This window comes from Filicampus tigris, chromosome 1 (assembly GCF_054856515.1).
Source record: "Filicampus tigris isolate MCC_2025a chromosome 1, RoL_Ftig_1.0, whole genome shotgun sequence".
NCBI lineage: Eukaryota > Metazoa > Chordata > Actinopteri > Syngnathiformes > Syngnathidae > Filicampus > Filicampus tigris.
The window spans coordinates 38389642-38677999 of NC_141217.1; the positions used below are offsets into that span (position 1 = coordinate 38389642).

The following is a 288358-nucleotide window of genomic DNA, read 5'->3' on the forward strand; positions in this document are numbered from 1 at the left end:
GGTTTCATTTGTTTGTTTGTTCTCAGGAACACCTGGAAATGTTGAAGTTTGAGAACCCCAAATAATTATTTGAAGGAGTACTTTTACTTTTACCAGAGTCATTTTTTTTAATTCAAGAAAAAGTACTTTTACACAAGTGCAGAATGTCAGTACTTTTCCCATCTCTGATTAAACGGCAATAATATTTGCACGTAATGTTAACTAAAATTGCCAAAACCCTACCTCAATGGCGCATGCTTTTACCAATTGTGCCTTCCGCACAAGAGGTGTACTGTACTGTACGTAAATTTCTTGCTTCTTTTAGATGCAGCTCAATTTTAATTGACCCTGTCAGGAAGGTATTCAGTTCGTTTATTATTGGGGTTGTACTTTCCAATCGTGTGAAATTGAACTTGTGTTATGTGATCAGAAAACCCTTCCGATTTTAATGGATGACAAGAGCAAGTTCTGAGTGGTCACTGTCTCCAAACCTGAAGTGATTATCGCTCAGATGGTACAGAAGACTTTGCCACACAAGCTCTGAGGGGAATCACACTCAAGATGAATAGGAAATATGCATTAGTGGTTGTTCATAGAAGTCCACTTTATTTTAAGTATGCGACAACAACAAAATGACATGCAAGTATCCCTATCTCTACATGATATACAAATAATGATTCTTGAGTTACAAAATATAGAGATATTTAAGACTATATGTACATGACATTTACATGACTATATCCATTGCGTTAATATATGTATTAACAGAGCTGGGCACTTGACCCTTTTTTGCCGGTCCGTCCTCCGTCCGCCACCTGGGTATGCTTCCGTCCTCGTGCCTCTGTCCTTATTCATAAAAATGATCGTCCTCCGGCCCCGTCCGTCCTTGTCCTTTTAAAACGCTTCCGTTTTTACATACACTGTGTCGGTCCGCCCCCCCAAAGCCGCCCCCGCCCCCCAAAAAAATGCGTCCATGCATGACATTATTTCAAGCTCATTAGTTGGCTAATTTCCTATGCACATCCACTTACCGGCTGGGAGCATCGTGAGTGGATCAAATTGTTTACAACTGTTTAACTAAGATAGCTTTTTAGCTGCCAGAAACCACCGTTGTGATGTGCTGATGAAGATGATGATGATGAGGAGGAGGCGGACCAGAGCAAGCCAGGGGACATCACGAGAATATTTAAGATTGCGCAACAACACAATACTATTGAATTTTGTTGCACGTTTTCACTTTTTATTGCGTTATTTCGCAAATAAAATGATGATTGCAAATTAAGGCAATGCTATTTTAGGAGGAGAACGAACGTCATCCACTTCCGGGTCATAGCTTTCAGTGTTTTTTTTCCCCTCATCGGTGACATGGGCGTCCACTAGAGGGCAGACTATGCCTGTGAGAACAATACTGCAGAGAGGGAACGCACATGAAAAAAGAGCACTCCAGTGTTGTGCAGTCTTAGCAGGCAGTCTTCCCTTTTAAAAGAACCCAACACAACACGTCAGCCGGTACTTGAATCGGTTCGGGATGATTAGAGGGGCGGACGATAACCTCCCTCCGTCCTTGCTTAGTCCGTCCTTTTAAAAAGAGTTGTCGTCCGCCGTCCGACCGTCCACAAAATGGGCGAATGCCCACCTCTGTGTATTACTATATAAACATTTAATAGGTATTCTTTTGCTAGATTATTATTTGCATTATTTGTTATTCTTTTCTTTATTCTTAGCGTTATTATCTTGTTCGTACTTGTCTATAAGTTACTCTGGAAAAACAAAGCATGTTGCAGAAGAGAAAACGGGACCATACCTGACATTACTGTGCCTGAATGGTCAAGGAGCAGAGGCCACCCAGCGAGCGCTCTGTCCTCGGTAAAGCATGGAGAGTTGGCTATGCAGAGCACAAGGTTCAACAGACTATTTGTACATGGTGCTAACTGGGCTAGCGCGCTAATACTCCATTCCAGCAGCGTTCGGATTTCACAGAGGTAAAAGGGTGACACAGCTTGGAATCCAGCAAGTAGCCGTCGCTAGCCCGACACAACTTGTGCATTGTCCACATTGATACATCAACGTCAAAGCCTTAGTTTGACCTCTGAACTGTGACGTCACTCCAGTGTCTTATTCACCTGTATAGCAAATCTTCCCAGAACATGGACACACGCACAGACACTCACACGAGTCGTATTTACCTTGACCACATTCATATTTAGCAGTCAAATGAAGCGGTGCTTCTTCTTGGTACTGTCGGCAGGTTGGCATCCAACGTTGTAAACATTCCTTTTGTTTTGTGTTGTGTAAGACAACTGAGCTTCCTCTTGTAGTTAGATCATTCTGTGTAGGTGTACACAAACACTAGCCGAGTTGTGTAAGCTCACAGCATGAAAAATAGGCCTAATGTCTCTTTACGTCCACCCCTACACACACACTTTTATCTGTCACTATCTCACACTCAGCTACCCACTCTCTGTTGCTTTTATTGTCTCCTCACCTCTCTCTCTTATCTCCTTCACCTCCCTACTTGTGCCCTCACCATCATCTGTGTCTCAATTTATGAAATGGTGCAGTTTTTGCTCTTCCTCCTCTGGCGGGCATGCAGCTGGCCATGAATGGGTCCGTGCAGAGGTGCGTGGTGGCCGCCCATTCCAGAGGGGCTGTAGCGGTGGCGTAGCTCCTCGTTGTTGATGTAGCACAGCTGCACGGGGCGAGGGATCGGTTCGCCCATGAAGTAGCCCTCGTTTTCCTCCGATTCGGAGGAAGAGGAGCAGCTGGAGCACCACGGGTCAGCGGCTTCCACGTAGCCGTCGCCCCAGCACGGCCCGCCCAAGCCGACAGGTTGCCAGCCAGCGTTTTGCAGGGTGAGTTCGGAAGTGGTGCGGGGACACGGCCGGTGGGGCTGCGGTCGGCACGCGCCCGGCTCCGGCCCAAACAGCTCCCGAGCGGCGTGGCCAGAAGGGAAGCGATCGTAATCCTCCTGGATGCGGCGGTACGGCAGCTCCACCGTCGGAGTGGGCCGGTCAGCCGCCAGGTGCAAAGCGTTGTCGGAGCGAGAACGGCGGGAACGTTTGTGGTGGCGGGCGCTGCGGTGCTGCCCCCGATGGTGTTTGCGATGCCTCGGTCGAGGCTGCTGTTTCTGGGATGCGAGGTCCTGCCCGTTTATGAGTCGACGGGGCATTCGGTCGCTCATGGGAGCCATCCGCAAGTTGCCACTGCTGCCCATCACCCCGACACGGCCTTTGCTATCAAAACCCAGGGGCTGTGGGCCGTCCCAGTACTGCTGTGGGTAGCCCACTCTGTGTGGGGTGTACACGTTGTTGTTAAAAGGACGAGAGGAGGACAGAGACTCCGTGCTATGGAACTGGACCGACGAGCTAAGCGTTCCCATGTTGCTCTTTTCGGACACATTTACACCAGAGTCCTTGCTCAGATCAGGCATGGAGAACCTGGACAAATTCTCCTGACGCTTGCTGACCCCGTCCAGAGAATTGCCTGCTGACAAATGACAAAGCACATTTCACATTTGCATCCCACTTGGAATTAGGGCGGAATGTGCACGCTGCGCACGAGAATTCTTTACCTGTAGCATTGGACACGGTGAGGGAGTCCACGGAGCCACGAGGTGTCTGTTCCAATGGAGTCAGCGGCTCATTGAAGCTCATGGCATTGACGGGGTTCCTTCTGGTTAGTGGCGGCCTTCCGTCTTTCTGGAATCCATGAAGACTGATGCTCCTCTTGTCAGAGAATCCATGGTTCTTGCTTGACATCTCGTTGAAGCTCATTTGGGTGCGTAGCTTGTTGGGCCTGAACTCATCCTGGCTATGGTGGATCCAGTTATCGTTAAAGGAGTGACCCCTTAGGGCAGCCATTGGTGTCCTCTTTGCATTGCCTTGTTCTTTGCCCCAGGAATCAGGCCTCTTTCCGGGGTTGACGGGACTCTGGGCTGGAGGGTGAATACTTGAGTTGGGATTGTAGCCCTGCCTGGCGTTACACTGACCCAAATGATGAACAGATGTGGTGGTGGGGGAGGATTCTCGCTGGGGGCACTCAAAGGCAGCAGGGACATAAGGCTCATCTCGGCTCATCCACACCTGGTTGAGGCTCGGAGCGCGGCTTGGAGTGCGGCTTGGAGTGCGGCTGGGCGTGCGGGTAGGCGTCCTGCTCGGGGTCTGGCTGGCTGATACGCTTAAGCGGTCCATCTGAACAGTCAGCGGATCGATCTCAGCCGACAGGCGGTCAGGCATCGGCGGAGCGACCGAATGGCGGGCCTCGGCGTTCCTCCGCTCTTGCTCAGCATTCCTGCGCTCCTTTTTACCAATCTTGGTGCTGTGGCGAGATTCACGGGATCGGGCGCTCTGGAAAGCGGAGTCTGACGAATCGGACTCATCTGGATCCTGATTCGAACAACAAAACAGTCGGCAACTGCTAATAAATGGGACTCACTAGAGCGGTGTTCCCAACCTCCATGTGCCGTGCGAGATAATCAGGCGCTCTGCCAGAAATGCTCCAATTTCCATTTTATTCCTCCCCCCAAATGATTATTCATTTACCATAAATAATAAGCCTTTTTCTCATCTTTCTATGCCCTTGGAATATAGAGACAGGCAGAACAATTAAAATGCTCTTCCACTAAATGGCAGAAGGTACAATGAACCTGTGTTGTGACTGATTTTAGCAATTTAACCGGTCCTGATTTTAACATACATTTGAGAGTAAATCAAGACAAGATTGTCAGTATTTCAGGAGACTCGGTGTGCTTCTTGTGACATTTTTCTTCGTATGTGTGTTGGGAGACTTTCCCAGTGTAAAAGATATGTCTTCTCCATAAAGGTTGGGAAACAACGCCCACGAGTTATAACTGCTGACACTTAGTCAATGACTACGTATTACCTGTCCAGTGCTGCAGGAGCGTGAGCAGAAGATCTGTCCCTGCTTTGGCAGGAAGGGACGACCCAGCAGAGAACGTTTGCAATGAGCGCAACAAAAACATTCTTCAGTCGCGTGCCAGTGCTGTCCATCGTATGTCATCTGGCCTTGGTCAATGCCTTGACGCGACAACACGCGGTGGATAACAACACAAGTTTAGTTTCGCAGTCGTTTGAATGAATGGTCATGGATTGGCATCGATGAGAATGACGGCGCTATTCCGATGAATCTGATTCAGATTTTGTTTTCTTTTCTTACACGGAAAACACTTAGCTCGGTTTATAAGAAGCAACAAATATACGTCTCCAGCCTTGCTGCTAATCTCAAGCGAGTAATAATCATTCACAGATCCCATCTGGATACAAGATTGGGTCGCACTTAATAACCATGTGCGTTTCGTTGCCCTGTCTCCGCCTCACCACAGCTGTGGGCTTACAGAACCCACTCAGGAGGTTTTCTCGGCTGCGAAATAAACGATCATGTCTCGGGACAAGGTCGGGTCATTTTGATCAAATGAATCACACTTTGCTTACCTATATGCTCTCCACACGCGTCGCAGTACTCTGCGTAAAGGGACTCGAAGCAGTTGCAGCAGTGCGGCCGTCCATCCTTCATGATGTAGCGCTGGCCGCCCAGGGTGGTCTCGCACTCGTAGCAGCGGAAGTGCTTCATGTGCCAGTGTCGGCCCTCCGCCTCAGTGCACTCGTCAGCAAAGATGATCTGCGTGAAAAACACGTTCATTTCAATTCAAAGGTCATTTGGAACCCAAGGGACACGTCATTGTCGGCCCTCTTTCTTCACATTTCTTTCCACTTCAAGTGAGGGCGGGGGATCCATTTTTTTTCAGCCATGACACCTGACTACTCAATTTCATTATGTTTTCATGAAATCCATCCATTTTCTTTACCACTGGAGTCAGTCTATGCGTATATGCATTTGACCACATATAGCCTCATCTCCACCGAAGCCAATCACAAGCCGATACAAACAATATTTAGCTCCGCTTGTGCTAGAAAAGTAAGCAGAAAATATGATAATTATGCGAGACAGTCCAAGAGAAATGATGTCACCAAACTGATTGCTGAGATTGGTGCCAAGGCCTTTTCACACTGCATTTGGTTTTGCACTTTGAAATTACTCTGCCAGCACGTCGCCAATTGGATGGGCCCTCCTGATGTCACCATGATGCCCCGTCTCGAATAGAACAGTTTTCTATTTGAGGACATGTTGCGGGGCGAGCAGGCATTCCGTCCTCAAGTGCTCGTATTAAATACCTGATAATTAGATTTGTCAATGGCGTGTTGCTACGTGTGAAAATGCCTGAAATGGTCAAGTCCGCGGAATGTTGGTTGCAATCAAGTCAGTCGACAAGATCTTGAGGATAGCAGTAACAATGAAGCGAACTGTGCAGTCAATGCGACGGAGTACCCTGAGAAAACCCACATAAGCTTGCACTGTAAAAAAAAATTCAAAATTTCAAGGCAACTGACTTTGAGACATTTTAAGTTTGGTAATTCAATTAAATGTTTTTGTTTTGGGGGGAAAACTGTCTCTCTTGCATTTCATAACAAAGGAATAAGAATTTCCATAACTGCACTAACATTGTTGTTATAAATGTTAGTAATTTACATTTTAATGTTTTTCCAAGTTAAATTACTATTTTAGGTCCCAAAAAACATAATAATATGTAATAAGTAGGTTATTTCATTCCCAGATTCAGAAGCCCAAACCCAGAACTATGAGGTAAATGTGCTAACCAATTCGTCCACCGTGCTGCCCCCATTCTAAAAGGAGTCGTAATATCGTTACAAGACTTTAATTAGTGAAAAGTGCCACGGACAAGTTGTTGTCGTGACTTGCCTGCTTGCCTCACATACGGTGCATCAAAACACAAGCAGATTTTCTGAGACATGGCAAGAACACTGAGCCATCTTTTCACACCAGACTAGTTCCAACCAGTTCCAAATATCGGAGCATTCAGCCTTTCCCAACAGTGAAGGGCGCCAGGCCCGGAGAGGCGCACCTCATCACAGGCACAGCAGCGGGGCTTCAGTCTCTCGGCGTGGTGCCGGCCACAGTAGAGCTTGCCATCCTGGTAGAAGTAGATGAGATCCACCAACATTTCCTCGCACATGCAGCAGACAAAGCAATTTGGGTGCCACCATTTTCCGTGACCCGCCCTGGCGGCAAACACCACAATGTCGCCTCCCTGTATCTGACCACCGCACTGTTAGGGAGGAAAAAGGGAAGCAAAGGGTTACACAATTTCATTTAAAAAATCAAGGAGAAAATATGAACAGTCAGCGGATCGATCTCAGCAAAAATGCTTGATAAGAGTGTAGGTGCTTAACAGTTTGATTAGGGATGGGTGTATCTAAATCGGTACGCACACTCCACAAATTTGGCTAACAAGTAAGAATTGGTGAAAACGTCACTAAGAACACTTAAGACACAAGTCGTAGCGCTTGCTCGCTACCTGGTTTGTACTAGCGTCCAAACGTTTACATACACAAAGTAAAAAGCACAACTTTCAAAATGTGCCACATACTTTACATTTTACTTTGACTTCATGGTCAGAAACTGTGGGCGGGCCAGACGTGACCCCGGGCCATACTTAAACCCTGGTTTGTCATACATGGTGGTAGTTTGCTGGTGTCACACGGCAAGGAAATTAGAGACCAGGGAAATGGTGTGGCGTTATTTCACGTTACTTGCTAAAGTTATGGAACGGTGCCAAATGTGTGAGAAAAACAGTTTTGCACAGCTGGCAACAAGGCAAGCAATTTGTTGTTTAAACACCTGAAGACGGCACATTCCTGTGTAACCCCAGTTAGAAATCCTCGTTATACATGTCCAATTGCGATTAATAAATAAACGACTACATTCTAAATGAGTAAATAGTAAAAGAAATATTAAGAATTATTGAAAACATACTGTGATAAATATGTGAGCACCCAAAGTAAATAATTCTCGAGGTGAATAATTTTAGTTTGAGAAGTAGTATTGTAAACTCTGCGTTGATAATAAAGTTTTTCAAAGTGCCCCTCCCCCACCGAGGAGTCTCCTATACCGGAGCCAACCGGATTGAGCTGGTTCTTCAGACGCAATTGCTAACAGCCGTTAATACACATTGTCGAACTTCTAGTGGTGTTTCTTCGACTGAAAACTTTGATTTTTACCTTTACCCGAGGAATGGTGTGATTATAGAAGGACTAGAACCATAACTAGGTGAGTTTTAGTAAGTTTCCTTTTCTTAACTGCTTATTGTATAGTGTGTGTTACAATGCACTGAGCTCCATCTAATTAAGCACTTTCGTCGTTGACGTGGAGCCTCTAGAGAACAATACCTTGAAGTGAGTTGTGTTTTATTTTCAACATTTAATGCCTCTGTGTCACATATTTTTACAATATTGGTTCATTTCATGTGTAAATCTGCCAGTGCGGTGGTAAGCGGTTTAGCGCTTAAGAGCAGCTCCTTAAACACATAGCCTTGTGACTGGCTAGATGTAGATTACATAACATATTTTGTTAACTGAACTAAATTTTATTGTCCCCGTGGCCTGACCCACAGGCCAGGTTTTTTCCCCTCTTGGAGAAACCTTTGGATTTGAATAGTTTGTGTGAACCCGAGTGGCGAGCTACCAACAATCTACAATTCCTAGGACCCTTACAGGACGACACCTGATCTCATCTTCACTTCACTAACTTGTTCCTACACCAAGGTCGCGGTAGGAATTGGATTTTCCTTTGCTTCCTTTGGATTGACTAAACTTTGAAAACGCAGTGTGTGCAACCTAACGCAAAGAACATTTGAACATTGTTCTGTTATTGCTTGTTATATGCCATTGTTATTGTTTAGGATTTTGATATTGTGTATTTTAAAGGAGTACTGTACTCAGTTTGATGTATCTCTATAAATTTCAGAAAGTGACTTGGGTTAACCTAAAAGTGAGCGCAAACCTAAAATTAAGCAAATCCCATTAGGGTTATCATCCAAAATTAGATAAATTGACCGGTCAATAAACTAAAATAGGGTTATAAAATAGATTGAACTCAAAACCTCTTGGTAGCTCCTTAAATCAACATAAGGTGAATTATAAAAAAGGGCAAGCTTTAAGGTACATAATGCAAATTGATGTGCTCATAATATTTGTTCTGTTATTCGTCATCCTATTTTGCTTAACTATGTAAGTAATTCTGTATGTATGTGTGAATATCAGAAGTCTGCACACTTGATTGAAACAGTTAGAAAATCCTTATTTTATGAGATCAGCAGAATGTGGATACGTGGCAAAAGCTTTCCACGGGGCGAAGGGTGGCCGTCACGCAACTAAACATAATGGTCAACTTGGCTGCTTATTGTGAAATGATTTGAATTGAGTTCACTGTCACCATATCTTAAGTCCGTGTTTGCAAGTTAGAGCAAAAAATGGTCCAAACGATGGCTCAACCTTGAAAAACCTGTCAGTCAGGTCACTTGTACCTCAAGGCGCCGCTGTACAATTTTTCTTAAGCATATGGTTTCTACCACCATCATCTTTATAGGAAGCCTTTTGGATTCTTCATACCTTATCACAGATGGCCCCATTAATGGTCAAGGGGAAAGGACGGACGTTGCCTCTGCCCAGGTTGTCCTTCTTGCGTTGGTTGCTGAACAGCTTCAGTTCTCTTTTCTCTTCCTCATCCAAGGAGTTACAGTAGCGCACCTGGACAACACACCAGTCCAAAATATGTGGCTCCCACGTGCGTATTCAAGCCAGACAGACTACACGGCATCATGTCGACCACAACAAAGAGCACGAAGGATTCTATCGTTAGCCTTTACCTCATTGTCGTGCGGTGGCAACTGATGCAGCAGTTGCTTGATGCGGTATTTCTCCCCAGGGCTGTTAATATACGGGACCTTCTCTTCGGGTAAGGAGTTGTAATACTGATGCACCTGATACAGACAACAGGATGTGTTGTGTAATTATTCACTTGGCACAAAGCAGGGGAAGGGTGCTTGTCAAAGTATGTTGTCACAAACCCCCTGATGCACTATTGAGATACAATTAAGAAGGTTACAAAAATGAATAGGAGTTAAGAAGAGTGTTGGGCTGGAGTTCACGACACTCTGGACTGGTTGCCAGTCAATCACAGGGTACATACAAACTGAAACAGACAATCATTTACACCGTCACTGAGTGGAAACTGAACCCATGCTGCCTACATGTCAGCTGAGTGTACCACTACCAGTGAATCAGTAGTCAGATTTGGAGGATTTTTTCCCCATTCATCTTTATTCACATGTCATTTAAAGTGGAAGTCAATGCAAACATTTTTTTTCAAGAATATGTTCTATGCAAGCCCACTGGTTGAAACATCGCATTCTGATAAATACTGCGTTTGTGGACTAAGTGTTAATCCACTCGTTTTTAGCCATCTACGGGGACGGCCATGTTGTCTTCTGTCGACTGAAAATGACATCACTGCTCACTACGACCAGACACGGCTCAGATTCAGAAAACAGGTCAGCTGTGATTGGTTGTTCTGAGCAGTTGTGTCATTTTCAGTCGACAGATGACAAAATGGCCGCCCCCAGAGATGGCTAAAAACGAGTGCATTTTGCTGCTTAATCTATATTCCACAAACTTAATCAGAATGCCGTGTTTCAACTAGTGGGCCTGCTGGGAACATATTCTTGAAAAAAATATGTTTGGGTTGACTTCCGCTTTAAGGCAAAACGAGGGCTTGATTTTTGTGATAGGCCTAAATCCTGCGCGGCACGTGGAAGTGGCTCAAACCCAATGTTGGTAATTTCACAGAAGAGCGCGGCCTGGCAGATCTGGAGTGGTCACAGTCAACTTCAATCATGGCCAATCAAATTGGCTCCTTTCATTCCCTTTAAATCCACGTGCTAGTCGCACACTAGTCTTGACATGGCAGAGGCACATCTGCCATTAGCCCCCTATTAACTGCCGCCCAGTGGGATGATTAAAAAATATACAACAGCGATTCACAGGGTTTGATGCACACTGTTTGCAGATTTATGAAAGAAATATATCGCCTCCCTAAATGTTTATTAACTGTGGTTGTCGATATTGCAGTTAGAAAACCCCCAAATCTCACATTAAAATTTTTGTATTCATTCCCATAGAAGGTATCCAACCAAGCATGTCAAACTCTTTAGGAAAAGCTCACTCAGTAGAAGGGATAGAAACTCCACTTTGACGCTGGAAACCTCTTGAAAATGCAAAATGTTATCATAGTTTTATTATGCCCCCTCCCCCAGAGTTAAACAAAACGTGTTTGTCAAATGTGACAACGGATCTGATGAAAGTAACACGTACGCTATCGTCTTCCCCTGCAATCGATGAAATGAGCTTGGTCATGCATACGATTAAAAGGAACTTAAACTGCAAATGAGCCCATTGTGGCACCCGAACGCATAAACTCATTAACACACGTTTTCAATTAAATGTATCCACTCATTCATTGACGTGAATGACTTTTATTCCTTTGGGTTTCATTTTGAAAGGCAAGTTTCAAAGACCGAATCCCACTGAAGGTAGGGATCGTCAATTCATATCCGAGGTGATGTGTTTCTGTCACATTTCGATACAAATTGCACAGTTGCTTCTGGGCGAAATTGCTTCTTCGGTAGAGCGATCCAGGCGGCATTTGTTCACTGCATCACAGACTCAGTTCAAACACTGTAATCAGTCAATCAGTATGGGGTTGCTTTTAAACATTTGGCCACGCTTGTCACAGTGCCTGTATATGAACTGGGTTACAACACAGCGTCAGCTTTAACATTGCCTCCCCAAAAATGTCTTTACCATTATTCTTCCACGAAAAACCTGACAGCTTAGTTGCAGTGATTTGTTGGACCCCGCCCCACCTCAATCACCCCCACCAATGGCAACCCAGATTCTTAAAGCACCATGAAGGGAAACAGTGAATTTAACCATCTTAGTGTTATTGGGGAAATGCCACTGATCGCCCAAATAATTAAATTCCTCTTCCTGATTTAGTTCAATTCGTTGCAGTCTGGCTCCGGCACAGAAACACATTAGCTAATGGAGTATGCACGACTGGTGGCAGTGTCAAATGTCAGATGAAAACGCCATGTGAGTTGAAAATGAATAAGGAGGAAATTGGACGTGTACCTGCTCCGGACTGAGGCCGGGCGGAACCCAGGCGTATTCCTCCAGAGCGCATCCGGAGTCATCATCAGAGGTCGAGTTCCTCTGGAAGTCGTACATCAGCTTGGTGATGGTCTTCTCCATCTCCAGAGACATGGCTGTCACAACATGCTCTGTTGCACGCGTTGCTTCGGGGGAGGCTGGTACACCTGGTAGTGACCCAGAGAAAAAAAAAAGAGGAGTCAAAAATATGAAAAGAAGAGAGGAGAGGAGATGGCAGCGCTTTAGTGTTTATCTTCTCCGTTTACAAGGTAACATGTGGACCACAAAGATTTAGCGGCAAACATTAAATGCACCAAAATGTTTGTGGAGCCCGCCAAATTCCACTGCCAATTCTGCAGTTGCCCACTAACACTGAGGAACCTTTTGCGTTTTTATATTCAACGGCTGGCACGGATGAACTGGCTGGCAAACAAGGAAAAGAGAGAAGATGGCACTGGCACTGCATTTTGTGTTATGAGACCTTTAAATATGAAAAGATGGAACATTATGTAACACACACACACAGATAGATAGATAGATAGATAGATAGATAGGGGAGGTATAAGTATTTTATTTTATTTAGAACATCACATTAAAACATTATACCATTGGCCTCTTCTTCAGAAAGCCATTTCAAATTTCCAAATCCAAATCTTCTTTTGGGGCTCGTTTTTTTGGGGGTCAACCTGTATATGATAAGCGGCTTGGAGAATGGATGTTTGGAAACGTGTGTGTGCATGTGTATGTATCTGAAATATCTCTTAATTTTGGAATTTTATTTTGAAATATATAAATAATATTATTTGTGGAACAGGAAGATGTACTGAATGAGCAAAATATTTTCAAGAAATGCGGAAGGGGCAGTAGTCACGTGAACTATCTCTTAAATATGTGAAATTTATTGTGAAAGTCCCAGGAATTTTAAACTTAAAAGTGTGAAATTTTTAGAAAACATTCTGAAGTTGCAATGGTTTGAATTGGTCACGAAATGGAGATATACATATTTTTTTGGAGGGGGCGATATCCAATTGTAGGATAACTGTGAATTTCTGAAAATTAATACCCCAGGCTGTATTAATTTTTGGAAACTTGTTTTTTTTTTTTTTTATGTTTTGAATCAAGTTGAGAATTATGGGAGTAGAGTAGCAAAAAAGTGTTGAGAATAATAATAAAGAATGTTGTTGTAGCATATACAATAAAGCATATATTTTTAACCAAAAAACACATGTTGACCTCTGCCAACAAGGTAATGTGCTTCGGTTGTGTGTGTTTGTACATTAGCAGAATTCCGCAAAAGAAAAAACACTATACCAATTTCCATGGGGGCCATGACAAAAAAGTGAAGATTCAAGATTTGTTTTTACTGCTGTAACAGTTGTGCCACAATGAGTCCACTGAAATATGAATATGAAAAAAAAGTCATTTTCCTGGCATGCAGAGTATAGAAGGGGTCTTCCACCACAGACTAAAATAAACCTCCCCTACTGACATTTGCGGTTAACAAAATCCTGAACTTGAAGTTGCTCTTTTGTGGTTGCTTTTGAAAGCAGCTAAATGCAAGTTACACAGTACAAAGGTGCCTCGAAATATGAGTTAAGTCCATTCTGTGAACACGCTTGAACTGAAAACAATTGGATCTCAAATCATCATTTCCTACCGGAAAGAATGGCATTGGCATTAATCCAGCACCCACAACAACAAATGTATACAAAAATTGTAATAAAGCGTATTTTAATAAGGACAAATAGCGCTTCATGATGGTGTGTTTTAAAACCACATACTGTTATGACATAATTAAATAGAATTAAATATGACCAAACGTTTTTTTGTTGCAATGCCTCAGTTGAGTGGCCATTATGCTTCTCCCTCTGGTGTACCTCACCTTGGCCACCTAGGAGGGCGGCATAAGACGGATATACAGTACAACTCTTCCTTGAGGTGTTAATATGAATCACACATGAGTCAGTCATGCCTGGATGTCGCGGTCAATCATATTGCAGCTTACCACTCATTCAGATTCATGAAAATGCTTCTCCTCCTCATCAGTTAGGAACTAATATTAGTCATTCTACACAGAGGATAACAAATACATGACTGTGACTACTGTTGCTGCACTGTTTGCGTTGAATCCGTTGCTTATTAACATAGATGCTAAATAGTGTTAGCATTAAGCTAGCGGACAGAAAGGCTAAACTTTGTGCTTGTTTCAAAATACACAAAGTGTATTTACTACTTTTATGATTTATTTACAAGTAGTTTGACAGTAACTCTCACCTGGGAGTGACATTAAACAGCTTTTTTGATGAATTGCCCCCAATTTGCTAAAATGCTGCTCAGTATAGTGAATGTTTAGTTCGCTGCCCGTCTGTCACCATATAGCGCTTCCATCACTGGCAAGCCAAAGCAAAAGAAAACAAAAAAAAAACAGCCAGCTCATATCTTGAAAATCTCAGTGGAATCACTCGTATCTCAAGTCACCACTGTATGTTACAGACCATGAGAGATTAAAGTATGTCATTAAAGTATTCCCACACAAAGTGATTCCACACGTGACAGCAGATATTTTCATGCAATGAGCCAGTCTGTCGGCCGCTGTACAAGCAGAGCTGAAAACTGTTTATCCCTCTAACATGGATGCTGTTTATTTCTTTGTCAGCGAAGATTGCAGGTTTGCAACCTTGAGCCTGAGGCTGTTCTTCTTTAGTAGAGCAATGAGAGTGGGCCCACTGGCAAGCAAACAGCCCGTTTGGCAGCTCGACATCAGTTCAAATGGAACTTGCCAAAATGAAACTCAGATCACTGAGCGGCTGAGGAGCAGAACCACATACCTGTATACCGGTAAAAAAATGTTTTTAAAACATTTACTTTCCAATCCTCTAACAGACCTCTCTTTGTCTGAGCTAGTTTCAGTAGACCGAAACAAACTTATTAGCTTTCACTTTCAAGTGTTGTCTAACGTAATTGTTATCAGAAAGCAGATAGTGTCGTCAGCAGATATTGTCAATCAACAAAGAAGCTGCACATTCCACAGCTGCTGTTGGTTTAAAACATCTGAAAGTTAACGCAGATTGTAAGACACCACATCATGTTGACAAGATTTACATTTGGTGTTGTAAAGCTGCTTTTGTTGGATTGCTAGCTGTCTGCCAGGGCTGCACTACTCAAGTCCGGACTCGACACGTTTTTTTGTTGTCTCGGACTTGGCCACTGGACTCGCAAAATATTTTTATAGACTCAACAGTGTCCAACTTTGTCTTTATTCCTGAAAATGAACGTCCCCTATAGCTATATCTATCTATCCATATATTTGTGTTCCTTTTGCATATACAATACAGCATGTGTGTATACAGTGGTACATCTACTTACGAACAAAGTCTTCATACGAAATTTTCAAGTTACGAAACGCCTCAACAGGAAAATATTGCCTCTTGTTACGAAAGAAATTTCAGGATAGGAAAGGTAAAAATACAGTATGGGCTGCTACTTGCAGCTCCAGGGTTTCCTGAACGCAACATACTCATAGCTGCTCTGCCATTGGCTATTACCTAGCATATTCCTGGCATCCCATTGGCTAAGCGGGACCGCTACCGTATGTGTCTTATGTGTTTAGATAGATAGATGGATATGTCTATGCAGCGTCCTCGTCATTTCCCCCTTGGGCCATGAGGTGTTTCGATTAGAAACGAGGAAAAGAAAAAAAAGGGGAAAATTTGTTTTTTTGTCCGTACAAACAAAGCAAGAGATAATAGAAAAGTACGAAAAAGGGATGCGTTTGGTTGATCACGCCAAAGAATATGACCGTAATAAATCGACAGTCGCCACGTTATTAAATTAGTTCTTTACAAAACGCCGGGCAAAAACCACTTCAGAGAGAGAACATGAACCAAAGAGGGCAAAAAGCGATGAGGACAGCAATTAACCCATTAAGCCTGGGAGCGCATAACCACGTTTCTACCACTAGACGCTGTTGCGCCTTTCTACCTTTCAAACCGGGGGAGCGAATACGTCACCGTCCTTTTTTAATCCAATTCTCCGTCTCTGAGCTAATTTGATGCATCAGAATATACACGTGACGGTGTTGCGAGACCGCAGAGGATGTCGTGGAATTTTTTCGAGCCGTAGATAGGCTAATGGCGGACGCCGGGAGCTCTGATTAAAATAAGTAACGGCAGTGATATATAGACGTCGTGCACGACCAGTGGAACCAGTCGAACGTGATATGGTTTGCAGACAATTACGATATTGACATCTTTGTAACAGAATAGAGGATGGTAATTACCACTCAATTTCTTTTTAATTAAAATAGTGCTTCTCTTGCACTGAGATGTTATTTTTACATCTTCGGTTGAAACAGTAAATAATAATACATTCTGCCTGTGTGAAAGCCACATGTCTAAGCTCTTTAATTCTTTTGGAATTATGTTTCTGTCTGCTGCAGGGGCTGAGATATGAATCATTTTGTAAGTGTTGAATTTCTGGGAGAACTTAAGGTTTTCAAAGGTAATTCCAAAGGCGACCGACGGTTTTGGGGAGCTGTTGAGAAAGGCGCTTCCGGCCTTAATGGCCTTAATTATTTTTTTTTAAGCAAAGCTACCACACCACTCTATTTGGCTCATAGGTTTGCGCCTCAGCAGTTTTTAACTTCATCGCATGTCAATGCTTTTTCCGCTTGACATGACGTGATGACTTATTCCACTTTTCTTAACAATGACAAAAGGGTTTTGAAACAAAAAAAATAACATTGTATAATGTGCTTTACAGCAGCGGTCCCCAACCACCGGGCCGCAGGCCACTTTGGACCGGGCCGAGGTGGGCCGCATAGATGAAAGAAAAGAAAAAAAAAGTACAGTACTTCCTGTTTATTTATTATCCGAGGCTGAAAAACATTTTATTTTGAAAAGTGACCGGATTCTCTCCGTTCCATCCATCTACGACCGACTCTTAACGCATTTCAAGTTTTGTCCGTCACATAACGGTAATATTAAATGCACGAGCTAGCAAATGAGTATAATAAACAGATGTATTTGGAAAGTTTCTTGAATAGTTACAGTCATAACATTATTGTCTAATGTGCCAGAAAGTGCAACATGTTATGATTAAAATAGATAAGAAGGAGTTTGGGGGGATATGAGCTGAGCGTTAAACAGTGGTTCATTAAAAATATCATTTCATTTTAAGGCTCTGCTTCGACCATGGCTGGAGATCATCTAAACTGGACTCCAGCGAGAAAGCTGAGATGGTGGATCAGTTGGTGAAAAGACAGAAAAAGCTGAGTTGCCGTAGCAACCAGTTGGTGTGCATCATCTCGGTATGTGAAGACATGCACGCGTTACTGATAGAACATGGAAGTGTGCGCACAGACTGACTTGTAAAAATGCGACTTCTATGTTCTTCGTCATGCGTTATTGGCGGCATATAATGAAGGAGGCGCCTGCTTGAGGCGTATCATGTTTTACAGATCATAAATCCCTCTTTCGATTCCTCACGATTTGTCTCGCCTCCCGTTAGATCCAATCAGCACTGCCTTCATTTACACATAAATTAACGCCGATTAATCATCATCCCTAAGCCCGAGGGGAGATGAGAATCATGGGAAATCAGGTATCTTTTTGTCTTAGAAGGAAGATAGGGGGACGCTTTGCGCGTGAAGATCGACTACAGCTGGAATCTGTGCGAGAGAAAAGGCGTCGGAGGACATTATGGATGTGCAAAGGGAGCAAAGTGAAGAGAAACAATGAAGTGAGGGCTGCAGAAGCAGTTTTAAGAGCAACGCTTTTTCCTTTTCACGTGTCATGCTTCACCCACCTCCCCTCCGCCCTTCCTCCTCCCATCCTCATGTGCCTCTGACAGCCTCTGTGTGGGTGTGCATGAGAGAAAGAGATGGAGAGAAAAAGCTCTTATTTATGTAAAAGCTGAGATCAGAGGAGGTGCTGGGCTGAAGCGCACAACCTGACCGAGGCTCTGTTTTACCTCCTCATGCTGAGAGCAGCGCTTGTCCAAATGAGCATTGATTTGGAATCTTCTCATCTGTTACTACCACACAACAATTTGACTTCCTTATCTGGCTTATATGTCCTTCCCTGTTGAAGAAAGACCTTTCTGATATCAGGCTTATATTAGGTTGAGATCATTGTAGTTAGTTTTTGTTTTCTTTTGACTTCTCTTGTTTAATTTCAGTTAGTTTTTCGAGTGGGTTTGTTAGTTTTTATTGCTTTTTATTTGTTTCCCCTAAAATGCTTCGTTTTAGTTCCGTTTTTATTAGTTTAGTTTTGTTAGTATAAATCAGGGATGGCAGTTTAAATCCTGGAGGGGGGGGGCTACAATTTTTCATCAGTGTTACTGGGGGCCCACATAGGACTTACACCCTTCCTTACCATATTTATGACAAATCGCTATTTTAAATATGGACCACAAACGTGCATATACATGCAAAGTATATGCTCTTTATATATTTCATTTTTGATAGTAAAATTTTCAATGCATGTATACAACCCAACAACAACAAAAAAGCATTTTCCTTTTATTTCATTAACAAAAATGTTTTTTCCAATTTTAGTTTAACACACACGTTTTTGGTCATACATGTGAAAACCATCACTATTACCTGACTGTAGTCTTCTTTTCCTTTCAGGTCATAGCGATAGTTTACACATTTATGACAAAAAGAAAAGAAAAAAAAAAGAAAAGAAAAAAAGGCTCAAAAGAAAAAAATTCAAACCCGCACAATTTTGATTCGTTCTCACAAGAAAAAGATTCAAACCCTCACAATTTTGATTTGTACTCACAGGGAAATAATTAAAACACAAATTATTACTATTACGGATATGAATCGTTAATCACACACATGTCTTCTTGACAGCTATCTTACGAAGGAAAAACAACCAATCAGCGATTCAAGGCGTCAATGTACTCTCTGCATTGTAAAAAATACAAAAATCCTTATGCCTCCTTTGTCATCAACTCAGCATGAGAGCAAACAGAAGCCGACCGAAGAGAACTCAGGCAGAGTTCTGTTATAGAAACACTTCCTTACGAATAAGCCATGCTGGTAATGGTAGCACCCGTGGCTAACGATGGCTCGTTTACAATGCTAATGCTAGCTTAGTATCGCTAGCACTGATCTATTGTTGCCATTTTCAATGGCCATGTTTGGTTTGAGAATCACACTTGTGCACGGTAGTGAGGGCGTGGCTTTGGTCAGAGACCGAGGGGGAGTAGTGAAGTGAGGCTACTTTCAAATCTTGCTAGCAATAAAAAAACACCCCAAACTCCCCATTTAACTCAGTAAAAAGTAAAATAATGAATGCCTTTATTAACTGCATATCGAGCATATCCCACATTATGCTTGAGCACGGAGTGAGTGTTCAAGTGAATGTTTGTGATCCACAAAGGAGAATGCAAATCATCTTGATGTTTTTTTTTGGTTGTCGGCTAATCTCAAAGCTGCGTGTCGGCAATTGTTTCATTGTAAACAACTGCTGTGTGTAATTATCATTCCAACACATGGAAATTAATCGGCTCTCTCCTGGTGAGGATTGAGCAACATTCAGGATTGATGAACACTCTCAAATTACTAGATATGTTCTTAAAACAACTTGTCCCGATGCGATCTAGTCACGACGTCACACTGCTCGTAATTGCAGCGCTCTGACGCAACACAGTGTCCTCACGCATCACGTCCGCTAAAAAAAAAAAAAAAAGTGCAAGCACGGTAAAGAAAGAGGTTTACATATTTTCTGCTTGCTCGTCATTTCTTTAAATGCTTATGCGGTAAGAGTGGCTCAGCTGCCCTGAGGCCCTTGTTGCAAAACTCTTTAACATCAAACACTTCACCAATATGCTCCCCGGAGATGCCCATGCCGCACAAATGCATGACGTGACAAAGTAGACAAAGGTCGATTTGTGAAAAATGACCGCTTTATCCTGAAATTGGATGAAGGTTGGTGATGCTAGACTGAATTGAATGTTTTCATCGCCTTATTTCATCTGTTTACTCATGTTTCTTACTATGACACCAAGCTATGAATCCAAATCCCAATGCAATATGAAATACTATTGCTCAGCTGTGCAATAATACACAAACAATATAACTCAAAGTTATGATGTTTTTAGTTGTGTTATGTGTTAAAGAACTGGGAAGAAAACATTTAAAGCAGAAGTCAACCCAAACATATTTTTTTCAAGACTATGTTCCCAGCGGGCCCACTAGTTGAAACACGGCATTCTGATTAATTTTGTGTTTGTGGAATATAAGGTGGCCATTTTGTCTTCTGTCGACTGAAAATGACACCACAACTGCTCACAACGACCAATCGTGGATGACCTGTTTTCTGAATCTGAGCCGTGATTGGTCAACGAGTGGATTAACACTTATTCCACAAACGCAATATTCATCAGAATGCCCTGTTTCAACTAGTGGGCTTGCATGGAACATATTCTTGAAAAAAATGTTTGCGTTGACTTCCGCTTTAAACTGTATTCCAATTGTTGTTGTTAACTTTTGTTCCGTACAACACAGCGTATTTTGAAGTATAAAGCAGTGGTTCTCACACTTTTTACTCCACCTATAAAATACTTGGAGTATACACTCCAAATCCCAACATCATGACCAAAATACAGTAGACTTGAGCCTTCGTCAAAACAGAGGTAGAGGTTTTTTTTCCTAAAAAATTTGGTCAAATGATTGTAAGCCACTGTAACATTACGCACAGTTTGGACATCAACAGATCTTAGATATTGGGGTCCCATCCCCCAAAATCAGAAGTGTGTGTGTGTGTGTGTGTGTGTGTGTGTGTGTGTGTGTGTGTGTGTGTGTGTGAGACAGTTTCAGCAGTGAGTGAGAGTGAAAAAAAAAAATGAGCGTGTGTCAATTGTGTGTGTGAGCACTTTTTAGTACAGAGTGAGAGCGTTGCCTTAGTGTGTTTGAGAGTGTTTCAGTAGTGTCTATGAGAGTTTTATTAGAAAGTGAGAGCTATTTAGTAGGGTGTAAAAGTTTCAGTAGTGTATACACAGGGAAGGAAACAGTAGTGTGTGACAGTTTAAGAGTGTGTGTGAGAGCATTTCAATAGTGTTTGCAAGAGTGAGGTGAAAGCTTTCCAGTAGTGTGTTGCAGTAGCGGGTGTGAGATTGTCTTGGTACTGTGTGAGATCTTTTCATTAGTGTGAGAGAGTATTTCAGCAGTGTGGGTGTGAGACTTTCATTAGTGTGTGGTAGAGTGTATCAGTTGTTTTTGTGAGTGTTTCAGTAGCGCAAATGAGGGCGGGAAAGAAATAAGTAGTATGGTTGACACAATTATAAAAGTGGGTGAGAGAGTTCAGTTTGTGGGTGTGAAATGTGTGTGTGTGTGTGTGTTCATATGAGAGGTAATCCTGTATTATGTCCCGCATAGTCTCTCATTTTCCTACCAAGAATGTTGGTTGAATTCCAAATTGTACAAGATTTCGGGTGTTCGACTTTGCAGTGCTTTGTTATTTGGAGGTTCCACTGTAAATGAAACGATGAATTATGTCTAAATTTCGATTGATTTTTTTTTTTTTTTCTTAAATGCCGGGCCAGTAATGCTGCAGCGACCGCATCTGTGTGTAATCCATCCTCCCTTCTGACCTAGCAGCAGATTCAAATGCCAACCCGTGGCCCGTCTGCCTGCCTTCCTGAACTCACTTATGTTTGATTAATGATATTAATGTCTTAGAGATGCACGTGCAATCCTCTCAAACACTCCTTTGACCTTTGCATGTTTGTGCACGTTAATGGCCGCATCGGAGACGGTCACCGAGGTGTCAGCCTGCCTGAGGGAATGCATTAACACCCGCAGACGCACTTTGATGTAGTGTTGGGTCGTTTGCGAATGATTCGTTCAAAAAGAACAAATCATTTCGGTGAACGTTAGCGAATGGATCACTTTCTTAAGTCATTTGTTCTTTTTCTCAGTTCATTTGAGCTCAGCCACGTGCATGTCATCAATCTTTGCGAACAACCAATCAGCAGCCAGCATCAAATAGCGGAGGGATTATACCAGGCGTGTCAAACATACGGCCCGCCGGCCGGAACCGGCCCCCAAGGGAGTTCGATCAGGCCCGCAGGATAATTCCATCCATCCATTATCGATACCGCTTCTCCTCACAAGGGTCGCGGGGTGTCTTGGAACCTATCCCAGCTGTCTTCGGGCAGTAGGAGGGGGATACCCTGAATTGGTTGCCAGCCAATCGCAGGGCGCAGGATAATTTAAATGTGAAAAAAAATGCATAAAAGGCACGGAATTCATATTTTGAATTCTAGGGGGCACACTGTTTTGATTAGAGTAGAAGACAACATTGTTTTGATCAGAAAAGAAGACAACAGCAGCCACTGAGAGAGATCCAACACCGCAGACGGTATCAATGCGCCATCTGCTGCTTGTTACGACGTTGTTTCTCTACCCCTCCCCTACATTAGCCAAAATGTCATTATCCAAATGGGGAAAAGTAGATATACGCAGTGTAGAATTTTCAATGAAAAATGAACCACGTCCTATTTATTTATAGAAATGCTCGGAAAACCTTTGTGCTTGGTGTGTTTCGCTATTGAAGAAATATAATATTCGACGCCACTACAAGACTCTTCACGGTGAAAAATATGACGGCTTGCAAGGACAACTGAGAAGAGATCATATCAACGGATTGCAGGCGGCTCTGAGGAAACGGCAGTCAACTTTCATCTAGAGCCGACAAGTCAGTGAAGCAGCGGTAAAAGCCAGCTACCGAATTGCTAGCGAATTAGGCTAGCATTAGCATCAAAGCCATATTCCGACAGTGACTTTGTTAAACCACGCATGATGAAGGCGGCTGAACTTGTATGTCCCTAGAAGCGGCAAGCTTTTGCCAATATTATTTTCTGCTAAAATTTTGTGCATGTTTGTGACAACCTACCTTTTGTGAACAAATTTTCTCAGTAATGAATATCAATAAAACAAAAATGCATTCAAGGCTCACAAACAAGCACTTAAATGACATTCTGAAAGTGACAGCAAGTCGGGAGATGCCACCTGGTATTGATGCACTCGTACAGGACAAAAGATGCCAAGTATCAGGAACAAAAACAAGTCCAGACTAGACTAACGCCTTTAAAATGCTGCCTTAGATACTGTTTGCATTGAAATAAATCCCTGTGAAGATGAATCCTTACTGTGGTGATTAAAAAAAATGTGTAATTCAATATTAGTCAGCAACTTCACTTCAAAAAAGGATGGTGGAATTCTACCTTTCTACATGCAACTCCATGAATTTTCAATAGGTATTGTATGTGTAGGTGGTGGCCGGAAACTGACCAGGGCCACCATGTAGCTCTGCCCATGAGATGAGCTGTTAAAATTTCAGATTTTCTTGTTCATAATGTAAGCGTTGAAGCATTCTTCATTCCTCCATTTTGTTTCTTAATCCTCATGCGCACTGAAGAGGAGTTGTGCAAGCATGTGTGTGTGCACCGTGCAGCCAATGTCTGTGTGAAAAATCATTATCAAGGTCACTGTGAGCAGCCATGCGGGTCTCTCATCTTGTCTCTTCTTGGGAGTGACCCACCTTTCTCTCAACTCACATCTTCTGAATTTATCTCACTTGATCGGCATGGACGGACTGTCAACAAAAGCCCCCAAAATGTCGCCCTTTTCATTTCAACAACAAACGGCTGTCGCGTAACACCAATCAAGCCATAATCCTGTTATGAGGATTAAATTCTTACTGTGGTTTATTTGGATTTAGACTAACAAGAAATTAATTGATGGGGGGGCTGACCCGGTAGGAATTATGGTCAGCGTTTCAGCTGGCAGAACAGACTGAGAAAAGCTCTGAGTGGATGACAATACTGGTGATATAATTGGGAACATAACATACTCAAATTGGCTGCCTGCATTACTCGCAGGCTGTCATCAGGACCTAGAAGGACTTTTTTTTTTTTTTTTTCCTTGATCCTTTATCTAGGAGCCTGTTACAGGTAAATCACATGCATGCACGCGCGCACGCACGCACACACACTGTGATGCGCTAATTGCTGGAAGTGTGTTCCTGAAATCCAAAATAGGGTTCTCTTACCTCCAGCTGCACAGTATTTCACAAGGATCTGAAATGCTGTAATTAAAGGGTGACACAGTCAGCCCCTCTCCCGCCGTGTGTGGGATGGCCCGAAATAGAATTGCAGCCTTTCAACAGGCGTCGCTGCAAGCTTCGGAGGGGGAAATGGATGGCTCCTGCATGGGCTCATAAGCCTCCCCCGCTGGTGGGGATTTCATCAGATCACTGACGGGAGTGATCAGGTGTAATGGCGGGCGAAGTGTTGTCGTGGTGACAGCGCAAAGTCACATATAGCAACCTGCGCGGGGACACAGCTCCATGACCTGTGCGGGCCGGGTTAGCGGTGTGTGCGCTCCCTTGACTGTTGTTCACACGCGGAAACAAATTGTCTTGTGTGAAGCTGTTTACATGTTTTGCTTGAGGGTTTATGAGGCTGTTATCATTGTGTGCGTGTGCGTGTGTGTTCGTGGGAGTGTGCATTTGTGAAAAAGAGGACAGAAGAGAGAGTCTGTTGCTATGCATTTTTACACGTCCTCCCACTGGTCACAGAAAACACATCATGGCTTAGAACAGGACTGGAGCACATACGACTGTGCACAACGTTTTCACACTGAAAGGCACTTACTGTAGAGGCCTTCGAAGTCTGAACTCTTTCATTTGGTTTGTTCCTTTACTTTGCCAAATTCTCAACTGGCGTCGAACTGGTTGACTTTCTCCTGAGTGCATTGATAACGAGAACTGACTTTCTTTAAAGGGCAACGATAGATCATTTTCTTGGCATAATTTCGCAAATGGACAGCAGGAATAGGGAGCACGTCGGAGAAGTGCTAAAATATAGGAGAACATAATTCTGGTTCATTTCAAGAAGGAGTTTTGTAAGTCGACCTGTAGCGGGTGTGTGCTTATGCAACGCGCTTTAAGGGCCAATTTATGGGCTGCCATGCATGTGCGCATTAGGCGAGTTTGTCTTCTGGTGACAAACTAGACACGATATGCTTTGGAACAGTGGGATAGAAATAACTTCACAATTATTTGAATGGTACATGGAATTGCAATAAGGAGGAGGGGGTGTCTGTCATCGCCATGGCGACCAAGGTTCACCTGCTTCAGTGGTCAAGAATATTGCCGGACCAGCCAGGACACACCACATTGTGGTGCAGTAGCGTTAGACCAACTTCACTGTTCAACTTTACCAATTTGCAGTGTTTTCACCTAAAATGATTGTGTGTGTGTGTATGTGTTATGAAACAGTAGTATGGTGTCGACTTGAATCCATTTTTGTCCTTTCATGAAACAACAATGCCCAAAATAACAAACACCCGCTGGCCAAATACTCTTTGAAAGGTTAAACTTTAAGCCCAGAGTAGAAAAAAACTCTCACATGATCAAGTCTGTTGCTTTGCCCACTACACTCTCTTCACTTACATAGCGTGCGAGAAAGCATCAAGAAAAGGAGAAACGCGAGTCCTACGTATTAAAAGATGTCATGAAATTTCCAGACAAACAAAGAAGACAATCGAGGTCAGTGATTTTCAACTTGCGCTACGGTTCCCACTAGCCGTGCGCGGGCTCCCGATGTGACAATCATCGCCTGAGTACAGTACAGTTCAGTTGTCAAGTCAAAAATGTTCTTTACAATAATAAAATCAATGAATGAGATCAACACAGATGTTTATTTGTCTCTGTGTGCCCTGCGATTGGCTGGCAACCAATTCAGGGTGTCCCCCCGCCTACTGCCCGAAGAGAGCTGGGATAGGCTCCAGCACGCCCCGCGACCCTTGTGAGGAGAAGCGGTATAGATAATGGATGGATGGATGGAGATCAACACAATAGACAGTCCTTAATGCTTTTTATTTGTGACCTCATGTGCAAAGTTCAAATTTTCATCTGGCCGAAAGCTCTGACAAAGGCCAGCGGAACACCAGCGGAACACCAAGCTGCAGATGTGTCGACCATCTCGGGGTGGATGACATTTTCGGATGCTTCATTGCACTGTAAACCAAAGCTACTTCTATTCAAATGAGCTACTAAAACAACAAGTCATCTTTTCAGGTTCCCAGAAAGGTTAAAATACTCATCAGAATGAATTTGGTTTAGACCCAAAATTAAAATGAGCGAAGAGCCACTCTGGGTATGATTCATTCTACTCCCCTTTTTTTTTTCTTTTTTTTTTTTGCGACAAGCTCTTTTGTGTTCCAGTGTAATCAAGTAATGACTCACACTACTTGTTCCAACATGGACAAACAAGCCCAAAAAGTTGACTGTGACATGATGAGAACAGACAATGGCAGGACGAAGGGCGCAGATGAAAAAAGCTAAAGGCGAACAAAGATTCTGACGCGATCACACCTTTATGCAAAGAATTGATATGCTTGCTTGGCTATCTCACTGAAATTCTAAAACATTTCCACCACAATAACTGAGAGGACAATGGTAACGGAATATTGAACAAGTGAGGTTATTATCTCTCTTAAGGAGCCTTTTCACTGACCCGTGAGCAGTGTCACATTATTAAAATGTGATGCCGCAAAGTTTAAATGGGAAGTCAACCCAAACATATTTTTTTTCAAGAATATGTTCTATGCAGGCCCATTAGTTAAAACAAGACATTGTGATTAATATTGCGTTGATGGAGTATAGCAAAATTCAGCCGTCTCTGGGGGCGGCCTTTTTGTCACTTGTGTCGACTGAAAATGACATCACAGTTGCTCACGGCTCAGGTAACAACCAGTCACAGCTCACCTGTTTTCTGAAGCTGAGCCGTGGCTGGTCGTTATCTGAGCCCTGAGCATCTTTTTCAGTTGACAATGTTTGGGTTGACTTCCTCTTTAAGTGAAAAGCTGGCGACATGATCGCATAACATTATTTACGAACGAGATGAAACGCGCCTGTATAACTGAAGGGCCACAACAAGATGTTGAACTGAAATGTTCTGCAGCACAGTATGGAAATGGTGTGTGAACGGATGTGTATTAAACAGAACAATTGTGATACCCGCTCATCTTGCAGATAAGCGCTGCTTTCAGTTGGGGAAGAAAAGAAGTATATCACGCAAATTAATAGATGAGGGATTTTTCCGAAAGGAAGGACGGCAAGTGAGATGCACGTTTTGTGCGGCGACTTGAAGCCGATAAAAGGATAACGACAGAAGTGATAAGACAAAAGGCTTCACAAGAAGAAAATTTCCGTTCATGACTGAACTGCAGATTTGAAGGCAGTCATCCTTGAAGCTTTTGAATATGAGAGAAGCTTCGCAAAACCGCCGTCTGTCTGGAGCTAAGAAAGAGAAATGCTTCGACAGTTTATAATTACTAGGGGTGCAACGGTACGCTAAATCACATTTCGGTTTGGTTCGTTTTTTTGGAAACTTTGGTTCGGCATATTTTCGGTACGAAAAAACAGATTTTTAAAAAATATGTTTATACTATACTATTATTAAAGATGACAAGTAAATGGTACATTTTTTTGAAAAAAATAAATAAAAGCGAACCATTCGGGTGATATTCTAAGGAATTACACCAGAATAAAAAATACACTAACAATAAAGATCTCTTAATTTAGTAAATTATTAAGACACTGAAATCTTTAAACACTCAGCAGCAACAGCCTATGACACACCTAAGTATTCAAGTTAAAGACAAGTTGTCATTACAGTACATGTATACACTTTTGGTGATAAAAAAAAAAACATACAATAACAGTTACAATTATTGCTAACTATATTAAAACTCTTTGAAATGAAAAAAAAATACAGTAAGTTTAAAAAGTCTTTATGAAATTGTAGACACTTTTTAGGCATTGAAATCTTTGAATGTTGAACAGCATATTGTAACGAATTGGGTTAGCTGTGTTGTGGTCGGATTTGTGTGTTGCCGAGTTGTTATGTTTCCGAGGTTCATGAATGCATCGTATGGCAAGCGAGTGGAGCAGCGGAGAAAGAAGAGCGCGAACAGTTGTACTTGGATTAATCAAAACGTGATAATCAAAGCTGGGCACTTGACCCTTTTTCGCCGGTCCAGCCCCCACCACCCGCCCCAAAAATGGGCATCCGGCCAGGCCGGAGGTTTCGACCGGTCCGGCCCAGGGACGGACTGCCGAGCTCTGCGTATTAATACACCCACGTGTACCGTAACAACCCTAATACCCTCTCATTAGTCTAGTATCAAAAATCAATTAAAGTGGGTCTCTAAATTCTGAGAACATCTGAAAAATCGTCCAAAATGAATAGGAATAAAGCGACTCTGATACTTTAATGCACTTTCCGTGCTGGTTCATCTTTGATTTAATGCGGAATTAACAGTGACGACCTCATCTGAAGGAAACATAGGTTCTATCTTCTCAGTGAAGTCTCGGCAAATGTGCAATTGAAACTCTACTGCGCAGAGCGAGTGCAGTACTTGACTGCTCCAAAGCCATTAGTGACTGATGGCGGCCTCATCTTGGTCATTCTCGAGCCGCCGCCACCAGGAACAGGATGCACTCAGCAAGATGGTGGAACACAATCAAGAGTGAGTCCGGGCGACATGCGGGAGGTCATGAAAGAGTACAAATACAAATCAAGGACAGGTTTTAAAAAAGAGCCTTGATATTTGAACGGGTCTCAAAGTTGACCATTTTGATCTCTTAAAAGTCTTTTTACAAATTCTAAACAGTGATAAATAAGTTCATTAGTCAACTGTGATTTATTTCCCTGAAAGACTCAAGTGGAACATCAAATGTTTTAAATGTCTTTTTCTGGCAAAATAGAAGGCAGCTGACTGTTTTGTGGAACATTATGTTGTCACAGTGAACTGACCTTTTGGCTATAAAATGACATCCATTCCACACGTTATCCTATTAGATGCTAAGTGATGTCCAGAGGCAGCCTTTGTGAGGTCACAGTGACTTTGTAAATTCAACTTTTATTGGGGAGGGCGAGACGGACGGATAGGAAAACTCAAAATGCATGTACCATAGCACTAGAGAAGCTGCAGGCAAAGTTGTAGACCCAGTAGGGGCAACTTGAATGATGTGGGGTGCCGCCATTTTTCATGAGTGCTATCAGAGGGCCAACAAGACTGCACATTTCTTATCCAGACATGTCAAGACTGCACATTTCTTATCCAGACATGTGACAAAAATGCCACTTTTAATAAGGACAAAATATGTGTGCATGTTTCTTTAATTGGACCAGTGTACGTCAAGTGTAGTATCTTCATGCTCAAATGCATGTATGAAAAAGCTATTACTCAACAACAAAGCGTTTGAAGCAAACAACAAAATACACACACTGCGATTATTTTTTTCCCAGTGCAAAGGGCTCTACAGTAGTGCATAAAAATTACCATTCAAGGACAGCACAAAATTACCAAACAAAGTGCAAGAACTCAGTTTGTGCTTTTTTTTTTTTTTTTTTTTCAACAAAATTTGCTCAAAGACTCAAATATTATACTATTTATCCTGCATGACATTCAATATCCCCAAATGAATTGGCAGATTTACTTGTCTGTGTGATACATTGCAGCATTGGACAATTCACTCTGTAAGGGCGGCAAACAGAACCGGTGCATCTCTCCTACATGTGCGTCAACAAGCATTGCTTGTCCAAGTTACCATACACATTTGCAACGCGCTGAACGGCACTGAAAGTTTTTGGAGGAAGCACAAGGCACAACTCCTCACGCACTTTCAACAGACTGTCAAGGCTTCTTACGAAAAAAAAGAAACTTTTTTTGTACCTTTGTTGAGATCGACCGCTGTTCACATCCCAGCATGCGTTGTGGCATTCAATACTTTTATTGGACATTTCACCACGACGTTCTCAAATTGGTAATAGCTACTTCCACAAATAGTGAGGAGGAGTCTGGGGCTGAACAATGTGCTGTCTACCACCATAATAGTTGAATTGAAATCACAAAGTCACTTCAGGGGCCCGTCTGAATGCGGGTGCGTGCTGTATGTGGCCCGCAGGCCCCCAGTTGCACGCCTTTGTTCTAGACTGCAGAAGCGCAAGAAGGAACCTTGCACGCGAGGGTGAAAAGTGGCTGAACAGTGCTCATTTTTTTGCTGCTGAAAACTCAATTTTCATTCTCGACATGACTAATCAAAGTCATCTAGAGAAATTACAATTTCAAGTAGGGAAAACAAACAAACATTGTTAAGTACTTGCATTTGTACAAAAGCCTCTCAAATACACAATTTAAGGCTTCATGCGTTCTTGTTGTTGATTATCTACATTTGTTGTACCGTGGCTCATATTTATCTTTATAGTGGCTCATAGATATTTGCTAAAGTAGTCGACTGCTATGAGTATTTTTTTTTTTTTTTTACAAATTCAGTCCAGACCAGGCATTAAGAAAAAAACAACAACCCAAATCTGTCCATGTGAAAACATTTTCAGCAGCAGGTGCAACAGCTCCAAACCATAAAGCCATAAAACCAGACAGCCATCTATCATTTCCCGAAAAGGCATAAAAACAGCAAATGGAGTTGAAAGCAAGGCACTCATCTTGCAGGTTTAAAGGAACTTTGAATTTGAGCAAAACCATGTTAGTACAAATGCACTGTATAGGTCAGGGGTGTCAAACTCTAGTTCTAGTTATGGTGTCGCTCGGAGGGCCGTTACGACTGTGAACCCATACAAAATGTATGATCGCTTTATATTATCACATGTACCCAACAGATTGATGGATAACTAGATTTGAAGTCAGAAGCCAGTAAATAGTTTCTTCAACTATTTTTCAATGTATTTTAAAGGAGGGATTTGTAACAAATGCTTGCAATATCTCATATGTTGTGTAAACAGTGAAAACAATTTCAAAGACGCACATCGTCAACACACATAATTTGTCTTCGCGGGCCACATAAAAAGATGTCGCGGGCCGCATAAAAAGATGTCGCGGGCCGCAGCTGGCCCCCGGGCCTTGAGTTTGACATCGGCGGTACAGGTCACGCCTGACGGCGCCACTGATGGTTTTTGGAGCTTCTGAATGATCTACGCGCCAGGGCTCGATGACTGTGATGCCATTAGTACTAAAATATTACGGAAATAAATCTAACAAAGAGGCATCCGTATGAAGGGAGCAAGGTACGAAAAGGTAGTGACAAGATAGTTTGTAGTGGCACTATGATGCAGCTATCAGTATGAATCATCGAGGGGATAGAATTCATAAAGGCTGCCACCAGGGGGGAGGGTTAACATCATCCGTCTTTGCTCACATCTTTGGCCACCGTTTTCATAGACGGTGGAAAAAAATATCTGATCTCAGATTAAATAGAGTGATATATTAAAAAGACATTTCAGAAAGTGCGAAAAAGCTGCTCCTTTTTGACATTTGTCGTATGCAATTGTAACATGCATGTGGGTGGCGCATCCGGTTTATTGTGTGATTGATTACGTGTTCCTTGGCCGTGGGCTATTTCGAATGGCCTTTGAATGAGTGCGCCTACACGTCTAAAAGAATCCCAGCGATGATGTCACTAGTTTGAAGATAAAGTGAGTCGGCAACCTCGGGGCAGCGAAGCACCGCAGAAGATTACCTCAACTCCATTAACAATTGTGACCAGCGGCGGCCGCAATATTTACATCCCGCTGTCAGGCTGGCTGAGCGCGGATCAATCCGCATGCAGCACAACTGTGTCGGCCTCCTTGACTTTCCCTCAACTCCCCCCAGGATGCAAATTGTAATTTATTTTTTTTGGCGGGGGGCAGTCTCCCTCACACCACGCATAAACTGCACATTGATACAGTCAGCATTTTTGGGGGCTCCAGAGATAGTACGGAAAATGCTGAGACACACATTGCCACAAAACAGAACTAACGCTGCGGTCAATCAAATTTGAAGGCCGAGTTTAAGCACTTCCCTGCCATCCTTTCCTGTTCTTCGGCTTCACCTCCTTTTCTTCTGTTTGCCCCAAAATGCAGTAAAAGGACCATACTTTCAACTGTCCATGAGGTCGCACAATAAGAGAGGAAAAGGAGCAGATGGCCGATCCAGATGGGCAGAGTGGTAAGGACCAGCGAGGTTGGTACACAAATGTCATACGAGCAAAGGACTTTTCAAAGTAACTGGGGGGGAACACAGAAAGAAACGGTTCGCGTTTTCAGTCAGAGATTGTAACAGTTTGTTTGGGGGTCTAATTTCATTCCTTTACATGAAATTCATACAGTAAAACATGTTTGTTGGAGGAGGGAGACAGAAAACAAGGCTAGATAGAGGCTCGAGGACCGCACTTGGGCACCGCTGTACTCAAGACTGAAATTGTAATTTGCTGTGTACAGACATGTGACATTATTCACGGTGTATGATACTGTAATCTAATACGTAGATATTCCGCCTAAAATATTTTTCTCCAATCTAAAGGATTCTGTCAGTGGTGGCTAGACAAGATTTTGTGGTGGGGGGGGTGGCCTAAAAATCGAAGACCCAAGTGCCAGAAAGCAGGGAGGCAGGATGGGAGTGCAGAATAAAAATGAAAAACCAGTTCTCGTTTCAGAAAAACGCAAACATACGTGTAATACAATCCAAATACTAAATTTAGCACCCGTTATTTAAGATCCTAGTCAATCAGGCCTTTTTCTCAGGCCCACATTAAGACTGCAAGCACAGTATATTGATCACAGAAGTATGAAGGAGTGTAAGCAACTATTCCATTTTCGCTTGCGCGATCTACTTCTTTTAGTTTGTCAACAATGACGTGCGACTGGCGGCCAGTGGTGGCAGACTATCCATCGCATTGCCTCACATTCAATCTGTTGATTTTACAGACTATGAAAAAGGGCCGTCACGGGCCGTCATCTGTCTGCCCAAAAATGGCTACATTTCAACCCACAGCAACTCCACGTTATATTTGCGAACACAATTCTATAACGTCGCTGTCATGTGAAAAGCATTTATGTCTATTTTTTTTTTTCATTTTTTAAAATTTTTGTGACGAAATCGGACATACTTGTTTTTATTCAGCACAGCGGCGATATGTAATCTCTCCCTTTTTTTACACATACAAACAAAGAAAGTTCATTTAAAGCTGTGTATTATTCTCTAAATATTTTATTTATCAGTGTGTTAAAGTCAAATTGTTGGGCACTATATGAATTTGCGCATGCCTATTTGATATTTTTGACTACTTGATATTCATTCTCTGATTTAAAAAAAAAAAAAAAAAAGAGAAGTTACTCAGTACTTGAGTAGTTTTATACTAATCGCTCGGAGGACTACATTTTACTTCCACCTGAGTCATATTATTCTGAAGTAACGGCAGTCTTACTTGAGTACGAATGTTGGCCTCTGCATCTTTATGTGTGACAGTAGATGGCCAAACAACAAAGTGGGCCCCGGGTACACACGCACAGAGGCCCCTACCGTGCGCACGCTGAAAGCTGCAGGTGCCCCCGCGTATCATGTCCCACTCTCCCAATCTGCAGCTCTTTGATCCGCTGTGAAAAAAAGCCACATCTTTGTCATCATCTGTGGTGAGTCGGTCTCCGAGATGACAGTGTGGGCTCTTTGTTCCGCCACTCTCATGGCGGCTCTGCAGTCTCGGGCTGCGTCACGGCTCAACACTGCGCAGTGGAGAAATCTCTGCAGCCGGATCACATTTCTACCTACATGGAGTATTAAAGCAAAGATCCGAGCAATTGGGCTGCAACTGGTTTTGTTTTTCTGAAATGAGCGACCGAGAGCCACTAGACATTGTGCTCCGTTGAATTAAATGCGACTGTAGATTGTATGATTTCGACGCAAAGTTATATTAACAGTATGACTTTAATCAACGGGAGGTTTGGGATTTGAACTTCAAGGAAAAGCGCCTCTGCGGGGAACGAGTTGTTCTCCATCATAACTTTCTCGGCGAGAACAAATTCCCGTTTTAATATGATTTCGCACAGCAGGGCGAGCTCTCGGGGTCCTGCTTGGATAAGCTGCGGTGGAAACAACTTCAGTTTGTCGCTTTGACTATTTGAAGAATCGGCTGTTTCAAGTGACTGTACCAGCCATCGCCATGGCAACAAAAGCAATCCTTAACATGGCACAACGCGGATTAAATGACGATGGCGGAAAAAAAAATAAAACGCAGTTACAGCCGCTCTTTATCATTTGCGGTGAAGCGGCGACATTTCATGACGGAATCTCTGAATTGCTGTCATTTGTCAGCCTCGCACATGTTCTGATTTCGCTTGCTTATATAAGAGAAAGGTCATGGGATATCTATTATTTAATATCCGCGTCATAGGAGTGTGCATTATTGATAAGTGTAGTGTCATCTCTAAACACACACAGCAGGTGACTGAAAAAAAAAAAAAAAAAAATCTACCTGAGAGCACTAAAACAAGTCAAGAGAGATGATGTCAGAATCCGCAATAACCATTTCAGCAAGGTGAAAAAACCAAAAAAAACCAAACTGAGATGTGTCAACATATGCCGAATATTATATTAACAAGGTAACCCAGCCAAACACCATGCAGGCCCTTTGAGAAACGAACAAACAGTCTTTGTTGCGTTGACATCATTGTGCAACATTCGAGTGAGCCACCTGAGCTGTCAGCATATCAGGCACATAAAAGCAACACACAAGCTCAAGCGCACTGTGAAAGCGCCGTATGGAGCGCGGCAGCGAGAACTCTGAGACACCCGCCCACCCTTCCTGAATCAGCCGTTTCTGTGGTGACCAGAGCGGTGATGCGCTGCAGGTGGGAGGGGGTGTAGTGCTCACTCAAAGTGAAGAGACAAACATTCCAAATCTGGTGGGAGCAGCGTGAAGGCGGCGATGGATGGATGGATGGATGGATGGATGGATGGATGCTTGATCAAAAGACGCGGCGGGGTCACTTGGGAGCTGCCACTGATCCCGCGAAATGACAAAACTGCTTGACGGGTTGACACTCGGCGGGCGCGGAATCCCAATCCAGAATCTCAAAAACCGAAGGGCAACGTTTCAATCACGGGGGCAGCCGAGATCAAGTGTGCCTGCGAAATCTCATCTAGTCATGTGGACCCATTTACTAACGCCTCCCACCTTTCCGCTTGAACACAAAACAAGGCCTCATTCAAGTTGAAAAAGAGCCCACTCCTACAAGTTGCATTCATTCTTTCTGGACGCCGACACGCTGCCATCACGCACAGATTACAGTCCATCATGCAACAGCGGCACAGGAGACCAGAAGTCTAACATGGCCGAGAAGTGGCTGAATCGAAAAGCGATTTGGATGCCGGATAAGAAATGAATTCTAGCCCACTCGCCTTATTCGCAAATGTCACCCATCAAGCATTCAACACGCCAAAATAACAAAATATTCCGACGGAATAAAGCCAATACAGTATTTTTAGGCACCTTCTGATGCAGATTAGGGAATCTTGTACTACACAGATTGCCTCTCGCGGATGCAACAACAAACAAGGGTGGATGCAGTTTTATTCTCTTGCGTCTGTGACAAAAGGCTCACACTAATCTGCCGCAAAACAGGCAATATGTGAAATGTAAACACCTCCAGATTTGCCAGACTCTTGTCGCATTACAACTGTGTCCACACGCAGTGAGCTGTCCGCCTAAAGCGCAGCATTAAAAACCGCACGGCGCCGTCTTTATCTTTCCCCCCTTTGCTTTCCAAACAAGGCTGCGATAGCGGCGGCAAGCGCTGAAACGCTTCCCACTCCACCCACTCGCTCTTCCAGGGACACATGCATGATTTCCACCGGGGGGAACGCCGTATCAGACACATTGACTCCTCGCAGAGAGGCCATGCTTTTCCCCAAGTCCCAGTCGTCTTTTTCCACGTCACTCAAGAGATAAACAAGCCTTCGCACTCACGTGAAAAACAACCCTCCTCCTTTCTCACCTTATGATGGATGCACCTGTTTCATTGGGGAAACTTTCAGCAAAAGCGTCGCCTGAGCGAGGGTGAGCTTGTAAATCAAATGGGTGAGTTTGTAAAGAATGATCAATTTTGCGAGAATGTCAGAATGTAGTCCTTGCTAGCGGAAAGGCAAGCGAGGCTGAGGTCGCTGAGCGTGTTCAGATGCTGCTGAGACCCACCTGTTTGTGCGGCGGCTCCTTCGACCGACCGGCGCAGCGGGTTGGAGCCAGTCGCTCACACTGGACTCATCGTCGGCCACCGGCTCGCCTCGCCTCGCCTCGCCTCGCACCGCCTCGCACCGCCTCGCACCGCAACGCAACGCAACGCAACGCGCACCTTACGGCTCTCTCCCTCCTTGCAGTCTGGGAGACGACGACGACGAGTTCTGCCCGCGCTGGGGGCTGCAGGCTGTCATCAGTCTCTCTCCATCCCTCCCTCCTTCGCCACCCCCCCCCCCCTTTCCTCTCTCTCCTCTCGCTCTCTTTGTCTTTCGCTCCCTTTCACGTCTGCGGAAATGTGTTTGCATGAAGTTGCCACCATTTGCATATATCTGCGTGCATGTGGTGCTTCAAACTACAGTCATGTACAACTGTTTTAGGCTACGGTTGAAGACTTCTCACCCACCTCCTGTTCCCACTTCGCACCTCCAACCACCAACCCATCCGCCCTCATCTTGCCAGCCCCTCAAAGCCTGTTCAAATGAGTCATCAGCTTTAAGCCAATCATGGCAGTGACACACACACACACACTCGGATCAGCAAAACACAAGTATTTATGTTCTTGTGTGCTGAGCACTGGCAGAGCTACGGTTTTTTTTTTTTTTGGGGGGGGGGTGGTGTTGTTGCTAGCAAGGATATCTCAGGGGGTCCACACAACAATTTTTTATTACTTCTTTACAAAACACACAAATTATTCAGAAAACGCAATTAAAAATTCATTATATGATTCCTGCAGGGAACACGGGGGGGGTGGGGGGAACCAATCAGAAAAACTAAAAACTTGGAAAAATACCCAAAAGTCAATTATCTGGTTTGGCACCTGTCGTGTCCAAGCATATTTCGGGGGGCATTTCCCCTGTGAGCTGCAGCGTTCTGAATCAGCTGCAGCTGTTTGATGCTCTTTTGAGGGAGTCCACTCAGAAGACCATTACAATAGTCAAGTCTACTGGGGATAAAATGTACTAAGGTTTTACAGACCTGCGTTTTTTGCAAACATTTCATTCAGGGATCTCAGGTTTTCCATGAAATCAGAATTTGTGGTGGAATGCGGCTGAGTGCTACTCCAGCTGATGTAGCGCATGGAATATGAATATGAATTTTTCTCGTAGCCGCCTGAAGTACTTGACAGTGTTCCCTTGCTCACACACACTAATACTGTACATGTGTAAATATGCATGGGGCCTACCAGCTCCATTAAGTACTAATCTCAGTAAAGGACACTTCCATGCAGGTCTTTGGGAGTTCAAACCGAAACATCCCAGTCACTACGCAGAGAGCTAAGCCGGCACAAGGGGCTTAGCTCAGCTTGGCCTCATAAAATTACAGATGCTAGGCCTGTAAAACAACAGCGCAGAGTTGCTCACAAGAGGCTCTTTTTATTTTAGGAATCCACATCCACTTCTCCATCCATCCATCCATCCATCTTCGACCACATGCAGTATTAACCCAAACACGCACGCACGCACGCGCGCGCGCGTTCTCTATGACTTCACAATGAAAGAGCGCGCACTGTATAAGACCTGCTGACCATGCGAAGCAATTAGAAAGAAGCGATCAGTTCCGACAGCTACAAAAATGTCATTAAGCTCAAATGACAGCCCTTTGCTTTGGCAGAGTTGTAATTATGAGAAAGATGGGGCTGTAATTTCATAACACAGACAACCAGATGGGAGGGTATCCATTATAGGTAACCGAAAAAACTAAAAAAAAAAAAAAACAACAACAACAGCTAATAATCAAGACAAACAAACAAACACAGAAAAAGTCTCAGTAGATGAAAGTCTACAGGGAGAGCAGGGTGAATGATACTGATTCGTATTATTTCCGTATGGTAGTGCCACAGAGTAGTTATTCAAGTCATTTTCTCTAAATCTACTCCACCACCAGATAGAAAGCGTCAAGTTATATGGCAAACCATTTTTTGCAGAAACAAATGATCGGATCGATAAAACAAACACATGTGCAGCAGCTTTCTTTTCGAATCTATTTGTAATTTACAAGTATTGTAATCTGAAATTGAAGAATGTAGCATTCCGAATCCCATTTCCATTGGCAGACTTTGTAAGGCTACAAAGGATCAATCGCAGTAGCCGGGCTATTCTCTTCCCCATCAGTGGACCATTGCACCTGGTTCGTTTGTGTTTGAGTAGAGCATCAGTTCACAGCATGCATGAGGTCAGCTGTGATTCATGTGTCCAGCAATGAACACAGAGGCGGGACTAACTAGGAGGAAAAAACAACAACAAAGACTTCAAAACAACAACAACAAAGGCCACTGATTTTAAACAATGTGAGCAAAGGGGTGGATACCAGTCCTCTCGCGGTGCGTGGTGCTCGTGATGGAGCCAGTCTGACGTGTGTGCTACTTGGCGCGGTGAGGGTCAACCGCGGCAACATTATATTAAAAAAAAAAAAAAAAAAGTGCCCATGGGTTTACATAAGCCAGCAACCCTACGTCAGCTACGCCAGTGCTCATCTCTGACACTGACTCCAGTGCTATTATGTGACTGTTGACGGATGTAAAATGATGTGAGGATTATTGGACTAAAAATGCAGATGAGCACTGAACTTTAAACACTGTGACAGCAATTCAGCTTTTTTCAATACAAAAAAATGATATTCTTTGATGGAGATAGCTCTCAACCCAGTAGGGCATGATTTTCATTTTGACCCATGAAAGAAACAAAAGTGAAAGTTATAATTTATTTACAAACATGTCAAATGTCCAAATTCGACGGCGTCTTCTGGAATTGGAGAGAGAGAGAGAGAGAGACAAATGTTTGAATCAGGGAGCTTTATTTTGAAGGTCGGGTTTCCTGACCTGATCAGCCGCTTCTGTCACACCAGGAAGCGATGACAGCTCTGACAAAGGCTGGAGTGACAGCCGACACTGTCAGCAAGGTACGGGATTTTTCTGTTTACTGGCAAAAAACAAACAAACCAATCGTCTGAGGAAAAGAAACGACGAGATGAGCGATGTAGCGTTGCTTGTGCATGAAGCAGTGAAAAATTGAACCGTTGGACAGTCAAAAGTTTAGCGGTCAAATGAAGCTCACCTGTAAAGGTTACAGTGCCCTTTAGGTTGATCGCGAAGGTCCGCCCGAAAGCGTCAAAACTTTTTATAAGTGTACATCTAACGTCGGCTCAGGCCATGATTCATTTTCGGTGCGGCGAGTTCAAGAGACTAATGAGCCATTGTGCTGTGCAGGCGAGCAGTGCAAGACGAGGTCAATGGAGGAGGATCATAATGAGGGTGACGGTGATGTGTAGCCTTGATTAGAGTCTGCGTCGTGATCGATGACCTCCGATTTCACCCGGTTACCACTTCTGCAATGCCGCAAGCACTGATCTCATCCCGAACTGCGATCGAGAGGCCTCAGATGCTCCACGCATGGCAAGACGACTCAAAAAATAATAATTCCACCGAGCATCTCTGTCATTAGTCTTTTAGTTACGATCAGAGAGAGATCATTTCACTTTTCTGTTGGGATTCCGTTTTGGTTTGTTTTCCCGCGTCCCCCGTCTACTCATTATGTCGCCGTGGCCACCTGTTCTCGTCAGTTCTGCTCCCCTCGTGCCAGCCAATCAGCTCTCTCCAGGCACTCGCGTCTTTGTCTCGGTGTGCCTACTTGCCTCGTCAGTCTGTCGGCATTTAGATCCCGGTTTCATTCCACTCGTCCGCGGCGGTGAATCTGTTGCCCGTATTTCTTTGCTACTTTGGCTCTCGGTTGTTTTGTACTATGCTTGTTTTTTGATCCTGCACTTGGGTTGTGTTTTTGTTAGACATACTTTTGTAATTTGAAATTGAATTGGCCAGGAATGTGAATGGATGGTTGGATTCAATGCGGTTGTAATCATCGGCAAGTAGTGTCCGTTTGAACTACAAGCAGGTACAATTCACACCACAGTCCAAGACTGTGAAAGAGCTGCCATCTGTTCTCAGAAAATACACCTAACACAACAACGAAGGTGTACAATACTTATTTCCTCAGGGTGGAAACACATTTTGCTGTTGAAGTGTAAGCTTTTCTGGGCAACACTTTTTTTTTTTTTTTCTTTTTTTTTTATAGATGACCCTCTACATTAAAGCAAAGCATATCCATTTCCAGGTAGTGCTATTTTGTGCCACACAAGTGTGAATGTTTACAACTCCATCCCGTGTGGTGATGGAGTCATCATGTCCCAGTGTCCCTTTTCCAATTACCTGTCCATGTCCGTGCATGTTTCATCTGCAAATGTCGCCCTCCGTGAACTCACGGCGAGCTAAAAACAAAACGGTGTACTTAGAACTGAGTAGAATTGATCATTTTTTTGACATGACAGGATTAATTAGAAAGAGCAATCTATACAAAGACGATTACACAACACAACAGTTAGTTCTGACCAAACAATTTGATTGGACTGCAGCGATGTCGTAGAGTACAAGAGCACTGTGACTTTCAACAAATCACTCTGCCTCCCAGCTGTTCTAAACTGTTAATCACCATAGCCAGTGGTTTTCTAACACACAAAGCCAAAATGTCCAAAATGCTCTAAACGGTCACCTAGCGACGACAACATGAGCCAAAAATCGCAATCATAACTTTAACAATCATTAGTCAACATCGTGTGGCCCATCTACGGTAAGATAGAATTTGAATGACCTTGACAACATCGAGAGCGAGAATGGCCAGGTAGCGTGACGTCACCACGCAGTGTTCACAGGTGTAATCATATATTTAATCCTAATAATCAAAGAAGTGTTTTTGTTGAAATGAACAGAGCTGGGTATTTACTCAAATTTGCCGGTCCGTTCGTCACCTTCCGCCTGCAGCCGGAAAGACTCACCGTGGCATGGCGGCCTCACCGCGGCCGGCTCCTTTTAGGACCCAGGAGCTGTCAACAGCCTTGGCCAACGGGAAACGGAAGCCTCATCTTGGCCGTTGAAGCCTCACTGCCAAAATAGACGATTGACGTTAATGAAAAAAATGTTGATGAAAAAAATGGGCTTCCAGCCATGCTTAGTCTGCTTATTTTTTGAAGTTAAGCAGATAACAGCGCAGGGTCACTGATGGTGTAGCGGTACACACGCCCGAGTTGTGTGCGGGCAGCGTGGGATCGATTCCAGCTCAGTGGCGGTGTCTGTGTGTGCCCTGCGACTGGCTGGCGACCAGTTCGGGGTGTAGCCCGCCTTCGCTCGTTTGACGGCCGGGATAGGCTCCAGCACCTCTCCGCGAGCCTGTACAGGATAAGCGGGTTGGAAGATGACACATGACCGATAACAGCGCAGTAGATGCGTTTGCTCACATGTGGTGATGGGTGGGCCACAACGGAACATGAGTGTGGATTTCCCCCAAGGATGGCTGTATCTGCCTCATCCACTTTGGGCAGAAGTAATCAGATAAGACATTGAATGACATCACATCGAATGGATGGGATGGAAACCATGTGCGGCTCTCCAACCCTCATTTTTGCCTGCTACCATTTTCATGTGCTGCCATTGTTAAAAGAAACACACAACATCATTCTAAATCTTTGTCAGCCTTCCATTATAGTTTGCGTTGACGCTAGTCAAGCCATTTGGTCTGCGAGTCAAACTTCATGAAACGGCGGACCTATGCTACGTTGCAGAACGCTGTGAAGCGGGAGAATTTCAGCACAACTTCAAATGGGGGATGAAGTCGACTGGCATTTCACAACAACAGACAGTCACATGGGAAGGCAATAAAAGGCGGCTTTATATCTAAAAAAAAATAGATTGTTAATAATTCACGGTAGAAAATTTGGATGAACGGGGATGGCAGCCAAAGCATGCGTCACATTTTGATAATAAACTTGATCATCTGATTTAAATCGGGGTTCCGCACGGGAAGTTATGTATCTTGAATAATAATTCACTTTTACATTTTAAGGTGCATTCTCCTGTGTACTTTGCAGCCTCCACAAACACTCTGTTGTGAAGGCGTACGTCATTTTCTCATGAAAGTCTGATTTGAATAAAACTGCACAAAAATGTCTTCTTGCGCTGTTAGAATGTCGTCGCATCGCTCTAGACAAGTAAACGACTTGCAGCTGAGCACATGTTAGTTTGGCTTGTTGACATCCAAGTGCTGCAGTGGCGCACCTGAGCCTGTGGCTGAAATGGAAATGAATTCCAAACTTATTACGACGTTTTTCCCCTTGAGACTGCTCACCTCACTTCTGCAGAAGTGGACAAACGAACATTTGTCTGACATGCTTACAGTTCATTGTAGGGATGCAAAAAGGACATTGAAAGGCGGAGGATCTATTGACTGTCCTACTGTGTTTAAGGACGTCCTAGACATCACAGTTATTGCATTTGGTAGATTCAATGTTTTAATCTCGAAATATATACAACTCATCTATCACTTTTGAACACCAACAATCAAATCACGTTAAAAGTTATCTTAAAGCAACACTGTGTAACCTCAAGATTTCAATGATTATGGCGGCGCCATGTGCACAAAAGCGTTAGTGTTTTGAGTGAAGTCAACCACATTTCCCATGAGCGCGAGCGGCGAAATCTTGAGCTCCCGCTCGCCTGCAGCTGGACTAAATTGCATTTCTGTTTCCAGTGGCTGTGTTTAGGATGAATGGCGATGATGTAGTGAATCAAATTGTGTCCAAAGAATATAATATAACGCTGTTTTGTCTTTGTAACGAATGGGGAAAGGGGGGGGAAGTGACATATGCCGTAAAGCGGTCAGCATTTGTAGTTTTTTTGTGTGGCAGGGTTTGCGGTTTGCCAGTAAAAGTTTTTTACTCAGGCCATGACGAAGGTACCATTCAACCAGTTGTAAGTCAATGTTTCATCAGAAGACTTATGGAAATATTTTATTCAGGTCGAATACTTGTTTTCACTCAATCAAAAAAAACTATTTTTTTTCCATAGTGACGTATTAAAAAGTCAATTGTGTATTTGGGTTGGTGTTGCACTACCTGAGCGGAGAGAGGAATGAAATCTCTGAGCAGCACAATTAACAGCGTGAAACAAGCCGAAGTGCAGGCCCTCCCCACAATTCAACAACATTTGTGCAAGTGCTGGTGCTGGATGATGTTTATTTTCGCAACTGGGTAATTCAGATGTGTCCCCAGCTTGCAGCGATTGTCAAGAGGCCCATCATATTTCTGGCCACATAATTAAAGAGGAATGATCTAATCTGGGCTGCTTACTAAGTGGGTGAGGAGGATGAACCCAAAGTAGTGCAAATAGGTGCTTACATTTAAAGCTAAAGAGTGCTATCATCGACGTTCACAGTGCATTATTTGGGTATTGTGTAGATCACTATATAGAACTTAAAGCGGAAGTCAACCCAAACATATTTTTTTAAGAATGTGTTCTATCTTCTATGCAGGCCTACTATTTTCTGATTAATATTGTGTTTGTGGAATACGAGTTAAGCAACAAAATCCACCCCTTTTTAGCCATTTCCGGGGGCGGCCATTTTGTCACTTCTGTCGACTGAAAATGACATCACAACTGCTCAGGGTGTGTGATGTCATTTTCAGTCGACAGAAGTGACAAAATGGCCGCCCCCAGAGATGGCTAAAAACTTGTGGATTTTGCTGCTTAACTCATATTTCATATGAATCATTATTGCCTTGTTTCAACTAGTGGGCCTGCGTAGAACATATTCTTGAAAAAAATATGTTTGGGTTGACTTTCGCTTTAAGTCGGTGCAGATCTTTTCTGGAGCAAGTCATGGTCATGTTCTGTTATTTATTAAAGTTATTCGACACTAACAAGAAGATAGCACCGAGGTAACACATCCATTTCCGAGCCAGTGAATACAGATGCTGTTTGACAAAACGCTCTTATTTTTGCCCCATACTTGGGATGCTTTCAAGACGCATCTACATGTGTCCACCTGCAGCATGAATTAATAATTGAAAAACTCTTTCAGTCAAAGGACAGATGACTCCTATTTCCAAGCACACGTGTTTGTGTTTGGGGTGAAACAAGGTGTCTTCCATCAGCATTCACGCAACAGGACATGGACACAACAGGGCTCAGCAGGTACTATGAGATTGCATATACATAATTCACGAGGAAAGAAATGTGTAATTAATTCCAAACCAAAACGCTGCAGAGTAGAATAGTCCACACCTGAAATGGTTATTGACTTCAACCACGGCTCTATTTTGATGTAATAATGTTTTCTATACTTATATTTGTGTTGTGTTTTGCATTCATGTGTTTTGTGTACAGTTTGTGCACATCACATGGGGACAGTTTGATGTGTAGTTGCTTTTACTTTGCCTTGTTTTATTCTGCTGTCTGCAGTCAGGTCAGCATTGCAAAAGAGAATCTGTTCTCCATGGCCTTAACTGGATCAATAAAGGTTGAACAAAGTAGAAATAAAAATCTGCGGTGATGTCAATTTTCTGAAGACTTTGAGCCCCTGAAAATGGGGGCATCATGCATACCACGGCTCAGTGGTGAATGGGAAATTTGCAATAACCTTAATAGTTAATACATTTTGGCTGCAATATTTGCAAATCATCAAAACTAGGATGTAGTGGAGAGTGACACGCGCGACGCTTTTCATCACAGTATGTGAGTATAAAAGTGGTTGAAAAGGTTAACTAGATGTCGAATAATGTTAATTACCGTAAGTGTTGCGATGCTTCACTTGTTCGATAACAAGGAGGATTTTAAGGAAATAGGATAACTTTCTAAAATTCATACTTTTCAAATGATGCTGCACATTGATATTCTAAATCTTTGGTTGGTAAATATTAGTTGACTGACTCGAGCTGCCGGATCATTGTGACAAATTGCAAAAGCAGGACTAAGTGAAGTGGCCTAAAGGTCCGAAATCACTGTTGATGATTTGGTTCCATGATTTGGTTCACGAAAGTGATGACATTGCGATAATACTTCAGGACCTCACTGTCGTTCCTTCGGCAGATGATCTCTTGGTAAGTCCGCAAAGTGTCGAGAACTGAGTGAGTTGATTACAAACTGTATATGCATAAGGGGGAAAAAAATGACATGTCTGTATCACAAGGAGTGGAATCAGGTTGCCGAGCAGATTGAGCAGTGAGCCATCTGAGCCTGTTGTCGCTCTTCGGGAGCCTAATCCATCATCTGCTGATTTGTCTCTGCATACCTCCGTCTCATTAAGGAAATGAAAGCTTAATTGGAAATTGTGTTAATTCTGTGGCATGTTAGAAACTCAATCCCGGTTTTCATCTTCGCCCACTTACCACCGCTGGCGCCACATCACAAGCGCCATGATTTATGTCCTCCAAACTCACGAGTCCACCAAAGCGCATCAAAGCAAACCCGCAATGAATGAAGTGCAATGTTAAACGTTTGCCTTGGTCACCGCATCCGGGAATTAGAATTGTGTTGCACGGTAAGAATGGCGTTGGTTTTGACAGTAGCGTAGTAGATTAATGTTTTTTCCATGCTGCACACACACACACATACACACGTAATGAATATTAATGTGATTTAAATGAACTGAGCAGCGCGCCAAACACACTGAATGCCAAACTGTTATTCATGACCCCCCCGCCCCCCCCATATCCACACAGTAGCTACCAATTGCTTTTGCCCGGTGTAGAGTATAGACCACCCAAACGCTTACCGTTCCCAATTCTTCGTACCTACCAGCTTGTCACGCAATTGGCAACTCGCCCCTCAGTGAGGATTTACTCCACTTAATCCACCAAACCACCAGCACTATTTGGAAGCGTAAAATAACAGCATGCAACTGTGCCATGTCCAGTACGCCATCTGGAGCAGTCAACAATCAACATTAATAGTTCGCTAATAAAATGAAGAAACCTAAAAAAAAAAAAAAAAAAAAAAAAAAAAGAGGAAATTAAGTAGATCTAACGCACCAGAGATGCTGGTTATTAAATGTATTCCTGAGTGCAGATAGAGAAATATATAGATGTCTGTAACAAGTTTTCCTTTAACCAACCAATCCGAGGATGGGAAAAAAAAGGACCAATGCCGGCGTACTGTGCCGATACCTTATGAGTGACGTAAACCATTCCATCGTTATAACTGTTTTGTATAACTGGTCATTTGAGAAGGAGAGGGAAAAAAAAAACAAAGCACACATGCTAATGTTAGCTTATTGGCTTGCTGTGCCTTAGCTGTATTGCACTCCAACTTTGCTGCAGGTCCAGTTTCCTCTCTCTCTCTCTCTCTCTCTCTTTCTCTCTCTCTTTTGTGCCCTTACTGCGGCCAGCGGCCAAGAAGCGGTGTCACATGTTCTCCTCTCTTTGTTAGCATGTCTTGTTATGATGCATCGATTGCGGCGTGGTTGACATCGCCGCTCTTGAGTTCAGCCTGAGCTGTGCAGTGGAAATGCCTGCATAAAAGGTTGGTGCGTGCCGGTTTTTAAAAGGATGTCATGTTAGGTACATTTAGTTCCATTACTTTGGTCCATTTAAAGTGTATACACTATCTTCCAAATGAAATTAGGGTTGTCAATTGCTTTATTGTCATACACATTTGGTCGTAGCAGGGACAATATCGCACTTTCTGAACCACAGCAATCACTCCTAACAATGACACTAATCACACGGTAGTAATCACACTTGGAGGCGTGTCATCCGTTCCGATGGTTTTTGAGCACGACCTTCACAGTAGTTGGCACGCTACTATTTTGGAAATGACATCCTTGAAAAGTCCTAGATTATTAAATTTGTATCACTTAGCATAAAATTCTCCTGCATGTCACTCCAAATATGCACACAAATATTAGGCCTAGTCACATTGTGGCCTAAGTATAAAACCCGGTGCGAGCACAACCAAGCCACGACTGCCATCTAGTGGTAAATGGTGATATTACAATTTAACACTATACGGCGGAATTCCGTTCTTCGCAGGGGAAAGGGCCAGCCCACGAATAGCAAAAATCGACGTACAATTGATGCCTATTGAAATGCATGTAAATGACAAAAAAAAAATTCTAGATAACATACTAATAAACCTCCAATATACATTTTCAAAGAAAAAACAAGGTTTGACCCCCACAAAAAACAGAAAACAAAAGGGGGGAAAAAATAAAACAAATGCTAAAATAATATTGAATAAATACTGAAAAATAAATTGGTATTTGCAAAGCATTTAATATTTTAGATATGTCGGTCAGCCTTGGCTGCTGTGTGCGTGTGTCTGTTTTGAGGATGATTTGGGATCAGAATCAGCTCCAGTTGGAGAGACTGGACCATTTTCAGATCCACCCAGCTGAGTCTGGCTCGTCCTTCAAGGTCAGTTTGTTTTTAGCTCTGCAATCAGACACACTGGATTTTTCCCCGCTCACATGTGCTCAAACATTTGTATCGTAATTGAGGCGCATTCCTGTCAACCTGCTGTACATTGCTCCAAACGAGAAAGCATGGCGTGAACAAAAGACGAGCGCAATGGGGTCACATCCGACCATGGTGTTTGTTGTGATTTGTTTTTTTCCAACAGTTTGTCGAAGTCGGTAGTCGGAAACGCTAACGGAAGCCCGTTGAAAATGATAGCCGGACCGGCTTTATAGGCGATTAATTTTTGACAAAATGGCGGATAAACGGACGGCGGAAGGGTACCCCGGCTGTGGGCGGAAGGCCACAAACGGACCGCAAATTTTTTGTAAAATGCCCAGCTCTGGCGCTCTGCTCTTATTGTCATGCTCGTGTTTGAAGTCCCACGAGTTGTGTGCTTGCTTCGCATATGAGTGATGAGATTTGGTAAAAAGCAGTTCTGAAAAGTGGCTGATGAATATGTGTGAATCTGAAGCGGTTGTTGTGCGATCATGTGCAGATGAGTGTGTGGGAGGTGTGTGTGTGTGTGTGCGTGTGCGTGTGTGGCTTAAACTGAGGACATGACTCTACACACACTTGACAGGAGTTCAGCCATCTACACTTGCACAGTGGATTTATCACCATAGCAACCCAAAAGATGTTGAATCATGTCAAAGACCGCTAATTTCTTTGCAATTCTCGTGAACAATGGACTTGAGGAGTCAGAAACCCAAGCGCAAATTGTTGTGTACGTGTGTGTGGCTGTGTAAGAGGCGAGATTAAGACAGATCAATGGCTTGAATGGTGAAGACAGGAGAAAGCAATCTGGGTGCACTGGATTTATTCCACAGCAAATTTAAAACAATAAAAATAAAATGAGATTTGGGGGAGTACAATATTGTACATAGGATGACACCTACATTTTGTACATGTTTATTGGGTTTTAAAGAAATGATGAACACAATCAAACTAATCATTAAAAAAACAGAGCAGGGCACTTTACCCTGTTTTTGCCGGTCCGTCCTCGTCCCTCCATCCTTATTCATAAAAATGATCGTCCTCCGACCCGCCCGTCCTCGTCCTTTTAAAGCGCTTCCGTCCTTGCATTCCGTTGCCGTGCAATCATAAACATTATTTAAAGATCACTACCTAGCTGGCGGTAGTATCGTGAGTGGATTGAATTGTTTACAACTGTTTAACCAAGATAGCATTTAGCTGTAACACAAGACCGTGATGCAGATGATGATGATGATGATGATGATGATGATGATGCCGACCGGAGCAAGCCAGGGGACATCAGGAGAATATTTAAGATTGAATAATAACGCAATATATTGCTATTGCGTTTTATTGCCAAACTTTTGCGTTTTAACGCAAGAAGAGGTTTTCATTTTTTTTTTATAAAACAATTATTGCAAAATAACAGTTTATTTGAAGAGGAAACAGGGACTTCCACATCCGGATCGTTTAAATGTATATACGCTGGTCGAGATTTTTACGGTCTAAAGATGTCCCACACAAGGACATACTTCGCATGCAAAGGGATAAGGTACTAAATGTTAACAATTAGTTGACCATACAAAATTGCTATCCTGGATTACACACACAAGACAGGCTGTGCGTGTTTCTAAATGGCATCCTGACTCCTGCGACATGCACTCATAAGAGGCTGTCTTGAAAGCCACTGGCCTTGAAAAGAGCTCCCTTTTAATCATCAGATGAACAGTACAATCTTGCCGAATCAATAGTGATGCAGCATGAGCGTTGCTTTAAGTCAGTAAACAGCTCCCACTGCTGGCATAGTGGCTGCAGGCACATGATGTAGCAAAGACTCTCACCATCCACCATTTTATATGAAATTACACCGGAGGAGGCATTTTTTTCCCCAACGTTGTATTTATTAAACTTTTCCACAAAAATATCAATTTACAAAACCAAGGAAATGTCCAAGGTACTCACCTTATTGACCAGCGTATTTCGCTTGCTTGTGAGTTGGGTAACTCTGACATAACATACACACAAGAGTTCCGCAAATGACAAATACCACCTGAGCACAATGGTACATGAAAACAAAACAATCAAACAAAATATTAAAGTGATAACATTAGAACAAAATACAACAGGTCTCTAACCTAGCAAGATCCAGCCCAAGTTATGTCAACATTGTGTTCAAAAATACACATATGCTAATGAAATATCAACAGAAAGAAAATGTGTTTTCCCCAACTGCAGAGGACCACTGGCATCTATGCCTCATCTATCTCACTGACTTTGCTCACTTTCCAAATAACTTCGAAATGGACCCCAAGTACTTTGAAATAATGACAGTTTCCCTTTTATAAAAAACATTATCTTCTCCATAGGTAGAGTTATGGACAGTTCCTTAATCCAATTGATGAGTTTCATTTTACTAGTCCTCCTCCATGAACGTGCTATGACCTCTTTTGCAAGCAAAAAACGTCAATCCAGAGCAGTTAGTATGCTTGCAGACATGTGATGACCATCAGGATACAGCCCTAAAATAAATACCCCAGGTTCAAGAGCCAACTTTGCACCCAATATGGTTTCTAAAGGCTTGTTTGACCTCTCGCCAAAATTGTTGAACTCTATTACATTCCCACACACATGTGGAAGAAGTTCCCCTTTTCTTCTCCACATCTGAAACACCAGTCAGGAATGGCACTATTATACTTATTAAGTTTTTCTGGTGTCACATATGTCCACATTAGCCAATTACATTGAAGTAATTTAAGTCTAGTGGTGGTAGTCTTTGTTTGTGCTTTAGTACATGCCTTTTCCCAATCCTCTGAGGAAAAACCCTGCCTTAGGTTTTCCCTGCAGGCATTTAGTGTCTGAACAGAAGACTCGGTTTTGTTTTTTTTTTTAATGGGATTTTTGTTCGTGTTCATTCACTGGACTGCCAGTGCATAATGAGGAACGGATGACCGGTGGTACCTATCCAATGGGGAGGAAGGCATTGACAACGTGGACACCAGCTGCTGTTATTTTTGTTCTGATGATGTGTAGCAGCGTAATGTGGGGGCTGATGGTGTGGAATGTGCCATGTCCTGGTGGCAGGCAGTGTTCCCTCCTCTCTACCGGACCTCAGCGAGAGAGCATCACACTCTTCCCACTCATTTGTCCTCTACAAACTTCACTCGTCTTCTTAGGAAAATGCAGTGCTAAAAACACAATGGCCATCATGGAGTTTTGCCGCATGCACCCAACATGAAAAGAAAAATAGTGGCAGCCGAAACCGCTGACCGAATACACAAATGCACTGATTAGCCACAATGATAAAAAGCTGAAAATTGGCAACTATGCCTTGACAAACAGAATCATGACCAGTTTTATGTGTTGTAGTAATTTTAGATTGCAGTTGAATAAAAGTGCACTACGTCGTACTCACACTAAAATTCCCCCCAGTTCTGGAGTAACTCCTGTACAAGATAGGGAGAAGGCCCACTAGAGGTCAGCAAAGGCAGGATTTCATTTCCTTTACCTTTACCACGTCCCACTTCCTTTCCTTGAGCTCGTGTAATAACATAACAAGAGCACACCGTGAATTGCGAATGCTTTGCAAAATCTTCACCCGCACCTTCCTCCAACTCCTCGCCATCCACTTACGTTCAAACCAGCACAGACGGCCACCGTCTTTGTGCTGGCGCGGGTTCTGCGTGTACACCAACTTCCCACCACAGATCACGCATCGGCGGAAGACGAAAATGTCAGGAGGTGTCAATGTGAGTGCGATGGATAGATGGATTAGGAGTGCAATCAACATTTTCCTTGCCCCGTGCCCACTGCGAAATGAAACCGTTCGGTGGAAAGGCCAATCAAAAATTGTTTTGGATTGTCCCACAGATGAGCTGAACCTGACCCTGACAGAAATCATCGCACGAGTCACTGAAGTACAAAGCAGGAGAGAGAAAGGAACATGTAACGAGGCCGAAGCTAGCAACATGCAACTGAGCGAGAATGACCCCGTACCACGTTAAACCCTTGCCAGGCCTGTGAGAGTAACACATCCGTAAGCTCCAAATCTCTTTAATACAACACCCATTAGGAAAGTGCTGAGCTCTTCAACCGCTAAGACGCTTCAGCACTCAGCATTCGCAGCCCGTGCTCTACATACAAGCAACACTTGAGCCTGTACGAACATAAAAGGATGTATTTATAGACCCATTTGAAAAGCGGATACATTCTGTGCACGGTAATTATATTCAGGACCACGAATAAAAGTGTTCCGTACGAGAATTCGGGTCACACCGGTTAGCAAAATTCACCTGAGTGATGTATGTACTGTACATAGCGTGACAGCCTTTCAAAACGCTCCTTTATTCTCACTTGCTCTCTCTGTGGAAAGCCACTTTGTGGTTTTATGGTTTAATAAAAGTGGTACAGTGCAATATCAGATCTCTCGAGGCCGTACAGGGTGGCGGTTTTGCTTCGCTCAACGACACCGCGGGTGCGAGTCGCCAACCGTCGTTGTTTTGTGATGGGCCATTCCCGCGGCCGGACTTTTAATAGGACGCCTTTACGCAAAGTCGCCCCGATTTGCCAGAGTGAAGCCGAGCAGACCGGGCTGGTTTATTACCTTGAAATGTTAATATAAACTTGAAATGTTGAAATGCAGCCTTGCGCATCGGTTGGACCCTTTACACGATAAGACAGAAAGTTCAGCGTGCCAATAATTTAATAAAGAGGGCGAGGAACCAGGGGCGGAGCCAGAACGTGGCTAATGGGTGGGCCTGGAAAAATGAGGGTGGGCCTGAATATTTCTCTCGCTTTGCACAATCCTCCTGTCCCCACACATCGTATAATCAAATTAAATGACAAACTGAATAATATGAAGTTCAGATATTCCTTAGACAACCACAATTATGCCATTCTTAATATTCAATAAAAAAAAAAAAAACACAAATCATTTCATAATTTACTAAAAATGTAAAGGATATATTTTTTCAAGAATCTCACTGGGTGGGCAGTCTGTCAATGTGGCTGGGCCCAGCCACGGCTCCGCCCCTGCGAGGAACACGATAGAATCCAAGAAACAGCACTTAGTAAAGTCAAAATGGCTGCGTCGTCTCCCCTCATCAGCGTCCTCCAAAAGTCTTCAATAAACGTGTGTTAAATACACAACTCTATTGCCACTTCACTCGCCATTTAAATTTTAAACAGCTCACTGTGTGTAAAAGTGGAGTTATTCTCTCTAAAACGTTTTTTTTTTGGTCACTATACTGCACTGTGGAATGGATTCATTGGATTTACATTATTGGGAAATATTTCTTCGGCTGCTGTACTTTTCAGTTCGAATGGGTTTATCACGAAAACCGAGGTTCCACCGTATTCCTCTACCTTTGTTTAAATGGGGTGCATGGATCCGTGGAGCCTTAAGGCGGGGACACACCTTGATAGGTTCAACCGAAAGTGAAAGCAGATACCTCAGTTGGGGCATCCGAGCGACCCATATTTGCTTGAGGAGGTCAAAACGCAGTCACATGGGCAAGAAAGTGACAAAAGCGAGCACGTATAGAAGTTGCGTCTGACAAGCGAAACGGCTCTTGCCGCGGCAAACGCGCGGCGCATTTGTTTCAAACGGGCGCTTAGGCAGCTCTGCGACGCGCAGGAGCGAGCGAGCGAGCGTAATACCTTTTAATATATTGATGAGTGGTCAGTTCTGTTTGCAGTGATTGCTGGATTAGATATTAAAGATGGCCTAAATCACTTTGTGCTGACGGATTTGGAAGGCGCTAATCCCAAGAGCGCCTTTTAAAAGGCCGAGCGTGGCCACCGGGGTCCAATCGTCGCAAGGTCCCTCTCCATCTTCGCCTTCCCGAACAGCCAGAAGAAAGACCAGCGAAGGGCTGAGCGCAGCGGTCAACCGCAACCATGAACGGCACAGAGGGACCTTATTTTTATATCCCGATGGTCAACACCACCGGCATCGTGCGGAGCCCGTATGAATACCCTCAGTACTACCTTGTCAACCCGGCGGCCTACGCCGCTCTGGGCGCCTACATGTTCTTGCTCATCCTGCTGGGCTTCCCCATCAACTTCCTCACGCTCTACGTCACCATCGAACACAAGAAGCTGCGGACCCCCCTAAACTACATCCTGCTGAATCTGGCCGTGGCCAACCTCTTCATGGTGTTCGGAGGCTTCACCACCACCATGTACACCTCCATGCACGGCTACTTTGTGCTGGGGCGCCTGGGCTGCAACCTGGAAGGCTTCTTCGCCACCCTGGGCGGCGAGATCGCCCTCTGGTCCCTGGTGGTGCTGGCTATCGAGAGGTGGGTGGTGGTGTGCAAGCCCATCAGCAACTTCCGTTTCGGGGAGAACCACGCCATCATGGGACTGGCCTTCACCTGGCTGATGGCTAGCGCTTGCGCCGTGCCCCCCCTCGTCGGCTGGTCCCGTTACATCCCGGAGGGCATGCAGTGCTCGTGCGGCGTCGACTACTACACGCGGGCGGAGGGCTTCAACAACGAGTCCTTCGTGGTCTACATGTTCGTCTGCCACTTCCTCGCCCCGCTCACCGTCGTGTTCTTCTGCTACGGCCGCCTGCTCTGCGCCGTCAAAGAGGCCGCCGCCGCTCAGCAGGAGTCCGAGACCACCCAGAGGGCCGAGAGGGAGGTCACCCGCATGGTGGTGCTCATGGTGATCGCTTTCCTGGTCTGCTGGTTGCCCTACGCCGGCGTGGCCTGGTGGATCTTCACGCACCAGGGCTCCGAGTTCGGACCGGTCTTCATGACCATCCCGGCGTTCTTTGCCAAGAGCTCGTCCATCTACAACCCCATGATCTACATCTGCATGAACAAGCAGTTCCGCCACTGCATGATCACCACCATGTGCTGCGGGAAGAATCCCTTCGAAGAGGAGGAGGGCGCTTCCACCACCGCCTCCAAAACCGAGGCCTCGTCTGTTTCGTCCAGCTCCGTCTCTCCCGCATAAAAGGGCCCTCAAAAAGCCCGAGCAACGCGATCTACGATCCCAGAAGAAGAGTTCTGCTCCGCCCGGGACACGACTCAAGGCTAACGTCTACTCGTACAACTTCCTTTTTGTATTTTTACAAACAACTTGGTTCAACCTAAAGACAGTTGCAGGAAAGATCAGCCCATTCCAGAGTTGTTCCTGTATGTACAGAATATCCAACTCAACTAATCTATGAGATTGTTTCCCTTAGATTGAGGGACATCCATGTTATTAACCTTTAACAGTTGGATCCTAAATGGTACTGGCTTATCTTTGAATGTAGAGGCATGTAATCAAGGCAACGTAAAATAAAAGGCACTTTGCAAACGACTCATCGTGTTTACGTTTTACTTACGATCGCAATGGATAACACAGATGATGATGTAGTATATTGTTCAAAGGAATAAATGTGAATACCACAGTCAGAGGGAAATCTCCAGTCAATTCCTGCTTCACCGGGGCACGCGCTGCACGACAATTAAAAAGGCGCGTGCGTACCTTGCATTTGGAGTTGCGTCTTCACACGCTCATGGGTCACCTTGGATTTCAACTTGTTCTGGCTGGGGGATTATTTATTGTTGGTCATAATACGGCGCATGACTCAACGCCGCTTATCGTGACGAGTATTGATGTTATTAAGTGAAGGTGACATTAATTAAGACTTTCAGGATGAAATGAAAAATAGCCTTAATAAGAATAGAAAAAAAAAAATCGAGTCCTACTTGGCCAAATCTAACTAGCAGCTACTAATGCGATTCTGATTCAAGTTCTTCATTTGGCGGAGTGCCATGCTGAAACATTATGACCTTCGTGTGTTGCCATAGTAACCACCATAGCAACGTATCTGTCCTAGAATACAGATCCACTCCGAAAGCTGCTTTTTATTTATTTATTAATTTTTTTATTTGGCTACAGAACAGATCTACCTCCTTTAAAGATGTATTCATGCTCTTACAAAACACTTGAAATAAAGTCGAAACAAAATCGAGACTAGAGCACAGCTACCTGATTGGAGTGTGCAGTGAGAATTTTATAAATAGGTCAAAGGTGTGAACTGTGTGGCAAGAACGACAAAAATGACCCACGCAGGATTTGCTGGGCAAAATGTCTGAGGCAAGCGCTGGTGGAGCGCATGCGTCTTCTCTTCATGGTTGAGAGTATCAAATAAATGAGCCGGAGTTGAGGTGGGACGGCGGCAGACGGATCGCGTCTCATCTTTCAACATTCTACTTTTACAACTTGGGAGTGGATGAAAGATTTCATTTGCGGTTATATTTGAAACACTTTTAGCAAGCGTCAGTCTTGAGGAGAAAACAGTGTAGTGCGATGCGACCGCGGTGATCTGGCCGGCAAAACAAACCGTGTCTCCATAGCGATGCGAGCCAAAAGAGCGGAATAAAAGTGTGAAGATTTCTCTTGTGAATTTGTATGGAAAAGTTTATTTTGATAATAAAAATAGCATTCACAGACTTCTTTTGATAGCTACATATACAGTGTAATCCATCTGAAGGAAAGAAGCTGGATAAGTCAACATCTACTTGTACTTAGACTAATGTTATGTATAGCTCCATGGATCAAATAAACCTATGAACAATGTCGTATTTATATATGCATAGTTTTATATATAAAAACAAAACAAACAAACAAAAAAAAAATGGCCCATATACATTTACTGCTCTTATCAACACATACAGTCTGGAGCACATTGCAAGAAATAATGCTTGAAGAACACAGACTGCATACAAGTGCTTTACTGTATAATACAAAGGCAGGCTAACCATCAAGAGATTCAAACGAACAAACAGCTTGACCAATTAGTCTTTCAGTCGAAAAGGTCTTTACATACCTGATCCGGAGAAAATCAACATAGTTCCCATAAATCATCAGGTCCATTCAGAGATAAAAACACGTGATCACATTCCTCATTGCTGAGGCTTTATCGTAAATTTCTCCTTTGTACATGAAAAAAGGCAACATTTATATTCCTCCACGGGTTCCTAATAATCACATAGGAAAAATCTTTACAGGAGATGGCCAAGAGGTGAACGTCCAAAATGTTTTTCTTTTTGCAGTAACCACGGCGGACGACGGCGGTCACGTATTGTCGAATATAACCGGCCCGAAAATATCAACCACGTAAAATCGAGCGATGTAACCGGGGTCGACTCAAAACGGCCTCGTCCTGCGGAGGTTGGTGAGTCGACCGCCCGACGCGCGTTGCATTCGAATCTCCTGCAAGGTCGTTCGTCGTCGCGAAGGTGGTAAACGGCGGACGACGGATCGCGCCGAGAGTTCGTCTGACGAGTCGAATGTCGGACGCGCATTTTCAAAGGGAATCGAGCCAGGCCCACCCTGCCGAACGAGGCGGGTGGACAAAGCGAGCGCTCCACCTTCCCCGCAATGTTTTTGCATCCATTTTTGGTGCCCGAACTCGACTTGAATCTTGTCCCCGTGTCAAAGCTAAGCCCGCGCGGCATACGAGCGGGCCTTTCAGTAGCCGTTGCGTTTGTGGTGAAACGAAAAACAAAACACTCACAGGCGCGTTTTAAAGCAGCAGTCAAAGTCCAGTGGGGTGACAGACAGTGTGGCTCAGCACGGCAGATTGGTCGTCTCCTGTAGCAGGAGTCTTGTCGCAACAACTGTGTCGGGTCGCTGTCCAAGCGCACTGGCGGAAAGCAACTCACGTATTCTCATCCGAAAGGGCTTTGTGATTATATTCAGCGATTGTATTCGACTAACATGCAACGGCTGCTTTGAAGTGGCGTTTGGAGTATCTGCCATGTTTGTGGGCAGGTGGGGGATTTCTTTCTGGGGACTGTTATCACAGCTCATGCGCTGCAACAAGTAAAGATAGCTTCCGTTTCCTTTCCTTTGATATATATATATATATATATATATATATTTTTTTTGTAAGAGTATGTGGCAGCGGTCCAGCCCAACTTGAATTCATGCACGCGTCTCACACGCGGATAAACTTTGTTGCTCTCATTTTCACTTATGGCTGAGGTCATTTGTGGAAGCTTGAAAGTTTAGGACGTTCGTCGTTTCGGGTGTGTCACCGTTTCGCCCTCCTTGTCGGATTTCTTCGTTTGGGAACACGCATGCTTTTCCAACATACATCTTTAGGATTGAAGCACGCTCACTCGGGATATGTGCCATAGTCGATAAAAACAGCTATCAGACGCGTGGAAGAAATAAATGATTTATAAAATCAGCACTCCTACTTTTAACTCCAGTTCTTCACTTCTGAACATGACCCAGTGTTGTTGTTGTTGTTGTTGTTTTTTCTTCACAGTTCTTGTAAGCCATCGGTGATTTGTGCTATCGTTTGTTCATTTAAGTAAAAGGTCGGAGGAAAAAAAAGCACAACCGGAAGCGTGTCTCAGTCATCCCGCATGTGGGAGGGAAGAAAAACATTTAGAATCAGCAATGCAGACAAGAATCAAAATCACCAACTTCATATGCAGGCACATACAATACTTCTATTTTAGTACAACGACCTGTTATGAGCAACGAAAACAATGACAAAACAACCAGTGCGGGTGATGGGATTGTACTCCTGCTGTTTTAGGAATCTGTGGATGGGATCACGACAAGTCAAGTCACTCAGTAAACCCGTTGACTAGTAGGACCTTGATGAGTCCAATTCCAGTGTATGGTAGACAAAGTGTGTCCGCTCCGCTCTAGATGCTGAGGTCTTTGGGGCTTTCTTTGTACAGCTTTCTCTTGGGCTCAGGGAGCTGCTTCGGGCTTTGGCAAACTGTCGTATTGTTGTGGCCTGTGTTTTTGTAGGCGGCGTTGTTGTGCGCAGCATTGTTCTTCCTCATGCTGTAGTAGTCTTTGAGTCTGGGCGCCGCCGCATAGTTCTGCTCGTCCCGGCTGTAGCTGCTGTCGGGGGAAGAATCCCGCTCCGCGCCGTAGCGTCTCTCTGGCGTCCCGTTCATCCGATGTTGCTCGGAGGCAGAGTCGCGCATCAGGTTGCCGTTCTTGGTGGCGCGGCCGTAAGCGCCGCCGCCGCCGCCCCCGGGAAGGGACGCGCGATCGGCGGCGTTTTTATCGTCGGGGCGCTCGGGGGTGGCGGCGGCCTCCCTGACTCGCCGGCTCCTCTGCGAGTCCCTGCCGAGCCTTCGCTCGTACAACTCGCGCTGAGGGCTGACGGCGAGGAAGCCGCCGTCGTCGCACTCCCTCTCGGGCGTGCGATCCCGCCGCGCTCGCTCCGCCCGGCGATCCATCGACTTGGCCCGCCTGCGATCGGGGGAGGAGGCGCGCTTCGGCGTTGGCGAGCGATCGAGGGAGCCGCGGCGCTGCGGGCGGAAGCTCCCGTCCAAAGTGGAGCTGCTGTTTGAGAGTACTTGGCCCCTGAGTTTCTGCGCCACTGCGGCCTTCTTCCCCGAGTTGTCTTTCCTCAGAGTCTTCAGGAGCTTGGAGATGCCGCTTTCGGACTCGGACTTTTTGACTTTGCGCCCTCGGATTTTCTCGTTGCCACCGCTACCGTTGCTGTTGTCTGGAGACGGACGTCTGGGGGTGCCGTGACTGTGACTGTTATTCCAGGTGTGGTGAAGGTGAGGGTTAAACTGTCGGGCTCGGTAGTCCACCTGATCCGACCCAGCCCTGTCCCAGTTCCTGTTCCTGTCTCGCCCACGCCCAGCCTCCTCCCGGCGTGATGGTGTGTGAAGGTCTGGTGGATAACTGGAATCCAATGAGGTGTGATATCGGCTGTTGGGTGGCAGCGTTCTCACTTCCGAAGAGTTTTGTGACCCGAGTGTGGGAGGGTACCCGTCATTGCTGCCGTCTGAAGGAGGAGACCCCGGAAAAAAAAAGAAAAAGAAAAAAAAAGCCGGTTAAAAAGAGTGACAGGCATCCTACGTGCACGTACGGTGGTGACGTGACAGAACCACTGGGCGGGGATCGAAAGCGACTCATGCATACGTGTCGCGTATGTTTGCAGTTATGGTTGACACTGACGCACAACAGCCTTCTTCACAAGTAAACATGGAGGTTGCACTGAAGCGACACGCGGCTTCAGTGCATTTTGCCTCCGGGGCTTGCGGGTGATTTCAGCAACGAGAGCGGGTGAACATCGGCAAGTGTGGGGCGGGCTTATCAATGACGCCGCGGGCACCTGAGAAAGCATTCAAAACAAGATGGCGATGCGTATCATTGGGACCAACAAACTCAAAGGAGAAAATCAATCAAGGGGCCTGAGAAAGATTAGCCAGGTTGCCATGGCAGCAGCGTGGCGGCATTGCGTTAGTCCCGGTCCTTTCCACATGTTTATGAAAACAGACGCGGGACGTTTGATTCAGGCACGGCGAGACAGAAAGCCAATTCGCTTTGTCACGTGCACACAACGGAGGATGCAGGTCGGGATGAGCGGATGAAGGGGTTGGGAAGAACTCAAAAGAGAAAGATGACGAGGATGGGGTGGGGGGGGTTGGGGGGGGAGTGGATCATGACAGACTTCTGGCTACAAACCGTGGTCTGATTTTGGCCCATTAGGTAGAAACAGGGCTCTCCCATCTTGTCATTCCTCATTGTACCAACAGCGAGATGAGGAGCCATCATCGCTGGAGAGAGGAGGAAGAGCCCAGCAACAAGAGATGGGCAGAGAAAGAGAGAGGGAGAGCAAGAGGAGAGCAGAAAACAAATAAAACAGACAAGAGGCAGTTTTACATTTCATCCCAAGAGACAGTATACCGCGAGAGACGCTTCAAAGAAGGGGAGAAATACAGTACACTCAAAAAACAAACCTGAGAAATGTGACCGAAAAAAAAAAAAAAAAAAAAAAAAGACAGGCACAATCCATCGGGAGAAGCTACAGCTTTTGGACAGGAATTTCACAGCTGCAAGACATTAGCGCTTCAGAGGATATAATCCCCTAACGGCCGAACAGTCTTCCGATTCAACATCGGTGGGTCAAAATGTGTGTTCGCGACTGAGGTCAGCAGACTCGGGGTGAATTAGTGGAGCCCAGAGTTCAAAGCAAACATGGCGCATCGGCATTTGGCTGTTGCGCTGCGCACAAATGGAACAAGCTGCCAACAGAAGTGAAGTTGGCCCCCGCTTTGAAATCAAGGTGAACAACTACCGGGTTGCGTTTTTCCCCATAGCTACGACGAAGGTCTTTTAGAGCATTTCTATAATTAATTTTCTAAACACATGCTCTTGAACCGTGCCTTCTTTTAGTACTTTTAGTAAAGTACATTTAATGTCTCTGCTTTGCTTTTAAATGTCTTCAATTCTCCAGTTTTGTCTTGCCTTTAGATTTTGGAGTTTGCCTTTAAATGATGTTTTGCAACAACGTGAAGCACATTTGAGTTACCTTCTGAAATGCCTTCCATAAGTAAAGCTGCCTTGTCTCGCAAAAATAACTCGAAACGAGTGGCGGGAGTCGTTTGTAACGTGTTGAAGATTTCAAATCAAGTCCAAACTAAATGACGCCACGCAAGGCGGAGCCCAGTGGACCATGTGAGCTTGGATCCCAGTTTTCTCTCTGCCAGCGTCATAGCTTTCAATTTGTGGTGACCACGCTATCGTAGCACAAAAACCCGAAAGCGGAGGAAACGTTCAACCTACCATACTCAGGCACAGATCCATCCCCGCGTTTCAGCACAAGCCGTGCCCAGCGCCCCCCGTTCTTGATCAGTTCGATGGCACGCGAATGCTTCATGTTCTTTGTGCTCTCGCCATTAATCTCCAAGATTTCATCTCCCACCTAGAGGAGAGCAAGATTGCGATCTCATCGTGAGCAAGGATGTGAATGGCAAAGTAATGGCAGGCTCACTCTGAAGACGTTTCATACCCGCATCTTGCCATTCCTGACAGCAGCGCCGTCCTCTGCGAGCCTCAACACATAGAGGTCCATGTTGTACTCCCGCCCTCCTCTCAGGCTGAAACCAAAACCTTTGCTGTCACGTTCGAGGTCCACTGAGTAGAACTCCTTGTCCTGCGAGTGACAAAGAAAAACAGAAAGCCAAGCGTAAAATGCACCGCAACACCCGGGGGGGGGAATCGACCTGACGTCCCACCGAACTCCACAAATGTCGGTGATTGCCGTGGCGGTGACTGCGCGAACGATGAGCATAATCGCCAACAATCACATGAGCCGGGGTGCCGCTCATTGGGTGACGTGCTTTGTTCCCGCCAGCCTCGTTTCAGGCCACCGTGGACAAAATGGGGTGGGTGTGAGACCGCGTGGGGGAAGGAGATGGGCAAACATGAAAGGCTGTGATTGCCATGAATGCATAAATGACCGGCGAGATTGTTCAATTTTACAGTTGCCGCCGCAGAGCAGGTTTGTTCGATTCTGCCGGGCCCACGGCCGTGCTCGAAAGCTACCGGGCATCCACGTTTCAGGCAAACGGGGTTCCTGTAGCCAATTTGTGTAAACGTAACTAGCCCAAAGTAGAAAAAAAAAAAAAAGAAGAAGAAAGCATCACAGGGTGGCCAAAGTAAATGAAAATATGAGATTTTAGCTTTGCATAATAGTTTTGTTTTTTTCTCTTGGCATGCAGCGTCTTTATGGCAACGGTTTGAAAAATGTCAAATGAGTCACGCATTGCTTACGTTAGCATTTCCCCCAAACCATTTTCCCATTTGTTTCGAGCACTTTGTAACATTTGCCAAAAGCTGTCAAACCCTGTTTGAATCATCGCAACTATTTGTATGGCTTAGCGTTACTTCACATTGTCAACATGACCATCCCATCGCTCGGTATATGTTATCATTGCCTTAGTCGGCACCGATAGGCTGCGATAATGTTTTCTCACCTGTAATGTTTGTGTAGGTGGTGGAGGAGGAGCTCCTTTCGACTTGGAATTATTCCTTCAAAAACACACGAGAACACCGTCCGTGTTCAGTATTGAGAAGTAAAAAAAAAAAAAAAAAAAAGAGCTTCTTATAAAAAAACATGACGTGCACCTACCGAGACTCTTTGGACTGTTGAGGGGTGTGTGTGGTGGTGATAGTGGCGATCTTCTCGGCATTGGTCAGCAGAGAAGCGTTGGAAGACTCTGGGCAAGATGACAAATACAACATGTAAAGAAAATACATGTCAAACAGTATCTGAAATGCACAGACATATTCCTGTGGATGGCTTCAGAAAAGAGCTGTACTAAATGTGAGCAATGTCAACGCTACGTTCTTGTGCTATAATTGCCGATATCACCTCCTCATTTAAGATAGGGGAGACTATTTATGATTTCATGTCTGTTTTTAAACCCTGCAAACAAAGAGCAAAATACAGTAGCCAGCAGCAAAAGTTACGGCGAGAAGTTGAACAGATGCTGCCTGGGGGAACTCACGGCGCCTGATTAACGGAGCTCCCAATTAATGGCCATGAACTTGTGTGTTCACTCACTCTCAGTCACCGCTGGCAACAGGTGCAAACATGATGGACTGCCGTATTTATCAGAAGGTTTCGTGCTTTAGATAGCTCTGATGGTTTTCTCCACGAAACATTTGGCAAGTGCAAAAATAACATTTGAAGTAATGGAATTGGGAATGTTAGTGGAAGAGGTATACAAATTTATCGCCGGGCTACGGGAAATAAATCGCTCCGATAATTTCGGGCACGAAAGCCAGCGCATAAAAGCCGCGCTTTTGTTTTGATTTAATTCGTCCTGAGTGTGTGCCAATTGAATCAACTGGTTTGTGACCATCCTGTGTAACATTTTCTTTCAAACGTACTGACGCAAGTGCTATTTTGGCGGTGTTTACAAGTAACGGCACACGGACGATGGAGGAAGCCTCGATAAATACAGGCCATTCATCAACGATGAAAGATACGCTTTGTCTAGTCGTTGTCCTCCTTGGAATGAGAAAAGAGAGGGCTTTCTTTTGCAGCAATAAAAGATACATTTTCTTGAGGTGTGTATTACTTCTCGTCTAAAGCGGTGGGAAAAGCCTCACTTTTGACTTCCTGCTACGTCAGGACGCAAATGACTTGGAAGGGGAAAAAAAACTAAAATATGAATATAACGTAAATGGCAAACTTCTCTGCCTTTTATGTTAGGCATCATTGGAGCATTTCAAGGCTTCACGTTGCTCAAAGACCTACGAAAGCCCGTTTGAAATGACAAACGGACCGGCCTATAGGTGATTAAAAGAGGCGGATAGACGGACGGCGGGAGGGCACCCCGGCCGCAGGCGCAAGGCGATAAAGCGGCAAATTGATTGGAGTAAAATGCCCAGCTCTGCAAAATGCCATTGCTGAATCGAGGATAAGTGGCGATGCTTTCTGTTGACCATTTGGCAGATGCAACTTCCCGGTTGCGCCTGGTTAGTAGATCAGCGTTTGTGCACGCGCAAACCTTTTAGCAAATCAGGCCCAGAGTGGAATATCAGGGTTCGCGCCGGGATGAAAAGTGCTCTTGCCAGTTTCCTCGACGCAAGAGTGTCCTTTCCAACCCGCCGACCATGAATAAGTCATGCGCCGCTGCATTATGACACAGCCAGGTGAAGCTCCCGGCCAAAGTCTTACCGTCGCCGGGGATGATCCTGAGCGAGACCGTGTTTCCGGCTTCCTTGATCAGGTTGACGATGTCCGAGTGGGACTTGTTGGTGATGGAGCAGCTATTGACGGCCAATATCCGGTCGCCGACTTTCAGCTTACCGCAGCGGTCCGCCGGGCTGCCTTCGATGATGCGCCCTATTTTGTGGGGCATGGCCACACAAGCATTTCCAGCTTTCGTGTTGACAACATGTGCGTTTGTGTGTCGAGTGGTTGATTGGTTCGATTGATTAAGGAAAAAGAAGGGACAAAAGGAGACAGGAAAACTATTAATCATCCCTAATCATCTTAGCCCACTTGACCACAGTCAGTTCAACATATTGAAATCCCTTCGCATGCAAATGAAAACACGAGCAACATTTGTGAGTGACAGGGAAGCATTTTGCCTGATGACTACATGGATGCGCCGTCAAGAAAATGGCACCGGTCCAAGCCATCATGGCTTCACACTTACACTCTGGTAAGAGCATCGAGAAGGCCACTGGCGCTCCTTCTCTATCCGAGGATCAATGGCACGACTAGATTTAGTTCTGTTTACCAAGGACAAAATCATTTTGTCTTTGGCCTACCCCGAAAATGTAAGCGCTTGGAAAGTGGACGTCTCGCAGGTCACATATGCGGGCAAAGTCTTAAGGCCAAAGCGAGAGCAAGAGGACGAGCAATCATCTTGAACCGAGTGACGGCGATCAACATGGCGCGGAAACTGCAAATAGACCCCCGGAGATCTTCTGTCATCCCGACTGTCGCTGTACCTCAGCTCTTGATTTCTTCCCCTAATCTCACAATCTTCCATCCGGCTAATATTCTTTCTTATGACACCGCTATTTATTACGCCGCTCCGCTCTGCCTTGATTGAAAAATACACTTGTATCCTGTCACTCCAGTCCAGATAACGAGATACAAGGCCTTATGGGACGTGACGGCTACGCAGGATTTAATACCCCACCTGCGAAGCACAACACTGAACTCAGGTCACAAGGTGAGAGAGGGGGGAGCGAGGGCGGGGGTGCGAGATATACGGTTGACCGAGTCGCCTAAAGCTCCGCTGTTATTCCCAGGCCTGAAGAACTCCTCGTAAAATATATTTGTTCACGTACGCGTCATTTTTATTATCTCAACTTGGGCCTGCACGGCTCTATTGGGAAAGTGGAAAGCACAGCACAGGCAAGTCCATTCATCTCATGCTCCCGAAAGGAATCAGCCGAGTGAGAAACCAGCAAAACCGAAAACCTCAAAGGTTTTGGCGTGATTAAAGAGTCACCCCAAAATTATTTGCAATAATATTTCCTACGCGCCTTCACTCGTCGGAACATGGCATTCTGACTAACATTGTGTTTGTGGAATATGAGTTAAGCAGAAAAATCCAACTGCTTTTGTCCATCTCAGCGGGCGGCCATTTTGCCACTTGCCGTCGACTGAAAACGATATCACAGTTGCTCAGGTAACAACCAATCGCGGCTCACCTGTTTTTCTGAGGCTGAGCCGTGATTGGTTGTTAGCTGAGCCCTGAGCAACTGTGGTGTCGTTTTCGGTCGGCAGCAAGTGGCAAAATGGCCGCCCGCTGAGATGGACAAAAGCAGTTGGATTTTACTGCTTAACTCATACTCCACAAACGCAATATTAATCAGAGTACCATGTTTTGACTGGTGGGCCTGCATAGAACATATTCTTGTCAAGAAAATGTTTGGCTTGACCCCCCCCGCCCCCCAACCCATTTAAGTAAGGCTTGTTGACGAGCACACACACGGCTGTCATAATAAGTGATGCGCGAATTGCCTTTTGCTAAGTAACATCATCATCCCATGGGATCAGTCAGTGCGGCTAACAGCCATTCAAGTGTTTTGCGCATGACACATCACACTATATCATCTTTACGGCTAACTATACATGAGACCTTGGCATGACATTGGGGACACGCATCCATTACTCGCTGGGTAAATCAAATCAAATTTGTTGGAGGAGAACACCTACAATGGCTCATCGCCGGCCGAGCAACTTCTCATCGTTGCAATTTTGCCGTTTACGGCCGTACGTGAACGCAGCTGTGAGGTCGGAATCAGCGAAGACAACGACGACGACGCTTGCGATAAAGCCGCAGCCGGCCTGATCCTGCGGGAATGAGCGCTGCCCATCAAGTGATTTCTAAATCCCTAAGCTCATGACAGCAGGTTTGTGACCTCCGGTATTAAGCGCCGCCCCTCCCCCCCCCCCGGCTCAAAACGCCAAATCATGCGATTCACAAAGGAGACAGCAACCTGGCGGAGGGTACGACTCCGTAGCGCAAATGTGCTCGCTGCCTCTTTGCTGAATTAAGCAGCCTAGCCTCTGGGAAAAAAAAATAGCTCAGAGACCCAAATATCGCAGCTTTGAAGTAACTGGTGCATAATGATGATGAATCACAGAGAAAAGTCATGAATTTCAGAGAGATGGCCAAACCGTTAAGGCAGATTAACGTCAAATGAAATCGTGACACCTTTTGAAGGCATTTGCATCATAACGAGCTGACATCGACTCACCGAAGGTAGTGCCCGCATCGGGCCTGGAAACAGAGGAAACGATGACAAAACCGAAGCCCTCGTTTTCCCCGCGCTGGATCTCCACGTCGTACGGCTGCAGAGAGGCGGGGACCACGGCGCTGCCGCTGCCGCCTCCGCCGCCGCTGCCGATGCCGCTGGTGGAGCCGCTGCCCGAGCTGACCGTGTTGAGAGAGTTCTGGCTTCCTTGCGGGGTCCGCTTGCCTTCCGTCAGGCTGGGCGCTTGGGTGCTGCTGTGGTGGGAGGAGGCCGGCGATGGCGGGACGTCACCTTCCCCTTTGGACACTGGTGGAGAGGAAAAGACGCTGACCGACATTGGAAAAGCGGCATTGACACGCACACACGTGCGACTGTATTTACAGTTCGAATTTTCTCATATTCCCTAACAGTGAATTATTGTGTGTAAAAAAGTAGGTTCAATGACTTTCACTATACCGTTGGCGTAAAAACGCTAGCGGGCATATTTCTTTGCCCATGTGTTGATGTCACATCAGTCTATTTGTGTTGGAGAACTGAACTACTGAAAACAGTTATGTCACATGATAGATGGTGTTGATGCTTCGCTGATTAGACTGCTCAACAAATGTGTACGCGTTTTTTAATGAGAGATGCTAGTCAACTTTTCCAGATGAATTGTAATAGTAATACTAGTAAGACTATATAAACAACAATAAAAACAATATCATATGCAATATACGGTAGTCAGATATTTAGTCATATTTATGAATTAAGGGTTAGGTTCAGCGACAAGTGTATTTTTTTTTTCCGAAATGTCATAGCTATAGATGAAAATGCCAAAATGAAAAATATATGCCATTTCTGATTAAAATTTGCTGTTGAACAGTGTTATTCTGTGCCAGACCATCGTCAAGTCAATCGAAACGGAGTACAAGTCTCCATTAAAGTGGAAGTACGGCATTTCGAATCATATTGCGTTTGCGGAATGTGAGTTAAGCAGTAAAATCCACCCATTTTGCAGCCATGTCAGGGGGCGGCCATTTTGCCACTTGCTGTCGACTGAAAATGACATCACAGTTGCTCGGTGCTCTGCTCACGACCAATGAGGGCTCATCTTCCGAAAACAGGGGAGCCGTGATTGATCGTGACCTGAGCCCTGAGCAGTTGTGATGCCATTTTCAATTGACGGCACTCACAAAATGGCCGCCCCCTGAGATGAACAAAAACGGTTGGATTTCGCTGCTTAACTAATATTCCACAAATACAATATCAATCAGCATGCCATGTTTAGGTGCGTATATGGAATATAATATTTCAAAGGATTTTTTGGGGGGGTTTGACTTCTCTCTTTATATGCTTTGCGACCGTATTCTGGCATCTACACATAATTACAAATCTCTTTTAGCGGGGGCGTCAGTTACTCGCAGACTTTTGCTATTTGCGGCAGGGATCGGCGGAATAGCGGCGGCTTATCTGTACTTGCGGACGCCCACCTGGGTATCCGGGAGTCTTCCGTCGGACCGTGAGGTTGACATGGCCTTGTTTGGCGGCCTGCTGCATCAGCTGCACCACCAACTGGTGAGACTTGCCCACCACCGCCGTGCCGTCCACGCAGATTAGCTCGTCACCCGACCGCAGGCGTCCGTCCTCGTCTGCCGCGCCATACTTCACGATGTGACCGATGTAGATCTGCAACAATCAAGAGATGCGTGAACGAATTGCTCTGTGCGATCTTTTGCATACGCTGTGGATTGTTCAGTCAATTCCATGAGCAACCTACTAAGTCAAGTAGTAAGTGACAATGTGACGGTCCTATGAGAAGACTTGCAACAAGAACTTGGTGTTGTTTTGTTTTGTCTGTGAGACGTTTTGTCCATTCTAGGTCTTGCGTTGCGCACTTGGGCTGTGTTCCCCAACCATTTTTGATTTTTGGCCTTGTGTACCCCTGGAACTTTTGGTCATACCACGAAGTCCCCTGTCACTCATACGTGTTGATGATTGTCCAAAAGTGGAATGTAACACAACTGCTTATTAAATGAAACTCATGTTACTTTGTTTCCTTTATTTGAACATTTACTTCTTAACTCATTTACGGCCAGACATTTTCAGACACGCTTTTACGCTAACGTTTGAAAAAAATTGAAAACAAATATAAACAAATTCCGGGCTGGACTGTGAAGAGACAAATAAACACGTCAGTGGCAGTGAATGAGTTAAGCACACTTATTATTTTTTATTTAATCAAACATATAAATAGATATGTTGCCTTGCAAATAATAATGGAAAACACTCATCACTATAAAGAACTTGCCTTTGTTATACAATAAATCTCAATTATTTTGTTATGCCGCATCTAGGAAGAAGTCATCGTTTTGCGTCCCCGCCAAGTCTCAACGGCGACAATTAACAAAAGTACATCCCTGCATAACATTGTACCCTTTACATCAAAGGAAACCCCCCAAAAAAAGAGTCCATGAAGTGCATCAATTTGCCTGAAATTAAAAATAAATAAATAAATGAGAGTTCCACTGCCATTTATTGTAGTGGAGCTGCAATTACATTTTATTCTTGTATGGCAAAAAAAAAAAAAAAAAAGAAAAGCATGTTCCCATCTTTTATTGGAGAGATGCACACCTCCAGCATGTGAGTCTGATACATTTCCAAGCATGTGCTTTGCGGCCTCCTGGGAGCATGTGTGTGCGTTAGGCATTGAGTCATCCTGATGGAAACAAGCACCCAGTTATTGAGCACCCACTTTGGCACGAAAACAACCAAAAACCGGACTTTGAGCTCCCCCAGTTTGAGTCACCCAGTAAATGCACTGACCAGTATTGACCAGACTCAAAAGTAAACGGACACTTACAGGCTCTCCGGGCTCGTTTCCCCCAAGAATACGGAAACCGAAGCCCGTATCCTTCCGCCAAAGGAAAATGTCCTGCTCCTGACAATCTGGCACTGAAATACAAAAAAAAAAGAACAATTGTGAAAATGTGCCTCAAAGATGCCTGCGACAAACTCCACCGACAGATGATCCTTGACTGTAATCACTGAACGCGTTTAGCTGCAATTGATAGCGCCTGACTCCCATTTTGTTTAATTAACACACATCCGCGGTCGTTTGGACAATTATTGATCAACAAAGCGTGTCTGCTTTGGATTGTGGGCGGGCAGGATCAACAGCTGCTCCTCGCCTCATTGAGCAAGAGTGGCTTCCTTGCGTGAAGCCCGCAAATGAGCATTCAAACCGGCTGGCTGTGACCTTGTCACATTCGCAGATGTGCGTTCTGACAGATCACTAATCACAATTTCCTTACAACGGCATATTCCAAGCCTCCAGAGGGAGGGAACGATGGGACGGCGGGACAGTCGGCATCCGTCGGCTCGGGCCGTAGGAGGACGATTTTCTCGCTGTCTGCATTGCTGCTGCATCAAGTTCGCGCGGTTCAAGTGATTGGCTTCAGCTCGTTGGCTCGCCCGTTCTCTTGCTCAGCATTAATTGAAATGCCTTGGCCCGAGAACTCACCCGAGGCTGCTGTTCAAATAGTTGATACACAAGCATTCTGTGGTGTTAGAGGTCAATGGATCAGGGCGTAACCCAAACAAGAAAAAAAGTCGTTTAGTAGTTTAGTGCACGCTAGGGCTGCTCGATTATGAAAAAAAAAATCATATGAATCCTGATTATTTTAGTAATCACGATTATTTTTTGGTACAAAACAACAAAATGTTTAAATGTAAAAAATATAAAGACAAATAAATGTAAGCTTCTTTTGGGCCAAACAACACTCATGAAATGTGTCATTATTAACCCCCCCCCACCAAAAAAAAATGTATAAATTCAAATGCGATTTCCTTGAGTGGATATAAATGAACATTAATCATCATTTTTTACGATTATGCCAATTTTTGAATCGTGGTGTGTAATAATCGCAATTGTGATTGAATTTCGATGAATTGCACAGCCCTAGCGCTTGCAGGCATTAATCTACGCTGTCTTTTGTCCCTTTTTTGTGCCTTTGAATACAGTTGTGTTCCCTCAAAAATCCCAAACTTTTTCTATACAGGCGTCATTCTCACCACGTTTGCTATCTTCACTAATTTCCACTCATTTTTTTTCCTAGGGAAATTCTAAATTCTATTGTAACTTTTGTCTGAACTATGAACACAGACAGAATTAGGCCTCTTTGACAATCTTTTGTCTCTTCCTTGTTTCTCATCCTCCCCATATGACTCTGGATCTCCTCCAGGGGTTCTCCAACTCATACTGTATACTAATCAGCCGCAGCTTAAAGCAGGCCTTTCTGGGATGGGCCAGTTAATATTTAATCAGCAGCAGTCCTAGATTCCACAAGCAGCCATGATTATGAAGCACCCCTGCACTACACCACAGAGAGCTCACGTCTTCTGGCAACAAGCAAAAACAGTAAGCGCGCCTTCGCTGCCTTAATCTTCATACAAGTACAAGGGCGAGGGTTGACAATGTAAGTATTTCACAATACCGTGTCAAGAACGTGATGGTTTACTTAAGGTGGGAGTTCATCGTGAGCGAAGAATAGAGCCGAATGCATTGGTTACGTTTTTATATTCCGCCCGCGGCCAACAGCTTTCCAGTTGGGAGTTTTCTAACCATGAGAAATGGTGACTACCGCCGCCGATGGTATGGAAGGGTATTACATCCTATGCATGCGCAGAAGGTACTTTCACGGTCAGCGTCGCTGTCTGTCGTTGCTGTGTGCTTTGCCAGCGTGACGTGCCGACAGCCGGCCGGACGCCACAGAGGGTAAGCGTCTGTCACTCTTGGTGAACGTCATTTTGGTCTATCAGGGCCTTGACATGGTTGTGGATTGAGGGTTACGAATCACACAACCAACAAGGCTAAAAACTTTGTCCGTGACTCTACAATCCCAAGCTTGACTTTGAGCTTGTGATTTACCATGCGGAGCTACTTATCGTTCATGCAGAATTCTGTAGTATTCGTATCACCGTCAGAACATGGAATGAAAACAGCATCTGACGGTCAGTACCGGTCCACAATCAAAAAAGATGAAGAGGTACATATTTGGACACAGATCTTTACTGGATAGCTTGCGCAGGTGTATTATTCAAACCCAATCAAGCCCATTCCGATCGATATTTTATTCCGAGCGAGAGGGGTGGTTTATGCCGATTGATAATCCGATCGGCGCGCATGAAAACAATTATTCCAAAATTTCGGAACAAACCGTCTTTGCTGCGCATGTCTGTGAGGTCAGTATATGCGTTTCTGTTTTTTTCCCGGAAGATAGTAGAAGCAGACAAGTTAAAGACATGGCGGGCGCAAGGAAGTAGCAAATACAAATGCAAATCCGGAAGTGCAGTCCGGAGGATACATTGCAGCTCCAGCAGTTTAAACGTTAACTTGACGTAACAGCGCAAAATACACGAAATAAGGCTAACGTACAAAGTGGACACAGTGATGTTTTGACACGGAAGCCGAAGAAGCAGAGGAAGAAGAAGCCATACCTTCTTCTTCTACTACTGTTTCCGGTAAATTTGGTCAATCTGCGCATGTCAAAATAATTTGTTCCGATCTAAAGTGTGTTGCATGAACACGCAAGTCCTAATCGAATCAATATTTTTAGTGTCTGTGAAAACTGTGCGTCCCGTCCTAATTTTAATCTGAACTCTGATCGGATTAAAGAAATTTTATTCATGTAAACGTAGCCGCTGTCATCATATGGTACCCACTTCTATTTCGATTTCAACCTTTTCGTGTCATGCAATTGCAAAATGTGTGCTTTCTTTTCTCATCTCTTTGCTATTGTGAAACGTTGGTTTACATCACTGATGGGTTACCGCTGATATCAATAGCAGTGCACAGGACACACACACACACACGTGCCCAAAAACCCTACAACCATGTTCACACAAGTGCCTGTGTGATTCACGAGCGCTGCGATGGGTCACGCGTACCGTCGATCTCGAATAAAGCACTCAAGTAGCGTCAATATTTACAACTGACACTCAGCGTTACTCACATCTGCTCTCGTACATGCTCCTTGACTGAGCCCAGATCTTAAAGGGGTCCGGCTTCTTGCCGAGGGTGAGGGTGCCATCTGCGGGGTCCTGAGGGGGCAAGCCCGGCAGCGGCTGGGTGGGCGCAGCGGGAGTGGGCACCGCAGCCTCACCGGGCATTGCGGAGGGCGGGTGGTTGGGAGAGTCCGTGTGGGTGCTGCGATGGCTGCACACGCTGTGCTGGGAGCTGCTCTGGCTATCCTTCCTCTCCAACTGGTGCTGAATGCATGGGGGGGAATTGAGTGAGGCAAAAAAAAAGCAGAAGAGGGGGGGGCAGAGGGCAAAGTGATAAGTGTGTGAGTTTCAAAGTGGAGATATGGCACTGGCGACATTCAAGGTTGTCTCTTTTGTGGCAAAAGCACTGAGCATCTCTCACTCTGTTTGCGGTTAAAAAAAAAAAAAAAAAAAAAAAAGACGACTTGGTTGCCATGGTTGCAAGACAAAAACATGAAATTGTGACATGGAAGAGCTGCTTCCTATGAATCCTTTCGGTATCAAACCAAGGTTGACCTCATTGTAAGAGATTATGTCGAAAGCAAAGTTACATCCCTCAAGATTCTTGTGAGTCAAGTCGATACCATGGCGACTGAAAAGCTGAAAGCGTAGCTTTGTTTTTTGATTCTCATTAAATGAAACTCCTTTTTGTGACAAATTTACCAAATACAGTATTTTTGATTTAGGTGTGAATCTATTAATTGGAGTCACCATGGGTGTGGTAAAATTTAAGAAAAAATAAATAAAACAACAATAGTGATTATCATTTGCATATCTTTACTGTCTGGTAGAAAACCTGTGATGTCCAAATGTGGTCGATTTTTCTTTACCAATCGATACTAATTGTCAATCCCTACATGCTCTTTTTTTGGGGGGGAAATCCAAATCAACAATCCTGTTTGAAAATCGCTTGAGAGCAAATGTGTTTCTCACTGTAATAATTTGGGTTTTCATCCTCAAATAAGCAAAATGCTTTTGTGCATTCTTGAATGCCTCGCATGGTTATATGCCCTATTTGATATTGTTTTCTGACGTGATGATGTTACTAAGAGGAGGATTAGCTCACTTAAATCCGCACTTAAGGCCAGTTCAGAAATTGACTGCCCGCCACTGTTTATTACACTGTCTAGTCAACTCATTTTTGTTTTGTTTTTAATTGCGGCCCGCTTTGCTCACATAACTTTCAATTACAGTTTTGGGAGATGACATAACCACTGTCGTTAGCTTGGAAGCTTTTTTTTCTTGTCGGAGACAGAGTGCAATTGCAGACTTCGATTGGCACGGCTAGCAGAAGTGACGTATTCATAACATTGTAATCAATGGCAAAATAATTTAAAAAAAAGGCCATCTTCTTTTTTAACCGTATTAAATTAGCGACTGAACATGATTATGAAGAGGTGTTGTGTTGATGTGCGACATGATATGATAGCATTACGAAGTATAATATCAACGTAGACGTTTGGTAACTCAAGCAAGATGGAGTTGTTATTTTTTTTTTTTCCAGAAAAGCAACGCTTTTGGAGATGCAAGGACTCCGCATGGCAGCGGCGTTGGGTCAAAGTAGCAACCATCTGATGGCGATGCCAAGTGAGCTGAGTGCTTGCACCCCCAATGCAAAACTGTTTTCAGACCACAGGCGCAAAAGGGGGCCACAAAATAAAAATTAAGGGATGGTTCAGCTTGGACAACGTTGCTTATACAAAAGTGCCCACACTCTCCGCCTACAACAGCAAGGCCATGTGTTTATATATATGTGCGTGGGTGTGTGTTTTTGTTGGCGATATGAGTGCATATTTTGTAACATGGCAGAAAACAAATATAATTAAACATTTCTTTTGTGGCAGAATCTTCCCCCCCCCGGGCTGACCTAATGCCCCCGACTAAATACGCTCTGACGCCGACACCGACTTTGGGTGTTCCCAGCCATCCTTTCTCTTTGCATCCTGCCTCTTTCCAATCATCCCTCAGTGGCTGCTGACAGCATGGCCACTGCTGAACTATTCAAACAAGGCTTTGCTGAAAAAGTCGCTGGACAGTAGCGCGACCTCAGTGCTGGGTCTCGGACGGACAAGGGGAAAAAAATAGAGCAGAAGCACAAAGATAAAAGAAAAGAAGCACAAAGCCTGACTGAGGGACGGCAAGAGAAGAGGAGTGGCGGTGACAGGACAAAGAAGAAATGGGAAGCTGTTGATGCAGAACAGGCGGCAACTAGTTTGATGTCATATCACATCTTTGCTTCTTCTGTTCTTTAAATAGAACATCTCACTCGGGTGCATGCACACGCACGCACGCGCGCACACTCAAGCAGGCTGGAAATTGTGATACTCACCACCAGCTTTGGACTCCTCTTAGCAGGCACCACTCCTGCAAAGCAGCGGCAGAGAGATAGAGAAATCATTAATGAGCTCTGCACTTGGCCGTTGTCGATGAGAAACTCCAAGGGCCAAACAAATGGACCCGATACTTCCGGCAGCCCAGAGGGGCACGGGCGCTTCTCTCCTCTCTCCAAGCGGCGAGCTCCTCCGCTTCTCGCGGATCTAAGTGATCCCCCCCCTCCCGTGCTGATCCCGGCTCCACACAGAGATCTCGCTATTCGCAGAGGAGCTTCCCGCGTTTGACAAGGCTGACTGATGGTCAAGCGGCGGCAGCAGCGGCAGCGGCAGCGGCAGCTGACGATGGCCAGCGTCAGCCACAGGTCTCCACGCGAGAGAGCGCCCACCCCAAAGCCCTCGCAAGACTGCTCGCTCAATACTAGAGCTTGAGCTCTGTGGGCTGCTTGAGTTTGAAATCAAAAGGAAGCCGCAGCCTCACTCAAGCACATTGGCGAGTCTTCTTCGCGGCTCAGTTTTTTGCTCGTCGGGACGCTCGTCTCCCCCTCCTCATCTGCTGTGCCACCACGCCCCCTTTGCCACACAGCAGTTAACATCGAAGATCAATCTCATTTGTGCTCATGAAAGATTCATCGACTATCGGGGGAGAAGGTTGGCGAGTGTTGAGAATTAAGCCACATTCCCGCGTCGCTGCTTCCTGTTCTGGCTCAACCAACCCACCTCAGCAAAACGGCCAAACACGCTGAATGGTTGTCTATCCTGCCTCAACTCAGTATATGCATATTTATTTATTTATTTATTTATTACCAAGAGCAGTCCTTCTCCCTGCTGGTGCTGCTACCTACCGCAGCACGCGCACGTCTGTGTGCCAAAAATAGACATATGAATGCATGAACGACAACACGGGAATTTGTTTCCCACTCCAAGATACCTCAAAATGTTACACTATCACAGCGTGATTTCGCGATTTCTCTCCTCTAGTTCTCTTATGTAAAGTTACAGCAACATTAGTACATGCAACTACGTGCGTGCATTCATCCATCTTCAAGCTCTTACTGCTGCACTGGCAAAAAAAAAAAAAAAAAAAAAAATCATTAAATGTTAAAACTCTCTGTTGCCGCAAAGCCCATCTCTCTACATGATTCATAATTCATCCTTGCTATTTCCCCCTCTCTGACTCTCCCTACTTCTCTTTCTCTCTCCCTCTCATCGGATTATGGGATGCTCGCGTCTGGAGCAGCTGCAAGCGCGCATACGTGCATCTGTGCAAGTGTGTCTGTCCCTCTAGCCGTTCATATTACAACGTGAGGATTCACCGACAAGCGTTCCCTTACTCAACGGCAGGTTAGGTGACCCGGGACCACTAAATTTTCACCGCGAAGGTCAAGAGAAAAACATTTCACTTTTGAAACAAGCTCTGGAAGTGTTCAGACTAATGAGCAAAATTAGACACAGGAAGTGAATGCAACTCCTTGCTGCATTTCAACACGTAACAATGAACAGAGAAGAAAAAAAAAAAAGTGGCTTCACACACGTTACCCTTTGCCGGCACGCAATATCTGCGGCATCTCGTATACGATGCAAATCTTTGAATCCGCCTAAATGTGTAATTCAGAGTCGGTGAAACATTGATGAGAGTAGCATGCCTGCGCACGCACGCGGGTCTGATCAAGCATCCAAATGCAGGTGAGCAATACACACTTTGTGTATTATCAGCGTGTAGATTGAAAAGTTGCACCAAGCTAAGAGCAATGTGCCGCCATGTGAGGGTAAAGGAATGCACAGCTGTGGGCTTTTCCGCCTGCACGGATTCTCTCGTAAACGACAAAGTCTGTCATTTATGCACCTACATGCAGAGACGCGCGGCAGGTGTGGCCCGACGCTAAAATGTTGGCGTTCCCTGTCGAATCCGGCCTTGTGCATGCTCTCCCGTCGAGTTAAGCACTTTTCCTCTTACACGCTTCACTGGCTGTAGTAAGTCAAGCGGCCGGGGAACATGAAAAGTATTGTACGTCAAGTTTAAACGCAATTACGATACGAGCTCTCGAGTACAAGCACTTGTGGCTGAAATCAAAATGTGGCAGGGTTTATGAATTTCCGGACCTGGAGTTGACACCTCTGCAAGTCAGTCACGTTATTTTAGTTAACGAAAACTAACAAAGGCGGCACAGTGGACGACTGGTTAGCACGTCCGCCTCACAGTGCAGAGGTCGCCGGTTTGAATCCGGCCCGGGTCTTCCTGTGAGGAGTTTGCATGGTCTCCTGCGTGGGTTTTCTCCGGGTACTCCGGTTTCCTCCAACATTCCAAAACGAACATGATTGGTAGGTTGATTGGGCTCTCTAAATTGCCCCTAGGTGTGATTGTGGGTGCGGATGTTTGTTCGTCTCTGAGTGCCCCGCGATTGGCTGGCAACCAATTCGGGGTGTACCCAAAGTCAGCTGGGATAGGCTCCGGCACGCCCGCCACCCTTGTGAGGCGAAGCGGTTTGCAAAAAAAAAAAAAATTGGAAAAAACCTTTTCGTTAATGAAATAAAATGAAAACGAAAATATTTTCTTTTAAAAAACAAAAACTTACCGAAACTACTTTTGACGATGACAAAACAAAAAAGCGAAAATGTCCTTTGTTTTCATCTTTGGCAATTATTTTAACCCATGAAGGACGGGAGCGCATGACCGCATTTCCACCACTAAAGCTGGGAGCGCCGTTGCGCGTTTCTCCTTTTAAAGCCGGAGAGCGTATACGTCTTTTTCTTTTTTTTTAATCCAATTCTCGGTCTCTTAGCCAATGAAATGCATCAGAATATATATGTGACGGTGTCGTGAGCTGCCGGAGGATACCCCGATTTTTTCGAGGAGTAACGGCGGACGCAGTCGATCGCGATAAACTCTGCTATAAGCCACGGCACTGATATAGACGACACGCTCGCAGACTTCAAAGCTGTGAAACCATCCAAACGTGAGATATGGTTCAAATATATGTTCGTAGACAATGACGATTTCAACGTTTTTGTAAGAGAATACAGCACGGTAATTACCACTCCGTTTTTTTAAAATAGTTCTTCACTTGCATCTTCGTGTGCTCATCTTTATTCAAATGACAAGGGGAATACAGTGAATAAAATGAAGGCGTGTACGAGTAATGAACGCGACTGTGAATGAGGACGCAGCGGTAAATAGTGACGAAGCAAAATTACAAAATCCTTCGAGGAATGGCGGCAGGCGCAAACATATACTCCATATGCATTTCTGCAACTTCAACACCGCCGACCACACACACATTCTCGTTGGTGTTCGTGTTTCATCGCACTGCACAACAGAGACGTGGAGTCAAGCAAAAAAAAAAAAAAAAAAACCACGTTAAAAAACAACATACAATGTGCTATTTGTGTTAGCGCTGGGTGGAGTGAGTTGGGTGGCCGTCATGCTTCATTCTGTGCTAGCTCACTTCTCAAGCTGAAGCAGCAAGTCGCGGCCTTGGTGCCTCAATGCACAGCCCGCATACACGCCGGTCCTGCCTCCAGCTTTTCTGTGCGCGGTCATCATGACTAATGTTCTCTTTTGTCGAAACTAATCCGCTCGCATTTGTCCTCGCGCCATTGGAAGTTCAAATAAAATGCCGCCGTGCACCCTCTCTCTTCAACTCGACATTTGATCATCTTGTCCCTCTACAACCGCCATCGTCGTGTTTCGCTCCTCTCGCTCGTCGCTTTCCCGCTTCTCCATGACGTCTGATTTTGTCTCGGCTTTTTTCTGCCGGTCTCTCGGGGGACGGGTGCACTGTGCGCCATTGTCATGGCAACTGTAGCGGGAAGACAAGATGGAGGACTCATTGCTGAGCCTGCCTGCCTGGCCTCTTTTTTAAGGGGAGGAGCTGGTGTGTGAAAACACCAGATGTTCTTCTTCTTGTTTATTATTATCCTTAATGTGGGTTGAATTTCAAAGCGTAGCTTAGAAGTTGATTATTGTTAAAGTTTATGAAAAATGATAACGGGGGCACCTGATTAAGGCAGTCAGGGTTGAGTTCGCACGTGTTCGATATCGGCCATCTTCAAACGTGCTCGTTTGGTTTCTGCAACCATTTATCATGAGAAAGAACCTGAAAACCACTCCCGCCGTCCTTGTTTGGACTTTGCTCTTGGTCAAACCTTTAATGTTGATTTCCGAAGCTCTGTCTTTTCATTTTTCATCCATAATGTACGGGTGAGTAATAACTGACATGATTTACTAAGCAGATAATACTTCCAAGTTGTAAATGACCCATTGGGCTTAACACTGTTGTCGCACATTATTTATGAAGCCATTTGCCATATGTTAATCAGTTCTTCAAAAATAATTTCTGTCTGCCTGTCAAAATTTGCAATCACATCAATATAATAAGATCATGAGCCACTGTAATAAAATGCCCAACTTTTTGTTGTTTTGTGTTGTTGTTTTTTCTCTTAGCGGGTTTCAAGCAGATTGATAAAAATATCGATAACCTCTTCGCCTGAAGTCGGCTTTGTTCCTCTTGGCTTAGCTCATACACATAACGCGCGCACACACACACACACACACACACACGCTTTGGAGAGCTTTCAGCTACATTCATGGCACTCTCACGCCCTTCTCACTATCTCGATCGTATTCTTGCACTTGCACAGCTGAAACTTGATCCTCATCCTTCTTATTTATTTCACCTCTTATCGGCCTAACCTCACCCCTCCTTTGATTGTTGCTCAGGAATGATCACACGCTACCTAATCATCACAATTCTCGCATCTACAACCAAGAATAGCTGCAATGTTGTTGTTTTTTGACAAACGTGCAGAACAATTTAAGAACTTAAAAAACATACTTAGTGTGCATTGTTTTTCTTTCAACCAAGGTTAAAAATGTGCACGTTTTTGTTTTTCATTTTTTTTGGCAAAGGTCTGGGTAAAAACACGTGTCATCAGGAAACTAATGAATGGGGGGGACTGCTAGTGGAAGTTAGTCGAAGTTGGTGGACGGAAACGCTAACAGATGCGGACCAGCCTAGAGGCGATCACGCTTTGGTTCGGCCGGACAAGAAGGCGGATAGACGGACGGCGGAAAGGTACCCCGGCTGCAGACGGAAAACAATAAACTGACCGGGAATTTTTTGTAAAATGCCCAGCTCCGGTGCTTGCCATTATCAGTTAGCATTAAGCTAGCGGATTTAAGGCAAAGTTATGAGATTGACTAAAATATGCGGCGTTTAGGTCTCTTTGTTTTAGTCCTTTTGGAAGAATTGTTCCCAATTTGCCAAACTGCTGCTTGTTGCGAAAAGACTTGTGTTCATTGCCAATATACGGTGCTCATATGTCAAATTCTTGCTCACAAGTCAAAGCAAAAAACAACCCCAAAAATCAGCCGCATGAGAGCTCCTATCAGAAAAATATCTCCTGAGTTGGGTCATTGGTATCTGAAGGCACCACTGTGCACAAATCAGGTCTTCATTTGACCGTGAACGGCTTCATTTATCAATATCTGGAACACGCTTAGCCCTTTTGTGCACTCCTGTCCCTCATCAGCCGGCCACTCGTCCGGAAATGCAGTAATGACACCGCAGTGTCAAACTGAAGAAAGATGATTTGCAGCCTGGACCAATGACAGAGTGAGCCCCGCCTCCACGAAAAACAGTCATTGCTCTCGTCCTATCCTCCACCTCCACACATGTTTTGGTGACAACATCAGCCAGCCAGCATCATCTCATGCACGCACACACAAGAGGACAGGCTGGCCCGTAATGATGCTGACATTTAACACAATATAATAAAAAATGTTATTGGAGCAGCGGCACACAAGGTCAACTCATTAGAGGGCATAATTAATGTGGGGTGCAAACACCAAACCTGCCAGTAATTGGCATCCAGGTTATGATATTTAATAACGATGGGGACTGAACACACATAATGGACTCGGTGTGTTCAGTCACTACGTTAGCACTGGGAAAACTATTCTGGATTTAACATTTAATTGGGGAAAAAAAGCATTTTCTTCAGGGAGCTCGTCCTGTGATTTTGTACAAAAGGTCAGCAAGGTTTTGCAAAATCGACTTACAGATTGCATTACATTTGAATGCAGATCCTGGTATCAATTAAGATGTTCACTTGTGTTTGTTTGAGTCATTATTGTATAAATGAAATCGTCTGCCAGAATCAAACTGGCAGACCTCTTCTCAGTGAAGCAGTATTATGCAACCTAAAAAAAAACTTTTGAATGCTCTTCGAGTGTACAAAATGAAAATTACGCCAAAAAGTGCAAAATGACATTTTTTGAGGGAATGAAACAGTTTACAACGGAGGATTGGAGCATCAATCTATGGGCAAACAAGCATCCCCCCTCCACCCCCAACTTGCCAGCACAATATAATGGCGGTGATATAGTAAAACACACATCCCTGACAGTCTTTGGGGTCAAGTTCAAGAGCATCTTCATTCATAATTTTTCAAGAGTGCTGTACATATACATACATACATACATATATATATATATATATATATATATATATATATATATATATATATATATATATATATATATATATATATATATATATATATATATATTAGGGCAGTCAAAATTTAAGAATTAACTATGGAGATTAATTTAAATTTCATAACGCACTAAAAAAAAATTAACTCAGTTAACTCCGTTTTATTGATTTCCTGTAGCAGCTGACCTCTGCTCACTGTGCAGCCAAACTGAGAGGAGAGTCACTGTCGCAAAGGCGGACATTTACGTAGTTTTACTTTAAAAAGTTGCTTGACGGCTCATTGGAGAAATCCAAAATAATTAGCATACTTTGCATAGCCAATTTCAAATACCATACTAGGTGTGCGTCTTTGGTGTATCGCTCAACTGTTGGATTTTACAGTACAGGAATCGTATTCAAGGACCAAAGAAAGCTATTAGAAAAGTCTTTGAATTGAAATATACTTTTTTCCTTTTTTTTTTCATATTAATTCCAAGATTTTACTCAAGTAAATAACGGTTCCAAGCTTAGTAAAAAATTGTAGTTGAAAAAAAAATACGATTAATCGCGATTAATTATGGAAAATGTGCGATCAATTAGTTAAAAAAATGTAATCATTTGACAGCACTAATATATATATATATATATATATATATATATATATATATATATATATATATATATATATATATATATGTGTGTGTATGTGTGTGTGTATTAGGCCTTCCATACCTCTTTGCACCAGCATGGTGACTTCACTCCCTCGCGGGCATTTGCTGAGCAGGTCCACCACCTGGTTGTGGCTCATGTTCTGGACATTTCTTTTGTTAACCTCCATCAGAATGTCGCCCTCCTTGAGGCCCCGACAGCGTGGGTAGTCCACGATCTGCTTGACCCGCTGCCCGCCTCCCGTCAGGCTGTCTGCGATGGTGAACCCAAATCCTTTGTCTCCCTTCTCCATGTGGATGGTGATGAGCTCGGGCTGGGTGGCGATGGACGAGGCCAGGGTGACCACGTCGCTGGTGTAGCCGTGCAGGCTGTTGGACAAAGCCTCGGCGGACGGGCTGCGCGCCCGCGGCTCTCTCTGGCCGTTGAGCGGTCCGCTCGGGTTGGAAGGCGAGTCAAAGGTTTCCTGTCCGTTGACGATGATCGGCTCCTTGTCCAAGATGGCCACCGAGGTGACCAGACTGGTGTTGGGGTCGTCGGGGTCAAAGGGCAGCGGGTAGCCGCGGCATAAGGCCAAGTCCACCATGGAGCCAATGGGGATGGATTGGAAGATCTTGACCACCTGAGCGTGGGTGTAACCCAGCACGATGGTGTCGTTCACACTGACGATGACATCGCCTGCGTCACAAGGGTTCAACGTTAGAGGAGGCCGTTTTCCACAAATGAAAATATAGTGGACCAAGCCCTGTGGAAAAATGTTAAAGGGGCTTTAGGTCTCCACGGGTTCATTGGTACAAAGAGGTGTGCTCGGGTTAAAAAAAACACCCAATCATGACATAATTGGTTGTATACGATTGTGAAGTTATTCACAACAAACCATCAATAATGTTAGCTAGCCTCAGAAAAAAACATGTCAGAACTAAGTTATGTGACCCAGAGGAGAAAACATAGATTTTATGTGCATAATCCCTGTACGCAAACAGTATGGCAGCTAATAAATGTTAAGGAACACAGACAAATTGTGACGACAAAGGAGACTACGCGGGCTATTCATTAGCTGCGTCGGGAGAGAAGCAAAAACAAAAGTTCCACTTTGACTGTTCCCCATGAGGTGCATCTCAAACGCAGACAAAAAAATACCAGCAAGGAATTAAGATGCCCCAATAAGGTGTCAAACGAAACTTATATTACTTGGGCCTGATATCCTGTGAATGCCATACTGTGACAATATGGAGGGTCATTGTAGTTGATGTCATCATATGGCTTTGTGCATGCCGCTTTGTTCAAAATAAAAACATAGATCAAGAATTACAGCACAGCTGCTCCTGTCTCTAAACAGTAGTGTCCAGGGAAATTTATTTTGGTCTGTCGTTCTAAATATCCCAAAAATATGTTTTGCTCTTAAAGAGGAATTAAACCCCCCCAAAAAATGTTCCACTACTCTAAACACAGCATTCTGATTCATATACCGTTTGTGGAATTTTGAGTTGAGCGGTAAAATCCACACGTTTCTGTCACTTCTTTCGACTGAAAATGACATCACAGTTGCTCTGGGCTCAGGTAATGACTAATCATGGCTCAGCTTCACAAAACGGGTGACAGGTGGGTTGACTTCCCGTTTTAAGTTTGACACCTTGTATAGTCCAACGTACTCATCAAAAAGACAGGTTCCTAAACCAGTATACAGTCTTGAAGTATGCATGAATCGTCACATCTCACATTAATGAAACAGTTCTTGGGATGTGGACGTTTGCTGAACAGCACAAACGCATCGGGCTCTCAAGTACTGCACTCGAGAAAGCAGCTGGGTTGGCTTGGCAAAGAAAAGAGTGCCTCCTACTGATGGCAAACGTGTACTGCACCTGTCTCCATCTTGCCATCCACGGCCGCAGGTCCGTCCAGCACCAGACTTTTGATCTGCAGGAACTCATCCGGCTCATCGCCGCCGACCACAGTGAAGCCGAAGCCGCGACGGCTCTTCTTTAGCTTTGTGTTGATGAATGTTCCTTTCAGCTCTGCGGGGTTTCTGGTGAAGAATGGTTTCCCCCCTGCACGGCAACGGCAACGGCAACACAACCCATTCCAATCCGCATTTCAGATTTTGCGCTCGCGTCCTAGTCATCCGTCAAAGACTGACAATACAGGTTTAAAATTGCTACGCGGATGTAAACAACATGATAGAGGTTTACGTTTGGCTCCGGTGGGGACGGAAGGCAGGGTTGGCGGGACTTGAGGGTCCCTGTAGGTCTCCAGGTGGTTTGGAAGGTAGTTTACCAGCGGTGCTGCAGCTGAAGAGTGCTCCTCTATCCACTCTGCGGGGACAAACTCTTTCAGGTTAGTCCCGACAAATATTCAGCTCAACGTTGTATTATCACGGCACGTATAAATAAACATGGCAAAGACACACACAAAAATGTTAGTGCGCACACATACAAGAGCAGTCATTTGGTACACAATGCAAACATGAGTTGAATGGTCACTTTTGATTGGCACATTCAATCAATGGAAAAATGCAAAATGCAGTCATAAAAAATGTGTTGTTTATTATATCGCCGGCGTCGGGGCAAAACCTCATAAGCCACTTTTGGGTGAATTTCATATTTTTTTCAAAAATCTTTGCAATTGGTCAGTCCACACGCGTGGGTGTTATTTTGGCACATTATTGACCAACCAAAAATGTTGAAAAAAGCATGCTCGCTTCCACGACGCTATGCTAATGGTTGAACAAGCTTCCCATTTTTGGGATCTCCTGAAAAGTGACCATTTTGGAGGTACAAGATTTTGGTCCGACGCCAGCGAAATGCAGTATTATATGAGTGAAGAAATGTTTACTACATAGATTCTTTTGATTCTGCCATTTTTTTTCCTCTAGCACATCAGGTTTTTATAATAATAAGAAACAGTGACGTAATCTATTTAGTAATATTTATGAATTAAGGGTTTGGTTCAAGAACGGAAACATATTTTTTACAACTTTTTTATGACGCATGGTAAAAATCAGAGATGGGCACTTTACACTATTTTGCCGGTCCGTCCTCCGTCCGCGACCTGGGCAAAAGGTCGCCAAGTACAGCAGCTACATAAGGACAAAATACGGACGTGACTTTAAAACATCTAATTGAAATTAATTACACATACATAAATGACAAACTATGTAATAATTCGCTATTTTCGCTTGAGATTTTTTTCGGCCACCGAATTTTGTCAGTTTTCCCTCTATTTTACGCAGCCAAACCAATAAAAAATAAAGCAGTGGGTGTTGTATACCTTTCGGTCCCACAGATGCAATGACATTTTGTTTTTATTTCACCGATCGCCACGCTGTGTGCGTGTGTGTGTCTTTTGTTTTTATTTGATATTTGTTGTCTTTATTTGGCGGCGTGTGTGCTCATGCGGCACCTGCGCGTGGCGTGAAAATTCTGTTCTTGACGCCGATTGGCTGTCGCCGATGAGGGACGGACTGGGACCACGTGGATGGGCCGGAGATTCCGACGAGAACTTAAGTGACGGATAGACGATACCCAGCTCTGAATAATTTCGTGTTTACCGATCGTATATAAAATTTCCAACCTACGGGCCAGCATGTAGCTCAATAATGTGAAAAAAATATACGAAACATCTCTAATTATAGTGTGCGCCGCACCATAAGAAACATCATTAAATGTTTACAGATCATCAGTTAAGCAAAACCGAGCATTATTTGATTTATCAAGGCATCATTTCTTCGCAGCTCTTCTTTGGGATCTCATTAGATTTACATTTGGTTTGCGAGTGTAAATAATGAGCATACCAAGCTATCTGTACACATTCAGCATCGAGGAAGGTTATGTTATGATAATGGAGCAAATAAAGAATATTTGTAAATTGTCAAGATGGTCTAAAGCGAGAACCATTTTTTTTATGGCGAAGAAATTAGAAAACAATGCACAACAGATATGAATATTGATCACTAAAATAATAATGACAAAAAGCAACACCGGGGCTTGGGACGGCTCAAGTTGAATTGATAAACATGTCCAATAGATTTGATTGATTTGGCAAGCGAACGCTTTTGTCTCCAAGATACAGCAAATGGAGATTCTAGCACCCGAACCCCAGTGAGCAGCGGACGAGACACTGACGGACATAAAGAAAGAAAGGAAGAAATGGGCAGGAAACCAACCTCGAATGTACCGCTCACCTTCTGGAGGCTGCGGCTGCTGCTGCTCCTGCAGGATTTTGCGACGCCGCGCCTCCGCCACCGGGTTCTCGTACTGGGTCTTCCTGTTTATATGACTGACACCCGGGGGGGGGGGGGGGGAGCTTCGTTAGATTTGACAGCTCTCCGGTTTAAAAGCGTAGTAAACTGTATTTCCAAGAGAAGACGGCTTGATTTCCTTTGGAGCTGCGCGCTGACGTGCCAACAAGGTGATTTACTTACTCGACATAGTAAATTCCGTACACCGGGTCATCTATCCTCTCCCATCCTGGCGGCAGCTCTGAAATAACAGGCCGACACAGAGCGTAAAACATCGAACGGCAATCAGCTAGCAGTGAACTAGCGTCGCATCAAATCAGCGCATTGACAGCGACGTGACAAATTGATTATTTGTGCCAACAATTCAGGCTGAACTAATTTGGCTACAGCCATTTTGTGCATAGCTGTCACAAGGCATCAAAAATGAAACCGTGACCTGGTTTCGTTGAGATGTCAACAATCAGACCGCTGGTCAGCGGCATAATAAACGCTAAGTATTGCACTGTAACGATTGCGTCAGGAAGTGTGCGCATGCTGTCGATGTTCACCGAACTTCACCATCGGTAGCCGTTTACTTCTCAGCAGCCGGCAACAGCAAAAAAGGCTTTCAAGGCCAAACATTAACATCCAGTTCAAGACTGGAATGTGTTTCCATTAGCGACATACTTCCAAGGCCAACGGTAACTCAAGCTTCAAACGACGACCTCAGGGCAACTGTGCCTTTGCTGATCAATAAAATGGCTTGTTGCGTAAAATGTTGACACGTTTAACAGTTTGTTTTTGTTTTCATACTAGAAATTAAAACAACACATTTTTTTTTCCCTTCATTATTTTATCAAAAAGAAAACTCACAAAATGTGGATATACTTAAGAGTAGTAGGCTATGTGCTTTTAAGGGTTTTTTCCTCTTTTACATTTCGAGCCGTGACTACAACGGTAACCTGTTAAGTCAATACAAATTATGTTTACGCGCTACGAAAAAAATGCACAGTATAAACTGAAGCTCTGATTTAACGTTGCATTATTTTTTTAAAGGTCATCTTTGTTGCAGATGATTACGGTACATAAATGAATGTATCTTCATCAAAAATACATACAAAAATGAGGCACTATGCAGTAGGGCTGTCACTATTGACTAATTTTAGAATTGATTATTCTAGCCATTATTCAATTTTTACAATAAATCGATCAATCTAATAATCAGATCAAAATTTGCATTAAATCCAAAAACATTTTTCCATGATACTGTTTATTAACAAATTGTTATTGTTTATTTGTTATTGTTTAGTGATTTAAACAAAAAAAAAAACCTAAACAGCAATATGGCAATATCACACAAGAGGGTTTGAGGTTGTACTTTTTGAAACGGATTCAGTTACTTGTTCAATCATTGTTTTCCAACGTAAAAGCAGATGTTTGCAAATTTCAGTTTTCCGAAAACTGTGGACACTTTTCTACAAATTGTGATGCTTCGCAAATTCGGGGAAAGCAAAAGAAAGAGCAAGAAGGAGAACGTGCGTTTTCTGGCAATGGACGCACACCGTGCAGTATGCAAGTAAATAAGGGATCCATTAGTGAATTTGCTGTTGACAGAAGCATTTATTGAGTGGCAGTACGCGCACTGACGCCGGCCGGGCCTTGCTCATTTCCAGTCTGCCAAGAGCGGCAAACATGCTCCAAAGTAGCCCTGCATCCTGCTTTGAGCCAAAACTCGTGTTTGTGTTATGTGAAATGTTGGCAATAAACCCGCTTGGTGATACAAAAGAGAGACATCCTACCTAGATCACTCTCCAGGTCCTCCGTATGTATCCCCTCTTCTCCATAGTGAAAGAACAAAGACAAAACAAACAAAGGACGAAAAAAGGGATGGGGAGTCGAGGAGAATCGGGTGGGGAAGGAAGGAAACGGGTGAAATAAAGAATGAAATGACAGAGGTGACAGGAGAAAAAAAGGGAACGAGAAACCCCTTAGAAAGTCACAGAAATAAAGGATGGGGCATCATCTAAAAAGGTTACCACACAGAGGTATGCTACTTTCTTCTTTTGCCACTTGATGGTGCAATTTCCCAACGTGTGTTTTTTTTTTTTTTTTTTTTTTCCTCAGCGCTACTCATCAGCTGCCTCTTGGACATTGCGTGCTTGCCAACTTCTTATTTGTCTCCCCAGACAGCTCAACATTATTTCACAGTGCTCAAGTGGCACACTATGTTTTGTGACAGCTTACCATCGTCATCGCACTCTTCCAGAGGCCGGGAGGCTTTGTCTCGACAACGGGGATCCAACCATGACGTGGTCTTTGTGTTGTGGCTGAAACAACACAAAACAACAAAGATTTCAATAGAGCCTCTTTGCTAAAGCCCGAGTCAATCGCAACTTCAATTTCAAACAGGTTTGCATATTTATCAAGGAATGCACGGACTAACACGGATAACAGAGCAACACAGGCAAGATAAACAAACAAAAAATAAATAAATAAAAAAAGAGAAAAATCACCCCCTGGAATTTTCTTTTCCCCCTTCAACGTAAAAAGAAACAATAGTGATTGTAAAAATGAACATACAAGCTCTTTAAATGCACAGCCATGTCCTGGTGGTGTGCCTTTGTTGTGCTGCAGAGAGGACAGAGAGGTGGAGGTAATCAGGTGATCGGGGTTTGATCTCCTTTCCAGACCCGTGCATGCAGGGATTAACGGGGGCGGGGGGGGGGGCAGCGGAAGGGCCGGACAGGCCTTCAAGCCACATTGGGAGGGAGGACGTGCAAGACGGGACAGTATGCAGCGACTACTTTGTGAGCTACGTTGACGACTTTGCTTGGAGCGAAAAGTGAATCCATGCTTGCTCAATTGGGAGCTCTTTCCGGCTGGAACACATACTCTATGAAGTAAAGTTCTCCGTTCTCAGTGTAGGCCATCTCCCAGTTGTCGGGCAGCGGCCCCAGCGCGTCTTCCGGCGAGACCTGCGGCTCCGCCAGCGTCTGCTGCCCGCTGTCGGCGGTGGAGATGGCCGCATTGTTCAGGCCACAGGAAGGAGCGTTGTCACGCGCGGGGTACGGCCGCAGGATGCCGCCGCCGCCGCCGCCCCCGCCGCGGCTCTCATCCTGCTCGCTAGGGTTACCTGCGCACAGCAAAGGAGAGGGGAAGAGACTACGCACTAAGGATCCTGGGTAACACAACAGGCAAGACAAGGAGCAACACATAGAAGAACAAAAGACAGTTGATATCTCACACAAGGCAGAGAAGAACAGTGGAAATAAGCAAGTCATTATCATGCAACATCACACCCACGCTAATGCGGCCCCTTCCCCTTCCCCTTTGTTGATAGTATACTGAAAGGACCCCAGGAATATGCTAATTGGAAGGAAAAAAAAAACACCCTCTTATTTTTCTTTATTTTCTCAATCTCCATAAAGTAGCTTTCTCAGCCCCTGGCCGGCTGTCCCCGCTCAATTCCCAGCTCTGGCCCGGCAGAGTCGGACCACTTCTGCGCCCCTTTCAGGCCTGATCAAAATGCTAATTCAACATTCTGGCAGCCTGGCAAGTGGACACAAGGAGGGCACACATCCGCAGTATCAAGAGAGGCGGGGGAAACTCAAAGACTCACAAAACAGAGCAAAAAAAGAGCTTCAAAGCAAACCACGGAGAAGTGTGTTGTGGACAACGCAGACACATTTGAATAATTAAAAAAAAAAGGCATTTACTGTATATAAATGTTTAAAAAAAAAAAAATTAATCAAGCTATTGTCCTCACTCGCAAACGGTGTGAGTGCGTCCGCTGAACGTGTGAAAAATGTATATTCCACAAAAGCAACATTCATCAGAATGCCATGTTTTGACTAGCGGGCCTGCTGGGAACATATCCTTGAAAAAAATGTGTTTCCCCTTTAAAATTTTCAAGGGTGGTGTACCCATTTATGCTAAGCACTGCGTGTATCCATCTATCTATCTATCTATCCGTCTATCTATCTATCTATATATATATATAGCCTAACCAACCAACCGAATGGACACATTTTCTCAAATTGCAGTCTTTGCGATTTGAAAATTGCATTTTACTACATTGACATGCCCATTTGAATATGATTAATTGCAGAGCTGGCCATCGCCTAAGCGCCGCCGCGTTCCGTCCTGCATATTTAATCGAGCACGTGGTCCCGGTCCATCCCTTGTCAGCGACAAGTACGTAATTCTCATGTCACAAGCAGGAGATGACGATAAAGGCTTGCTATTCCATTGCATTCCAAATGCACGATGAAAGAAATGACAATGTTTGGCTTTCAAAAACATGTGCCTGAATAATGTCTCCCTCCTCCTCGCAGGCAGATGGCAGTGTTTGCAGGCTTGTGCGCAAGGAACTCAGCCTGACAAAGACATGATGTAATCACTCGACATGGAAGATCAAACACACATGATCTCCCTCCAACTGTGTCCCTTATCTCGGACAAACACATCTCATACGCGTGGACGCTTCCTGCGGGCGGGGAAAGTGACCGGCACTGACAAGACCGTGAGAGAAAGAGACATTGAGGAAGGAAATGCGCTGCGCTGCGCCGCTCTCACCTGTGAAAGCGTTGTTCATTTCCGAGGCCCGGTCGTCATCGTCGTCGTCAGCGGGCACTACTCGGACGCTTTGCATGTCATTGTAGGACTTGGTGCGCTTGGGGGTGGACTGCTGGGAGCCTGCATCCCCGAGAATCACTGTCCCGATGACGGGCTGCCTCGGCGGCTTGGGGGTCCCATAATAGTTACCTAGGCAACAAGAGGACATTAGCATGCTTGAGAGGCAGAAGGAGAAAGACTCAAGAACAGACAGTGGGTGCAGAAAAAAAAAAAACTTCTATGAATCCCCAACATCAAGTTCCGAGAAGACAAAGCGGAATTAGAATAGAACTGCATCGCGGCTGGCTGGCATGCAGGTCAATTTTTTGTCTTAGAATTCGCCTGGCTTGCCTTATTTTAAGAGAGATGGGTGTCATTTGAAGAGAGCTACAGTACACTGGAATCAGCAAGTTGTCACAGTAACCAGGGAAAACTACAATTGATTCATTGCAACAACACGATTTCTGATAGTCATCTTATCAGGCATAAAGGTTGGCGAATTGAACGCAATGAAAAGCACACGGGGATATAATAATGCTGGACGCTTCTGGGAATGTATTATTATGGTACGTTTTGAAGCAGCTATTGAAATCGAACGTCAATAACTGTCAATACGACCTGGACACTCCAATTACACAACGGCTCGGTGTTTATTACTCCAATTCCCAAGTGTTGGACCGCAAAGCCTTGTGTGTATGTACCGTAATTTACAGCAAGTACAGCAAATGTCAAATCAACCAGTGGGTTGAACCAAGTGGATTCAGAGTCTCATGAAACTTGGTGCACTTGTTGATAGTGACGGCACATCACTAAATCTGAAATTGTAGGTCAATCGGAGAAGGGCTTTGGGAGGTACGGCAATTTAGGGCAAAAAGGGGCGTGGCCAACTTCCTTTTAACCCTAATATCTCAGCAACTACTAGGTCAATCACCTACAATATAGGTATTGTTGGAAATGGAATTCAACAAAGATTTATTTACAAGATATTTTAGCAACTTGACCTTTTGACCTATAATTTGATCTTGAAATTGAACTTGTGGATCATGTGACCGGAACACCATTTTTCATGAAATGACATGTAATCTCTGACATCTTCTCTAAAACATATAAGTGTCAGAGATAATTTTTTGTTTTGTTTTGTTTAGCAGCAATAAGGAGTCAAAGTATCCATATGTCAAATACTCATCGAATATTCAGTCTTGGTTACTGAGATAAAATCATCATCAAATCATGCTAATGTTTTTATATATGCCTGTATTGTAGGTGATTGAGATATTAGGGTTAAAAGGAAGTTGGCCACGCCCCTTTTTGCCAAAAATCGCCGTAGCTCCCAAAGCCCTTCTCCGATTGACTTACAATTTCAGATTTTGCGAAGTGCCATCACTATCAAGTGCACCATGCATATATATGACATCATATGAATATGAGTTAGTTCCGAACGAAGCTAGTCCCCTATTAGTTTGCTCGTCACACACTCCTGCGGACAGGTTTGTGACTTTGCCTGTGTGAAAGGGAGAAATGTGCCAAGTGCCAACAGAGTTGCGGACTGCTGCCAAGCAGATTAGTGTTGTAACATTCTCTCCCAGGCCTACAGACACACAAATCACCAAGCCTTCCCCAAAGACACACACTTACTTACTTGCATACACACGTCTCCCCCGCATGCGCCACGTTTATACATGCACACAGGTTTGTGTAAGTCTAAGATTTAGAGCATGGGAAAACAGGGTCCTAATCAGAACCAGAGGGGCAGGTGTAGCGTGACCCAGGTCCCGCAATCATGTCTCATCTACATCAACTGTCCAATCTGACAGCCCACCTGCATGTAGGGAGCATTCATTTGGATTATTGCATATGCTCTTTCTTACTGCGACCAATCGGAACACAGGATGACGGTCTTCGTCCTTATCACAGTCATCCTCACCCTCATACGTTCCAATTTCGAGCAGCGTGCCACTCTCTTCAAGTTCTAGGAAGTCATCCACCGACAGGAAGTTGTAATCCACCCCCGGCAACTCTCCGTCTCGGGGGGCGCGTGTGGTACCTGAAGACGAGCAAACAGAATTTAGTTGGCTAGGCGCCAGTAAATGACTACAATTTACGTCGAGGGTAAAGGGAAGAGGGGTTGAAGGAAATGAAAGAGTGTTGGGGTGAAGTGAAATGATTGGCTCACAGCATCCCAGGAAATGGCAGCCTGCTCAATCAGACACTGAACTAAAGATCACCTCTAGCAACGAGCACGATTAGGATCTTGTTTTACAGGCAGGGCCGTTTTCGAATTTGGTGAGCTGGGAAATTACAGCTACGCAACCAGGTTGAAGAGTTTGGGTGTTCACGATATGAATTTGGTAGTGTATGACGTAAAGCGTGATAACATGTTTTCAGCATGACCTACTATAAAGCACAAGACACGTCATTTATCAAAGTTGAAATAAAGTCAGCGCAGTGGTGCTTTGGAATTCAAAACTAAGAATACATTTGCTCGATAAGAAAATTCTACTGCACTATATAAATACATACAGTAATGACATAATTAAATAGGATAAGATTAAGAATCAAACCGTTTTTGTCACATATTTTACTTCAATTCAATGGATATAGTGCTGTTCCTTCTGGTGTGTGATCCTTAGCCACTTGGATGCAGTATTATACAGACATACGGATACGCATGGAGCCAGTCCAAACTCCGGAATAATATTAGTAGTTCTTCACACAGGATAAATAATATAAGACTGTGATTATTGTTTTATTATCTGTCAACATGTGCTGCTTCACCGTTTCCGTTCATTCAATCTGTTGCTTAAGCCACTATGACACCGTGAAACGAATGCTATCTGTTAGCATTGTTTGTTAGCATTAAGCTAAACAGACTGACCAAAAGTTACGTGGTTGTTTTAAATACACAAGATATGATTTTGGCTTCAACTGGGAGTGGATTTAAAGGGCTTGAAGCATCTTTTCTGAAGACTTTTTCCTATCTGCCCAACCGCTGCTTGTTGTCAGTTCACAGCCACCATACGGTGCTCATGTTTTGCTCTCAAGTCAAAGCCAAAAGTGGTCTGAACGAAATTAGATGGCCGGCCAGTTGACCGACTGAACCGTGTGTTCGCTTTTCACGTTTGGCCGCGCGCATTAACACGATGGATGACCATGACAGCTCATCTCCACAAGTGGTAGGAAGGCACGACTTGATTCAGTCTCTGCAGGACCGAACCAAATTCGAAATGTCTAATTTGGGATTGGATTAACAAAAAAAATAAAAAATAAAAGAATAATTCCCGTTTGACACAAGACTCAAGTTTTAACCCCGCCAATGTGCGCAAACACAAAATAGGTGTATTTCTACATGAAAAGCCAAGGTTAAACCGAAGCCATTTAGCAGACAAGACAGAGAGCCACGTAACAAATCCCTCACATGAAACTTAAAAAAACATGAAGGATCATCTCTCCGCTTTGCATTCACCTCAGTGGCGCGAGATGAAAGTGAAGTTGTCTGTGAGTTTGACTGGTAGGACTGGGTGGTCCCATAGTGGGAGATGCTTCACAGGCTCTAATGAAGCCGTCTGCCGCGGCGCGAGCGGAGCTGTTATTTCAGGCTATTCCCCATAGTGGAGGGCTCGAATGAGATGAATAATTCTGGCGCGCTTATGTCGGAGAATATTGACAACTACAAAACTCCGGGCTTTCTGGCTGTGTTGCATCAGCACCTAATTAGCAAGCATTGTCTAACTTGTACGTGCGATGTGATGTCTTTTCACTTTTGTGTTTGTAAGGAGCCATATACGGCAAACCACAGCTATTCGTGGTATTGACGGCCATTATAAATGCGTTCAGGGAAAAAAAATCAATCTAGAAAAAAAGGATATGAACGGCCAAAAAGTATTTTCTGTGAAAAAAAAACAAAGAAATTAAAAAATACAAGAATAATAAACCAAAACAAAACCCGTGAATAAGGGAATCCACAGGTGTCGAACTGGGTCATTCGTATACTGTGGATGGAAGAAGTCTACACACCCTCTTCAAATGCCAGGCTTTTGTGATTTTTCACCAATTATGCCACGCAACCTGTACAACTCAAATACAAAAATGAAAAATCAATAAATAACTGAAATCATGTGTTTGCACAAGTATGTTGCACACCCTTTTATAAATGGGGGAGGGGGGATGTGGCTATATTCAGAATTAACCAGTCACATGCGAGCTCATGTTAAATGCGAGTCAGCAAACAAGTACCACCGTTTAAAGTGTCAATGATTAACATTGAGGTCGGCTTTTCCTGTTATGTTTTTCCCTCCCTGACAGGAACCTAAAGGGTTTGGCCTTACAGTGACTGACTGGCTGTAAAGTGTTCAAAATTTGTTTGACCTTGACTTAGGCCCTTGTTCCGCATGAACAAATACAGACCCAAAGTGTGTGGGTATGGTGTTCTAGCGGCGATGAGCAGCGGTGTGTTTGCGCCAAACAAATCTTTTGGAATTACGGCAAAAAGGTCAACTTTGTGTGTGGTTGTGTTTTGCACACAGACAACTGTAGCTTTTGAAGCATCTGAGGGCCACGTCGAGACCGTGACATGACTGAAGTACAAGTGAAGTGCCTTAGCTCTCCTTCAGCCTTTTGTTCATTTGAATCCATTTTTTCTTGGTGGCCATATTTTACAAAAGCACAAAAAAAAAAAAAAAAAAAAAAAACCGTCACAAACCATGGTTTTCTCAAGTTCAGGTATTCATGTCTCATTCATTGGATCTCTTACTAAGCTCAGTTGATGGATTGCAACTACATTTGACAGCTTTCTGTGTACTATGCCCAAGCAATACTCTTCACCTGAATGGACTCTATTGAAAGCCAATGTGGCCACAAAACAATTGTAAAATGATCAAGAAATTCCGCATCATCTCTACATCAAATTCTATTCCACTTGGACCAAATTTAAGAAAAGCTGCTGTGATTGAAAGATTGAAGTATGTTTGCTGGGAAGAAAATTACTTCACAGATGTATTCATAATTAAGTTCAAGAAACACATTTGGCAACAAGTAATGTTGCATGACGTAATAGTGGGCACAAACTTTGGCCGTGTGTAAGATTCTTTGTGTTCCAGGGAGAAAACATGCTTTCAGCCGAATCATACTCGACTCTTAAGTCACGTTCATGCATTTGAGTGATACAGTCATTCCTGGCTTCGTTTGCACACTACAAATGAAGTGTTGTTGTGCCCTCAATGTCAGGGGCGGAGGATTTTCTTTGGTTTTCACGTGGACGCATTATTCTTGGACTCCTTGATACTCTGCCACAAATTATTTATGTGAACTGCATATTTCAGGAGAAAATGTACAATTCGTCTGAATGCAAACAATTTCTCTTTTGTAACATTTGATTCTTTGTCAGTCCCAATCAATGTCGTGACTCCCACACCAAGGCAAGCAAACGACACGGCCGAGAGGTCATTGTTTATCATAGGGTCCACAGAAAATAAAATGCACGCATATACCACTCTTACACAAACACTCATAATACAAGCGGAAACAGCAAAGTCAAAAGCGACATTTACAATCGTGACGAATTAAGAGAATTTCCCGTCATTGTGCGTTTTAGCTTTGATTTGAATGAATGAGCCATTGATCGCAGCATGCGAAATGTCATCGCTGATTGGCCGTTGGCTAGCGATGAAGTGCATGGGATAGAAGTCAACTATGAGATGAGCAAAGTGACCGCAAAGAAAATGGCATCATCTACTAAATGAAGCTCAGCAAAACATTTTGCTTTTTTGACTTATTCCTGCTTGATTCTGAGTGTGATGGCCATTGTTCTGAATAGGTGTGAATTTTATGTCCTGAAACCGTGACTGTGGATGCTATGATAAAGAATGCCCCCGAAGCCACCCCCCCGCCCCCCCCCCCCCCCCCTGCACCTCACTGAGGTGTTGTATCACTTTGGCCCCCCCACTGAAAAATGTCTGGCTACATCCCTCCTCAATGTGCGACATAATTTTGCGGCTTGTCTCCTTAAAAGCGCATGGCAACATCTTTCTCTTCCCCAGCCAAGTAAATCCATGACAACAATCATCAGTGGGATCATTCTTGGAGAAACCAGCCACCGTCCACATGAATGCGCGACTTTTGAAATGCCACCAAACCCAGCTGCGAGTTGTACGTGTTCAAAGGAAGGTTTAGCTTTTTTTTTTTTCTTCTTTCACATAATTACTTGGCAGGATACTGTCATGTTGTTAGTCTTTACCGGCTTGTTGCGAAGGATGGACATCGTGAAAATACGGCGAGCCTGACAAGACATGACAACACAGACTGTTGTTACTTGAGTGTGGCTTCAGAACTGGAGCAATGCCTCCTTAACGGTCAAATAAAAAATGCAAGCCCAACATGCCGGAGAAGACATGCAAGCTTTATGAAGCTACCAACATGCAGTTTCTTTCAAACAGGAAGAATCTCAAGGACTGCACTACTGTCCACCATGGACATTGTTATGAAAAATGCAACGCATTTTCCAGCTTGAGCTAACAAAAAAAAAACAACAAGACATGTCATGTAGTAAGTGATTGGAAAAAAAAAATAGAAGCAGAAAAGTCAAAAGGAAAGTGATGACATAAAAGCTTTATGAACCTATTACATGTTGTTGAAGGCTGTTATTTTCAAATGACAGACATTTAAAGCCTGATTTGCTGAAAGTTTGCCTGTGCAAAAAAACATGTTCGCCTGTTTTCTGAAGCTGAGCCGTGATTGGTCGTTACCTGAGCCCTGAGCAACCGTGATGTCATTTTCAGTCAACAGAAGGGACAAAATGGCCATCCCCAGAGAAGGCTAAAAAAATGGGTGGATTAACTCTTATGCCACAAACGCAATATTTATCATAATGCCGTGTTTCAACGAGTGGGCCTGCATAGAACATATTATTGAAAAAAAAAAAAAAAGTTTGGGTTGACTTCCACTTTAAAGAGATCACGTTTTTGCCACTGATGGTCGACAATAACACAGAGAGCAATTATTCACTGGGCCGTCTTTCCTTCTGAAAAGAATTTATAAAAAGGTTGAATGTGAATGACAGCAACTTATCTCAAGGTAGGGCTGTTTGTTGCCTTTGTGGTTGTGTGTGCAATCCAACAGCCGATTATAGTCCAGGTTGACTATAGCGAAGGGATTATTCTCTGCCTCCAGGAACTATATCGAGCCATTTCAGGAAGCAATAAGATTCAGCACACATCTCGATACCACATTTAGGACTGCACGCGTGCGCTTTCTGAAGAGGTTTGTATTTTAAGGGCCAACGAAGGCAGAGCCAAATTTGAAAGAATCACTGGTATTTTGTACTGTATTAGGGAAACTAGCCAGTCACCGCCATTATCCATTTTTGAGGGTTGTAAACAAACCCAACTGTTTGTTGTCATTTTGTCCCTGAACAACAGCATCAATTAGCAGCTCCGGTCTGTTGCGACGGGGAGAACAAGAACAAGTGCTGTGAAAAGAGGGCATCTGCCAAAAGGTGCAACCACAGAGAGAGGAGGAAGATACGGTCGAATGAGACGAGAGGCACTTGACGCACACGCGGCGGCGGCGGCGGCGGCGACGACCACAAAACAAGAATACAATCACCTAATGGGCATGTGACATCCCGAAACAAACAGTCTGCACTTTTCTCTCTCGTTCTCACCTCTCGCCGTCTGGCAAACAACCGGCGCACTGACAACGAGGCAAACACAAAGAGCAGCTCGAGCTTGTTGCGCGGCACGCTGTCTTCTCCAACATCTCCTCTCTTATCTGGTCCGTACATTGTCCGACTGATTGAGCAGCATGTGCTGGACGCAGGTAAGCAGGTCTGCGCGCGCGTGCGCGCCGGGAGGGAGACGCGTCTTGATGTGAAAGCTGTTAAAAGGAACAGGTGAGCCCAGGCGAGCCCGCATGCGCTCCCCGACGGTCACGTCATCAACATTGTCGCCACGTGGCCTTCAGGTGCTGCGCAAGCTACAATAGCAAGAATCCGATTGGCCAGTTGGATTGTGAAACTGCTGACAATTCAGGTAACGTGCAAAAAAAAAAAAAAAAAAAAAAGTCAAATCTGAGGATTGTGTTATGACGTGATGTAACAGTTGCTATGCAGTTGCTAAGGTCCTTTATGATGTCACATAGGCCTGAGGTCTTACCGTTTAAAAGCTTGAGTGACTCAGTGACATGTTGTCACGTACGTCAAACATTTTTGGAGTGAGGATGCAAACTCTTCCAGTCTTGATCTCTGTTGTTACTTAGTATTTTTTGTTGATAAAGACTTTTTACTCTTCAACCTCCGTGTCGTGTCTGCGTATGGGTCCAAATCCCAATCCTCACGTGACAGATTGGGCAATTAAAACTGTGCAGTTGGATTAATACTCCCATGTTTCAAATTATTTTATTAAATGATATTTTGCTCAGATGTGTATTAAATAGTCTATGCAAATGGCGCTCAGCATGATTTTCAAGTCATCAACTGTTAGAGAATAATTTGAATGTTTTTAAAGAAAACTCAATGATAACATCCTTTAAAAAAAAAACAAACAAAAAAAAACATCCACCAGCAGCTAAGGGAGGCCATTCTGACATCCTGGGAAGAAATTCAAGCGCAAGCTGTCCATAAACTCACAAGTACAATGGATGCAAGACTTGCGAAGCTGCTATCAAATAGGAGGTCCTAGGTTCAAATGCAACTTGACCTGTTCAGATGTTTTTGATAGTAAAAAATATAACATCCTAATGCTGCAAATTCTAACAAATGACTATTTTCAGTTCTTTCCAACCAATGTCTTGAAACATTACTGTGTATAATCACTTGAACAAAAATGACTGCACGTTTTCATTTGGGGGAAAAAAAAACACACACTGTTGTTCTATTTGCAGAGATGATATGAATCTGAGAAAAACATCTTTTGCGTAATAATTTGGAATGCGGTGTAAGGATGCAGTGTCATCATGCCAAGCATTAAACTGCCAACGATTGATTGCGGTCAACAAAGGAGGCAGCTGCTACCGCTGTTCTTCAGGTCCTTGAACTTTACATGAGTATTTATTTTGACACATATTTTGTAATCGTCTGTCAAAATAGTTTTGTTATTTTATTTTATTTTTATTATTTTTGAAATCGCTGCGGATGACGACACGGCCGAAATAGAGAGGTCAAGTCAACTGCAGTTACGATCTTTACTGATTTATTAATTGAGCTCTTGGAGCCTTATAAGGTGAGGAAAAACAGACAGGGCAACATGGAGTAACGTGAACCAGGGCAAAGACAACAACAGACCATCGCAGATTCAGAAGAGCCAAGATGTTATCCATCCATGGCCTTTTTTCATAGAATTATTTGATGTTATCCGATCGACTCTGAGAATGATTTGTGGCAAATGGTTCGCGTCTTGCGTCACTGATGGTGTAGTGGTACACGCGCCTGAGTTGTGTGCGGAAGATGATGACGATGATGGTTTGTGTCTTGTGCCAGCCAGATAACGGACAGTCAAAAAAAAATCATTTTTGGCTTTGACTTTTGTACAAAGGTAAATTTCCGAGTACGTACTTTTTAACTTTTACTTAAGTACAGGAGTTGAATCAGTACCAGTGACATTTGTACACGAGTATCTGTACCTCTATTTCAGGACAGAGTGTCAATAGTTTTGCCACTACTGGACTTAAAAGAGGTTCGTTTTACTCTTCTCTCGACAGACTTCAACAAGGGTAAGCTATGTACTGTTCTACTTGTAGGCTTGATTGGCCCCAATAGATGTGACAAAACAGAAAATTCCTCGGCCACAATTCCGTAGCTCTATGGGAAGCTATTGCAGTATGGCAGGCTCAATTTATTGTTAATGCAATAAAATTCATTGAAGACTGCACAATCTTCACAAAATAGAAAATAAAATAAAAAAGAAATAGATCACTCATTACATTGTATATTACATGAACCTGCAAAGTAATGCAATGTTAGTTTACATTTTTGTCAACGTAACGTGCCGTGGGGTTTCAATCAATTTGAGTGCAACCAAAAGTTGAGTGTAGCCACATTTAATGGGCTCCTCCTTGGCCTGCCTCACCATAAAATTTTGTGCAAATCATTTGAGTACTTTGGGAATCGTCTTGTTAACAAACAACAGCAGATTTACTCGAATGTATAACACACCTCCCGACAGGGGGTTTCTTTGCACAGCAATTACTCAAATGGCTATAATATAAAAGCACTGGCTTTGAGACGTCCAGGAGGTCGACATAAAAAAACACATGGAAGAAAACTCAAGCATCCCAAGTGACGCTCAGTTAGTGGCATCAAGGCAAGGAGCGTGCAAAAACATTGATAGTTTATTCAGTGCGCAGACTATAAATACACGTCCGTTGCTGTCCTCACTGCAAGTTCATAAAAAGTCGTGGCCCACGGGACATGTGATGTGGCCAGTTAAAGACCATGCTTCATAAAGTGCTCGGCCAAGTCTTTGATTACAGGCCTCGATGGAGCAAATGAAAACACTAGTATCTCTTATCATATTTCCCCTTTGGAACGAATTCAAATGCCATTAATCACTTCCAGCCTTCTCTCCCCCCCCAAAATTATATTTCTTGCTTAATCAGAAAAATATCACTTAATAACATTGTATTTTATCCCAAAATAAAAGCACATCTTTTTTAAGCTTCGGTTTGCTGGATTTTGTGCTGCTCCCCCTGGCATTTTGTTTTAATATAACGCCTCTTTTTTGACAAGCATTGCTCACTATCTGCCAAACTGCAGCTTGCCGTGATGTGAAATGAGTTCACGGCCAACCATACACGAAATTGTCCGGACGACGGCTCGTCAAACTCATAGGTCAGGTCACTCGTATCTCAAGACATCCCTGTTTTGTACCTGGATATAGTTTTTGTTGGACAAACAGGAAACGGGTGGGGAAAAAGTGGGTCGCAGGAAAGCAAGTGAGAAATACATGGATGAAAAGATTTAATGTTCATCTGGTGTTGGACTTTTTATTGAAAATGGTTTTATTTTTAAAAGCAAGCGCTGGAAACGGGCAGCATAGACCTTGTACAAGTTTTGAGCTGCTGCTCATTGGACGCATTGTGATGTGTCAAAAGAATTGTCACAGCCTTATACAGTACATGCGAGTGTTCCTCCGAAATTGCTCATCTATCCATACACATTGCAAATAAATATGTGACATTTTATTTTATGGGCACATATTTTATTTTTGGTGGCTTGTCTTGATATTTATATTACATATCGTTGCTGCCCTGTTAAAAACACGCCAATTTTTATTTCTTTTTTCTTGTTTTTACATTGATGGGTATTTCTGCGTTATAGACATCACATTAAGATGAAAATTTTAAAAAATACCGTATATCCCAATTTGGACATACGTGTTTTTCACAGGACAGCGTCGATATACAGGTTTATGACTGAAAACTGGGGGAAAAGGTTTCATTATTTTTAGTCACATACAGGTAGGGCTAGCAAAGCCTTGACAGTTGTTACATGTGATTGTATTAACGTATTTCCAAAAAGTCTATTTTCATCACTTCTCTTGGTTGCACTGCTCTCAATATGTGTATGTGGAAATTAGAATTTTGTTGTCCGATCAGCTTTCAGCCTCTATGTGTTGCCATGTCAATAAAGTCCGCCGGGAACCTTCAGAATCAGAATCAATCGTGTTGGCCCATGTAATGTAACTTCATCCAGAATGCAAATAAGACTGTTTCTTAAAATTTGTACCGCAAAGCCAGCGGGCTGGCCATCGATTACGGCAGCATTTTTCCGTCCTCCAATTGGTCGGTCAGAGCGAGCAAAACACAGCTGTAAAAATCTACACAGTGTTGATCTATTATTAAGCAGCATCTTTGATGAGCCTGATGTAATAATGTGACTTATTATTTTTGTCGTGTTATTAAACATTGATTCTGAACTGCTCCAGATGATGTTTATAGCACAGTTGCACATTGTTAATATTGCATACTTATGTAGTATTGATGGTTTCTGTAAGTGCGACATGATTGTGGTAGTATCAAGAGGTGGATTAAGATGGCGAGGCCCCCACTGGAGGCCCCGGTACCAAATGACTGATTATTTTGCACTTTACCATCATTCACTTTACACCAAAACAAAGCTCGCCAATCGAAGTGCTTCAAACGGCACAAGTGACACATTTAGAGGCAAATGTATCTGGCATCGGAGTAAAGACCATCTGGCTATTTAATCATTTACAATGCACAACTCAATTGGAGTGTTTTGGCAGCTATGAATAGTCTCCCTTATGATTGTCCATATCATATGACATCAAAACAATCAAAACAAACACTGCTGACATGAATGAACATTTGTGGCAGAGGCAAAATGAGAAACATTTTGAGTTCATGTTGTTGGAATGCAAACATAATAATGTGAACTTGGTCTTGGAAGTTAACTTGGACTCGGATCTGAGCATGCTACGTGGGTTGACACTTCATAGAGGCTGACTAAATATTTCAGATTTTACTGGCCCACTACTGACATGGTTGTGTGCCTCTGAGAGTGGAAGGCTCAAAGGGTCCAAATGTCACCGCCGAATATTCTATATTCTAACTGCAAATAGGCAAATGTTATGTTATATTTGTGTCTACCTTCATATTCATAATGTTCACAGGTAGACGTTATACGAAATTTTGCTGGTCCGTCATTTGTCAGTCTGTCATTTTTCGTGACGAACAGAATTGTAATCGTCAGTTGGTCAGTCTGTTAGGCAGTCCGCCAGTGAAGTCTGTCGGACGGACGTGGCTAGTGACGATTACACTGATGGACGAAAATCCACTTCCGTCAGTGCTTAGTCCGTCATTTTCTTTTAAAAGCGTCCCAAAGTGACCGACTGTCTTTTTTTTTTTTTTTTGGAGGGGGGTTGCTGTGATCTTGTTGCAGAACCGTATAGTAAGTCAGAATGTTGGTACCATGTTCACTGAGCACTTATAGCCAGAGGTGAACATTTTACAAAATGTTGCTGGTCCGTCATCCGTCAGCGGCCAGCGTACCCATCCGTCATTCGTCAATCCGTCATTTTTCGTGACGAACTGAATTGTAATTGTCAGTCCGTCATTTAAGTCCCACAGCTTGTCCGTCAGAAGTCCGTTGGTCCATCAGCCGGTCCCAAAAAGCGTTCGCCAATGACGGACTAACGGTCATCCGTCCGTCACCAACGGACGCGGTTAGTGACGATTGCAGTGACAGACTTCACTTCAGTCATTTGTCAGCCCATCATTTTTAAAAGGGTGTCCCGTCATCCTGCAATCGTCAGCAAAACGAGCGTCCGTCAGCGATGGACGGACCGGTCCATCAGTCTGACGGAATGGCCACCTCTGCTTATAGCTACTGCATATGACTGTTGAGCAACAAGAATACTTGAATACGTCCGCGCCCTTGCGACCTCCTGCACAGGTTCTTTACCGCTCTGATGAGTGTCAGACATTCTATGACTATTTCTTCAGAAACAACCAAGTGACAAGCACAAAGTCCCACACGTACACAAATTCAGGTGGACAATCGAGCCCTCGAGCAAGAACAATGGGTGGTGGGGCTAGCAGCACTCTGCTGACATCTGATACCTTCAATCGGGTTCCCGCTGTTTATGGTGGCGGGGAGCTTCCACTATTGTCCAACGCAGGCATGCACACTCGTAGACACGCACACACCCACGTGCAGCCAAACATCTGCTGTCGTTAACCCCTGCTGTCTGCAATAGTGGGCGGGGCAGGAGGGACAATACACAAGAACTCCCAAGCTGACCCAAGAGCGAGATAAGCCTGACGCAGGGAACGTAAAACGACAAGGATTCTGCCTTCCCCGAACAAGCCGGGATGTATTATGGGGTAGGGCGCGACACACAAAGTGTTAACCGAACAAAATCCCCTCTCAGAGCGCATGTTGAATTCAAACAAGTGTCACGTTCGTTCGTTGTTTCCAGGAAAAACACATGCGCACTTGGGGTGGTGGCGAAGTGTGTGTTTTGAAAACAGCGGCTCAGAGGTGACGTGAGGAGAAATGACGTACGCGGCTCAGAGTGGCCTCAGCAGAGGCGGGGCCCAAAACTCAAACAGTCACAAAGGGAGGTTGCAGGGAATTCTCCCGGGCCTCCAAGCCTGTTACCGGAGCAGTGTGGAGTGAGGCAGCATTTTAAGTCTTCATCCACACAAGAGTGACACCCCACTAAGGTGAGTATGACTTTACACTTGTATACATGGTGTGATTGTGTTCAAGGCCACCTCAAATCAAAAGGATCGCCGGCCCCCAGTAAATACATTAAGGATAAACGGAAACAGACACTTGATCTTAAGGTTAAGGTTTCTGTCATGCATTTAAAAGACCTTCATAACTCTGAATATGTTACAAAAATGTCATCACCTTCAATATCACTCAAAAGTCACTTTGAGGCCGGTTTGGCTATATGAGGCGTGTCAGCAAAGTTCACGACAGGTGTCACGAAAGAGGAATTTCAAATCCTGAGTATTGCCCGTTGAAGTAATCCTCCTCAAGTCTGGGAACGCACTTTCCCAAAATTCTTTGGCAGCACGCCTTCAAGTTTTCAAAACAGGTCCCTCTTGATGACCAAAGCCTTTGGAACGCCCAAAAGCATCACAAGGAACCAGGTCGGGTGAGTAGGGCAGGTTGCTGCAGCGCGGCAAAGTTATTCTCAAACGGGAACTGTCAGATGCTCAGAGCATCGTGAGCAGGCGCTTATCATGGCGAAGCAGCCGCGAGCTGTCCTGCCAGAACGCACTGAATGAAGCAAACCTCGCTGTTGACGGGCTGCTTGATCATCGGGCCCACACGGACGGTGAAAACTTGGCTTTGAAAGATATCTTTTGTGGCATCAGTCCTGCAACTTATCTGGCACACCTCGTAAACTCCGCGCACCGACCACTTAGAAGATGCAATGTCAAAGTCTTTGGTGCAATACAGTGCGAAATGTCAAACCAAATCATGGAATGTATCAAATTGTTCACAAATGACTTTTTAGTCATTTTTCTATTCTTGCGCTATTTGTGATGTGTCAACAATGAACACTTCATATTTATTAAATATCAAAAAAGGTACCTCAAACTAGTTTTTCATGGTTTGCGTTTTCATTTGGTCTCCAATTGTGTCTTTCCACTATATCAGGGTTGTCAAACTCGTTTTTGTTGTGGGCCACTTTGGAGTTACGGCTTCCCTCAGAGGGACAGTGAAACAGAACACATGTTTAATTGTCTCTTTGTGTTACACGTACGCAACAAATTGATGGGTTACTAGTTTCAAAATCAGAAGTCAAGGATGATAGTTTGTTCAGTTATTGTTCAAGGTCGTGTAAAAAGGGTAACAAAAAATTATTGCAAATGATCGTTATTTATAACACGTGACACTATGAAATTTTGGTCCAGATTTTAGCGAGGGTCTTGGAAGTTGACACATGATTTGCTTTTTCAGTGGCGGGCCGGATCTGGCCCCCCGGGCCTTGAGTTTGACACCTGTGCTCTAAATTGTTACTTTTAATGGGGCAAAAATGAATTGAATCTCAAAAAAAAAAAAAAAAACATCACATGGAAGAGTTGCTTTGCTTTTAAGAAGCGCAAGGGATTATTTGAATAAAAGGATGATGGAGTCGCCTATTATAGTTGAACAGGAGGCTAGGGAGAGAGAAAGGCCAGACACACAATACTGCTGCTGCCCAAGCACAACAGGCCATTCTTTCAGCTCGCGCCACAACACTCCTCACAGCTGAGTCCTGGCCGCTATTCTCCTGCTGTTCCCCCCGATCCCTCCCCGACTCTCTCCCCTTTCAATACGGGGAGAGGAATGAGTGAGGGGGCCAGAAATTGAATAGCGGGTTAGCACCAACAGTCTGGAGCGTCCGTCATCAACCACATGAAATTGTATCAAAAGGTTTTCTTTCCTTTCACCTAAATGAATGAAAATTCACTTTCATTGGCAGGAGAATTAAAGGAGTGCGCGGGGATTGAGTTCAAATGAAGGGAGGGAGAAAAAGGAGGTAGCTATGGAAGGGGCGAGGACTCATTTCCTCCAAGAAGCAACTGAGTGTCAACGGAGCAGTCTTTTTTTTTTTTTTTTTTTTTCCTTTTAGTTTAGACCCTAAACAATCACCGTGTCCGAGTCATACACGTGCATCTGCGCAGACAGACCCGCCATCTCGCTCCATTACAGCAAACAATTGATATACCTCAATCTCGCATAGAAGCAGCCTGCCCACAGAAAACGCACCTGCCTCTCTCCGCGAGTCCCATCCGACGTCACCCAGAAGCCGAGTAAATGTCACAGAATTACCTCAACACCGCCGCTTCTGCTGATTTCCGCTCTGCACGATCTTCCACGGCTACAATCGAGAGGATAAATCCACGTTGAATTGTGCTCGCCCTGCTCCATCCATCCGTCATGCGCTTGCTTGACTGCGAGCAAGTGCGAAAGAGCCCGGCTCATTCGGGCAGCTGCTGTTCTTCTTCAGAGCTCCACAAGCGGAGCAAATTAGAGGTCCAGCCCAGCTTAGAGGATTAGCCAATGTGAGCTATTCACACTCCAGTTCCTGTCTGCGGCCAATGGCTGCAGACCCACACTCCCTCTCGCACATACTCCCGCCCACAGCCACCCTCGCTGCTCCTCTTCTTCCCTGCTATCTTAGTCATAAATATAGACTCTTGACATTACCTAACACATGGGCTGTCCTGATAAACAGCCCGCTTGGTGTGAGAAAAACCTCTCGAGGGGTGAGAGGCGGGCTAAAGAAGAGTGTGGAGGGCAGCAGGACAAGGATTAGGTTTAGGATTCGCTATTCTGCATGGGAGGGGCGGGCATAGTGACATACCGCAGATTGAAAGTAGCCGATTTTCAACACGCCAGTTGGGAGAACAGACAAACGCTCCAATCGCGATGACGGCGGGTCTTCTTCGGTCTTGGATTCAGTTCCATGTTGGATTTGCGTACGGTGCTTTGACCGGCCCGGAGCACAAACTTGAACAGGACTCTAGCAGATTAAAATCTAAGTGGTAGACCAAAAGAAATCAGTGCACGTCATACCAATGGAGGTGGACTGCTGGCCAGGCAACATAACCGCAAAACCCAAGAGAAGCGCCGAGGGAAGAAAATGGCTGCTGTCTGATTTGCCTGGGTCCTACCTCAATCGACCTAAGAAGACCTCAAGTAAAGTAAATTCAGTAAGCATAACAGACACTGGATGTTGTTGTTATGTAACGTTTTTCATGCTGAATTACAAAAATGGGGTTGCCTCCATTGGTCGTCATGAGTCTGAGCGTACAAAGATCACATGCGGGGTTCCACAAGGATCCATCCTTGGACCACTTCCATTTAATATCTATCAAAGGAAGCACTAACGAAAATGCGTTTAAAATGATGGATGGACCGACCGATAGGCGATTACTATTTGGTCCGGCCAGACAAAATGGCGGATAAACGGATGGCTGAAGGGTACCCCAGCTGTAGGCGGAAGGCAATATAAACGGGCTGCGTATTTTTAGTCAAAATGCCCATCACTGCTTGGATGTACTTTTGAGACGTGGGTGGTCGTGCGTTCGATCCTCAGACCATGTCGAAGTGTCCGTGAGCAAGACATTGAACCCCCACTTGCCCCTGATGCTGTGTCGTTAATTGGTGAGTGAGGAGACAGTGTAAAAGCGCTTTGAGTAACTCATCTCAAATGTAGAAAAGCACTATACAAGTGAAGCCTTAACTTTTGACATCTCAAGAATCTTTGGTCAGTGGCCTTTGTAAAGAAAGAATTTGGGCAACTTCACTTTTTGTTGAATCACAGTGCTGTGTGCAACTGGTCCTAATTTTTGAGGCTGTTGGTGTATTTTGGCTGAAAAAGTCCTGCTTTTGGTTGCACGTTTGCTTCCTTCCTCCCTAGCTACATCAAGTGCTATTCCAAATAGATCAAGACAGGAGCAACAGAGCCAGCTTGCAAGAGCATCTGAGCTAATTCGAGCACCTTCTCATGTGTGAACTGTTTTTGTATAGTTGGTTATCTAATTTGATATCAATACGTGTGTCACTGTCCTACTCTGATTGGCTGGCGACCAGTTCAGGGTGTAGCCTGCCCAGCCTCTCGCCCAAAGACAGCTGGGACATGCTCCAGCACGCCCGTGACCCTGGTGAGGATAAGCAGTGCAGAGATTGAATGAATCTGTGTCACTGTTAGCTTTGGAGCTTTCAAGAACTAGCTCAACATGATGGTTGCCTCAAATGTTGCGGCGTGTTCAACATTTGCATTTACGCGCGAGCCTGATGAATTTCGCTCGGACGGAGACATGGACGAACGAATGGGATTGTTTTCTGACTTCTGATAGTGTGACCGACTAGGTCGTAAAACGCTGCATCGAGACCCAGAATAAAAAAGTAGTCCCCCACTCAACTCCGCAATTACGACAAATGATGCAATAAACAAAGGTCATGATCATTTCATTACTGTAATAATAACAAATCAAATACAGCATAGGCCCTTGATGAAAAGATATGCTCATTCATTCACAGTTCAACACAACGTGGGGGACAAACGAACACATACATGGCGACGAACTCTAGTTTCCGTCTTGAAGAAAATAAATGTCTTTCACGCACAGGCTGTTTTGACATAAGACGAAAGGTCATGAAAGAGAATCTTTGTTCATTGTGTAATCCCAGTTCGCAGAAAGCGCCACCATACAGTCCGCACACGTATCATGCGGCTACACAGGCCCTGTAAAATGCCAAAAGAACTCCGAGTCCTGGACCCTGAAGAAACTTTAACAACAAGGTTATCTTTCTCAAATCCTTTTAGAACACACATCGAATTCAGTCAGTCAATCCAAGTGTTCTTTTTCTTCCCAAGACTCCTCACCTTTGTCAATTTGGTCTACTGTGATCGGATCAATTGTGGCAAAAGATAGCGGCCCATCCATCAGAGACGGATCACTCCAAACTGACCTGGCTGACCCGCCAGTGCTTAGTGAAAAAACTCACATGATCTCTTTTTTTTTTCTTTCTTATTTTTTTTTTACATAACCGACTTGGCAAGGAAATGTGAATCTAAAGTGCCTTTCAATTTGCAGAACAACAATGATCACTGTGATCGGTATATTAATAAACCCAGAGAGTGCCCCTGATTGTCAAGTGAAATCCAAAACAATTATGCTTTTACAAGAACACGTAACACCGCAAAATATTGATTGCATTATAGATGAATGATTCCATTTTACAATTACTATGATTGACATTTGCAATATGTCAGAAGTACACTGCAATGAGAGCTGCAAGTGATATTGGACCTACCTCATTAGATACAGTAGATTATGTTTCTAATATTAGTATAAGCTTTTAAATGATGCAGTGCAGTTAGTTCTACCCCGGCGACTACATGCACACTATGAAAAAAGATGTCAAATGAAGACCTCTCGTCGGAGTTCGGTTACTTCTCTCATCTCATTGCATTGTGCCGGTGTACCTAATGAGGTGTCCAGTGAAGGTAAAGACCAGCTTCAGAGAACACGCTGATGTGAAGTTTTGAGGAATGCGCCATCAGATGCCTTCCAATTCCACCTCGGGTGATCCGGGACCACATCATCCAGTGGCCCTTATGCCATTCCCACATTACTACAGGAAAAGATCTACGCAGCACTCTTCGGCATGTACGCGTAACTGTGTTTGTTTGCCACTGAGTGAGGAAAATGCTGTAAATTTAGCATTCAAAACACTCACACGCATTCCATGTAAACACACAGGCGACACCTGCCTTAGCACGTCATCACTATGCAGAAACAGATTCTTCTCAGCTTCCTCACGGACCATTGAAATGACTTTCATTTGAGGTGACGTGTGTATTTTTGGCCCGATGAGGAGACTATCAAGGCTGCGTATATGAGAGGCGGGCAAGCAGAAGCTGGGGCCACTCATCCGTTGTAAGAATGAATGGCCATCATTAGCATGAGGCTCCCCGGCAGCACCCTGCAATGCAGCGACACACACAATGGCGAGTGCCACGCTTCCCCCTGCCGTTCCCCCAGAGAAGCCCTTTTGTTTGGCCGGCATCTGGACCTGACCTCCATGCATTTGAATCTGCTGTACCCCCCCACACCCCCCTAAAAAAACACACACACACACACACACACACAATCGATTCCCTCTCAGCTAGCTCCTCTTCTCTTGCCGCTGCTCTCCAAAGCCTAACCTCTCATAAAGCTGCCTCGACGGCAAATCCCCCCCACCCCCTCTCCCCCTGCCTCCACTCTCCTTCACCACGTCCGTTCTTCACACACAGATACCCCCTCCTCTTTGAGTGGAGGAACCATGTCTTGCTTCCTGAAAAGACGCTCTGTGTACTTGCGGGCCCCGTACAAAGCCTGCAGGGTGAATTTGAAAACCGACCAGGAAAATGCACCAGGGCTACTGGCCATCTGTCCCCCCCGGGTTGGCCGTGCCTGCTCCGAGTGTGCCTGCCCCCCTTCTTTCCCTCACATGATTTCCCCCCCCCCCCTTCCCTGATTCCCCTTAGCCTATATACACAGCATCCACCACAACCACACGCAGCTTCTGCCATGCATACATCACAGGCTTGGGCATATGGATGGCGAAGGAGAGAACGAGGAGCTGCCACTTGCCTGCGTACAGAGAGGATGCCACTCAAGATGTAATCCGTTTCTTTGCGGGGACGGCAAACCGACAAAAATTGGCTTCGGCATTCATTTCCCTGAGATCGGCGGTGGAGTGGAAAACAAGGAAGCGAGGGATTGAAGGACAGCCAGTAGCGGAGGGAGGCAGAGAGAGAGCAAGAAAGAGAGGGAGGGGGAGAGAGAGGATGGAGGGAGATGGAGGTAGCAGCCAGAGTGTGACAGAAGAAGGCAGCAGCCACCACCAAGCCACAGGGACGCTGCCACTCAGGAGGAGGACTTCCAGTCCAAAGGAGGACTGACAGAGAGAAAATGAGAGAGAGAGAGAGAGAGAGAGTCGGGCACTGAGAGGGAGGGAGAGATCAGATGGGGGAGGGGGGATCGGTTAGCTCCGTATAGGCTCAAACGGCGGGATAACGCCGAGATAACCCTCATCCCCGAGCAGCAGCTGTAGACGTGAGGGAGAAATGAATCCCGCGAGGGAGCGACTTCTCTATCAATTGTGACATTCGCGGCACGTGAGAACAATGGCCATCTGCTGTAGTAGCGGGGATAGGCGGGAGGAGGTAAGGCACGGTGCCTGCCCGTGGCGGCACCTCATGTGCCCTTGCAGAAAAACGCACGCGCGCAGGCGGGACAGAAAATGAGGTAGAAGAAGAACGGAAAAAGAGCCCACCTCGGCCAGTGGTGGAGGGAAAGGCAACCTGTTCCAGGCGACCAAGTGGGAGGCGGTCGGGCGGGGGAAGGAGGGACAGCACGTGTGCGCTGACGTGGGGGGAGCAGATGAGGGAAATGTGGAGAGAAATGAAGGCGAGAAGTGTGGCCTTCATTTGACTGCCTTTGTCATTCGGCCTCGGCGTGCCCTGGAAACATTTGCAGGTGTTACAAAGTCGGAGACAAGCAACAGGAGGTGGCAGAGATAGAAGGTCATCGGCACAGAAGGACAAGGAGGGACAGGAAGAAGGAGTGGGCATAATAAAGGGTATAAGAAATACAGGGCAGCCGCCAAATTGAAAGACCCCGAAGGTCCAGGAAACGGCCCCAATTTTGTGGGAATAAAACTAACGCCTTTGAAGTTGACTTAGCAGACAACACCACCGAGGACCGTCATTTCAAACCCGAACTGCTTTCCCAACACTATTTTAAAACCCAAAATTGAAATCTTAGCCCCGCCTTGAACATTAATGTCAAAACATGACCCGGGCTTGAAACCCACATGGTACCTTTGGAACCTATCACAACCTTGAACGAAAATATCGCGGAATCGCAGTATTACAATTACGGCTCCGAAATGTATTTCTCCAAACATGAGTAGCCACTTCTCTGCTCTTCTCTGCTTTGTGGAGTGACAACAATTGTATAAAGTGTTTTATGTTAATTTATTGGCTTTATTCTTTTATATTTGTATTCATACTTCACATTATTTATATCTATATTTATTAATATGTGTATCACAACCTTTTATTTATTTATTTATTTTTTTAAGTGCTTTGTTACAGCCCTAGCTGTTATGAAATGCGCTTTGTAAATAAAATTGTATTGTATCGTATTGTATAATGTTAACTATGCTAGTTGGCCATCTTATCTGCCATGGTAGCCAAGTCAATCGTGTTTATTTCACCTACAGGAAGTTCTCAATTTACGAACGAGTTCCGATCCTACACCGGCGATGTAACCTGAATTTCCGAGTATGTCGGATCCCACCGTTCAAGTCAAAATTGACATCAAGAAGCTTGGTATAAAAACCCAAAATACATTAAAATAAAAAAAAAAAAGATCCTGTGCTCAGACGATCGAGACACTCTGCGCATGCGCACCAAGCAAGGAATGCTGGCCTTTGTAGTACAGGAAGTGCTTGTATGCGGAAGTGCGTTGTTTGGAGCGCAACTGCAGCAAATACACAAGCAGAGGTGAACAAGCTCAGAGACGCAGCACAAAAGCACACTTTTGGAGGGAGCGAGGAGGAAACCGGCTGCTTCATTCATGTGGTGTGTGACATGAATATCAAGCGTTTTAGTGACAGTTGAAAGTAACACGCGGAAATGACGTCCGCTTGAGACACAGTACACAGTGGGTTATTCAAATGCCGGGGCAACTCTGTCCGCTCAATCATGTAAACGGGATATTCGGAATGTTTCAGGAATCGGAATTTTGACTTTAAGCCGAATATTGACTGCATGAGGACCGCCTGTATTTTATAGACACGCTAACTCATGCACTGTAGCTGGTGGCAAACGTCGACGACAAAGCAGCCTTGTATTCAAATTTTAACCACTCTTCATAAGCACGTTTTTCGTCACTGACCGACACCCATTTTGCCGACGAATGACGAATGACGTGACGCCTTTTAAAATAAACGGACTGAGCTAACTGAATGACGGAAGTGGTATTTGTCAGTGTATTCTTCACTAACCGCGTCCGTCAGTCCAACGGTCCATCATTGACCGTTAGTCACCGACCGACCGACCAATGGACTTCTGACGGACTTAGTGCCGCACTTAAATGACAGATTGACAAACTGACGGATGACGAATGAAGGACCATCAAAACTTAGTCAAATGCCCACCTCTGAAGTTTTGCATTCCCAACAGAGCCAACTGGTTCATCAAGGGGGAAAGTCATCCGGCGTTCTGTAGGCTCAACAACAATGGGAGGTGGACAGGCCATGTTGCTTTGGCTGCACTGGCAACACAAAAAAAAAAACAAAAAAAAAAACAAAAAAACAATCTCATACCCTAGGGGAAACTAAGCAGTTTTAAACTGTGACTTTTTAAAACCACGGTATACCTTGAAACCGGTAGCTGGCCTATGCATATAGTAGTTAAGGGTGAAAGTTGCTCACGTTGGTTGACATAATCCAATGAGTATTAACTGAACAATGTTTATTATTGTGGCTGCAGTTTGCAGAGGTGTCGAAGTAGCCTAATGAGAGTCATTTCTCATATGATATTTTGGATAGCCCTTTTAGCTACCTGACAGACTCATTATACGACGTGTCGGAAAAGTCTGCCTCAAGTTGTTGTCTTGCCACAACTCTCACTTCTAATTGTGTGTAATATGCCATTAACTCCTCCAAAGCATAGCATGGAAACCAGTTGAAATGACCTTCGTTGGGCTCCGATAATATTAGCATTTGCCTTTTGAGTTGAAACAGAATGTCACCGTCTATCCTTTGTGTGCCGCAGAGGCCTTTTCATCAGCCTCTATCTTTGTAAGAGCCCAGCATGTTCAACACATAATCAGGCAGGAATCTATTTTCAATAAAATCAGAACATTATAATCCCCAGCAGGGCAAAAGAGGCGGATTTGCCGGTCACATGGCAGAGTGAGAGAAAGAGAGAGGGAGAGAAAGAGAGAGAGAGAGAGAGAATCAGAGGGCCAAAGAAAGTGGAGGACAGAATTACAAAATGTAAACTCCAGCCAGAATTGAGTAGGGGAAAAAAAAATCATCTTAACACACACACACATCTAAACCCAAATCCAAAGATTGAAAACAAGAGGAAGTTGTGTTGGGATCATACTTGACTGATTAAATCATGCCATTGCCGTACCCCCAGACAGCCACTGCATAATACTGATTGCTCCACTGTGCTTCTCCATCCAATGATTTAAAGCCCGGAGCCTTGTGGTCTTGTGGTCAAATGAAGAAATGGGATTTGTAACACAAACAACACATTATGAGTGTGATCCTTATGTCCAGCCATAGATCAAGCCGAATTTGGCGTACAAATGAGCAGCTGTGGGGACCGGCGGAGAGCTGCGTGTTTGGTGGATGGAGTTTGTATAGTCACTTGAATGGTGATCAGTGTTACGCGATACTCATGTTTCCCTTTCATTCATTAGTAGCACAGATGCTTGATAATGTTCTACCATCCATGAAAGGAAAAAAAAAAAAAAAAAAACCAACACACATCTAAAATGGATTCTGGGTGCAAACCAAACCACATGAGCAAGAATAATAGATGAGACAAACAAGATAGGAGTCAAAGAAAGTGGGTGGGCCGGGTAAAGATGAGGAAATGATGCTCAAGACTGCTTGAAGACACAAACGGATCATCCAGCATCGCACCGTCATGTTGTGTACGTCTCGTTACTCACAAGGCACGGCATGGCGGTACAGATTGGCCCGGATGGTCTTCTGCAGCTCGTGGTCGGGGGAAGCCTTTTGGAACCGAAGACTCAGGTAGTGCTTCAGGTCTTTGTTCAGCTTGTTACCTTGAAAAAGCAGACATGGGGCAAGTCAGGATGGCTCACGTGGACAAACAACATGTTCATCAAAGACTGGCTTTTGCAATTTGGGATTCGGGTGATTTTCCCTAAACCCTCTGACAGAGACAAAAAACAGCAACGGAGGAACCATGAGACATACTGGTTAAACACAGTGTTTATGTAATAAAAAAAGGCCGGGCTACGGCTTCCTGGACACGTGGATAAAGTGGTGGGCCGCCTTCTCACATCAGGATTTGACGCCATTTTATTGGAGAGGGGGGGAAAAAAAATCCAGAATCATCAATTCCCTGCAATCTATTGTACGTTTTTTGAGAATGTCTTCGGATCTTATTCACTGCCTAACAGAAAATGTTGTCTGACTGTGATATACCGCCGTAGAGTGTCTCAAGTGCTGACCTCTATCCCTACCTTATCATTTCCATAAAACGAGCTCTTCATTTGCTTATCCAGTTTTGTGTTGAATGGCCACAAATGAGCATGTTGTGCACACGTTATAGTTATATTGTTTCAACAACAATAATCACTTTCAAAAACTCCCACACGCGCCCTTTTCAACTTTGAGTTCCTGTCCCTCCAAAGGTGTCCGCGCGCTCCTGCCGTCCACGCAGATGAATGCGTGTAGTAATGGAGTGGGTAGCACGATAACATGTCCTCTCATTGGCTAGCTTTACCAGGCCTCCTCTGCTTCTATCCAATGACAGGTGGGGATGACACGGCCTAAGACTGAAGACGACGCGGCCACTCACAATGGAGCCAGATGGTCAGGGCTCGCTCTCACGCCAGGGTCTCATTTAGGACCATTTAATGATCTCCAAATTTATCATCCAAGTCTGGGGGAGCTGGCAAGTCCTTCTTGGGGGAGGTGCCATGTCCTCGTGTTGGCCTTCCACCGAAGAGGGAGATTTTCTTCTGGCTCTCTGCTTCTGGACAGCAGCTAATATGAAGGGGAGGTAATATACTGCTGCTCGGTACACTGAGCCGTGAGCCAAAACATTAGACGGGTGCTAACAGAGGGAACCAATACAACCCTACAAAACAACCTGACGACAAATAGATATGATTGCTAGTGCCTTAAACGACCATGCTAGACACGAGCGTAAGTGCATACGTCCCATATCGAGTAAAGATTTGAATGGTCATAGAACCGATGATGTGATTAGACAAACTGACATCTACAGTCTTTTGACAAGATAAGAATGGAAAATTGCTGCAGATGGATTTGTCAGGATTTAATCCAGCGGGACTATAAATAGACAATGGTCCTTCATAAATTAGAGACACCGCCATTAGAAAAATAAAAGTCAGGGAGTAAATCAAATTGAAACCAAGGGGTAAAACAACATGGTGAAAAAAAAACAACACAAAAAAAACCCGCAACACTTAATCCAGTGGGAAAACAAGACAGCCGTTGTTCGTCCACTTCGCTGTATTTTTCCGTTCTCGCCACACAGACGCGCACACGCGCGCACGCACGCACACAAACGACTGCGTAGCTCACTGCAAGCAAAGCACAGTCAGGTAATTGTTACCTAGCAACCAGCCAGTGCTGACGAGCATCATTATGGTCCCTGCTTGGCAAGCAGCAATCAGATTGTAAAGAAACACACACTTAATATATGCAAGCCTCTTTTTTAGTTCAAGGTTGACTTTCCTTTATTATGAACAGAAAGATGTGATCAAAATCCAACGCGGTTATTTCACGCGCCTGCGCCGTGCGTTCGCTGGCTCTGCCTGAGACGAGGACCTCCGTCAGGAACAAGCATCTCCTGGAGGCTTGCACAGCGAGTGTCAGGCTCCATCAGCGAGGAGAGTCATCAAATATTTAATATTTATGAGGATTAATGCCATGTGGATCACAGATTACACAAACGCGCGCACGCGCGCACACATAGCGAGTGGGCACGTGTGCTGTTTGTGCCCCATCGGAGGTCTCTGTGGATGTGGAAGAACACGTTTTGTAACGCCAGCTTCTCGAGACTCAAGTTTTAACCCAGTGTAGCATTGTAGATTACAAACAATGGGGTGGTGGATGTAAGCAGGAGCTACTGTAGTGTAGAAGTGGATTGAAAAAGTCTACACACCCCCGTTCAATTATGCCAGGTTTTGGGGACAGGAAGCGTCAGACCGTGCTAATTCAAAATCACCATGATGTCACCTATAACCTGCACAATTCAATTGAAAATAAAGCAAACAACAGAGATAACGTGCATGCAAAAGTGCCGACACCCTCTTACGACTTGGAATGCGGCTGTGTTTCGAATGAACCAATCGTGTTAAACCAAAGGTCAGCACACAGCTGCCAGATAAAGTTCAGATGCTCTAGTAGGCATTTTCTGACCATTTTTGCTGAAGCCGGAAGCTTCTGTGCTAACACTGACTGCTACAGCATTTGGAAGTGTTCATAATTCCCTCCCACCCAAAGCGGAGCCAAAGCGTGATCGCTGTCCCCGCCACGCACATCACGTTCGGGAATTATGGCCAAAAAGTTCACCTTTGGTTTCACTGAACCAGAGCACATTTCGGGAGATTTCAGGTGTGTGTGTGTGTGTGTGTGTGTGTGAGCGTTTCATTTGTTCTACGCTAACACAAGGCTTTCTGTCTTGCCGCCCCTACCCCAAAGCTCAGACATATGAACCAGACATGAGATTGTTGTCGCATGTACTACACTCTTTAATTGCCAGAAATTCCTATAGCTTCAACGTTGCTTTTGTCCTCTTTGCATCCTCCCAACCAGATTTCTTTGGGATTAATCGGAGGCATTTTCAATGGCACTGACTCCCGTTTAACATGAGCTTGAATTTGATTGGCTCGTTCCGAACGCAACCACGTCCCCACTTAGAAGAGCACATTGTCTCCGTTTCTTATTTTAACTTCTCTCGTAGAAAAAGAAGGCCCGGCAGGACGGATCGGAAACTGCCGAGAGGCCAAGGAGATGCGGAACTCCTTCCCTGGGAGCTGCGACAACGGTGACGGAGCTGGCGGCTAAAAGACTGTGTGACAGATTGCTGCTCCTCAGCTGGAGAGAGGCGAGGCCGCTGTCCCCTCACCGAGAACGACTTTAACCCAAATAAGAGTGGATTATACCATCCTCTGTGCCTCCAGTCAGCATTACATAACCTTAAATCTAGTTAGGCATCCCTTCGCGTTTTGGGCCAGTGGGATGGTCCGTGCCCGTTCAAATATGTCACGATTGACACTTCGGCCTGCTCAACCCCGCCAACGTGGGGACGGCGAACAGGCCCTACAGAGAGAGGTGACTGAGATGATTAGACTTGGAAGACATCAACACAGCTGAGGGATACAGTAAGGTAGCAGCTGCTCGGCACATACAGCTGATAGTAGCACATCACTATAAGTCACCGCGACGCACCTATCAATCGTGCCGCTGGATATTAATAGGCTGGTCATCGTTGACTTGCCGTGCAACGGGGGATGCGGTTTGATCATCCGGCAAATTCAGGAAACAACATGTAATGGATGAGTTAGGCAGTGGTCCGTGTCAGTGTGCCGGCCTTGTTGTTGTGTGTGAGGCTCAGCTCGGCTCTGCTCGGCTCAGCTCGGCTCAGCTCGGCTCTGCTCGGCTCTGCTCGGCTCTGCTCGGCTCAGCTGCTCATTGGCATTCGGCAGCCGTCGTCCGACTCAACACTGCCCTCTGTGTCTCCCAGCCTCGCCACTCCAAGTCAGCTGCCCGCAGAGCCGTTGCCACGGCAACCCAGAGCCAACCGCCAAAGGAGAGAGGGCCCAAGTGCAGTTATTATGGGCTGCTGCCCCCCAGTGGCCAGTCTTAGTTGACAAGACAGGCTTCAAACGGGACAATGACGCAATTTAACATCCTTTTGTTTTTGTTTTTTTTACCGGAGGAGCAGTCTTTGATCTTTGTACTCTTAAAAAAAAAATAAAACACTTTGTTGAAGCATTCAGTCTTGTTGTGTGGAATTCTATGCAGTGGATGTTCATCTTGGCCAATTGCAGAATATATTGATCAATTTGTGAATAGAAATGGGCCTTTTAAATGACATCTTTTAGTTCTGCTTATGTAAAATGGGAGCGGAAACAAATGTTTGTGTTTGTACAGTGTACATACATACAGTGTGCTACTCTAAAAGTAAGTGACGCTGATGACATTTAGCCATCTGTGAATTTCACATCTTGTTGGTCATTGAGACATTTTCTTTCAGGACGTGCCACTCGGCATCTTTGTGAACACTTTGTGATGGTGCAACGGGCCCGCTATGTTCCACATTGGTTTGGTTTCATAACACACGCGGTTTAGCGCAGTACAACTTCAAATAAACACCAATGTATGTCATTTCCTCCATAGTGGACAAATATCGTAGTATTTCCTGTTGGCTGACCGAGACAAGGAAGTGGAAATGCGGGCTGCTTAAAGAGTCAATTCAATTGTTTCAGTAGCTTCCCGTAGGTCTCAGGACATCCTGCCAGTCTCCAGTTACTTAGGAAAGTGTTGAACTCAATATTATCCAACGGGGCAGGGAGGGGCTGTCTGGAAGAGGTCAACATCCACAGGCATGCAATTGACACACATAATCCATTCCTCACACTCTGGACTTCATCGTGTGTTACAGTAGCGAGCAGCAGATGTTACTCACAGACATTTGCCCGGCTCATAGAGAAATCGAGAATATCAAGAAAGAATGTTGTCATCAGACATGCAGCTCTTATTCTCATCTCATAAATCGAGCAAAATATCAACGGTTTTCAAATTTCAACTTCAACTCTGCCGTCTTGTTTGTGCTTTTCGTGGGCTGGAAGAGTGACGAGGGAGTGGAGAGGGAAAAAATAACAATCACAGAGTGAGTTTAAAGCCAGATCCTCTCCCCTTCTCTAATTATAACCAACCACACCCAGGGCTGCTTTCATCTGGTTCTCATCCAAAGCCTGGATCAGTGGGCTTGCAGCATCATGCACATAAAGTCCCAAATGAGACCAGGACACTAATAGGTTTTCTCAGCTCGTTTTTTCATGTTTACTTTCAGCTCGTTTTTTCGTTTACTTTCATATTCACGTGTGTGACTCAATCTTGTTGCACTCTTACTACCGGGCCCCGAGTCGATTCACAACAATCCATTCCAGGGACATCATTTTGAAAATAATGATTTGGCATGGAGAAATACCGTTTCATGACAAATGGAACGTTACATGTGTGTGTGCCAAAAATCCAACCAGATCAAAATAATACCTACAAGTCATGTAGCAATTGTTTGCTTTGCGTATTTCCTATTTGCAAAAAAAAGAGAGGAAATGTTCGGCTTTCAATGATAAAAATAAAAACAAAACTTAATATTAGCAAGTAGCTTACCGGAGGATGGGTAAGTCGGCTGCCACAACGGTTGTTTGTACAGTGGTGCCTTGAGATACGAGTGTCTTGAGTTGAGAGCATGATCACGGAACAAATTAAACTCATATCTCAAGGAACCACTGTATTTTTAGTTGAGAATCTACACACCCAGTGTGCTACGCAGGCCCCATATCGGTACACGAAACGATCACTCCCGAGTCACAGTTCAGTTGTATTTCACTTTTTAGTGCAAGCCATTTGCATTTAACCTTCATTAACTGTTTGCTTTTAAACTTTTATTTACCACTGACATGCAACACGTTTGAACTGACTCGTCATTTAAGTAAACAATGTCGCAGGTTTTGCATCAGTACCGAAAACACTTTTTAGGGACAAAACCAAACAAATCTTGTTTTGGGTTAACCTTTAGGCCTACTATGCTACTGTATTTTAATATTTGTCACAATGGTGGTACTTGGTGAGCTAAATATTTATTTTTAGGTGGAACTTTGTGAAAAATGTTCAGCGAGTCACTGAACTAGCTAACAAAAAAAAAAAAGACGGTGTGAATATATTTATATTATAAGGCGGACGGCTACTGGCCACTTTTGACCCATTTCCTGACCGCTGGGCTGCTGAGTCAGAGGCAGTGCATAATGGGAAAACTGGTATGACGAAAGAGTCACAGACAAAGATGCACACGCACGCACGCACGCGTGCAAGCATGCAAGAAGAGCAGAGGCGGCATGTTCCGCTCCAGTGCACTGCATCTGTTCATTTCTAAATATAACCAGAGGAACCCGTGCTCAACGCTCCCTCTGCTCTGTGTTATTACTTGAGCGGGCCGAAAGATGGAGGGGGAAAAAAAAAAGCCACATCAGAGACAAAGAGGTCGACATGTTTCGTCACTTTAAGAAGGAAAAAAGCGCAAGAAGGTTGAGTGGAGGGTCAGTGAATGATGCCACGGTGGGAATTTACCGCCGTGCAATAAAATATATATTAACAGAGTTACTATTACTGTGTCATATTAGTGCATGATTTATTATTTAGGCACTTTTATGTGTGCAAAAATCCCCACAGTAAAGCACACAATTTGAAGTGGCTGTGCGAGGATGCCATCAGTTCTATCTGGCTGCCTCACCTAAATGTCAGTTGCTGCTTGGGCGACACACCAAATCGCCCCCCCCCCCCGGTCCTCTGTTTGAGCACAGACAGTGAGAGGGACCTGATGATGTATGTTCACAATGAAACACGTATTGCAAGTCTACGGTTTGTGCACATGAGCATGCGCGGAGAGTGGAAAACGACACGACTACGATGTGTGAAAATGCAGGGCTGCAATTGAAAAGCAATCTACTGTCCCAACTTGACAATCATTGTTGGTCGGAATAAACTTGTAAACATCTGGCATCAGTGATGGTTTCCTTTCTTATTTCCCCGCACACTTTGGACTAGTTCTCAGACTTTCTGGGTCCTGTAATCCCTTACAGGAGAGAAAATTATCCAAAGACCCCCACGTAATACTAAAGACATTTAAACGTAATTATGATGAGTACATCAAAGCCACAGGAATTAAAAAGTCGCCTATTTAAAAAAAAAAATACATTGGTGTTACTAGAAAGAAATTCATTTTGAGAGAGAGAAAATAGTTCTAATATTATGTGAGTATTTGTTTATTTATTTATTTTTAGAAAAAATACATTTTATTGGGATACAAAGTTGCAATCTTACGTGACTAAAGTCCTATTTTGCCAAGATGAATTCACAATATTATGATATTAAAGACAAGTTTAACCAGGGAAGAAAGTCATTTTTGACAAGTGAATTAAAGAAAAATCAAACTTATGACATCAAACAACCACACTGAAATGTCCAAAAGAAAGTAACTGGCCGAGCCAGGCAAAGTCCAGCTGCACAAAAATTTGAAAAAAAAAAAAACCAAAACCAAAACCAAAGCCAAAACAAAACAAAACAAAAACATCTGTTTCCTGTACTTTGCTGAATCTGCCATGGAGAATTAACAAAGTTCAAAATGAAAAAAAAAATGGTGTCCAACTCAGTAATAAAGTGGCAAATAATTTAAATGAAGTTGAACTTTTTAAAGAGAAGATCCATCAGACTCCGGTCTGCCAAGAGAAGGAGAACAGAAAGCCTAGCCCATGTATAACAAAACGTGTTAAGAATTGCTCAGAATGACAAGCTCCATTGAAGTTCACCAAAACATCTCTCCAACTGAAAACAGCAGAATGATTCGCCCTCTGTGTTATCACAGACAACCTAAAGCGAACTAACAGCTGGAGATCAACAACAGAGTCAAGTTCAAAGCGAAGCCCTGAAAGACGGCTCAGCTTGGCTTCCGGTTTCAGTGCACACGCACACACTGGCAGTACTTACAAATGCAGCACATAGCCAGCATTTATTTCAAAGGCAATGTCATCAATAAAGCGCAACACCCTGTCAGCCGAAAAAAAAAAAACTATCAGCACCCTTAGTTATGACGACAATAACAAATGGCCACGGAAACAAACGAGTGCATCGTGCTCGGAGGAAACGAAAAACATGGACACACTTCAGAGGCAAAATCACAAAGGGACGTTTCTCCCGCAAAACGGTTCAAAACACAGTCGAGCGTTAATCACTTCATCTCTACATCGCTGCCTCGGCTCACACGGACGAAGTGCTCCAGCTTCGATGTGACATCAACCACCACATTACTACTGAGCACACACACACTTTCCCCTCGCATGTGGATATGATGGACCGATGACAACACGATTTGAAACAAATGAAGGCAGGCGCCGAGGTAAAATGTAGCAGGAGTTCAGTAAGGGTGATTAAAAAAAAAAAAAAAAAAAGGTCAGAGTTCCCCCAGCAAAATGTGTCATTTTGTCAAAGTTGCGCCCGAAAAGTATCTCAACCTTCACAGGCAACAACATTCCGTGATGCCTCCAGATAAGAGTTTCATTCATTCCGGTACACTCGAACCCAGTAATCATTCCCCCCCCCCCACCCCCCACCCCTGACATGAATAAAGATTATTAGCCATTAATACATTCCAAAAAGCCTCTATAGTCAGCTGTGCCAGCCATCTTAAGACAAGAACATGAACAGTGTTCCCTCACTTTTCGCAGGTGATAACTTAAGTTCAATGAACCCCTGCAATAGGTGACTTTATGCAAGTAGAGGTTGACCTTTTTTTATTTTTTATTTATGCCTGTATTAAGCCATTACGAAACCCCAACACCCCAGTCCCACGGTTTCCACCCTACTTTTTACGCAAAAAAATATACTGGCACTGTAAATCTTTGTACTTCCAGCGGAAGGTCTTCTAAAAGGTGACCCAAAAATACGGGAATTTTGAATGCATTCGTACAGGAGGATGTATTTAAGAAAAAAAAATAAAAGAAGAGAAAATTCCATCATTGTGTCTTATATGGCATGTATTAAGGTTTCAATTACTATGAATTATCCATCACTCTCCTTTTGATTGAATTGTTGAAAAGTTCCCATTTTTCCGTGTCACTTTGTCTTCGTCTCGATGAAGAGTCCAAGATGAAGAACAAAAAGAAGACGACAAAAAAGATGAACGAGAAGGATCGCTACAATGCAACGCAGGATCCTGGTTTAGGCAAGCCATTTTAAACCAAAAGGAAAAACTTTAACGTAGTTATTTAGCAGATGTTTCGCCGTCTTTGTGGGCGGTCGGAGGCAAAGCAAGCTCCACTCAGGTTCATTCCTCAACATAGCCTACAATTTGGGACTTTCTGAATAAACGAACGGCACATTTGGACAACGTTCTGAGCTTGCGAACGGTCTGAGTGAAACAGTGCGCTCGCACACTCATTTGGGGGGCCGCGAGCTCCAATGTTCATGGTCTCGTTTTTTGTGTAACACAAATGTACCTTCAAAAGAAATGGACATTTTTAGACTGGTCCGTCAAAAGAGAAAGACAAATAGCAAGGAAATCAGCGAAATAGCGAGGTATACCCACAATGGCTGCAATTTCATGGTCACAAATGAAAACCCGGCGATAGAGTGAAGCCACAATAACCAAACTGCGCCGGACAGGAAAAGAGGTACTGGTTTACTTCAACACTGGACCTTGGAGACGAGAGGAAGCGGAATTGTGGATGTAGCCGGTCCCTTTTTAACACCGTGATGATGTTCCAGTGCGATGACAGAGACACACTTCCAAACACAATAAAATAATAAGCCCAGGTGGGAATTATTGCTGAGGAGTCGATTCATTGATACGCTAAGGATCACATTCAATTGTGCCGCTGTGCCTAATTTTGTGGCCAGTGGCTGTATAGCATAGCTTTGTATATTGTGGGAGTCATACATGCAAGGTTAATGTCACAATCATGTGGAGGGAGGGGGGGGAATGTGAATTTCCTCTTTTTCGCATTGTGATAAGCAGAGATGAGAAAGGTGACGACAGGACGGGAGTTTTTTTTTTTTAAAAGCACTTTCAAGGTCTAAAAGCAGGAAGGATGTGAATGTATTGAAGGTAAATATAGTAAAGACCTTGTGGATTGAAAAAAAAGCCTTTCCTGCACAAAATTGATTCTCAGATTTCCTTTCCCGACGGAGGTTGATCATCTGAAGATGCAAACGACGCCTGCCTGTAGGGAAGGTTGGCAGTCCAGGCAGGCTGACAAGCCACAATGATATCTTGAGAACTTGCAGTGATAATGGGTGTTGCCCGTACGTAGAAAACGTACAAATACTGTATCACATGATAAAAAGCATCCTGCTGCTCTAACTTTGGGGCTGGGTGGGGGGAAGGGAAATCATCACACTCACATTGAATGCTTTTATCATTTGACAGTTTTAAAAATACACTTCTCTTCCCTCTTCATTTTCTTCTCTGTGATGATTGTCTGATTATGCCATTTGCACGGATGCGTTATTGCTGAAACTACCACCACAAACAAGTTCATTGGCGCTCCATAATGAGACCAGACAGCCAGAAAATAATAAAACACTGTTTTCTCTTCTGGGAGTTGAGTAAGATTTTATATCCCTGACAAACGGCTTTATTACGCAAATGATGATGAATAGAAAATCGAGACTACAGGACAAAGCAGGTTTGCATGAGCAAAGTAAATATTTTTGCCATAATAGTGACTCCACTACGGACTCGCCGATAGTCGACATTTACAGTCATTGAGAGCCGCAGTAAAGCTGGAAGACGCACAGCCACTGATTTTATAGGCAGAGACATATGTCACATTGTGGTAGATTTCGCGCGTGTGCACGTTCGTGTACGTGCGTGCGGGGCGCGCGTGTGCATGTGTGCCAACAGGCCGTGGGCGAAATATTAGCTTGTCAGACCCACGCGCTCATGCCAAGAGAGTCTCCGAGCATCGGCGCTTCCATGTTGGATGTTGGAAAGACAACAAATGGAGACTGCTCACCTTGATGTGACATCACAGAAATGTCTTATGGGTGTCATGCAAATGTGCACACACCGCTGTTTACATGCGACACATCAGTCGCCCCTTGAATGTGCACGTGGGCTCGCGCAGCTAATTGTTCTACAAAATGACCCGTCTTCACCGTGGCTGACACAAGCCGCAACTGCCGTGCATTGTGTGAAGACTTTGTGAATGAGAATGTCCGACGAGGAAGCAAGCTCGCTTTAAAACAGCTTTGATACGGACAATGCCACAAGATGAGATAAATTGTACACGACGGCAACATAAGTCGCAGTTCGAATATTACCAGTGCACTCGGAAAAAAATGTACTCAAATAATAATTCCATCAAATTTTACATTGAAAATGTAACTAAATAATAAAGTTTAAAAACTAACAGGTTACATGTAAATGTAGTTATTAACAAGTAAAATGCAACTGAACTGTGCTCAGGCAGTGATTCTTTAGCAGACCACTAGAGGGAGACTGTGTAGCGCACTTTGAGAGTCATTGGTGTGTAATCAATCTTTTTCAGACTGAGAGCTACTTCTTGAACAATGTGCCAGGCATAAATAATGTTTATGAGTGCATGGAGTTTTTTTGTTGTCTTTTTTGGGGGGGAAGTGGGGGGCGGACCGATGGAATGCAAGGACGGAAGCGCTTTACAAGGATGAGGACGGACGGGGTCGGAGGACGATCATTTTTTTATGAATACGGACAGAGTGACGAGGACGGAAGAGTACCCAGGTGGCGGACGGAGGACGGACCGGCAAAAAAAAAAAAGGGTCCGTGCAGCTTTGCCCATTGCATAAACCAGAACCATGCAGCAAACCCCCAAGTCTTCGCTGCCACTGTTACCGCGCTGCAACAATGATTGAAGGCAGCACGATGTCACAGTTGTTCGCACTTCCCACAAAGAAGATGGAGCGGAGCGCGAGACCTCTGCAGAGATTTGCAAAGGAAGGGCAAACTTGCTGCACCCCCACTACGTAGAGAAAATGGAAAAAATAAGCCCTGACATCTTTGCGCTGTCCAGCTAACAAAGACAGACAGTTAAGAGCGAATATCCAACCGGGGAGGGGGTTCGGAAGTCAGGATGTTTGCGGTCAGCGGCGTCAAGCCATTTTCAACACCTGTCCAAAGCTGTCCATCCGCCGGCGTGATGCTGAGGAGGCGGAACGTTCTGAGGATGAGCTGAAAAATTGTGCTGCTGCTTCCTAACTTTTGGTTCCACCGTGTGGCTGCTTTTAGATGAGACGTGAAGTACAAAGTCCTGACTGGTGAGTTATTATTGTTGTCGATTGGTCAACTGAAGTTGACTTCATCAAAAATAATGCCTAGATGCTGCATATGTGTTTTTTTTTTTTTTTTAAAGGCTATCCTATTAGTTATATCGCAATGCCCTCTTATTATTCCCCCGTCCTCTAGAAAGTCAACATCACACAAAAAAGGAAGGCCCCACAAACACATTTCATGGGGAAATGAACATTTTCTTACTCATCAGGCTACTTTCTGGATCTACTGTAGTATTTTGCTCAAATTAAATCAATGTTGGACTGAAATTGTGACATCTGTAACATGACTTGATGCCTCCCCACGCAAGACGTATCCGTTCAGATTAGCGTAGCGAGGACATTAGCGTCGGCATGTCAGATGATAGTACATAAAGCGGTTGGAACGCTAGTAAAGGGGATTGGGTCAGGTCAGCCTCTCAACGGCTTACGAGCAACCTGAATCTCTCCAGATTGACACAGTAGCCAAGGAGTGGATGGGAGAGAGATCAGCCGAGAAATCCGCACGGGATCATCCGCTAACCTTTCTACTTAATTATTTCTAATCGAGAAAATATTCCAATGCGTGGCCGCACTTTATGCGATCAACAATCGCATACACGTAAATACTTGGCGTCAATGAGAAAGTCCTTTGTGCAGCGGCTTCTAAAATCCGTCGTGATGACAGGGGACCACTGGCAAACGTTAGGCCGACACTACATTCTATTTACATCCGAAAGAAGATGTAATTAGTGCCTGAATAAATAACAGCAGCAAAGAAATGGGACCTGAAAAAGAAGTGATTCATGTGAAAGAAAATGCGTGTAATGGCGCGTAATCCTTTCCAGATGTGTGAAACCAGGAGTAGCACAGCTTAAATGTCAATTTATCCCCACTACACAGAACACTCTTACACTGTTGATGCTTGATTGCCGGTGTGACTTAGTCGAAGCGTGGGTGTGTGGGTGTGGGTGTGTGTGCGTGGGTGTGCACGCGTGCATACACACACACACGCGCACGTGGGTAACTGCAGATTCAGAAAGAGAAGCGATGGCACTCGACTGCATCGTTCTTCCCATTTCTTTGTGCATCGGGCCACATCCCTTTTGAGTTTTGTCGGATTAACTCTCAAAACATCAGTCATGTCATTCGTTTTTCATTTGAGTCTTACTAAGACACAGCCTACGGCATGATGTCATGTGCATCACTGGCACGTTCAAAGGTCTCAGGGGAACAGAAGAAGATGTTCTTTTATGCTTGACAACACGTCATAATATTTGGCAATCGATATCGATTTCTCAGAAATCAACAAGTTACAGTGGAGGCAAATCTTTAACAATCATGGGCCTTATGTTTGTGCCCGGAGCAAGTCTAGCGCAAAGTGCAGTCTCGCGGTGCGCATGGGCGGACTTTTCTTTCTTTTGCTATTTTTGTCGACGAGCACAGATGGAAAAAAGACATTTGCGCTCCTATGAGAGTGAACACAGCCGAGCCGTTTTCCCGAGCAATGGAAGCGGCTCCCCTCGTTCCCTTTAAATTGGCAGAAGTCGCCGACTCGCTGGAGTCCGCGCAAAGTCCGTTTCAAAGAAATGGATGATGTGAAGTGGGCCGCTGTGAAGCGGGCCTTCGGAAAACCGCCTTCCAAAGATGCTGGTAATAAGTAGCTCATTGAATCCATTTCTACAATGATTTCAAGCTTTCGATGCGCGCTGATGTCATATTTATGAATGAAATACAATGACAACCACATAACGCATAATGCATCAGCGGAGCGCACAATCAGTCTGCCTGCGCCCCAATCAAATCCACCAAAATCGTGTTACACCACCCGCGCCGCAACTTAGACCTGCCACGACCCGGTCTAACGTTTAGTCTACTTTAAGCCACTAAATTGTCAAGTGCGCCGGGGGCCTAGAAAGGCTGTCTGCCAAATTCCCAAACGCGGGCATCTGGACTTGCCCCGCCACGACATGCACGCGTGCCAGTTTTTACGCGGAGCGCACATGCGCCATCTTCAAAAATAGAGCCCCATAATTACAGTATGTTTGAACCCTGTGATACCTCCCAGCCAATCAGAAAAGACGACTACTGCCAATAACGAAATAGTGTATAACACGTTGCAACACGTCAACCCAAAAAATGTCTTTACAATAATTTGTCATATGCAGCCCTGCTAGTCAAAACTTGATATTCTGATTAATATTGTGTTTGTGGAATACGATTTAAGCATTAGAATCCACCTGTTTTTATCCATCTCAGGGAGCGGCCATTTTGTCACCTGCTGTCGACTGAAAATGACATCGCAGTTGCTCAGGTAACAACCAATCATGGCTCGGCTTCAGAAAACAGCTGAGCCTTTCAAGGGGAAGTCAAGTCAAAACATTTCTTTACATGGATGAAAATGACGAAACAAAGAAGATATTCTACAAGAGAAGGCAAAGTGTCTACAAGTCTTGCTTGAAGATTGAAGAAAATTGGGAAAAGGAAGAGCTTCCTATCAGGAGGAAGAGCAGCGGCTACGTCAAATGTCAAGCAATCGACAACCCTGTTAAGTACACGCTAACGCTGTCAGTTGTACACAATCAAGTTAGACAAATTGTTCCTATTTAAAAAGTGAGTGACTCACTTGCATTCTGGAAGAAGAACATCACGGATTGTCTGTGTCTGTAATGCTCTCAAATGCTCACCGTGTGTCTGAGCTGCACACGAGCCAACTATTTCGTCGAACTGCGCGGCTTCCTCGTGGCCAAGCGTAAAGCATAATGTGCATTGGCGAATGCTTGTCATCAACTAATAAAAGTGCACGAGCCGTTTGCCCAACACAGACGTTGAGAGCCTCCAAACACAGGTTATCGTTCGAAACTCTGAGGATGCCTTGCTCAAGATCAAGCCAGCAGATGAGGACCCCTCCCAACAACTCGACGCAATTAGTTTCTGATGCCTGCATCTGGTTAGGAAGCCCCGAAGGGCTCGGTATTGTGATCGTGCCTCAGAAACATCACAACGAGACATTTTGGGAAGAAAAGACCAAAGAACTGCACTCAAAGCTTTTCTTGATTGAAAGGACATTAAACAGCTGCCAAGTTGTTCTCAAAGTGCCCGCTGCTTTCCAAAAAGTTGTCATTGCCTTTATTTTATTTGACATTTGCTTTTATTAGTCGTGACTGGCACATTCACAAAACGTGCCTTATGCTTTTATGCCATCTCAGCGGCGAACACGGCAAGCACGCGTTAGCTACGTAGCACGCGCGGCTGCGGGCGGCATCGCCGCATCCTCGTCCGCTCGCTGGTCTGCCTGACTTTGTTTGAGCGCACGGTGGCAGGCAGCGATCGTTTGTTTTACCAGTTAAGGACAAAGGCTTTCAGGGGACTGTCAAAGCAGCTGAACGCAACTGATTATTTATCCAATAGCTGAGTGCATGTCAGATTCCATTTATTGAACCAACGGGGATTCGAACCTGGATTGTAAAATATCAAACTGCATCATCACAATCTATGAGAGCGACAATGCGCTGTCAAAAGCATTTGGTCACATTTGATGAAGAGCCCGGCCAGCATGTAATTAACTCATGTCTTAATTATGTCTCTGTCGTAAGGTTGTGAACACTGCTGTGACTGACAATTAGCCTCATGTAGCCTCAGCGGCAACGCTAGACGACAGCAACACACGTATGAAGGCGCCGCTACTAACTACTATAGGCGGGGTTCAAAACCTTTAGTTCTGACTTTTGCCTTCTTTGTTTTCCCTATTCAGGGTGACTGGTAATTGGATGAAGTTTTGCCATAGGTTTTTATGGACGGATGCCATTCCTGACGAGCTAGCTTCCGCGTTGCTGTGTGCTTGGTCTGAGTGGTTTATGTGCTGAAAACATGAAAGTGGAAGTCAACCCAAACATTTCTTTTTTCAAAAATATCTTCTAAGCAGGCCCACTAGTTGAAACTTAATAATAAACGTAATTATTAATATTGCGTTTGTCAAATATGAGTTTTTTTTAAGCAGCAAAATCAACACGTTTCTGTCCATGTCAGGGGGAGGCCATTTTGTCACTTCTGTCGACTGAAAATGACATCGCAGTTGCTCAGGGCTCAGGTAACGACCAATCACAGCTGACCTGTTTTCCGCAGCTGAGCCATGATTGGTCGTTAGCTGAGCCCTCAGCGATTATGACGTCATTTTCATTTTCAAAAGGTTAAATAAATGCCGATTGAATATAAACCCAGTAGGGCTATGAGGTCTGCAGTCTTGAATCAATTAATGGAGCGCAGAGTTCATAGCAAACATGGTGAAACAGCATTTAGCTGTTAGACTGTGTACAAATGGAATAAGCTGCCAACATAAGTGAAGTCAGCCCCAAGCGGATCTGCTTTTAAATCTAAGTTCTCCTTAAAACCACTGATGTCCTGCCTAGGGGACATCAAAGACTGGATGTCACTGAATTTCCTAAATTTCAACGAAAAGAAAACAGAACTTATGGTGTTCGGTCCCAGTGGCTCGTCTCCATCCCACCTTGTTGACCTGGGCCCCCTGGCTTCATATCTAAAGCCAACAGTCTTAAACTTGGGTTTCCAAATGGACAGTGATCTTAAATTGGAGCAGCAAATCAGCGCTGTTGTAAAGTCGAGCTTTTTTCACCTTAGACAGCCGGCTAAGGTAAAGCCCCTCCTTTCCCATCAGCACTTACAAACAGTCATCCATGCACGCCTTTCTTACATCTCGGCTAGATGACTGCCACGCACTTTATTTTGGAGTCAGCCAGTCCTCCCTCAAGCGTCTCCAGCTGGTCCAAAATGCTGCTGCCCGCCTACTAAGTGGAGCTCGGAAGACGGAGCACATAACAGCAATTGTGGCCTCCCTTCACTGGCTCCCAGTGCATTTCAGGGTTCCATTTAAGATTCTCCTATTTGTCTTGAAATCATTAACTGGCCTGGCCCCGGCGTACCTCTCCGAGCTCCTCCACTCCTACGCGTGCACCTTCCCGCAGCCTCAGGTCCGCGGACCAGGCGCCGCTGGAGGTGCCGAGGACCAAGCGGAGCCTCGGGGGGGGGGGGAGCGAGCCTTTTCTGTCGCTGGTCCTTCCCTCTGGAATGAGCTCCCATTGGTTGTTAGGCAAGCCCCCTCTCTGTCCATTTTTAAAAGCCGGTTTCTTTTCTCTGGCTTTTGATCAGACCTGAAATTTTCGGCTCTTCTCCAGGTGTCAATTGTGATTTGTGTTAATTTATCGGCTTTATTTGTTTGTATATTTTTTTTATTTATATCTTATATAGTATTTATATCTATATGTATTAATACATGTATCACAGCCTTTTATTGTTTTTGTTGTATTTATCGTATTGTTTGTAAAGTGCTTTGTTACAGATCTAGCTGTTATGAAATGCGCAGTATAAATATAATTGTTATGTATTGTATTGTATTATCCTGCATGTTCTTTTAGTCATTTGGGGAATCTTCTTTTTATTTATCTACTTGGCTTTTAAAGTCTTTGATTACTTTCTTTGTAGAAGCTTTCAAATGTTGTACTTTTCCTTGTTGGAAGCGCATGGAGTTACCTTGTGCATGAAGAAATGTGCTCTTTAAATAAAGCCTTGCCTATATTGTCTCCCCCTTCCACTTCATTTTACTGTAGTCGGCAGGCATTCTTAACACGTTTGGTCGACTCAATTTTTACCCCAATGACACCAACCCCAACTTTGGAACATTCATTTCAAAGAACAACCTTCAGCACAGCAACATCATCTGATAAGAAGAAGAAAGTAAAGGATGAACCTTTGAACTCTTCACTGGCTTCAGCCGATGATAAAAGAGCAGGTAGGTCAAAGTCCACAATTTCTGAATGTACCAGAAAGCCATGAACCCATTCGACACTCGCATGAGTGTGTGTAAACAACACGCATTCTGTAGACGCTGGGATTGAAACGCAAACTCAAACAAAGTTGAACAAAAGTCACGTTGTCACTCCTTTGTGACAACAAACATTTGGCATCCCATTGATCCCTTCCCAATGCCAAGTCTTGTTTACAGAGAGATAAGTAAAGTCCAGAGTAGATACTGTGGCGAGGGTAACATTTCCAGCCTATCCCACGGAATGCTCCCACACTCCATTCAGGTGCTCTTCTCCCCGCATTCCACTGTGGGAGCACACCTGCAGGGCTTCCCTCCTTTCAAACATTTTGTCCCATGCACGTTGGCAAGGATGATGGAGCCCGTGTAACATGACCCACGGGCCTGCAGAGCCCCCGCAAGCCCCTCATCAGGTCTGGGATATCACGGATCATGGCACGCAATGGCTTCCAATGCGCAATTAGGCACAATGGAAGAGTTGTGAGGCTGCAAACGAGACCGGAGTTGCACAGCATTTCACTCCTCTAATTAGAGAGAGACCACAACAATCCGCTGATTCATGACTGGACACTCATGAGGAAAAACCACAAGGAGGGATCGGGAAATGCTTTCGGTCTGCAGTTTCGGGGGTCATTTCAAAAGAAAGAAAAATGGGCGCACGTCCGTGCTCATCAAAAGTATGACCATCTCTGTTCCAAAAACAGAAGCTCTTTGGCAAAAGCGACGCAGAGGTGATGCTGAGCGCTCTTCCCGGGGGGGGCCACGACTTTTCACTTCACAGTTCACGCGTTCACAGATGGGCATAGTGTACAGTCCAGTCGAAACTAGCCCGAAACTCTTATGTAACCTTGTTAATGATTTCCCCGGAGAGACGGCGAGCTTTATCAGATGTTGTGCTGGCGAGGGTCCTGGCCTGGGTGGGAACCGGGGCGACAGGCTGCCGATGCGTGCGCAAAATGCCTCATGTCCAAATTTCAGAGGGAGGCATCACGGAATGTCCCCGTTTGGTTGAGTTGTAAGAAAAAGACACAAGTGGCAAGAGACCGAGGAAACAAAGAGCTGAAGTTAGCATCTGCATTGCTGTCTCTTACAAAGAGACAGAGAAATGCGGAAGCGGCAGACCGTGGGCGACGGGTCATCCGGCACGCGACGAGCCACGCAGATAAGGACAGCTGCCCAGAACAGGGGCCTGGCCTGGCCGGGCCCGAGCAAACAATACAGCGCCGTTCACTTCCCATCAACGCTAATTGACAGAACAAAGAACAGCAACATCCCGCACTGGCCAGCGTAGACAAAAATAACACGCCATTGTTACAAGTTTGCCTATTTGGCTGACTCACACATTTCATGTGTTTTGGGAGTTGAGCTCGGGCTCTCAAGATGCTGTTTACGCTGCCCTTTTGGCCTCGTGTGTGTTTGACAAACAAGCACGCTGATGTCAGTCTCACTCCATGTCGAACTTGGGGCACTTCCGAGGTGCTGTGGAATGATGAGCAGCACCCCAACTGGATGGATGGATGGATGTTCAACTGCCATAATTTGGCAAAACGAAATAATGAAACCAAGATAAATCTTTTTATTTATTTTTTTATTTTTATTTCCACCATTATGCGACCTATAACCTCCACAACTCAATTGAAATATTTCGTTTAATCCTTCAGAGAGAGGAAGTAAAAATAAACAATTGCGATACTGTGGTCGCATAAGTCTGCACACCCTCTCTTAACTGGGATGTGGCTGTGTTCAGAATAGACCAATCCATTTTTAAAACAAGTTAAATGGGAGTCAACACACACCTGCCAACATTTCAAGGGCCTAGGATTAGTCCCAAATAAAGTTCAAATGTTTGAGTAGGACCATGTTAAGGTTCTGTCTCCAACTGAAGAAAAAACAGCCCGCAAATATGATGTTACCACCACTTGGCTGCTCTGATGGTGTTCTTTTGATGACGAGCAGTTTTGTGTTTGTGCCAAACAAACCTTTTGGAGTTATGGCCAAAAAGCTTAATCACAGTTTCATCGAACCAGAACACATTTTCTCACATGATAGATAGATACCTAAAATAGATTAGATGGATAGATGGATATATGGATGGATAGATAGATAGATAGATAGATGGAGCGATGGAGAGATGGAGTGATGGAGAGATAGAGAGATAGATGGATAGATGGATACTTTATTCATAGGGATCGAAATTCGCTTTAACCGGTGCTGCTGTCTTACCTTGACGCACAGTCTTGAAAATGATGGGACCTTTTGTGCAAGTGATAACGGTTAAAATGTCATAAAGGGGTAATCCGGACACAGGCAGCCCCTCGACCTCCAGTACGAGCTCCCCCTCGTTGAGTTTACCGCCCTGGTAAAGGACGGCATCGTCTCGGACGTGTCCTATGTAGGCAAACTGTCCATGTTCAGCCCCACCTCGCAGCTCCACGTTCAGCTCGCCGCACGCGTCCCGCACAATTACGCACTCGTTGACTTTGGAGATCCACTGGTTCTTCCTTTGGATGACTTTTGACATGGTGACTCGGATCCAAGTTAAATCCCGTAGTGCCGCCGAGAGAGCCACAAGCTTGCTGATGCATAGCCCAGAGGTAGTCCCGACACCTAAAAAAGTTCACAATGTTGGTGGCTCATTCCAAGTTGGGGCGTTTTGACGCGCGTCCCGAGCCAGGCAACGCTGCTGCCATTGCATGATGCCATCCCGACGCTTCAAGCCCATTTGTTGGTTTCCTCTCTTGTTGTTGTTGTTGTTGTTTCCGCTTCTTGAACAACAAACACGCTCTGATTATCCGCGGTGGCATGTAATCCGCTCCACGATTGTCTCCGCTCTTCTCGCATCCTCTACTTTGACTCTTTCTCCATCCACTGCCTACCAGTTCATAGGCTTTTTTTTTTTTTTAAACTTAAAAAGAAGAGTGTTCCTTAGACAGCTGTCAGAGATTGTCCCGGCAGCGCCTTGAAGCAGGTAGCACAAGCGCTAAACATGCAGGATGAGTGGACAGAAGGGCGCACGTGTCCGCCTCCTTGCCTATCAACGCTCCGCCCACCAACTTCCAAACGGATTAGCGACTGACAATGAAACCGACTAAGAGCTTTTGCTTTTTGTTCATACATAATGGAGATGTAGTTTATAGAATGACGGAGAGTGGAGGTTGTTGGATCAAACTCTGTGGGTGTCACACTGTCACATCAAGTGTTCTTACTGTACTTCAGGTGTTGAGTATATGTAATTTTTTTCTGGCGACTTTTTACTTCAGGAGTAGCCTACACTGTAATTTCCACTTCTTACTTTGTTAAAATAGGCTTGTTAGATAACTTTAAATGATTTGCTGGTCAATTACAGGGGCGTGCTGAGTGTGGGGTCACCTGGGAGGCCGTTGGTACGTCAGTCAGCCAAAAATCGTCTGAAAAACGCGCGACGGCCAGTGACGGACTGACGATGTGAGTGACAATTGCACTGACGGATGGAAACCCACTTCCGTCATTCATCAGTCCGTCTATTTCAAAAGATGTCCCGTCATCCGTCAATCTTCAGCAAAACAGGCGTCTGTCAGTCTGACGGAATGCCCGACTCCGACTTTTGTGATATCGCTATTATTGCGATATTTGTTGATATATGTACCCAAAGAAATGACATTTTTATTATCTAATGAAAGAAGTATGCGGCAAAAGAAGCAAGCTCAATGTGCTCTTAGCGAATTCATTGTAATTCGCCGAGATAATGTCCAACTATTAGGCCGCGATGCAGATTCAAGTGGTCAAATTCAGATAAAAGCATACAATTAGTTCCGTAACAAAATTATCGCATGTCTTTGTGATATGCATATTGCATACGCCATTATCGCGATACTGATATTTTTTTTATATATTGTGCAGCCCTAATTTATAAATAAACAGAGGTTTTTTTCATTGTGCCAATTTATCAAAACAGGCACTGTAAATAATTAACCCCCCCAAAAAAATCATTTTTCACTTTTGTACTTAAGTATGTTTCAACATCTGTACTTTTTTACTTTCACTTAAGTAAAGGAAGTGAATCAGTACTCCTTTTTTTGCCAGTCTTTTTCTGCACAAGTATCTATACTTCTACTTAAGTACAGTGTAGTATTTTGCCATCTTTATACACTACAGTCACTGGCTACGTTTACATGGACACATTTATTCGGATTAAATGCCTGATCGGAATAAAAATGCTTCATGTACACACCCCAATCGGAATATTATGACCCGATCAAGCCCATTCCAAGCAAGATTTTATTCCAAACAAGAGAGGTAGTTTATGTCGATTGTCAACCCAATCGGCGTACATGAAAACACATATTCGTTCATACTGTACCTGCATTCACGTTACGTTAAAAAACATGTCATCATTTTTATTCCTCATTCAAAGCTAGCAAGAAAATTACAGTACAATGTATTATCGGTGATTGTGTTTTGTTATTCAACAAACATCCTTTAAATATTTATACTGATTTTAATCCCTCAAGGGGAAATTCCATTTACACTGTGCTGTAAAAATCACTACCCAAGTACACTTCAGTTGTATTTAATTTTGAGTTCAATTTGCATTTCATCTTTTATAACTACAGTATTTGTTTTTGAATATTTATTTGGGTAAAATTCCCATTTAACTTTTATGTGCAATACATTTGAATAGAATTACATACCTGTCAACCTGTACTGAATCTTACGGAAGTTGTAAATGGAGACCTTACATTGCCGATGTTCAAATTAAATGAGGAAATATTTGTACACGTTATCTATACACATTAATATCACAATTGCGTCACTTGATACACTGCATGCGTGCGGGAATGCAAAATAACCGCGCACACATGTACCTGACAATTATAATTCTGCAAAAGTAAATGCAATTTCAAAATGAAGTATAGTTGTCTTGTATGAGTGATGATGATCTAAAGGTACATTTGGAGAATGCGCCCTAGCTGTGGTGTCAGGTGAGTAACACATGCCGCTGTAGGAAAAACAAGAAGCCTGTCAGTGTTTCAGCCGAAGTCGAGAAACGGGGGCTCTGCCACGGTTATGAGGGCAGTGGCCTGAATAGGCATGAACAGTATGAAAGGAAGCGTTCCATCCCATTTCATCTCAATGTTAAGTGCTGAGAGTTCACGGCTCATGGTTCATGAGTGTGCCACTTTTTACCTTCATTGTTTGTCACGATCATCATACTTCACGTTGGATCCTCTTCACCAATCATGTCTCTTTACATTCTCAGAGGAGCAACGGCCTGTGTTTTCCTCACTGTGTTCTTCCTCCTGTGCAATGATCCAACTGCCATCGGAATAATAACGACTGACATGCACAAGTGCTGGATTACCTAGTGCCTGCATTGAAGGTAACAATTAATTCAATTCAGTCCAATTAGTTCTTTCTATGTCAAGGTTCTGGTATTATTAAAGGGGGAGTCAACCGAAACATTTTTTTTTTTCGATGTGCGATGCAGGCCCATGAGTCCAAATACGGCATTCTGGAATATTGTGGAAGATAATTTAAGCAGCAAAATGCACCCACTTTCAGCCATCTCAGGGGGCGGCCATTTTGTTTAACGACCCTGTTTTCTGAGGCTGAGCCATGATTGGCCGTTATCTGAGCCCTGAGCGACGATGTCAATTTTAGTCGACAGAAGTAACAAAATGGCCGCCCCCTGAGCTAGCTAAAAACGTGTGGATTTCTCACATTTCACAAACGCAATATTAATCAGAATGCCATGTTTGGACTAGTGAGCCTGCATCGAACATATTCTGGAAAAAAATATGTTTGGGTCGACTTCCACTTTAAATATGTCTTCAACGGACGTGTCATAACCCACTGGGGATACCACACACAGCATTATAACTGGGTCATATACTGTATATGTGATATGCAATACCAGTTCTGCCATGTCAAAAAGTGAAACTGCATCTGTCGGTTGTTACAGGCTTGATCAGAAGGACCACCAAAACCAGCCATGCAATGTTAAATCAACTTAAATGAACTTTGTCATCGTTTCTATCGAGGATGCTATGTAAGCACCTCTTTAAAGACAGGAGTACATTTTCGATGTTGAGGTCGCACTACAGACTGTAAAAATTTGTCTTCTGTGACCCAGGCTGTTGGTTTTGTAAGAGGTAATAATCTGGCGACCAAATCATCCATCCATCCATCCATTATCGATACCGCTTCTCCTCACAAGGGTCGCGGGGCGTGCTGGAGCCTATCCCAGCTGTCTTCGGGCAGTAGGCGGGGGGACACCCCGAATTGGTTGCCAGCCAATCGCAGGGCACACAGAGACAAACATCCGCACTCACAATCACACCTAGGGACAATTTAGAGAGTCCAATCAATTTACCATGCATGTTTTTGGAATGTGGGAGGAAACCGGAGTGCCCGGAGAAAACCCACGCAGGCATGTGGAGAACATGCAAACTCGGCGACCAAATCAAGTCAAAAATCAATCCAAAAGAGTCAAAAATTAACCAGCAAGATCGATTCGTCAAGTATTGCATGTAACTAAACAGTGAACACCTTGAATGTTTCCTGTAGACTAGAGTGACAATGTAACTATAGGACCAGGTTCTATTTTTGTGAATTTTTGACACTGTGAAAGAGGTATTAATTGATTCACCCTCGCTATGATATACCACTGCAATCGACAATTACAGCAATTGGCATAATGTAGCAATGAATAATTCAACAAAAAAGAAGCATTGCCATGCATCTATGCTTGATTTGTGATACAGCTCTTGCTTGATCGGCTGCACTATGATCGTGCCAGTGGGCATAATGTTGTGGTTGATCGATGTGCATACAATATGCATTGTAGCTAGTAAGTTACTTAGTAAGATGGACAATTGGTTATTTTTACCCAAAGTCAATAGCAGCTCCTCAAAAGGATTAGGCCAGAGACTTCAAGTCAAACATTGCCATTCTTCTCCTATCCTGTTACGCCCTCATGTGGTTGCATTGCAGAATGCAACAGGCTGGATTATGGTTTTCGATGTTACGTTTGTCTCTCATGTTTACCTGCTAAACAGAAGACTGACGAGGAGACTTGGAGTGGAATCATGCTATAACAAGATGATGCAAAATAGATTAGATAGATTAGATGGATTAGAAAAGAAAAAACTGCCCGCAAATATGATGTTACCACCACTTGGCTGCTCTGATGGTGTTCTTTTGATGGTGAGCAGTTTTGTGTTTGTGCCAAACAAACCTTTTGGAGTTATGGCCAAAAAGTTTAATCACAGTTTCATCGAACCAGAACACATTTTATCACATGATGAATAGATAGATGAAATAGATTAGATAGATAGATAGATAGATAGACAGATAGATAGATAGATAGATAGATAGATAGATAGATAGATAGATAGATAGATAGATAGATAGATAGATAGATAGATAGATAGATAGATAGATAGATAGATAGATGGATAGATAGTGCTTGAAACGAGTTTAATAATCAGCATGAGACATACCCAAACATGTACTCGCACACGCGCACACGCTCACAGGTTGAATGTTGCTCTTTTTTTTTTCTTTTTTTTTTTAATCCAATGCTGCACCCTATCGGCCGAACGCGAAGCAGCATTATGCTAAACAAACAGTTTACACGTGCATTTCTTTTCTAAAACCGGAAGAATTATGAGATCTGTGGACAACACCGAGATAACTGTCGCCTGAAGAAGTTTGACAGTTTCTTGGTGTTGCCAGCTGGGATGGCCATTTGCGGGTGTGTGAATCAGCTTTCGTTGTTTGTTTGAGAAAGATAACTCATTCAAGTCCCATTTTCCCGAAAACAGTACTGCTTCACTTCACTCTTATCATGACGGATAACCAAAAAATGTAATTATAATAAACTCAGATGCAGTTACGTATTTTGTGCGTTTGACATGAATCTCTTGGCAACTACCGGTACCTGTTCGAGCTTTGCACTGTGGAATCTATTTCAACACCTTTACCCTCCTCTCTTAAACTCTGTTTTGTGTGAGGTCGAACAAAAATCAGTGTTCACATGTGTTAAGGCCATGAAAACATCTGGGCTCCTAATGACCGAGTGTTCACTTGACGTTATGGCTCCAAGATAACGTATGGTGCTCTTGAGGAAAAAAAAACCACACATGGCAAACAATCTATCTTACCGGAGTTGTACTTTTTCCCATGGCTACCAATCAAATTGCCACACAAGGGGTGTAAGGCCAGACAGCAGTGACGTGAAGGTCTCCCTCGGTAATGTGGGAAATGGCAAGCTGGTTTCTATTTAGCTGCTGGGTCAAAAGTCAGATGTCTAATGTGAGATTGTCCCCAATTGCGGGACAGATAGGGAGAACTCACATTCAAGCTATGATAGCCAATGTGTTCTCTCATACTTGATGAAACACCTTTAAACAAACCACTTGGCAGATTACTTCTCACTCACAAATTTAGTTCCTGCAACTGCACGGAGCAGCTTTTCTCGCTGTTTAGCCTTGTTTGAACTTTAACATGAACACCAATTAGCAAAGGTGGGCATTTTATTCAAATTTTCCGGTATGTTTATCTGCAGCCCAGGTACCCTTCTGCCGTCTGTCTAGCCGCCTTTTTGTCAAGCTGGATCAAAATAGTAATCGCCTATCTGCCGGTCCGTCTATCATATTAAATGCACTTCCGTCAACCTCCTTCTACCTCCCCCCTTCCCCGCTGAGTGAAATGTGAAACCGACGCGGCCGATGTGAAATGGACGCCTCATCGCGGCCGGTCGAAATGATCCCCTTTTAGGACCCAGTATCTGTGAAAAAGACTCACCGCAGCCAATGTGTAATGGAAGCCTCACATCAGTCGTGATCGATGCGTCCCCTTTTAGGATCCCTTAACTGTAATCTTCCGCTGCCAAATAGGCACTTCTGCCTATGCTTAGGCCGCCTTTTATTTTGCCTTTCCCGTCTGTCGTTTTTCACCTACAAAATAGGTGGATATAGACGAATCGGTCCGTTGGTTAGACGGAATGCCCAGCTCCGCCAATGAGCTTGTAGTAGGTCCCAAGTACATGCATGCCTCAGAGTGACAACCTGTAGGCCACCAAAAATAAAAGCTCAAACTGTGGTTGTGCGTTCAAAATCACTTGTTAGCTTTGAAATAAAAAGTAGTGGTGGCACCTGATTAAAACCAAAAATAAAAAATCTGAATACATCTATATGTCCAAAGAATATAAACCCAGCAGGGCACTTCAGATCCAAAGACTCAGGTCAGCCAGTCCAGACCATAGTCCAGACTAAACATGGGGAGGCAGCATTTAGCTGTTATGCTGCAAACAAGTGGAACAAACTGCCAATGGAGATTAAACTTTCACCAAATGTAGACGCTTTTAAACCCAAGTTAAAAACATTTCTGTTTCTATGCATGAAATCTGCACGGTATTTTTTTTTAAATTAATTTATCTTATTTTTAACCATTTTAGTCCAACTAATCTTTGTGATTTTGATTTTTGTAATTCTTAATGTTTTATTTTTCTTCCTGTAATGCTTTTGATTTTTATGTAAAGTACTTTGAACTGTCTTGTGCATGAAATGTGCTCTACAAATAAACTTGCCCTGCCTTGTAAAAAAAAAATTGAAGTTTTGTAATTAGTCAATCCCATTTTACATCAAATCCCGATAAACAATGTTTTTTAGCTCAAATTGATTTTGATTGACAAATTGGCCGCCGCATAAACAGTAACAACCGAATTCTATGTATTTATTTAAATCTGTCACTTTCCGACACGGTACTACATGCACAAAGATAAGAATGCAATTAATGCGATAGCATTAGAAGCAGATTGTTGAGTGGGCTCCAAGTCATACATTTAAATTGGTCACGATCACACTTTTCAAGCACTTAGAATGACTTGGAAAAACATTTATTTTTGTTTTACTTTCTGCTACCTTCCAGAACACTGCGTTAGTGATGTGCTGTAATAAGAGCACAGAGAAAGGTTTCATGTCCCCTGGAGAGCACAAATAAATGTTAGTTTTCAACACATTTTATTGTTCCATCATAAATTGTTACTTACAAGAAATGAAAGTCCCAGCCGTGATTTAAAAAAAAAATAGTAAACACAAGTTGAAATAGAGGTTTTAATCACATCTTGATATTATATATATATATATATATATATATATATATATATATATATATATATATATATATATATATATATATATATATATATATATAAAACAAAATCTTTTCTTATGTCAGCAAAGGTTACATGTCAATCTTCCCGCCCCGGTCTTGTGCGTCATGTAGCCACGCTATCTTCTCCTAGAAGGTCTGCCCACAGTGACCTTACTTTCTTGGAGGCTAACCTCTGACCCCTCGGAGCCACTGATGCGAAGCCTCCCATATCTGCTTACTCGACTGGGTGGTCAGTACGGTACCAGCACATGACCGCAGCCTGACAGGCCAGATACTGTGGGAATCCTCCCAGAGGTAAACCCACTGAGAGCGAGCCTGGAATGAAGAGGTGTTAGTTGTTTTGGGTCTGCACAACGCAGCGGGACACACACACCCAACAAGTCCGCCGTGGCCAAAATCATCAGACTAGACTCACCGTGCGCCAAGCTCACTGGCCAACAATCTCAATAAAGACCTCGCAGTGAATTCACTGTTCGCCGTTCATCCTCTTCCGTTCGAAGGCAAATGTACGCTTTCAAATGAAACGAAAATGCAACAACTTGGGGGCGACTTGGAAGTGAATCGAATCCATGAAAAGCTTGATGTCCGTTCAGGTGGTAGCAATGTGCGCAGCGGCAAAAATCAGTTACGTGTGAACCCCCCGCTTTCTGTCGTAAATGGGATCCACGAGGTCAAAGTGCAGTCATCTCACTGCGACCTGTTTATCACAGGAGGTGCTGTGCGACCAATGGGGAAGTGCCATGGGTGGACGGGGCGGGTGTGGGGGGTGGGGGGGGGTGGAGGTCAGTGTAAGCGCAGCTCTTTTTCGAGAGGTCACTTCCAAGCAGAATCGCTGTCGCCTGCGGGTGAAGAGGACAGCGGCGATGGTATAAAACGCTTGGGATGAGCAGACCACTCAGCCAGAGCTAGCCTCAGCTTCCACAATCGCGGGACTCACTATTCGTAGAAAAAGGGGGATCAGGTCGTCTTCATCCATCTCCCATCACTGGCCTTCGACATTTTTCCTTCCTGCCTGCTCGAAGCCACCATGGCAGTGTTGGCGGCCTATTGGGCGTGCTTGGTTGCTGTGTCAATGACAATGAGCGCAGGCCATGCTTTGAGAAGGTACGTTTTTTTTACACCTGCTAGGAGGGGCAACCGATGTGCTGGAAAGGGCCACGATTTTTCATCAAGTGTTACTGGGGGGGGGGCCACGTAGGAACACACGCTTCCTAACTTGCATGACCCAAATGCTATTTTAAATATGGTCAGAATACTGCATACGTGCAAAATACGGTTAGTGCTCTTAACTTATTCCTGCTTACCCAGTCCGCCACTAAAACTTGATTTGTTTAATGCAAATGGCAAGTCATTTGTAAAGGTAGAAAATAAAAGAGGACCTAACGCACTGCCCTGAGTTACTCCACCCCGCCATACCGTACTATCAGTAACTTCCATGAAAGAACATCCTGTCTTCTCTCTGACAGGTAACTTTGCATCCATGGCAGAACCGTTCAGTCAAAACCATAACATTTCAGTTTATCAAGCAGCAGCATGTGATCAATTCACATCAAAAGCCGCACTCAACTGCAGCATCACAACCCCCGCAGGCCTCGTGTTACCCAAGCCTTTTTGCCACTCGTCTGTCATTTATGCAAGTGCTGCGTTGTGGACTATCCTTTTCTATATTCGTGTTGGTTACTTGAAATCAAGTCATTTCTTAACAGATAATCTTGGATTTCAACATCTACATTTTTTTCTAGTAGTTTAATGAAGACTGGAAGGAGATTTATAGGACGACTGTTTAGATCTTTTATTGTTTGCAGTGGGATAACTTTCGCTATTTTCCAGCGATCTGGGCGGATGCCATACTTTAAACATTTGTTAAATATATGACTTAACGGCTTAGATATGTATTTGGCTGCTATTCTAAGAAGTTTACAATCTAAATGATCAATGCCAGAAGGTTTATTGTCAGATATGTTAAGCAATCGTTTTTCAACCCTTTCTACTTGAATTCAAACTTGCACTGTTTTCCCCTCATAAGACTTTCTTTAATAATATCATTGGATGTTGTGTTCATTGTACACCTGACTTCCCTCATTTTGTCCACCTTGTTTTTGAAGTCATTATTAAAGTAATTTCCAATGTCATATGGTTTGGTAATGAATATACCTTCTATGTCGGATACATTCCTTTTCAAATTCTTTCCCATCAAGTTATTCAGTTTCCATAGATTTTTGCTATTATTTTTAGAATTGATTAGTTTAGCCTTAAAATATTCCCTTTTTAACATTTGTATTCAGTTTATTCACTGTGTTTCTTAATTTACAGTAAAACTGTTTATCAGAGAGTAGTCCTGATTTATTTGCTATTATTTTAGCATTATTACGCTGGACTATTAAAGTTTTCATTTCTTCATTGAACCAAGGTGCACTTCGAAATCTAGCAGTCCATTTTTTCATTGGTGCATGTTTATAAGCAATCTCTGTAAACAATGCCATGAACATACTAAGAACTTTTTCTGGGTTTTCTTCACTACATACTCGGCTATGCATACAAGCAAAAGAATCACATTTGGGTAATATGTAGAAGAACCTTTTTTTTTTTAAGAGTGTATGTGCAGATGTGACATATAAAAGACTGATTGACATCAATATAGCTTCCAGCTGGTCTGGATGGAAAAAAAAAAAGAATCAGATGTGAAACTTCAGACTGATACCAACCAATCAGCATTCAGCGCTGACAGAAGCTCTCTGACAGTCCAAGGAAAAATTTTGGCAGTGCATTTTTTAGCCTTTCCCTTCCATGCCATTGTCTTTAATAGACAACGGAATTCCATTTTTTTTAAAAAAAGGTAAAGTGTCAGCTTCTAAATAGGGCTACAGATTGCAACTTTAGCCATCGCCTGGAAGAAAGCGGCATAGCATAATGATTGCTACCCCGGAAAAATCAAGCCGTGAGGACAAGACCGCACAATCAGAAAAAAAACAAAAACATGTTTTTGCTGACAACTTTTGATTGAAGCTTTGGCTGGATTTTTTTATTTTATTTTTGTCCTGGCTAGGAAGAGACAGTTAAGAAGTCTGCATTTTATTAACTGCTAGAAGCTGGAATAACAACCAGTAATATACAACATGTCACTGTATGACCTCAACAATATCATCCTTTCTTGTTCTTTCAGCAGCCATGTGCACCAGCCCGTTTGCTGTTTGTTTTTCTTCTGGCTCACGAGGATTGATTTTCCCGCTTGCCTACTCTGCTTCCAGAATAAGCTTGAAGAAGATGCCGTCTATCAGGGAGACGCTGCAGGATATGGGCCTTTCAGCGGAGCAGGTGTTGACTGAGCTAGCGCAGATGAGCGCGCAAGACTTCAGCAATGGAACCGCTCCCACTCCCCTGACCAACTATTTGGACGTGAGGCAGTTTGGTCCGCACGGTGTTCAGGAATTCATATCACGTGTTCTCTTGGTCGAGCATTAAACTGTCAAGATGAATCAGGCAACCCGGCGACTTTAAAATATTCCTGTTGTCGGCGTCATACTGTCAGCGGTGAATTTCATGGCCCAAATGGGAATTTGTGGCATAAATAATCCACTTTTCTCTGGCTCCAACAGACACAGTACTACGGAGAAATCAGCATTGGCTCTCCAGCTCAGATGTTCAACGTCGTATTTGACACGGGCTCGGCCAACCTGTGGGTTCCCTCGCAAAGCTGCTCCCCTTTCTCCACGGCCTGTTGTAAGTATCACACAGGTGTTTGTTTTGCATGCGCATGCACAGGCATCCCGCCACTTCAGTTGACTCAAATGAACTGTGACCTTTTAGTTACACACAACAGGTATGACGCCTCCATGTCTCACACCTACATGGAAAATGGAACAGGATTTTCCATCCAGTACGCCTCAGGAAACATCAGGGGATTCCTCAGCGAGGATGTGGTTGTGGTGAGTTAACAATCCGTAAACCGCGCTGCGCCTCTACATGCTATGAAAAAAAAGCAACATTCAAATGCATACCATTTTAGAAGGAACGATTTGCCAGATTCCTGAAAAGTTCTAAAAAGAAAGTACACATCTCGGGAGGTTTCTGTAAGTTGACAGTAATTAGCAGAGGTGGACATTTTACTCAAGTTTCATTCGACATCCGTCAGCAGCCTGGGTACCCGTCCGTCATGCGTCAATCCGTCTATTTTTCAAGCCGAACCAAACTGTAATCATCTGTCGGTTAGTCCGTCATGTTATCTTAACCGCGCTTTTGTCAGTAAACATCAAAGATCCGCCAGTCCGTCTACCGTCAATACGGAATAAAAAGGACCAAAAAATAAAAAATCCATCCATCCATCTATCCGTTTATCTGAACCGATTCGATTAAAATGATAACGTTTTGCGTTTATTTGTTATCTATTGAACCTTTATTTAGCAAGGGAAAACAGATTAGGAACAAAATGTAAATTTACAATTGTGGCCTACATCTTGAGAAAAGTCAAATATGCAAGTCAAGACAATTAAAACAACAAACAAAACAAACTAATCAATCAGCAATACAAGTAAGGCAATAAACATTACAACAAGACAGCTCAAAACATACACACAAGGTGACTCATGTGCCAAGGGGCAAAGAAAGCACATTTCAAACTGCCCGGGGAACATCTGCACTCGTCTTGAAGCAGGTGATCATGATCATGACTTTCAAAGCTCCCTCGGAGACCACAGATTGCAGTTTTAGTGATTTCTGCAAATCATGCCAGGTTGCACCTGCAGCAGCATGAAACGCAGACAGACCCGGTGCAGAGGTTGTATTCGGGACGTTCAAAAGAATCCCGTTAGCTGAGCGAGTATTGTAAGCAGGGGATGAGAGATCCAGCGCCTGGCACTGGTAGGGTGGAGATAGACCAAGGAGTGGTTTATAGATCAACAAGAGCCAATGAGTTGTACTCAACGAAGGCCAATTTACAGATGAATATAGAGTGTAGTGGTGTCCTGAAGGGAGCATAACTTATAAAGCGGATAGCAGAGTTATAAAGTACATCAAGCTTCTGTAGTGAACTCTTGCATCCGGATCTATAGATGACATCACCAGAATCAAACATGGGAAGGGTGGTCATTTGTACGAGTGTTTTTCTCGCAGAGGCCGTAAAAGCGGAGCGCATTCTACACAGGCAGCCAATTTTTGCTTTCATTTTAGACTGCATTTTGTCAATGTGGGTGGAGACGGAGAGAGTGTTGTCCAGCCAGATAACCTAAATATTTATATTCAGGAACATGGTCTGGAAGAAGACCGTCAAAGGTGGAAATGCTTGGGACAGTTAGGGGTCCTCCTCCTCCTCTTCGTCTTTTAGCGGTTGGCAAACAACTTTTGGTGCATTACTGCCACCTTGTGAAATGGAGTGTGGGCCTGAAAAATACCGTTTCACAACCTCCTACCCACGCTCTTTTCAAAAATAAAAATGGAAATGTAAACCTTAACTCACAAGAACTTCTGTGAAACTCTCTCTGTATTCAAAGTTACTGGTACTTTATCACTTCTCGGATAAGTGGTTTGGATAATGGATGGTTCAGCCTGAGAAACTCATGATTTTCGGTTTGGTGCATACCGCCGCCTGCTGTAGAGATACAGTCAATGCGGTCTGGGACGCATTTCCGTCTCTCTTCAGCAAAATGGGAGTCTGTCAATAATGGACTGTGAGGTCCGTTCGGACTTGACCAGTTTAGTTATGATTACGGTACACTAAGGGATGAAAATCCACTTCCGTCTATGCTTAGTCCTTTTTCTTTTTAACTCATTCAATGCCAGCCATTAGCAGCGCAGCTAAGCTCCTCAGTGCCAGCCATTTTTGAGGATTTTGACCCATCTTTGAAGGCCCACAGAATATTTTTGCTTTTTGACACCTCCAATATATAAAACGTACTTTCATTATTTAAAAACCCCAAAACAACAACTTTGATGCCAAAAAACAAAAAATGTATGAAGATTGTGCTACACACTGGTAATGGGTCTGATAAACGACACTGGTGACATCTGCTGGCGATTGCACGTCATTACAACGCTTCCCAAGCCTGAAACTTTGTGATTAATTGCGTCAGAGCCTTGGGCATCAAATGTACACAAAAAACACATTTCTTGAGTTAACTCGATGTTGTGGGTGTACTCGTAGATTATAAAAAAAACGATTTAAAGCGATGTAGGCATCAAGTGAGTTAAGTTTCCCGTCTATCGTGTAATGTCAGCAAAATGGGCGTCCGTCGGTCAGACGGGTAGACGGACGGGTCCGTCGGTCAGACGGAATGCCCACCGCTGGTAACTAGCATTCAGCGTCAAGGGCTGTTCTGTCCTTTTGCTCTTAGTTTAAGGGGAAGTTTGACATTACACTGCCCCAAAAATCGCTTTTGTTAAAACCGTCATTATGACTTCAGAGCAGAACTTGATAAATATGATCTGTGGGAAAAAAAACAGCTGTCTCAGGCACCATCTTCTGCCTATAATTTGATATCCAGAACAGTGGCTATTCGCAGTGGATAAGGAGCGGGCCGGCCCGTGAACACTAAAAAATAAGCGTGTAATCGACACCCATTGACATAAAGTGGGAATTCTTTTTTTTAAGCCTAAAACAATATGAAAAAAAAAATGGAAAACAACACTCGTTAAAAATACTGAAAATAATTTTTAAAATGAGCAACTATGCGAATCTGCGGGTGCCAAACCACAAGCACGCGCATGGTCCACAAACCATTATGCCCGAGGAAAGACAAGCAATTAGAGACAGCAGATGTGACTTACAAGGTGTTTTATCATTTGTCATGCCCTCGCTAGCACACTCATCCCGGGCTCATGCCTGTGGCCCCCGGCCTGACCTGTTTCCTTGTTACCCCAGAAAAGTCACACACAGCCGCAGAAGCCAACTTGACATCATCTGCAAGTGGAGATGTTCTTGCGGTTCCTTATAATCATACTTTGTGTGAATGGGGAGAGCAGCTTTGATTTACTGCCCCTCCCGATTGAAGCTGACTGTCAAAAGAAACATCAAACAAAGAGAATTGCACATATTGTATTTAACCGCATATTTTTTGCCTTCTGCAAGCTGAATGCTAGCACATAAAGGAGCCACAAAAGACGGGGTTAACGGATAACATCGATGTGTCGATGTCATAGCGCTTTATGGAACCCACATGGGCGCACATGCTGACAGACAATAAAACAATACTCAAAGGCATATACTCTTCATTCTCTGGAGAAAAAAAACAATATTAGTGCCTCGTAGTGGTAAAACTGTTCTTCGTTTCTTTGAACGAGTGTATTATACTGCCACCAGGTGGCCTTGTAGCGTACACCAAAATGAACTTATCCAGGTGCAGATACTGTTTCAGCCCTTACATTTAATCATGTCATACTGCAACTATATGCTTTTATCAATGACCACATCATAATAACAGTCAAACAAATGAAGAAATAATAAATACATTTGTGCACATTATTCATGAAAAGCGCGGCGTTCACAGCACAGCGTTTGTCTGTCCGAATGACTTTCACCTCATTCTGTTGCTTCGAGGTGGGCGGAATCCCGGTGGTCCAGGTTTTTGCTGAAGCCACCTCCCTGTCTGCCATGCCCTTCATCTTTGCCAAGTTCGACGGCGTCCTGGGGATGGGCTACCCGAATGTAGCCATTGACGGTATCACTCCAGTGTTTGACCGCATCATGTCTCAGCATGTCCTCAAGGAGGAGGTGTTCTCCGTTTACTATAGCAGGTATGTTGAGATCAGTGGGCCTCCTCTCCCTTCCTTTGGTCCACTTGATGTAAAAAACAGAGATGAATGGGGCAAGGCAAGGCAGCTTTATTTATACGGTACAGCGCATTTCATACACAAAGTAAGTCAGTCAATGTGCTTCACACAATTAAAGCATTGACAAACAAGAGTTGAAAATATTTAAAGGCCAAGTAAAGAAATACAAGTGGCTTGCTAGAACTACTAAGAGAGTGTACATTAGGGCTTCGTAATCAACTTCAAATATCACCAGAGTCTAATTGTTTTGTGCTATATTTCATATGCAACTTCACGTTTGAATAAAGCAAACTGGCTGCAGTAACACAACAAAGTTGGCAATGCCCGGTAATGAACAAATAACACATAACCAAAACTGCAGGATGTTTGTAAAACTTGAAGAAAAAAAAAAAAAAAAAAAAAGACTTGCTTTCAAAAACCAAGAAACAAGGGCTTATCAGAAAAGCTAGTTCTCCACTTTTGGTCACACTTGAAGTATTTGATTCAATTCTGGGAAGAGGAGAGAGGACATCAAATGCTGTCCTCATCGGAATGACAGATCAAAAGATTGTGTTTCAAACACTTTGGCTGGGGAAAGGAAGTGAACTTGTTGCAACGGGGACATCAATATTTAACACACTATACACTCTATTACACAGGTTAACAGCACATGTTAATCGGAGGTGGCTTTCATGTCCCTGAACGTATCCTTGACACCGATTTCAAAACGGTCCTTCCATATTTGCTAGCACATCAGGTTTTTGAGATTTTAGTTTGGAAGTTTGACCGATAAAATCTTGTGCAATATGGATTTTAGCATGCGTTGTAATCAGGGACAAACTGTGACCAAAATTCCACGAGGGAATATTCTTTGCCGGTTGGCCGTCATGCGCCAGAAACATTCCAGGACGGTGGGCTGGTGTGGCGGGGGGTTGGGCATACGGCCGTCCTTCCCGCGGCTAAACGTAATCGCAATTGCTGTCATGTTTGAGATTATTTTCATTATTATTATTCCAGAACAATTAATCTTGTAAAGTATATTTGCATCTCTGATTTAAAAAAAGAAATATAAAAAAAATTGCTGAGCAACGTTATTTGAAAAAAATCCTGGAGGAAAGTGTTTTGATTTCAGGGACCCCCAACATTCCCCGGGTGGAGAGCTGGTTCTAGGCGGCACCGACCCAAACTACTACACTGGGACCTTTAATTATATGGAGACCAAAGAGATGGGCAAGTGGGAGCTTGTGATGAAAGGGTATGTTTTCATAACCTGATAAGCTCAAACAGTTCACACATAACATCTGTTTTACAGCCCATTTGTTCATTCACTCTTTTAGTGTTTCTGTGGGAACAGAAATGATATTTTGTGCGGAAGGATGCACAGCTGTGATCGACACAGGCTCCTCCTACATCACCGGCCCGGCCTCCTCCGTTTCGGCGCTGATGAAAAGCATCGGAGCACAGCTGGATGAAAGCGGTGTAAGATTTTGGTTTCACATATCCAAAATGGTTTCATGCTGAAAATATTTGCCCTCGAGAATACCCTGCCCATCATTGCACCATAACTGATGTTTTCAATCAGTACAAAGTCAACTGTGACACTGTGAAGACATTGCCAAGTGTTGCTTTTCATCTCGGTGGCCTCGAGTACTCCCTCACGTACGAGGATTATATTCTATGGGTAAGTTGGATAGCAAATGCCGAATCAATCAAAGTGATTGGATGCTGTCGGTCGGTGACCATTTACTGTGGCTCCAGCAATCCCAGATCGAGGGGGATGTCTGCATTGTTACCTTCAGGGGCTTGGACGTGCCACCCCCTACCGGTCCCATCTGGATCCTGGGAGCCAACTTCATCGCCCGCTACTACACAGAATTTGATCGTCGCAGCAATCGCATAGGCTTTGCTGTGGCAGTCTGACAACATTGAAAAGGGAACGCTAATTACAACTTGCTGCTACCGTCACCTCCGTGGTTCATGTACAGTACTGTACGCAGCCTAGTAAGGGATCAGCCACCATCATGCTTTGCTTCTTTGCATTTCTTCCATCCTCTTCTGCCAAGTTTTCTTGCACTCAACACCTTCTGTTCTCTATTTATGAAACACGTAATCACTATTTTAATTTGATGTGTCTGTGTGTCCTGCCTGTTGATATCAAACTGAAATAAAGTTATCCGACGGATGGATGGATACCTTTGTTGATTTCATTCTGTGATCGAGAAGTTTGATGTTAACTTGAAAAGAAATGGCTGTGGCTTATGTTAGCCAGCACCTAATCAGTCTCAAATAGCTTTGTTATTGTTTTATGGAGCTCAATGTGCAATTAAAGTATGAGTTAAGCAGCTAAACTCACCAGTTTTTAGTCATCAAAGGGGGCGGACATTTTGTCACTGTTCTGTTGACTGAAAATGACATCACGGACGCTCAGGTTTCAGGTAGGGCTGCCATGATTAGTCGACTAATCGCGACGACGTCGACGATTCAATTAATTTTAATCGTTGACGAGTCGTTTATTTATATATTTATTTATTTGGCACATTGTTTTTCCTCCGAGACTGCCGCGTCTGGCTCTTCTCCCGATGGCTGCTTTCCTATCTGCAACGCACATGCGCAGTGGTGGTAATCCGGGTGATGTAAACAGAAACATTGTGGGTGAAGTAGTGTCAGCCTTACACTGTAAGGGCTAATTCGTGTTAGCAACAGACTCCGAAAGTTACGGCGCATTTCACCAAATATACTCAATACAATGCAAACCTGCCTTTCATGGCAGCACGATGGGCATGCCCAATCATTTAAAAAAAGGTAGCAAGTTATGTCTTATGCCTGATTTCCTATCTGACATAGGCACAGTGTGTCTAGAAGCTAGCTGCAGTTAGAATACACACGTTACGGTGTTTTTGATGTAACGCTCCTATTTGGTACGCTAACACGTCGTAGCATCTTCTATGGATTGAGCGGCCATTATTCAGTAAACTCGTTGATTAACAACCAAAACTCTGTGTGTTTATGCCTGTGGTGGACATCGAAGCAGGAAGCGCACGCTTGCTCTTTCTCTCTTTCTCTCAGTCGCGAACGGAGTGATGCGTTCATGAACTGGGAAATATCAGCACTCAAAACAAAAACGACATACCGTACTGTATGTGCCACTCATCGGCATCACATAACAATAAAATCCATAATTAAGTTTGTTGTAATATACTATGTCATAGTGCAAAAAATAAAAAGTTCTTCCTTCTTTTGTTACAGGTGCATACCACATTTTGATTGTGTAGATCAATTTACTACTTTTAAATTATGCATATTAGTGAAAAAAATAAAACCTTTTTGATAAAGTTTTAAATTAACACAAAATGAAAAACCAATACAAGTTTATTTTAGTTTTCTTTAGCACAGAGCATTTGCCCAATTTACTCCCCTTATTTCACTACCTTCCGTTAAAAAAAAAAAAAAAAAAAAAGAAAAAGTCTTGGTGCCCAAGAGTGAAATATGTATACTATACAAGTACTTCTTTTTGTATTCACAGATAATTTCACTGTATTAGTGCAACTCTGCATAGTGTATAGTTTTGGCTCAATTTTAAAACGCACTAAAGAATTACAGCTAAAAATTTTAAGGCCAGAGTATTGCCATCAATTTAAGTCGCTCCTTTATTTATAAACATGTCACAAATGATGGCTTAAGTTGCAAAGTTTAATACAAGTTGAATGTACTATCATCTAGTCTTCATGATTAGTTTGTACATAAAGAATTTAAGCTGTAAGCGAATGATGCTCATTATAAGAGCAGCAGCTTGCTGCGATATGCCGCGATTTATATATTATCCGATTAGTCGACTAATCGCGACTACTGTTAGTGATTAGTCGACTAGCAAAATAATCGTTTGTGGCAGCCCTAGTTTCGGGTAACAACCAATTACGGCTCAGCTGGTTTCTGAAGCTGAGCCATGGTTGCAAAATGGCCACCGCTGAGATGGACAAAAACTGGTGCATTTTACTGCTTAACTCATATTCCACAAACGCAATGTTACACTAGCGGGGCTACATAGAACATAACATAATATTATATATATATATATATATATATATATATATATATATATATATATATATATATATATATATATATATATATATATTTGGGGGTTGACTTCCCTTTGAGACACAGTACATTATCTTTGTGCAGTCATGTGTACTGCACTGTGGCACCACCAAACTAGCGTACTGTATGTAGCAGACTAATAAAGGCGTATACCCACATTTTTAAAATGCAGAGAATGTGTATCCACCCATCCCTGTCCAAAGTTTTTGTACATTTTGAGATTTTCATTTCATCTTCTAAATGAGGCAAATCTAGTGAAGTGAGATGTGGAAATATCATATGCTTGTCCCATTTTAGGTGGGCATTTTACTAAAGTTTGCCGGTCCGCCAATCGTCATCTGTCTGCAGCCCGGGGTACCCGTCCGCCATCTGCCTATCACTCCGCACAACTCAATGCATCTGGCAAGCATGAGCTATGTGTGGGTCGCGTGGTAGCCGACCCTAATTGAAACATGATTTCCTTCATGATGTGTTTTGCTTGGGTCAGCACGTGTACAACGGGATATGTCTCCATGCAAAAATCAGGCTTTGGGGGTTAACGGAATACACAGACCAGAGTTATGCAAATAGTTAAAAAAAAGCAAATGGTAAGTACAATTACTGGTACATTGAGTACAAATTGGGATTATTTCACTGGATTACAAATTTTAATGCGGTAAGAGGCAGGTTGATTGCTGATTTGAGTCCTCGGCTACTTTCAAGCTAGCGGGCGGCGCGGCAAATGGATACGTTGTCAAAATATAGCTGAATGGGCCACTGTGACTCTGCTCACGTAAAGGCTTGAAAATATGTATGCATATGCAAAAGATGTTCAAACGAAACTTTGGGTAAAGAAATAAAATACAAACAGGCACCTATACATTTTATTTAAGTTTATTCTTTAATTATTTTTTACTGCAATTTACATGTAATGTAAAATGTGTCATAATGTTCCATTATGGCACATGTCGCACTATGGTAGAGAGTAGGTTTACGCATCCAAGGAAGAACAATAACTATCTTCCTTATGCAGTAATGGCACAAAACGTGTTTTCTGTCTATTTCACAGGTTATTTTAAGAGTACCGTACAATATAAACTGCAAGAGTCCTAAGAGGTCCGAGATTATATTGTAGTGTGAGTCTGTAAACAGGTTCTGTAAGTGTCACTTTTGAGATTGGGTTGAATAAGATAACCTGCTAATGCTAATGGCCAAGAGCATGGAGAATGCAGCAGGGGTCGCATTCGCCCGGATGTTGGGAACCATTTCATTTCTTTTCTCACACAGACATTTATGAAACGATTTCATGCTATGTGATATTAACTGGCTTTTATGTCTCACCAAATTTCCGGTTTATAACCAATTACCAGTGATGCCATTATAAAACGGTATTAAATACATGGTAGTCGTATTTATGTCCAATGCTACTGTACATTTATAGGAGTGCAAAACACCAATATTGATATACGTAAATATATGTAAATATTAATTAATGCTTCACTGTTAAAAATATGAATATTTGAAGCAGTTAAAACATATTAAAAGTGATTTAAAACAGCAATTCATATGTTGAAAAGGTAACTGGATTGAGTTCATGTTACATTGAAGTGTGTTAAACTATGGACACTGATTGTAACAGCCAGTCGATGTAGGTCAGACAGTCGAATGTTTTGTAAAGAACAATATCTTTCATATGCAGTAACGGCACGAAACGTGTGCTCTGCCTATTTTCTATCACAGCTTTGACCACACGTGTGCTGACTTAACATAGCGCATATGTTGCCCCCTCCTGGACTGCTACCCAGGGGAGCAACACTCGCACGGCCGTCGCCGCGATATTGTGAGCAAACTGGGTCATCATTTCCGCCACTTGGGCCATGGGAGCAAGACAAAACCCCAATGGGATAAAGATGTTCAGCGCGGACAAAGCGACGTTGGGACTGGCCGGGTTGGCTTCCCAAAAAGTGGCCATTTAAAAGTGACATGAAGGAAAGAAGTGTTGATTTTTTGCACCATATTCACTGAAGGACTTATTTTTAATGATATTTACAAAGAAAAAGTGAGAGCTGTCAAAGTTGTCTGGACTGTTTACGCCAGAACTAGTGGTGTGCTAGCTAGCTAGCTAGCTAGCTGGCTCACCCGCAGCACCATTTTAAGTGATTCGCCTCCGGTCACAAATCACTCACAGCTTTACTAACTAATCACCAATATAAGATGCGAAACTTGTAAACAAGAATAAAAAAAGAAAAAACGATTCACAGAAGTGGTTCACCTCCTTATAGAACCTGATTTGTTCATCAAATAACTCCAAGCATGCTGGGGAATATGGTGGGGATCTATTGAGTTATTCGTCAACTTACAGGGAGGCCTAACAATGATTAGGGAAAACCGTGTTACAGGTAAGACCGACAGAAGAGGAATGTTTACACTCATCACACAATACTACACTAGTTGATCAAGTCAGTCTGCAACACAACAGTCAGTAGTAGGGCTGTTCGATTTTGCCTAACAAGAAAATCCCAATTATTTTGTATTAAGTATTTTGTATTTTGAACGTCTTTTATTTTTCTTTCTTTGAACTCAAAATGCCAGTCAATTTAACTTAATACTCACAGAACAAGGATTAACAGCATTTTACTTACACAGTAGATTTCAGATCTGTTCTTAATTAAACCAATAATGAAAGAAGAAAGTGAATATACCATCTGAAACGAAATCATCAACATGAGAGAAGGTAGACAGTCAAGTCTGTAAACCAAACAGTCTGTCAGCAAGTCATTTTGCCAACCAGCTAGTGACTAGCCTTTCACCTTTCTCCCTGGTCTTACTTAAACATAAATCAATGATTAGTGCAAAATTGACACTCAATAATACAATGCACTGTCAATGCACCGGTTGGACGAGAGGTCTGTTGTAGAGGAGAAAAAAAAGGGACGCCTTTCAGACGTTGAGTACCTTGCTCATGGGTTGTATTGTACATGCGAGGCACACACTACACTACAGATCTATATTTGCCCGATTTATTAACTAAACGCTCACTTGCCTGAGCAAATAGCAGAATCGCCGGTAGCCATGGATGTTGTTGTTGTTGTTGTTATCGGACTACGCGCTCGTGGGAGGAAGCGGAAATGCAGAGGAAACTACGGCGGCTTAGATACACCAACAATAAAAAAAAATCAAACGTGCCGATTTGAACGTTTTTAACATCGTTTTATCCAGAAAATTCGGTTTCGGTTCAAAATCGCTTCATCGAGCAGCCCTAGTTAGTAGTGTATCAGAATGTCAAATATGACGCTTTACTGTCTCTCATAAATTTTGAGTTGTAGGGCCGTGCACAAATTGGTGGTGACTCAAACAGAGAAGCAAATTGAACGTTAAAAACGAACACTGAATCTGAATTTTCGGATTGTAGTCAGGACAACACGGTGCCACGGCAACCAGTGCGTATCTTACAGTGTCATTTCGCCTTTCCCTCTTCCCCAAAACCCACTCAACAAATTCAAAAGTAAAAATAATATACGTTTAAAAAAAAATTAAACATGAGCGTACCTGGCATTTCAGAGTAGGGAGATGTCCAAATACATTCAGGCATGGCCCAAAAAGGAAGAATAAATTGACTGTGATTGTTCCCAAGATATTTTCTTTGTTATTTATGGACAATTGTGCATATAGTTCTTGGGCGGAGTTTTGGAATTGACATAGATTGTATTTGCCTCTGCTCTTGTACATCTACCCACAATGGATTTGCAACACCATATACATTCCTGAAGTGGTTTGAGGGTTTTTTCTTGGTTTTTCATCCGATTAAAATGTGTGCTTTGCCTCACCACTGTCACCAAGGACTCACTTATAACAGTCTGTCAAATATCGGTGAAGTGTGCAGCTGTGACCTGCTTTCTTAAACATGTCTACTCAATCTAACTCATGGACATTGCCGTAACTTAATCTACAAATATGAACATTTTTAAATTGTGAATATTTCAAAGCCGCAGTTGCGTGTGCTGCTTTCACCTGTAGTCCGCAACAGCTCGATACCTTTCATTTCAAATTTTTCACTCTCTCCTGGACAATAATGTGTAGTGAGTCACCTCTTGAGTCTCGTTCTTGACTCAAGAAGGTGCAAACGGTCACGTAAGAAACCATGAATTGGAACGATTAGCCAACAGCAAGCTGTAAAAACAAGAAACTTAATGGCACCTCGTAAAACACAGGAAATCCCAACTAAAATCTCGCCTCATCATGCTCAGCATTCAATACTGACACAATGATTTACCCAAATTCCATCTGTCAATGCTATCAGCTGCATAGTCAAAGAAGAAATGATCTCAGTGTGATGTAGTTCCTTTCAGTCAACAAAACAAACAGTAAGCGGGCTCACCTCTCAGCACTTCTTCTGGCCATGACTCTGGACTACTTGGCTCAAAGCCACGTTCAGTGCAGGAAGACAATATTGTTGGACATACCGGTACTTTTTTTGTATGTTGAATTTTTTTTTTTTTTTAGTCACGCATTAAGAGAAACGACAGCTGCTTATGTAATAATCTGACATTTTGTAAACCACTGCAATAGCCTTTTTCAGTCAATTTGTCTGAGAATACGAATAGCCTGAACATAAGTCAAGCAAGTGAACCACAATGTCGTGACCAAAAACAATTGTTTGAACTAAAAATTAGGCCAGCGTACAAAATAATGATGAGGTTAGATGGTTTATTTTTTTTCATGTGTTGATCACTTCTAATCTGAGAAGCACAGTATGTGTGCGGTTAGTATAGTTGATGTGATAAAAAAAAATCTACAAAGTAACAGCAGCGGAGAAATCTAGTCCAATGTGTCAAAATACGACAATAACTCCAGTTCTGAAATAGCTCTTTCATCCATTTACTGTTTCACTAAATTCAACTGTCTAGCACAGGGGTGCTCAATATGTCGATCGCGATCTACCAGTCGATCGCAAAGGTAGTATTGGTAGATCGCATGACATTTGTAATGGCTGCCATCTGTATTTTGAAATGTGATGCCTTAATTTTTAAAATGTCATACCTGGAAGTTGCGTCGTACGGAATCTCCATTCGCTTTACGCAGAGACTGAGAAGCACTTGTGGCGGCATTCACCATGCGTGTTGCTTACTTTTTCCTCGTCATTCCTCGTTGTTTTGCCAAATATACAAGTTTGTTGAAGCATCACATTTTTGACATTAAGGATTATCTCTGGGAGAAGACTGCCGTTGGTTGAAAGCAGGCCAAAGGGGTCAACACTCTTGTGCATTGTCTATCGTGATTAGCTTTGACGCTAAGCGAAGCTATCTTTGTCATAAATATAATATGTTGTTTAATGTTGTATGTCTGAACTACTAGTTATCTGGTGTGTTGGCGTTTTATGGCGTTTTGCTGAGCAATAAACATCTGTAAAAGGAACAGATGTTGTGTTGTGCAACATTGGTTCATGCGGATATGCAAGGTACTTCAAAATACATTGAAAATAAAGAATCCTCCATATATTTGAAAATAAATGTTTTGTATTTTTGCAGTGGGTAGGACCTACCCACTGCAAATATACAAAACATTGTCATGTTTATCTCTTACATCATCTTTATAAAAATTGGCAAAACTCCAATTCACAGCTCTTTACTGAACAGGTGCCACGACACAATTGCAATATCACTCCGCGAAGGCGACACACTAGGTGGTGTCCTATACTAACAAAAAGTAGTCCCCCTGGATTGTATGACCGCCCAGAGCAAATACATAATTCCTCCCTTCCAGCTTTGATGTACAGCACTCATCAAACATGTACTATGATGCACATTAATGCAGTTGAAACATTTGTGACTTATACATTGAATCTGATACATTTACCATTAGCAAACAATGTCAAATGTGTTCTTTAAACATCACATTAACTGTGAATTTTTATTTATTTATTTATTTTTTTGGACAAACACAAAAACAGTTCCTTCTTAGCTGATTATAAATCAAGTCTCTGTCGGGGTTTGCGGTTTTCTCAGGGGATCTTCGTCCCGGTGGATTGGCAAGGTTTGTCACAGGTTGAGCAACCTCCACAGTCTCAAGCGGTGCTAGAGTATCACTCTCCGCAGTGGGTGTGTTTGGTGTCTGAGGACTTTCCTCTATGTCAGCCGACACAGTTGGACTTCCAGCCTTTGTACTGACTTCTCCATTTGATGCATCCAAGAGCTGGTCAACATGCCTTCGCCATATAACATCAGGCTCTACACTCACAGTGCATGAGAGCGGTCCTGTTTGTGATAGAATCTCAGCAGACTGCCACTTGTCGCTGTGATTTCGATCATCTCTGGCAAGGACTTTTTGGCCAACTTCAAACGTTCTCAATTTTCCTTGCAATTGAGTTGGTGAATAATGTTTTTCTTGAACATGTTTACAGATGTCCGGCTTCAGTAAAGACCTTTCCCATGAGCAGCATTGCAGGTGACTGACCAGTTGTCTAGTGTGCTGTGTTTCTGTAAGCCATCAGAAAGTTTGCAATTTTCTGTCGCAGAGGCACTTCCTCCTTCCTGCTTGATTTCATGGACTGCTTAAAGATTTGAACAAAACGCTCAGTAAATTGGGCACCATTGTCACTTACTAGTTGCAGAGGGAAACCTGTACGGGCAAAAAGCATTTGCAGCAGGTTAATAGTCTTTGCAGAAGTAGCTTTTCTTTAGAGCAAAGACTTCAGGCCACTTTCAACTACGATGAGAAACATGTGGTCCATGAAGGGCCCAGCATAATCCACATGTATGCGCTGCCAGGGAGCCACTGGCCATTCCTATGTGTGAACGGGTCCAAGTTGGGGTTGACGTTGGGTCTGATGACATCCTGTGCAGGACTTGACAAGATCTTCAATTTGTTTATCAAGCCCAGGCCACCATACATAGCTTCTTGCAAGACTTTCCATATTTGACTTCCACCTTGAGTTTTCCCAATGGTGAGACTTTTTGACCAGTGTATGTCTTCAGTTTCACACCAGTACGTGTGACAGATTAATTGTTCGTAGGTTATACCATATTTACGCTTATAAATATTGTAAGTTATTTCTCAGCATCATAAACTTGTTTTAATCATGTAAGTCGAAGTTTCTTGCGAAGAAAGTGGAATGTGAGTATGACACAGCCGCAAAATAGGAACGATGCCCTTATCAAAGAGCATCCCGTGGTAAGACGCTGAGTCCTTGGGACAGAATAAAAGAATAACAATGGACTGTGCAAATGTAAGAAAAACAGAGGGTAATGTATGAATGATAATGTATATCATGATTCATGAGTTAGATTTTTCAGGATTAGGCTTGTTAGCTTTGTAGGTTTAGCTTTATATTATATAAAAACAGGGGGGAATGTAAGAATAATACAAATCTAACACATGAATCATGATATACATTATTGTTCTTACAACGTGACATCTTCATTTCTGGAAAATGTTTCTTGTAGTCTTTATAAGGACATGATGGAGAGTGCTGAACCTGTGTCCAATTCCATTTTTAATGGCACGCCATTGACTCTAGGTGTCAGCAAAATCACATCCGCATCCTCTTCTGTAGCATATAAATATAGACAAGACAATTCCACTTCATTTGAACTTGAGTCAGTTTGTTCCACATTACATACTCTTTGTCCTCTTTTTGCACTTGTCTTTACATCGGCATGACTGTGTTTTGATTTACACATTTTCTGTATGTGTCCTCTTTTATTGCATTTACGGCAGTCTTTTTCCTTAACCCAGCATTCATCAGGGCCATGTGACCGCTTGCCGCATCCAAAACAGGGCTTCAATTTGGCATTGCGCTGTTTTGTGTGCATTTTAAACACAGAGCATGTTGCTGAATTTTTACCTTGTAATTCAGTTGCATCCTTTGCTGCTATTTCCGCTGATGTGGCTATTTCCAGTGCTCGATTCAGGGTAAGCTTGTCCTCCGTTAGAAGGCGTTTCTGTGTGTGCTCGTTGTCCAGTCCATAGACGAAACGTTCACGGACCGCGTCAGGTAGTCCCTCTCGAAACTGAGAGTGCTCTGCAAGTCTCCGAAACTCGGCAATGTACTCCGACACGGACTCGTCCTTCGATTGATTCCTCTTATGAAACCTGAAGTACTCTGCAATCGCTAACGGTGCTGGGATTAAGTGATTTTTACGTATTGCCGTTATCTCATCAAAGGTTTTTGTCGGGGCAATGAGGCCGCGGAGTAGGTTGTACGTCTTCGCGCCCATAACACTGGGCAGTATGGCCACCCTTCTCTCGTCGTCGATCTCGTTAGCGAGGCAATACTGTTCAACTCGTTCCACATAAGTTGTCCAGTCCTCAATGGTGCTATCAAAGGTGTCCATGTGGCCCAATTGTCCAGACATGTTGGCGTTATTCTTTACCTTGGTCTTGCTAACGATCGTCCCCACCTCCGGTTAGCTTTCAGCCGGGTGAGAAAACTCCGTCCAAAAAGCAAAAACCAGAAATCTTTAGAACGTCTCACTCGTTCGGTTCGGTCCTTAGCACATGTGGGGTCCGTCTTTGATTCTCGTCGCCAGTTTTGTTATGTTTATCACTTACATAACCTTTATAAAAATGGCAAAACACCAGTTCGTAATTTGCTGTGCTCTCTTTACTGAACAGGTGCCACAAAACAATTTCAATATCACTCCGCGAAGGCGACACACTAGGTGGTGTCCTATAATAACAAAAAGTAGCCCCCCTGGATTGTATGACCGCCTAGAGCAAATATATAAACATACTCTCGCTGGAAGGTAGATCATTTCGACTTGGTCTTTTTATAAGTAGCTCGCATGCTGAAAAAGTGTGAGCAACCCTGGTCTAGCACATGGATGGGGAGATAGGCGGAGTTTTTATTGTTGCTGAGCCGGTGAAATATGTAACACCAGTGTTAACCACACGATGGCAGACATCACTCACCGGCGCCTAAAATCCCGAGGTGAGTCATTAGAGAAGAAGTACTAAAATCTTTGAGTGAGTTTTTTTTGGGCCGAACATGCACAAAATGTGTTCTTGTATATACTGATGGTTTGCTGTTCAGTAGTTCTGCGTCATCTTTGAATAGGAATTTTCATGCAAGAGAGCTCAAAGTATGTGGTTATTTTCTGTAGCTGCGCAGTGGATCTTTTCTATATCCATTTGAAAATGTAAATATATTAAGATGCTCTTCTGTAGATTGGTTTACTAAAAACAGACATTTTTTGTCATATGCCTGAACCGTTGCATCAGTTGGGTCGCTTGGCAAGACGCCAGGGGTGCTCAAGTCCAGTCCTCGAGAGTCAATACATCAGGTAAAATTGATTTATGTATCCCTTAATCACAAGAAAGTCTCAAAGGCCTTCACATGCCCGGAGTTGACAAATATTAACGAGATCCCCTGAACTTAACCCCCAGGAGGGCAAGGAAAATCTAAAAAAAAACCCCATCTGGGGAAAAAATTGAGAGCCTCTATCCAGCCAGTTTTCCATGTTTCTCTTCCTCAAACAAAACACTTTCGTGAGCAGATTGCGTCAGGAAGTGCATCCGGCGTGAAAACTGTGCCAAGCATATACCAGTGACTCACTGTGGCCACCCCAAAAATCAAAAGTGACTAAGCCGAGAGTCCAAACAAACATGTGTCACCCATCCCCCGCTCTCCCAAAGGAGCTCTGACGAACAACCGTTGCCCATCCCTGGTCTAGCACAATATGATGTGGATAACGAACACAAAGTTCAGGAATCCTTGAGCAGCATCGAACACCGCCTGGCTCCTGCAGCGTTTGCAGACGCCCACTGAGTCTGTTTTGTTATTCTTTCTCACATTTCATCGCGCCCAAACGTGATCACTAAAGTATTTGTGGAACAGAAGGGTGCCTGGCCCTCGATCAGAACTCTCGCTCTGCAAGTTTAGATGTGGACAGGTACTTTAAAGGAAGGTCTCCTTCGAGGGATATCATTTCAAAAAGAATAGGTGTTTCGTTTTTTGCGCCCCATTCCCATCAAATCGGTTCCAGTTCATCTTTATTAGGCTTGTGTCAAGGCGTGGCGGGACTGAGGACCCCGCGCCAGCAAGGGTTACCGAAAAACAAAACTGTCCCCCTACCGCTCCGAAAACAACGCATCTGACAAGTGCCTCAATCAATCTTTTGACTATCTTTAAACACACCTCTGCCTCCACCCTCAAACCTCTCGACTGCGTTGTTTACGGTGCACTTAGTCATGGCTGACGGCAGCTACTCCACGCATGGCAGCACTTGAAATCGGAGAGCGGGATAGGCAGCGCTATCGCTATGACAAGAGATGCGTGGGCTGGACTTGATTTAGTACGTCTTGAAAGGCAACATGTCACCACACATCAGCACTTCGTTCAACTGGTCCCACAATAAGCACTCAATACGTCATCTTAGTGACTGGTACACCCTGCTCAAAGTACCACCTGGACTAAGGCTGAACTTGGGAAAACCGTTTTGACTTTTCCTGCCACATGCTCTTGCAATACTCTCTAATGTCACCATGCGCCATTTCTATAATATGATCAAGAACTCATTTGCCTTTGAACGCAATTATTTTCGTGTTTGCTCTGTACTTGTGTTTCAGCGCAACCAGGGCTCACCCTCATTGATCTTTTGCGGTGGAAGAAAAGTTTGAAATGAAATGAAAATGTCAAGAAAGCAGGGTCACTGATAGTGTAGTGGTACACACGCCTGAGTTGTGTGCGGGGCAGCGTGGGATCGGTTCCCGCTCGGTGAGGGTGTCTGTGTGTGTGCCCTGCGACTGGCTGGCGACCAGTTCGGGGTGTGGTCTGCCTTTCGCCCATTGTCAGCTGGGATAGGCTCCGGCACCTCCCCGCGAGCCTGTACAACAGGGGTGTCCAAACTCGGTCCTCAAGGGCCGGTGTCCTGCCTGTTTTCCAGCTCTCCTTGCTGCAACGCACCTGATGATCGTTAGCAAGCTTCTTCAGAGCTTGCTAACGATCATCAGGTGCGTTGCACAGCTCTCCTTGCTGCAACGCACCTGACGATCGTTATCAAGCTTCTTCAGAGCTTGCTAACGATCATCAGGTGCGTTGCAGCAAGGAGAGCTGGAAAACAGGCAGGACACCGGCCCCTGAGGACCGGAGCTGGACACCCCTGCTGCACAGGTTAAGCGGTGTGGAAGATGACACACATGACATGTCAAGAAAGCAAAAAACACAAAGCGTCATATGCTGCTATTCCAGATGCACGCATGGTAGCGACGCAAGCGGCACAAGATGTACGCAATGCAAAATAATAAGACTCCATTGTTGCGGCCTGGGAGTCCCTGCAGCAACTTTAATCTTTAAACTGGCCCAGCAAGGTTTTGGGTCCAAGCTAGCACCAGTTTTCTTGGCTCTGAAGCTGAGATGCTACTTTGGGCGATGTTTGTATCGTATATAAACCCAATGCCATGTTTTACATTTCTTTTTTTTCCTTTTTTTCTTTTTTTTTGTCAGCAAAAATGCATTTTATAATCCAAATACAGCACATCCAAAAAAACGACAACAACAAGCAAACATGATTATGAGCTGTGCAAAGGCCCGGATGCATCTTGTCTGTGAGACCAGAGGTGGGAGGTCTGTATAAGGGCTGTCTGTCTGGTGAGACGGTTAGTCTGGGTTTGGACTCTGCAAGTGGAGCACGTCTGCCAGTGCCTTCCAAGTACGCCGCATGACGACGTGCAATACTTGCCTAGCAGGAGAGTCCTTTCTGTGGAGTGAACCTGAATATATGAGAAGAATCGCTTTGCTTCAATGTGTGTGACAGAGGATTTGTTTCCCATTGCCAAACACATACCAGATGACCATCCTTGTGCCAACCCTGATTCAGAGCACGGCTAAGGTAGGTGAGAACTTGTCACTTCTCTGTGCAAATGCATTTGCCACTCCTTGCATGCCATTTGAGTACTTGTGCCTTTTGCTGCAGACATCATACACTGCATGGATATCCCATCATGTGATTAATGGCATTGGTGCCATTAATGTCATGTGCTCCTGCACTTGCACAATGCAAGTCGAACTATGATATGCATTAGATTATATTAATTCCATTAGGTCGGATCCTACATCTTAGTCTGCATGCAATCAATTAGTTCTGCTATCCTGTGGGGATTTTTCAGATTTACAAGTCACCTTCACTTTAAATGTTGGTTTCCTTATTTTATATATATATAATTATATATATATATATATATATATATATATATATATATATATATATATATATATATATATATATATATATATATATATATATATATCCTTGAAAATTTTTAAGATTTTATTCAATATCAATGAACATAAGAACATATATATATATATATATATATATATATATATATATATATATATATATAGTTTTTCCCCCCCAATTATGGCTGTGCTGCATTGTCCATTCAAAAAATCAATTGCAGACACATCAAAGCTAGATTCATGCTTAGTTGTGTCAGGACTCTTAAAGTTAATGTGAAGAGTGAGGGAGAAAGAATAGACAAACCCGCTCACTCTCCGTTGTTTGTGCTTAACAATACATGAGCAACTAAAAGGAAATATGAAGTGACTTGTCCTTGTGGTTTTTTATGTCCTAATCCCTCTCAGATGTCCGCCAAGTTTCCAATAAAATCAGTTCTGTGCTTGTCCGCCACCCGTTTGTGTCTTGTTGCAAAGGCAGAATCAAATGTGCCGGTCATGTGGCACAAAACATTTGAAGGTAGAATGTGTGTGAGCCACATCTGCTTATCACCGTGTTTTAATCAAACACTTGAGTGAAATGAAGTCCATCTGGCAACCATTTCACAGTTACACTCGTCAAATTGCATTTGGTAGCAGGCAAAATTGAGTATGAGGAAGCAAGATTTTTTTTCCTTTATATTTTCTAACCAGATAAAATTGATTTACTACAACAAAGTCTTACACCAGTCTTGATTGTTTTGAGGTCATGCACCATTAACCGTCACTCCCTGATTTGCAGCGAGGGGCACCAAGCATTTCACGTGAACTCCTCACCCGCAATACTTTGGTGCTATTCGAGATAACATTTCCATGAAAAAAGTGAAATTTCAAACGATAATCCTGAGGGGTACCAAACAAGCATTGAGATGTGCTCTTACTGCATTTCTTGAGTCATCAGAATGTAAAACGCAGTTTGCTTTTAAGTGTATTGAACCCATTTTGACCAACATTGTTGGGCAGTCATGCTTTCATTCTAGTAGCTGGTTGGAACGAACATGATAAACAGTGGCGCCACAGTTACCGTAGAGAAGTACTGAGTACTTGCTTTAAAAAGTAACTTGGCTACTTTGCTGATTACTTGATTTAAAAAGTAACTAGATTAAGATTACAAGTTACATTGATACTTACATTCATCAGATGTCGACAACACTTCTTAACATAAAAAGGACACCTTGGTTTTGCCTCTTAATCGGAACAGTGACATTTAGGAATAAAGTTTATTTTATTGAAAATAAAATAAAGGCGGGCGGCACGGTGGTCGACTGGTTAGCACGTCCGCCTCACAGTTCAGAGGTCGTGGGTTCGATCCCGGCTCCGGCCTCCCTGTGTGGAGTTTGCATGTTCTCCCCGTGCCTGCGTGGGTTTCCTCCGGGTACTCCGGTTTCCTCCCACATTCCAAAAACATGCATGGTAAGTTGATTGGACTGTCTAAATTGCCCCTAGGTGTGATTGTGAGTGCGGATGTTTGTCTCTGTGGGCCCTGCGATTGGCTGGCAACCAATTCAGGGTGTCCCCCGCCGGCTGCCCAAAGACAGCTGGGATAGGCTCCAGCACGCCCGCGACCCTTGTGAGGATAAGCGGTATGGATAATGAATGAATGAATAAAATAAAGGCAACATTTTTGACTTATCATAATTACTTTTATTTTTAAAAAAAAGTATTTTCTGGATTTAATTTAACATAAATAGGCTACAGGTACTTGTTTTTGATATATATATATATATATAGATATATAAAAGTCAGTCTTCATAAACTCAAAATGTATCATATACATTGTTTCGAAATATAACGTGTAGGTCGGGAACCTCCTGCAGTCACGTAATCTGGTGGGACTTTGTCAAGAAGATTGAATGCATACTATGCTGTGATTCACTTTGGATGTGGTGGTGGTGAAGCTAGACAACACTCTATCAACAGCACAGAGTGTGCAACAAACCTTAATATATCTTTTTTTTAGCTGATGTGGCTGTATTTCCAGCTTGCAAATGCAAATCTCTCTTCTTCTTCTATTGCTGTTTATGTAGTATGGTATGGACACGTGAGTCTTCAACGTGGTGAAAACGTGACATTATGCATACGTGACGTCACTCCCTCGGACTGGAATGTAAAGTTGAAGACTTCCACAATGCCTCACAATGTTGAAGATGTGAATACCAGACTTTTCCTTTCCCACATTGTTCCGTAATCTACAATTATTTGTTGAGTGCCTTGAGTGAGTACTATGGTATTAGGAATCAAGTCTTCGCCTCTATTTTAGTAGTGGTTTTGTAGCATGCACGATACGTGCGTGAGAGATCACCGTGGCTGAGGTGTCTGTGCTGTTTATTTAAGTCTTGTCAATTCTTCTTTTACTGTATCAAGTTGGAGGATATTTACTGCAACCGCCTTCGTGGGGAAGAGTACAACACTTTGAAATATTGGTGCCACTGTCAAATTGAAGTAAATACCACCTATTGACGTTTTGTGACATTTGAAGAGTAACTGTAGTCTGATTACATGACTGGATAAAGTGATGTGTTAAATTTGTCGAGACTGAAAAATGTGGAGTGACGTGTTGCCGACATCCCTGATGATAAATACGCTCAATAGACTGGAGCTCTTCAGGGTCACCCGAGTGGCTGCGGGTTTATGTCAAACCTGCAACAACCTCTGGTGCAACCACTTGGGGGCTACCAGTGGTAGTTTTGCTTCCTTGGAATGTGTTGGACTTTATCCATTTGACATTGTTTATTTGACTCCTGACAGCATAGCAATCGTGACTGGTGTATGCCATTTTGATTCTGTCTTGTAGAAAGTGGCCAGAGAATTGTGTGATGTGACCAGCAAACAAAACCCAAGCAACTCTGTTATGATAAATTGATGGAAATGTCAGCTAGGTTGTGAGATTCTATAAAGAATCGCATGGATTTCCTGTTGTCTGTGCGGTCTTACTACATTGTTCTTTGGAACACACAAAAAATAACATTCTTTAAAAGTAATTTCCTGGTACGTGACTTATGTCGACAGTATACAGTAGCATAGAGGTCACCAACCCTTTGGAACTGAGTGCTAGGGCTACCAGTTTTGCACGTTTCTGAAACAACAAACTTTGGGCAGCAGGTTTTCTCCATTACATCCTACTTATTGCAACAGATTGCATGTCAACCCATTTGACTTTCATTTCTTTCAGATCTTTTTTGAAAGCTGCTCACCCGGTCTTCTTAGGCCGTCGCGGCTTTCTCTTGCCTTCTGGGATCCATTTCAGGGCAGTCACGGCATGTCAATGTTCGTTCTTTCTCCGTACATGGCCTGCCAATTCAATTCTTCTTTCAGTCACTATTTCTGAGAGTTTTTGCTGTTGGGTTCTATCTAAAACTTCTCGATTTGTGATTCTGTCTTCGTAGGCGATTTTCAAGATTCTTCTTAGGCACCTCTGCTCAGATTTCCTCCAGTTATATGTTATACTTAATATTTAATGATCCATTCATGTGAAGACACTGATCATTTTACCAATGTCATACAATGATGGACAACAATGAATGAAGAAAATTGGAAACGGATACATTTGCCCGCGGGTACCATGTTGGTGAGCCCTGCGTGTGCCAGTGCTGTCCTGGATGGAATTCTGTCAGCAAGAGCAGGGGTGACCCCGGGGAAATTTAGCCTCACCTGGGTCACCTTTAAAGTACGATTGATGCATGGCTGGAGATTTCCTGCAAAACAAACTTGTGGCACGGTGATCATGGCTATGATAATACGCGGGTCCTTTGAAAGCTTCAATAAATCTCACCTTTGGGTATGACCACAAAGGTACAGAGGCCTCTCTTTCACGATCTCTTGCTTTGTAAACAAAGAGTAGTCTTGTGCAGGAGCAGATATGGCCAAACTTGGTGATAAAAAGTTAGCGGCCATAACACATTAGGTACACCTGTAGCGCTCAAACAAATGTATGGCATGAATTGCGTGAAAGCTGACAATCAAGCATTCAATAAAACCGCCATGCTTGGTAAAAAAAAAAAAAAAAAGCCTGATCATTTTCACCATCGGCAGCGTGGTGCGCCTCATTGCTCACAGACAAAACACTTACTGCTTATGAACTACTGCACTTGACTTTAGTCAAAGGCAAAACACGGAGAGGCAGCTTTATACTGCTCACGGTCCATCGGGGGAATATTTACATTGTGATTTAAGCGCTTACCCTGCTCATGAACCCTTCTTGGTTATTCAAACTGAATGTGATGTATTGATGCTCACATACATACCAGAAATCATTTCCATAGCACATGCATTTTTCGCCGAACATTATGTTTCTTATTGGACTCATGTCAATGACTACGTTGACATGCAGTCGAAAATTCAGATTTTTTTAGTTATTTGGATTAACCCGTTTACATGGCTTGAGCGGAGAAAGTTACCCCCCATATTTAAATAAGCCGGTTGAAACGGTGATGCGCGGACGGCGTGTCCCAATTTACGTCATCGCCACTTGTTACTTGCTTCCATCAATAAAACACATTGTATTCATGTCACTCACCGCAGAAATGAAGCAGACAGTTCCCTCCCCGCTTTAAAAGCGTGGTGTCGGACTTACTCTAGCTTTCGCCATGTGTTGTTTATCACCAAACATGTATTCCCGGTGGGTTTCGGGATAAACAGCGCGCATACAAGCGGAGTAACCCACGCACGATATTTGGTATTTTAAAAACCAGAATAAGGGCATATATTCAGGTTATTGCGCACGTTTACAGAGCTTTTAAAAACGAGCCAATATTCGGGCTTTAAAATGTTCATTGGCTCCATATAAATGCAATTGAATGTTGCATACTTTGAGGCAATTATAAGTTTGGGGTTGTTTTCTAAAAAAACAGCAATCTCATACAATTTAACTTGATTTCATTTACAGTAAATTCAATTTAATCCAAGTTTGTCTTGATGACCAGTTGGGTAAAAAATAACCACATTTGAGACAAAATCACTGTTTATATCCACTGTTTGGGTAAATTTGGTCCAACCTTGTAGAAAACAACAATGTTTGGGGTTGTTTTGTACAAAACAACCCAGGTGTTTTTAGAGTGGAGTAGAAATACTAACAGTGTTATTTGGCTCCAATAAAAAGTCATTCTAGAAACATTTTGCGGCCTCAATAAGTTTGGCAAAAGCTACCTCATATGCTCAGAATTGTTATTAATTAAATGTCTCGTAATCTCACTATGGAGTTCACTGGCAATGCTACCCTTTCCTCAAGGCAAGGCACTCAAACACAACTTTGCTTTCTTTCCATGAACGACCATGATTAAGTTGACCAAAGTCTCTGGTCATAACACAAGAGCACAAAGCCGCTTTTGATAGCAAACGGACAGTCATGTTCTGTCCTCCCAACACTCAAAATAGATTTGCCACATATCCACACTTATGTAGACACTTAATATGTCAGCATCTGAAAATGTAAACTCATTTGATGGGCAACATGTTTTATGTAAAGTGAGCCAGCTACATTTTACTTGATATGTTGTTGTTGTAACTTTCTACTAGTCCCATCTGGGCTGACCATGGCGAGACACTCGTGTGATTTGCTTGCCGCTCACATGATTTGTTGCCCTAACTGACACAACCCAACACACAGGAATAAGTAGGCTTTTATGCATGAAATGTGCACCACAAATAAACTTGCCTTGATCTTTTCATTTGATTTTTTGTCCCAATCATTCATTTGAGTTTTTCTCTAATGATGTAATCATTGAAGATTGAATTTGATCTCTCAAAGCGATTTTCGGTTTTGCCACACACCGCACAGACCACTCCTGTGAGAAATGTCACAGTGATAGTCTGAGGGGCAACTTGAACCTTTTGCCTCTGGTTCCTTTCAGATGCGCTACTTCCAATCCCGTTCCAAGGGTAGTGGTTGAACATCTAAATTGATGAACGTCAAATTTAACAAATGAACATCAATTTATTTTTGTACTCGTCTATATGGGCTGAAAGTCAAGTCAATGTTGATGAAGCGATGATATTTTTTCAGCAGAGTACAGCGGTCCCAGACCTTTTTGGCGCAACCGACTGGGTTCACGTCAAGAATTGTTTAGACAGATTGACAGAGACGAATAAATACAAATGATTAAAAACACAACTCACGCGTTTTCTCTTCAATGAGCTAGTCTGCCTTATCTTGTTTTCCATAGAATAGCGTGTTGTAACATGCGACATAGTAGCCAGGATCCAAGCATATCAGTTTCACTGTTTGGAGCTGCCCCTGGCCCACACGAACGAAGCAGACGACCTCGACTGGTGCAAAATGTCTTTTCGTTTATTGGCATTGTGAAAATAAACAAACAAGAAAATACATTCCATACAGAATAATCCACAGTGAAAATCAAACCAATTACGGCATAAACAAGCTTGTACAAGTCTGCATTGTTCACTACACAATTCATATTGCTCACACATTTGCTTTCTCCACGTTTATCTAAAACAAAAGCAAATGTACCTCAATCTGCTGACCAAGGGGGGCTAATTAACTGCGGTGTTGAGAGTCCATCAAGCGGAGCACACGCATATGAGTGTTCAATCATAAATCAAAGTCTCTGAATGATGACGCAAGATGTGCACCACTTCAAGGCTCCCCAGTCAACGTCTTCCTGCAACAGCAAACCAATGACATTTCCACCTTATTCCTACACCACATGAACCTTTGCGTGAATTACGTGTGCGACTTTTGGCATGAACTGAAACCGGCGTTTTGTTTATATGGTAACTGTTTGCACGAGTCCACTTTCTATCACACTTAAACAATGTGAGAAGGCCAGTTGTTGCAGCTTAGAAGAGAAAACATTTCAATACTGCTTCACAGAGGTGGGCATTTTTATTCAAGTTTGCCGGTCCATCATCCATCAACCCGTTTAATTTTCAAGCCGAACCAAACTGTAATTGTCCGTCTGTCAATCCGTCATATTATTTTAACCGCGCTTCCGTCAGTATACATCAAAGGCCCGCCAATATCAATCCGGAAAAAAAAGGTCCAACAGTTGAAAAATCCATCCATCCACTATCAGAACCCATCCATCCATTATCCAAACCCCTTATTCTCACAAGGGTCGCGGGGGTGCTGGAGCCTATCCGAGACAATTTGATTAAAACGGTAAATGGAGTGCACTACGTACATCATTATGTGTCGGCTGCTCAAACAGCTCTACACTTACACACAAGTTTCACTTGAAAGTTTTGCTTACCTTAACCAGACTCCCATGTCACATTGTTGCCCAAGGTACAATCCTGGTCATCTCTATCTTCTTCTACTTCTGTGGTAGCGTTCGTTTCCTTGCCAATAGATAAGGCCAACAAGATCCACATTCATTTTGGATGGACAATGTCAACGCGCTCCCACAGACAAAGAATTTTGTCTTACTTTTCGATGACTTCAGACTCCATGCCACTTTCTTTCCAAGGTCCGTTTGTTGTGTTTAAGTGTGTGTCCATGTATATGATATGTAATTGCGAATTCTGTTGATTGTGTATGTTGTGTGTGCACTGACTTGTTTGCTCTATAATTAATAATCTAAATAGACTGCTGTGTTAAATCAAAACCAAAAAACCCAAAACTGGCCTGCAGGCGCGGTTGACGTAGTTTCACATCAAATTTTCCTCCTAACGAGCACACCTGTCTCAATCAACTAAGTGTGTTCACAAGCCTGTGTGCGCGCTATAATGATCACCGGCTTGAACACAATTTGGCCAGTAGGTGGCACAATTGCTCACCCTGATTGAGTTAATGGCAAAATTATACTCAAACAAATATTGGTTCCAACATACCGGCCCCTATTGTTATGGATACCATAACAATACAACAAAACATACTTTGGAGCCAAAATCCTAAAACAAAATAAATAAAATGCTCCATCCAAATACAGCCTATGGTTCCAAATCAACTGATATCTTCTTAACAGTGCCTTATTCCGAGGCAGGAACTAGCAAGCATAGCTCACTAATTGGTCTTTCCAAAATGTTTGTTTCTTCATACCCTTTTCTTGTGTGCACACAATAGTGCTTAGCTCCTCGTGCCTTTTACTTAACTGCAACAGAGCATTCTTCAGGCGTAGAAACCAGGCAGCTGCCCTTCTCAGTTTTCTTAGGTCAGAAAAGTGATGTATCAGTTTACTTGTTGGTTCTTCCTCTGTAGTGCAAGTGCTTGCAAGAGCATTCGTTTGTGACTTTATTTCAGGGTCATTATATTCATTAGTGGATGAGGCAAGTTCATCAACTTCTGGCCATTCCCATTCTTGTTTTTTCAGAAAATCTGGTCCATTGCACCAGGTGGTGGACTTCAAGAATGCCTCTGCATGGAGACCCCGGGAGGCATGGTCTGCAGGGTTCAGCTTTGTGCTGACAAATCTCCACTGCGATGTATGTGTTGCTTCTCTAATGACACCAATCTTGTCAATGCGTACTGCAAGAACTGCTGCAGTGAGCTCCATCCTTGGGACAGTTATTGTCTTTAGGGGTGCCACTCTCGCTTTTCCAAACACAAAGGTCACATGGACATCACCACTTTCATTTAACATTCGAAGATATGCCGCAACACCATAACCTACTTCACTTGCATCACAAAAAAGATGTATCTGCGCATATTGAATCGGCCCAAAATATATGGGTATGACACAACGGTTGATGCTAAAGTTTTCCAACAGCTTGAGGCCCATTAACCATTTCTGCCAATGGCTTCTGGAATGTCCGTGTCCCACCCAAAGTTGAGCTTGCACAGCTCTTGTAGTATGCGCTTAGCTGTGAACACAAATGGAGAAAGAAAGCCCAGCGGGTCATAGACCGAGCTCACAATAGAGAGGATACCTCGTAGAGTATTTGGCTTGGATTTTAGACAGATTCTGAATTGAAACACATCCTCTTCTACATTCTACTCCATTCCAAGTGCCCTTTCCACGTGAAGAGTTTGTTTCTCTAAATCCAGGGATTTCACTTCCTTCGCTCTGTCAATCTCAGGAATTGAGAGCATTGCCCTGCTGTTACTTATCCATTTGGTTGAGTTGAATCCTCCACTTCCACATATATCCTTCAAACTCTGCATACAGAGCTATGGCATCCTTGTCTGTGGGTACTGATTTTAAGCAATCATCCACATAAAAATTGTTTCGGACAGTGTCGATAGCCTCTGCTGAAAATGAATGTTGATTGTCCTCTGCCAATCGTGTTAAAGCATAGCTGGCACAGCTGGATGAGGAAGTTGCACCAAACAAATGTGCAGTCATTCTAAATTCAGCTAGGGGTTTAGTCAGGTCACCACCAGGCCACCACAAGAAGCGGAGGTAGTCTCGGTCTAATGGCGTAACTTGTACTTGGTGGAGCATCCCTTCCACATCAGCCATGTTTTATATTCTTCATGTAATGATGGGTTCTTGTGAAATGTCCTTCTTATTGACATTGCTCTTTGTTCGGCCATATTGCGGTTGTTTGGCATGTTCAGTTCCACGCGCTTAAACGGAAGTGCAACTTGGTAATGTCCATTCTTTTTTACGGCAGAGTCTAACATGAGTTTCATGAATTGTTTGTCTTCGACAGACATCTCTTTCTTTTCATCATATGCATTTTCAGCAAATTCCTGGTCATACTGACAAACTAGCATATCACTTAGGTCAATGACTGAAATCCTATTCACTGAAACATCCTTATCAGTTTGCATCACACGACTCTCGTCGCCCAGTAATCCATTCACCACCGAGCCCAGTGCAGTTTGAACCGCATAAGGTCCATCTTTTGGGGTTCCATTGAGTGTGGTGCAGTTGTTCCAATTAACAATTGAACTGCTCCATCAATGTCTGGAAGTTTTACTTCTTCAAGATATTTCCACTTGTCTATGGCCTTTTGCAGTGGGATATGCCCTTTATGCACTGGGAGTTTATCTTCAGTATACAATTTTGGTAGGCTGTAGAATTTATTACTCTTTAGTCCACTTACTTCAAGGCAGCCAGCTGGCACAAAGGTAATATCCATGGCCTTTCTCTGGCCCATAGTGTTCAGCAAGATTCAGGTTTTCCTCGTTTTGGCTTTTAACTGCAGCAACAAGTTCTCAGTACAAAAACATGCATTACTTCCAGAGTCCAATAGAGCGTATGTTTGAAAAATTGGGGTTGAGCTTGACATCATCACCTGGACCGGAAGAATGGAAAGCGTTTGGCTTGTACCGGCCCCGGTCACTTCATGTGAGTCCAACGCAACCATCCCGCTGCTGACAGACTTGTCGGTTTCTTCTTGGATTTCTCTTCCCTTTACTTTGTGTGTGCAACACAGTTGGGTGGTTTTGTGAGCACAGGCCACACTTAAGCCTGTTTAGACATTCTTTGCTTCTGTGGCCCTTGATCAAACACCCGAAGCATATTCCGTTGTTTTTTAAATATTCAATCTTATCCTTATGAGGCCATTCATTCATTTTACATGATTCATCCAGAGGTTCTCCTGCACAGAATACACAAGGTCCTTTGACAGTGGGTTTCACATCATTTTGCTTCAAGCTCTTTATAGGCCTTTTATCTTTCTTGACCTCAGGGGTAGCCACTATGGCAAAAAAGCTTTTCTTGTGATCAAGGTGGCTGACCCTTCCGCTGGCGGGTTTGCTTCCCTTCGGATCCCTTTTTAGTATGTTATCCTGTATGTCACCATAGAATGGGTCCATTGCCATCCGAGCGTGACGCTCTATGAATGCAACAAGTTCAGGAAACTTTGCTCTTTTCTTTTTGCGTTCATAAAAGTCATAGGCTTGCGCTTGCCATTTTTCTCTTAACCTATAAGGTAGTTTCAGTATGACTTGCTTCATTTGTGATGGGGTGTTCATTTCATCTTCAATATCCTTCATAGTGTTGAGACATCCACGTAATACAACTGCAAATGTATGCAGCGCCTTTCTGTCTTCACTTTTGATGACAGCCCATTTGGACACTTTCTCCATGTATGCAGACGCAATCAAAAACTTGTTTCCAAAGTTCTCTTTGAGTAGCCTCTTGGCTTCAAGGTACCCTTGTGATCTGCATATTGGCAACTTCTTCCAAGCTCTTTGCCGTGGCCTTCAGTGTATTGTTCTAGGAAGAACAAGCGGTCTCTATGGCTGTCTGTTTTTTCTTCTATTCATATACTCTAATGCACATATGTCAAAGTGAAGGCCACATCCGGCCCGCGAGAAGGTTTTCTACTGCCCTTGGGATGACACTTCTTTATTATTAGATCCGTTCCGCAGCAAGCCGGTGTGGGTAGCAGATGTGATCGGGTCCTTCGCGCCTGCCGATGACATCACGCTTTCAAATATATTGGAGCGTCTTCCAAGAACACGGACGTAGTTTAATTATCACGTTTTGATTAGTCCAACCAGCTACTGTGGGCCGCAGCCGACGCCAATACTGTACGACAACCGTTCTGTCAAAAAGAGCAACGGCTCTCCTCCTCGTCCTCGGCGACTCTCGCTCGCATGCCCTCCCATCCAGCGAGCCGCACGATGCATTCATTAACCTCGGAAACAAAACAACTTGGCAAGACACAAATTCGACCACAACACAGATAACCCAATTCATTACACTATTTCTGTAATATATTTCTTTGCGTCAACGTTTGCCACCCCATGGCTGTTCTACATGCTAACTGAAGACTTCACGTCACTTTTCGTGGCTTTCAGAATCGGATTGTGGTAAAAAGTTATTTGGAGTAAAACACACTTTATTAGACATACTTCATGTTAGAAATCTCACGTTGTTTTATTATTAGTAATTGTTCGCATTTGATAAATTCATTGAGTTTCGACATAGTGCTGAGATGTCCCACACTGTGAGCAGGCATTGAACGCTATTCGAGCGCTAAGTGTTGATAGTGAGTGACTTTTGTTTCTCTTTCCTCCTTCGACACAGCTCGTAGTTTGTTCGTGCCAGCAAACTCAGTAGTTGCAGAATGCCCGTGTTTCACCACGTTTGTTGTTGTGTGTCATGTGTCATGTGTCATCTTCCAAACCGCTTATCCTGTACAGGGTCGCGGGGAGGTGCTGGAGCCTATCCCAGCTGACAATGGGCGAAAGGCAGACTACACCCCGAACTGGTTGCCAGCCAGTCGCAGGGCACACACACACAGACACCGTCACTGAGCGGGAACCGATCCCACGCTGCCCGCACACAACTCAGGCGTGTGTACCGCTACACCATCAGTGACCCTTTGTTGTTGTGTGTAAATGTTAAAAGGTGACTTTAATCATTTAAGTTCGTGTCAGGTAACTGCCGTACATAATAGCCTAGATATGTTCTCATGAGTGATGTCACGTTGATGAACACTAGTTAGTTATTTTGTCTCATATGCTAACTATTCTAGTGATGAAACGTATGTGTATTGTATGTATTGTTTGGCTGATTAATTTCTTAATACAGTGAATTGTAATGTTTAGGCATATTGTTAACAAATGGATATGCATTGGATGATGTTACTAGGTTATTCTTTGTCTGTTTTGTTGCAGACCACAATAAATAGACGTGTCAAGTGGAATACGGGCCTGTGTTTTCTGACAGGATCACCCACATTCATACCTTGCCACTCTAAAATAGGGTCAGCTGGAGACATCATACCAATCATATGATCCTCTCTGTTTTACTTCACATTATGTACAGTTTATACAATCTTGCAGCCCGAGTCAACCAGAAAATTGTTTCCAGTTTGGCAGGAGAAACGCAAACGGAAGTGACGTACGAGCTGCCTCGCAAAAGTAGCAGTAATGTACTTTTTTAAATGTTTGTTTAGTAACTCCGAAGATAAAAACACAACAGCCAGGGGGGTGACAAACATAGTCGCAAAGAAATATATTACAGATATATGAAGCGGGCCATCATCGGCAGGAGCGGAGGACCCGGTCCAATCTAGACATTTTAAAAAATTTCAATGAATATTATATCAGTCCGGCCCTCGGCTTGTCGCAAAATGTTGTATTTGGCTCCAGAATATTTGGAATTTTATGAGCATAAGGCCTTCCTCTCTATAGGTGCTCACTACAGCATACTGACAAAATCGCTTACTGGCAAAAAAACCCTGAAAATATAAGGGCTGGCCAACCCCTGTCATCCTGCGGGAAATATGATATCTGCAATTTTCTGTCATTTTTCACATGGATGCAATAGCCTATTCTTCGACCTCTTGATCCTATATGAATAGGTTAAGCTTAGGGAACCTAAGGGAACCTGAGTACCCAGAGAAAACCCCCGTAGGCCCGGGGAGAACATGCAAACTCCACACAGGAAGGCCAGAGCGTGGGTTGGAACCCACGACTTCTACACTGTGAGGCAAATGTGCCGACCAGTCCCCCCGGGCCACCTATGCAACAATATTTGGTTGGTAAATAGAAATTGGGAAAAATCATAAAACGCTTTGATGCAAAATAAAACCCTGCGCAATCATCTGAGAGAGTAATCGATCCTAAATTTATTTGACAGTGGCAGCCCTAAGACAAACACATGTAAACTCTATGCATATCATGTTCTTGTCTGAGCACGTCTGGCACCATAGCTAGATAGTCATGAGACAAAACAACAAAACCTTAACCCAGAGCCACTCAACTAAATTATTCAGGGGGCCACATTATCAAAAACCCAAGGGGCCAGACCGCCACTGTCGCGATAGCGACATGTGGAGACATGAGCCGCCTCGCTCAGGCTTCATCCTTTTCTCCTCCTGCTTTGGGGGCAAACATCCACCGTGAAAACGCTCAGCCTCTCCCGCTCCGCAATCCCCTCAATTTCACGCGTAGGAAGAAGTGCTCTGAAGCCGCTTCCTTATTCTTTTTCTACCGTCAGTAGAGAGGCATAGCACTGCACAATGCCACAGCGCCTCCTACCTTCCCAGGTGGTGTGTAACATGAGGAGATGTATGTGGCGAACATGCCCCCGGGCTGCCAGTTGAATAGCCCTGCCATAATCCAACCGTAACACAGCATAACATAACATATTATATGTAACATAAATGATAAACATTGTAAACAGCACATTGTGTCCAATTTAAGACCTCTTTCTTTAGCTCAATTTTCCGAAATACTTGAAAAAACCTTTTGTAGAAAGAGTTGATGCTTTTGTCGAAGACTATGATTTACGAAACGACCACCAATATGGCAATATCCCAAAATAATCGTTCAACATCTCTAGCAGTGATGGTATTTGTAGAAAATATAGCTACATCAATTATTCCGAACGAGAGGGGTGGTTTATGTCGATAGGTAATTCGATCGGCCTGCGTGAAAACACTTATTCCGAAATTTCGCCATCTTTACCGTGCATGACTGTGACGTCTGTTTCTGTTATTCCGGAAGCGAGGAGAAGCAGAGCGAGTCTTATATTGTTTGTTGTTCGATTCAATAAAGTTTGAATAATATAAAAGAAGCAAACGAGTGAAAGACTTGGCGGGCGAAATCCTGAACTGGTACATTAGCAGCTCCATAAGGAAGTGTTAACTCATCGTAAGAAAAAAAAAAAAAAACGCGAAATGATGCAAACGTTTAAATTACAAATGGACAGAGCGATGTTTTATTGACATGGAAGTCGCTTCGGCTTCTTCCTCTACTACTATTTCCAGTAGATTTGGTCAATCTGCGTTTGTCAAAATAATTTATTCCGATCAAAAGTGTGTGATGTATGAGCACGCAAGTTCTAATCGAATCAATATTTTTAGTGTCCATGAAAACAATGCATCCGATCAAAATGCTATTTATATACTGGTTTTAGCTACACCCACAACAACAACAAATCTGAAAAACAGTGGATAAATAATTTCACACTACATTTCCAAAATTCTGTAGGCTACGACTGAATGCTTTCAGCAATTATCTTCAACCCCATTTAGAAATAATATATAGTATATATAGTCATATATATAGTATATAGTCACTTTACAGGTCTTGGAGGTGTATTGTGGGAAGGGATTAACTACTTTATTATTATTTTTTTTTTCATTTTACTCACGGGGTTCACTCCACTTTGTGAGTTTGCTTGTGTGTTTGTTTGCTATTTAGTGAGCACTTGTCTGATAGCCCTCAGCTATGCTAGCTTCACAAACTCACAGCAAAGATTCGCAGGTGCCTTTTGTGTCAAACCAATGTTTTTCCCCCTCCATCCAACTACTTGCACCATTTAAGCTCTAAGGACCATGATTATAACTGCATGCTTGACTGTAAGCCGTTCAGTGCCGGGAGGCTTGTTTTTGTTGGCCTTCGGAATACATTACAATTACGCACCGTTTTACCTTCAAGACAACTTGTGCCACTAACAACTGTGACTGATGGTTTCATTATGGGTGATGAAGCGTTCTGAATTGCCCCATAATTCCATCTCCACTAAATGTTCCTGCAAACGGAACTCCATTAATCATGTTGGGGGGGATCATCGGTGGGAGAAATCACACATCAAATGTCACGTTTCCTTTTACGCGTGGCTAGTTTTATTTTACTTGCATACATTCTCATGGAGGTGCATCATTTTTGTATTGTGAATGTCACCGGTTTGCAATGTTTGCAAACATGATAGCTGATGGTGAACCGAAAATGTGTTGTGTCAGTTGCAGGTAAAGTGTCTGTGTGTGCTTATGTTCCTGAGCTTCCCGCTGTCCATGGCTGAGGTCCCTGGACCATGCAGACACTCCATAACTAGGGACCACCTGCTGACACTCAAACATCTGGTAGGTGTTTTCAGAGGCTTCAACATAAGGGGGGAAAAAAAAAATCACGGCGCACAGGGGGTCCTGGGCCATTGTGAAAAATTTGAAAATGTGTTCTTTTTTTAAGATATGTCTGTTATATGTTAAAAAGGCAAAGAACACAAATAAATGTTATTTAAGATAAAATAGGTTGCTGTAATCAAACTATGAATGTTTGAGAATACAGTACCAACACTGGCAAAAATGAGAAATGGTTCATTCGACCTGGCTTATTGGTAGGTAGTACATAGTTGCTTTTTTGTTTGTTCAAAATGGGAACAAAATCACTACCACATTATGTAGTGATCCCTTTTGATCCTTTTTCAGCGGTTACATATAACAGCACAAACACATTTTAACACACACCTCAGGCTACACCCAAGACTGCAGACTGATTGTGGTGGAGCACAATCAAACGTCTGAGTCTGAAACGCTGCTGCTGTACCCCTTAGAATACAGGAGCAGCATTATGATCTTTGTTTTAAGGCACAGTGTTTTACACAGGGAGGGTGAATCAGGTGACGGTTACACTTCTTACTGTATAATAAATATCATTAATAAAATCATCTGAATAATAAGATAATTATTAAGAAGGAAAAAAAAAAAAGAAGCAATAATATGGAAATAATAGAAAGAAGCCTTTTTTCTCGGATTCTGAGAGGCTGTTGTTGACCAATAATAGAGGCCGGCCAACCCCCGGCAATGCATGTGACTCGAGTCAGTGCATGACCATTGAAGGATCTGTTTTTAAAATGCTGCTTTGAACCCATTGACACATGTAAGATGGCTACAATCAATACATTTCTGAGGTCAAATGTCAACTGCTAATGTCACTACGTATTTTTATAGGTTACTGAATGATTGAGGATACTGATTAATTGAATTAATGACGCACAGGCTATGCTACTTTTTCTACTATGACTACATTTGTGTTGTGAGGGTTGAGGGGGTGATTTTGTTTTTTGTTTTTTATTAACAGACGCAGCTTGAACATTCTATTCAAAAAGTTGTAAACACATGTTTCCGTCTCCACTTTGTTTGCACAGATGGATAACCAATTGAGAAGCGGGTGCTCGATAACCTACACATTCATAGAACAGAAATCTTTGGTAAGCTACCTTTTAATTTCATATGGCGGCTCCTTAAAGGTTTAAAGTTTCCATAAACAGGTTTAAAGAAGGATGGGCATTGGGCCAAATCACCGTGACATTACATGATTGGTGCTTGAAACTATTCATGTTAAATGCTTGAAACTATTCATGTTAAATGCCAGATGGCATTTTTAACAATTAAACACTCAATTCTGGTACATATGTGAAGTTATCCCTTTAAGTTCAACCGAACCTCTTAAGATTCAACTTAAATGCATTGCAAAACAAAAACAAAAAAAGAAGTATCGATAGCGTTGTGGTTCTTGCTGAGAAATATGAACATGTGAGTGAGTTGAGCAAAAGAAACAAGAGATGCTATCTTAGCCTGGATACATTCCTTCCATTCAATCAGGAGATTGGAGACTCTCTCTGTGAATGCTCTTTATGTTCAATATCAGTGTGGAATTAAGTCAAAATGGTCTACACTGGAGTTCTCTGTGGAGGTAGCTCACATATGGAGGGTGTCACAGCGTTCCAATCTTTTTCTATTTTAGGCTGCCAATTAGTTGAGATTGAACCAACAGAGCCTCTATTAGTTGCGGCCAACTAGCGCACTCCATCTGGCCTTGATTGCTTCGAGATGAAATAACACTCACGTGCATAGACTGAACATAACTTTTTCTGATCGCTTCTCTGATTATGGCCACCCTTCATTTTGATACAGTATTCCTCTTTCCTGACCGCACTTTCTGATTCGCCACATGCAGAGCAAGTGTTGCTTCGTGAAAGCCGCCTTACCCTGGATATTGGAGCTCCTCACCACCCACTTCAAATATAACAGGGGATCGGTCAATTATAGCTACGTTCAGTCTTTGAGAGCACTCATCCTCAACATCTACTCGCAGAAATGTGTTCCCCAGATGAACGAGGAGGTTGAGGTGAGCGTAGGCTGCATGGACGCCGGAACTGACGTCGCAAAAGGTTGACGTGGAAACTGACAGAACCGGCGCGCTGTTCCCTGATGCCCATGACAGGACAAGCCCGAGAGTTTTGAAGTGCTTTACAGAGGCTCGCCCGCGGAAGCGTTGCAGAGAGCTTCGAGGGTGCTGTCCGTTTATTTGGAGCTGGTAACGACGAGCGATGCGCCAGTGGACTGGAGCTGCCAGTATGAATACTCAACGTTCTTCGGCTCGAGCACGGAGCAACCGGAAGCGTCCCCCACGCAAGGCTGCACAGGTGGGATCATCCGTCTTTTGCGGGCTTCTCTGATGTTACTCGGAGGTCACGGATTGTGTGTAATCTTCTGCAGACAGTTATGTTACGAGGTCAGTGAAGGCCTCTCAGAGAAGACCACTGAGAGACCTGTACAAGCTTGGCTTCATCATCACCTCCATCTTCGGAGCACTACTGCTCATATTTACTCTCGTCTGTCTAATCACACAAAAGGTACCGGTGCTTCTATTTGCTAATTCCCAAATCATCTGCTCCACTAAAATCCCTAACGTGATCACGTGTGCCTTGGCGTCTTGGTTGTGCCCTCTGACAAAGGCCTACGGAAGAATGCAAAAGAGTAATCGCGCTTTCCAAATGCTTTCCAAATGAAGGACTTCTTAGCGATGACTCATTTGAGATGATGTGACCAACAGAGCTGTGCTCCTCAAACCACTGCGGCAGACGTTTACTTACTTTCACCACTTGTGAAGCTCGATAATCTGAATTTTGTCATGGTCCAAGTGCGTTCGCACGCCATGAATTAGATAAAAGACATAATAGAGGCTGTGGAATGTCATCAAATCAAAGTAAAACTGCAGCTGCAGTCAATTTGTATTAGGCCTATGCAAATATGCAGGAGGATTAACAACACAAAATCACACGCTATGTTGTTCGCGTCAAATTACACAAACAACTGCATTCAGGTGGAATACAAAGTCGATGATCATTCTGGCAAACGTACACAAAGTGTTCTAAAGTATTTTATGCTCATAGTGTAGGAGATAGATATACAGTTCGGTTCAATTTGTCAAGTTAGATAAGACCTTGTACTAGGGCTGTTCGATTTTGCCTCATAAAAAAAAAATCCAGATTATTTTCTCTCAAACTCGATTTTACAATTTCGATTTCTTTGTAAAATAAAAAATAATGAAAAACGAAGTATTTTGAATGTCTTTTATTTCAACTTAATTTTTCTTTCTTTGAACTCAAAATGTCAGTCAATTTAACTTAATACACACGGAACAATCCATTGGGATTAACAGCATTTTACTTACACAATAGATTCCAGATCTGTTCTTAATTAAACCAATAATGAAAGGGGAAAGTGCATATCCCATCTGAAACGAAATCATCAACATGAGAGAAGGTAGACAGTCAAGTCTGTAAACCAAACAGTCTGTCAGCAAGTCATTTTTCCACCCAGATAGTGACTAGCCTTTCAAGTACAGATGCATAGTCATGACCAGAGGTCCGTTGTAGAGGAGAAAAAAAGTGACGTCTTTCAGACGTTGAGTTACTTGCTCACGGGTTGTATTGTATATGCGGGGCACACACTACACTACAGATCTATTTTTGCCCGATTTATTAACTAAACGCTCTCTTGCCTGAGCAAATAGCAGAATCGCCGGTAGCGCCAGGGTGTTGTTGTAGTTTTTCCGGACTGTGCACTCGTGGGAGGAAGCGGAAACGCAGAGGAAACTACGGTGCGTTAGATACACCAAAAATAACAAAATCGAACGTGCCGATTTGAAAGTTTTTAACAACGTTTTATCCAGAAAATTCGGTTACGGTAAAAATAACAAAATCAAACGTGCCGATTTGAAAGTTTTTAACAACGTTTTATCCAGAAAATTCGGTTACGGTTCAAAATCGCTTAATCGAGCAGCCCTACCTTGTACCCGCTGTTATTGTTCCCCGAGGGGGGAAAAAATCAGTCTTCCGCATCTGTTGTCTGCGTCTTTGCAGTGGTGTTTTTCGCAGCCATTTTAGTTTTAGTCTCAGTCTTTTGGACAAAAATGCTTACTATTCTTAGTCACATTTTAGTCATCCCTATATGTGATCATTTTAATCTAGTTTTAGTCAACAAACTCTCAAAAAGCCTTTAGTTTAGTTCTGGTCAACAAAAACTCAAAGAGGTTTTAGTCTACTTTTTGTCACATTAACGACCAATCATGGCTCACCTGTTTTCTGAAGGTGAACCATGATTGGTTCTCTGTGGTGTGTCAAATTCATAAGATATTTTTATTTTTGCTTGGTTTTAATGTTAGATGTTTATGATCTAACACATTTTATAATTGTTCGGTCTAATGTACCATATTTAGACCATACTCATGTCTCAATAATACACATGATTTTAAAATCCTACTGGATTCGATTAACTCGCTCGAGTTTCTGTTCAAGCCTTCATGCACGGTGTGTCTGTATTGGAGTCATACTGCAATATAATGAATTGCTTTCAAAAAGCTACTAATATATAACACGGGATGGACAACTGGCACCACGCGACCACACTCTTGAGTAATGACAGTGAACAATCAAAAGGCCGATTATTCCGCCCCACTGGAAAAAAAAAGATTTCGGGGGGGAGAGGGGGTCTAATATAAATTGAGAGGTGTTTCCTCTTCTACATTGGACTCCCAAATACTAGTGGCTCTATACCCGCATGATCAATTATTCGCAGATTTTTTTTTCAATGTAGATTTCCCTATGTTTTGCCTTTTTTTTTATAGTAGCAAACTTCCTTTTTACGTGCAAAAAGTATATTAGGGGTTTATCAGCGTGTTTTGTAGAATTTAGGGGGTTTAACACACATATACATATACACATATATACATGCATATACACACACATATATATATATATATATATATATATACACACACACACACATCATGCCAGTTCCTCTTTTGACTGACTAGGGCCTGCCTCGTTGTCGTCAGGAATTGTCTATAATGAATCATAGCCAAGATAAAAAAAAATAAAAATAAAAATCACTTCCTGCTCAACACCTTTAAAGTATAAAAATGCTTTTGTTTTACATTTAGTCTACTTCTAGTAGGGGCAAACGCCGTTTCACCTGTGTAGATTCTCTCTCTTTTTTTTGTGGGACTAGCTATTCAACATTATGGAACGATTAGACTAACTTCCACATGTCCTCAATGAGCATCATAGCCGTATGATATGAAAGCCTACTTACATAATTTTTTTTTTTCTTCATATTTCACCACACGACAGGCACTTCTCTCCCACTGTAAAAAAATGACTTGTTGTCTCGACAATAAAAAGAACAGATGTGACGGATATTTTTAAAGTTCTGTCTTTCAGTTCAGCTAGTGGTGAGTACAGGCCACAAGATCTAGCTAAGTAGAAATAAAGTAGGCTACAAATGCTTGTGGGGAAAATGATACTTTTTTTTTATTATGTTGAGCAGACACGTAATTTTTTACAGTGTGAGAGTTACTCATTGTCAACATTATTGCAGTGTGATCAAGTCAGGGGCGGAGCCATGGGTGGGCCTGGGTGTGCACAGGCCCACCCAGATTGACAGACTGCCCACCCAGTGAGATTCATGAAAAAATATATATATACTTTAACATTTTTAGAAAATATTTATATTTTTGAGTTTGTGTTTGTTGTATTTGTATTTTATTGAATATTAAGAATGGCATAACTGTGGTTGTCTTAGGAAGATTCATATTATTCCATTTGTCATTTTATTTGAATATACAATGTGTCGGCGCAGGAGGATTGTGCTCAGGGAGAGGAATATTCAGGCCCTGCCTGATTTTTCCAGGTCCACCCATTAGTCACGTTCTGGCTTCTCCTCTGGTTCAAGATCCACTGATAATGGGAATTTAGAGTTCTCAACACAAAAGGAGTTGCACACTCCCAGCCTTACTAACTTGCAGGAATCTATATATATATATATATATATATATATATATATTATATACATATATATATTATATAAATATATATATATATATATATATATATATATATATATATATATATATATATAAAACAACCCCAATTCCATTGAAGTTGGGATGTTGTGTAAAATGTAAATAAAAACAGAATACAATGATTTTCAAATCACGTTCAACCTGTATTTAATTGTATACGCTACAAAGACGAGATATGTAATGTTCAAACTGATGCATTTCATCGTTTTTAGCGAATAATCATGAACTTAGAATTTTATGGCTGCAACATGTTCCGAAGAAGCTGGGACAGACTCATGTTTCCCACTGTGTTCCATCACCTTTTCTTTTAATGAGATTCCATAAACGTTTGGGAACTGATGACACTAATTGTTAAAGCTTGGTATGTGGAATTCTTTAAACAATCTTGCTTGATGTCCAGCTTCATCTGTTCAACAGTCTGGGGTCTCCATTGTCATATTTTCTCCTTCATTATTTTCTGTACATTTTCACTGGAAGACAGGTCTGGACTGCAAACAGGCCAGTAAAGTACCCGCAGTCTTTTACTAGGAAGCCACGCTGTTTTAATGTGCAGAATTGTGGTTTGGCATTGTCTTGCTGAAATAAGCAGTCTATGAAAAATCTATGAAAAAGTTGTTGCTTTGGATGGCAGCATATGTTTCTCCAAAACCTTCATGTACCGTTCAGCATTAATGGTGCCTTCACAGATGTAAATTAGTAAGTAAGTGTAAGTTACCCACGCCATTGGCACTAACACAGCCCCACACCATCACAGATGCTGGCTTTTGAACTGTGTTTCCATAACATTCCGGTGGTTCTATTCTTTTTTGGCCCCGAGGACACGATGTCCACAATTTCCTAAAAAAAATTTGAAATGTGGACTCGTCAGACCACTAAACACTTTTTCACTTTGCATCAGTCCATCTTAGAAGAGCTCGGGCCCAGACAAGCCGGAAACGTTTCTGGGTGTTGTTGATTATTGGCTTTTGCTTTGCATAGTCGAGTTTGGAGTTGTACACAAAACAAAACACAAATTAAAAAAATAAATAAATAAATAAATAAAAAAAATTTAAAGTTATATTTTGTCATGAATCTCACTGGGTGGGCAGTCTGCCCAGGCCCACCCATAGCTCCGCCCCTGACCTCGCCCCAGCTTTGCTTATGAATGACTGAGCAATTCAGGGAAGCTCCTTTTATACCCAATGATGGCGTCCACCAGCTCCCAGTTAGCCTGTTCACCTGTGGGATGTGCCAAACAGGAGTTTGATGAGCAATCCTCAACTCTCTCAGTCTTTTTTGCCACCTGTCTCAGATTTTTTGCAGCCCTAAAATTCTAAATTCATGATTATTTGCTAAACACAATAAAGTTAATCAATTTGAACATTAAATATCTTGTCTTTGTTGTGTGTTCAATTACATATAGGTTGAACACGATTTTCAAGTTATTGTACAGTATTCTTTTTTTTGGGGGGGGGGGTTCACAACGTCCCAACTTCAATGGAATTGATTGTTGTATCTATATATATACTGTATACAGTGGGTACGGAATGTATTCAGACCCCTTGAAATTTTTCAGTCTCTGTGTCAATTGCAGCCATTTGGCAAATAAAAAAAGTTCATTTTAACTTTTACACTCAGCACCCCATCTTGACAGAAAAAAAAAAGTTTTTTGCAAATATACGAAAAAAGAAAAACTGAAATATCATCTGGTCATAAGTATTCAGACCTTGACGTACTTTATTGAGTAGAAGCCCCCTTTTGAGCTAGTACAGCCATGAATCTTCTTGGGTTTTTCACACCTGGATTTGTAGATCCTCTGCCATTCTTCCATGCAGATCCTCTCCAGTTCTGTCAGGTTGGATGGTGAACGGTGGTGGACAGCCATTTTCAGGTCGGTCCCTCCAGAGATGCTCAATCGGGCTCTGGCTGGCCCAGTCAAGAACAGTCATGGAGTTGTTCTGAAGCCACTCCTTTGTTATTTCAGAAGTGTGCTTCGGGTCATTGTCCTGTTGAAAGGTGAACCTTAGGCCCAGGCTGAGTTCCTGAGCACTCTGGAAGAGGTTTTCCTCCAGGAGCTCTCTGCACTTGGCCACATTCATCTTTCCTTCAAATGCAACCGGTCGTACTGTCCCTGCAACTGAAAAACACCCCCACAACATGATGCTCCCACCACCATGTTTCACTGTAGGGATTGTATTGGACAGGCGACGAGCAGTGTCTGGGTTTCTCCACACATACCGCTTAGAATTAACACCAAAAAGCTCAATCTTGGTCTCATCAGACCAGACAATCTTACTTCTCATAGTCTGGGAGTCCTTCATGTGTTTTTCGGCAAACTCGATGCAGGCGAGGCTTCCGTTGCGCCACTCTGCCATAAACCCCGACCAGTGGCGGCCGGCAGTGATAGTTGACTTTGTGGAACTTTGTCCCATCTCCCTCCTGCACATCTGGAGCTCAGCCACGGTGGTCTTTGGGTGCTTCTTTACCTCTCTCACCAAAGCTCTTCTGCCACGATTGCTCAGTTTGGCTGGGTGACTAGGCCGAGGAAGAGTTGTGGTCTTCTCAAACTTCTTCCATTTGAGGATTATGGAGGCCACTATGGAACCTTGAGTGCTGCAGAAATTCTTTTGTAACCTTGGCCGGATCGGTGCCTTGCCACAATAACTGTTGCCTGATCTCCTTGGGTAGTTCCTTCGACATCATGACTCTCATTTGCTCTGACATGCACTGTGAACTGTAAGTCCCATATAGACAGGTGTGTTCCTTTCCTAATCAAGTCCAATCAGTTGAATTAAACACAGCTGGACTCCAATAAAGGAGCAGAACCATCTCAAGGAAGATCAGAAGAAACAGACAGCATGTGAGTTAAATATGACGTTTTTTTGCAAAGGGTCTGAATAATTATGACCATTTTAGTTTTTCTTTTTTCATGAATTTGCATAAATTTAAGTTTTTTTCTGTCAAGATAGGGTGCTGAGTGTACATTAATAGGAATTAAAATGAACTTTTTTGATTTTGGCAAAGGGCTGCAATGACACCAAAAGTGAAGAGACTCATTTAAATTTGATTTCACACCAAAAAATTAACTCGGTTAACTCGGTTTTATTTTCTTCCTGTAGGTACGTAGTTTTACTTTAACAAGCTGCTCGACGGCTCATTGAAGAAATCCCAAATAATTTGCACATTTTGCAAAGCCAAATTCAAATACTATATTAGTTGTATAGCTTTGGTGTATCCGGTGTAACTGTTGTATTTTACAGGGAAAGAATCATACTCAAAAATCAAAGAAAGCTATTAGAACAGTCTGAGTCAAATTATACTTTTATATGTTTCCCACATTAATTCCAAGATTTTACAAATAAATATCGGTTCCAAGCTTCATAAAAAAATGTAGTTGAAAAACACGATTAATCGCGATCAAGGCCAAACCCCATAAGTCACATTTTGGTGAATTCCTATTTTTTTCAAAACCTATACTATTGGTCAGTCCACACGCGTGGGTGTTTTACTTTTACACATTAATGACAAATCTAAAGTGTTGAAAATGGCTTGCTCTCTTTCACGTTGCAATGATAATGGTTGGACAAACTTGCCATTTTAGGGTCTCCTGAAAAGTGACTACGTATTTCGGAGGTACAAGATTTTGGCCCAACGCCAGCGATATATTAATTCTAAGCGGATTTTCGTGGGTCCGATTCCCGGTAACTAGTGGGCTTCTGGCGTAGAGTTTCAAATTGCAATATCACCACCAACATGTTCCACAGACATAATCAGCACTGTTTTTCAGTCTCGCATGAAAGCTTGGATTTACAACATATATAATGTGAAAAAGTGAACTTAACAAGATGCATAACAGTATGATTGTGGCCAAAACCTCAGTGTACATGGTTCTTACTACAGGACTGTTGCTAAATTGGGTTTACTTGATTCTATAATCTTTGGCTGTTAGATAAATGTTGAGTGTTCAGTCTAGAGAGTCCTTCCAGTCAGGATTGCAAACACATGGTGGAAATTCACCAGGCTGAGCAATAACGTGCATTCCACAGCATGTTACAGCCTATGAATGAGTTCATATCTTCATCTTATGGCCAGTAACACTAAATCATAAATCAGACGCGTGACCTCTGACCAACAGTACCTTGAAAACATTCTGGTATTCTTGATAACAATGCTTTGCTGAAGGCAAACCCAGAACCGCATGAAAGCCCAAACATATGGATCATTTTAGTCTCAAAATCAAGCCCCCCCCCCCAAAGAAAAAGACTGTTTAGGTTTGCTCTTGATTGAAACAAAAATGTAATATGAAGAGAAATACCTTACATTGGCCAATATAGCATCACTTGAAGAATTGGGCTACAAAGTAATTACTCATGTGGATAACATTTTGGATTTCTGTAAAGACAGATTAGCAGGACAACGAAAAATGACAAATTTAATGTGGGTTTGTATTGATTCGTATGTTAGCTTTCCCATTTCACCAGTGTTAATTTTGACAAATATTTTAGTTTAGTTTTAGTTATTGTCATTCGACAAAAAATCATTAGTTTTAGTCATGAATTAGTCATCTGATTGTATTTTAGTTTTAGTCCAATTTTAGTCGACAAAAGTAAAGAGCAATTTTGATTTAGCCGATGTTTTCCTTCAGCATGCATTTCAACGTTTATATAGAAATTATAACACACCTATTTGAAACTGTAGTTTAACACGCAAGACGCGCATTTAACACAACTGTGTCATTATTAAACTTTGTTTCAATGACAAATGTTGACATGACATGAATATTATGCCATCTTAAAACTTAAAAATTACCTAAAGAAAGGTAACAAAAGAAAGGGCTTGGGAAGCTAACATTGTCAACAGATCTAATGCTAATGGGGTCAAACTGCTGTAATTTACAACAGCGTAATATGCACGCAATTATTTTCAGTTCTCCACAGTCTAATGCTACAACAATGTGAGCAACGGCAAAAAAAATTACCTTAGAGAACATCTCGGGATGTACATTCTGTTGATTCCTTTCCAATTCTTTGTATTCTTCCCACGAATGACCGTTCTACATTATTTACACTTTGTCTATTTTGTTCATCATTGAAGGTGAAGTGGGCACAAAAATCTTTTCGTCGCTTTCTACCAGCATTATTTTGATATAATGGACAACATCTCTGACTTTCAACATTGTATCTGTCTCGTTTTCACTAACAAGTTCATTTTATATTTTTTTTAACAGGAAAATGAAAAAAGTTGTCATTTTCTATTTTATCAATAAATTTGGGAGAAATTAAGAAATAGTGACTCTATGAATAACGCCCCTTGTTAATGAGCAGAATGGCCGCGCCCCCTACCGTTCTATCCTTGTTCGGCCGGAGTCACGCGAGGGACAGATTCCAAACCCTCCATTGGAAATCATTGTACTTTCATTGCTTGTAACGTCCAAAAACGGCGATCAATTGGCACCAAAATTTATGTGAATATCTCTACTAATGCCCACTTCACCTATCAAAAGGATTAACCTCTCCGTGGCTGATTTATATGAGAATGAGGAAATGTGGAAGTCAGCAGAGCTACATAGGCTGAAACCAGCGCACACTGCTTCTTTGCTTGAAAAAAAACAAAAAACAAAACACTGCTGCTTTGCTGATCATGGTAAGGAAGGGCGAGGCATCAAACACCAGTCAGGATATTTAAAGAGACTGAAGTGGAAATGAGACGTGCACATTTATTTGGATGAGGAGTGCCCCAGATTTTCGGCTTATAACGCGCCGTCCAATTTGGAAGGTAACAGCCGAAATGGCACATTCTAATGCGGACACACTCTCGGCTGTGCAGTCAGCCTCGCTGGAACTTTTCGTTCGCTGTTCGATGAGGACTTTTGTCACTCTCAAGCCGCTTCACTTGGGCAGAAGGGGGCTGCAAGCAAAAAGCAGAGACACCGCGTGCAACTGCTTTCGAGGCGACATGAAAACACAGGCTCATCTTCACCTCCATACGCTGGGTGGACAGTAAGGAGCTAATGTTGTTGTGCTCACGCCTTTTGTTTTAACGGCCTGGAGCTAGTTGTTGCTAAACTTCCGCTGTCCCAATCCTACCTTTAACCGGGGAGGGAAGCGAGGGGCTCCAATCTGCCTGCTGCTGCTGCAAGCCGCGTCTCTCTCCCTCCTGAGACATGTGTTTAGCGTCGCTAAATGTCAGAAATATAACCAGTCGGTTTTCGTGTGCGCATTCATGCTCTTGTCCGCTTCAGCTTGTGAAAGTGGAGGAGCAATCGCCACTCTATTTTTGATTTTGTGGAGGTGTTCATGATGAGATCACGTTTTATGTCAATAAATCCAAACTATTGTGCAGAACACTTTTATACTTTCACAGTTTGAAGTGGACAAGAGTAGGAATGTGCATTTGCATTTTGGTGGCGATTGGTCACCGTTTTAGACAACATAACTGACAAAGCGAGTAATATTACCAAGCCTGCCTTCCTCGCGTGACGTAGACCGCTGAGACCGAAAACATAACATAAGCCACGCCCCTTTTTGGGGCGTGGAAATTTGCCGTAAACCTAATCACAAAAAAAGACCTTAAATCACTAAAGAGTCTTTTGAGGTGGGCATTTTAGTACTAATGTCGTTTTTACATGCAAACCTATTATATAAGTGCCAATGTTAAGCTCACCCAAGTGTCACTTTAATCAACACGCCGTGTTTTGACTCGTGGAGGCTCATAGAACATATTTTTGTCAAGAATCTTTGACCAATTCAAAGCAGTGAAACTCTCGTATCAAGAGCTGGGAGAGGCAGGGAGATTAAAAAAAAATGTTCAATGGTGCAATCAGGAGATTGTTAACTACGCTGTGATTGACACTGAACAACAACCTGCAAAGCGGTGGCACAGCTGTGAGTTGTTGAGAATGCTGTGAATGTCTGTGACTGAAGGTTCTACAGCCCAATAAAAAAAAGGCCTTCATGGCTTAGGTGCCCTTTAAGCAAGGGTCTTAAATCACCCCGGGAACTACAAAGCTCTCGATTGATCCAGTGTGTGACTAATCTTCTGTACCGGGATGAGTTGAATGCAGAGGTCGGACTGTGTGCAAAGCCAGGAAAACTGCATTTGTGACATAAACCTTAAGACAGGTATACTGTCTTGGAAATATCTTCCATTCACAAGTCTACGCTGACACTCAATTCCTGGCGGCCACGGCAGCCCCGTTTCAGGCCAGGAAAGAAAACGATGATCCTGACACAAATGTGGGCAAACGTGACAGGCGGTGGTTAGCCCAAAAGATTTTTAAAATGTCAAAAGATTTGCCACGACAGTCAAGGTGAGGTGAGGAGAAACTTAGTCAGCCGTCAGAAAACGATGAGCAGGAAGCTGAGCCTGATAATACGGAATTATTATGCGTATCGAAACATATACACATCTGGATGTGTACATGTCGCTGACTACAACTCTTTTAATGAAAGACAAGTCATGGGTTACCTTTTTGATAGCGCTTAATGGTGAATGCGTGTGTGGGCGCATGACAGAGAGAGAAAGAGAGTGTCTCTTTCTCTTTCTCGCTGTCACTATCTCACACGCACACACACGCACAGTCACAATGTTTGGTAATGGAAAATGACTTCTTCATCATTGCTTTGTTGAACGTTGATGGAGCGGAATTGTGGCCAGCGGTCATGATCCCTGACTTACAGTAGACACAAAAGGTCTACACACCCCTATTCAAGTGCCAGGGTTTTTGTGATGTGAAAAATATGATGATAAATACTCTTTAAACTTTTCCCACCTTTAATGTGACTTATACAACTTCACTGGAGAAAAAAAGCCAACAAAATCTTTATGAGGCAGGGGCGTCAAATTAGCCCCTCCGGGAATTCTTGGGCATTTTTTAAGATTGTTGCGATCGAAAATGCTTCATTCTGTGGGCCATTTTCCTAAAAGTTGCAAAAAAACGTAATTTGTTCACAATTAAGCAAACATTTTTCTACCAATTTTAAGTGGGTTTTCACAAAAGAGCGACAGATATTTAACAATGTGTATATTCTGAATTGAAAAAGCACACATCTCCTCTCAGCATCTGGAGTTGAATCAAATATGACGTCTTTTTCTCAATGTGGCTCCTCAGTGCTTCTTCTTTCTGGGAGACTGCAGCTAAATATTTTTGTAAGCTGATAATAAGACAGAAGGGCTCCTCCACTGATGACTTTCTCTCTCTGGGATCTTCTCAAAGCTGGGTGCTCACTAACAGACAGCGGGATGTTGAAAGCTTCACAGATCTGACAAGAAAGTGAAAACTTTCAGCACTCTTGGACTTTTTCCCCCAAATGCGTGCTTGATTAAATGTAATACCACATCATCAGTCAATACAGTGAAATAACTAAAGGTGGGCAGTAAATCAAATTTTCAATTTGTGAATGTTGTTAGGAGCATGTGAAAACATGTAATAGTACATTTACAATCATTGTTCGTGTGATTATAAGGTTTTGTACACAAGTAACATTTTGTACACAAGGGAGTTTAGTGCTACCTCTTCAGTTGATGATTTTGCACATATCTCAAATCTGTCTCATGATTAAACTTCAACTTACACATTTAACGAGAGGTTTAACGATTGATCCACGTCAGCATATTGCCCAACGCTAGGCTTAATACACATTATTCACATACACATTTTATATAACCAAGTGTCTCACCTTAATTTATTCGCTTCAATCGCCTCCGTGAGGATTTGTAGAGAGTGCCTCAATCCATCCATTATCTGCCGCTTATCCGAGGTCGGGTCGCGGAGGCAGCAGCAGCTCGAGCAGGGAAGCCCTGACTTCCCTCTCCCCGGCCACGTCTTCCAGCTCTTCCGGAGGGATCCCAAGGCGTTCCCAGACAAGCCGGGAGACATAGTCCCTCCAGCGTGTCCTGGCTCGTCCTCGAGGCCTCCTGCCGGTGGGACATGCCCGGATGGCCGAACTTCTCACCCTATCTCTAAGGGAGAGCCCGGACACCCTGTGAAGGAAACCCATTTCGGTCACTTGTATGACCCTCATGACCACAGGTGAGAGTAGGAATGTAGACTGACCCGTAAATCGGCTCAGCTCCTTCTTCACCACGACAGACCGATCCGCCCGTCGATCTCCCGTTCCATCCTACTCGCGAACAAGACCCCAAGATACTTGAACTCCTCCACTTGTGGCAGAATCTCATCCCCGAGCCGGAGAGGGCACGCCACCCTTTTCCGACTGAGGACCATGGTCTCAGATTTGGAGGTGCTGATTTTCATCCCGACCGCTTCACACTCGCTCCAGTGAGAGTTGGAGATCGCGGCTTGAAGAAGCCAACAGCACCACATCATCTGCAAAAAGCAGAGATGCAATACTGAGGCCACCAAACCGGACCCCGACAGTGCATGTTTCTTTCAAACCTTTTCACGCGTAATTGGCTCTCAGGGCTACACTAATTGACCCGCCTCCGCTGACCCCAGAACCCTACGGGGTGTATATTCTGCCAGCATTTCTTTGATGTATTCAGCACCTGAGCCATTCAGTGATTTATAGACCAAATGAAAGTAAAACTACCTCCAGCCCATATGTGTCCATCTTCGCGCCAGTGACTCACCTCTGAATTGGCTGCACACCTGAGCTGAGGTTAGAGGCCACCGCACTAAGTAGATAAAAACTGCGTTAACACTTTAAAGAATTTAAACTAACCTCCAAGTTTAACGCTTTAACTTGGACAGTCCTAGGGCAAATGTCACACTGCTCATCAGCAAAAGAACACCATACGTACAGGGAAGCACGGCAGTGGCAGCGTCATGCTTTGGGGCTGTTCTTTCTCAGCTGGAACCGGGGCCTTAGTCAAAGCAGAGGGAATCATCAACCGTTCCAAATAGCTGTCAGTGTTAGCACAGAATGTTCAGACCTACGGTGGAAAGCAAAAATTCAACAATTAAAAAGGAGCATCTTACTAGAATGGCTGAAATGGATCTGAGATTAATCAGAGGCACTGTAAATGGTGGCGGGTGTGTACTGACTACTACTTAAAATGAGTTTGAATCTGATCGGTTTATTCTGAACACAGCTACATTCAAAGTTATAGAAGGGTGCGCACGCTTGTGCAACCACATATGTTTACTTTTACTTCCCCTCGCGAAATGAGTTGGACAGGTTTTAGGTAACATTGAGGGTGAGAAAAGTATGTAAATGATTTATCATGGTCTCATTTTTTTTTTTTTTTTTTTACAGTGTTCCCTCACTTTTCATAGATGATTACCCCCCAACACACACACAGTTCCCTCTCTTCTAAACACTTGTTACACTTAATAAATGTGACTTTTAACATGCAAAATGTAGAATAAATAACGAGCTGCTGACTTTAGGCGACGAGATGTGAGATTTTTATGGGGTCCGTTTTGGTAAAACAAACTTCCCCTAAAAAAAAAAAAAAATGTTCCCATTTTTTGACTGGTCCGACTTAGAAGGAAAAATAGCAAGAAAATGTGCCCGAATATTACTAACGAGGTAAAAATGCAATACATGAAGTCACAAATGAAATATCGTGATAGAGTGACTCAGCAATAGCCTAACCGTGAAGTAGCGAAGGAACACGTATATCACAAAAACCTGCTGTTTGATCACGGGTGTGTAGACTTTTTCCCTAACTGTAGGTATGAATTTTAATGCGAGATGGGCCTCTGCAGTGTATTTTTATTGAAAGTCATTGCATTAAACTAATGATGTCCCTTTCATTGAAAACCAGAGGACCCGCGTCTGTCGCAGATTGGGATCATGTATGATTTCTAGGTAAGAGCACATTTCACAATGCCTTAAAAACATCCCTCTTTGCATTATCTTGACGCGTGTTGTTGTCATTTGACGCAGAAACCAGCAAGGGACAGAAATGGAGCTACAATAATGTGAGTATACGTCCAAGTTACTTTTCTGAGCAAATGCTTGATCTTAGTGGGTGAGGTACATCCTGGGCAATTTTACAATTTGACGTCCAATTGTTGGGGCGCCAGACGTTTCTGGGGCATGTTTGAGGTTGATCAGCCTTGCAGAACTTGGCAAACTCGTTGATTTCTGTAATGTCGGCAATATCCATGTGGTTGGAATGATGGCCGGGAAACGTTCCAATGTGTCACGACTCCCTAAACTAGTACGAACCCTAACCCTAACCGGCAGGTAAACGAGCTCCCTTACCTGCCGGGTGAGTAGAAGCACATGTGGCTGTAGACAAACAGTGGTAAGGTTTCTACGTTCTGGACTTGGAGTTGACACTGCTATATGTTCATATTTCTTTCTGTTTCTCTTTGGGCTTAAGCCTGTCAGTTTGAGGTAATCATCATCTTTCATCTCTCCCTCTCCAACAAATGTCTTCCCTCATCACCTCCGTAAATCATCTCCTTGGTCTTCTTTGCTTCCTACTCAATGGCTCCATTTCAAGCATTCTTCTACCGCTAGCCTACAAGTGATTGTGTTGACTTTTATTAGTCATTTTTATACCTTTACAAGTGACTTTGAACCTTGCTGGTCGTAATCAGGAATTTACCAGTGAGCATCCCCGACCCAAAAGCAGAGGCACATTCTTTCAGACGTGCTTTGTTGGCACCAACCTGCTATTTGAGTCAAAGACTTCAGAATGTTTCCATGATGCCAAAGTAGCTGTTGCTAATGTTCTTTGCACCAAGGTTCATACAGCGGTGCAAAGCTTGGTTTTCATCCCAATTTCAACATTTCAAATTTGGGCTGTGATGGTAGAAGCTAGATGGAAGAACTTAACCCGAACGTGTTTTTTTTCAAAAACATGTTCCATGCAGGCCCCCTTGTTGAAACAATGCATTCTAATAAATATTGTGGAATAAGAACTAATCAACCTGTTTTTAGCCATATCTGGGGTCAGCCATTTTGCAGCTCACCTGTTTTCTGAAGCTGAGCCATGATTGGTCGTCATCTGAGCCCTGAGCATCTCTGATGTCATTTTCAGTAGACAGAAGTGACAAAATGGCCGCCCCCAGAGATGGCTGGAAACGACTAGATTAACACTTATTTCACAAACGCAATATTTATCATAATGTCGTGTTTCAACTAGTGGGCCTGCGTAGAACAGAGTCTTGAAAAATAATATGTTTGGGTTGACTTCCCCTCTAAATGACTGGAATAATGACTAGTACTGGACAATGTGTCAACCCTACTATTAACTTTGGGGTCATTGATTTATAAGTCTAAAATAATGATTGACATCATTTTCTTTTGGCATGTTTATGTTAAATGGCTTTACGGAAATGATGACACGGTACATTTCAGTCAGTCTTGACCTGGGCACATTGTTGTATTCCACATGGGCGCTCTTTCAAGTCAATCTAACTCCACGCTGTGTTCGCTGCATAAACATAGAAGACTGGGCTCTCCAACCTTTTTGAAATGGATAAGGTCTACTTCTTTGGCATTGATTAATGTGTGCAAATTTGCTCACTACCTTTAATTAGATGCTATTATTAATGATTAACGATCGTCATCTCTGTAAGAACACTGAGCATGTTGATGATTTCCAGGGGTGGGCATTCCGTCAGACTGAGGGAGCGGTCCGTCGGTCCGTCACTGATGGACGCCCGTTTTGCTGACGATTGACAAATGACGGGATGCGTTTTGAAAATGGCGGACTAAGCACTGTCGGAAGTGGATTTTCGTCCGTCAGGGTAATTGTCACTGACCGCGTCCGTCAGTGATGAACTGAGAGGACTCCCATTTTGCTGGTGTTTTTTTTTTTTGGGGGGGGGGGGGGGGGGCGGACTGACAGACCAACGGACTTCTGACAGATTAACTGACACACTAACTGACGGAATGACCAACTGACAATTACAATTTGGTCTGGCTTGAAAAATGATGGATGACGAATGACGGGCCAGCAAAATTTAGTGAAATGCCCAGCCCCGATGATTTCACGATGCTTGAACAAGGTAGGGAACCGATGAATATCAGTTTGAAATGCTTGACTTCCAGAAATCTCTCCAAGTGCTTATATCAGCGGTGAGCTATTTTTAGAACAGGCCCGTGGGCTATTCATGTGGCGCTTGGATGAGACCTGACATCATAAATAGAATCTGGACTGTATTGGTAGTCAAAACACAAACATTACCTAATTCATATACTTTGTTTTTTCGACCCAAAAAAATAAAAATAAAAACAAATATCTGTTCCATCTGAATTATATTCTGGAGATTTGGATATTTTGTGGAGAGAACACAAATGCATAACACCGACAATGGGCACTGGACAGTTTACCGAAATGAAATGTCATTTTGTTCCACCTACTTGTTCCTCGTAAACATAAAATGGCACCCAATAAAGTTGAGGGAGGATGAAGGAGATCCAAAGGTAACGGGAATGTTTCGGTTACGTCAGCCTCCCAGTTTAAAGCAGAATTAACTGTCCGGCAGATGTTGTCTTTCCAACACCTGAAAAGCTTCAATCTTCAGCAGAGGGCAAGCGATGATTGTTCAGTGTGATCTACGGCCGCTGTGTGCATTAGTCTTGAAATTCTTTGTATTTCCAGTGATGTCAGACTGCAAGTCGAGCCATCATGAGGAGCTGCGTTGGATCCGCAAAGAGCAAGTTTTCATTGCAGTGATTGGCCATGCTGACTAACTGAATTGAAAGCTTTCCTTTGACTAGGAGCAACGATGATGGACCTTTGCTGAAGAAATACTGTATTCTGCGTATATTATGTCTATGCATCCTATTACAAACACATTTCGAGTCCACTAAAAGTATTTCTCCACTACACGTTGACTAACGTATCTTTGTTTATCGCCTAATCAATTGTTTGTATTATTGTTCAAAAAGTTATTTATTAGTTTGATTCTATACAATTTCTGTATCATAAATGCAATGCCATTATGTATATTTTATTTGCGAATCCCTGATGTACATTTGAAATGATCACATTTAACGAGCAAGTAGTAACTTCATGATACGCTTCAATCATTTTACAGCCTGATTCTAGTTTGACTTCACATTTGATGAGGAATCCAAAACACACTACAGTACCTACAGGATACAATTCGGCCTCACGGCGCCCTGCAAGAATAGCTCGTGCGTTTTTGGGCGCAGGATGTTGAACGGGGACAAACGATTCCAGTTGTATTGGCGAAACATTGTGAGGTTCCTTTCCGTGAACACTGGAGAATATTTTGTTATCGGTATGAAACCCTCATTTGCAGTTTCAAATTAGTAACAGTTAAAAAGGTTCTGATTGCTGCACACAACAAAGGCTCAGTCTCAAGGGCTTGACTGGATTCGATGGAAAAAATGTGCTAGCGCAAGCCTAACGTTTTCCTTCAGTAGATAATACTGAATAGGTTGTGAGGGGTTGTAAGAAGCGTTGCAATTGCATTCACTAATGTTGTCTTGACTTGGTCTGTGCTTTCTCTGGAATAACGCCGCCATAAGGTTGAGAGGGATCACTTGGCATCGTGTATGATCTTGAGAGGAATTGGACAATTTCCATATACGTGTATGAGAAGATTTTGAGTGAGAGAGCAAAGGACGGTCGATGGGAAAATATGTTCCTCACCTCCATCTTCTTTCGAAACCCAAACCGTGGAATATTATGATCTACAACACCGTCTTATCATTCCTGGCTGTTTCCCAATGGACAAACCCATGAGATTGCTCTGTTTTCGTCAACTTTTCCCCAAAAAGTCAAATGTTTGTATATGTTTTGTTTCTCATTCCCTTTCACCCCCAAATTATAATAACATCTCTCTGATGAGTCAGACCCAAAGTCAATATTTTAGCAATGCTGTGCTAAAATGCATCTTGATGAGAAAACATTTTCCTTCGGTTTAGGTCGAATTTAAAAAGTAGTATTTATATGCACCGACCAAAAACGTCATTAGGCAAGGCAAGGCAGTTTTATTCATATAGCACATTTCATACACAAGGCAACTCAATGTGCTTCACACAAGCAAGGACAACACCTGCAAGCATTTACAAACACAACAGTTAACAACATTTCAAAAGCAAAGTAGAGACAACAAAAGCAACCAACAAAACGACAACATTCAAGCACATTAGCAGAAAACTTTAAAAACATTTAAAAGTAAAGAAATAAAAGTGGGTTTCTAAAATATATGAAAGAATGTTTAAAAATTCTATTAAAATTGTATTAAATTAGAATTTATTTAATACAAACATGTACATCGGGTGCATGTGATTCAAACGTGTTAAACGGACATATTTTCTCATTTTCAAGGAGATGGGAAAATTGCTTCCTTGTTTTAATCATGTGAAACTGATACATGATCAAATTATGTCATGTGACACAAAGCAGCTGCATCCTGGCTAAAAGTGTACACATACCTTCATAAAATAAAGCCAGACAAAAAGAATCAACATTAGGATGGACTCGTACTCACTGGTACGCTGAAAATAAAAGGTCTATGGATCTAGATCCAGATTTTAAGTAGACTATACAGTACATCTACTTAAAAAATGTATCTGGACACAGATGATCTTATTTAATGCAACCACTTAGAAAATTCAGCAAAAACTTTTTATCAGTGTACTTCTAAGAAAGAAAACCCCATTTAATATAGGTTTATACCTTTATAATTTATAATTTATTGGCAGTGTTGCTTTACATAATTCATTTGAATATTCTTTCACTCATCGGCCATAACATTAGGTACCACTGCACAGTCAAATCGGATGAGAAGATGCGTCAGAAATGCCGTACTTACAAAGACAGAAATGTTTCCTAAACCGTACACGTTGAACAATGTCATGAGTACACCTTCCAGTATGATGCAATGCAACCCCGCTCAAAACTGAGCATCATTGTAACGGCAGTTTTTGTATTATGTCTTGTATTGGGTCTCATTCAATTGTGGAGGTGCACCTAATGCTGTGACGGTGAACGCACATTCACATAAAATTATTAACGCTTATCTTCTAACCAACAGCAAATATTCGGATCTTTATCAGGCTTTTTACATCATAAAGTAGTCAATGAGTGTGTGTCCTCTTGGCAATAGGATCACATCTTCTGTTTGACCTGTTTACCTGTTTGTTTGACATTGTGCTACATGATGAAAGTTCACGCACGCACGCACGCACGCACGCACACGAGATGCAGGTTGAGGCTAACGCAAGAAAGAGAAAAAACAAAAATGTCACCAGTCTCTCCTGGTTTAGTCTGACAATGGCATTCGAAATGACTTCTGTGACTGTCATAAAGAATCCGCGTGTCCGTGTCGCGTAGCCTGCATGTGAAACTAGAGAATATACAGCTGTGGCATTTCCTGTTGTCAAATACTGGAACTTTCCCGTCATTGGATCAATGATAGAAGCCCTCACAACCCTAAAGGAATGTGCCCGGGGGAATCAGTGACAACACGAACGTTAACCCTGGACACGTTTAACAAGACACGGGGGTTGTTAACCACTAACTATTCAATAAATGGCTTAACTGTGTATCATAAGTGTAAGTCACGCTCGAAGTAACACTAAGAAAGTGAACTTCCTAAAATGTGAATATTTCTTGTTGTGTCAATAAACACTACTTTTTGGATAAAACATTGCAATGTCATGTCATTTTTAAGTTTGTGAAAGGTCCATTAGTTGAGCTTAGAACCTTTTTTGCCATGTAAGTGCCAAGCAGTCAACTGGTTAATAACTAATGCGTGTCATTGATTAATTAAAGCCCTGAGAGCTACACACCAATGGTGTTAACAAAACATACAATAAGCCACCTCAGCAGTACGTTCTTCCTGAAAATCTTCACCCTGAAGGGATTTTTTTTATGTACAAATTTTACTTGTCTTGTTCGAAATGAAGTCCAATATTTTTGGGCCTGAATACACAAAGAGAGACAAAAGTATAGTTATGTTTCGTTTTTGCTTATCATTACAAATCCCAAATCTTTAGTGAGTAGTAAACTTGTATCAACATTGTCAATGTAAATCTATTGTGTTTTCCAAATTAAAGGGGAAGTAGACCCCAAAATGTTCTTTGCAAGAATATGATCTATGCAGGCCCACTAGTTGAAACAAGGCAATCAATTCTGATAAATATTGTGTTTGTGGAATATGAGTCCTCACATTTTTAGCCATCTCCGGGGGCGGCTATTTTGTCACTCCTGCCGACTGAAAATGACATCACAGATGCTCAGGTAATGACCAATCACGGCTCACCTGTTTTCTGAAGTTGAGCCATGACTAAGTCGTTACCTGAGCCCTGAGCAGCTGTGGCGTCATCGTCAGTCGACAGCAAGTGACGAAATGGCCGCCCCCTGAGATGGACAAAAATGGGTGGATTTTACTGCTTAAATCACATTCCACAAACACAATATCAATTAGAATGCCATGTTTTGACGAGTGGGCCAGCATAGAACATATTCTTGAGAAAAATATGTTTGCAGTTGACCTCCACTTGGAGTCTCTTGAACAAACCTCTCACTCTAACTCCTCTCAGGGCTTTTGCTTTGACTTGAAGTTAGTCATCCCCTCAAAGTGGCGATTTTCCTTCGATCTTGACACAGGTGCATGATACCTTGGCAGTGAGTTCACTGTGATCCAACGACAGACACTCCAGATTCTCTAGCGTGTTGGAGACCTTCTTGACAATCTTGCCGGAACTCCGCTCGCAGCTAAGCTCTGTAGCTTTGTCAAAACGCCCTCCTGGATGCCTGTGATGCGGTTATGCTGCTAGGATGGAAACAGGATTCATTTACACAGGCAACGTAAGGATGTTCGATTGAAGGGGCGGTTGTGCTCAAGCGTGCAGTCCGCATCTCAGATCAACGTCCTGAGTCCTCAGAAACTGGACAAGCACTGACTGTAGTGCTGGCCAACGCTCAGGTCCATGATGAGGAGAAATGCCCCCTTCCACAAGCTCTGTAAAGACACACACTGCAAGAAGTATTGCAATTTCATGCCGCAGTTGAGTACCTCTATTTGTGCCCAATGTATCTGCACTATGCCCGGCAATTTGGTCATGTTGAATCTCTGCCTCGTACTGAATGGAATATGCTGTACATGTTGTAGCCCACCCCCACCCACTAATGCACACACACACACACACACACACGACAAAACACACACCACTAACGACCTTAAAGAGAAGTCAACGCAAACATTTTATTTTCAAGAATATGTTCTATGCAAGCCCACTAGTCGAAATAGGGTATTCTGATTAATTTTGCGCTTGTGGAATAAGTGTTAATCCACTTGTTTTTAGCCATCTCTTGGGGCGGCCATTTTGTCTTCTGTCGACCGAAAATGACATCACAACTGCTCACAAGGACCAATCACGGCTCAGATTCAGAAAACAGGCCAGCCGTGATTGGTCGTTGTGAGCAGTTGTGATGTCATTTTCAGTCGAAGGAAGACAAAATGGACACCCCCAGAGATGGCTAAAAACGAGTGCATTTTGCTGCTTAATTTATATTCTACAAGCGCAAAATTAATCCGAATGCCTTGTTTCAACGAGTGGGCCTGCTGGGAACATATTCTGGAAAAAAATATGTTTGGGTTGACTTCCGCTTTAGAAAGGCACATCCCTTTTCGTTTTTGCACCAAAGCATGTCACCTCATGCCGTTTCAATAATCCCATCTGTGAGCTGGTACGGACATCTGCTTTGTTTTGTCTTCATGGAACTTGCCTTAGCGTTAGCTTTGCACTCAAGGGTTGACATGCTGGTAAGTGTTGCGCAGGTGAGGGAGAGCGTGGCGGGTTATGTTAAAGAACGTTAGAAAGAACCACTCTCGACACAATAATTAGGACAACATCATACATGATGTAGAGTGTAATAGGTTGTACAGTTTGGAGGGAAGCCAGTTGAAAGAAATAATTCACCAAGTAAAAGGTGTGAGGCCCAGTTAATTGCTCACAGTTGCCCGTGGAAGTTGGTAGACGGAAACGCTGACAGAAGCCCTTTTTGAAATGATATGCGGACCGGCCTATGCGATTACTATTTGGTCCGGCCGGACAAAAAGGTGGATAGATGGACGGCGGAAGAGATATCCCAGCTGCAGGCGGCAGGCAATAAACGGACCGGGAATTTTTAGTAAAATGCTCAGCTTTGGTTCCTTGTCCACATAGTTTATGTCAATTCACTATAAAGGATAAACACTAGCAGATGTCACCAGCCCCCGCCCCCCCATATTGAATGAGCTTTCATGTATTAGTATATGGTCTGCCTTCGGGAATCAGTTGAAATGCTGAGTTATGCGTTTACAAAAATGCATGAAAAAAAAGTTATTAGTGAAAATCGTGTTGTTTTCCTAATCTTTAGTTATTTGAACCGGATTGAATCGGATCAAACTCAAATAACTAAGTAAAGCAATGGCAAATCATGATGCAGTGACTTGATCAAAGCACACGCTAGATCCTTCTCTGTGTATAATGTTTGACATTATTTGGTAAACAGGTTTTATTTATTTGTTTAGACTAACTTGATTTTTTACAATAAAGTGCTGTTCTCCATTGTATCTTACCAAAGCTCAGCATGAAGTTTTAATGTTGCTTGGTTTGGCTTAAAAATCAAAGTAATGACCTAAAAACAAATGTTTCTGAAGCTCCATTTAGCTGGGATTCATTATTCAGTCATGAATAGACCGTAGGGAGGATCACGCACACAATAATTGGTTTCTCACTTGACTTTTGTTTTCTTTTTAGTATACTGTGACGTCTCTTTTTTTTTTTTTTTTATATATAAATGTGTTCTTAAATTTATGTTCCTATATCTTTAATTGACAATTTCTGTAAGACCTTGCCATAATAATAAAAAATATATATATATATAATTATTATTTTTGTTGTTGTTATAATTAAAGCCTTGCTTTCTCCCCCACAAAAACAACCATAAAAAAAAAAAATAATAAAAAAATTCAACAATATCCGTAAATAATTGAATTCACAGGTGTCGGACCGCGAGTATGTGGGGGTCCATTGTAGTCGAGGAGAACATTTTTTTGCCCAACCATTTTAATTTTTTTATTAATCAAGTGGCCAGTAAAGAGTCATGCGGCCCACGGGCTGCTCATCCCTGGTCTAAGTAATGGCTTCCTGTGAGTGCTGTATTGTCGGCTGTGTGTTCCATTAAACAGACCCAGATTTCACACCAAGTCAGAATGTGTGAATCACTTGAGGCAAGAGCATCATTATTTCAGTATTCCTACTTTTTGTGACATTATTTTGCTGATGCGCTGTGAGATTTGTCACGTGTAAAATGGTAGTTTACACCGGCTTATACAACTAGCTAAATTGGCTTTGCAAAAATACAGGAATGCTCCAGAAGTGTCAAGCCGATTTTTTGATAACAGGATCAGTCTGTCTATCTGGAAGCGATAGAGGTAGTAGCCATTTCATTGCTTTTGATATTTCACAAGGAGACTGGAACAGATGGTTCCATAGCAACACTTTCAAACAAATGAAACATTTCTTTGATAAAAGACAAGCAAGAAGAACACTGGTGCTGTTTTCACAGACACTGTCACAAGCTAACATTATTTACTTGGCCCTTTTGCTTGTGTGTTTGTTTGTCCCTGATGGATTTGGTGACAAGTTTTTATTTACTTGATCCTTTTGCTTGTGTGTTTGTTTGTCCCTGATGGATTTGGTGACAAGTTTTTTTTCAGTACTTTCCAATCAATTTCTATCAGTCATTTTCCAAATTACCGTATTTTTGGACAATAAGTCACACTTTTTGCCTAGTTTGGCTGGTCCTGCAACTCAGGTGTGACATGTTTATTGTCACTGTTCGGTGGACCTCCCCCGTGTACAAATATGTTCAAATTAATTTTTGTTCTTTACAAATCGACACTAAAGGTCCGTTCGCACTTGGTCTGTCATTTTTACGCAATACAGTGGAACCTTGAGTTACGAACGATCGTTTATATGAACAGCCGAGCCATATTCTTAAGAACAAATTCACCAAGAGATACAAAATGTAAGTTCATTCCAATAAAACTCACCGTGTCTCAAGTTTCTCAACATATATTGATTTCTCTTTCGAACACACATTTGTAAGTAGAGTGCAAGATGTGGTCCATTTTGTGATTGCTACCCTATGCGTCACAGGCAATGGCCCTCTTGCTCCTTGCAGTTGTACTTCCCAAGTTAAAGACCAAACGCAGACCAATAAAATCTGGACATGAATGTGGACCAGATGTGGGAATGGAGCTTCCATGGACACAAAACAAGCAAAGCTGTTATTGATCCAAAAAGTGTCTGCCATAGAAACTGGAGAACTTCTAATTGGAGTCAACAGGTGTGTGCAAAGAAAAGCAAGACTATTAACATTGCTCTTTTGGATTGGGCTTCGCTGGAGAGGATGAAGTTAAGCACCCCAAAGATCTTCCTTTCTGACCTATAGAAGAATTACCGGAGCTGGGCATTGTACTACAAACTGAGCGTCCATTATTCGTCATCCGTCTGCAGCGTGGGTACCCTTCCGTCGCGCCTCATTCGCCGTACCCGTGGGCCGGTCTGCAATTTCTTTTGCACTTGTAACCTGCGTCCTCGAACTCTTCGTGGACTTTCGACTACGGTATGTGTTTGCAGTCGGAATCGCTGACGGAAGCCCGTTTAAAATCAGGGATGGGACCGGTCTATAGGCGGGTAAAATTCAGTCTTTGTGAAATCATGTTTTTAAATGTGAGCAGGTGTGAGATGATAATTTTCCAAGGGTCTTTTCCAAATCCTCTCAAAATCTTTTGACGTACACATACACGTTCACATAGCTTTAGTAAGAAAATAATCTATCAATAACACATTTCCACAAATCTTATTTTCATTTGGGTGCTCAGGGAAGCTTCTGATTGGCTGAAGCTGGCTGTGCTGCAGAATTTCTGGCTGGTGACCACAAGAGAAAAGCTCAAAGCGTTGGCAGAAGAACACATGATTTATGAACTACAGAGGTAAACAATGAATAACAATAACTTGAACATGTTGCCTTGTGAAACAAATCCCAAGTGTAGTACTAGAAACACAACAATAAACATAACCCTGCATGCAGTTACATGATTACAAAGTATTTGGAAACAACAGGAAACTTTTTTTTCACGTCCTGTCTAGTCTTTGTCATCGCTTCCCTGTTTTGTAAATGCATGAATATCTGAGTTACATCAACCATTACGGAGGACTGAGAGCATCATTTAATCGATGTTTTCCAGAAACGAATACTGTAATTGAATTACAGTATGTTCCAGCATGCTTGATGCAATTGATGTAGCTGTAAATGTCAGAATGCGTGTTGTCTTTGTCCCGAAAATGTCCTTTGACATCAAGGGCCCTGTTTTCATGCCCAGCGCAATTGTGGCTCAATGTGCAGTCTCGCGGTGCTCATGGGTGGAGTTGTCTTTCTTTTGGTATTTTTGGAGACAAAGTTGGGACGAGCAAAATACATTTGCAAGGAACTGTACTAATATATCCTCTTGCGGATAGTTTGAAGTTAGGAAGTTGGCCGCTGTGAAGTGGCCACTTGGAGACCACTTTCCACCCTCGATCATGCATCCGTGCATGACAACACACACACACACACACGCACACAACGCGCACAAAGCAGTGGTGCCGTGCCGTCAAGGGGTGCTTTTAAAATTATATATTTGAAACATAGTTGTAAGAATAATAATGTATATCATGATTCATGTGTTACATTTTTCATGATTAGGCTCGTTAGCTTCATTAGCTTGTGGGTTTAGCTTTAGCTTTTTCCATATCCAGGCCCAACTTGGTGTGCTTTTCTTCCACATATGTATGATAAAGGCTCACAGACACCCACACACATATAGACAAAACAAGTTCAGAGTGTTCCAGATGCTTTCGCTCCCCTTTCCCTTAGAGCTGGAACACCTTTGTAATCAGGGACTCCGAAGAAAAGCAAGAACTGTAATCGTACACTTCCCTGCGCTCTCCTTGCAAGTAAAAAGAAAACATTGTGTCGAGTGTCTTCTCTCCTCATTGTGTGCGTTGTTTACTAATGTCTCACTTGTTGTGAACCTGACAATATTATTATTAATAATTATAATAATAATGATAATAAAAATAAAATGCATTCAATGAATTCATTGATGCACGCTGATGTCATTTTTGAATGACATACGATGGTATCCACCACACATATCGCCGTGCCTGTCTGCCCGCACCTGCATCAAATCCACCAAAATCGCTTTACACCACCTGCACCACAACTTAGACCTACTTTTAGCCGGTCTTAGGTCTAGTCTACTTTCTGTTAGGTGCTGTGTAATAGAAAATGTCCTCGGTCCGCCAGAATGCCCAGCGAGGCGCAATATGACCTGCCAAATTCCCAAGCAAAGAGGAGGACAATCCAAAGATTTGGATACAGCTAGCAGAGCTCAGCATCGCCTAACCGCCTCCGAGTTCACGTCTGCATATTTAAACGACCCACGTGGTCCCAGTCGGTCCGAGTCAGCCAAACGGCGTTGAGAACAGACTACTTGTGCCCCATATTGTTTTGGTTCACCGATCACCACGCTGTGTGTATCAGTTGTTTTTGTCTGATATTTTTTCTTGGTTTGGCGTCTGCTTGTGACGTGAAGATTACGTCCGACAAGGGACGGACCGGGACCACGTGGCTTGTTTAAATATGCAGACGGGAACTCGGTGGCGGTTAGGCGATGCCCAGCTCTGACAGCTAGTATATCTTAACAGTAACAATAATAATAATATAAAAACTACTGCAATTGTTCTTACACTACTGTCTATTATTACAGACCTTAATGCGTATACTAGCCTACTACTACTGTAAGTACAACAGTCAGTAACAGCATAAATGGAAAAGATATAAATTGATAGGCTAAGTCAGGGGTCCCCAACCACCGGGCTGCGGCCCGCTACCGGGCCACTTTGGACCAGGCCGCGGTGGGCCGCACAGATGAAAGAAAGAAGAAAAAAAAAAAAAGTACAGTAGTTCCGGTTTATTTATTAACAGAGGCCGAAAAATATTTTATTTTGAAAAGTGACCGGATTCTCTCCGTTCCACCCATCTATGACTGACTCTTAACGCATGTCAAGTTGTCTCCGTCGCGTAACGGTAATATTAAATGCACAAGCTAGCAAATGAGTAAAATAAACAGACGTATTTGGAAAGTTCCTTACTAAAGGTTTACTGTGACCAATATATTGGCTACAATTTATGTGCAACAACAAACTGGATATTTTAGGAATCCTTTTCATTCAATGAATGCAGAACGGAATCAACAAGTTATTCAATTAATTAACAAGATATTCAATAAATGTTAATCAGAGCGGCTGCGGAGTGATCAGTCTAGACAGAACCTAATCCTATAAGAAGCAGGTTTGAGCCACAAAGTTTTATTTCAACAACAAGCCCACTGTCAAATTTCGACATTGCCGCAGTCTTTGGCCATTTCTCAATAGGCGTTTTTGTCCGGTCTTACATCCTTGCCATCTTGTGAAGCGTCATCAGTTGCAGCCCAGGCACTGTTCCAAATGAAAGTGTGCATCAACCGAGCAGTGGCGGAGCCAGAATGTGGCTGATGGGTGGGCCTGAATATTTCGCTCACTGAGCACAATCCTCCTGTCCCGACATCATATATTCAAATAGATTGACAAACTGAATGATATGAAGTTCAGAACGTCCTTAGACAACCACAATTATGCCATTCTTAATATTCAGAATATTATATTTAGAATAAAAAAGATTGTAAAATGTAAAAAATAAATAAATAAATAATAATTTTGAAATATATATTTTTTATGAATCTCACTGGATGGGCCGTCTCTCAATCTGAATGGGCCTGTTCTCTCGCTGAGCACAATCCTCCTGTCCCAACACATTGTACTGTATATTCAAATAAAATGACAAACGGAATAATATGAAGTTCAGCTTTTCCTTAGACAAGCACAATTATGCTATTCTTAATATTCAATAAAATAAAAAAAAACACAACAAAACGCAAAAAAAACAACTATTATAATTAGTAATAATTTTAGAATGAATATTTTTTCATGAATCTCACTGGGTGGGCAGTCTCTCAATCTGGGTGGGCCTGTGCCGCCCAGGCCCACCCATACCTCCGCCCCTGCAAACAAGCACACACAGAATAGCCAGATTTTTTTCTTATCTACTAGCTAAAACCAACCAAGGAAGCGTGAAGGCTTGGCAATGAAAATATCACAAGCTGCCGTTCCTGCAACTGTCCCGGAAATATATTACCGTCAGGGGGAAGTTAACCAGTTTATAGCCATTCCAATTTACAAAGAGACTCGCGTTCTTAAGTACGTTTTTAGAAAGACCGTACTTCACCACGAGTTCACCACACCGTACTTTGTATTCTTGATATTGACAAACGGTCATTGCCTTTAAAGAAATGGTGTGAATTTTATGACACGATAATCTTACAGAAGCCCAACGGATGTGCGTATCCGCATGCATTGTGGCACATCCACATCCACTGGCAATTTGCGCAAATGCATCCCCTTCCAGGCTCAACGCACAGTGTGTGTTCTGCGTTTAGGGAGTGACGGCCCTGACTGTGGGTTGAATTGATTTGAAATGTTACTGTATGAAGGAATTCAATTCATTGCACTTGTGGGCGCTGCAAATGAAAATGAGTTTTCCCACCGCAACTTGAGCCACCACAGATATGAGCTCCTAAAATCACCAGGGGCGATTCGGTCAAAATGCCTGAATAATGATCAGAATCGTAACGGCTTTATTGTCATTGTAAACATGTCACAACCGAATTAGGAATGCCTCTCCATCAAGTGAATAAAAAAGAGTAAACAATAAAACAGTGCAGTAAGACACAGTGAAAAACAAAACAGAGCAACTCTAAAATTCAATTTTACTTCAAGTGCATGCCTAGACCACTGCAATAATCATTGATTAAAAACAGAAAAATATCCTTAACTTAATCTTGTGGTTCTGTAATTTCAAATGAGTGTTTAATGTTGTGGTGGCTCTGGGGGGGGGGAAATGGCTCTCGATCTGATCTGGATACGCGGGCTGTATTGTACAGCATTGTATTGTACGGGTCTGCCAGAAGGCGGAGTGTAATGTACAAAGCCACATTTACACACACAAATGCATTCTCTGCTCCTCGTCTTTTACCGATGATATTCGGTCCCTCTCAAAAACCTGGACCCAGAATCTAAATCTTTTGGGTTATGTGCTCTAAAAAGTTTATATCAATCCATGCTTTTGTCAGAACATTCGGTTTGCTCTCATATCACATGAAAATCGGTTACGCTCACCTGATGCTCATTGTAAGATCACATGACAAGAGACGACGAGGACCTCAAGTCGCAAAAGTTGCTCCGGATGTATAACTTGTACCTGTACCTGTACCTGCAACCTACTAACTGATCCCAGATGACTTATCCCAATCCATCACTTGTATTGCCATCAATAAAATCTTAGGACATATTCAGATGTTCAATTACGCTGACCTCATAACACAACTGCAGGGAAAAGACAAAGATCTCAACAACAAAGTGTGTCATTTTCAGCTGCAGAGATCAGAGAAGATTGTTTTATTTTCAAAGGGCTCGTTTATAAAATGCTGGCCATCGCCCACAAGGGAACGGAGTGGGTGTCAGCATATGAATGTCCGAACCAATCTTCAGGAAGATTCTATCTACTTGATTAGTTTCCTGCTCTGTGATTGAAAACTGTAAGGTCAAGCTATGCACTGCTCCATGTGGGATTGTAAGGAAATTGAGAATACAAGAAACATTTGTGCCAGTCGAAAGAAACATTTTTCCTCGGGACTGGAGACCTACTTTCTCACATGCTGCTAGGGAGCATGAGATGCATCTGATGTGACACGCCATCACTTTCCCAACTTGTTTCACAACTCCAGCAAGCAGCATGCCGACATGGTGACTTGCCAGGGAATAAGCAATGATGTCATGTCCGAGCGGGCTTTTTCTATGACAGAGAGCAATCACTTGTCACACTTGAGCAAATGAGCATGAAACAACGTTTTATTAGGTAAGAAACCCTTAGCAAAACGTAGTTTATCGAAGTATACTATAAGCAAACTTTTTTATACTAAAATGGAGGCAGTATACTTGAAGTGTCCTTTTTAAATAATTCATTTTCTAAATTTCACAGAAGTATGCTTAAGTATACTTGGCTTGTACTGAAAAGTATACACCAAAGTCTAAGATAAACTTATATAGGAGCTTCAAGTATACGCGTTCCTTCCACAACTGGCTCCAAATTTGCAGCTCATGGGGATAAAGTATGCTCACGCAAATAAAAACATCCAGTGATAGTGGCGCCTTCAAACTTTAAATGAGTCACACAACAGTCATGATTCATGCCACATGTTGTTGTCACTCTGGAAAGCGAAACATTTGTGGAGGGCTGGTGCTATTTTGGGCCACGACGTCTGTATTCTTAAATACACGGAACTAAAGTGCACTGCTCTTGTTTCATGTCGACAGTAAATACGCAACGGGCGGTCAAACGCGACGCACCAGCGGCTGCTAAAAGAGTTTTTAATTGTCATTAATATTCGCATACTTGCATGTAATATATTCTACTGCGTCCCCCCCATACACACACACACACACACATTGTATGTTAATTCGTTTTTTGATAAGATGTTTGCCAAACCGTTCCGTGTTAAATCCAACATCGTAATGAAGGGATCCGACAGGTGAGTGACAGCGACAGACAGTCGTCAAGCTTGTTGCTATATTCCAATAGCTAAAATGTCATTTAGTCCACAAAAAGAGTCAAAAGCCCATTTGTCAGTCCCCGTCATTAGTGCATGTATGTTCAGTAACTGTTAGTGAAACAACATTGGTTTAGTTTGACGTTTTCCCACTGTCAAGTAAATACCAAAAACACTATGGTCGGCTAATTACGCGCGTTTTGGCTGTTATCACTTAATTACCTGTTATAAATTACCTGTAATTACATTTGAATAGTCTCCTGACTGTATCTCTGGCATGGAATTATATTTAATTTAGGAGGAAGCTCAAGGCTGACATAGCAGCAGCCTTCCCTTCTCTATCTCCTGATGAATTAACAGAGCTGGTCCCGAACAAAGAAGAATTCAATGTTGTGAAGATTTATGCGCACAAGGGAGACGCTGTGACGTTATATGTTGGTCATAAGAACCCGCTCTTCTTTGAACTGGAGAAACGGCTTTATCCTACAGGTGATCAAAAACCTGCCAAGCCACATGAAAATGATGGCATGCTCAAAGTAAAGTACCTTTATTAAAATGTGCATTTTCATGTTGTAATAGTCTATATGCTTTGGCGCTACCCTGCTGCCCTACCTACATTCAGGACATGGCCCCCTGTTCTTCACAAGTTGATCGGAGGAGCTGGTGAGCTTCTTTTTGAAGAGCTGAACAGATTTTTAACAAATATTTTCTTGGAATGATCATCCATTTTCCTGTCCACAGATCTCATGCTTCCTGGTGTGGTAGTGCCTTCCGGTGGACTCCCAGATGTAACACAGGGTGACTCCTGTGCTGTTACAGTTGTTAATAATAAGTATGTGGGGTTTTTTGCTTTTTCGTTTTTTTTTTTTCCCTCCGTGTGACAGAAATCATTGTACTGATTCCAGAGCTCCTGTTGCAATTGGCACAGCTGCAGTTTCCAGTGGAGAAATGCTAAGTTTGGGCATGAAAGGAAGAGGAGTGTGTGTTTTGCACACATACATGGATCATCTCTGGTGAGTGGCTTCCTTACCCAAGCCACACCTTCAATGATTGCTGTAGGAATAGTTTGTCCACTGCAGGGAGAGATAATTGGCATGAAATGTTTGTGTCAACGGGTTTTCATTTGCACTTTTCACCCGATGCCCGTGCTTGTAGTAAACAGTGATAGCATCACTCATAGATGCTGTTATATGTTTCGTTGACGTGGTAGTACTGCAATTTCATAGCACGCACATTTTTGTCGTAATGTGATTATATTAGGAATATTCAGACAGGGTCATCAGTGAGCGAGATTAAGTATCGCAATTTCATTTGTAGTGATAATTTATATTGATTCTAAATTCTAGTTGATTCAGTCTTTTAATTCAATATAAGAGGAAATTGACATAGAAGTGGAGCCAATTTGTGCCAAGCAAATTGAATACAGCTCCTCTTGCTTCACTCGTGGATGCCATACCTCATACATTATACTTCACACAATTGTCAGTTGTCATTGTCATTATGTGGCGGATGCAGCTCACTCGGGCTGCACGATTATGACCAAAAGGATCAATGTTATAATCACCATTATTAATCACAATCATTTGTCATATTAGGGGAAACATATGTGTTGTATTTTTATTGCACTACTTTCAAACAATCATTATATGAATATTTTCAGTCCAAAATAAAACTTTAAATTAGTCGATTTTCATTTTAAAATGTAAAAAAACTGAATAAAATGGATTTAAGGAGTTGCCAAAGGCTAACTGAATAAATCTGCTTTTATGTTGTCCAGTGTACCTTGCCATGAATCCAAAACAAGTCCAGACAAGGGATGTTGATCCCTTTTTCTATTTTTGCTTTACTCCGTTCTCTCGACATGAGCCACACTCATAAGACTCTCGCTGCAGGGTGTTCTTGTTTGTTATTTAGGTGTCTTGATAAAGCCATAAACATGCGTTGGGCCCCTCCTGGGACTAGTGGTTAGGGAAGTGCTTGTTTAGATGTGCAGCAGAGTTGAGCCCGCATTTTAAATGAATATATGACCAACAATCATGCAAATTTAATTGTGACCCCCAAAATGTGATTGTGCGGCCCGACATACGGCACATTGCGATGGCAAATACAAATACCCCCATCACGTTGACCACGTCATTGTGCAGTACAGTGAGCTGATTATTTTTGACGATGATCGTGTTTCAGACTGTAGAGTTCATGAAAATGACAGATCTTCAGGCAGCCTCACTGCCAAATCATAGGCGGAGAAATCCAATCTCGGAATCCAAGTTGTCTCTGTCGCGTAACGCAAATAAATGTGTCCATAAAAATCAAATGAATAAAATTGTGCGCTTAGTACACATCATTTCCACCGATCTACGATGGTAACATTTAGCTAACATCCACACATGTAGCATTACAACAAAGTTGCGGTCAGATAACTTGAAACTCACCAAAACGGTAGATCGATTAAATAAGTCTTTTATTTATCGCCGACCATGTAGAATGTTTCAAAGTCTCCAAAACTATTTTTGTATTCGGTCGTAATTATCTGTTTTCCCCTCCGCTCTCGTGCGTGTGTGTGTTTGTGTGGCTGGCTGATCATGCGAAACTATGCGCTGCCAGGCACGGCACCTTTTAAAGAAACAGTACACTATTTTGTATAGATGGATTGATAGACAGTCAACTTGTCTTTTTATCATACTATTTTAATTACTTATTTAACACAATATTAGATTTTAACCGATTAAATTATTCATGCATTTTTCATAGCTTTTAGGATTTATCTTTATGTGGGTTCAAATAACATGTGAAATGATATACAGGTGATAATGTGCTAATAATTTCACACATAAGTCGCTCCGGAGTATAAATCGCACCCCCGGCCAAACTATGGAGAAAAAAAACGCGACTTATAGTCTGAAAAATATGGCACTTAGAAAGACTTTACATTCTATTTAATTGTTATTACTCTGTGTATTTATAAACTATAGTATTATAGAGGGTGATTGAAAGCTGAAACGGATTCATGGCAATTCCATTCATTCATTCATTCAGGAAAGACGAGTGTTTTGAGTTTCGAGCGTAGTCGTCGAGCAAATTAAACTCTTATCTCAAGGCACCACTGCCAAAAACTCTGCCTTCCATAATATGTCCCCGTTGATTTGTTATTCAGGGCTTTTGGAGAAAAGTCTGGTCCTCCCACTTTACCAGATGCAGAGGGTGAAGCACCAGACGTGAACGGTGACAAATGTGAAGCTGATGAGCAAGAAGAAGGTGAGGAGGAGGAGGAGGAGGAGGAGGAAGGTGAGCAGAGTGCAGTGCAGGAGCAGCAAGCAAGTGAGCCAGTCAAAGATGAAGCCTGCCCTGCTGTGGCTGAGCAGACGGAAGGGAAAGTTGAAAAGGGAAAAGAGGAAGCAGACGAAGCCCAGGAAGATCACAAGTCACCACAAGGTACCAAATTCAGGCCATCTTCACGCAACTAACATATTAACATTTTGTGCACACTCCCATTCACTAGCATCAGAAAATGTACCTCAACTTGTGACTGCGACGGAAAATATTTGTACTCGATTACCTTTCATCCACAAACAGCGCGACGGAGGAAAAGTGAAGCTTTCACCCCCAGAACTTTGGAATGTCCAGTAAATAGAAAAAGTCTGCACACGCCAACCAGTCAATTTCAGACTCATGCTAAATGTGAGTCAGCTCACACCTGCTTTAAGTGCCTCTGATTAACTCCACACCAAATTCAGATGTTCTACTAGGCTTTTCCTGCCTTTTTTTTGTTTTTCTTACTAGCAGCAACTTGACGGTTTTGTGCTAAGACTGAGTGCCATTTGGAACTGTTCCCTCCACTAGGGCTGTGCAATATGGACAAAATTTCATATCTCTGTATTTTTGCCAGATATCTACTACCGGTTAGGTGAAAATTAAGCATTTTTCTTCAAAAGAAAGAGCTAAATATCAAGCCAAAATGATGTGAAAAATGGCTTTTTTTTTTATTAGAACTAACTGACAGCCATCAACATTAACAAAGTTGGCAATAAATACATTAAAAGAAAAAAAAGAATAAAAATCCACAAGCAATTGTGCTTTAACTCATTCACTGCCAGACATTTTCAGACCCTCTTTTACCTTAACGTGTGAAAAAAAATAGAAAAAAAATATCAGTTCCTGGGATTGAATGGCTGGACTGTGAAAAGGCACAAGAAGATGTGTTTGTTGCCTTTGCGTGTGTGTGTTAACTGCAACACCGTGTTGTTCTGTGTCCATGCATGTGTGGCTTGACGCATGAATAAAGACTTTCCCATGCGCAGTCTGGCTGTAATGTTCCTGACAGAATTGAAAAAATATGAAAATTCAGCTCAATTGTTCTGGAAAGTGAGTTTTTATAGGATGGCGGCTCTGCAATACGCTTCAGGTGTGCCACTCTGTGTATTTGTCTTTGCCGCAGCCGCTCTTCTTTTAATGCGGCTCAGCTTCACACAAGACTGTAAGTGGGATTCCATTCGGATTCATTAATTGGTTGCAGGGCATGCAGTGACGCATTATAGAGCTGTTTCCTGACCACATGATCGTGTTTTGGATAATGGTATTTTCTGATGTGGTGAAATAATGTGACCCTGGTCATTTTTTTTTTTTTTTTTTTTTTTTCCCACACAGAGGCCATGGATGCTTTACTTTGGCAGTGTTTCCTCCTGGCTCTCAAAAGCAAGGTGCAGAAATCAGAGCTCCCTCTACTGACAAGCACTTTTCTTCGCAACCACATGTTCTCCTGCTGGTAAAGAGTCGGTCATTCGTCGCAAAACCTTCAAGAGGAATTCAATTACTAACCCAACACATTATGCAATTTTTTTTTTTTCCAGCCCAAGTGGAAAACAACTAGATATTAAAAAATCCAGCTATAAAAAGGTACAGTATAGCCGAGTGTGACTCCTTGCACATTGTTTATTTTACGAGTCAAGGGGAATCCCGCAAACACGTCTTTGAACTTGACTCTTCAAACAGCTCTCCAAATTCCTGCACGTCATGCAGGAGCAGCACAGCATTGTCCGTGTGAAAGAACTGACCAAGGGCGTGGAGAGCATTGTCGAGGTGGACTGGAAAAGCCCAGAGTGAGTTTGCCGTTTACAGACAGCGACTGTACATTGGGGCTGCCACAAACGATTATTTTGCAAGTCGATTAATCACTAACAGGAGTTGAAACCAGTCGACTAATCGGATAATACAGTATATCAATCGCGGCAGCAAGATGCTGCTCTTATAATAACCATCATTCGCTTACAGCTTGAATTCTTTATGTACACACTAAGGATGAAGACAATTAAGATCATAGTACATTCAACTGGTATTAAATTTGCAACTTAAGCTATCATTCCTGACATCTTTATAAATGAGGGAGCACAATTGATGGCGGTACTCTGGCATTAATTTTCTTTAGCTGTAATTCTTTAGTGCATTTGAAAATGGAACTATGCACTATGCAAAGTTGCACTAATGCACGGTGAAATTATGTCTAAATACAAAAAGAAATACTTGTATACATATTTCACTCTTCTTGGGCACAAAGACTTTTTTTTAACAGAAGGTATTGAAGTCAGAGGACCAATTTAGGAAAATGTTCTGTGCTAATGAAAACTACAATAAACACTTGTATTAGTATTTAATTTTGTCTTAATTCAACCTTTATCCAAATGGTTGTTTTTCTTCACTAGTATGTATGATTTAAAACTAGTAAATTGAGCTACACAATCAAAATGTGGTATGCAGCTGGAACAAAAAAAGGACGATTTTTTTTTTTGCACTATAACATAGAGCAGGTGTGTCAAACTCCAGTCCTCGGGGGCCGCCCTCCTGCACGTCTTAGAGGTTTCCTCGTCCAACGCACCTGATTCAAACAATCGGGATCAAGATCAGGCTCCTGCAGAACTTGCTGATGAGCTGAACATTTGAAACAGGTGTGTTGCAGCAGGAAGAGATGGAAAACAGGCAGGGCAGCGGTCCTCGAGGACCGGAGTTCGACACCCCTGACATAGAGAGAGCAAGCTAGTTCTTCCTGCTTCGATGTCCACCACGGGCATAAGCACATACTGTTTTGGTTGATAATAAACGCGAGGTGACTGACTAATGTAATGAATTGGTTCCCTCTATGTGTGTCGCTTATAGACTACGCTTCTCTGTTCCCGAGGAGCGCGCCATTGAAGCGGTTCCACAAGGAGAAACACTTTATCGTCCTCCTGAGATCACCACTTTATACATGGTGTCAATTCGACTGCAGCCTCTTTTTCAAGATGCAAACAAAAGGTGTGTGTGTGTACGTGTCTATTCACAGCGCTTGGGAAGCAGATGGTACTGAGGACGGTGGGGACACTCTCCCCCCCACCCCCCCTGTGAAAACGACCTAGATCCGCCCCCCTCCCTCTCTTCCCCCTCAACTTTCGCTCATAAGGCGGCATCGATCTCCGGTGAAACGGAGAGGACTTGTATTTGTCCGGGCGGTTATGTCCTGTTTCGAGTACTCAAGCATTTAAGTTAAACAAGAACGTTAGAATTTGCACCTTCGATTCAGTATTTTCTTTTCCCGAAGACAGACCTCCAAACGCAAGGCCGACGAATCTTATAAATCCGACATTGATTTAATTTTTTACTCACATTAACACGACATGATTTCCTGTATATTGGTAAGCCTGGGAAGCGCTGGGACCACGCAACTCCTTCGTTGTGGTGTCGAGAGCTTTAAATTCCCACTCTCGGTGGAACTGGAACGCACCGTCATTCAGTTGTAGTGAATCACTTTCATACTGTAAAAAATGACGTGTTTGCTCAACATGATAATACAAAAAAAAGACATCGTTTTCTCCACAAACATTTGTCATAGGTCATAGGTCATGTGGCCTGTACTCACCACTAGCTGAACTGAAATACAGAACTTGAAAAATATCCGTCACATCAGTTCTTTTTAATGCTGAGCCAACATGTCATTTTTCACAGTAAGAGAGAATTGCAGCTACAAGGAACAGGTAGCATGCACCGCCTGTCGTCGTGTGCTGTAATAAGAAGCAAAAATTAACAAACAAAAAACAATAAGAGTGGGTTTTTTTTGTTTTTTTAAACAATTAATGTAAGTTGGCTTTCATATGTTATGGCTATGTTCCTTGTTGAGGACATTTGGCAGTTAGTCTAATCCAGACATTTCCAGCTCCGGTCGTCAAGAGCCGTCAAGAGCCTGTTTTCTTGCCTGTTTTCCAGCTGTCCTAGCTGCAACACACCTCATTTAAATGATCAGCTCATCAGCAAGCTCTAAAGACCTTCGATAACAATCATGATCTTTTAAATCAGGTGCATTGCAGCAGTCATAGATGGAAAACAGGCAGGACACCTGCATATATATATGTACCTCCCACCCCCCCTCAGTTCAAAAACCCCATCTGCGCCCCTGCAAGCTTAAGAGTCTGGAAGTAGCCAGATGTTTCGTATTTCCTTGAATTAAGATCCGACGATGCCTGGACTTCGCCGTGGCAGAGCATCACCTTCAAATAACTCTTCAGGTGGGGGGGGGTCAAGTTATCACACCGAACTCAACTTTTATACTGTGTACAAATGTGTCTAAATGACTCCCGTTTTATTCGTTTATTTTTCCCAGTGGAATAATTCTATCTTACAAGGTGCGTCAATGGGAAATGTATGAAATGTGTGTTGCATGCTTACATTTGTTTTATACAGTAATGTCGAAACTATTAGACTACTTGGAAATCATGTCATGGCTGACCTTCAAGTAAATCCTCTTAGATATCTAAACGGTCTCATGACTGTTATTTTGCCTGTAAAATGTGGTATCAAAAGCAGGAAGCTTTTTTATACGCACGTGTAGTCCTGTAGTGTTCACGGGCAAAACTTAGCACATACCAAGCTGGAGCTGCTTTTACCTTCACTATTTGCTTCTTTGTGGCACAGACTGGTGAAAGCTTTGCTCTGAGATTTTGGTCCAAGTCAACATTGTAACTGCCACACTGTTAAGGGGGGAGTTGGCAATGTAGCCTCATTTCACTAAGCCCACGTAGCTCCCAACCCTGCAAGTCTCTAACCAAAGCCAAGCCCCTCTCTAACGTGGACGAGATGAGCCCTGTACGTAACATGAAGTGTTACTATGGGCCCTAATTTGGTAGACTGACGCCAGTGTGCTCGTCGTAAAAACGTAACTTTTTGTGTCGAGGCAAGTGTAGCCTATCGTGTTTGGGGCCGTGTTGCGCCTGTCTGGGCGTTCCGACGCACGGAGTTGCCTTGTCCCCGACTCATCCGACAATTTGGTACAAACGGGCACGTCATCATTTTCATGCCGGGGCAATGAGGGATGCTGCGAGGATTGGCCGGGAAAAGTCTACTTCTATCCCGCAAAGGCGCAAACGCAACGTTACGCCCATTCTATCTGTGCAAGGACTAGCAAAGTACCAAAAAAAAAAAAAAATGGCCGTCGCGCCTTGTGTCTGTGATCCGTTCAGAAATGATGTTCTCTGGCGCTCCCACAGGAAAGGCGCGGCATTGCAGCCCGCTGAGGTGAGAAGCATTGTCACCGAGTATGTAAAGAAGAATGACTTGGTGGATGAAATCAACAAGAAGTAAGCACAGTTTAGATTTCTGCAAATAAACATTAGTTGCTAAGTAATAAATGCACTGAAAACAATTCACTTCCACAATACTGTTTACTCCATTTGTGAAGGTGATTGATTGGAGATGACGCACAGTATTTACGTTCGATTAAATTGTTCATTTCGTCAGCAGGCAAAGAGGGAAAGAAATCTCTGTTGCTGGCAGTCAGTAATAAACACTGGAAAAATAGAACCATAATAAGGGCGTTGCTTGCTTGGGGGTTCAATATAATGTTGTGGTGAACGGGTACCAACATTCACGTCCCTGGGGCATGTGATGCCGCTGCAATCAGATAAGATGCTAAAATGTGACTTTCCAATCTTAAGGGGCATTTCTGTTCTTTTTTTAGGCCCCAAAATGCTGTCTTTTATCATTTCATGTGCCACATAAATGAATGATTAGCAGTAAGAGAGATTCAACAGATTAGCATGAGAGCCGAACAAGGCAGCATGTGCCCTGCCATCCAGTCGTGCATCGCAAGTGGAAATGAGGTAAACATTTTGTGTGCTTGTTTTTCCCAACCAGTTACGTGAGAATCGACCCAACATTATGTGACTGTTTGCTTGAGAAATCAGAGTACCAGGACATAGAGACTCTCAAGTGGGATGACCTTTTCAGCAGGTAACATACTGGATTTCCTGTGGCCACGACATGACACCACACTTTTAAAAACCCGATACATTCTTGCTGCTTGCAACTACGATGCACATTCTATAGTGTTGCCTTTAGACACCACCACAATGGATTGAGAATAAAACACCCACACTCAACGATAGATGTCGAGCTTTTATAAGATATTTAAAAAAATATTTCATATTTTCTGGACTATAACTCACGTTTTTTTTCATAGTTTGCGACTTATACTCCGGAGCGATTTGTGTGTGAAATTATTAACACATTATTACCTGTATATCATTTCACATGTTATATTAACCCACATAAAGATAAATCCTAAAAGCTATTAAAATGCAAGGATAATTCAAATGGTTAACATCTAATATTGTGTTAAATAAGTAATTAAAATAGTATGGAAAAAAAGACAATTCGACTGTCTATCAATCCATCTATACAAAATAGTGTAATGTTCCTTTAAAAGGCGCCGTGCTTGGCAGTGCATGGTCTTGCATCATCAGCCAGCCACACACACGCATACACTAGAGCGGAGGAGAGAACAGATAATTACGACCGAATACAAAAATAGTTTTGGAGACTTGGAAACATTCCACACGGTCGGCGATAAATAAAATACTTTTTCAATCGATCTACGACCGTTTTGGTGAGTTTAACGTACCGTAACTTTCTAGTAATGCTACATGTGTGGATGTTAGCTAAATGTTACCATGGTAGCTCGGTGGAAATGATGTGTACATTTATTTGCATTTCGCGACAGAGACAACTTGGATTCCGAGAGAGGGTGGAGGGGGGTGCGATTTATATTCCAGTGCGATTTATATGTTTTTTTCTTCTGTATTATGCATTTGATGGATGGTGCGACTTGTACTCTGGAGCGACGTATAGTCCGGAAAACACGGTACATGATTGACTATTGAGGAATTACAGCCATTTTTTGCACAGTGCCTCCATTATGAAGAGCTAAAATGTATTCTGACAATTGTCTCACAAGAGGTTAATAGATTAGGTGAAGTTTTTCCATGTTTCTTCAGGACAATTCAAGCAGATAAGACTGCAGGGCCTGTAGTCTTAACAATTTTTAAAGTTCTCTGAAAGTGCTCCTAAGTCTGCTTAAAACGACACTGGGCATCACATTTGTGAACTGCTCTGGCTAAAGACTCCGGGCGTCACTAGGATTAGTCTCAAGTAATGAACAAAAATGGTTACAAATTTTTCGATGTTGAGGTTTCTTCAAAAATACCCTCCTTAAGATCTCTATTTTGCTGGCAGCCAAAATTTAAAATTGTATTTGAAGTGTATGAAACTAAGTGATTATCAGACAATCTGCATCATTAGCGAATGTATTTTTAGCCAGCCCAGCACTCAATCAAGTAAAAGACACGCAGTCGTGTTTTGAGCTCAAGCCCAAGATAAATAACGCAAACACAAGCGAAATTAATAAAGTCAATATACTGTCTTCCTAACATTGACGGTTGGTGAACCCATTTTACCTTAACAGAAGCGAATGTTGTCATGGGATCTGAACACCTGCGAATGTTTGTAATCCAAATGTAGTTCATCTTCAATTCCGGGATGTCTTTCTTTAACGAGTCTATTTCTCTTTTTAATTTAATGTATTCATGCACTTAAGCATGTGGCAATACCCTCACAAGGGAGCACTGAGCGCAGTAGGCACTGCCCCCCCCCGCCCACGCGGAATATACTTGGACCCCCAAGGTGCCAGACCAGATAATTCACTTCTAGTATTTTCCGATTTTCGTCCAGGATTTTTTTTTTCCACATTTCCCCCCCGTTCCCCATAGGCAAAATATAAATAATATGTATCTGTGTTTCCTGATGAATTTTTGTGGGTTTGTTAAGCTTTTTTGATGTTGTTGTGCATACCCCCTGAGATATCCCAGGCAGAATTGTTGCTACCCATTTGTTGTTTGTGGAGTAACTCAGAACTGGTAAGGCTGGAATTAAAATAACTGAATGTCACATCACATTGGTATCACAACAAAGGCCCGATGACTGAACATGCTCATGCTTTAACATGGCTGCTTTACATTAGCCACTTGGCTTGTAGCCAGTTAGCATAGTTAACCCACCAAGACACCTGCCAAAAGCCTTCACTGGCTCCCAGCTCACAGAGCCCAGTTCTCTTCTCCTTTCTATACAACACAGTAATAAAAACCTGTCAAGACACTGTACGGCCAGAGCTATTGCAATAGGTTGTCAGTAGCGACAATGCTGCGGCCCGCTACCGGTTGGCGACGATTAGCGCATGAGGCTAACTCACCAAGACGAGTAGAAAAGTGATCACACAGTCTCCAACTCAGATCTCGCTGATAAGCAAGTGCTCACTCACAAATGCACTCACTATTTCGATGGGTTTTACGATTTCATGATTTCATTTAACGCACTCTGTGGATGTCTGATGCAATACCTGCTTGTTAACTAACACTATAATCTCCCAAGGGTATGGTCTCAGTTGTTATTTCGATATTTTTCTCCCAACACAAGGCTGCGCTAAAGGGAAAGTCCCATTTCTACCCAAGCACACTTGTAGTGACTTGAATGCCCTTTTCATGTCTGTGAAAGCCAAATAAACAAAAATAAAATCAAATGCATCTAGTGTAATATCGGCAACATTTTTGTCAATTAGTAAACAATACCAATATGAACTCAATTCCTTAACGGGTTACATTTTCTTGTGCGTTAATCTGCAGTAACATTGTACTCACAGGCATCGTCTGCCCTCTACTGGTTCAACAGCATGTAATACCATGGATTATGCCACAGGACGTCCGGTTCACTGAGGAGGGAAAAGGTGGATAGTAATTTGGTTTTGTTAACCAACTGTTAACATTTACTACATTTTACTACATACCTTATCCCTTTGCATGTGAAGTATGTCCTTGTCAGGGACATGGCTAGAGCGTAAAAAGTCTCTCCACACCGTCATCCATGCTCACGCCAGCGCCGCCGTACACTTAAAACCACGCCCCCGAAGTGGAAGTCTTTCGTTCTCCTCCTAAAATAGCATTGCGTTATTTTGCAATAATTCATTTTATTGCAAAATAACACAATAAAAACAGTAAACCTGTTGCATTATAACGCAAACGTTTTGCAATACAACGCAATAGTATTGCATTATAAAGAATATTCTCATGATGTCCCCTGGCAGGCTGCGGAGTCTGGTGACCGACGGTGATTGTGTTGGCAGCTAAATGCAATCATGGTTGACACTTAAAAACAATTGTAAACAAGTCACTCCTACTCACGATGCTCCCAGCCCAGTAAGTTGATGTGAATAGGAAATTAGGACAGAGGGTTGATGACGGAAGGGTGTTGCGGACGGAGGATGGAGGACGGACTGACAAGATAGGCTTTAGTCTACGCAACAGGTGGACTTTTTTTCCTGAAAGGTCGGATCTAGAAATTACAACACAAGGTAAAATCTGGTATTGCGCATGCTTTTTTTATGTCAAACATAAAAACAACAAATGAAAATACCTCAAAAACCTGATGTGCTGGGAAAAAAAAGTAAAGGCATTTTTAAAAATCAGCATCAAAAATATATCTAAGGACACATAACGCCATCTCTGATTGAAATGTGCTCTTGACCAGTGTTATTTTCTCGGATCACTATGTTGAACCACAAAAACGAAACAGTGCCTGATTTGTCTGGGGTTATTTTCATGTCGAATTTCTTTGCTCGGTTTCAAGTCATGTTAGTGATGATAGTGTTTTTTCTTTCATTAACGTTGCGGTACAAACAATGTCGTGTCTGTCGTTTTTGATCCTCAGAGTACTTTGGCGAAGGCTGCTCACAGACGTGTTATTGAGACACCAAGGAACAGTTATCATTGTGGGAAAAATGCATAAAATCTTTCCTTTTAAAGATGAAAAAAAATAATGCTATCCCACCACTTCATTTGACCGTCTTGGAACCCAATTGGCAACTTTGTTGAAGGGGAGCTTTGCAGTGATGCAAAACAGTCCACTTCTCTGATGAGTGTCTGAGATTGCTGCCGCATAAAAACTTGATTATCAACAGATCGAGAAACTGGAAAAACTCTATAATGCAAAACTTATCTCTATTTTGGGTTAAGATTTTTTAGTGGGGGCGGGGGGGGGTAATGTTTGTTTTTGTTAATTGGTGTTTGTTATTCTCTCCTTCACAGATGAAAATGAGTAATTGAGATGGGAAATGTTCCACTTAGTTGTATAAAAATTCTCGACAGTAGCAGTTGCCCGTTATTTACACAGATCAACATTTTCCTAAGGCTGACAAAGCCTGACCTTTACTTTGGTATGACTTTCATTCATTCCGTGACATGACCATTAATACGTTCCAGACTCCCCCCAAAATAGTTTTTCTTGTCATGTGCCTTTTAAGAAGAAAATACTGTCTAAAGTATTGCAATTTAAAAAGAATTACCTTGATGACTGAATTAAATAAAATAGAATAAAAAAGTTTTGTTCCTTTTTTTTTTTTTTTTTTTTTGCTTCAGTTCAGTGTGCCGCTTCTTTTGGTCTGCATGCCATAGCCACCTTGGGGCAACTTAATGCGTACATTGAGATATGCACGAAGAAGAGTTTCACAACTGACTCCGTAAGCTTTCATTATAAGTATAAATACAGGCGGTCCTCGGGTTACGAACGAGCTCCGTTCCTACGCTGGAGACGTAACCCGAACATCCGCTAAATCTCAAAATAAATGTCTTTCTCCGACCTTTTGACGACATCCAGCTTCGTTTCCATCGTAATGGCTTTCCTCTTGGCCGGACCAGCGTCGCTAGGCGATCCCACTTTCTTTTTGACACACACACTATGGGGCGGGCGCGAAAACGGCGGACGAAACACGGGCGTCGTAAAGTCGAAACGTCGTAGGTCGAGTACCGTGTAACCCGAGGACCGCCGGTATAAGTATACATGCCTGTGAGTATTGTTAAACTGTCTGTCTACATGTGTTGATCCACACGGTTGTTCAAATATCCGTAGCTTAAAGTGTTATAACACTGCTACATCAATACGATTTGTTAATCTGCCGATGGTATCTTGCGTTGTTTGTTAGCAATTAGCCAAATGGGCTGCCGTGAGGCGTGTTTGATGTTTAGCCCGACCGTGAACGTCAACCGGGAGTGGCAACAAACAATACAATACAATGCAATACAATCATACTACAACTGGAGCATTCCAACCAATCTTTTGAGTCCACTTGTGTTTGAACTATAACAATAATAATAATAATAATAATAATCTAAAATAGAAACAGCCTGGTTGTAAATGATGCACATGCAGATGACATGAAAGCAGAAAGCCAGATGTACACGAAATGGAAGATGTTGCATTTGCAGCACACTCGAGCATGTCTTGACATTTTACCAATAAAACCACAATAAAGCAGAAAAGTTTGACTCCGCTTTCCTTTTGATATAACCCCAAAACACTTAACAGATCCAAATAAAACGTGATTTACTGCTGACTTGAACCTTTGACCTCTGGACCTTTATGCGTTCGGGGAGAACACCCTGCTATTAGTACAGAACGTACAACACATTGAAGAGTAAAAGATCAGAGATAAATGCACTTCACTGGCGCGTCACCATTTCAGATTTTAAGACCTACATTGGACGTTTTCCACAATAAGATCAAAGGCAAGTACATGCTCACGTCTAGGCGTGTTCTGTATCAGAATTTCATAACGGAGTCAAGCCATTCCAACATCAACATGTTCAGACCATTCCAAACATGTTTTCTAGTCTAATGGAGTTTTGATACCAGAGTGAAAGCATGTGATGACTAAATGAAACATAGTTTATTTTTTTCCAAATCGTTGAATTTGCCTTGTTTCCACGAGCTGTACATTTGAATTGCAATGATCTCATTCTTCACTGCAGTTATCACACTGTACCGTATTTTCCGGACTTTAAGGCGCTACTTTTTTCCTAGGTTCTGAACAATGCGGCTTGTATAAAGCTGCGGCTATTCTGTGGATTTTTCTTGCACCGCTAGGGGCGCTCTAACCGTAATTACCTTATAATACAATTGCCATTAACCCATTAAGGACGGGAGCGCATAAGCGCGTTTCCACCACTAAAGCCGGGAGTGCTGTTGCGCGTTTCTCCCTTTAAAGCCGGAGAGCGTATACGTCACTGTCGTTTTTTTAATCCAATTCTGGGTCTCTTAGCCAATGAAACGCATCAGAATATACATGTGACGGTGTCGTGAGTTGTCGGAGCATACCCGGAATTTTCTCGAGGAGTAATGGCGGACGCCGTTGATCGCGAGATCTCTGCTATAAGTCACGGCAGTGATATAGACGACACGCTCGCAGACTTTAAAGCCATGAAACCAACCAAACGTGATGTATGGTTAAGATATATGTTCGTAGACAATGATGATTTCAACGTCTTTGTAAGAGAATAAAGCATGGTAATTACCTCTTGATTTTTTAAAAAAATTAAAAATAGTGCTTCACTTGCATCTTCAATTGATGAATAAACCCGTGCCTGTGCGAAAGCCACGCGTCTAAGCTCTCAAATTCTTCTGCGACAGGGGCTGAATTATGAATTATTTTGTAGGTGGCGAAAATGTCAGGTTTTCAAGGGTGACTCCAAAGACGACCGTAGGTTTTAGAGGGATGTCTCACGAGAGGGGCTTCAGGCTTTAATGGGTTACCAGGATGTGACTGCAGGTGGAAGAGTTGAACGGGCGAGGGCGCTATGAACTAGGTTAAGCACTCGGCGATGCATTGGGTGGTAGGCGGAAGTAGAGCAATAAAAGGTGGACGTTAACTGCCAAACTGGAGTGGCAGCGGGCGGTGAAATGAAGATAAGTTCTTTATTTTCTCTTGGCTCTGTTCCATTTTAATCAGCCATGTTGCTGCCGTGTTAAAATGCAATGTTAGGAAAGAATCTGTTGAGGTACATATATGTACACATACTATTCAAAATCGTTCTGTAACTGCACTAAATATCTAATCTTTCAACATAGATAGGTGCGCCTTTTATAAAGGTGCGGCTTTATATATATATATATATATATATATATATATATATATATATATATATATATATATATATATATATATATATATATATATTTCCCCCCCATCATTTTTTTTTTTTTTTAAATAGAGTGGATGCGGCTGATATAAAGGTACGGCTTATAGTGCAGGAAATACGGTACATACATAAAGGTTGGAATGTACCCGAATTTTCAACACATGACAACAAATGGGATTCTAGATTTGTTCCAGCTAAAGCAAGTCCATATGTAACCCCGTCTCAAGTTTTCCACACATAAAAGAAGAACTTGGGGAAAAAAATCTTCCACACGTTTGACTTTTTGACGTCATTGCCATTCAGTAAATAGAGCAAAAATGATTTCATCACACTGTGAGTGATTCTAAAAGTTTCAGACATAAAAATATGCAACTCGCACAGACACAGGGCGTCTGTGGCCACATGCCAGCACTACTGCGGGAAATCACAATGGCAGGGTCGGAAAACAAAAGCAACGCTCAAATACGACGAGGAGCTCAACGGCAGAGTCTCCATCACATCAATACGACACACGTTTCAATTTACTACATGATGAACAATGACAAGGATGACAGCAAATTTTCACGCTCATACCAGGTATTTGTTGGGGAATGCCCCATGAAAATATATGAAATTACAACACGGCTCCGGTATCATGGACCAGAATTGACCGAACTGAATCCAAGCCATACCTCAAGTCCAGTGTCCAATTGTGTTTCTCACGTCTGACGCCATTGGAGAAGTATTAGTGTCACGAAATGTTTCTTGTGGTCATCTGGAAGCGACGAAACGTTGACATGGAAATCATTCTTACAGGACTTTGGGGAGAATGCAGGAGTGCCATCAAATAATGTTTCCCGGACAAGCGCCTCTTATAAAGAAGGGACACATTGAAGCCATCGATGTCTCCGTGGCTTCCCGAGGCTCCAATAAGAAGGTGACCACCATCCCTGAGATTCTAACTCAAAACTGTCCAGGACACGGAAATTATGGTCACACTTTTATATTCTAAAACACGCTTGGAAATTCACTGTTCTCTTTGCGATTGACGATTTGTTGATGTGTTTTTCGTGGGGAAGTGGTGGAAAATGGATAAATGGATGCATATACATACAGTGTGTTCCAAGAATGACTTTCTTTTTTTCTTTAAATTCGTTTCAGTTATCATTCTCACAGATGTACGGCCATCAGCATTTGACAGCTCGCGTTTTTTGTAAGCGTCGCATCCTCCTGGCCATGACTCACACCAATTGACTTTGGAGCAGCTTTACAAAATTGCCGCCTGGCAAGAAGTTTTTCCATCTCGACCAAGGTTCCGCTACAGAAATGAATGAAATAACTCAAACTTATATCGAAAATACATTTTTGTCAGCAAAATAAAATGAGAGCAAGAGTGCATTTAAAAAAAAAAAAAAAAAACTAACTGAAACTCAATTTTTTAAATTATTGCAAACATCTTTTTAATGTATTTATTTCAGTATTACTATACGGCCACACAGAAGAAAGAAGGTCGAACAGTTGTTTGTGAAATGTAAATTACTTAATTTATGACTCAATACTTCGTCATAGTGACCTCTTTTTTTTTTTTTTTTATCTCGCACTCGTCATATATTTAAAAAAAGGAAAACTTGTCTAATACTAAAACTAGTAATAGCTCAAATGAAAGTATTTTTGAAAAAAATAAAAACAAACAAACCCACTCTAAAATCTAATTAAAACTAATAGAATTAACCCATTAAAGCCTGAAATCCCTCTCGTGAGACATCTCTCTAAAACCTACGGTCGTCTTTGGAGTCAACCTTGAAAACCTGACATTTTCGCCACCTGCAAAATAATTCATATCAATCCCAAAAGAATTTGAGAGCTTAGACGTGTGGCTTTCACACAGGCACAAGTTTATTCATCTTTACTCTTTTAACTCGAAGATGCAAGTTAAGCACTATTTTTAATTTTTTTAAAATGGAGTGGCAATTACCACGCTGTGTTCTCTCACAAAGACGTTGAAATCGTCATTGTCTACGAACATATATCTTAACCATACATCACGTTTGGATGGTTTCACGGCTTTAAAGTCGGCAAGCGTGTCGTCCATATCGCTGCCGTGATTTATAACAGCGCTCCCGCGATCGACTGTGCGGCCATTACTCCTCGGAAAAATTCCAGATATCCTCTGACAACCCACGACACCGTCACATGTATATTCTGATGCATTTCATTGGCCAAGAGACTGAGAATTGGCTTAAAAAAAAAAGAAAATGACGTACAGTATACGCTCTCCGGCTTTAAAGGGAAAAACACGCAACAGCGCTCCCGGCTTTAGTGGTGGAAACCCGCTTATGCGCTCCCGTCCTTAATGGGTTAAAACAAATACAAATAAAACTAACCCTTACGAAGACTCAGTCAAATGAAAAATCCCAATTTATAATAACCCGGTCTCGACTGTGGTTTGGCTGAGTTTCTGGCCGTCACGCTGCTCCGACGCGTAGCTCAACCTACTCTGCTCATGATAAGTTTCTCGAAACAGGATTGGCTCTTGACAAAGCAGCCAGCGGGGAGGCCTGCCAGCACCGCAACTGATGAAACCCCAAAACTCTACAACAAGCATTCCTGCAGAGCCAAACACTTCAATCAGACGATTATGGTGTTAAACAACCTGAAGTCAGTTCACATAAGCTTTATCGCGATACGAAGCGTCCGCTGAATCCAGCTTTTGTTGAAGTTGAGTTTCAGTGTAGCCCTTAGGATTGGCTTTGCGCAAACGCGCGCTCCAGCTTCCACTGTGTGGTTTGGCAACAACAGATCCCTGTTTCAAGGAACTTGCCATGTACAGTGTGAACTGCACTACGTGGTGGAACAGCGTGATGGCCATAAAGCTGAGCTGCAGTCAGGGGGCAACATTTACAACACTGCCCCAGTGTCATTTGGCAAAGCAATGATATCAGTTGGAGAAGCCCACGTTATCGAATGCTGTTGGCTTCACGTCCGTCTGGATAATACCCGAAATGAAATTGATAAAAGCAAGCGTGTTGTCGCTTTTGGGACAACACCGTATCGTCGCCGTACAATGACAAGCATTTCAATCGCATTTTTTTTTTTTTTTGCTTTGATGAAAGGAAAAAGGTTCAATTTGGAGATGCCTTTTCTTTGGACCGCAACAATTTGTAAGCTATTATGAGCATTGTGCCTTGCGTTTTCTGTTGTATTGACCTCTGCACATTCAAAGTTTCAGTGGCATGCGAAGTTAATTAAATAGCCTCGTCCTCTGGAAATTGAGTTTGACAACCGTGCCTCTTATTGTGGAAACGCGTTTCCTCAGTGGACATTTGGCCTCTTCCGAGCTGTGGTGTGTTCTTTAAAATACAATCCTGGCTGATGTATTATTCTGGCTGTGATGATTTCCATGTGCTTACTCGTAGGTGACCACAATAAAAAACCTGGAGGTATACGCTTTGGATCCTTCCGCCGTCGCCACCGCGCTGCAGCACAGAGTTCAAGCCAGTTCGGTCTTGCAAGCCATTCCTGGGGCCAAAGACAAAGTCGCGGTCCAGATTCAAGGCAACCAGATTCAACAAGTTGGACACTTGTTGCTAGGTTTGGAGCTTTCTCCCTCTTGCGGCTTATTGAACCGTTTTGTTCTTGTACATAAACATCCCCTCTAATCTGTCATTTCAGATCATTATGGAATTCCTCGCAAGTACATCCAAGGGTTGGACAAAGCTCCGAAAAGTGGAAAGAAGAAGTAGCAATTTGAACGCCGTACCAGATAGACTGTCTCCGTTGCTTATAAAGCTGCTCTACTGTATGCGAACATTCCTGCGGGCCGTTTGTGTCATATTCAGTCATCTTGTAACAGCCGGTTAAAGAGGTTTCTCTGTGTTGAAAATACTGTACATTGGCTGAGGGTTTCTGTCACATGCTCAAACGTTTACGCAATCAGTGCTGTCATCTTAAAGCAGGCAGTAAGCTCGACGCCCGTACCCAATTCATATCATGTGTTTCAGAGAACGTTTCTGTCACAATGTTAGTGTTTCTGAAAGCATCATTGGATAAAATAAATATTTTGGCAACGTAGAATGTGTTTTGCAGTCATCACGTCAGTCGGTGAGATGGTGCCGGATAGAGAAGATGAGGGCAAAGGCGGTGTTGGAAATGACGTTCGCCCAACATCTGCCGCCGGACACCAACCGGAGACGTGGTCGAGCACTTCATGGCCCCCGGCCGGCCAATTGTTAAGCTATTTATTAGCATGTGCGCAGTGCACTGAACACTTTTTGTTCACAAAAGATGCACTTTGGGTTTAACTCAATTTAATTGATTCTTCTTCTGGTTCTCACTTTGAAGTCTTGTTTGGACAGAATGACCGTATTCGCTAAAAGCACACTAAGTATAGAAAGGTGCTTATTTTCAACGTTGATCTCAATCACCAATCTGAAGCATTAAGTGACACATGAGGTGTTATTTGTTTTTACAAATTCAAGAAGGGCAGGAGAGTATCAAATTTTGTCCCAAAAGGACAAACAAAAATGACTGGGCAATCATCAATGAGTGGAAGAGGCAGAAGTCAGACCAAGAGCGAAAGCATCATCTCCTCAAAGAAAATTTGTGCTTCCTGTTCTTTACATTATGACATGTTCTTTAGTTCAGATAAATCATGTATATAATGTCTAACTAAAAACAAACACATTTGCTTAAGCGAGACAATTAAAAATGACGTCGCAGTATTTAATAAAGAGATATTGTACTTGAGCAAATGAAAAAAAAAGAAACTTAGTTTGATTGATTGAAATCGTTACTTGGAACATGTGTCCGTGAGATCAAACAAACAAAAATAGACCAATTAAAAATACAAATACCATGTTGGTTGAGGCTGGGACATTGTTTCTAAAATGTAACTGTTGCCCCAAAACTCTGTCCGGTAATTTAAGGAAGGTAAAACAGCAAAGAAAACTGTGGAGAATGATTTGTGGTCTAAAACGTGCTTTGGCCATTACAGAGAGGCTTGTCGATATTTTTATGCAGCTGTATCGAATGTGACACTATCAGCAAAACTTGTCATTTATTGTCTTCCCAAGAATTTTGGATTTTGTGCACTCTTTCCAAATCAACTCCCCAAAGGTTACTGTAAATTCTCAGCTGCACCAAATTTGTTTGTGTTGTCAACAAAGAAGATGAATGAATTTATTTATGTCTTGCACAGAGCGCATCTGGACAGTATCGCAGCGTTTCGCTTTTTCCTGATTTTATTGTACAGCCTCATGCTAAAATGGTATTGTGAATTCATTTTCTTAATTCAAAATTCTGCACACAGCACCACATCATGACAACAACAAAAAGTGCGGTCGCATGATGAGTCATCACAATGTACGTATGCACATTGCTGCATTTGTCTTTACTTCAAACCTGACTCGATTCCCAATTCCCTACTGCTGAAAAATATCGCCACAGCATGATGGTGCCCACCACCATCTTGACTGTAGGGATGGAATTAGTCATTGTCACGTGATGAGCGGTGCCTACTTTCCTCCAAACATGTCACTTTGCCTTCACGCCTAAGAGTTCAATATTTGTCTCATCAGACCCGAAATGTGTCTTTCTCATAGTCTAAGAGTCCCTCACGTGTATTTTGGCAAACTCCAGGCAGGCTGCCATGTGCTTTTTACAGAAAGGTACTCCTCTCTCTCCACAGAGGACTGCCGGACCTCTCACAGATTCACCATCAGGTTCTTGGTCACATAACCCTGACGAAAAGGCCCTTCTGGGAAGAGTCCTGCAGGTTTCAAATGCCTTTCGTTTACAGATGATGGAGGCCACTGAGCTCATTGGAACCTTCAAAGCAGCAGAACATTTTCTGTACCCTTATTCAAATTTGTGCCTCGAGACAATCCCGTCTTGGGGTTCCACCCCCGCTACAAAAATGTCATTGTCTTTAAAGTATTTCCCAAATACTTTTAAACAGAGCAACACATTTTTAACTCTACTTGTGTTTTGGATGCTTGCATAATTTTAGTTTGCACACAGAAATGAAAATATTCCACCAAAATACAAAAACCACCAGGGTCAAAATGATTGGCCCCCCCCCTGATCCTAAATAGTCAATTGAATATCCTTTTTGCTGGATAACAGCCTGCAGTCGTTTGTTGGGGTTCTCAACAAGTCTCTCGGACTTCTTTTGAGGAATCCCAGCCCATTCTTCTTCAGCAAATTGCTCAAGTTCTTCCAGATTTGATGGCCTTCAGGCATGGACGTTCTTCTTTAGGTCGCCCCGCATACCTTCAATGGAATTTAAGTGCGGGCTTTGTACAGGCCACTCAATTACATTGACTTGGGTCTTCTTGGAGATGGTTCTTCACCATGAGATACGTACGTTTTGGATCATTGTCATGCCGGAAGATGAAACGATGACCCGCACCCCGTTTTACTGGTGACTGCTTGAGGTTTTCTGTCCAAATCTCCACATATCTTTCTTTGTTCATGAATCCATTCCACCTTGACAACAGTTCCAAATGCATTGGAGCATCCCCGCAACATAATACTGCCGCCACCGCCGTGTTTCACCGTCGGGACGGTGTTCTTTGGGTTATATGACTCTCCCTTTTTTACCTCGAAACATCTGGCCGGGTTGGAAGACGGACAGCTCAGAGAGAGTGACCGCCAGCGCTGGGTGCTTTAAATAAGCTTGTGTCCCTCCTGTGTCCAATCCGAGGGTAGCAATCATATGAATCGGCCGATGTGAATCCCTATAACACCGTGTTTGGACTCACGGGGTCACGTAGACAATATTATTGTAAAGAATTTTTTGGGGACATGTTTTTCCACTTTAAAAGTGATTTTTTTTTGTTGCCACTGGGAATTTTGTTACCTGTTACGTGTGCTTTACTTGCGCTCCAAAACAAAGTTGCCATGCGCCTCCCCAACTTCTGGAATGATGGCTATGCCCCATGATTCTCATGAGTGTGAAAGTGTGGTCTCATGACGAGACTGAAAGAGACAGTTTTACACAGACTTGAAGATAGGCAAACATTCGTAGGGGGGCTCAAGGCAAGCGATACAAGCACTCCTTGAAGTGCTGCAGTATCAATCACGAGCCTCGGTGGCCCCTGGGGTGTCTTGTTATGAAGCGAGGCGTGTGGAGGGGGGGGGACAAGCATAAACGCCAGCAGAAGAAAAGAGCAAACGGCGCCTCTCGGCCCGCTTTGCTGCGCTGCGCCCGCGGCCATCCGGCGTCCTCATTGCGACAATCTTTTCAGGGGCGAGAATTGGACAGCGCAGCCTTGATGGCACTCGCAAGTATCGGGGAGACAACAAACAAGTCTCGGGTGCCAATGTCTGTCATTGAAGCTGCAAAGCGGGACGGATATTTTACAACTTTAGGAAACAAAAAGAGTCGAAAGGGAGATGCCACAATTTGTTCAGTTAATCAGCTACAACAACACTGTTGTTCCTCCACTACTTTGAACGAGGCGACATGTCATCTTTGTCGTCATCTGCTGGCTACACTGTAACATCACAACGGCCAGTTGAAAAAAAGAAACACTTCTAGCATGTTTAGAGGGGGGGGACCTGAGAGACGGATGGATTGGTTTGAATGTGTTAGCGCCATTAAAAGGGGGAGCCCTTGCTTTCAATTTTCGGTATGTGGCTCTTGAAAGAAAACGTTTCAGGTCAATATGGCACTTGGAGTAAACTCAGCAGATGTGACCAGCCAGGCGATGTCATCATGCGGAGAGGATTTGACTGCTAAAACAGGATTACACCAGTTGACATTTTTCCTGATTACAACTGCTTAAGCACTTTGACTAAAGGCCAAAAAAATATGAACCGTTATATTATATAACACTATGTCTATTATAATATATTGTATATACTATTTGGAGGCTGCAGTTGCAGCAAAGGTGACATGGTGGAGTCATTGATTGGAGGAAATCAGTGAGGGCAAATACAGCAACTTGTTATGAAGAATGAGAAAGGTACGGTAATAAATGACGTCAGGTCCTGCAAAGCTGCGCCCCAAAACGTGTTTGCACTGTATGTTTGCTCAATAAACAATCAACTGGACAATAAACACTCAAAAGCACATCCGCGCTCTAACTCGAGCCAATACGAGAGCGGTGTCGGTTAAACGCGTTGTCAACGACGTTAACGCACACCCCTTTTGCACGCCGTCCATTTTTCTCTCGCATAATTAAGGTTTCCCTAGCAACCAGCGGCTGCAATTATACACGCTGCTGGTCACCATGATCCATATAAAGAAAAGAAAACTTTTAGAGTAGAGGAGGCATTACATCTGCTTCAAAATATTGACGAATCTGAGGATGAATTGCTCAACTGACACACAGACAGTCCCCCCTGCCCCAATTATAGTCGTGGGTGCGTGGGAGTGTTTGTGTTTGAAAGGGCTGAGGGGCTGTTTGTGTGAGTCGAATCCAATTTTTTTTTTCCAAGCAGCAGAGCAGTTGTGATGTCATTTTCAGTCGACAGAAGTGATGAAATGGCCGCCCCAATGATGGCTAAAAACGGGTGGATTAAATCTTATTCCACAAACGCAATATTCATCACGATGCCTTGTTTCAACTAGTGGGCCTGCATAGAACATATTCTTGGGAAAAAAAATATGTTTGGGTTGACTTCCGCTTTAAGAATTTCCCCAATTTTGTATTTCTCTCTTTCGTGGTTTAGTTCATGGGGGGGGGTGCTCAAGTCCGGTCTTTAAGATCCCCTATCCAGCCTGTTTTCCATCTCTCCTTGCCTGCAGGACACCTGATTCAAATCATCCGCTCTCCCAAGCCTGATAACGATCGTAATGATTTGAATCAGGTGTGTTGCAGGCAGGGAGGGATGAAAAAAGGCTGGATCCCCCATCCTTTTGAGGACTGGACTTGAACACCCCGGGTTTAGTTAGTCTTCATCTCAAACCCCCTCTGAGCAATACTCAGGTTCCCGTTTGACCATTAACACAAAACACACGAAGGCGTAAGAAAATCAAACCTCTTATTCATGTTAAAAAAATAAATTAAAAAAATGTGATAACATAATAGGACAGAAAAATCAAGGGATTTTTTTTTTTACAATAAATAAAATGCGTGATTAACTGAGTTAACTATGAAAAAAATGTGATTAATCGCAATTAAATATTTTAATCGCTTGACAGCACAAAGCCAAATTCAAATGCCATTTTATTTGCATGTCTTTGGTGTATCGTTCAACAGTTGTATTTCACAGAAAAAGAATCTTATTCAAGGATCAAAGAAAGCTATCAGAACAGTCTTTCCAAAGATACAATTACTCCATTTTGATACACAGTTTTAAATATTTTTATTATTGCAGTTTGTACTCGTGTACTGTATAGTACATACAGACAGTAGAGGGCGCAAGGGCGCCGCCCAAATCAAGCTGTGCTCAACACCTAAATAAATACAAATATTGATCATAAAATCCAAATACTTTGACTGTATTTCTGTTGAAATGAGCAGGATAAATAGTACCGCTTAAGTACTGTGTACGTTTCGTTCATCTGTGTTGTCAATAATAATGACGCACTTCCGGTCTGGGGTGCACAAATCTTTATACATTGACTCTTGTTAAAAGTGTGACACAAATTTCTATTGCCTTCTCTTCTATGGAATAGATAGGGCCAAGGTGGGGTGCAACACTCCATCGTCCCAGGGTGACCCTTGTCACATCCTGGATTAATCTCTGCGCACACAAACACTTTGGCGTTGGCGCAATCCTCGATTGATGTCACGGTCCACCGCTGTTAATTATTACTATTTATTTATTTCAAGTTTTACATCTGTTTGGAATTTTGCTCTTTTGCTGATTTGGTGAGGCCGTGCTAACTCGGTCCTATTAAAGACATACAATATCCAGTCGAGTGACGTTCAGCCAAGTTTAGTTACCGCCGAGTGTTTCATGCCAAAGGAACGCACACACGGTATAGCGCGATGATTTTGCTTCCATAAGGAGGACCCCCGTTCACTTTTGGCTTTTCAAAGGGTAAACATGCCTTTCATGAGTTCAATGTCATGTAATAACTTTGTTTCAAAGATAATAGAATGATGTTGTTACTTGCTCATGTTGATCATGATTTTTACATGCTCCAATACTTGTCCACTGACCCACCTGCAAAAAAGTCCACTAGCCACCACTGCAGACCGGACATCCTTTTGTGTGCCTAATATATCGGGCAGTGATGATGTGATCCAGGAACTTGTTTTTGATTGTCCTTTTGTGAGCCGGGTCAAACAATATGACAAAATGTCAACATTGTACCACATTGCCATTTTGTGACAAAGTTGGCCATAGAACATACGAGTGCATTTGGGTAGCATTTCAAAATGGCCCGTTTTAAAACGAGCGTGGTCTTTGAAATAGGCCAAGCGTGTGATCATTTGAGTGAGAAGAAAGTCCACATCCGTGTTCAAATCATTCACCTCAACTGCACTCTTTTGTGCTTGTATTGATGCGGTCCAGATGTTGGAAATGACTCTCGCTAGGTGTTTGTAAGATGGCCGATGACTGACAAGCAGCATGTATGCATACCAATGTACTGTATTTCTCTCACCAACAACATACCACAAGTCAAGAATGACGATGTATCATCCAAGAGAGTTAAGGATTGAGATGGAAAAAAAAATCTCTTTTGACATTGCAAATGTGAGACTGACATGAACGTTTACATTTATTTTACAACAAGGAGCTCCCATGCAAACGGACTAAACTTGAACTCCACCATCTGTGACTGGCCCTTACGCTTCCTCACCGGCAGGTCAAATCGGTAATATCACGGCCATCGTTCCAATATTTTCCGAGGTCGGTGTGCTCATAAGTAGGGGTGTCAACATCAATTTTGGTGAGCATTGATCGCAGTTTTCAGTCATGACGTGGCATTTGCTTTTCGCGTTTCGTAAAAAAAAAAAACACGAGTCCCAAACCCCTTGGACACCTAAAATGAAGATTAATTTTCTTTTCCTTTTTTTTCCTTTTGATTTCTGCTGCGGGGTCACGGATGGCGGAGTGGTACGCACGGCTGAGTTGTGTGCGGGGCAGCGTGGGATCGGTTCCCGCTCAGTGACGGTGTCTGTGTGTGTGTGTGTGCCCTGCGACTGGCTGGCGACCAGTTCGGGGTGTGGTCTGCCTTTCGCCCATTGTCAGCTGGGATAGGCTCCGGCACCCCCCTCCCCCCGCGAGCCTGTACAGGATAAGCGGGTTGGAAGATGATTTCTGCTACTGACAGTTGTTGAACCGGGCAGCCCGTTCAAAGCAATATGTCAGCGCATTTGTCATATTGGATGCGGCCATTTTATTTGCCAAAAAATTGACAAATAATAATCATTAAATTGGTTTGGAATGAGACAATCAAAAACAAAGCTTCGCTATGAACCGGGTATGTTCTGGCTCGATGATATTATCTCCGAGGAGCAAGTGAACGAGGCATCGTCACAAATCTTTGCCACATTCGATACGGCTGCGGCGTCAACGTACTCGGGAGAGCATCTCCGGCAGTGCGTCCGTGTACACTCCTATATGCTTTGAAAAAAGTCCATATGAGGCTTGGTCAAAGCACTTTGGAAACATATGGTGTCGATAAAACGTAAAAGTGTACTCCATTTACCGTTATGATCAAATTAGATTTTTCAGCAAAAGTACAGTTACTTGGTACGTTGGAGTTGATTCGGGATTCGCTAGACTGCAAAACAAATAGCCCAATGTGGATTTTGCATGTGAGTCCAAGCTCTAGTCCAAACGACTCTTGACACGTCCATATTTATTACTAGTGGGACTGATTGCTCTTTAATGACTTTTTTCAGTTCATTTGTTTTATTCTGAGAAATGCATTTTTGTCAAACCAGCCCCCAAGAAGAACAAATCCTCTTCCATTATCAAACAGGCATACAAATGCGTCATTCATGCTAACAGTCAGACTGGTTCATAAAAGGGAGCCAAAATAAATGAAGATTGTTATGAAAATGAGCCCAACGTGGTAATAACGTGTATTCTGAGTAAATTATGGACAGAAACTGAGAGGCTTGTCTTTGGGTGTCCTGCTTGGGACTGAAGTCACATTTCAGAACATAACCTCTCATGAGCCATTCATCTCCCCTCTTATTAGAATGCTGCCCAAAATGAGAAACATGGGAAGGCAGTTTTACATGCCGCAGTCTCAAGACTCAAGTGGTCAATTCTGATTAGTAGACGTCTTGACAACAGCTGCTTGTCCAATTAAATCACCGAACGCCTTTGCAGCACAATTAACGGCATTAAATGGGGCCACGTTTTTGAAGGACACAAGTTGAGTAACTCCTAATGCACTTCAAATGAACTGTCAACGGTTCTTTGTGGGGGGGAAAAAATAAAAAAAATAAAAAAAAAAAATATATATATATATATATATATATATATATATATATATATATGTGTATACTTTCTTGTTGAAATCTTTCATGGCTGATAGCATCTCTAAGCAAACTAGGCATATAAGTTTGTGTTTAAATTAGCCAAACATTTTAACCTTCCTTCCTTTGCTTATTTTATACCTGCAAGACACCTTTTTTTTTTTTTTTAAATCTAATTTGGTCCTGGCTTGTTGTTAGGAACCGGTTTACTGTATCTTCTTCTTTGATGAAGAAGTACAGTCTTTGATTTGGAGGCACTGGTAAGCAGAGTCTGCCACCTAATGGTAAACACTGTCATTACAACTTCAAATTGCTCAGCAACAGTAAACATTTTGGTTTTAAAAACGTAACCAAGGTGCGGCCACAGATTGAAAAAAAAGAAGAAAAACGTCAGCAAATATGCAAATCTGTGGGTGCTGAACTGCGAATATGCAGGGGTTGACTGTAGTTTCAAGCTGTAATATCACCACTCACCACTAGTTGTCTTAGTTGCGCTTACGCTGGGTCTTTACAGCCTTGTACTATAATGTCAGTAAGCCAAATAATTTTTACTATGGATTTGGAATGATATGCAGGACAAACATGGTCCCTCAATAATCTAAAACATTTGATTGAGCTCATTTTTTCGTGAAAAATGTACAAAACGAATTCTTGCATTTAACGTTGGATTATTTTTCAGCGTTTTTTTTTTCGCCATCCTTGAATGGTATTTTCTATGCAAGCGAGCCCTTTGCACTGGAAAAAAAAATGTTGATTGTTTCAAAACCTTTGTTGTTGGGTTAGGTTAGTGGATCTTTGACGCATGCATTGAAAAACCTAATATCAAAAATGAAATATGTTAAGAGTACGTATTTCGTCTATATTTAAAATACTGTACCACTTTTTGTCATAGATCTAGTTAGGAAGCGTGTAGTCCTACCGTGTGGCCCACCAGTAGCACTGATGAAAAATTGTGGCCACCCGCCAGCATTTGAGTTGCCCATCGCTGAATTAATGAATGAAAAAGTTAAAATTAAATGGATAAGCGAAAATATCTGTACATTTATTTGGAATTTTCATTCATTAATTCAGCGATGGGCAATTTAAATGCTGGAGGGGTACCACAATATTTCTTCTGCAGCTGTCTATATTTTCAACTTCCACTGAAATTAGTCAATATGCTAGTGTTAAGGTAACTGAAAACATCGGCAAGTTTCTTAATGTGGCAGTTGTCCCAAATGTTTAATATGATAATGAAAATAGAATATACATGAGCAAAATGAACCGTTTTACCAAACAACTGGCTGTGGATAACAAAGCCACGTAAAAAACAATCTACTCGGGTTTTTTTTGTTTTTTGTTTTTTGATCACACACACCGTAGATAGCAGAGCAGTGTTTGAGACATGCAATCACGTGGGTCCGACTTTCATTCTTTTCATGGTGACTGAGGCAAAGGCAACTTTGAAGTCATATAAATGGTGTTTTTTAATTCGACATCTTTTTCAGGTGCGACAATTAAGGTTAAACGTCGGCAAGCCAGGGCCCGGATCATCATCTGAGAGCAAAGTCTGTGTGTTTGATCAGGAACAAGAAAAGGTGGCTTTTAGCCCAATGCACCATGGCCTTAATCTGCAGGATTAGAGCATCAGAAAGTTCCCTGCGGTGTTTTGATTGTCCTCATGCCATTGCATCTGTGTGACTCAAAGAGTTGACACAGCTTCCTTAATGTAATTGTAGGTCATGAGCGCCCTTGCACGTGTTGCGAATGGCTTTAAATCAGCGGCGCAGGTGGGACGGATCATATGAACGGCAACATCCTGGGCCACATGTGCAGCAGACGAGCTGGAGGGGAGGTGCGCGCGGGTTCAGAGCTAAAGCGGCTTGGCCCAGATGAACAGGGATCTCGGGCTCTCTGCCAATCAAAGCCCCAACCGATAACCCACTCTCGCCGACATGCTGAGGAGACCATGCGCTTGGCCACACGCATGTGTCCATGCACAGCGCCTAGCCCAAGTGTCGCATATACCCCAACCCCTATCGAACATATTTGGAATGAAATATTTAAAAAAAAAAAAATTCTTTCACTCCACATGTTCCGGAAAAAAAAAAAAACCTCACAATGACACCGCCAAGGACTTCCCATAGATGAAGTGATGGATTGAAGTGTCCAGAACATTTGAGTTTATTGAGTTTATCAAGGGTTTTTCTTCATCATCACTGAAGTATTTTCCAGGAAAACAATCTTTCTCTGGTGTGTTATTGAGCTAAACAGGAGTGAAAAGAGAATGAAGGATTAGACTGGAAGTTCAACGGAATGCAACATTCAAGATAGTCCAACATCCTCCCATGATGATCACGGTACATTGCAGCCTGCTAACTGGAAAGCTTCTATACTACTGTACTGTGCGTGGGAGGAACAAAGCAGGAAACAGCCATGTATGTGGAGGGGGAGGTGAAAAGTCACAAATACATTGGACGTTTCAATCGTGGCAAATTGACATTTATTGTTCCACTTCGGTCCTGTAGGTGGCAGCGATGCTAATGCTCATTAGTGCTTGGCATCTGCCAAACAGCTGACGGCCAACAAGCTAAGCTGTCTGCCGTGACCTTTTTGAGAGGTGCAACGGTTAATTGCTTCATGGACAACTAATCGATTATCAAATTAATCGCTAATGATTTCTGCTCGCCGATGACTCGTTCAGATACTTTTTTAAATTTCAACGTGCTCCGAATTTCAGCTTCTCAATAGCAAATATTATCAGATTTCTGCAGTCCTCCATGAATGTGGACTGATTCTCTTTGTTTTTGAATGAAAATAAAATATTTGTTTCTACTTTGGAAAGCAGTGATCTTCATTTTTGCCTCTTTTCTCACATTGTGCGGACCAAAGCCTTGATTCACTGATGTTTGTGCATTGTAGATTTGAAATAATGTCATGTTTTAGAGTTAAGGGGTGGAAATCCAAACATGAAAATGTTTTTTTCATCCGACTCATCAATCGTTACCTACCACCCTAATGAAGATATTAGTGTCCATATCTATGGATCGGGTTGGTTTTTTTTTTCATTTTCATTCAGTTATGTTGAGATAAATAGATGGTGAACTGAATTCATGTATTTTACGCTGTCTAATAACCCATTTTAGCAGCTGTTCCCACTGGAGTTGTTCTCTTGAATCAGCTTTGTGTTAGAGCAGTCGTGTGTCCATGTTGTCACAGAGTAACAGAAGGACTTTAGTAATACGTAGAGAATGTCAGGAAGGACCAAGGTGGGAGGTCATTGAGGATAATGTCATTGTGGACATCTGCCAAAACAAAGAGATCATCTCACCACCGCAGAAATGGCTGCCCGGCGCCCTGTGATGTAACACACAAATGCTAATGGGGAACAGGCTTTGGGTTTTCATCTTTCATCCATTTAATGGGCATTGTGTTTTGGCACTGCCATGTTGATCTCGAGGCCGGTGGCTTAAAGGGACACTTTTGAAGAGAAACGAAACAACAATTTAAAAAAAAAAAAAAAAAAAAAACAACGTTAAAAAGAAGAAGAAATCCTTTATGGGTGGGAACGGAGGCGAGCTCTGATGATTTGCCATTACATTTGTATATTTATTCTGCTAAACCAAAACAATTAATTACAGAAACTAAACATTTTATTATTCGCAATATGATAGATGTGTTGTACAGGGTGAAAGGGTTTATGATATTAGAGGACTGTTCTGGGGTAATTTGCACTATTTCCACCAGGATTTAAATTATGGACACAAAAGGGATTGAGTAAACTGGGTGATTTGTTTGCAGAGGGAAATATAATGTCATTTGAAGAGATTCATAGTAATATTTGGAGTTCCAAGAAAACACTTTTTCAAATACTTGCAAATTAGAAGCTTGATATCAACAATGCAAAAGCATTCTATTGAATTACCGAAATTTTCATCTCTGGAAGCCCTAATTAATTACTAACAATTGCTACGGCAAGGGTATCATTTCAACATTATATAACTGATTCGTTTCTGGATCAGATGATAGTGTAAATTCTAAACTTGAGTTATGGGGAATGCATTTGAGTCAATATATTTCTGATGAAGAGTGGCGGTTAAGATGTAAAAAGCTTCATAAGTACAATAACAATATACCCGATACGTGCTTCAAGTGTAGGGAAGCCCAAGGGACTTTTGTGCACTGTGTATGGCAATGCGATAAGATTGTTTTTCACTAACAAGTTCATTTTATATATTTTTTGATCAGGGAAATGAAAAGAGTTGCCATTTTCTATTTCATCCGTTCATTTTAGAGAAATTAGCAAATAAGGGACTCCATGAATAACGCCTCTTGTTAATGAGGAGAATGGCCGCGCCCCCTACCGTTCTATCCTTGTTCGGTCGGAGTCACTGGAGGAACCGATTCCAAACTCTCCATTGGAAATCATTGTACTTTCATTGCTTATAACGTCCAAAAACGGTGATCAATTGGTACCAAAATTGATGTGGACATCTCTACTAATGACCGCTTCAACCTATCAAAAGGATTAACCTCTCCGTGGCTGATTTATATGAGAATGAGGAAATGTGGAAGTCAGCAGAGCTACATAGATTTATGCTGGGACGAGCGCACACTGCTTCTTTGCTAAAAAATAAAAACTTTGAACACCTGCCTGTGGCTTGCGTGACGTCATCCTAATTTGCATGTTGTGCAGATTCAGCCTCTCACAAAGTGATTCGTATCCTCAGCTGGCAATTCGTGCGTAGTGAAGATTCGTAAGTCGTAGAAGCGACTCGTATTCACAAAACAATGCATTCACAGTTTTTATTCGTACTCACAAGATAAGAAGTCAAACCCTCGTAATTTTAATTTGTACTCACAAATTAGTACTACTACGGATAGGAATCGTTAATCACGCATATGTCTTTTTGACAGCGATCTTACTCCATAGTGCAGAACAGTTTTATACTTTCGCGTGTGAAGTGGACAAGAGTAGTAATGTGCATTTGCATTTTGGTCATGGTTTTAGACAACAGAACTGACAAAGCGAGCAATATGACCACGCTTGCCTCCCTCCCGTGACGTAGACCGCTGAGACCGAAAAAAATAACAAGCCCAGCCCCAAAAAGGGGCGGGGCAATTTGTCGTAAATTCTAATCACAAAAAAAGCCCTTAAATCACTACACAGTCTTTTGGGCGGAGCATTTTAGTACTGATGTCATTTTTACATGCAAACCTTTTATATAAGTGCCAATGTTAAACTCATCCAAGTGTCCCTTTTACGAAATTCTGGCCGGATGTATTGAATAAGGTTCATTTAATATTGCCCACGAATGTCCCTCTGCATGTTAAGATGGTAATAATGCATGTATATCCTAAAACTTTTATACCAGGGTATCCGGGTCGTAAATGTATAGAATTTGCCGTATTACAGGCCAAAAGGAACATACATAGCTCTTAATTGGGGGAAAAAAAACGGAACCATCTATAGTTGGTGCATGGATCCAGTCTATGAGACAGTGCATGGCAGTGGAGAGAATCTCTTATTTCCTTAAAAATAAATTGGATGAATATGACAACATTCGGAAAACAGTCAGACAATTCATTGAAAAAGGTGATAATGGACATCTTTTAACTAATACCTAGACTTAATTCACATTACAGTTGGTAACTTGATTGTTTCAATTTTTTTTTTTTTTTATACAATTTATTTGTATGATTATATTATTATTATTATTATTTGAAAGGGTATCTAATGTAATCGTGGATGTTGGAAACTACAAGCGTGTATGGAGTTTTCTTATATGGATGTTCAGGTATATACTTTGTAATCTTTAGTAATTAGAATGTAAAGTACACAAGAGAGTGTTTTGTTCGGGTAGGGTGGGGAAGGACGGGCTTAAGCAATGTATAGTGTCATGTTATGCGTGGAGGAGGACCAAAAAAATCAAGTGCGTTCTAAAGTATTTAATTAAAAGAAAACAAAAAGGCCTGGGATAATTCCAAAACAACAAGGATCAAAAGGAAACTGAACAAACACGAGGACTTGACTTGATAACAGACAGCAGACCATCGACAAATGACAACAAACTGACAAGGACTGAAAGAAAGCGGGGAACTAAATACAGACAAGTTGACGAGACAACGAGGAACACCTGGACAAGACACGGAGGGGGGGAAGGAGCTGATTGGCTGACACCAGGGACCGCGATGATGATGAGGCACAGGTGGACTCAATAACTTAACGAAAGACAGACAAAGGAACACAAGGAAAAACTCAAAAGACAGACTATGACATTATAGTTCTGTTGAAGCTCAATAAATATATTGTCAAAAACAAAAGAAGAAGAAAAAAAAACTGCATTTCACCAAACATCTTCTCCACTGGCTGAACCATATCTCGAAGATTATAGCCACAAGAGAATTTCAAATATGAAGATTAAGACAAGATTAAAAAACAAAGCCGTACAAGACCTCATTGTATTTTAGATCATCAACCAGTGTTTGTCACTTATCTTCATGTTTAAAGTCATAAATTATAAAGTGAATAAAGCCCTCACAATTTTGCAAATTGTCACCTTCCTAAAATAGTGTAATGTTTTTCAGTTTTTTTCAGAAAACACCAAAACTGAACCAAATAATATTCAATTCTTTTCAATTCTATTCTATTATATTTAGTGCTGTCAAGCAATTAAAATATTTAATCGCGATTAATCAAATTTTTTCATAGTTAACTCGTAGTTAATCATACATTTTATGTCTTGCTTCAAGGCCTTTTTTGTTGGGCTAGGATAGTGGATTTTTATACGTGGATTGAAAAATATCTTATCAAAAATGAAAGAAATTAAGAGCATGTATGCACACGGTTTGTCTATATGTAAAATACAATTTTTCTTCTACAGAGGTTAGGAAGTGCGTGATCCTTTGTGCCGCCCCCCCCAGTGGCACTGATGAAAAATTGGGGCCCCCTCCAGCGTTTAAATTGCCCATCCCCGAATCAGATGATCTGTTTGATTAACGATGCAGCCGATTTTAGCATCATGAGATGTTTAAGGCAAAATTATAAATTTTTTGTCAAAATATGACAATACCATTATTTTTAAGAAGGTGACAAAATATTTTGTCACCCCTTTTAGCAGACAATACCAAAGAAATGACGCTTTGCTACATCGTAAAGTGATCTCCTTCCTGGCAACAAAAAATGAGTCCCCTGACAGGGAAAGTGTCCAAATTGGGACCAAAGTGTCAGTATTTTGGCAACCGTTTTTTCCCCAAATGGCTTTAAATGTCTTGACCATGGAGTTTGCTGGAGCTTCACAGGTTTCCACTAGAATCCTCTTCCGCACCTTGTGCTTCTGTTTAAAGTTGCGACACGGATGCTTCGTTTAGGCCTGGAGACATGCTTGGCCGGTCCATTGCCATTACTCTCAGCTTCTTCGGTCTACTACTCATACACACAGAAATCGAGCTCAGACGGAGAGCAAGGCTTTTAAATGAGACGACCACAGCCTGCGGCCCTTTCAGTCATGGCTGTGCGCGGAAATATGAAAAGGGGGACACGGGGTGGGGTAAAAATAACAAACGGTAGGACGCATAAGTAAGGGATAAAAGCAATATGGCATCTTTTCTGCCCTCTGAAAAGAACATCAAGCGAGAATTCAAATCCTAGGGGGGCGGCGCCGCGCTTTGGTCTGATGCCGCTCTCTACGCATCCCATCCTCATGATGGCACGGACGACGGTGCGTGAGGGAGCCAAAAGAGAGGACGGGAGGGAGAGGGATAATACCAGTTGTGAATGCATGAATGTAGTGCTTGGGCTTAAACCGACTTGAGGGCGAGCGGCGCACAGGAACAGAGGGGAGAGCGCGCATGTGTCATCAAGCTGGCCAACCGGCCCCCGTTGACTCCCACTGCCCCTCAACCGTCCTGCCGGACAGCATCGAGCGAGTGAGAGGGGGGATACGTACGTAGCCGTTCTTGAGGACCGAGAAAGTGCGCCGGGCTGCGGGCCACATTGAGCTCGTTTTAGAAGCACGGGCAAAATTGCCGAGGAGGGGAGAGGATGCTCAACAGCGTGGCAACGGACTGCGAGGAAGGAGAGGGGAGCCCTAACAACCAGGGTGAGTGAGGCCGGTGAGAGCGTGAGGCTGATGACGGCGCGCACGCGTTCCAAGTTAGGAGGGGTAAGGACGCCGTGGTTGGCGCGGTGGCCGGAGACCGACGGACGCCGGCCGCTGGAGAATGGCAAACTCGGAGAGAGCTGTGTGTTTTCTTTGCGACTGCACATTTTCGTCATTTTCTGGGTCAAAGATACCGAACGTCTTTTCAGTGAATCCATGTAAAAGAAAAGAAAGCACCTTAGGTGGTGAGCCGAGTGCAATTTTTCCCTCGGTGTCATTGGTCTGAGCAGCAAAGGTGTCTTGCCAGGGCCGATATTTGCCGTTAATACCAAAGCATTTGTGGACGTGTGTGCCCAAAGCCATTTCTTCCAAGCGGTGAATGTCTCAGCAAACACTATGCTCAGTTTTCAATCACTTTATCAAACAATATGTGACAGGGCGGTTAGCACAACTCTCATAGTTCACAGGTTGCGGTTTCAAATCCAGGCTGGGGCCTTCCCGCCTGGAGCTGACATGACCACATTAAAAATTTGCTTATCGCTTTTAACAGAGAGCTGGAAGGTAGTTGTTGTTGTTTTGTTAATTTTTTTAAAAACGATGACATTTCTCGTTAGCGCAGTTTTCCCATATTTCAGAGATGAAATGTGAAGACTTTTTAAGGGGCCTTAACTGAACATGCTTCTATTTTCCTGTATGAGGCCCTCGGAGGGTAAAAGTATGGACACCCCCGATGTGAACTGAAGCATGTGCCGGCGTACAAACGGAACAAGAGAGACACAGTAAATTACGCAAAGCAGAACAAATGTCCACCTTTGTTTGGTAAAGCGGCGAATGACCTGGTCATGAGTTGAAGCACATCTCACCAGGTGCATTCGCATGGAATGGGTTGTGACGTCTTTGTAGGAGTAACATGATGAATCCCGCCAGGGAGCTCACACTTGATTATTCCAACCATTCCTGAGTAAAAAGAAGAAGGTGAGATAACAAGTCTGGATCGGTCCCACGAGAGGCCCGCTGTGCTCCGGTGATTCATTGCAATCAATAAGCTCGGCTGGAGTGACTGGAAGGTTAAGTGAGCAATTTGTCAGAGCTGAATCAACGGCGGTTCCACAGTGCACTGCCAAACATTGAAGTTTGGGTCATTTTGACTTCCCGCCTCAATTTGCGTTGCTACGCAATACCACATTGATGAAAGCATACAGCCACCTGTCATCCATAATAAGACCGCAGTTTACCAATTTAAAGAGGCGTGTGCTACGGTGTGCATTGAAAGTCTGCACACCCCTGTTGAAACGCCTGTTTTATGTGAGTTGAAAAACAAAAAATGAGACCAAGATGAATCATTTCAAAAGTGTTTACTGTCACCGAAAGCCTGAACACTGACAGCAATTTGGAACTGCTCATAATTCCCTCCACTCGCACTTCCAGCCGAGGAAAGACGGCTCCGACGCATGATGTTTCACTGTTGGTTTGGAGTTTTTTGGGGTGATGAAAAGTGTTCTTTTTTGTGCCAAGGAGTTATGTTCTGCTTCAAAATGGTTTGGCGCGAAGACAACACCGTTCAACAAAAAAAAAAAGCACCATAAACGCAGTGAAGAATGAGTGTGGCAGGAAATGTCTACTGGAACATCTGAACTTTATTTGGGGTTCATGAATGTTACTTTAAATGGTGACAGACTCCCATTTAGCGTGTTTAAATGTCATCGGTTAAATGTGAACACAGCGGGTCATGTGCACAGTCGAGTTGAGTTGTAAGGTTAAAGTCCACATTAACGGTGGGAAAAGTTTTTCAATGATTTATCTGGGGCTTTTTTTTTTTTTTCAATCACACAAACCTGCCATTTGAGTGTTGGTGCGCAGACTTCCGACCTCCACCGTTCGTACGTAGCGCTCGTCTTTCCTGCCTTATGCTCGAAGATTCTTTTTTCCTAAGTTTAGTTAATCGCCATGTATCGACCGCTGGAAACGATTCAGCGCGTAATGCGTAGAGGTCAAACTAAGTTTAAAATCGTTTGTATTGATAACAGCAATTATGGATGAGTCATCGATCTGAAGGCACTTGAGTCGGTCGTTCCAGATCGCACTTGCTCGTGTTTTTGTGGATAATGAACATCGTGCATTTGCTTCTCCTCAAGTATAACTTTTAAATGCAAGCAAGTTCATCATAATTTGTCTCAAGGCTAAAAACATGTCAGGATTCAATGTGGGGGAGCGGAGGCCAAGGCGGGTCAACCGACAGTATGCGAAGCCAAAACAAAACCAAGTCCAAACATGAACGTCACCACTGCAAAATCCGCCCTTTGGCAAAAGCATGGATACGAACAACAAAATTATCCTCATTGAGGAATGCCTTGGAGCATACTATTCCGCTCATAATACTGCAGTTCATTAGCATTTGCACATTAGTGATTTTTTCAATAGGTTCAAAGCCCTCCAAATCGCCTGGAGCAGCTTGTGGAGGGGAGCAAAGGTCAGTTCAATGACAAATATTTGTCAGGGTTTATATAAGAGCATAAAATGTGTGCTTAATGTAGGATCAGGGGTGAGGCTTTGCCACTGTGTTATGCAAGTCAGGCACACCGATGGACACTAACACCAGTGAAAAATGAACAGAAAATTGAAGAAATACGCAGAAATGTCACACATTGAAAGTTTGAATCATTTCAATACGTATTTCTGTGACAAGGCTGTATGATGGACAATATTGATAATGAGAGAAAAGGCAGCCGGTTTCTTACGCTTAAGTTGTTTTCAAGTCAAGTGACCTTGATGACCTGGAACACTTCCAACTGGCGGTAGACAAAACATCCAATTTTAATTTATTTGCCTTTGGGACAAAAAAAAAAAACAACAACATTCTGAAACAAATCAAATAAATATCAAATTGCATTGATCCTAATCCAATATTGCGGGAGAAGGGAATAGTTGGTCCCTCTCAATCTTTGGGAAAATATCTGTCTGTGTCCAACGATGTTGGGCTTTTTTTTTCTTTTTTTTTTTTTGCTTTGTTTGAAGGTGGTTTGAATACACGCTGCTCCTGCCTGATCTGATACAAACGCAGACAGCTGAGATGAACTAATCCAGTCGCCAGATGTCACAAGCCTGTGCAAAAGAAACCATTTCGCTGATTGCCCGTACATCGGTGCAGCTTGTCGTTATTTCCATGAATGATAAAAGTCATACGAAACGGTCAGTGTACGTGGCTCGGTGATGGACGGCTCAAACATTCATAGGATGCATAATCAAGAATACCCAATTCTATCAAACACCGTGTTCCCTTTTTTTTTAATTCTCTTTCAAATTAGAGTGTTGCCTTGAGATGCAAGTGGCCCGACTTGCTCGCAATGCTCAACACCAGCACAGGGATATTTTCTTTATCCTCTGCGATGAATGACTAATATTCGCTGCTGCTTACGAAGTAGCTGTGACGCTCTCCGTGTATATCAATATGTCTGTATTTTCTCCCAATAAAATATTTATGATGCACCAACTTTTTATATGCTATTTAATTATGTTATTACTTTATGTTTTCATAAAGCACCATGTCAGACGGTGCTATTTTTAAGAAAACACATGACAAACAATTTTGTTGTTTTTTTATTTGGGAGACCTCAATGAGGGACGGATGACTTGAGTGTTTTGAATTTACCAGCGTGCTCATGGAACGAATACAAATCATATCTCAAGGCACCGTTAAGTGGCAAACTATGTCACTGCACTTTTGGCAAACATTCCGTGGAGATAGCTATAGAGAGAGACAGCGGTTTCTTTTGGCCACACATACCTAAAGTAGTTGGAAAAGAAAATATTGACGCTGAAAGGTAAAGTATTTTTTGCTGTTTCCACTCATCTTTTCTTGCACAAAATAGAAGCATGTTTTGCAATGCAGCGTTGCAACGTAGCTTCCTGCTATTTGCGTTCATGATCAGGTTGTAGCGGATGTGGAAATATATCAAGCGGACCGACCTCCTTATGTCACGTCAAGGTGTTCGTATTGTCGCCTTCTGATGATTTTCTGCTTCAATAAAGTGTCTGCAAGAAGAAGAGCGTTTTTGCTCTCCCACGCTGGCATTTGGCCCCAGCGTGTGGCGAGCATAAATCCTGTCTGTGATCGTCAGTAATCCTCACAATGTGTTTTAGTGCCTTTTCAATTAGTCCACTTGAATGCAGAGTGTGTCACATCATGACTTTAATCTACATAGGTCAGAATGTATGTCAAAGTTGGATTACACAGCTCTTGACATACTCTTCATTTATACAGAGCCAATTCATTTGATGTATTATGGATTAGCATGTGCAACACGGTGATTCAGTTTGTGAGGTTCTGGGTGCGAATCTTGGCTCTGGCTGACCTGTGTCAGGTTTGCAAGTTCACACACACACACACACACACACATGTTTTACTGTAAAAGTTGCCCTACGGCTCATTCTAGACATCCCGAATAATTTGCGCACTTTGAAAAGCCAAATTCAAATACCATATTGATTGTACGTCTTTGGTGTATTATTCAACAGCTGTATTTCGCCGAAAAATAATCTTGTTCAAGGATCAAAGAAAGCTATCAGAACAGTCTTTGAACAGAAATATACTTAAATAAAATTGCACATTAATTCCAAGATTTTACTCAAGTAAATATCTGTTCCAAGCTTCGTCAAAAATGTGTTGAAAAATATGATTAATCGCGATCAATTATGGAAAACTTTGAGATTAATTTGTTAAAAACGTAATCGCTTGACAGCACTAATATATATATATATATATATATATGATGTTGAATCAATCAAATGGATTTATGTGCGGACATCATGTAGATTTGCCTCAAATGAAGACCGGATTTGGCAACGGAAGAATAAAAACCCGAGGCCTCAATTGATATACATCAGTCCATATTATAGACGGAGGCGCTACACGGTACCGTGTCACTGCGAGCCAGAAATGTTGTTGACTCTGTGTCGTCGCTTCTGGTATGTGTCACTTCAAGTGGATGTCCTGTAATACCAAAGAAAAGAAGGGAGATGCTTGCGGTCCCAGCTTGCGCTCACTCATCATTTTACTAAGTTGTTGACAAGTCACAGGAGTCACTCAGCTGAGAATGTTTGTCTCCGATCCAGAAGGAGAGTAATGAGCAGTGACGGAGATTTCACTTAATCCTCCTACTGAGCTACAACAACACCCAGCCTTCCCAGACTAGATAGCAAGGAAATACACACTCTGTGCTTCCATTTAGAATCGAACATCGATCGCGCAACAATATTGTGTCTATGGAAAAACCTCAGGTGCCGTTGATTCACTGGCCTGTTCGTGTATGAAATGTTTTTCTTTGGCAATAATCTCTCAAGACCCCACGGAGGGAAATTTCACCAACAATGTTTGGACAAGGGCGGCACGGTGGTCGACTGGTTAGCACGTCCGCCTCACAGTTCAGAGGTCGTGGGTTCGATCCCGGCTCCGGCCTCCCTGTGTGGAGTTTGCATGTTCTCCCCGTGCCTGCGTGGGTTTTCTCCGGGCACTCCGGTTTCCTCCCACATTCCAAAAAACATGCATGGTAAGTTGATTGGACACTCTAAATTGCCCCTAGGTGTGATTGTGAGTGCGGATGTTTGTCTCTGTGTGCCCTGCGATTGGCTGGCAACCAGTTCAGGGTGTCCCCCGCCTACTGCCCAAAGACAGCTGGGATAGGCTCCAGCACGCCCCGCGACCCTTGTGAGGAGAAGCGGTACAGATAATGGATGGATGGATGGATGTTTGGACAAGTGGGGATGATTTGTGCTGGCTGTTGAATGCCACTCATGGTGCAGTGGTTCACTCTCTGACTTGAGCGCGGCTTGAGTTCTTACTTGGCGAAGTGCAGGCTGTCTATATTTGTCCCGAGATTGACTGGCAAGCAGTCGAGGGTGTGGCCTGCCTTTCGCTTGAAGCCCTCTGAGAAAGACTCCAGCTCCCCCGAGACCCTGAACAGGATGATCGGAGTACAACATGGATGGATGGCTACGTGCCGGTGATTCTTTGGTTCCATTTTAGGCCGTGGCAATGGTTGGTGTTTAAACACTGTCGATAAAGTTGCTGATGCTCGTGCGGGCTGAGAAGATGTCGAGGTCAGGTTTTAGAAAGCGGCAAAACAGTGCAATGTTTGGGTTGAGCTTGATCTGTAAAACATGTCTCCATTACGGTGTTTCTTTTTGACTTCATTCATTCAACTGGTCTGGATTGGGGATCTTGGTCACAATTTGACAAGTGTTTTTTTTTGGGGGGGGGACAGACAAATTGCAATGCATTGCTGTAGTTTGAATTACTAGTAAAGTTAAGTTTGATCAATGAAGTGAAAGCCAAAGGATGGATTTATGCATCTAGTTTACACTTTGCTGCCAAAAATGTAAATGTAGCTTTATCCTGCTCAGGGCCTCAGGGCGCTGGAGCCGATTCCATCTGGCCGAGGGTGAAAGGCAGACAACGCCCTGTCCTGGTCGTCAGTCGGTTAAATCGGTCAGGCGATCGTTCCCCTAGACCAGGGATCCCCAATACGGTGCCTCGGGCAATTTGATACCTCGGGTAATTTCAGCAAATTTCTCGAGTGTGTTTCCAACTGGGAGCTCTTTGCATTCATGAGCACTGTAGCTGTCAGTCTTGGAAAGTCATTGACATCTCCGCCGCACCATCAGTGATATAGATCAAATGTTTTGCTTTGTACTGTATACTTATGTGGTGAGTGTGTGTGTGTGTGTGTGTGTGTGTGTGTTAAATACGGTTTGACAAACGACCTCTGAATGTCAGGCGGACGAAGTCACAGTCTGCACATAACATTCAAGCATTCCTACAAATGTAAATAATGGTCCAGTCTTCCTCCGTGTAATTGACCGTGGCAGAAGGCTTCACAAATCAGCGTCAATTCCGCTGAGTGGCGACTCGGATGGATTTAATTCAAATCGGCATTTACAGCAGGCGAGGTGAAAACAGACAAGGAATTTGTGATGTAATTGATGTAATTCAAGCTCACTTATGCAGCTGATTGGTGCATTTTGCTCACATGCAGATGTTGAATGCAGCCTTCCTGTGTGGCGTCCAGCAGCTGCTGGATAATCCCCTTGAGCCTGCGTCCCATTAAGCTTTTAAAAGCGGGAATAAACTGTCCATTTTGTAATAGCCTGTGTCACATGAAGGATACAAATCTGGATCAAATTTCAAGCGTCAGTCTTCAGTATCATATAAACATTTTTAAATGTTTATATATATATATATATATATATACTTTTGCACCCGACAATGTTGGCTCTTTTTCGACGACGTTTTTCTTCAACACTTCAACACTTCAATGTCTCTTCTACCAACTGAGCACGCCCTCTTGGACTTGAAAAGACCACAGCCAAGTGCGCAAGGCCTGCCCAAATTCGTCACGGTTATGCGGCCCCACGTAGGCCACGTGTGGAGCAGCCTTTGAATGACCCGGCCTGCGAAGGTTTCTTTGGAGGACGCAGCCAACGAATTTGGCCACGGCTAATGACGTCTGGCAATTGCTAAATTGGAACTTGCGAGGCAAGAGAAGCAGACGGAGACAGAAAGTCACCTGGTGAAGATGTGCACGAAAAAAAAAGTCGGACACTGACCGACCAAATCTTACAGTCGTCTACTTCAACAAAATGACAATATCCCCTCCGTCTCAACGCATTCTTGTCATTGATTGGTGGTCTCAGGTGATGGAAACCCCAAGGAGAGCAGTCCTTTCATCAACAGCAGTGATGTGGAGAAGAGCCAGCAGTATGACGGCAAGAACATGGCCCTGTTTGAGGTCAGAGGGACAGCCCCCCCCCCCTCTCCCCCCAAAATGGGTACTCTTACAGCACAAACTGATAGCAATGCGTGTGTATCCGTGTGTGCCTGTACACTTGCAGGAGGAGATGGACACCAGTCCGATGGTGTCGTCTTTGCTCAGCAGCCTTGCCAATTACTCCAACCTGCCGACGGGGAGCAAAGAGCACGAAGAGGCTGAGAACCACGAGGACGGTGCACGTCCATCGAAAAAGCCTGTCAAGGTAGACGAGTGAATGAAAACCACATGACATTGACGACAAAGTCCAAAAGTGATAGTCAAGTAAATTTTCTTTTTTGCTTGCTTTATTATTTATCATTACTAATGCGGAAGTCAAGCCAAACACATATTTTTATTCCAGAATATGTTCCCAGCAGGCCCACCAGTCGAAACATTGTTGTGTTTGTGGAATATGAGTGAAATCCACCCGTTTTTGTCCATCTCAGGGGGCGGCCATTTTGTCACTTCTGTCCACTGAAAATGACATCACAGTTGCTCAGGTGTCGACCAATCACGGCTCAGCTTCAGAAAACAGGTGAGCTGTGATTAGTCCTTACCTGAGCTCTGAGCAACTGAGATGGCTCAAAACGAGTGGATTTTGCTGCCTAACTCATATTCCACAAATGCAATATTAATCAGAATGCCGGCCGTGTTTTGACTAGTGAACACGCATAGAACATATTCTTGCAAAGAATTTTGGGGGGGTTGTCTTCCGCTTTAAAAGTGAAGTGATGACGGCGAATATTTCCCATTGTTCCTTCCCATTTTGTGTTTGTCAGGCTCCACAGCTGGGAACTCTGATGGGTGTTTACTTGCCATGTATTCAGAATATCTTCGGCGTGATCCTCTTCTTGCGAATGACTTGGATGGTCGGGATCGGAGGCGTCCTCGGTTCCTTCATAATCGTCTTCATGTGTTGCTCCACAGTGAGTAGACGGGCATGTTCAGTCCTCTCTTTTGTCACCGCTCATTCCGAACCACTGTGCCAAAATCATCCAACTTCACGCAATTGTTCCAAAAAATGGTTCTTTATTGACTTGAAAGAAGGCATTTATGTTTCATCATCCGGCTATGCCGGCGGCTTACGTTCAACGGCGGAATAATGAAATGCTCTTTCACTTGATGGCGGAAGTTACACTTAACCTGCGTATTGCTGTTCATACAAGGGAATAGATGCTTTGTGTTCAAGTGGAAATAATTTTAAAAATAATTAAATAAGAGACAAGGTACATCATTTTTGGGTGACTTTCCTTTGGGGTGCTTTGCTGTGACATTTTCTGAATAGAAATAGGTGCCTTAGCACAATACGGGTTGGGAAACACTTCTCGACATAATATTGGTGAGACATGTTTGGTTTGAATAGATTTTTGGGATTTATAGCAGTACAAGTAGTCTGGACAAAATGACCATTTTATTTGACTCTATTCTACTACTTTTTTTTATTTTATAAACCACTGCCAACATGACTCCCAAATTCCAAAGACAAAATATTGTCATTTAAAGCATTTACTTGCAGAAAATGAAAAATGATCAAAATACCCCAAAAGGGACAAATGTCGAGTGTTATTTTGGTGTCTGCATTTTTTCCACACCTGTACTATTTTATACGTATCTTCTGTTTTGTCAAGTATTGTACAGTACAATCTGTTGTATTCCAAGAAAAAAGTCAGCCGAATGAATGCTGGAGGCTGCCGTGTAAGCTGGCAAGCAATGGAAAGAGTCTTGCTTCGTGCTGCTTCAACATGCCCTCTGCCCACAAGGAGTCAGACGAGTTGCTTAATCTTTAGTGAGCCGGTCACCACTGTGGTTTATTGTGTAATATTGTAATATAGCTGAGCATTTCCTGAAATTCCACTCAAATCCTGGCAATGGAACCTTCTGCAAAGAATGTCTCCCACGATGTCTGCAGTGGTTAGAAATGGATTTATTGGGAATTGCCAGAGCAAAATCAAGTCACATATTTTCTGTTATGAGCTACCGGTGAGCAGGCGCTATAATTCTAATAAAAATCAACAGAGTTAGCTCGAGCACTGTGCTAAATTATAATGTCCAAAGCAAAGAAAACCGTGCAGAGAAATTCAAGGACAGAATTACTAAATGGCATAAAAATAAGATAAATATAGGCTACATTCAATATGTTTTAATTGTTTCAACTATTACGCACCCCAATTCCAATGAAGTTGGGACATTGTAGAAAACGTCAATACAAGAAAACCAGCAACTTGCATTCAATTGAATATCCAACAAAGACAAGACTTTTTTTGTGGTTTTTATTTTTTTTTGTTCCCCATTCAGACATATTTCTTGTGTGTTTTTCTTTCGTCAGACGATGCTGACAGCCATCTCCATGAGTGCCATTGCCACAAACGGAGTGGTCCCGGGTGAGTGCATGTCTGAAACTGTCCAACGATACTTAGCTGACACCGACTTCTCTCTGGCTGACTGACTGTTTCCTCTCCAAGCTGGAGGTTCCTATTACATGATCTCCCGCTCACTTGGGCCTGAGTTTGGTGGCGCTGTTGGGATTTGTTTCTACTTGGGCACCACTTTTGCTGGCGCCATGTACATCCTGGGTTGTATTGAGATCCTGCTGGTAAGTCAGCAATTATTATGCTATCAATAGTGTTGGGCAACACCAGCGCTTATGTAAACGGTGGCGTTTGACTCTTGTGTTGTGGATATTCGAAATGACACACACCTGGACAGCTTCAGAGTTGCACTTCCTCCTGTCCGATGTGCTCATATAATGTGCCCCAACTGGCAAAATGAAACTGAAATGGGTCAGGGTACTTTGAAAAAGCTTTGAACTGGCAAGCAAACTTGTAAACGTAAACAAACAACAGCAATTTCTCTGGCCGTAATCATGCTTTCCAAAGTGGAGAAGTAATCCAATAAAATAAATCTTTTTGGGGGGTAAAATTTATAGGTGTCACGTATTTGACGGTATTAGGTGTACACAATGTTACGGATATTGCCGCTGGAGGCTGCATTAGGAGAACGCATCTGATTCTCTCGATTCAAAGTTGCAATGATTAACACTAAAAATAACAAATCCTGTCATATAAGAGATTTTTCAATTTTCTTAATTGACCCTGTTACACTCAAACCTGTCACAGCCGGAGAGTTTGTTTGGAATTAACGATGGCCGCGTTCAGTCGTGCCAATCACGTAGTCGGATACGCAGTACGCAGGAATACTTGCTTGCATGTTCAGTCGTGGTTGAGCATAGTTGGCATTATTGGAGTTCCAGTGGGATTACACTTAAAATACCTGTGAAAGTTTCACAAAAGTTTGTTGGGAGATGGGCTATCAATGAGTTTGACAAGCAACCTTAACTTGGAACATGTTACCATTTTGCACATGAAATGATCATTCAATGTCACCATGGAAAAAGTACAATACAAGACAAAATCCCCCGAGGCAGACAGAAAACGAGCAACTGCTGACGGTAAAATGGGTTGTTGGGGTTGTTTGTATTCCCACGTCTGCATTGCCCTGTATCATACCGGATTGCATTTTAACGGATGTCTTCTGTGCCACCTTTCACACCTTGCCCACTCTTTCCTTGCCTTGAACCATCTTCCCATCCGTCAGATTTATATTATTCCTCAGGCAGCCATCTTCAAGATCGAGGGCTTGGAAGGGCTGGAGGCGGAGGCCGCCCTCCTCAATAATATGCGGGTGTACGGCACCATCGTTCTAAGCTTCATGTCTCTGGTGGTGTTTGTGGGGGTGAAATACGTCAACAAGCTGGCGTTGGTCTTCCTCGCTTGTGTCATCCTCTCCATCGTGGCCGTCTACGCCGGAGTCATCAAGACCGCCATTGACCCGCCGGTCTTTCCGTCAGTCTCACGGACGACTCTGATGATGGATTTGCCGGTGGCACAAGCGCGTGACGTTTGCTCCTTCTCCTTGACTTTGCCGGCAGTGTGTGCCTCCTGGGAAATCGAACGCTCGTCTCCAAGGGCTATGACGTCTGCGCAAAGGTCATTGAAATCGACAACGAGACAGTCACCACCAAACTGTGGCGCTCTTTCTGCGATTCCGAGTACATCAACGCCACTTGCGACGACTACTTCAGCGACAACAACGTCACGGAGATACAGGGCATTCCAGGGGTCACCAGTGGAATCCTGGCAGGTAATGGGTGCCTCAAGTGTCATGACATGACCCGAGCAACAGTAAAATCCAAATGAAAAATGGGTGGGTTGGTTGGTCTTCCAGAAAACCTGTTTGGCAATTATTTGGAAAAAGGGATGATTGTTGAGAAAAGAGGACTGGCATCCCAAGTGGACCCGGAGAGTTCTGCTTCCAGCACCAACCGCTTTGTGCTCGCCGATATCACCAGCTTCTTCACGCTGCTGGTGGGAATATACTTCCCATCTGTCACAGGTAAGAGAAAGACAGGAATGATCTCTTACATGCTATGTACGTACACTACAGTACATGCGTTCATTTTCTAGATATATACAGTACCGAGAAAGATTAAAGAGATGGAGCCTATTTGTTAATGAAGGACACAAAGTACATTAAGGACAACCGTGTAGGCATTTTGTGAGAACACAATTCCCATCATGGGCTCTATTATCATAGACAACGCTCATTCGTGAAAATATTTTGATTTTCATGCAGGGGTGAGCCTCGTCTAGCATGTTTGGGAATTTGGCAGACCGCGTTGCGCCATGCTGGGCATTGTGGCGGACCGAGGGCGTTTTCTTGTTTTTCTTTTTCTTGGTTTAGAAATTTGTATTAATTCCATCCGAGTCGCCACAAAGCAGTTAGGCATCCGGCGCACCTGACAATTTGGTGGCTGAAATTAGATGAAATATTACATCTGCTGAAAGCAGGTCTAAGTCGTGGTGCAGGCGCTGTAATGTAATTTTGGCGAATTTAATCGGGGTGGTGCGAGGCAGATTCTGCCTGTTCACATGTAAAAGTGAAAGTCTTTGGAATTTTTTATCGTCAAAAAACCTTCGCTGTTCAGCTCCTTGCTGGAAAACAGCAAGTTGAGCAACAAACTACTAAAACGTTTAACGGTTAGATAGAAGCATTCAAGAGAACTTCAATTTATAACATCGTAGTGCATTTTAGGTTAATCCTGAAATTTCCCCTGGAATCTGAGCACCCAAATATTTTTGCGAGAGGTTCACAGTACGAATCCTGGCTGTTTGACTTTTGGCAGGTATCATGGCAGGTTCCAACCGCTCCGGAGACCTGCGTGACGCTCAGAAGTCCATCCCCATCGGCACCATTGCAGCCATCACCACCACATCGACTGTGTGTATCCTTCACCGAGCAGCCGTCATCTGTAAAACACAATCCGAATGGAATTCGAGAGAGCCAAGCACTTGTTTGCCCTTGCTTGCTCAGCATTTCCAATGATGTATTCCTGAGTAAACTTTTGATCAGATATGTCCTGCGTGGTGCTCTTTGGTGCTTGTATAGAGGGTGTTGTCCTGAGGGACAAGTACGTCTCACTCGCAGGACCCATAACTAAACCTCGCAGTCCTCCAAGAGGAAGTAAACCTCTCATTATTCTATTCAGAGTTTCTCATTAGACTTCCCCTTGCAGGTTTGGTGAAGGTGTCAGCGGTAACTTGGTAATTGGGACTCTGGCATGGCCGTCTCCGTGGGTCATTGTTTTCGGATCCTTTTTCTCCACCTGCGGTGCTGGACTCCAGAGTCTGACCGGAGCGCCACGCCTGCTGCAGGCTATCTCGAGAGATGGCATCATCCCATTCCTTCGAGTGAGTTCATTCATCGCAGCTTTCGGGCCTCCGAGACTCAATATTTTGCCACTTCTATATGTATATTGACCGTAACAACCCGCAAGAGGCAAATAAGATGTGATTTACCAACGGCCGTTGTTCTCCGTGCAGGTGTTTGGACATGGTAAAGCCAACGGGGAGCCCACCTGGGCCCTCCTGCTCACGGCTAGCATTTGTGAGATTGGCATCATCATTGCCTCGTTGGATGCCGTTGCACCCATCCTCTCCATGTAATTTGGCTGGCAAACCAAACCAACATGCTGTACATACAGCCCAAGCGCGTTCATGTTGACCAGGTCCTTTGTCTTCTTCTTCAGGTTTTTCTTGATGTGCTACATGTTTGTCAACCTTGCCTGTGCGCTGCAAACTTTACTGCGGACACCAAACTGGAGGCCACGTTTTAAATTCTACCACTGGTGAGCTACTTGTTTTACACGAACACTTCTAATTGTCAGCCAAAGGCTGGACAGCACTGTTTTGGTACTAGCTGGGTGACAAGACTGTGGAAGAGTGGCTCTCAGAATCCGTGCTGGTGTCAGTGAATGACTGGCAACCCGTTTCTAGGGTCTACACCGCCTTTCGCCCAAAGTCACATGTGATAGGATCCAGCTCACCCTTGGCCCGAATTAGGATCAGCAATACAGAAAAATGAATCTGAACCGGTTCTTCACAGTTTTTTTTAACTGAATCATCCAAATAAGTTAAACTGGAGGTCAACCCAAACATATTTTTTTCATGAATATGTTCTATGCAAGCTCACTCGTTGAAACAATTAAGGGATTCTGATAAATATTACGTTTGTGGAATAAGAGTTTATCCACTCGTTTTTAGCCATCTCTGGGGGGCCATTTTGTCACTTCTGTCGACTGAAAATGACATCACAGTTGCTCAGGGCTAACGACCAATCACAGCTCACCTGTTTTCTGAAGCTGAGCGATGGTTGGTCGTTGTCTGAGCCCTGCGCAGTTCTGATGTCATTTTCAGTCGACGGAAGTGACAAAATAGCCGCCCCCTGAGATGGCTAAAGAGGGGTGCATTTCTAAATATTCCACAAAGGCAATATTAATCAGAATGCCGTGTTTCAACTAGTAGCAGAAAACACCAGTTTGATGAAAAATGCAATTTATTGTCCCGCACAGGGCTCTGTCATTCCTGGGTATGAGCTTGTGCCTCTCGCTTATGTTCATCTGCTCCTGGTATTATGCCATCGTGGCCATGGGAATTGCCACCTGCATCTACAAATACATTGAATTCTGCGGGTAAGTATGTCATCCTACGATGGACACTACAAAGGAGTAAATACGATGCTGCATTTACACAAACACATCATTTTTTTACGTATTCATGTTCAATATGCCTGCTCTACGAGTGTGTACTGCACACTCCCCAGAAGAATTTGTCTCGATAATGTGCAATGAGTTCCAGGCTGGGTTGGAAATGTCCTTTCTGAGCCAGACACGCTAAGTGAATAAACTACTGTGTGACAGAGCTGAGAAAGAGTGGGGTGATGGCATACGCGGCATCTCTCTGAGCGCTGCTCGATTTGCTCTCATGAGGTTGGAGGAGGGGCCGCCACATACCAAGAACTGGAGGTCAGTCACACAGTCAAGCGAACCTGTGACCTTTCAGTGAAAATGATCTTCATTTCTGCGCTCAGGCCTCAGATCCTGGTCCTTGTCAGTATGGATGGCGAGCAGAATGTGGAGCAGCCTCGTTTGATCTCGTTAACAAATCAGCTGAAAGCAGGCAAGGGCCTCACTATCGTTGGCACCTCTGTTCAAGGAAAGTTCCTGGACAACTACACTGAGGCCCAAAGGGCAGACCAGGTCTCTGACGTCACACAACACACAAGCCGCTAAGTGAACACACATTTTGTTATGGTGTCGAACAACCGCCCTTGATTTTTTTTTTTTCTTTTGAAGTCTCTGCGGAAACTGATGGAAACAGAGAAGGTGAAGGGTTTCCCCCAAGTGGTCATATCGTCCAACCTGAGGGATGGGACGTCCCACCTGATTCAGGTTGGAGGACTTGGAGGTTTGAAGCACAACACGGTGATGGTCAGCTGGCCACGCAACTGGAAACAGCCGGAGTTCCACCAACAACTACGAGATTTTATTGGTGAGTAATCACTATTTGTATTCTGTAATCTTGCGGGACCACTGCCTACTGCACTGCACATTCTATTTGACTTTTTCCTTGTAAAACAAAAGCAAACCAAAAAAAACAGCTCCACTTTTGAGAGGGCTCAGCTAGAGAAACAGAGCAGGGTCATTTGTCCAGTCCCTCCGTAGTGCAAATGCTCTTGTTCCTGTGTAGAGGTGGTCCGAGAGACCACAGTGGCCAGCTTGGCCTTGTTGGTTCCCAAAAACATCTCCAGCTACCCGTCCAACGGAGAGCGCTTCACCGAAGGACACATTGATGTGTGGTGGGTTGTCCACGATGGAGGCATGCTGATGCTTCTGCCCTTCCTGCTGCGTCAGCATAAGGTGGCAAATGCAAGGCCGGCAAGTATCCTTGACGTCGGACACGTCTTCATCCGGTGCTCTTCTTTTGCCGCAGGTGTGGAGGAAGTGCAAGATGCGCATTTTCACCGTGGCTCAGATGGATGACAACAGTATTCAGATGAAAAAGGATGTCATGACGTTCCTCTATCACCTGCGTATTGATGCTCAAGTGGAAGTGGTGGAGATGGTGAGATTGATGCGTGTACTCACTGGCCACAGTGTTAGGTACAGCTGCGCAATTGACTCCAGTCAGTCGTTTATTTGTTTCGTTTATTGAGAATCGATTCATTGAGCAGGTTTGGGACCAAAAGTTACTTTGGTGTGAAATAATGCGATACAAGAGCTGCACCAGTCATGTAGATCACAGATCGCAGTGTTTCCCAACCAGGGGTAAGGTAGACAAGCACATTGCAGGTGTGTGGAAACATTTAATCATTTATGTCCACGATGATATGTAAATATTGCTCAGTCAGTTTCTTAAGCCCGTCAATAAAATGCTATAGGGTATGCGCTACAACTTGTCTCCCCAAGGGAGACAATAACCTGTGCACCAAAATCACAAGAGCCGCGTGTCAGATCAAGTGTCAGCTCAAATGACCGAAGAAAAGAGTGTAAAACTGCTATAGTAGTTTTGGCTTGTTTATCTTATCTTGTTTAGTGTTTTGTTCCTGATATCTCAGGTTTAAAGCAGCATTGGGTAAGAATTCGACCTTAATAAAAGATCTTCACTACTGTTTTGATGAAACATTGACATAAGTATTTCAGTGGGACTTTTGTCATGCCTTGGGGGGGGGTCTGTATCATTTTTTATTCGCACTAAGGAACTTTGAGGAGGATGGGAGCAACCCCGGCACACGAAAAAAAAAATACAAATGTCCTGAATTGCTCTAGGGCATACGCACTTCCTCCTTTCGCTATAAGAACGGAAGTCGATTTGAACATCTACACACCATGCGGCTTATATAAAGGTGCGGCTATTCTGTGGACTTTTCTTCCGCCACCAGGGGCGCTCTAACTGTAATTACGATACAATACAACCCAATTGTTATTAACAGGATGTGACTGCAGGTGGAGGAGTTCAACAGAAGAGGGCGCTATGCACTAGGTTATGAATTAGGTGCTATGCGGAAGTAAAGCTGACAAACTGGAGAGGCAGTGGGCAGTGAAATGACGATAAGTACTGTTTGTTTTCTCTTGGTTCCGTTCCGTTTTAATCAGCAACGAAAGAATCTGTTCAGGTACATACATGCACATTTGCAGTTCAAAATCCTTCTGTGAATGCAGTAAATATCAAATTTTTTAACATAGTGCGGCTTATATACGGGTGGGGCATATATATGTTTTGTTTTTTTCATTATTTTATTTTATTTATTTTTTTAAATAGCTTATATAAAGGTGCGTCTTATAGAGCGGAAAATACGGTGTTCACCCAAAAGAGAACAAGTGACGACCAGAGAAGTGGCAAGACAAAAAGGTTTCTATCGCCCAGCTCTACACCACCCGGTGCTTGTTTAACACTCGAACTTTGCCTTCCAATCCCAGCATGACAGTGACATCTCAGCCTACACCTATGAAAAGACACTTGTAATGGAACAGCGCTCACAGATCCTCAAGCAGATGCATCTGACTAAGAATGAGATGGAGCGAGAGGTAAGCATGCATTTCAGGTCAATCAAAGAAAGCTTTATTTTGTGACAAAGAAGCAGTAGGCTCTCAAAGTATGCTCTCTGACAACAAGCAAATAATGCGTCCCCAAAGCAAATGAACAACTGGAAGCTCATCCATTGCGTTCCTTTCCAACACTACAGATTCAGAGCATAACAGATTCATCCCGCGGGTCCATCCGGCGTAAAAAATCCTATGCCTCCCGCTCACAACACAGCACTGAGGAAGGCGTCAGAGTGGCCGAGCATCCAGAAGAGGAGGTACAGATCGTCTTAACTGGTTTCTCAGTTGATCTCTTGGTTCATTCAAGACTCTGCCCAGAGCTGACAATGCCGAGTGCGAATGGTTGTTTGCAGGGATGGGTAATCCGTCACAGGGACGGGACGGTTCGACCGTCCCGAACCAGTTTTATGGATGGACGGGCGGAGGGGTTTTTTGATACGTTACTGTGGCTCTTATCAAGAAATTCAATATCAAGAGTCACTATCAGAGGAAACATGCAAACTAAGACAAGGTGACTGGTAACAAATGGCATGAAAATTTGAAGTAACTTGAAGGTGAATGTTTGGCCCCCACGCATTTTCACCTCACCAAATCTGGCCCTCCTTGCAAAATGTTTGGCTTTGAAAGGACAAGGACTAACGGGGTCGGAGGACGATTATTTTTATGAATAAGAACAGAGGGACGAGGACGGGAGAGTACGGAGGTCGCGGACGGAGGACGGACCGGCAAAAAAGGGCAAAGTGGCCATCTCTGCGTTTTTTTTTGTCTATATATGCTGTGATTGGTTCATGACCAGTCCCGAGTGTACCCTGCCGCTTGCCCAAAGCCAGCTGGGATTAGCTTCAGATCACTAAAGTAGGACAATCACTTTAGAAAATCTTGCTGCTGTCATAGTAGACACCAATTTTCCATGCGTCTGCACATTCACACAAACACCCTGAGCTTCCCTCGGACCACGGTGAGCAACCTCGGCCAAAGCGCTATCACACCTGTCCAAAACCTGAGATCAGAAAAGTTACATGATGTAGATATGTTCCCAAAAAATTCAAACCACATCAAAATACAACATATACAGTCACTGAGTAGAGATTTGTGACATGAATAAAATCAGCCCAAGTTTGTTACTTTTCTTTTACCACGCAAGTCATTTGAATGAAGTCTCAATACAATCTGTATCAATATGGTCCCACATTGTCCACTTGTAAATAATGAGAAAAATGTCATTTAATAAAAGGCTATGCTTTCTAGTCACCTGATCTCTGAAAGGCGCCAAAGGGCCTCATTTTGGGGGCTCGTAAACTGTGCCCATGTTTGGACTTCATGAATGGAGCCGCCCGCGTGTAGCCTGCAGCGTATCGTCTGCGCTGACTGTACGTCCGAGTGTTCAGATAGTAGGACAACCGAGTGCACGCGCTCTGAAACTGTAAGGGAAGTAGGAATGGTGTTGGTGTCCGGTTTGTAGATTCAACTGGGGTGGAAATGAAGGAATGAGCTTCGAAATGGAATGTGAGCGTGTGGTGCGAAAGCAGCGCGCAATTGCTCACACGCGCAGCTGAAAGGGAACATTGGCGGACACTGACTTCACACCTTTGCTCGATGGCTCTCTGTTTTCTTTCGTTCACACCGTCATTATGTCCCAGTCTCAGTCTGTGGCTGTTTCCAACTCAAAACAGGTCCAGCTCATCCACAGCAAGAACGCCTCAACACCTGCCAGCCCAACCAGCCTCACTGCCCCTGGCGGGGGTGGAAGCACCTGGACGGACAATAAGGAGGTTGACAAGGGGAAGAACCTGGAGGCCGGCAAAGACCCCTTCAGCATGAAGCCGTGAGTAGCCTGAGCTTATCATACAAACAAAACTATCAATGAGCCACATTTGTTGAATTCCTCCTAAAGGGGGAAAATCAACCCAAACATATTTTTTTCAAGAATATGTTCTATGCAGGCCCATTAGTTGAAACACGGAATTCTGCTAAATATTGTGTTTGTGGAATATGAGTTAAGCAGCAAAATCCACCTCTTTTTAGCCATCTCAGGGGGCGGCCATTTTGTCACTTCTGTCGACTGAAAATGACATCACAACTGCTTGGGGCTCAGGTAACAACCAATCACGGCTCAGCTTTAGAAAACAGGCGAGCTGTGATTGGTCGTTACCTGAGGCCCGGGTACTTGCGATTTCAATTTCAGTCGACAGAAGTGACAAAATGGCAGACCCCAGAGATGGCTAAAAACGGGTGGATTAACTCTTATTCCACAAACGCAATATTTATCAGAATGCTTTGTTTCAACTAGTGAGTGGGCTTGCATAGAACATATTCTTGAAAAAGATATGTTTGGATTGACTTCCCCTTTAAATCTCGTAATGTTACAACTTTTTAATCTTGAAAACTTGACTTTCACAGCATTGCCATTATGAATTGTTTTGATTGTAACTTTAACACAAAACCAACATGACACCTGACATACACATGCGTAGGTTTGAATCGAAATGAACATGTCTTTCATTTTTATTTAACCTTCATTTATCCAGGTAAGGCAATTGAGAACACATTCTCATTTGCATGCCGACCTAGCAGCAGAGAAAAAAAACCTCACAAATGATCCTACCTTTCTGCCAAATTAGCACATCAGAGGCATTTATTTGCCTTTGGCTTTTTGACAGAATTGCAAAGTACATAGTGTTTGCTTGCTTGCTTACTAGCGAAGCTGTTGCAGCTCAGATAATCATGGATCGGGACAGGGCCAATTGCGTGCGGCATGGGGAGTGAGTCTTGAGAGTTGCACTTAACACCGGTCGAAGCTTCCCATTATCCCCGTACACAGGTGCCATTTGACCTCAGTTCAGGCTCTGATGCTACGTCAGAAGCCCCAAAATTTGCTGGTCTATTTCAAACCTCAATTTGGTATTGGTACCTTACACATGCGGAGAAAAAGCAGTGGAAAAGTCATGTTAGACGGGCAGTGTGAAAGGGCCAACAGCTTCTTGTGTCAACCCATCTCTTCTTTGCATTTCAAACATTATTTTCTCCCTCGTGCCATGCTGCTGCAGGGAATGGGAAAGCTTGTAAGTATGACCATGTCTCACTTAGGGTTGTCACAATATCGGCGATATCACGATATTAAAATTGCCACGATATCGTCGTCGTCATGTCACGATATGAATAGCAGCAAATCAGTTTCAAAGCCCAGTGCCAGCACTCGCCGGTGGTTAGTTTATTAGTGCAGTTTAATTTGATGCCAACTGTGTTTAAGACCCACGCTCATCACCTATAGGAGCGCATGACTGGCCAAGCCATATGAGCTCTTTTTTTTTTTATAATATCGTGAGCTGTTCTACAGCATCGTGAGCCTTTTATGTCACCAACTTCCCCTCAATATCGTGATAATTATCATATCGTGAGGTTGATATCGTGATATTATCGGATAGCGTGACATCCCTCGTGTCGCCGAGACCGCCTACTTGATCCGAATAGCTACGTTCAGTGTTATCCTATGTCGCCTGCTCAAGGAACCAGACAGATGTGAGGCGCATGCACACAGCTTTGCGACTCAATGAGGTCATCACAAAAAAGTCCAAGGAGGCAAAGCTCGTCCTGCTCAACATGCCCGGACCCCCGAAAAATCGTACGGGTGAAGAGAATTGTATCCTTGCGGAGTGTACCGTTTCAGTCTTTTGTCAGGTCATATCAATCACAATTCATATAGTCATATGTTTCATCAAGTATTTCAAATTTGACATTGTGACCTAATTTGGTTAATCCAAATAACAGAACTGGTGCGTAGTCTAGATTAGAACAGCATACATAAGGAACTGAAGCGCAAATTACAAGGGAAAAACGTCTCAAGACACTGGGTGGTTTATGTTTAAATTAGTGCTATCACGCGATTAATTTTTTCAATGTAATTAATTGCAAAATTTTCCATAATTGATCGCGATTAATCGTATTTTTCAACTACAATTTTTATGGACAGTGGAACAGATATTTATTTGAGTAAAATCTTGGAATTAATGTGGACATTTTTTTCAAGTATATTTCTATTCAAAGACTGTTCTAATAGTTTCTTTGCTCCTTGAATAAGATTTAAGATTCTTTTTCTGTGAAATACAACTGTTGAACGATACACCAAAAACGTACAACTAATATAGTATTTGAAATTGGATTTGCATCGTGCGCAAATTATTTGGGATTTCTCCAATGAGCCGTCGAGCAACTTTTTAAAGTAAAACTATGTAAAAGTCCATCTTTGAGCCAGTGACTATCTTCTAAGTTTGGTTGCAAAGTGAGCAGAGGTCAGCTGCCACAGGAAGTACATACAACTGAGTTAACAGAGTTCATTTTTTTTGAGTTTGTTATGAAATTTAAATGAATCTCCATAGTTAAATGCTTTAAATTTGACAGTTCCTCCTTGACTGAGACTGCCCTCCAGACATGGAGTTCCTGGAGGTGCTCACGGAGGGTCTCAATCGGGTTCTCCTCGTCCGCGGAGGCGGACGAGAGGTCATTACCATCTACTCCTGAACATCCTGAATATATTTCACCCAACTTCTACCGAGTGTCACAAAACCTCCCTCAAGCTTCAACCAGGCAGGCGGCGCCATCCTGATTCAACCGATTGCTTTTAGTCCCCCCCTTCATGTTTCGTGTTTGAATGTTTTCGATATTTATTCATCTTAAAATGTTGACTTCTTTGTTGTTGTCTTTAATGGTTTGTATGGAGGCACACCAAGTCAAGCGACAGTAAACTCGACATGAGCTTCACATGAATTTTTGGTAGAAAGTTGGCATGCGCTCAGACTACATTAGAAAATTTAAAGATAAAACCTGTCAGACTGGTTAAAAATCATCAACAATAATGATAATGCGCTATTACCTCTAGAAAGGTCATGTATGATGAACACATCAAAAACTTTGAGCTTATGATCACACATCGTTTTACTAGCGCTATTATTAGTGCTGCACATTGATCATTGAAGTTATTCAACCACACAATAGAATGTGCTGCCTCAACTGCTTGAAAAATATGCAAGTGAATGTTTGGGAAGTTCTGTTACAGTCATGAAGTGCACAGGTTCATTTTCCCTTCCAAAACACACAAACGAGCGTGCACATAAAAATGTTGCATCACATTGTCTTGTGTGTGTGTGTGATGTGCGTGTGTGTGTGCATGAGAGAGAGAGAGAGAGAGCCTGGAGAGTGTACAGAAGAGAAACATGTGTAAATAAAGATGCAATTCAAGACTTAGACATTTAAATGTGTTTGTCAATGAAGGTTTTTTTGGTGTGTTCTTTTGTTTAATTACCAAGTGTTGACTTAAAGATAAAGGAGTGGAGTCATTCATTTAGTGGGGGAAGATTGGGCTGGGGAGGAGTGCAATGTGACAAAATTGTATTGAGTGTACATATTTAATCCTCAGCCAGTCTGGTAGGTTTAAAAACTGATCTGCGGCGTAACGGACCACAATAGTTTTACAATGTTAAAAAAGTTTCTTTAGCGGAACAGCAAAACCGGCAAAACTATACTTTCTGTGGCTTCACTAGCCAAGTGTTTTGTGTTTTTGTCAAAAGTCACTGGGCTGAACCAAGGAAAACATGCTGATAGTGAAAGGTTTAATTATTGGACAACCTAATAGCCCGTGTTCTGCCTTGAGAAGAGAAAATACAAAGTGGGCTGAAACGGGGAAACGACTTTTAAAGTGAGAATTTTGTTACAATGCGGGATGGCTGCTAAATTCAGAGTTTGTAAACAAAGAATATGAGGTGCCTAAAATTTGCATAAACAACTGCGTTGAAGAGCAAGACATTTTTATGAGGCGTGCCAAAGTTCAGACGGCTGAATATCTGGACTTGTTTGAGCGGGAGCAGACTTGAACGTTGTCCTCTCTTATCTGCGCCGATCCTGGCCTCAAATGAAAGCGCTCTCACTTAATCGAAGAGCTCCGACAATGAAGCCAGGCGCGAGCGGCCTGCGGGTGAGGCTGCCCGTGTTTGTGTTTGCAGCGGAGGTGATGATCGTGGGTCTTTTTGCCACTTTTGTGACATACGACAAGGACGCCGATGGCAGATTGCAAAGCAACGAGACGAAGCCCATGGACAATGCGGTGTACAAGGATTACCCTTTTTTCGCCGACATACAGGTGATGATATTCCTCGGCTTTGGCTGCCTGCTGGCATTTTTCCGACTCTATGGATTCGGAGGGCTGGCTTTCAACTTTCTCCTGGCGACCTTTTCCATCCAATGGGCCATCCTGGTGCAGGGTTTCTTCCAGTTCAGCCACGACGGTAAGATCCAGCTCGGTGTGATCAACCTGATCAACGCCGAGTTTGCCTGCGCCGTGGTGCTCATCTCTTTGGGGGCGGTGTTGGGCAAGACCAGCCCGCTGCAGCTGCTGGTCATGGCTCTCCTGGAGGTGCCGGTATTTGCGGTGACCGAGTGGGCGGTGCTGAAGTACCTGAAGATCAACGACGCTGGAGGCTCCATCCTGATTCACCTCTTTGCCTGTTATTTTGGCTTGGGAGTCACCTTTGTGCTGTACAGACCTCGCCTGAACGGAGGTCACGCCAAGGAGAGCACCAGCTATCAGTCGGACATCTTGTGCATGATGGGGACCTTGTTCCTCTGGGTGTTCTGGCCCTCCTTCAACTCGGCACTAGCCCTGAGAGGCGACGACCAGCACAGGGCCATCCTCCACACCTTCATTGGCCTCTGTGCCTCCACCATCACGGCCTTTGCTCTCTCGGCGCTACTCAACAAAAGCGGGAAACTCAGCATGGCCGACATCCAGAACGTGACCTTGGCCGGAGGCGTGACGGTCGGGGCGTCGGTCGATATGATGATTTCGCCTGCGGCGGCGTATGCCCTGGGGATGGCGGGCTGCATCGCATGCATGCTAGGGTACAAGTACCTGAGCCCAGTCTTGGCAAAACGAATGCGCATCCAGGATCAATGTGGCATACATAATTTACACGGTCTAACCGGACTCATATCTTGCGCCGCTGGGATTTGTGCGATACTGACGGCGGACGAGGAAGTCTACGGCCCTAGTTTGTATGAGACTTTTAGGTACAGAGCCCCAAAAGAAGGGGATCCCATGTTGCTCGAGCTCCAGGCATTAATTCCTGGTCTGCAGCCAGGTTTGGGGCGGAGTGCCCAAGAACAGGCTCTCTTCCAGGTGGCGGCCGTCTTCTCCACCATAGCAGCGGCCGCCATCGGAGGCCTGCTCACAGGCGTGCTCTTGAAAATGCCCTTCCTGGCCGCACCTTCGGATGATTTATGTTTTGATGACAAACTATATTTTGATGTTCCTCAGGACAGTTACTCACCACTTAAAATCAACACGGCCACAGATAAAGAGGAAACTGTTGCCTAACATGCATTCTCTTATTAAGGAAAATCATGAAAAATGATTTGTCTTTTAAAAGTGTTTCAAAGTAATAATTTGGGATGGTACGATTTGTATATTTTGTAGTTATCTTGAAGTAATTATGTAATATTTATTGTCAGAGTAAATCTAATGTTTTAAAACTAATTTGAGATGACTATGAAAATTGTGGTTGACATGTCACACATTTGTGTAGTTAAAACAATAACAAATAAAGACATTACGATGCGTCCAACTGCATGTGACTGAATAGGACAATTATTCGTGACGTGATCATGAATGAGTGAACCAACAAGCATTCGGGCAACATCGCAGTTATTGTTTTTGTTATGACTAAATTAAAAAAATAAATAAATAAATAAAATAACATTTAGTGCAAAGTCATAACCTCTGATCATTTTATAAGATTTAAGATACACAATTCCCAACAGTATTTGGTTGTTCTCATTTTTTTAAACAACAAATTAAATATGAAATCAGAAGTGAGAAGTCACAGAAAATAGTGCCTGTCGTGGTGGCAAAGTCTAACTTAATAAGGGGTTGTATAGACAGGCAAATTATTGACGCACTTGCTCGCTCTCTACTGCTTTGTATTGCCAAATTAAACAGTCCCTTTTCGTCTCTGCTTGCTATCCATCATTTTTTTTTATTGTTTATTGTGCAACATGATATTCCAAACGGTGTGCAACTAATAGTTCCGTAAACTCAACCAAAGTGACGTCAACGTGAACCAGAGCTTTCCACTTAATAGACACGATAGTGACACCTAGTGGACAACTGAAGTGCACACATTTTCTGTCCATTGCGTTTAAAATGTATGAACATTCCTATGCTGTTTTACTCATTCAGTTTCCACATTTCCTCATGACCCTTTACAGATCAACAGGTGCATGTTTTGTCAGAACAAATGTGATGTAAACACGGACAGTTCTCAGGACTGACAAGCTAGTATTTCACAACTCTTCATTCAGGTCACATTTTGATAATGCCAATGACCGTCACAGCTCACATGTTTTTTTGGGTTTATTCATGTGATGCCATGTACTTTATACTGTATGAATGGACTATCAATAGGCCCCTTGTGGCTAAGGCCGGATGGCAGCCATTTTACCACTTGCCACTGGTACTGATAACTTCTGTTTTTTGTTTTTTTTTCGCTGAAAACACTGTTATCAGTGCAGTGTTTTATGGTAGGATCTCTGTATGGAGTAATGAGAGCCATCAACGTATATTATCTCAGTATTACTGTGACTGACAGATCTCTGTCAGGTAGGTTTACATTTCGCAATGAATTTTATCCAGATGGCCTTTGCTTTCATTTTATTGTTGATGGTTCTGACAACATGATTCAGACAAATCTTTGAGTCGCACTCAGAGAGAGATGATTTAAAATTGCATTCTTACTGATGAAATGTGCATGTAGTGCTTCTCTCAGACTTGTTGCAAGCAAACAGGGACTTCAGTGACGAAGGCAGACATCTATCTAAATTGCAGAAACATGTTAGTTTAGGGCAAGGGTCCCAAACCTTTTTGAAACTGAGAACTTCTTGGGTACTGACTAATGCGAAGGGCTACCAGTGTTATTCGCATTTCTTAAGTAGCAAATTTGCTCACATTATTTGGGGGTAAATCATTCTCTCATTGTTGTTTCTCCCGATAGCTTTTCTCCGTGAATGCTATGATTTGGTTATTCGCTACAATGCTGACCTTTGACCGATATTAATTGTTGTTTTTTTTCCAATCAAGTATTATTATAGTATTATAATTGCCAAATTTACACAAATGCAAATGTGATGTGGAATAATAGCATCAAAAAATGTGCTATAGCTTACGGGTAAGTGGAGCTTATTTACTTTTTTATTTTTTTTTAAACAACAACAACAAACGGCGACCTATTCTTAGAAGAGGCCCGCGGGCCCGCTTGGAGGCGAGCTGGTTCCCGCGGGCTCCACGTTGGTGACACCTAGTTTAGGGCATTAAATGGGCAGGAATCGTAAAAGGAAGAGTCCATTTTTATTTGCATTGGTCATCCTGCATTAAATTCCTCACTAAATAAAACTGGAAAGTACCCTAATGACAGATATGATGTGTGTGGCCAACATGAGACTGTTTGGCATGTACTAATGGAATGTAGATTTTATGATAGGGAGAGAAGGAAATTGATAACTGACTGTATGAAAGGACAACAAACTACCATTCAGCATTGATAGTCTTCTTGGAACTGCATCAACAACCAAAACCCAGAATCAATTCATTGGTTATTTAAGGGAAACTATTTTAATGAGTAGGATATTACTTTATTTATTTATTTCTTAATACAGTACTGCATTTCATTTGTATTTTCTGCCTTTTTTGTGCTTCACACTCCGGTGCGGTAGGTAGCGGTAATGCACCAAACGTTGGTTGGCTAACCAGCAAATGGACGAAACAAGAAGACGAAGAAGAAGCAGGACGTCTAATGCCGTAAAGGCCAAGACCGCTTCTGTGCTTTTATTTTCGCTGTCGTGTACGAAACAAAAACGTCTTACATAAGACTTATTGAAGTTATTTATGCCACTTTTTGGTGTGATCTACCGAACGGGAGTCACCCAGAAGAATCTCTTCAGCGGGACACTGGCTTTGATATTTTGACTTTTCCCCTCACACTTTCACCGATTCCAAGCGGTAACGTCATTGTCTGCTAAGTAAGCTCGCGTTGTCTTTAGCTGGCCTGTTTTTTAAGAAACATTTTGAAAAGGGAGCATCACGCCGTTGTTTCGTAAGCATTTGTGCTGAGTTTACAATGTCATATTAGACCTTTTTGTGCGTTTATTTACGTTGGCGTCGATGTGGATTTGTAGTCCAAAGCGGGGCCATCGAATGCTACAACAGGCCCAAGCCGCTAATTAGCGTTAGCATGTAGCTGCGACCGCCATTTAGCCTCCCTAGGCAGCGTAGCATGGCTTGATCGTCGAAACGTGTTTATTGTTCCGAGTTCTGACATACATTACACATTGACAAACATTAGGCGTAGAGTGTGGATTTTCAGCGTTTACGAAGCCTCAAACTGAAGCAGAAAAGTTAGTGTAAATTGTTAACTTTAATGCAACATTTCAAATTCGATATATTTTGTGTCGCCTCATAGACAGCAGTTTGCAAGACTAAATGTTTTGCGTTTGTGGCTTAATTGTGTTCTACGTGTGCAAAGTAGTAAATGAGCTCACTCTTTTATTTTAGGATCGTCATGGCTGATGATTTTGATGTTGAGGCCATGCTGGAGGCGCCTTACAGAAAGGTGGGTTGAGAAGTCAGAGAAATGAATCTTATGTTCTACACTTGACCCGTTCATAATAATTGCAACTGTGACAAAGTTTACATGAATGTTGTGTGGTGTGTTTGAGTAAAACGCTGTAAGTTTATAAATAAATCCGCATCTATCTCTCTTTATAGACTTCCCTAATGATATCTCACCTCTACTCCCATGAATTCATCTTTGATTCCACTGTGAACTGTGAAAAAAAGGAAGGTAGTTATTGTGCATATACTGATGTACTGTGGTTCACCATAGGACTAAAAGAGATTCGACCTAAAACACCCAGGCCCTATTCGGTTACAACAAGGTGAATACCAATGAGCGATAGGCCCGTCTTATCTGGCCAGCAAAGTTGGCAGTATTCAGCTTTATAAACTGCATGTACAGTTCAACAGATGTCCCGAGGAAGGCTGTGCAAGATTGTAGCTCTACTTTGAAAACTTTGGAAAGAAGCTTGATGTCCTTGCACACACCCATCCCCGTAAATCAGCCAGGGGCAGTCTTATACGACTTATAATTGTGCCAGTTCCAGCCTTACATTGTTAAACATGTTTTTTGCTTATAAATATGAATACTGCCCCTTTGCCTCATTTCAACCTGAATGTGTATCAGCATCTTGAATTTGCATGCTACACAACACTAGATATGAATCTAGCAGTACTTCAATGTATCATTTGTAAAGTGGCTTGGCATACGCTAGTCAAGACGACATTAATGGCACACCTTAAGATAATGGTATCTCGTGGAAGGCTTAGTTTTTAAATTTTTTTTAATATCAATTCATTTATTTTTCTTGGGCGTCAATATTACTAAGAAGTGTGAATCCCTGTTTGCTTCAGGGCAAGATGTGTGACAGAGGTGGCATCGAGCTCTTACAGTCCAAGAACGCAAATGGGTGAAGATCACTGGACTGACACCAACCACAAAGGATCTCTTTTAGCGACCCCACATCATGCGTGGTCACATGATTAGGCACAAATAGTGACATTGGTACGACTGGCAATAGGGGGAAGGGTTGAGATGAGCTGCCAATTGTCAGAGCTTCCTGAACTCAGCTAAAAGTTGTGTTGGGACATCCTCCATCTTTGATTAAGAGTACTTTGCAGCCAAGTTAAGAACAGAGGGGCAGCAATTGGGGGAAGGACACCAGTCCAGGCACAACAGAAGGACATTTTGAAGTATTATTATTAATTGAAATATTTCTGCATTTTTCTCTTGTCCCACCCCTCCCCCTGTACCATGACGACTTGAAATGTTGCGTCTACGTCCTCATGATGTTCTTCTATCAACCTTGCTTAGGATGAGGTCAAGTCTTCTCATGCAAACGGACATGATGGCCAGAACAGGAAGTATGCTTTTGCTTCATTGTCCTGGATTTACAGAGCGGTCGGTGCCTTGACGTGAACTAATTTCCTCTGTTGAATGGCCCATAGGAAGAGGCGCAGCAAGAGCAGAAGCCCGGGCTCCAAGAAAAGACGGAGCCAGAGCCGAACCAAAGACAGAAAAAAAGCAAAGAAGAGGAGCAAGAGCCGAGAAAGGAAGCGAAGCCGCAGCAGGGAACGCCATCGCAGCCGCTCTCGAAGCCGCGAGCGAGCTGGCCGCTACAAAGCCCGAAAGAGCCCCATGTAGGTGATCTAGAATACGGACTCTTACTGTTGTGTGGGTTAGTCTGGTGTTTCCCAACAGTTTTGCATTTGAAAAAAAAAAAAAATATAGCGGTATCTCACGGCGCACCAAACAAAAAAAAATGCTGCTAAAAGTATGAATACTGAAGTCATGATCTGTTTTCATTTACTCACAAATTGAACACAGAGTTGATAAACTAGCAGGAAGCTATGACTGTTGTATGAATTGCTACAGGTGCAGCTATTCTGTGGCAGGCATTAATGGATGAACAATGATGTATGTGATTAATTTGAAGACAAATGTAATCGTTTCTTACGGAAATGGAATGATCTTGATTTCAGACGGAAGCGTTCCAAGAGTCGCAGTCCTGTCAAGAAAGAGAAGAGTCCTGTCAGGTACAAAGTCATTTCCTGTTCCTGTTTTGCGTATGCCAATGCTCGTATCGTCAGCCCCTCTGGAAAATGGCAGACTTCATACCGGCATTTTGCAAAATTCGATTTTCATTAAGAACTTTATTTTCAATATCAACGTTAAACCGTTTTTCCCTACATTAACGTAAAATACTAAACGCAAACCAAATTTAAGCGTCTTATCAAGTATTCTGGATCATCCCCGCCGTGCATGTGCAGTGAGGCTCGCTGCTTGCCAGACAGCCTCCCCTATTGCTGCCAGAGGAGTTCGTCATCCATTTTACATTTGCCTAAAAGTGTGATCCCGCAAGTGTCTCCACGCGGCTGACGTTGCTCCTACCCAGGGTGTGGACAACTCCAATAATTGGTCTGTTTTGAGGGTGGCAGTGGTTGGATAGCGTTTCAAGCTTTAACTATTGACATTGCACACTTGTGGAGGGTACTACATAGCATTGATTTGTGTTTCTAGGCAACCAATAGACAATCTAACGCCAGAGGAGCGAGACGCCCGCACCGTTTTCTGCATGCAGCTGGCTGCTAGAATCAGAGCTCGAGACCTGGAGGATTTCTTCTCGGCTGTTGGCAAAGTGAGTTACTGGGCAATTTCATTGTGGGCTTTCGACTCAGGTGTGAATTTTTTTTTCTTCTTCTTTGCGGAGCAGTTTTGCTAATCTAAGACTTTGTTTTATGTGTAAATTTCTAATTTTGTGGAGTAATTTTTTTGCCAGTTAATCCCAGGTAATGGAAGCAGCCTTTTTTTTTTTATTGTTTTAAGCAGTGCTTTTTTTTGGACAAAAAATACATTTCTAAATTCACATTTATAGCAGCAAACTGTATTTTCGTGTTAAAGCATCGGTGGGGGGAATTTCAAATTAGTATAAATTTCGGTTTAAACTGTTTCTGAAATCGTTCAATGGTGTATTAGCAAATCTTAATTGATTTAAAAAAAAAAAAAAAGATCTACTGTGATTTTTATTTTTTAAATTTTTTTTTTTTTTTTTTTTTTTTTTGGTATACCTCAATTAAACCTTAAAGCTTATAGGCTACTCCTGACTGATGTACACCAAAATGAAACATGGTTAAATTTCCGGTTCTTTGGTTCTGTAGTAGATTAGCTAGTATAAAAATTGATGTCTGGAATGTTTTCGTCACGCAGGTGCGAGATGTGAGAATGATATCGGACCGGAATTCGCGGCGATCGAAGGGGATTGCCTACATTGAGTTTGTGGAGTCGTCGTCTGTGCCCCTGGCCATCGGACTGACGGGCCAGCGGCTTTTGGGAGTGCCCATCATTGTCCAGGCATCTCAGGTGGGTGAGCACGCCTTTTGCGGCTTCCAAATGTTTCACAGCCATGACTAATGTTTCACATGCACGCTCACAGGCCGAGAAAAATCGAGCCGCCGCGGCCGCCAGTAATCTTCAGAAAGGCAGCGCGGGGCCCATGCGACTCTACGTGGGCTCGCTGCACTTCAACATCACTGAGGAAATGCTGCGAGGGATATTTGAGCCCTTTGGAAGGGTCAGAATGGACTTCCTCATCTTGGGGAGAGCTTCGTGCTTGTGCACATGAATGATTAACATCTGTTGTCTTGGTGCAGATCGAAGGAATTCAACTCATGATGGACAGTGAAACTGGACGCTCCAAAGGATATGGCTTCATATCAGTAAGTGAATTACCTGTAACGTGTTTCAGTTTTCTGTGTGTTCCTACGGTCCAATATCTCTAACATGTCTATTTACAGTCTTCACTAGTGTGATCGGGCACATTTCACAAACACGAATGTGTTCAAGAATACGATCGTTATCTGCCTTGCTTTCCAAGTTTGCAGATGCCGAGTGTGCAAAAAAGGCCCTGGAGCAACTGAATGGCTTCGAGCTGGCCGGCCGGCCAATGAAGGTGGGCCACGTCACAGAGCGCTCGGACGCATCCACGGCGAGCTCGTTCCTGGACAACGACGAGCTGGAGCGGACCGGCATCGATCTCGGCACCACTGGCCGACTGCAGCTCATGGCGCGTCTGGCTGAAGGTTTGCAATGCTACATTTGGATGTCACCTTCATTTATTTGGCTCCTTACATTGCCCCAATGGGTTTGGTCCTGCAGGAACTGGTCTAAAGATTCCCCCAGCTGCTCAGCAGGCGCTACAGATGACTGGCTCAGCATCTTATGGAAACATGGCCACCCCAGCGAGTAAGTTAGCGACCGCTTTGGTCGGTTCCGTCACATGATTGTTTGCTCAATGTCAAGCTGTTGCAGCTCCCGCACCGAGCCAAGCTTTGAACCTTCCATCTCAGCCACTGGCCACTCACTGCCTTCAGTTATCCAACCTGTTCAACCCACAAGCGTAAGACTTTCAAAATGTTTCTAAATTTCTACAGGATGACCTACTGCTCACCTTACTGTTTTTTTTGGGGGGGTTTCTTCTTAGGGAAAACGATCCCAGCTGGGCCATTGAGATCCAAGATGATGTCATCGAGGAGTGTAACAAGCATGGAGGAGTCGTTCACATTTATGTTGACAAGAACTCTGCTCAGGTGAGAATCTCTCGTTTCTCATTTGGGGAACCACTGCAAGAGATCGAATTAGAATAAATACATTGTTTCTACCCTAACCCAAGGGGGGGGGGGGATTAATGGGTTAGCACAGTGTTCCCCAACCTTCAATGAACCAAGACATACGTTTTATATTAGAAAGAAATCTCACAGGAAATATGTCACAAAAAGGTGGATACACAGGTTATGTACTTCAGTCACACACCACGCATGTAGACATAACGGCGACGAGACAGGAGTAAAGTCTGAAGCAGTGCCCTAAATTAGGGATCATTTTACACCGGATGAAGTGCAATGTGTCTTACTGCAAAGCAGAACTGACAGCATCAACTAACTGCATGTCTAATCGCCAACACGAGGTAGCGCATCAGTGTTGGCTAATACCCCGTTGCCTACCGCTGCTACTTTGAACTTCTTGTCATGCTCCACAAGTGGTTTAAGAGGGAAAGCTGCATGTGCACTTTCAGTCGCTTTAATGAACAAACAGTACCAAAAGAAACTCGTAATAATCATCATCATCAATATGGCAATCGAAGCTCAGCATGCACTCTTGCCAACAATAGCTTGACTACTACTGCACGTCACTTGCCAGGCCAGGCACTGCCCTGCCTTTGAAAGCCAGAATACTGCCTCCAGCCTCCTCTCTTTTCATAGTGTATGTAGTGTATATAGTAATGCAAAATCTACTTTAATCTGATCGGATAAGTGGTCAAATACATCCTAAAAAAATCATACTGGCTACTATGACAGACTGGTTTGGGGCATTTGCTCGGAAATATATCTTAGGCAGCGGTGTACAGTGACAGGCTGATAAACTAAATGCCATTCATACAGCTGAATAATTCAAGCTTCCCTGCAAACATCAGCTTTGTTTTCAATTTAACAAGTCCAGATTTCACACCAAGTTCACTTGTGACTAAATTGAGACAAGATCCTTATTTCAGTGTTTAATATTCTGTCATTTAAGTGTCACTTAAATGAACCATCATGAGTTTGTTTTTTGGTGCAGGGTAACGTGTATGTGAAGTGTCCCTCCATACCAGCAGCAATGGCATCTGTAAATGCGCTTCATGGACGCTGGTTTGCAGGTATGTGCAGCAGCACTTTAGCATTCAAATGTCGTTATTGCAGATGAACACATCTTTTCCTGTTTGCCCTGTAGGGAAAATGATCAAGGCGGCCTACGTGCCCTTACCAACCTACCACAACCTTTTCCCGGATTCAGTAACAGCGAAGCAGCTTCTAACGCCAACCCGTCGATAGTGAGGCAAGCATCAGATCGTCAGTGTAAATATGTTTCTTTGCATTGATTACAATGTCTTTGAAAAGGCCTCATTGAAGTTGGTTGGCTCAAGTTCATATGTACGTACGCCCTTCAAAGAAAAAAGCCGTTTTGAGTTTACTTTCAACTTTGTGGCTTTGTGCTGTCGAGTACCACTGAAGAAATCTGCAGATCTGTTGTTTTGAAATACCCGTCTCATCTGCTTGTTTCCTTGAGTACTGGTATAGTGGAAATAAATAGCAGGATTACAAATGTATTGGAATATTGAGTCTTAAATACCAAAACTATATCCATGTCTACAATGCTTTGTAACTTTTTACAGAAATTCATTTTTAGTATGAAGGC

General features: G+C 43.0%; 10 protein-coding genes and 6 long non-coding RNA genes across 33 annotated transcripts in view; 10 read left to right on the top strand and 6 right to left on the bottom strand.

The window, feature by feature from the left end:
* Positions 1-562: 562 nt before the first annotated feature.
* On the bottom strand, positions 563-36361 carry LOC147153999 (prickle-like protein 2). Of its 2 annotated transcripts, none has more exons than XM_086039081.1 (9): positions 36116-36361; positions 12045-12229; positions 9722-9835; positions 9465-9602; positions 6920-7123; positions 5430-5616; positions 4861-5015; positions 3551-4364; positions 563-3462 (listed from the first exon to the last, which is right to left on the bottom strand). In XM_086039081.1, exons 2-9 carry the CDS (start codon positions 12174-12176, stop codon positions 2525-2527), a joined length of 2682 nt encoding a protein of 893 aa, XP_085895207.1. In that variant the 5' UTR covers positions 12177-12229; positions 36116-36361; the 3' UTR covers positions 563-2524. The 2 variants fall into 2 exon arrangements, with proteins under 2 accessions (XP_085895207.1, XP_085895197.1); XM_086039071.1 differs by having other exon boundaries at positions 563-3465.
* Positions 7971-20354, top strand: LOC147154000 (uncharacterized). 3 transcript variants are annotated; one of them, XR_015087958.1, is made up of 6 exons: positions 7971-8124; positions 8227-8249; positions 8468-8624; positions 16824-16905; positions 17241-17370; positions 17681-20354. It is a non-coding gene; the product is annotated as an uncharacterized LOC147154000 (long non-coding RNA). The 3 variants fall into 3 exon arrangements; XR_015087957.1 differs by having other exon boundaries at positions 17241-20354; XR_015087959.1 differs by lacking the exon at positions 8227-8249 and having other exon boundaries at positions 17241-20354.
* A 16829-nt stretch (positions 36362-53190) lies between the features above and the next one.
* On the top strand, positions 53191-54715 carry LOC147154001 (rhodopsin). Its single transcript, XM_086039108.1, has one exon. It carries the CDS (start codon positions 53300-53302, stop codon positions 54362-54364), a length of 1065 nt encoding a protein of 354 aa, XP_085895234.1. The 5' UTR covers positions 53191-53299; the 3' UTR covers positions 54365-54715.
* A 1089-nt stretch (positions 54716-55804) lies between these two features.
* Positions 55805-136386, bottom strand: LOC147154002 (membrane-associated guanylate kinase, WW and PDZ domain-containing protein 1-like). 14 transcript variants are annotated; one of them, XM_086039238.1, is made up of 25 exons: positions 135630-136386; positions 115447-115563; positions 92660-92779; positions 90697-90885; positions 89014-89299; positions 88702-88749; positions 88366-88448; positions 87921-87959; positions 86326-86383; positions 86068-86180; positions 84095-84217; positions 83768-83953; positions 81972-82583; positions 74763-74797; positions 72403-72658; positions 69252-69343; positions 67882-68077; positions 66413-66715; positions 63867-64070; positions 62310-62397; positions 62155-62209; positions 61188-61331; positions 60962-61100; positions 59861-59952; positions 58971-59177 (listed from the first exon to the last, which is right to left on the bottom strand). In XM_086039238.1, exons 1-25 carry the CDS (start codon positions 135925-135927, stop codon positions 59121-59123), a joined length of 3933 nt encoding a protein of 1310 aa, XP_085895364.1. In that variant the 5' UTR covers positions 135928-136386; the 3' UTR covers positions 58971-59120. The 14 variants fall into 14 exon arrangements, with proteins under 14 accessions (XP_085895281.1, XP_085895256.1, XP_085895265.1 ...); XM_086039155.1 differs by lacking the exon at positions 59861-59952 and having other exon boundaries at positions 55805-59177; positions 89014-89254; XM_086039130.1 differs by lacking the exon at positions 59861-59952 and having other exon boundaries at positions 55805-59177; positions 87921-87956.
* On the top strand, positions 97429-99080 carry LOC147154003 (uncharacterized). The gene is made up of 3 exons (XR_015087971.1): positions 97429-97803; positions 97900-97989; positions 98148-99080. It is a non-coding gene; the product is annotated as an uncharacterized LOC147154003 (long non-coding RNA).
* LOC147154004 (uncharacterized) lies at positions 107394-119494 on the top strand. Its single transcript, XR_015087970.1, has 3 exons — positions 107394-107904; positions 116280-116528; positions 118461-119494. It is a non-coding gene; the product is annotated as an uncharacterized LOC147154004 (long non-coding RNA).
* Positions 136387-144536: 8150 nt separating the features above from the next.
* ren (renin) lies at positions 144537-153486 on the top strand. Its single transcript, XM_086039265.1, has 9 exons — positions 144537-144668; positions 146813-146960; positions 147161-147284; positions 147372-147490; positions 151093-151289; positions 152437-152559; positions 152642-152783; positions 152887-152985; positions 153063-153486. The coding sequence occupies exons 1-9, from the start codon at positions 144592-144594 to the stop codon at positions 153222-153224; spliced, it is 1191 nt and encodes a 396-aa protein (XP_085895391.1). The 5' UTR covers positions 144537-144591; the 3' UTR covers positions 153225-153486.
* A 7504-nt stretch (positions 153487-160990) lies between these two features.
* Positions 160991-164187, bottom strand: LOC147154006 (uncharacterized). Its single transcript, XR_015087979.1, has 2 exons — positions 163225-164187; positions 160991-161999 (listed from the first exon to the last, which is right to left on the bottom strand). It is a non-coding gene; the product is annotated as an uncharacterized LOC147154006 (long non-coding RNA).
* Positions 164179-205854, top strand: csf1b (colony stimulating factor 1b (macrophage)). Of its 2 annotated transcripts, XM_086039274.1 has the most exons (10): positions 164179-164310; positions 164601-164662; positions 183145-183264; positions 184329-184391; positions 185141-185311; positions 185408-185609; positions 185683-185819; positions 200042-200085; positions 200164-200198; positions 202838-205854. In XM_086039274.1, exons 1-9 carry the CDS (start codon positions 164274-164276, stop codon positions 200195-200197), a joined length of 870 nt encoding a protein of 289 aa, XP_085895400.1. In that variant the 5' UTR covers positions 164179-164273; the 3' UTR covers position 200198; positions 202838-205854. The 2 variants fall into 2 exon arrangements, with proteins under 2 accessions (XP_085895400.1, XP_085895408.1); XM_086039282.1 differs by lacking the exons at positions 164179-164310; positions 164601-164662 and adding an exon at positions 166997-167209.
* Positions 173942-176761, bottom strand: LOC147154008 (uncharacterized). The gene is made up of 3 exons (XR_015087978.1): positions 174980-176761; positions 174804-174891; positions 173942-174212 (listed from the first exon to the last, which is right to left on the bottom strand). It is a non-coding gene; the product is annotated as an uncharacterized LOC147154008 (long non-coding RNA).
* A 10875-nt stretch (positions 205855-216729) lies between the features above and the next one.
* On the top strand, positions 216730-237328 carry eif2d (eukaryotic translation initiation factor 2D). Its single transcript, XM_086039314.1, has 15 exons — positions 216730-216941; positions 217258-217448; positions 217539-217622; positions 217701-217791; positions 217865-217972; positions 220114-220391; positions 221604-221721; positions 221807-221852; positions 221949-222055; positions 223107-223244; positions 225467-225556; positions 226113-226208; positions 234071-234191; positions 236671-236845; positions 236927-237328. The coding sequence occupies exons 1-15, from the start codon at positions 216886-216888 to the stop codon at positions 236995-236997; spliced, it is 1770 nt and encodes a 589-aa protein (XP_085895440.1). The 5' UTR covers positions 216730-216885; the 3' UTR covers positions 236998-237328.
* Positions 237329-253331: 16003 nt separating this feature from the next.
* Positions 253332-276713, top strand: slc12a5b (solute carrier family 12 member 5b). Its single transcript, XM_086039327.1, has 26 exons — positions 253332-253727; positions 261417-261511; positions 261615-261755; positions 262312-262458; positions 263859-263913; positions 263995-264125; positions 265127-265374; positions 265461-265672; positions 265757-265924; positions 266715-266813; positions 266942-266999; positions 267105-267279; positions 267412-267530; positions 267618-267716; positions 268440-268559; positions 268788-268892; positions 268958-269126; positions 269223-269418; positions 269617-269786; positions 269860-269991; positions 271347-271454; positions 271613-271729; positions 273146-273297; positions 274520-274534; positions 274979-275112; positions 275899-276713. Exons 1-26 carry the CDS (start codon positions 253670-253672, stop codon positions 275988-275990), a joined length of 3315 nt encoding a protein of 1104 aa, XP_085895453.1. The 5' UTR covers positions 253332-253669; the 3' UTR covers positions 275991-276713.
* On the bottom strand, positions 263574-284129 carry LOC147154011 (uncharacterized). The gene is made up of 3 exons (XR_015088007.1): positions 284085-284129; positions 273060-273225; positions 263574-266838 (listed from the first exon to the last, which is right to left on the bottom strand). It is a non-coding gene; the product is annotated as an uncharacterized LOC147154011 (long non-coding RNA).
* rh50 (Rh50-like protein) lies at positions 277250-279090 on the top strand. Its single transcript, XM_086039372.1, has one exon. It carries the CDS (start codon positions 277378-277380, stop codon positions 278836-278838), a length of 1461 nt encoding a protein of 486 aa, XP_085895498.1. The 5' UTR covers positions 277250-277377; the 3' UTR covers positions 278839-279090.
* rbm39b (RNA binding motif protein 39b) overlaps positions 281268-288358 on the top strand; it is a 7116-nt gene continuing 25 nt past the window's right edge. The window contains exons 1-15 of the mRNA XM_086039359.1: positions 281268-281534; positions 282067-282124; positions 283442-283491; positions 283576-283767; positions 284110-284163; positions 284648-284765; positions 285335-285487; positions 285561-285698; positions 285778-285843; positions 286002-286206; positions 286283-286369; positions 286436-286523; positions 286608-286713; positions 287741-287819; positions 287894-288358. The exon at positions 287894-288358 is cut by the window's right edge and continues 25 nt beyond it. Coding sequence (XP_085895485.1) covers positions 282074-282124; positions 283442-283491; positions 283576-283767; positions 284110-284163; positions 284648-284765; positions 285335-285487; positions 285561-285698; positions 285778-285843; positions 286002-286206; positions 286283-286369; positions 286436-286523; positions 286608-286713; positions 287741-287819; positions 287894-287994 — 1488 coding nt within the window. The 5' untranslated portion in view covers positions 281268-281534; positions 282067-282073 and the 3' untranslated portion in view covers positions 287995-288358. The remainder of the gene's footprint in view (positions 281535-282066; positions 282125-283441; positions 283492-283575; positions 283768-284109; positions 284164-284647; positions 284766-285334; positions 285488-285560; positions 285699-285777; positions 285844-286001; positions 286207-286282; positions 286370-286435; positions 286524-286607; positions 286714-287740; positions 287820-287893) is intronic.
* pabpc1l (poly(A) binding protein, cytoplasmic 1-like) overlaps positions 286599-288358 on the bottom strand; it is a 15364-nt gene continuing 13604 nt past the window's right edge. Inside the window, exon 16 of the mRNA XM_086039348.1 lies at positions 286599-286746. The gene's annotated coding sequence lies outside the window, so the exon portion shown is untranslated. The remainder of the gene's footprint in view (positions 286747-288358) is intronic.

What these genes read in the sequence shown, in the direction of transcription:
- eif2d (XM_086039314.1), top strand. Translation starts at nt 216,886, where the DNA reads ATGTTTGCCAAACCGTTCCGTGTTAAATCCAACATCGTAATGAAGGGA. An exon ending in AACCACATGTTCTCCTGCTG is followed by an intron (nt 221,722 to 221,806) that starts GTAAAGAGTCGG and finishes TTTTTTTTCCAG; the next exon opens with CCCAAGTGGAAAACAACTAG. An exon ending in AAAAATCCAGCTATAAAAAG is followed by an intron (nt 221,853 to 221,948) that starts GTACAGTATAGC and finishes CTCTTCAAACAG; the next exon opens with CTCTCCAAATTCCTGCACGT.
- ren (XM_086039265.1), top strand. Translation starts at nt 144,592, where the DNA reads ATGGCAGTGTTGGCGGCCTATTGGGCGTGCTTGGTTGCTGTGTCAATG. An exon ending in CCCTTTCTCCACGGCCTGTT is followed by an intron (nt 147,285 to 147,371) that starts GTAAGTATCACA and finishes GTGACCTTTTAG; the next exon opens with TTACACACAACAGGTATGAC. An exon ending in TCAGCGAGGATGTGGTTGTG is followed by an intron (nt 147,491 to 151,092) that starts GTGAGTTAACAA and finishes TGTTGCTTCGAG; the next exon opens with GTGGGCGGAATCCCGGTGGT.
- LOC147154001 (XM_086039108.1), top strand. Translation starts at nt 53,300, where the DNA reads ATGAACGGCACAGAGGGACCTTATTTTTATATCCCGATGGTCAACACC.
- LOC147153999 (XM_086039071.1), bottom strand. Translation starts at nt 12,176, where the DNA reads ATGTCTCTGGAGATGGAGAAGACCATCACCAAGCTGATGTACGACTTC. An exon ending in TGCCACCGCACGACAATGAG is followed by an intron (nt 9,603 to 9,721) that starts GTAAAGGCTAAC and finishes TGTGTTGTCCAG; the next exon opens with GTGCGCTACTGTAACTCCTT. An exon ending in ATGGGGCCATCTGTGATAAG is followed by an intron (nt 7,124 to 9,464) that starts GTATGAAGAATC and finishes CCTCCCTAACAG; the next exon opens with TGCGGTGGTCAGATACAGGG.
- rh50 (XM_086039372.1), top strand. Translation starts at nt 277,378, where the DNA reads ATGAAAGCGCTCTCACTTAATCGAAGAGCTCCGACAATGAAGCCAGGC.
- csf1b (XM_086039274.1), top strand. Translation starts at nt 164,274, where the DNA reads ATGGCAGACATCACTCACCGGCGCCTAAAATCCCGAG. An exon ending in TCATAGAACAGAAATCTTTG is followed by an intron (nt 184,392 to 185,140) that starts GTAAGCTACCTT and finishes CGCCACATGCAG; the next exon opens with AGCAAGTGTTGCTTCGTGAA. An exon ending in GGATCATGTATGATTTCTAG is followed by an intron (nt 200,086 to 200,163) that starts GTAAGAGCACAT and finishes CATTTGACGCAG; the next exon opens with AAACCAGCAAGGGACAGAAA.
- LOC147154002 (XM_086039122.1), bottom strand. Translation starts at nt 135,927, where the DNA reads ATGTCAAAAGTCATCCAAAGGAAGAACCAGTGGATCTCCAAAGTCAAC. An exon ending in GTACCGCCATGCCGTGCCTT is followed by an intron (nt 92,780 to 115,446) that starts GTGAGTAACGAG and finishes GCTCGTCTTCAG; the next exon opens with GTACCACACGCGCCCCCCGA. An exon ending in CGATGCGGGCACTACCTTCG is followed by an intron (nt 64,071 to 66,412) that starts GTGAGTCGATGT and finishes TCAACACGAAAG; the next exon opens with CTGGAAATGCTTGTGTGGCC.
- slc12a5b (XM_086039327.1), top strand. Translation starts at nt 253,670, where the DNA reads ATGCTCAACAGCGTGGCAACGGACTGCGAGGAAGGAGAGGGGAGCCCT. An exon ending in ATACTTCCCATCTGTCACAG is followed by an intron (nt 265,925 to 266,714) that starts GTAAGAGAAAGA and finishes GACTTTTGGCAG; the next exon opens with GTATCATGGCAGGTTCCAAC. An exon ending in AAGTGGAAGTGGTGGAGATG is followed by an intron (nt 269,992 to 271,346) that starts GTGAGATTGATG and finishes TTCCAATCCCAG; the next exon opens with CATGACAGTGACATCTCAGC.